The 271,388-nt window shown below is 45.0% G+C and overlaps 2 protein-coding genes and 3 long non-coding RNA genes across 8 annotated transcripts; 4 read left to right on the forward strand and 1 right to left on the reverse strand.

Annotated features, from left to right (window-relative positions):
• Window positions 1-2,452: 2,452 nt before the first annotated feature.
• Window positions 2,453-163,995, forward strand: LOC104004968 (uncharacterized). Its single transcript, XR_678085.4, has 5 exons — window positions 2,453-2,630; window positions 14,404-14,496; window positions 15,023-15,158; window positions 156,639-156,745; window positions 163,394-163,995. It is a non-coding gene; the product is annotated as an uncharacterized LOC104004968 (long non-coding RNA).
• On the reverse strand, window positions 116,164-129,267 carry LOC107973457 (uncharacterized). Its single transcript, XR_001715764.3, has 2 exons — window positions 129,159-129,267; window positions 116,164-117,435 (listed from the first exon to the last, which is right to left on the reverse strand). It is a non-coding gene; the product is annotated as an uncharacterized LOC107973457 (long non-coding RNA).
• On the forward strand, window positions 128,054-142,257 carry LOC129143120 (uncharacterized). The gene is made up of 3 exons (XR_008546237.2): window positions 128,054-128,211; window positions 134,836-135,350; window positions 140,947-142,257. It is a non-coding gene; the product is annotated as an uncharacterized LOC129143120 (long non-coding RNA).
• Window positions 163,996-179,900: 15,905 nt separating the features above from the next.
• On the forward strand, window positions 179,901-196,039 carry CALM2 (calmodulin 2). 2 transcript variants are annotated; one of them, XM_016943209.3, is made up of 7 exons: window positions 179,901-180,016; window positions 184,035-184,080; window positions 185,724-185,754; window positions 193,472-193,615; window positions 193,741-193,847; window positions 194,268-194,403; window positions 195,318-195,959. In XM_016943209.3, the coding sequence occupies exons 1-7, from the start codon at window positions 179,916-179,918 to the stop codon at window positions 195,344-195,346; spliced, it is 594 nt and encodes a 197-aa protein (XP_016798698.1). In that variant the 5' UTR covers window positions 179,901-179,915; the 3' UTR covers window positions 195,347-195,959.
• A 3,670-nt stretch (window positions 196,040-199,709) lies between these two features.
• On the forward strand, window positions 199,710-269,272 carry STPG4 (sperm-tail PG-rich repeat containing 4). Of its 3 annotated transcripts, XR_010149532.1 has the most exons (8): window positions 200,786-200,963; window positions 203,118-203,177; window positions 204,617-204,874; window positions 225,885-225,949; window positions 226,150-226,204; window positions 235,083-235,223; window positions 265,874-265,978; window positions 269,116-269,272. XR_010149532.1 is itself a non-coding variant. In XM_515456.7 (7 exons), the coding sequence occupies exons 1-7, from the start codon at window positions 200,883-200,885 to the stop codon at window positions 269,230-269,232; spliced, it is 741 nt and encodes a 246-aa protein (XP_515456.4). In that variant the 5' UTR covers window positions 200,693-200,882; the 3' UTR covers window positions 269,233-269,272. The 3 variants fall into 3 exon arrangements, 2 of the variants coding, with proteins under 2 accessions (XP_063645948.1, XP_515456.4); XM_515456.7 differs by lacking the exon at window positions 235,083-235,223 and having other exon boundaries at window positions 200,693-200,963; XM_063789878.1 differs by lacking the exons at window positions 235,083-235,223; window positions 265,874-265,978; window positions 269,116-269,272 and adding an exon at window positions 199,710-199,881 and having other exon boundaries at window positions 200,693-200,963; window positions 226,150-229,504.
• The last annotated feature ends 2,116 nt before the right edge of the window (window positions 269,273-271,388 follow it).

The raw sequence follows: 271,388 nt of genomic DNA on the forward strand, positions 1-271,388 counted from the left end.
GCAGCAGACGACTGCGGAAGTGGATAGCAGGTAACCACGAATGGGTTCCAAATCTAAGCAGCCAGGAGGCCAAGCTGGTTTGCCTGGATGTGTTGTCCACATGGATGCTGATGTCTCTCCTGAATCAGTCAGGATTTGATCAGAGAAGCAGAGCCATTAGGAAGGATAGAGAATAAGGGACTTATATAGGGATGATATAGAATCACACAATTGTGGGAACTGGTGGAAAACAACAAGACTGCTGCCTCTGTATCTAGTGTTTAGCCTAAAGTCTCTGTGGTCTCACTGGCGTCGGAAAAGAAAGCTGGACCTGAATGAGAGTGAGGACACATGGAAACTCACGAGGACAACTGGAACCCAGGTCTACTTCTCCCCACTTTGAACCTACATGCTAGGAGTGCTGATGAAGTTCTGATGGGGCTAGAGGAGCCGCGGTCCAGATACAGCCTCATGCCGGTGAACTAAGCATCACTGGAACAATGCATGGGAGCTGCCTCAGTGCCCGCTGCCTGCACTTTACCTTCAGAGCAGTAAAAAAGAAAAAAGGCTGCTGTTTCCTACACCTTCCAAACACTGCAAATTTCTCTTGTAGCCAACACTAACCCAGAATATACAGGGACAGGAATTCTGGGAAATGTTCCAGCTCAGCTAAGTTGACACAGAAGAAAGCCACTGCACTTCTTCAACACCAAGCACAGTGCCTACGAACAGATCCTATACATAGGGCACTTAATAAATTGTGGGGGTTTTCCATTAAAGGTACCTTTGTTTTGAAGGTCAGAAGGAACTACAGATATCTGCAACAACACGGAGAAACCTCAGAGCATTATGCTAAGTAATAAAAGCCATATATAAAAGAGTACACACTGTATTAGTCCATTGATACAGAATTCTAAAACAAGCAAAGCTAATCTATGGTGACAGAAATCAGAACAAAGTTGCCTGGGACAGGGAGGGAGTTGGGAGTCCCCTCCCTTGGGAAAAGGCATGAGGAAATCCTTAGGAGGTGATGGAAATGTTCTATATTTTGATAGAGGTGTGGGCTACACACGTGTATGTATTGGTCAACACTCTCTGTACCTCTAAGAGCTGTGCATTTTATTGTATGTAAATTATTATTTTTATTTTTATTTGAGACTTGGGTTTCACTATGTTTCCCAGGCTGGACCCAAATTCCTGGCTTCAAACTATTCTCCAGCCTGGCCTCCCAAAGTGATAGGATTACAGGTGTGACTCACTGTGTTCAGCCTATTGTAGGTAAGTATCTCCATTACAAAAACAAACAAAGAAACAAACAAAAACAAAATTAAAGAAAAGTGGTGCCCTCAGAGCTAATTACAGATTAATTAAACAACCATGAAAAACCTTATATCTGCCTAGCTGGCCATTTTTAAAACTGGCCTCATAATGAGTATTTTCGCTCTATAATTGGGAAAGCATTGCCAGGAGTCTCAGAAGAACATGCAATACCAAAATTCCTCTCCATCAGCCACAAGAGAAATCAGAGAGGAACAGAAGCAGGTAGGAGACAAAGGCAAAACTCCTAATAAAAAGACAAGGAAAATAAACTCAACACTGAACTACAGAACTAGAATTTTTATTCCTTTTTCCTTTTTTTCAAAAATTTAAATTAACAGTCTGTTCAACAGAGATTTGGTTTCTAAACTGCATCTAGCTCTCACTGTACCCATGTGTGTGACAGAAAGAGAGAGAAAGAGTAACAAACGTTCCAAATAATGGAAATCATCATAAATGGAAGCTAGGGGAAGTAGTTTCACTGTACCCAGAGGAAATGGATTCCACAGCCATGCAAGGACCTGAATCTCTGTCCGGCTTTCACCTTGTCTTCTTCACTGGCCTCGTTATCATGACATTTGCAATTTTTTTAAACAACATTAAAGAACAAAAACTATCTCCCTTCTCACCATTGGTCATTACGTGATACCCATTTATCAGGGAGCATACTTTTCTGTAATGAATTTATTTCAGCATAGGGACAGCAACTTAAGGCATAAATGCTAAGATGGAGGCAGAAAGGAAAGAGGTTCGCCCAGAGATCCAAAGGAGAAGTGGGAGGGGAGACTCTGAAAGGCAGGGAAGAACCCCGAAAGGAGGGGCTGGGGGCTCGAGCTGGTTGTGAAAGCCTTTGCCCTTTACACTTTGCTCTCAGTGTGGCGGGCAGACTGGATGACTAGGTGCCTTAGAGGTTCTCACAGGCACCTTTGCTTACTTAGTCCTTTTACAGCTCGGATTAATGTTTAACTTCCTTTGGGAAAGATCAAAAAACAAAGGCAGAAACTCAGAGCCGGGTAGCAGTGGCATCCTCACCCCAGGGCTAGACTCTACAGCTCTTGCTCTTTGTCCCCAAGTCTCCTCCCCTCTCCTTTGTCTCCAGGCCCCAGGGGAAGGCTAGAGAATGATCACGTGGCCGGGATGGGGCTGTGTTCCTGGCAGTCCCCTGGGCTTCCTGCAGGGACCTGGATTCTTAGTATTTCAGGCTGCTGTCCCTTTTTTTTTTTTTTTCATTTCCTTTTTGTTTTTGTTGTTGATGTGACCGCGTGTCCACAACCCTGGGATTCCCTCGCCCTCAGATTCCAGAATCCAATTTCTTGGATTTCAGTGTTTTTAAGGTCAGTGGAAACTTTTTTAAAAAGCAACATTAAGCTAATATATTCTTACTGCAGAAAAGGAGCTTCTATTTATCTCTAAAACTGATGCTCACTAGTAGTTCTCAGATTTGGAAAGGTATTTGTACTATTTATTTATAGGAGCATTTATTTATAGGAAATGCTGGCTGGGCGTGGTGGTTCACACCTATAATCCCAGCACTTTGGGAGGCCAATGTGGGCGGATCAGTTTGAGACCAGCAGCCTGGCCAACATGGCAAAACCCCGTCTCTACTAAAAATACAAAAATTAGCTGGGCGTGGTGATGAGTGCCTGTAATCCCAGCTACTCCGGAGGCTGAGGCTGGAGAATCGCCTGAACCTGGGAGGCGGAGGTTGCAGTGGGCCGAGATCGCGCCATTGCACTCCAGCCTGGGCGACAAAAACGAAACTCCATCTCAAAAAAAAAAAAGGAAATCCACTAGATCGAGGTGCTTGGAAAAACAACCCATCACTAAGGATCCTTCCCTTCCTCTTCTCCATTAATACCACCTTTGTAAAGATTCCCTCCGGTATCACCCCAAATAACTGAAGTGCAGATAATTATTTCCCAGAATGTTGTTTTTACGCTGGTGAAATTCAATGGCAAACATTTTACTAACACTCTCCTCCCTTTCCTACCTGAGGTATTAAAACTTGGAGTCAGCCTGGGTAATATTTTATAGGAAAATGCTCTTCATCACTGTACACCTGTGCTTACCATGGTACCTGGGGTATCTAGTAGGTGCCAGATAAATATATATGTACATTATATATATATATATATATATATATATATATATATATAGTTTTTTTTTTTCCCGAGACAGAGTCTTGCTCTGTCACCCAGGCTGGCATGCAGTGGCGTGATCTTGGCTCACTGCAACCTCCGCCTCCTGGTTCAAGCAATTCTCCTGCCTCAGCCTCCCAAGTAGCTGGGATTACAGGCACGCACCACCATGCCCAGCTAATTTTTGTGTTGTTAGTAGAGACGAGGTTTCACCATGATGGCCAGGCTGGTTTCAAACTCCTGACCTCAGGTGATTCGTCCACCTCAGCCTCCAAAAGTGCTGGGATTACAGGCATGAGCACTGCACCCTGCCACAGACAAATATTTACTGAGGGAATTAATGAGAAGAATCTGGGAGAAAAGAAGAAAGCAGAGATTTCTAAAATGGAAGAATTTCCCCTAGAATTATCCAGAACTGACTGTGTAATAAAAGTACACTTTTTCCTTCTTTGCTTAGCTAAGTATTGGGGAAACATTTAAAATTATTAAAAATAGAAGGAGTTTCGGGAGCCTGAAAAGTCTTTAGACCCCAAAACTGCTGGGATCCTAGGCCTTAAGATTCCAAAGAAGAGATGCTCTTAGACTTGATCCTGCCTGCTCACAGGCTCAGAGTGGACGTGGCTACTGGCTTATCTTAGGTCTAGAAGAATTAAGTGATTGCAGTATGCTCAGCTTAAAAAGTTGTCATGAACCTGGGGATGGAGTAGAGGGGGTTGGTATTTAGAACATCCTAACCACCCCTTTCTGCTCTGGTCTAGAAGGAGGCCAGAAACATTTCATAAAATGTTGTACAAAGTAGCAGTCCCAGAATCCTGGCTGTTCAGCGAGGCAGTGCCGGCTGCTCAGTTGAGCATGGCCCTTTGGATTCACACGGACCTAAGTCCAAATTCTATCTGTGTCCTGAGCTGTTCAGCCTGATAAAGAAAAGTAGACACTGGGCCAGGCGCAATGGCTCATTTCTGTAATCCCAGTACTGTGGGAGGCTGAGGCAGGTTGATCACCTGAGGTTGGGAGTTTGAGACCAGCCTGACCAACATGAAAGAAACCCCTTCTCTACTAAAAATACATAATTACCCAGGCGTGGTGGCGCATGCCTATAATTCCAGCTACTCGGGAGGCTGAGGCAGGAGAATCGCTTGAACCTGGGAGGCGGAGGTTGCAGTGAGCCAAGATGGCACCATTGCACCCCAGCCTGGGCAACAAGAGCAAAACTCTGTCTCGGAAAAAAAAGAAAAAAGAAGAGTAGACACCATGAGGCCTGGTAAGTATTAAGCTGCAAAGAAAACTCAGATAATTAACTTAAGCGCGGGGGAGTTAGTTGAATGGAGAGCTGCCCCAGTGAAGACCAAAGGTGAGGGATGGTGGGTGATGTGGGTGGCAAAGTTGCATGAGGAAAAGGGATGGACAGTTCAGGCTGGTGGGTCTTCGGGAGCTTGGCACAGCTGCTGGGCCTCAAGTCTATTTGTTGAGGCTGATAGTATAGTCCCAAGTTCACCATGAATTTTTTTTTGTTTTGTTTTGACATGGAGTCGTGCTCTGTTGCCCAGGCCGGAGTGCAGTGGCACAGTCTTGGCTCACTGCCATCTATCTCCGCCTCCGGGGTTCAAGCAATTCTTCTGCCTCAGCCTCCCGAGTAGCTGGGACTACAGGTGCCCACCACCACGCCTGGCTAATTTTTGTGTTTTTAGTAGAGACGGGGTTTCACCATGTTGGCCAGGCTGGTCTCGAACTCCTGACCTCGTGATCCACCCGCCTCGACCTCCCAAAGTGCTGGGATTACAGGCGTGAGCCACCGCGCCCGGCCTCATTAAGTTGTTTTTCTGCTGATTCTGAACTACTTTTCTGGAAGCAGCCACTCAGTCATTCTTTAGGAGCCGTGGCTACTTGCAATCTTATATCTTCCAGGCCCAGCATCCTGCAGCAAACAAGTCCAAACCATGTGCTAAGGGTACTAAAAATTCATTTCTCAAACCTCAGCACTATTGATATTTGGGGCCAAATCATTGTTTCTTTTATTTTATTTTTATTTATTTATTTATTTAGAGACAGAGTCTTGCTCTGTTGCCCAGGGTAGAGTACAGTGGCACGATCTCGGCTTACTGCAACCTCCACCTCCCCGTTCAAGCAATTCTCCTGCCGCAGCCTCCAGAGTAGCTGGGATTACAGGTGCCTGCCACCACACCCGGCTAATTTATTTGTATTTTTAGTAGAGATGGGGTTTCACCATGTTGTCCAGGCTGGTTTCAAACTCCTAACCTCAAGTGATCTGCCCTCCTCGGCCTCTCAAACTGTTGGAATTACAGGCGTGAGCCACCATGCCCGGCCAAAATCATTGTTTCTTATGGGGTGCTATCCTGCAGGGCAACATAGTAGGATATTTTGCAATATCCCTGGCCTCTACCCACCAGACGCCTTGCAGTATCCTCCAATTATGACAACGCAAAATGCCTATAGACATCACCAAATGTCACTGTATGCCAAATTTCCCCCATTTGCAAACCACTGCATCATACAAATTTTTCTCCATGAAATGCTTCACACAGGGCTTCCATGAGGATTGGAATTCATTAGTCTAGTTCCAGAGCAAAACCAAGAAACTCAGTATTGGCCAGGTGCAGTGGCTCACACCTGTAATCCCAGCATTTTGGGAGGCCGAGGCGGGCGGATCACGAGGTCAGGAGATAGAGACCATCCTGGCCAACATGGTGAAACCCCGTCTCTACTAAAAACACAAAAATTAGCCAGGCGTGGTGGTGGGCGCCTGTAGTCCTAGCTACTCAGGAGGCTGAGGCAGGAGAATGGCGTGAACCCAGGAGGCGGAGCTTGCAGTGAGCCGAGATCACACCACTGCGTGACTGAGCAAGACTGTCTCCAAAAAAAAAAAAAAAAAAAAAGAAACTCAGTATCACTTTATGTTGAGTTTATAACAGTGCTTCTTCCCAATTCTACCTTCGACGTGGGTAAGTAGATTCCTACTCAGGGCCCCAGACCTTAAACAGACCTGCTCTAGGCTTGTTTAAGCCAAGTCTCCTCCCATGGAGGAGGGAGTCAACAGGGCGAAGAGAATATGTCCACTGGAGCCTGTTCCCTCTCTCCTAGACCATTCTGGGTGCTCGCAGGACATCAAAATTTCTTGCACAGAAGGGTCAAGTCTACCTACAGGGCATACACAGCTTTTTCGCAGGGTCACTTCTCCAGACTGGGCCATGACACTGGGGTGGCCCACGTGGGGTCATGGAGTGTCAATGTAGATGGAGCTTAGATGTGTGGCCTATGCTATTTTTGGCAACGTAAATGGAGCTTAGATATGTGGGCTGTGCTATTGCCCCAGATCCTGCAAATGCAACACAAGGGCCTGCTCTCTCCTTCTTGAGCCACCAGCTCTCTTACAAGATGTCATTGAGATCGCTAGCAACTCCAAAGCCTCTATGTACCTTCTCCACTTTCCTCAATCTCTACAGAAGGTGGTGATAAGCACTCACCCCAAGTGGAGAACCAGAAGGGAAAATAAGAGGTTCCGAGAGCCCAGAGAATTCCCCCTCAGAGCAAGCAGGGGCTAGACAGCTTTGTACCTCTCCACTGAGCAAAGAGCACTACCCCGTGATCAGTGAAACACTCTCCAGAAAAACACCAGCATTCCTGGTAGATAAGTTTTCCTTTGCTTGTCTCTAATTGACACACAAGACCTTCTCTGGGCTATGGATTCCACAGTCAGATATTTAGAGAGATGTCGCCACTGCCTTCTCCTCAGTGAAGCAGTCTGGCTGATGCTCCCCCAGGGGAAATGAATCACTCTCTTGATTTTGAACTTGCACAGCCTGTTACTCACACCTTGGCTAGTGACTGACCTGTTCCATCACACCTTGTGTAGAGGTGAATCCTATCAGCTCCCCTAAGGCAGCGGCACCTGACTCACCTGGCTTCCCCACTGGGCCTAGCACAGGGCTCACACACGGTGCAGCTGCTCAGGTGTTCTTCCCTGAATCAATTAACTTTAAAATTCCACCTGGTTGGGATCAAAGTCATTGAGATTTATGAGAAAAACCAGTCCAACCAGTCCCCACTTCATGATTTTCCCCTGTGGCTCTTAGATCCTGAATCTGGTTTATTTTGTCAACTTAATATCCTGCTATCAACACTCACTTTATACTTGGCCCATGCATAGGTAGGGGCGGAGCTTCTTTACATTCTAAAGACTGGGAGCATCAAAAAGAGGAAGTTTTAGAGATTGTATTAGTTCCCTAGGGCTGCTGTGACAAAATGCCACAGACAAGGTGGCTTAAAACAACAGAAATATGGCCGGGCATGGTGGCTCATGCCTGTAATCCTAGCAGTTTGGGAGGCTGAGGTGGGAGGATCACCTGAGGTCAGGAGTTCGAGACCAGCCTGACCAACATGGAGAAACCCCATCTCTACTGAAAATATGAAAAAATTAGCCGGGCATAGTGGCGGGCGCCTGTAATCCCAGCTACTTGGGAGGCTGAGGCAGGAGAATCGCTTGAACCTGGGAGGTGGAGATTGCGGTGAGCAAAAATCACGCCACTGCACTCCAGCCTGGGCAACAAGAGCAAAACTCCATCTCAGAAAAACAAAAAAACAAACAAAACCCAGAAATATATTCTCTCTGGTTCTGAAGGTCAGAAGTCCAAAATCTAGCTGTTGGGCAGGGCCTCACACTCTCTGAAGGCTCTCAGAGAGCCTTCCTTGCCTCTTTCTTACTTCTGGGCATGTTCCTCAGCTTATAGATATCTATCATTGCATGGCATTTTCCCTGTGTGTCTTCTCTGTGTTCAAATGTCCTTTTTTTTTTTTTTTCTTGAGATGGAGTCTTGCTCTGTCACCCAGGCTGGAGTGCAATGGTGCAATCTCGGCTAACTGCAATCTCTGTCTCCCGGGCTCCATTGATTCTCCAGCCTCAGCCTCCCGAGTAGCTGGGACTACAGGTGCCTGCCACCGTGCCCGGCTAATTTTTGTATTTTTAGTAGAGACAGGGTTTCACCATGTTGGCCAGGCTGGTCTTGAACTCCTGACCTCAGGTGATCCACCGGCCTTGGCCTCCCAAAGTGTTGGGATTACAGATGTGAGCCACCACACCTGATACCGCACCCCCCCCCTTTATAAATAAGGACACCAGTCACTGGGTTAGGCTTTACCCTAACTCAGTATGACTTGATTACGTCTGCAAAGAGCCTATTTCCAAGTAAGCTGACTCTCTTGGGTATGGAGGTTAGGACTTGAACACGTCTTTTGAGGGAATACCCACTACAGAGATGAAAGTACTTAATTCCCGCAGCCTTTGGGGAAACTGTCTTGTGGCATGTGTGAGCCTAACCTCACATCTCCTCTCCCCACAAAAAGCTTCGAATCTGGAAAGCTTAATTTGGATCCTAGCTCCATCATATGTGCCACCTCGGATAAACTGCTTAACCCAGAATACCTTCAAATGTTATTATACTCCTCCACACAAAATCGAAGAGCTTTATAACAGTCTATTCTCATTTCTTCTCTTCTATCCTTTGGGCCATTATTTTCTTTCTTTTTCTTTTTCCCTTCATTTTTTCTTTGGAGACAGAGTCTCACTATGTTGTCCAGGCTGGAGTGCAGAGGCCATTCACAGGCATGATCATAGTGCATCACAGCCTTAAACTCCTGGGCTCAGGCAATCCTCCCACCTCAGCCTCCTGATGGGCTATTATGATTATTCATTTTACTTCTACATATGTTATAAACCTCATAAGGCATTGTTATTATTTTTTGCTTTAAACAGTTTCAAGTTTAGAAAAATTTTGGCTTTTTTTTTTTAGCCTTCCCTCATTTTGGGGGGGCTCCAATTATGTTAGACCACTTGATACTATCCCACAGATCACCGAGGTGGTGTTCATCTTATTATGTTATTTTTATTTTCATTTTTAAAATCTATTTTTATTTTGGCTGGGTGCAGTGGCTCACACCTGTAATCCTAGCACTTTAGGAGGCCGAGACAGGTGGATCACCTGAGGTCAGGAGTTCGAGATCAGCCTGGCCAACATGGAGAAATCCCTTCTCTACTAAAAATACAAAAATTAGCCGAGTGTGGTGGCACGTGCCTGTAATCCCAGCTACTTGGGAGGCTGAGGCAGGAGAACCACTTGAACCTGGGAGGTGGAGGTTGGAGTGAGCCAAGATAGCATCACTGCACTCCAGCCTGGGTGACAAGAGTGAAACTCTGTCTCCATAAATAAATAAATAAATGTAAAATAAAACAAAATAGAAATGGCCGGTTCAAAATTCATGAGAAAAACATGGAGAGGGAAGGTGGCTCCTGGAGGGAGTGGTGTGGGACCAGTAGCTAAAGGAATCCAGTTTCGGTGAGTTATCTGTACCATAAAGATGAAGTGTCATGAGCCCCTTGCTCCACAAAGCTTGTGGAAATAGAGAACCATGAATTAGATCCAGAGGCAAGCTTCATGAGGAATCATGGGTCCTTTTTTTTTTCTTTTCTTTTCTTTTTTGTGAGACAGTCTCTGTCGCGCAGGCTGGAGTGCAGTGGTGCGATTTTGGCTCACTGCAACCTTTGCGTCCCAGGCTCACCTGCTTCAGCTTCCTACAGGCAGGTGCAAGCCACCATGCATGGCTAATTTTGTTTATTTTTTGTAGAGACAAGGTCTCAAGAGTTCTCACTATGTTGCCCAGGCTGGTCTTGGACTCCTGGGCTAAAGCGGTCCTCCTGCCTTGGCCTCCCAAAAGTGCTGGGATTATAGGCATGAGCTGCCATGCCCAGTCTGAGATCATGGGTTCTTTAACTGTACCCTCTTCAGACCTTAGCCCTGTATGGGATATAAAGGAGCTTCTCAGGATAGATTGACTATTATTTGCAAAGGTAATCAGAAGTGAGTCTGTGCTTGGAACAGATACCAGAGAATGCAGCCTCTGTGATGAGATCATCTGGGCCCTGTGAAAGAAACTGTTTGGCAGAGACGGTTGCTTATCAAAGCTGGCTGGGTGTGTTTTGGCCCTGTGTTATCTGTTTAGAGTCAAGGCTGGCCTCAGTGAGGAGCAAAGAGCCAGCTAGTGGGTGGTCTAGCCTCCTGCACTCAAATATGTCTCCCCCAAAAGCTGAGAGTCCCTTTAGAATCCAGTTCCTTTCAGTTATTTCTGCCTTGTTCAAATGTGAACACCTTGTCCTGAATGGTGAATGAATTTTTTTCTTCCTCATTTGGGCTTCTAGTTGAAAACCACACCCTACCAGATGAAATGCAGAAGTGAAATTTGTGGAAAGTGGTCTGGGTGGAAACCCTCCTCTAAATCCCATCTGAGATCTCAAAGAACACTGGTTCTCAGAAGAGCCTAGAAGACAGAGACGGGGCAAGGAGGGGTCTCACAGCTGCCCAGCACCAGCCAGCACATAATTTGGGCCAAGATTTGGTTAATTGTGGATTGGGACAAGGTGAAAGAAAACATGGCTCACAAAGGAAGTCCAATGGCACCCATGAGGCAAATGTACGCTGGGCTCAGTTACAGATATGGGGAGGAGCAAGTTTGGAAGCCGCAACTGTCACCATCAGGGACAGCTGGGGCCATAGCTGGGAGACAGGACCTCTAGTCAGAGCTGCTGGTGCTTCAGGGATGGAAGACTCAGACGCTACAGGCTTGACCTGCCTTCAAGGTATGAATGATGGCAGGTATGCTGAGAAGTTTACTTGCCTCCCGCAATGTTTTCCCTACCTGCTCACAGATGCCTGACATTCCTTTTAACAGGGAACAGGCCTTGTATTACAGAGCAAAAGAGCAAGCTTAAAATGGCCATTGGAGGAGAAACTCATATCTGAGAAAGACAGCAAGAGGGGGAGAATGGTGTGTGTGTGTGTGTGTGTGTGTGTTTGTCTAGGATGGTATAATTTTGCTCAAGGCCATGGAAATAAGAAAATTTGGAGGCTGGGCACGGTGGCTCACAGCTGTAATCCCAGTACTTTGGGAGGCTGAGGCAGGCGGATCATTTGAGGTCAGGAGTTTGAGACCAGCCTGGCCAACATGGTGAAACCCTGTCTCTACTAAAAGTACAAAAAAATTAGCCAGGAGTGGTGGCATATGCCTATAGTACCAGCTACTCAGGAGGCTGAGGCAGGAGAATCACTTGAACCTGGGAGATGGAGGTTACAGTGAGCCGAGATTGAGCTATTACATTCCAGACTGGGTGACAGAGCTAGACTCCATCTCAAAAAAAAAAAAAAAAAAAAAGAAAGAAAATTTGGGGTCCTGTTGGTGGGGTGGGAGGAGGGACAGCATCAGGAAGAATAGCTAATGGATGCTGGGTTTAAGACCTAGGTGATGGGTTGACCTGTGCAGCAAACCACCATGGCACATGTTTACCTATGTAACAAACCTGCACATCCTGCACATGTACCCTCGAACTTAAAATAAATACTGATTAAAAAAGTAAAAAGAAAACTTGCTTTCTCCCCCACATATAGCAGTAGCAGCAGCATTTCAGAATGGCTTTAACTTTTCCCAGCTTTAAGAAGCTGAGGAAAGCAAGGCCTTTCTTCCAGGCAAGAATATGAAAAAGGGGGGGGGGGTTGTTGCTTTGAGGGAAGTTACGCTTATTTTTTTTTTGTCTTTTGTTTTTTTTTTTTTTTTCCTTTTTCTGGAGAACGGGGTCTCGCTATATTGCCCAGGCAGGTCTCGAACTCCTGGGCTCAAGCTATCCTCCCGCCTCTTAGCCTCCCTGAGAGCTGGGATTACAGGCGTGAGCCACCGCGCCCGGCCTCTTATTCTCGATTGAAATTCTTTCATAGATCTCAAATTGTCGCTCTGAAATGCAGTACTTCCCTCTGCTGGCCATAGGGTTGTATAGCTCATCAAAAACAAGGATGACTCCCAAGTCCTCTCCCTCATCTAAGACTAAGGAATTGACTCAGGACATGAGGTGGGAGATAAATCAAATATAGGATGATTTTCCAACCCTCACACCCCCTCAGAAAACATCCTTGAGTGTCTTTTGGCTCTGAATTTAAATAGGTTTATCTAGCTTCTCCAGCCTGTGCTTAGCCAATTAGGTCACATTGGCATGAATGTGCAAAGAACAATGGCTTGGAGCCCCACCCACCCAATTGCAGGACCTTGGCCCCCTCCCAAAACCTCCCTCAGAGATCCTGGAATACTTTCAGGGGGCGGAGGCTCATGATTTGGGGTTTGGGGCCTCACAGAGAGTCCACCATGTTCTTCTTGCTGGCTTCTGTCCCTACACCATCTCTTGGTCAAAAAGCCCCTCAAGGGCTCAAGCCGGGCGCAGTGGCTCATGCCTGTAATCTCAGCACTTTGGGAGGCCGAGGTGGGCGGCAAAAATTAGCTGGGCGTGGTGGCACATGCCTGTAATCTCAGCTACTTGAGAGGCTGAGGCAGGAGAATCGTTTAAACCTGGGAGGCGGAGATTGCAGTGAGCCGAGATAGCACCACTGCACTCCAGCCTGGGTGACAGAGCAAGATTCCATCTCAACAACAGCAACAAAAGCCCTTGAAAGAAATTTCCTGCTGCTCTATTGTCCTGCCTCAGCCAGAGTCTGCTAATTCTCAAGTCTGCCTCAGTTGCAGTCCTGCTAGTGCCAGTTTCTGTGCAGATGTAGGAAAAAGGGCTCCACAAGAGAGTTGGAATTTATTCTGATGTATTTGTATGACCAAGTAACAAGTTACATGCTCTCCATTGCATGGTGGTGTGTTTTGGTTAAAAAGCTACCATATCCTAGCAGGGTGGTGGTGATGTGTACCTGTAGTCCCAGCCACTCAGGAGGCTGAGGGAGGAGGATTGCTTGAGCCCAGGAGTTTGAGATCAGTCTGGAAAACATAGTGAGACCCCGTCTTTAAAAAAAAAAAAAAAAAAAGCTACCGTGCTTAGGGGGCTTTTTTCATTCTTGTGAAACTGAATTTCCACAAATTGATTCTGAAATCAGAGTGAAAACTCTACTAGTATTTTCTATTTCTTTAAGATGTTTTATTTATTTATTTATTTGAGACAGAGTCTCTCTGTCACCAGGCTGGAGTGCAGTGGTGTGATCTCGGTTCACTGCAACCTCCGACTCCCTGGTTGAAGTGATTCTCCTGCCTCAGCCTCCCGAGTAGCTGGGACTACAGGCACGCGCCACCACGCCCAGCTGATTTTTGTATTTTTAGTAGAGACGGGGGTTTCACCATGTTAGCCAGGATGTTCTCGATCTCCTGACCTTGTGATCCGCCCACCTCGGCCTCCCAAAGTGCTGGGATTACAGATGCGAGCCACCGTGCCCAGCCAAGATGTTTTATTCAAATTCTACTTTGATTTTATTTGAGGCCTTCAAAACCTTCCGTAATGAAGGGTGGATATGTCCCTTAGGATGAGAAATAGAGCCTAAAGGAGATGTTCTCAACATGACTCTCCAGTAAACAGTGGTAGTAAGTACTAGGGTCAAACCTCACCTTGGGGAGAAAAAGGGTGTTTATAGGTTTATGGGCCTTTCTCAAAGGCACACTGAAAAACACGAAACACAGGTCTCATTGTAGAGGCTGAGAAGTGGGAGCATATCCAGTTTTTAAAAGCAAATAAAATACAAGTTATTACTTGTGACACAAACAAGCTGGAACCCCAAGACCCAGAGGTGCTTCTTGGCATCTGGAAGAAGCTGATGCGGTGGCAGTGCTCTGAGTCAGGGGATGCTCAAGGATTACTCCGTAGGCCTTCAGTGATGTGTTTAGTGCTGTAGCGGGAAACTTCACCTCTCTTTTAATGCCAGTCTAAGGCCTCAGCTCAGCTCTGATAGGAGCTACTGGAAGCAAGTGACTTCTCAGAGGACCTCGACTGTAAGAAGTTCGCATTGAAAGTTGGAGCCAAGGTCGGTTTCGTGGGTGTGCATCAGGCATAGACAGGGCCTCGTGCTCAGAAGAGCTCCGTTCAAAAGGGTCCTGCACTGGGGGGCTAATGTTCTATGACACTGTCTTAGAATTCTTTTGTTTTTTTGAGGTGGGAGGTCTCGCTGTGCTTCCCAGGCTGGACTCAAATTCCTGGGCTCAAGTGATTCCCCCGCCTCAGCCTCCTGAGTAGCTGGGACTACAGGTATGTGCCACTGCACCCACCTTGTCTTGAAATTCTTAATAATTTTTTCGTTGCATTTACACTTTGCAAGTGAAGTCCAATGGGACAATGCAGCATGCACTGAGGGCTTGGAGTCTTGGCCCATGCGTGGTCTGCCTCTCCCTGCTTCCCTGGAACAATTCTCAGCTGCCTGTTCCCCGCTTCCTGGTTCCCCAGGCCCCACCTGACTTCCCCTTCCTTGCTGACCTCTGCCTGCTGTAAGGGCCTAGCTGTGGGCGCAGGGAGAATTGGGGTTGAGCTGGTGTGCCCTATGGCATTTTGGGGAGAGGCAGGGTGGCAGCCATCCTTGCCCTGGGCTGGCAGCGCCATGGTGCCTTTGATGAGCAGCAGCAGGACCGGGCCTCTCAGCCATCCCCTAGCCAGGTGCTGAGACTGCTTTGGAATGGAGATTTAATCCCCTGGAGGTCTCCCAGCAGCCATGGGTTGGGGCAGCAGGCCTGTGGGAAGGGAAGATTGACGGCCTCACCTCATCCTTGCCCCTGGGCAGAGATGGCATGTCAGTCTGGTGGTCTAGCCAGAGGAAGACTCCTGGAGCTGGTGAACTGTGCATGGATATGCAGTCATGGGCAGCCCACCTCCTATTCCTCACCCTCCCTGTGCCTGTGAGGGTCTGCACTCACCCTGTAAGTATCCCTGTGCCCAAGGAAGCATAGCATCAAATAGTAAATAAGAAACACCAAGAGAGGGCAAGAGAGAGACCACAGAAGAAAGGAAAAGTTTGTAGTTTAGTGCCTCTAATGGCACTTTTTTCCCCTACCCATCTTTTCTTTTCTTCTTTTTTTTTTTTCAGGGTCTTGCTTTATTGCCCAGGCTGGAGTACAGTGGCGCAATCACGGCTCACTGCAGCCTCAACCTCTTGGGCCCAAGCAATCTTCCCACCTTGGTCTCCTAAAGTGCTGGGATAACAGGCATGAGCCACCACACCTGGCCGAGGCCCCACATTTTCATTTTGTGCTGAGACTTGTACATTAGGTAGCTGGTCCTGGCTGTAGCAGACGGTATAGATTCTTTTTCTGGCTCTGTTTTTGTGACATCTCAACTTACTGGGCTCTTATTAAAGGTGATTTAGGTGACTTATCAACTTTTCATGAGTACAGATGAAGAACTCTTCTAGGGCAGGGGTCCCCAACCCTTGGGCCACAGACCAGTACTGGCCTATTAGGAGCCAGGCTGCACAGCAGGAGGTGAGTGGCAGGCAAGCAAATCAAGCTTCATCTGTATTTACAGCCACTCCCCATCACTAGCATTATTGCCTGAGCTTGGCCTCCTGTCAGATCAGTGGCGACCTTGATTGTCATAGGATCGTGAACCCTCTAGTGAACTGCGCATGGCAGAGATCTAGGTTGCACTCTCCTTGTGAGAATCTGATGCTTGATGATCTGTCACTGTCTCCCATCACTCCGAGATGGGATCGCCTAGTTGCAAGAAAACAAGTTCAAGGCTCTCACTGATTTTACCTTATGGTGAGTTGTATAATTATTTCATTATATATTACAAAGTAATAATAATAGAAATAAAGTGCACAATAAATGTAATGTACTTGAATCATCCCTAAACTATCCCCTGCCGCCCTAGTCTGTGGAAAAATGGTCTTTCATGAAACTGGTCCCTGTTGCCTAAAAGGTTGGGACTGCTGCTCTAGAAGGTATGGGATTGGGAGGTGGGGGTAACACAGATAGCCACTGACAACCTGAGAATAGTGACATGGGCCTGTAAAAACAGATCAATAGGTATCTGTGGAAGGTATTGATGAATACATGAATGAATGAATGAAACAACAAACTAAGAAAAATGGCATGGCATGCATGAATGTGTGATGGGCTCAAAATATGATCCTCATAGGGATATTTGCCTTAGAAAAAGGAGGCAAAGGCTAAGCTGGAAAAATCTGTGGCAATTGAGAGCCCTTGGGGGCTCTGGGTATGGGTGGGAGGAATCTAAAGTCTCTCTGTAGAGACTAGTCGTGGGCCATCCAATCTTCTCTGCCCGCTACAGCTAAGCCTTTTTCTGCCCACTACAGCTTCCCACATGCTGCTTCAATGTTGATATCTTGAAGAGGTTCCAGCCTGGCATGGTGGCTCACACCTGTAATCCCAGCACTCTGGGAGTTCAAGGTGGGAGGATTGCTTGAGCCCAGGAGTTCAAGAACAGCCTAGGCAACCTAGTGAGACCACATCTCTACAAAAAATTTAAAAATTAGCTCAACGTGGTGGTGTGTGTCCATAGTCCCAGCTACTCAGGAGGCTGAGATAGGAGGATCACTGGAGCCCACAGGCTACAGTGAGCAATGATTGTGCCACTGCACTCTAGCCTGGGTGACAGAGCAAGACATTGTCGCCCAAAAAAACAAAAAGAGAAAATAGAAGAGGTTCTTACTGTACAATAGGACTTTTTTTTTTTTCTTTTTTGGAGTCAGAGTCTTGCTTTGTCACTCAGGCTGGAGTGCAATCGCACGATCTCAGCTCACTGCAGCCTCCGCCTCCTGAGTAGTTGGGGTTACAGGCATGGGCCAGCACGCCCGGCTAATTTTTATATTTTTAGTAGATGGGGTTTCACCATATTGGCCAGGCTGGTCTTGAACTCCTGATCTCAAGTGATCTACCTGCCTCGGCCTCCCAAAGTGATAGGATCACAGGCGTGAGCCACCTCACTCAGCCACAATAAGAGCTTTTTAATGAGAAGACAGAAGTCTTGATAGAGAATTTCTCTTCCTGAGAGGAAGTGCCAGCATGTTATGAACCTTAGCTAATTTGTCTTTAAAAATCTCAAGCTGTAATAATTCCCAATTGCTCAGTGCACAGTGAATGAGGCTGATATTTAAACAGAATGCCTCAATGGCACCCGCTGTGTCCACACTTTCTCCCTGCCTGTCCTATGCCTCTCCAGGTGATGTCCATCTTCTCCTTGAAGCCCTCTCTGGCTGCTCCAGTCCCTGAGCTTTCCTTCCTGCACTCATACAGCATGAGGAAGGCTCCATCTTTTTCTAGATGTGCTATTTTTTTAGCATTTGCTGTGCGCACTTTAGAGGCTCATTGCCTCTTTGAGACCAAGGATGGCACTGTCCCTTCTCTCTAGTTGCTCTGAGTGCCAAGCACAGCCCTGAACACCAAATACTTTGACTCTTCTCTGGCTACTCAACCCTCCTGGCTGTTCCTTCATCACCCTGGACCTGCCCCCACTCCAGGGTCTTTGCACTTGCTCTCCCTCTGCTTAGAAAGCCCTTCTCCCTGCAATCTGCAGGGGCTTGATTACTCTTCTCTTTCAGGCCTTTGCTCAAATGTCACCTCATCAATGCACCCTTCTCTGACCATCCTATTGAATATTCCAAATCTTTTTTTTTTTTTTTTTTTTTTGAGACAGAGTCTTGCTCTTGTCGCCCAGGCTGGAGTGTAGTGGCACGATCTTGGCTCACTGCAACCTCTGCCTCCTGGGTTCAAGTGATTCTCATACCTGAGCATCCTCAGTAGTTGGGATTACAGGCGCCCGCCATCACACCCGGCTAATTTTTGTAGTTTTAGTAGAGGCAGGGTTTTGCCATGTTGGCCAGGCTAGTCTCAAACTCCTAACCTCAGGTGATCCACCCGCCTTGGCCTCCCAAAGTGCTGGGATTACAGGTGTGAGCAGGCCAGGAACTATTGTGCCATGGATATTGTTGGTAGCCTATCCATCTTCTATGTCCACATCTGCAGGGGAAGGGGACCCTACCCTCAGCTCCTTGGGTGGTCCCTGGTTGGCACAGCCAGTTGGCACAGTCCATTCTCCTGAGCACAGTCACAGTCTTCAGAGGGGCACCTGGGACCTGAGCTGTCCAATCAGGGAGATTCTTGGGACTCTTACCTGTAATGTTGGTGTAGACTTGTTTCCTGTTCTTCGTGGAGACCTTGTTGGCCTGACTGAGCCATCTGGCCACCAGAGTGAGGATGTGGACAACATAAAGCAGAGGGCAGAACCGAGGGAACCCCAGATAAGGGGAGCCAGACCTGGATTAAGGCAACTCTGAAAGGCAAGACTCTCTGGATACTTTTTAAGGCACTTGGGGACTAAAATAATAGAGAGTCTAACAAAAAAAAATTAAGATGTCCATTATATTGTTCAAAGTATAAAGAAATATGGAAATTCCTTTGCTTACAAACTTCCAGCTTCCAATTAAGCAGAGACCCCAAAGCTATAGCCCAAAGCAAAAGTATGTTGCCTTTAGTAGGGGGCACCTGTCGCCAACTCCCAGGAGTGTGGAGTTGGGAACTAGTTGGCATTTTCAGTTTGTTCTAGAAGTCCAGGACTATGTATCTTGTCTTCTTAACCTGAATGGGATTCTCCCAAGTTCAGGGAACCAGCTGCGAGCTTTTTTGTTTGTTTGTTTGTTTTTTGAGACAGGGTCTCACTCTGTCGCCCACGCTGGAGTGCAGTGGTACAATCATGGCTCACTGCAGCCTCGACCTTCTGGGCTCAAGCAATCCTCCTGCCTCAGCCTCCCAAGTAGCTGGGACTACAGGCATGTGCCAACACGTCCAGCTAATTTTTGTGTTTTTTGTAGAGATGGGGTTTCACCTTGTTGCTCAGTCTGGTCTCAGACTCCTGGACTCAAGTGATCTGCCTGCCTCAGCCTCCAGAATTGCAGGGATTACAAGCGTGAGCCACCACACCTGAGTTCTCTCTTATTGTAATGAAAGTTTTCAGGGGATCCACATTTCAGTTCCCTGTACCCCTGTAATCACAAGAGGGACCAATGCTGTAATGTCCTCTTAGCAAATAGCCAAGAGCACACAGATCTGACACACGTGGAAGGTATTGTGAGGCTGTGTTCTGAAAAGGAATAGTAAACTAGGAAAAGTTTCTCTTCAAACAAACAAACAAAAACCTGGCCTCTGACAAGCAGGTGCTTCTCTCAGGTTCTTGGCTTCCCAGTTTACTACCTGGCATATCTGTAGCAAATGGTCGCTGAGAACCTGGAAGCAATTCCTCATTTGCAAGTCAATGGCAGATTTTTTTTTTTCCTTTTTGAGACAGTCTCGCTTTGTTGCCCAGGCTAGAGTGTATGGTGTGATCTCAGCTCACTGCAACCTCAGCCTCCTGGGTTCAAGTGATCCATTCTCCTGCCTCAGCCTCCCGAGTAGCTGGGACTACAGGCATGTGCCACCATGCCCAGCTAATTTTTGTATTTTTAGTAGAAACGGGGTTTTGCCATGTTGGCCAGGCTGCTCTCGAATCCCTGACCTCAAGTGATCCTCTCGCCTTGGCCTCCCAAAATGCTGGGATTACAGGCATGAACCACCACACCGGCCAATTTTTTGTGGTTTTCGTAGAGACAGGATTTCATTATGTTGGCCAAATTGGTCTCAAACTCCTGTCCTCGTGATCCACCCGCCTCGGCTCTCCAAAGTGCTGGGGGATTACAGGCGTGAGCCAATGCGCCAGGCCAATAATCACTGCTAGCATTCTTGAGTGCCCATATGTGCCACACACTGTTTTTGCAAAAATTATAACTGAAGAAATTATGACAGTGAAAGAGATCAGACCTAACCAACTCCATCTTGCTTCTAACCTTTAAGCTGTCCTTGTACATTCCTGGGCATAGGCCGAACTAACTTTGGGAAGGAATTCTGTTCATGGTTTGACTCCGAAACAAAATTGATAACAGCCCTTTTCCAAGGCCCCCTTCTTGCCTGGGGACCAGTCTGCCTTTGCAGGGCTAACACATTAGCTACAAGATTAGAAATTACGGGTTAGTGGTAATGCAGCCTCTGGCTCCAAGAGTCTGAACCTCCTCAAATTGCTCCTGGGGATAACATCACTATTGTAAAACCTAAGATCAGTGCTTGAGATATTTTGCAGACCCTGCACTTGATGGATCAGCTGACATCACCCGGACTGGTTATCTGGCTCAACCTGTTCTGCCATCCCACCCAGGAACAGAAGACAGTAAGAAAAACTCACTTTGACCCCATATGATTCCATCTCCAACCTGATCCATCAGCACTCCCCACTTCCCGAGCCCCTACCCGCCAAATTATCTTTAAAAACTCTGCTCTCCGAATGCTCCGGGAGACTGATTTGAGTAATAATAAAACTCCAGTCTCCCTCTCCCGCACAGCCAGCTGTGTGTGAATTACTCTTTCTCCATTGCAATTCCCCTGTCTTGATAAATTAGCTCTGTCTAGGCAGCAGGCAAGGTGAACCCACTGGGCAGTTACATATTTACATTTATTTATTTGTTTGTTGAGACAAGGTCTGTCACCCAGCCTGGGGTGCAGTGATGTGATCTCTGCTCACTGCAGCCTTGACTTCCCGGGCTCAAGCCATCCTCCCACCTCAGCCTCCCAAGTAGCTGGGACTACAGGTGCACGACACCATGCCTGGTTAATTTTCATATTTTTTGTAGAGATGGGGTTTCACCATATTGCCCAGGCTGGCCTCAAACTCCTGGACTCAAGAGATCCCTCTGCCTCAGCCTCCCAAAGTGCTAGGATTACAGGCATGAGCCACCGTTCCCAGCCCTTGCCTTACATTTAATCTTCACTATTAATACACACATGTTATAAATGAGAGCATCAAAGTATGGAGAGCAGAAGCAACTTGTCCAAGGTCATACACAACTAGAAAGGAGTGTAACTGGTGTTTAAACCCTAACAGTCTGGTTCCAGAATCTGTGCTTTTAAAGTCAAGATGAAAAGCATGTCTGGGCCTTGACCCTTGGAACCCACCCCTACCACACAGGCTTTAGCTAGCAGAGGGGCAGCAAAGGAAGACAGCAAGAAGTGGCCTCTGGTCGTAGCTCTTTGTGGTTTGCCAAGGCTTTCTGGTTCACTGACTCAAAAGGGTTTGGAGCTTTACAGACTGGTAAGATCTCCCAAACTGGGTAGTTGTACTTAAATTTTGTTAAGTAAAAACACTTTTAAAAATCTGCTAACATCACTATCATTTCATAAAGTAAATGTAATTTCAATGCAAATAAACCCCAAGAAAGACACAATCTCAGAGTACAGTCCAGGCCTTTAGGTTGAATAAATCTACCTTTGTAAACACCTCCTTTGGTTGTCCTTATTTTCCTCATCTCACCGTGGGCTGGTGAAAACGTCCTCATGTGTAGCACCTGTTTAAGGACTGCCATCCAGGAACCACCGTGGTACTTCATACGATCCCCATAAACCCTCTGCAAGGTAGACAGGGAAAGTCTTGTTTACCCCACTCTACTAACGAAGAAATCGAGGCTCAGAGAAGTCTTGTTTAAGGACACACAGCCTGAAAAATGGCAGGGCCAGGTTACAAACCCATGTTTTCAGACTCCAGGGGTCCAGTGCTGTTTCCTTCTATACCTCAAAGCATTCACAAAATGCACTCACTGACCACCGGCTTGGTTGCTGTGTGAGGACCTAAATGTTCAGAAAGAGAAGAAGCGTTTCCAAGTGCCATTTCCATTGAATGGAGTAGTGCAGCTGGCTGAAAGGCAGCCCCTGGATTCAGGGCGAGATGGGAAGCCCCTCAGGGGCAAGGTAGGAGTACATTTCCTCTTTCATTCCCAGGCTCAGCCCACACAGGGATGAGCATACAGGGCTGGCAACAAATCCTTGCAGCTTAGAAGTGTGAGTGTGGTTTTTATTTATTTATTTTTAATTAAGAAATTTTTTTTTAGAGACAGGGTCTTGCCATGTAGTCCAGGCTGGTCTCAAACTCCTAGGCTCAAGCTATCCTCTCACTTCGTCCTCCCAAAGTGCTGGGATTACAGGCGAGAGCCACTGGGCCTGGCTGGAGTATGCTTTTTTTGGTTTGTTTTTGAGACGAAGTCTTGCGCTGTCCCCCAGGCTGAAGTGCAGTGGTGTGATCTCAGCTCACTGCAACCTCCACCTCCCGGATTCAAGCGATTCTCCTGCCTCAGCCTCCTGAGCAGCTGGGATTACAGGCATGTGCCACCATGCTCAGCTATTTTTCATTATTTTTAGTAGAGACGAGGTTTCACCATATTGGCCAGGCTGGTCTCGAACTCCTGACCTCAGGTGATCCGCCCACCTCACCCTCCCAAAATGCTGGGATTACAGGTGTGAGCCACTGAACCTGGCCTGGAGTATGGTTTTAAATGCTAGTTTTTATTTAACAGAATTTTACTGTGGTAAGAAGGGAGGAAGAAAAAAAATCCCAGACTTAATTTGAGAGGATGTTACTGGGAGTTGGGAGAAAAGGATGAAATCCAGAAAAGACTTGATGGAGGCACCCTGGGCAGTGAGGGGAGGAGGGAGGCAGCAAGAGGGGCCTTATCCCTGAAGGAGGACAGCTGGTAGGGAGGCAGGAGCACTGTCTGTGGTGTCCCACTGTCTTAGGATCAAGACCACACCCCTGATATTGCCCCCCAGTGCCTAAGGCCTTGCCCTGCCTACTGCCCTAGTGTCACCCGCACTACTCTTGTTCTGGGTTTCTGAGCTCCAGACACATTTCCTTAAAGATATCCCCATGGGATCCCACCTCGGGGCCTTTTTGTTTTTTTGTTTGTTTGTTTGTTTGTTTTTTGTTTTTTGTTTTGGCAGGGTCTTGCTCTGTTGTCTAGGCTGGAGTGTAGTGGCACAATCACAGCTCACTGCAGCCTCTACGTCCTGGGCTCAGGCAATCCTCCCATCTCAGCCTCCTGAGTGGCTGAGACTACAGGTGCACACTGCTATACCCAGCTAATTTTTTTTTTTTTTTTTGTAGAGACAGGGTTTTGCCATGTTGCCCAGGCTGGTCTCGAACTCCTGGGCTCAAGCCATCCTCCTGCCTCGGCCTCCCAAAGTGCTGGGATTACAGGTGTGAGCCACTGTGCCGGGCCCACCTCAGAGCCTTTGAGCATGGCATTCCCGCTCCTGGGTTTCCACCAGTACTTACTAATGCCTATTCATCTTTTGGTGACTTCCCTGACTCCCATCTACCAGTTGGAGGCGTAGACAGCCCAGAGCCACATCAGCCCACTTCCAGAAGCAGTGAGCATTTCAATGTCCACAGTGTGCACAGGCCCCAGGGGCAGTGGCTTCGCCAGGAGGTGCTCACGAAGCCCACGGTAGCACCAAGGAGCACTCCTTATCTTGTCCTGGATGGAGTCAGCACCCTGAGCCTTCCCTTCAGATCCTTGTTATAGTCTGCAATTATGTATCTGGGTGATTGTTTCGTTAATGTCCTTCTCCCAACTAAATAGTCAGCTTCCTTTTTGTTGACCACGGTATCTGCAGCCTAGCACGGACCCAGAGGCCTGGACGGTGCCCGCTAAGTGTTTGTGGAATGGCTTCCTTCCTTGTTTTGCCAAGGGGTGCCAGAATGTGCCACTGGCATTTGCTTTTCATTTACACTATTCTTGTGGCTAGGGTGGAGTGGGTTGGAGGTCATGGCCATCTCTAGAGAGCTGTTCCAAGACTACTTGAGGTTGTGTTTTCTTCCCAGCCCAAGATTCAGAATCCACTGGCCTTGAGTTCGCCCTGTCCTGGGGACAGTGGGACCTGTCACCTGCTGGCCAAGGTAGGGCTCCAACTTTGTGAAAAGTACATGCGGCAGGTCTGACCCTTAAACAACTCTTCTGATGTGTGGAATGCAGGGCGGGGCGGGAGCAGCCGGCACACCTGTCATTCACTGTTTAGCCACTGAAGGGCAGTGTTGCTCCACAGGAAGGGGCCAGGCAGATGTGCGCCATCACTGTGGCTCTCAGGTCGGAATGAGGATATTAGCTAGTCCCTACCAAGCACCAGTGGTGTGCTAGTCACTTTGAATATAGTACTCGTGCAATCATGCAAGAGAAAGTTGATGACCCGTAGTGTAGTGTAGTGTAGTGTAGTGTAGTGTGTAGTGTAGTGTAGTGTAGTGTAGTGTAGTGTAGTTTTTGAGACAGGGTCTCACTGTTGCCCAGGCTGGAATACAGTGATCAGGGCTCACTGCAGCCTTGACCTCCAGGGCTCAAGTAATCCTCCCGCCTTAGCCTCCCAAATAACTGGGACTAAGGTGCACACCACTACACATGGCTAATTTTTGTATTTTTTTTGTAAAGATTGGGGGGGGGGGGGTGGTCTCACTGTGTTGCCTAGGCTGGTCTCGAACTCCAGGGCTCAAGTGCTTCTCCTGCCTCAGCCTCCCAAAGTACTGGGATTACAGGTGTGAGCCACCACACCCAGCTGACCCTTATTTTAAAGATGAAGTAAAGAAAATCAGAAAGATTAAATGATGTTTTCAATGTTTCATGACTAGTAAATGGCTAAGCCAGAAATCAACCTCAGGTCTGCCTAAATCCCAAACCCCGTCAGTGCCTTCACCTGCTCTCCCTCTGTCACGATGGCCAATCTTTTCTAGCATGTCTTCCTAGCAGCCACCTGCCAGGGTAGTGCTGAGTGCACAACCTTGTCTCACTCAGCTGGCTCAATTTAGCCAACTTTTGATTACCGAAATTAATACAGGGGTCACTGACTTGGGTCTAAAATTTTAAAATGGGTTATTAAAATGCTTGCTTTGGCCAGGCGCAGTGGCTCACGCCTATAATCCCAGCACTTTGAGAGGCTGAGGCAAGAGGATCATTTGAGGTCAGGAGCTCGAAACCAGCCAGCCAACATGGTGAAATCTCATCTATACTAAAAATACAAAAATTAGACAGGTGTGGTGGCACTCACCTCTAGTCCCAGCTGCTCGGGAGGTTGAGGCAGGAGAATCACTTGAACCCAGGAGGCAGAGGTTGCAGTGAGCCGAGATTGTGCCACTGTACTCCAGCCTGGGTGACAGATTGAGACACTGTCTTGAAAAATAAAATAAAATGCTTGTTTTGATTCTAGAGACTGTTATTTGGTATGCATGGGATAGGGGGAGGAGGGAAAACAGATTTGTCCTTCCATAGTCCTCTCTCTGATCTCATTCTGCAATCTTTCCTCCCCCTTCCCCACCCAGCCCTCACACAGCTGCCAGGCAGCTTTCCAACAGATTTGATCAGATGGCTCTCTCACTACTGTACTGGGCCCCCTGTAGCTTCTGGAAGAAAGTCCCACTCCTTAGCAAGCAGCCCAGGTGCCTCCTAAGCTGCCAGCTACCTTGCCGCCAGACTTCTTCCCCACTGGCTTACGAGGGTGCACTGTCAGACCCAGCCCCCTGAGCCAGAGCATTCAGTATCTAAAGCTGTAATCTCTCCACTGCAGAGTGAGAATGAAGATACTGGCCACCCAGGTGGTTGTAAGGCTAAAACCACCACCTTTAAAGATCGCTTGGCACAGTGCTGGCCACAGTGGGGCTCATCACCACGTTTCTCACCTTCCCTTCCTCAGCCCTTGGAAATATGCAAGTATAGTACAACCTACAAAGGCAAATCCATGTGGTATAGCGCTCTGCACAGTGCAATCCCTGTGTAAACATTTCTAGACACAGAGAAATGTCAGCTGGGGCATTATTTTGCTCAGGCTGACACTGAGGAAGACATTTCCTGGATTTTTTTCCTGTGCCCATGGTGAGGTCCAAAGTGACCCAAATACCACCTAAATCCCTGGATGCTAAACTCCTTGAGGGCAGAGACAGAGTTATGAACCTCTGGGTCTCCCCATAGGTCCAACCCAGCACTAGGTCTTCAGTGGCGTCTCTAAGAATGTCAGTTGGTCAATTTGTTATTGAATGGGCACATGACAAGTTGCAGGAGTGCACAGGTGCTTTCAGGGTATCATCATCTCAAACAGAAACAGCATTGTTTCAAACAGCCTGTAGGAGTCCAGAAGAAATACAGGACTTTCTTCTTCCTTTTGCAGAAGCTGGCAGTTTAAAGCCACAGGGCATTAGATCAAGAATGCCATGAGGCTGACCAGTGAGGGGCTTGACTTTGAGGGCTCTGGGCTGGTTGGGCTGGCCATGCTCACACGTGGAAAGCAGTAGGACCCATTCCCTGGTTTTGAGCATTCAAAGTAGCCTTGGCTTACTCTCTGCTCTGACTTCTCACTTCAGTCTTCCTATTCTGAGGTTCAAAGAACTGCAAATAGTCCTCAGACAAAGCCTGTGCTGTGTCTCCCTAGATTCCAGGAACTCTCCAAATCAGATAGACCACGATTATGAAACTCAGCCTTTTCTATGAAGGGTCCCACTGGATCCCATAATAAGTGGGAATTCTACCCTCAGCCCAGACTCTCCTGACTCCAGCCCAATCTCAGTCTTAACCTCAGGGCTCCAGCTTTCCTCCGTCCACTGCCACATCAAACTTACCTGTTCTGGGTTTGCATGTCAGGTACATTTTCTGATCAATATGCATTTGCCTATTCCTATTCTGTGACTAAGGTATTCCTTGGGTATTGATGGGTCTGCCTGCGTGTGTTCTCAAATCTAAAGTCATCAGCTACCCTTTGAACATTGTAAGCATGTTATATACAGATTATTTTTGCCTTTAGTTATCTCAGTAACATTATATTCCATGTTATATGGCATTTAAACTATCTGGGTGGTCTTGTATATAATACTTTACTTCCTTCAGAACCACAGGAAAAACTAATTGCTATTATTTCCATGAGAGATGGGGACTCTCAAGGGACTTGCCCATCACTTTACAAAGTAGTGATGGGGCTGGGCGTGGTGGCTAATGCCTGTAATCCCAGCACTTTGGGAGGCTGAGGCGGGTGGATCGTTTGAGATCAGGAGTTCGAGATCAGACTGACCAGCATGGGTAAACTCCATCTCTACTGAAAAAACAAAAATTAGCTGGGTGTGGTGGCGCATGACTGTAATCCCAGCTACTCAGGAGGCTGAGGCATGAGAATCACCTGAACCCGGAGGCAGAAGTTGCAGTGAGCTGAGATTGCACCACTGCGCTCCAGCCTGGGCAACAGAGTGAGACTCTGTCTCAAAAAAAAAAAAAAAAGGAGCAAAGCCTCTGGCTCTTGTGTCAGCAGTCTCACCAGCCAGGGCTCTGTTTGTGTTCTGTAGTAGCCCCCACAAGGCTACAAGCGAATATATTGCAGTTGCAGCCAGTAAGGATGATGCAACTGAGGAAGGCTGGCGGGCAGGTGGGTGCAGCCGGGGATGGCCAGGGATAGCCAGCCAGGCAGGGAACTCCTGAGCTGAGGCTGCTGAAAGATGGATACTTCTGGGCCCCAGAAACAGCTCTCGGCTCCCAAATACCCTCTCAGCTTCCTGAAAACCTCTAAATAGCTAGGTGCAGTGGCTCATGCCTGTAATCCCAGCACTTTGGGAGGCTGAGGCAGGCGGATCACTTGAGACCAGGAGTTCAAGACAAGCCTGGCCAACATGGTGAAACCCCATCTCTACTAAAAATACAAAAATTAGTTTGGCCATGGTGGCACGCACCTGTAATCCCAGCTACTCGGGAGTCTGAGGCAGGAGAATCACTTGAACCCAGGAGGCAGAAGTTGCAGTGAGCCGAGATTGTGCCATTGCACTCCAGCCTGGTCATCAGAGTGAGACTCCGTCTCAAACAAAAAACAAGAAACAAAAAACAAGCCTCTAAATAGGGAATAAATCTTTACAGTTCAAGTTGACACACCTGGGTGCAAATCCCAGCTGGGCTCCTCACTGGCTGTGTGAACTTGGGCAGGATACCTAACCTCTCTGAAATTTTGTTTAATCATATGTTTTTTAAAAATTTTTAAATTTTTAATTTATTTTTATTTTTGAGACAGTCTCACTCTGCCATCCAGGCTGGAGTGCAGTGGCGCCATCTTGGCTCACTGCAACTGGCACTTCCCGGGTTCAAGTGATTCTCCTGCCTCAGCCTCCCAAGTAGCTGGGATTACAGGCATGTGCCACCGTGTCCAGCTAAATTTTGTATTTTTAGTAGAGATGGGGTTTCATCATGTTGGCCAGGCTGGTCTCCAACTCCTGGCCTCAAGTGACCCGCCTCCCAAAGTGCTGGGATTACAGGTGTGAGCCACTGCGCCCGGCCTTGTTTAATCACATGCTGGATGGTGATTTAAATAGTATCTATAGGTTGTGAGGATTAAATTTGAAAATAACATAATGGGCTGATCACATTTTCTGGCTTATACTACTCAACAAGTCGTTGTTTATTGTAAATGTGCTGATGGTAGGGTTATGGTGTTTTTTATGTTTTCTTTTTGCCTCTTTGGGTTTTCAGCAAATTAACATGCCTTGCTTTTGTAGTAAAAACGAAGAAAAGATAATTTTTTTTTTGAGATGGAATCTCTCTCTGTCACCCAAGCTGGAGTGCAGTGGCCTGATCTCAGCTCACTGCAAACTCCGCCTCCCAGGTTCAAGCCATTCTCCTGCCTCAACCTCACAAGTAGCTGGGATTACAGGTATGTGTCACCACGCCCGGCTAATTTTTATATTTTTAGTAGAGATGGGCATGTTGGCCCAGGCTGGTCTCAAACTCCTGACCTCAAGTGATCCACCTGCCTTGCCTTCCTAAAGTGCTGGGATTATAGGCATGAGCCACGGTGCCCAGCAAAAAAAGATGATTTTTAATAATAAAATGTAGGCTGTGTGCGGTGGCTCACACCTGTAATCCCAGCACTTTGGGAGGCCGAGGTGGGTGGATCACCTGTGGTCGGGAGTTTGAAACCAGCCTGACCAACATGGAGAAACCCCATCTCTACTAAAAAATACAAAATTAGCCAGGCGTAGTGGTGCATGCCTGTAATCCCAGCTACTTGGGAGGCTGAGGCAGGAGAATCACTTGCACCAGGGAGGCTGAGGTTTTGGTGAACCAAGATCGAAGCATTGCACTCCAGCCTGGGCAACAAGAGCAAAACACTGTCTCAAAATAATAATAATAATAATAATAATAATTATTATTAATACCCAGACAGGGAAAAAGAAGATATGATTAAAATTTATAACAGAGGCCTGGTGCAGTGGCTCACGCCTATAATCCCAGCACTTTGGGAGGCCAAGGCAGGCGGATGACTTGAGGTCAGTTTTGGAGACCAGCCTGGCTAACATGGCAAAACCCCATCTCTACTAAAAATGCAAAAATTAGCTAGGTGTGGTGGCCCATGCCTGTAATGCCAGCTACTTGGGAGGCTGAGGCAGGAGAATCACTGAGCCCAGGAGGTGGAAGTTGCAGTGATCTGAGATCGCACCACTGCACTCCAGCCTGGGCAGCAGAGCAAGACTCTATTTCAAAATAAAAAGTAATAATAATAATAAAATAACATTTATACTGAGACTTAAATAAGGGCAGACTCTTTCCGAGGAAAAATGTAGAACTTGCATTTATTAAGTACCTTTAATTTAAATAATTAGCACAGCAACCCTATCAACTAGGTATGATTATATCAGCTAAATATCTTTATCCCCATTTTATAGATGAGGAAACTGAAGCTCAAAGGGATTTTACAATTGGCCCAAGTTCACAGAGTTAGTGAGGAATTAAATTCAGATTGTCTGATGGTGAAGTCTATAGTTTTTCTAACAACTCTTCGGCCTAACTGGAAGGGGTAGCATGGGAATGGGATGAAAATGAGATGGTGGAGGGAGGAAGGGAGGGAGCACAGGAAGGGTGGAGCCAGGGCCACTGGGCATTTAAAAGGTTAAGTGGGGCTGGGTGCAGTGGCTCACGTCTGTAATCCCAGCACTTTGGGAGGCTGAGGTGGGTGGATCACTTGAGGTCCGGAGACCAACCTGGCCAACATGGCGAAACCCCATCTCTGCTAAAAATACAAAAATTAGCTGGGGGTGGTGGTGCACGCTGGTAGTCCCAGCTACTTGGAAGGCTGAGGCAGGAGAATCACTTGAACCCGGGAGGTGGAGGCTGCAGTGAGCTGAGATCGTGGCACTGCACTCCAGCCTGGGTGACAGAACAAAACTGTCTCAAAAAAAACAAAAAGTTATGCCAGGCGCGGTGGCTCACGCCTGTAATCCCAGCACTTCGGGAGGCCGAGGTGTGTGGATCACTTGAGGTCAGGAGTTCGAGACCAGCCTGACCAACATGGTGAAACTCCATCTCTACTTTAAAAATACAAAATTAGCTGGGCATGGTGGTGCATGCCTGTAATCCCAGCTACTTGGGAGGCTGAGGCAGGAGAACCTGTTGAACCAGGGAGGCAGAGGTTGCAACGAGCTGAGATCGCGCCACTGCACTCCAGCCTGGGCAACAAGAACGAAACTCCATCTCTAAATAAATAAATAAATAAATCAGGGATAATAATGGCACCAACCCACATCACATCATAGGTTTGTCAAAGAAAAACTCTGAGGCAAAATCTTCAGAAAAGGAAGGCAACAAATGACTTGCGAAGAGTGCAAGAGTTAAACTTCAGGACTGACCCTCCAAATATAAAAACATAACCGTAGCATTTCAGTAAAACAAACAAACCCTCAAGACCACCAGAGCTAATATAATGGGTTGAATGGTGGCCCCCGAAAAGATACGCCCATGATTTAAGCCCTGGAAGCTGTGACCTTATTTAGAAAAAGGGTCTTTGCAGATGTAATTAATTTAAGGATCTTGAAACGAGATCCTCCCGGATTATTGACATGGGCTCTAAATCCAATGACAAGAGTTCTGATAAGAGGCAGAACAGGAGAAGACAAGGGCGACAGAGGAGAAGGCCATGTGAAGACAGAGGCTGAAAAGGAAGTGATGAGGCCACAGACAAGAAATGCCTGGAGTCACCCACCAGAAGCCAGCAGAGGCAAGGAAGGAGCCTCCCCTAGACACTTCAGAAGGGCATGGCCCAGCCAACACCTTGATTCTGGACTTCTTGTCTCCAGAACTATGAGAGAGTAAATTTCTGTTGTTTCAAGCCACCAAGTTTGTGCTAACTTGTTATGGCAACTGGGAAACTAACATAGTTTACATTTGTCTGCTCATTATGAAAAACAATGACTTTCTCACATGATTACTACATTTACTAAGGCCACGACATCTTTAGACACCAGCATTAACAAAAACTAGGGACAGGAATTTTTGTTGTTATTGTTTGTTTGTTTTTTCAGAGACAGGGTCTCGCTCTGTCACCCAGGCTGGAGTACAGTGGTGTAATCTCGGCTCACTGCGGCCTGAACCTTCCGGGCTCAAGTGATCCTCCCACCTCAGCCCCTCAAGTAGCTGCCCGGCTATTTTATTATTATTTTTTAAATCTTTTGTACAGACGAGGTTTCACTGTGTTGCCCAGGCTGATCTCGAACTCCTGAGCTTAGGCAACCTGTTCACCTTGGCCTCCCAAAGTGCTGGGATTACAGGTGTGAGCCACCATGGTTGGCCAGGAATTGTATTTGTTAAGGAGTCTCAAGTTCACTGACAATAATCAAGGTTTTATTATTCTGGGTACCACAACTAGTTGGAGTTGAACCTGCTAGTTTTGGTTTATCTTGGGTTGCAAAATATTTTGTTTTTGTTTTCCTGACAATGGCATACTAAATGTTTGCTAACTTTGGAAGCAGAGCAATTTTTTGCTTCTACAGATTGTGGTGTGATTAAACAAGTTGGTCAATGTAAAGGCCCTTAGAACAGCTGGCACTAGTAAGCATTCTGTGTGTTGGCTGTAGCTGTTTTTCTTCTTTTTGTTTACCTGTTTATTATAAACTTTCTGCAGTGGGTATTTGTGCCCATTTTTTCCTAGTTCAAATGCTCACTCATATTAAGTCCTAGGCCAGTTATGGTCAAAGAGCCACAAGTACTTGAATCAGTTTCTCTAGGCCCCAGCTCAAGAGACTCAAGTTAACAGACCCTGCTTAATCCCACCTCCTTCATAGCTCTGGGACTCTGGTTCATCCCTCTAGGTGCCAGTAGCTGTCTTTTTAATAATAAAGATTTATTTATTTTTTATTTATTTATATATTTTTTACAGACGGAGTCTTGCTCTGTGGCCCAGGCTGGAGTGCAGTGGCGTGATCTTGGCTCACTGCAACCTCTGCCTCCTGAGTTCACGCCATTTTCCTGCCTCAGCCTCCTGAGTAGCTGGGACTACAGGCGCCCGCCACCCCGCCTGGCTAATTTTTTTGTATTTTTAGTAGAGATGGGGTTTCACCGTTCTAGCCAGGATGGTCTCGATCTCCTGACCTCGTGATCCGCCCGCCTTGGCCTCCTAAAGTGCTGGGATTACAGGCTTGAGCCACCGCTCTCGGCTATTTATTTTCGAGACAGGGTCTTGCTCTGTCACCTGGGATGGAGGGCAATGGTGCAATCCACAACTCACTGCAGCCTTGATCTCTTGGGCTCAAGCAATCCTCCTGCCTGACTCCCGTGTAGCAGGAACTTCATGTTGCCACCACACTCAGCTGATTCTTGATTTTTAATTTTTTTTTTTTTTTGAGACCAAGTCTCGCTCTTGTCCCCCAGGCTGGAGTGCAGTGGCGCCATCTCGGCTCACTGCAACCTCTGCCTCCCAGGTTCAAGCGTTTCTCCTGCCTCGATCCCCTGAGTAGCTGGGATTACAGGCGCCTGCCACCACAACCGGATAATTTTTGTATTTTTAGTTAAGATGGGGTTTCACCATGTTGGCCAGGCTGGTCTCGAACTCTTGACCTCAGGTGATCCCCCCCGCCTCAGCCTCCCAAAGTGCTGGGATTACAGGCATGAGCCACCGTGCCCAGCCAACTTTTAATTTTTTTTTTGTAAAGATGGGGACTTGCTTTCTTGCCAGACTGAAATTGTGTTTGTTTGTTTGTTTGAGATAGTTCTCACTCTGTTGCCCAGGCTGGAGTGCAGTGGTACAATCTTGGCCACTACAGTCTCCACCTTCCAGGCTCAAGTGATCCCCCAACCTCAGCCACCTGAGTGGCTGTGTACCACCATACCTCATTAATTTTTGTATTTTTTGTAGAGACTGGGTTTTGTCATGTTGCCCAGGCTGGTCTTGAACTCGTGGGCTTAAGTGATCCACCCGCCTCAGCCCCCCAAAGTGTTGGGACTACAGGTGTGAGCCACTGCGCCCAGCCAGAAAATTTTGTTTTTAGAGAAAGGCTCAGGAGTGTGGCTGGGTGTTGGACAGCCCCCTACTGGAGCAAAGGCAACCAAGCTCTCAGTGGTCCCAGTGGGAGAGTAAGAAGGGTGGGGAGCAGCTGGGGTGAAAGGATACAGTCAGCATTCATCAAGGGATGTGCTGTGAGCAGGGGTGGAGCTCCATGTAACCCCCAGCTTTCCCACAGAGAGAGACTGAGGACAGAGGATATGCAGTTACCTAAGGGGCAGCTCAGTCATGGGGTTCAGATGTGACCAGTGTGTGCATGAGCCCAGAGGCCAGGAGCACAGTTGTGAGAAGGCTGGAGCATGGCCTGGGATTAGAGGGGCTGTCCCTCTGACTGTACAGACAGTCAAATACCTACACCAATCCAGGAAGTTCATTCATTCATTCCTTTATCCAGCAAGCATTTCATTCATTGAGTCTGCAGATATTTATTGAGCACCTACTATGTCTCAGTTCAGGCAATGAGGGCTATAGCAGGGAACACAACAGAGAGAAGTCCCTGAGGAGTTTATCTCTAGTGGGAGAGACAGATGGCAAACAAAATAAACAAGTAAAATTTCCAGTGGGTTAAATAGTGATGAGCGCTAAGTAGAAAAACAAAGTAGGGAGGAGGATAGGAAATGTTGGAGAGGGAGCTGTGATATTAGCCCCATGGAAGTCCTCACTGATAAGCTGACGTTTGAGTCAACACCCAAGAGAGGGCGGTGACGGAAAGAGTCATGCAGGTGTCTGGGGAAACATGCATCGAGCTTCCTAGGAAGCACAGCCTCCATGGGTAGGAGTCGGGGGCCCAACCCTGGTAAAAATCCAGTGGAAAGCCACAGGAGGAACAAGCACCTGGGTTGGGTTTTTCACCTTGCAAAGGAATATACAAAATGTTCCCCCTTGTGTGTGTTTATAAATGAAAACTGAGGATCATGATAAACTACATTCAGTAAAGAACAAGACACGTGATTTCAAAATCTGTACCAAACTTCATCTTCTTTCTTCTAAGAGATTATTTGTATAAATTATAGATCATAGCATAGAATGGTACTTTGGTAACCATCTGGTGTTCATGTTTTGAACTTGCCAGATGATTAGAATCCACCAGGATGCTAGGTTTAAAGATACAGATTCCAGCTCCCTGTCCCCACCCCTGATTTAGGGAAGGGGCCTGTGACTTTGTATATTTAACAAACACTCAAGGTTATTCTGTTACAGGAAAGTCTGGGAGACACAGATAGGTTTCAAAATGAGGAAATAGAAGCCCAGATAGAGGGAATGTCTTGCTCAAAGTGGAACTGGTCAGTCAGGCAGAACTGGGAATAACATCTAGATTTCCCAACTCTGTTAGGCCAGTGAAAGTTTTTTGCACAGCACAAAGATCACTTATGAAATTTAAGTTCAAGATACAACAAGACACAAAACATAAAAGCAGATGCCAGGTCAGACATCTATTAGGAGCACCAGATGTACCTGGGACGAACTGGTTACTGTGACTGATCACTAAACTCAGCAACCAAGGGCTCTGGCAGCCAAGTCTGCAGCAGAAATGGGTTGGGTTATTCCATTCCATTCATGGGGTCCAATAAAGTGATGCATAATAATTTCATTTGATAAGAAAAGTTTTTTCCTTTAACAAATTTTAAAATCTTCCAAACCCTCAGCTTCCTATTATGATAATTACAAGAGAATAGGAAAAATAAGAATGGAAAAAAAATGGTAAAAGGAGAGATCTATCCTGTCCCAGTGAGAATGATTTCTTCAGTATAATTTATCTCCTGTGGGTAGTCTGGAGTCTCCACCCTCTCATAGGCCCTCAATGACTATGTGTTTGAAGGACCTTCAGGATAGACTTCTTGAAAACAGATCTTTCTCTGATAGTGCCTAACATTCTTCACAGTGTGGGCCATGAGGCCTGAAAATGACAAGCACGGTGAGACCCATGGCGAGTTGTAGGACCCTCTGGGCCTTTGTGGCCCACCTGGGAAGGGGAATGTATTAGTCTGTTCTCATGCTGCTAATGAAGACATGCCCATACTGGGTAATTTATAAAAAAAAGAAATTTAATAGACTCATAGTTCCACATGGCTGGAGGCCTCACAATCATGGAGGAAGGCGAGGAGCAAAGGCACGTCTTACATGGCAGCAGGCAAGAGGGAATGAGAGCCAAGCGAAAACGGTTTCCCCTTATAAAACCATCAGATCTCATGAGACTTATTCACTACCATGAGAGCAATATGGGGGAAACTGCCCCCATGATTCAATTATCTCCCACCGGGTCCCTCCCACAACACGTGGGAATTATGGAAGCTACAATTCAAGATGAGATTTGGGTAGGGACACAGCCAAACCATATCAGGGAATAATAAAGCCATAACCTCCTGAAGGGGGTGGGTGTGATGCCCTCCTGAGCCCCTGCAGCTGGAGCATCTGTGACGCACTGCCCAGCTAGTCTGGGCAGGAGCAATGTGTTGGAGTTTGTGCACATGTGTGTGTGCTGGGCGTGCGATGAGCACCCTGCCACACATGTGGGAGCTCAGATGCCACACTCTTCCAGAGCTGTGCCACAGTTTGACTGATCTGTGACTGCAACCGCTCCAGCAAAGCTGGACACTTGGGGAAAGAATTTTCTCTTCCCAAGCCTGCTGTGTGGGCCCGTGGGGAGACACACAATTGCCTTTGTCATTTGTTCTTCCTGTGTGGGGACAAAAGCCCTTTCACTTGCTGTGGAATGTACAAGAAGTTCCGTGCCGAAGGGCTGCCAGGCGCTGGCCTGGAATCCGACAAACAAGGAGGAGTTGGGGAGATGGCCGTTTCAGCCTGAGGCCCCCCACCTCCTGGTCCTGCCATGCATCTGTGTGGTCGGGGACTGCCAAGAGGGTCCCCACCGTCTGCTTCCTCACCACTGTGTGCACCTGCATCACTGCCACAACCCTGTCTTAATCATGGCCTGAGACACTGCAGCCTGCCACAGGCGGGCACTGTGCCAGGCATGGGTTTTGTCAACTCATTCAACCCTCCCAACGAATGCTGTTATTCCCACTTTGCAGCAGAGGGAACTGACCTTCAGAAGGGAGGGTCTGGGAGGACAGTGCTGAGACTGAAACAGAGGAGCTGGGACATGGTAGGAGGAACAGGACACCACAACCCCTCACCCTGCACTCACAGCTCTAGGGCAGAACGGAGCCTCAACCCTGGGTGTTTATGCTGTGAGCTGAAGTTTAAGCAGAACAAAAATAGAGAACTCAGGTGGGGTTGGGGTGGGGGTAGAACCCACCAACACGAAACCTCATTGTGGCACAAGTGGCCTTTTCTCATTGCTATTTACATCCCCGGGTGTTTCTATCAGCCCAGAGCCAGAGGCTCACCACAGAGCAACCTGTTGCCAGAATGCTGTGGGGGCTGCGCTATTTTAGGAGCAAAGTTTTCCCAGGTGGCTATATTGTCTGCATTTTTCTCACCAGGGTAGGACAATTCATAGAGCCACTAAACCCAACCACAGTGTTGAACTCTGCTCTAATTTTAAAATGTAAATGAGCAAGCACCAATGGGAAGTGGCCAGGAGCAGACCAGGGCAATCAGCTCCCAGGGGAGCCCCAAGCGTCAACTCCCAGGTAGGGGGTAAGGGTGAGGCCTGCTGGGTGGGTAGTGGACTAATACAGAGGGCTGGGAAAGAAATGTGTGTGTCTAAAAGCAATTTGCATTAGGCCTTTCAGAGCCCAAGTCTCTGGGTTGGCTTGCACAGTCTTGCAATCTTACAAGCAAGAGAGGAAGAAAGGAGAGAGGGGAGCCAGGGGAGAAGGGTGTGGGGATCAGACAGGCTTTTGTATGTGATCTTGTTTAAGCAAGACTCTTATCAAAGAGTAATCCTAAACTTTGTGCTTTCTGATCACCCAGCTCCCTGGGGAATGGGTAGGTGACTTTTGAGTTCCACAAGGGAGGATTAAATTGCCTGTTAGAGATCAGAGCTCCAAGTAAGCAGATAAGGTTGATAGAGGTGGGTGGGGTGTGGTGGTTTACTTGTGTCCTGTGGAGATGTTCTTTGCTCTTATTATCTAGATTCACGTTTTCTGTGCACAAGCCGAACACTGAGGGCTGAGGAGAAAGCTGCCATCTAGTGAACAGAGCAGCATTGGAGGGTGTGCCTGCTCTGTGCCCCATGCTGCAGATGCTGAGCAGGGGTTGGGATGTCAAGGAATGAAGGAATGAGCCATGCTGCACTGTTCAAGAAGGTCCAGTTCTGTGGTGGTTGTGTGAATACAGGACATTCTTTTTTTTCTTTTTTCTTTTTTTTAGACTGGGTCTCATTCTGTCACCCAGGCTAGAGTGCAGTGGCAAGATCCTCAGGCTTCCATAACAACTGTGAAAGTACTGGCTGAGTAGTTAAGTTAAATATTAAAAGCTGAAAGGGCCAGTGCCCTTATACAAAGACTGGAATGTAACAAAAGCCCACCAAGAGTTTTGCCTAGGCCTTTCCTGGGCCTTAAAGCATGACAAAATAATGGAGGAATTCTTAACAGGATCCATTTAGGATTAAACAAATTTTATTGGGGGTCTGAAGAGACTCCCCAGGCCTCCACAGACAAGTTTATTGGGGTCCTGAAGGAACTCCCCAAACCTCTGTGATTTAGCAGGAGACAAGAGTAATCAGCTGGGCACAGTGGCTCATGCCTGTAATCCCAGCACTTTGGGAGGCTGAGGCGGGTGGATCATCTGGGTGGATCATCTGAGGTCAGGAGATCGAGACCAGACTAGCCAACATGGTGAAACCCCATCTTTACTAAAAATACAAAAACTAGCTGGGCGTGGTGGTGCATGCCTGTTGTCCCAGCTACTCAGGAGGCTGAGGCAGGAGAATCGCTTGAACTTGGGAAGTGGAGGTTGCAATGAGCTGAGATTGTGCCACTGCACTCCAGCCTGGGTGACAGAGCAAGACTCCATCTCAAAAAAAAAAAAACATAAGGGTAATCACCCCAGCACCTGGATCCATTTAGATTAAGTAAATTTACTGAGGCTCCAGAGGAAGGTCTTCAGGAATCAGACCTTAGTTATAGATTAAAAGAAGTTAATTACTTATGTCTTTTTTTTTTTTTTTTTTTTTTTGAGACAGAGTTTTGCCCTTTTTGCCCAGGCTGGAGTACAATGGTCCTATCTTGGCTCACTGCAACCTCCGCCTCCTGGGTTCAAGTGATTCTCCTGTCTCAACCTCCTGAGTAGCTGGGATTACAGGTGCCTGCCACTATGCCCGGCTAATTTTTGGTATTTTTAGTAGAGACGGGGTTTCACCATGTTGGCCAGGCTGGTCTCGAGCTCCTGACCTCAGGTGATCCACCTGCCTCGGCCTCCCAAAGTGCTGGGATTACAGGCGTGAACCACCCCGTCCGGCCTACTTATGTCTTTAGATGAATGCACTCTTACATATAGAAATATAGCTTAGAAGGTATATAAGCTCTGGAAAACTTTGTAATTTTGAGTTGGCCTCGCAATAATTTCCAGGTCTTCTCCTTGTAAGCTGTTGCAGAAATAAAAACTCTCTTCCTCCCCAGGTCATCTGCATCTTGTTATTGGGCCATGAGAAATAGCAGCCCAACCCTCAGTTTGGTTCGGGAATAATGGCTCACTACATCCTCCAATTCCTGGGCTCAAGAAATACATCTGCCTCAGCCTCACAAAGTGCTGGGATTACAGGTGTGAGCCACCGTGTCTGGCTGGCATTCATTTTAAAATGTCTATTAAATTGCTATTATGTAGCCAACACTCTGTATAGTGCTCTGGGAAAAACCCTAAATAGCTGACATACAATTACATGTGTATTTACTGGTTACCACTTTCACAGTTCTGTATTAAAGAATGAACAACTGGCCGGGCACGGTGGCTCACACCTGTAATCCCAGCACTTTGGGAGGCCCAGGCAGGTGGATCACCTAAGGTCAGGAGTTCCAGACCAGCCTGGTGAAAATGGTGAAACCCCATCTCTACTAAAAATACAAAAATTTAGCCAGGCGTGGTGGCAGGCGCCTGTAATCCCACCTACTCGGGAGGCTGAGGCAGGAGAATCGCTTGAACCCGGGAGGTGGAGGTTGCAGTGAGCAGAGATTGCATCATTGCACTCCAGCCTGGGCAACAAGAGCAAAGCTCCATCTCAAAAAAAACAAAAAAACAAACAAAAAAAAACAAAACACACACAAAAAAACAACCACAGCAAGGAAGGTGGTAGAGCGCCACCTTTAGGTGGGAGGTGGTTAGGTTCTGCACTCAAACTGCCCATCTTTGAAGATAAGTTACCTCTCTTTGCCTCTATTTTCTCACCTATAAAATGGGAATAATTTCTGAAGTGTTTATCAAGTTTAAATGTAAAGTGCCAGCCGGACACGGTGGCTCACGCCTGTAATCCTGGCACTTTGGGAGGCCAAGGCAGGTGGATCACTTGAGGTCAGGAGTTCGAGAACACCCTGGCCAAACTGGTGAGACCCCATCTCTCCTAAAAATACAAAAATTAGCCAGGCATGATGGCGCATACCTGTAATCTCAGCTACTCGGGAGGCTGAGGCATGAGAATGGCTTGAACCCAGGAGGTGGAGGTTGCAGTGAGCTGAGATCACGCCACTGTACTCCAGCCTGGGTGACAGAGTGAGACTCCGTCTCTAAATAAATAAATAAATAAATAAATAAATGTAAAGTGCTTAGCACAGGCCTGAAACATAGTGCTCAATAGACATAAACCATTATTTATTATTATTATTATCATCATCATCTAAGACTCTTACCCCTGCCCTTCAGGTGTTCACAAGCTAACAGGGAAAGCAAATAAGGTGTGTTCTGAAATACGACACCAACTGCCCTGGTTATTGTTGATAAATGTGCTATGGATGGCAGAGGAGGATAAAGACCCTTCAGTCAGGAGTCATTAAAGAAGGCTTTGGGGAAGAGATGAAGAACTGGGTGGAATTCAGAATTGGGTGGAATTTAGTAGGTAAGAACATTCTAACTGTGAATAAATAGCACACACAATTTATGGAGGCAGGAAAAGGCAAGGCGTGTTTGTGGGGTGCCTGGTTGCTTTGGCTTGGCTTTAACTAAGGTCTCTATAGAAGCGTTGTGAAAAATAAAAGGTAGGCCGGGCACAGTGGCTCACATTTGTAATCCCAGCACCTGGGGAAGCCGAGGTGTGTGGATTACTTGCAGTCAGAAGTTCGAGAGCAGCCTGGCCAACATGGTGAAACCCTGTGTCTACTAAAAATACAAAAATTAGCCGGGTGTGGTAGTGCATGCCTATAATCCCAGCTACTCAGGAGGCTGAGGCATAAGAATCACTTGAACCCAGAAGGTGGAGGTTGCAGTGAGCCAAGACAGCTCCACTGCACTCCAGCCTGGGTGACAGAGCGAGACTGCCTCAAAAAAAAAAAAAAAAAAAAAAGAAAAAAAGAAAAGAAAAGAAAAAGAAAAGTTAGACATTAGGTGAATCAGTGCCAGGTAGTGGAGTACAGAGTTTGAACTTTCTTGTGTCCAACAGGAAGCCACTGGGAGGGTTTTGAGGAGTAGAATCTGCATCTGCCTCCCTTGAGAGCGATCTGTGCTCAAATATTGAGATGTCACTGAACCTACCGTCACCAGATCTGCAGCAATCCCTAGCAGCTTTGGCTTCTTGCCAACTGGCATGCTTTAGATGAATGCACTCAGGAGCTGGTGGAGGGGCTGGCAGGCAGGGGCATCCAGTGTGCAACATGGCTTTTTCCATTTCTTCCACCCTTGGGGCATTTAGGACCAGTGGCGAAATGATCTGAGAATGGGGATGAGGTGGAGGAGGCTGCTGCAGGTCACCGGAAGGAGCTAAAATTGGTCTGAAACTGCACTGTCAGCCACTAGTTCCTTGTGGCTACTGGGCCCTTGAACTGTGGCTGCTCCAACTGAGAGCTGCTATACAGATAAAATACATACCAGATTTCAAAAACTTAGCACAAAAAAATACATTTCATTAACAATATATTTAATTTTTTTTTTTTGAGATGGAGTCTTGCTCTGTTGCCCAGGCTGGAGTGCAGGTGCGCAATCTTGGCCTACTGCGACCTCTGCCTCCCAGGTTCAAGCGATTCTCCTGCCTTGGCCTCCTGAGTAGCTGGGATTACAGGCGTGCATCACCACGCCCAGCTAATTTTTGTATTTTTAGTAGAGACGGGATTTCACCTTGTTGGCCAGGCTGGTCTTAAACTCCTGACCTCAAGTGATCCACTCGCCTTGGCCTCCCAAAGTGCTGGGATTACAAGCATGAGCCACTGAGCTCGGCCAACCTTTCTTCTTTTTGATGTGGCTACCAGAAAATTTAAAATGAAGCCAGGCGATGGGGTTTCACCAGCCTGGCCAAAATGGTGAAACCCTATCTCTACTAAAAATACAAAAAATTATCCAGGCGGGATGGTACGCACCTGTTGTCCCAGCTACTCAGGAGGCTGAGGCAGGAGAATTGCTTGAACCTGGGAGACGGAGGCTGCAGTGAGCCACAATCTCACCCCTGCACTCCAGCCGGGGCAACAGAGGAAGGCTCTGTCTCAAAAAAAAATTAATAATAAAATAAATAAAATTTAAAATGTATTTGGCTTGTGTTATATTTTATTGGACAGCACCAGTCTGGAGGGTTGGGTGATGTATGCCCTAGGTAGTTACTAGGGCTATAGCTGTACACCCGTATTAGCCTGGGTGGGATGCCTGCCTTCTCAAGAAACCAGGCTCAGATTTGAACCTAGTCAGCATTATGCTTAGGATAAGAAGTTCAGGGCTGGGCGAGGTAGCTCATGCCTGTAATCCGAATACTGTGGAGGCTGAGGTGGGAGGATTGCTTGAGCCCAAGAGTTTGAGACAAGTCTGGGTAACAAAGCCAGACCCTGTACAAAAAACAAACAAATAGGCTGGGCATGGTGGCTTATGCTTGTAATCCCAGCACTTTGGGAGGCCGAGTGGGGCAGATCACCTGAGGTCAGGAGTTTGAGACCAGCCTGGCCAACATGGTGAAACCCCATCTCTACTGAAAATACAAAAACTAACTGGGCGTGCTGGTGCACACCTGTAGTCCCAGCTACTCGGCAAGCTGAGATGGGAGGATCACCTAAGCCTGGAAGGTCAAGACTGCAGTGAGCTGTGATCGTGCCACTGCACTCCAACCTGAGTGACAGCAAGACACTGTCTCCAAAAATAAAAAATGAAAAAAAAAATTTAAAAAGTTTAGTGAGGAAAGAGTGTAACAATTGTTGTGTATCAGTTCTCCACATGTCTCCAAAATTTGGCTCCAGAATTCTGACTTTCAGTTGAGGCTAGAAGGTGGCAGGATAAGCCAGGCATGGTGGCTCACACCTGTGATCCCAGCACTTTGGGAGGCCGAGGTGGGTGGATCATGAGGTCACGAGTTCGAGACCAGCCCGGCCAAGATGGTGAAACACCGTCTCTACTAAAAACACAAAAATTAGCTCGGCATGGTGGCATGTGCCTGTAATCTCAGCTACTCAGGAGGCTGAGGCAGGAGAATCGCTTGAACTCGGGAGGTGGAGGTTGCAGTGAGCCGAGATCGTGCCATTGCACTCCAGCGTGGGTGACAGACCGAGACTCCATCTCAAAAAAAAAAAAAAAAAAAAAAAAAAAGAAGGTGGCAGGGTATAGCCTTATATCCTTGTGGGGTCACTTTGAGGGATTGAGGAAGTCTTTGCCCATGAGAGTAAAGGGAGAAGCTTCCGGGAGAAGCTCATGAGTCAGGAGCTGGTGGAGGGGCTGGGATCCACAGGCCTCTGAAAAACACCTTGTACACGAAGGAAATATATCAAGCTGTTTTAAAAGATTATCTCAATTTCATAATTATGGATTATTTTATTTTCTTCCTGTGCTTTTCAGGATTTTCTTAATCTTCTACAGTGAAAAATAACCAGAAGAAACTTTTTTTTTTTTTTTTTTTTTTTTTTTTAAGAAAAGAGCAGCACTTTTTGGAGCAAGAGGAAAGCAGTACTGAGTTCACAAGTGCTACTAGAAGGAAGCTGGTCAGGGAGGGGACTCAGACAAGGTGCTGCAAGTCCCAGTCTTAATGTAAAGCAAATCTTAATGGAGAGAGGTTCTTTTTGTGGAGGCCAGGGAAGCTGCATCAAGCAGCCTGTGTAGGCAGTCCTGACTGTTGAATACTGATGTAGTGTGGAAATTAAGAGGATTCAGGAGTCATACAGAACTGGGTTCAAATTCTCACTGTACGGCCGGGCGTGGTGGCTCATGCCTATAATCCAAGCACTTTGGGAGGTCCTGGTGGGCAGATCACTTGAGGTCAGGAGTTCAAAACCAGCCTGGCCAACATGGTAAAACACCGTCTCTACTAAAAATACAAAAATTAGCCGGGCATGGTGGTGCATGCCTGTAATCCCAGCTACTCGGGAGGCTGAGGCAGGAGAATTGTTGAACCCAGGAGGTAGAAGTTGCAGTGAGCTGAGATCGCATCACTGCACTCCAGGCTGGGTAACAGAGGGAGACTCTGTCTAAAAAAATAAAAAAATAAAAAATTCTCACTGTACAGTTGACGATTTGTGTGTCCTTGGCAGACCATCTACCATCTCCAAGCCTCAGCTTCCTCACTTGCCACAACATTGCAATATCTTTTAAGGTAGCAAATACTCAATAAATGCTAGCTATCCTTATCATGGAGATTTAGACTTTCAAACATCCCAGGGATAGGAAATTGCAAAAAGATGCTGAGCCTCCACCATGGGTATTTCACTAGCCTTTTCAACCAAACAAAACCAGAAGGGAACAGGTTGCAGGCAGGCTTGCAGGGAGATGGAAGCCTCAGTTCCATGAGGTCACTCAGCTATACACAAGCTGTATTCCAATGTTGCACTTTTACATTCCATTCTGAATGTCAAATTCTCTGGGTAAAGTCTGTGGTCCAAAAGCTCTAATTAGGTGAAGGCAGAATAATGGTAAACATTTTCACAGTGTACCTATATCAACAACCTGCCTGGCACAGAGGAGAAGAAAACATGTGTCACCCTCTCTAAACATCCTCACTGGTGTTAATCAGGGGCTCTAGTTGGCTCAATGCCAGGCCTAATTGGGCAGAATTTCACTGCCCAGCTCTGGGACAAGCACAACATGTTGCTTTATTTTTCTTTCCTTTTTTTTTTTTTTTTTTTTTGGAGACAGTCTCACTCTGTCACCCAAGCTGGAGTGCAGTGGTGCAATTATGGCTCACTGCAGTCTCAACCTTCCAGCTTAAGTGATCCTCCTGCCTCAGCCTCCCAAGTAACTGGGACTGCAGGCATGCATCCCCGTGCCCAGCTAATTTTTAAATTATTTTGTAGAGACAGAGTATTACTGTGTGTTGCCTAGGCTGATCTGAAACTCCTAGGCTCAAGAGAGCCTCCTACCTCAGCCTCCCAAGGTATCGTGATTACAGGCGTGAGCCACCGTGCCTGGCCACGATGTGTTGTTTCATTGCTATTGGGCTCTACTGATGTTAATAATAAATTGCTTCAGAGCTTTCCACGTTTTTGCTTGTATCTTTGTTCTCGGTGTTTTATCTCTACTCAGAGACCAGACCATCCTTGTTACCCTTAGCTTGCTGTATTTACCTGTTCTTTCTCCCCTAGTGGCATTTTCCAGGCATGTTGAAGTAGTGGGTGGTGAGTAAGGAACCATTCGCAATTGGGCCCAGAAGTCCAACAGGAGCATGGTTTCTCTTGGGCTGCAGGTCGCTGTCCTAGGGCCACGAGCACAGGAGCCCTGATGGCATATGGAAGAACCGAATCAGCTCACAGAGGACCTGTTGACTCAGAAAAATCACATGCAGATCACATACACTATCACAATGTCTTAACCCAGTGGCTCTCAACCCAGTGAGCAATTTTACACCCCAGGGGACATTTGGCAATGTCTGAAGACTTTTTTTTTATTTTTTTTACATAGGGTCTTGCTCTGTTGCCTAGGCTGGAGTGCAGTGGCACAATCACAGCTCACTGCAGACTTGATCCCCCGCAGCTCAAGCCATCCTCCCACCTCAGCTTTCCAAGTAGCTGGGACTACAGGCACGCGCCACGATGCCCAGCAAATTTTTAAATTTTGTTTTGTAAAGACAGGGTCTCACTTTCTTGCCCAGGCTGGTCTCAAACTCCTGGGCTCAAGTGATCCTCCCGTCTTGGCCTCCCAAAGTGTTGGGATTACAGACTTGAGCCACTGTGCCTGGCCTGAAGAAATTTTTTGTGTCATGATTTGGGGGCAGAGCACACAACTGGGGATGAGAGTACTATTGGCATTTAGTGAGTAGAAATCGGGTGTGCTGTTAACTATCCTACAATGCACAGATGGTTTCCCTGTTCCCCTCACCCCACACACAAAATAAATGATATGGGCTGGGTGTGGTGGCTCACACCTGCAATCCCAGCACTTTGGGAGGCCAAGGCATGTGGCTCACCTGAGGTCAGGAGTTCGAGACCAACCTGGCCATTATGGTGAAATCCGCCTCTACTAAAAATACAAAAATTAGCCAGGTGTGGTGGTGGGTGCCTGTAATCCCAGCTACTTGAGAGGCTGAGGCAGGAGAATGGCTTGAACCTAGAGGCAGAGGTTGCAGTGAGCTGAGATCGTACCCCTGCACTCCAGCCTGAGAGACAGTGCAAGACTCTGTCTCAAAAAAAAAAAAAAAAAGATCCGGTTCAAAATGTTAATAGCAATGAGGTTGAGAAACTCTGGGTTAAGTTGACTCAGCAATCAATGCTCTCCATTCTGTGCCCCTAATCCACATATCCAACCATTGTTCCCCAACATGGGGAACAACGTACACTCAGGCAGGTCCTGTCCCTATTCCTAAACCTGTTCTTCTTAGTTCTTACCCTGTGCCTTTGTTCATGTGATTCCCTCTGCCTGGAATGTTCTCCTATGCACCCATCTGAACCATGCCTATTCTTCAAATTTCAAGCATCTCCTCTCCTGTGACACCCTAGTCACTCTAACCTCTCTGACCTTCCTCACTTGCAATTCCTAGTAGGTTGGCCTTGAGGGCAGGAACTGGACTTGGATATATTTGTATCCTCCACAGCATTTAAGGCTCCCAGTATATATTTGTCGAATAACTACACACCTTTGCCGTCCAAAATGTTTCCTCACTGTTCTATTGAACATTATTCCTGTATTTTAAGAAAAGCGGTTGAAAGGTAGAAGTCTTGATTGGCTGAGCTCAGGAATTCCTTTGACGGAATTGGATTTGATCTGCATGGCCCAGAGAGAGGAATTTTGTAAATTTCTAACTCTTTAAATGAAACAGCCACCAATCCTTCCTGTAAAAAATCTGTGATGACATCTACAAGTCAACAAATAATATAACACTGTTTGCCAAACTGCATTCCCAGAAGCGGAACAGCAAGGACCCAAGCTGACAAGCTTCTTAATTTCCCTAGTGTCAGAGCAACAGCTCTATCAGTCTGGAGGAGTCTGAAAAAGTGGCCCAGGCCACACATTTATGACTTAGGATATTTGATATTTCTTTGATATTGTGTTGCACGGTTTGAGTTGAAAAATCTTTTTCTTGTGTGTGTAGTAGAGTGGGGTTGCACAGTAGGGGAGAAAAAAAACTTTTAAAGAAAAAGCATAGGCCACCGTGTCAGATGTGTGAATGTGAGTATTGATCTCAGTTCTATTATATTCCAGCTATGAGACTTTAGGCAATTTCTTTACCTATCTGAGCCTCACTTTAGTTTCCCATCTGTAAAGTGGAGATATAGCACCTATCTTATTATGATCTAGTGTGGATTGATAATGCCAATTGGCTGGCACAGAGGCTGCTACATGAGTAAGCTTACATAAATGATATTTTTCTCTCCTTTACTTTCCTTCCCTCCTCAGCCAACAACGGTATGGTCACAGCAACAATGTTATAATACTTTGTATTTTTGAAGAATTTTTATGTCCCTTTGCTTTCTTTAAAGTAGCCAAGGCAAGGATTTTTCATTTGTCAGATAAAATAATTCCAAGGTTAGAGCTGCAATAAAGTAATACAAATAATATAGTTATAATTTCTTACAGGTCCTCTCTGCAAACCTAGAAATGGGTTGGTTCCTGAAAGCTAGCATTCCTTCCCTAAAACCTTCTCTTTTTCTTTCTTTTTTGTTGTTGTTGTTTGTTTGTTTTTAATCTACAGATGGGTGGAAAGGAACATTATTTTCTTGTACATTTTTGCCTTATGCAATCTCATCCACTCACTGGTCCATAATGACCATCTATACATAGATGACTCACAAGGATGTTCAGAGCTTATCTTTGAGTTCTAACTGGCACGTCTAGCTGCCTGTTTATCATCAATGCACCCCAAGTTCAGCAAATAAAAATCGAATCCTGCAGCACTCCTGCTTAAAATGCTTTAATTCATCCCATTATTCTCAGGAAAAACATGAAACTAACATAGCTGTGCTGTACATCGTCTAGCCAGTACCTCTCTGGCATCACTTTACATCAGCCCCCTGTGGAGACCCACTTAGAACCTCCGAGTTAACATGAAGATTATTTTAAGCTGAAGACATTTGAGGCTCAACCAGTGTAGAAAGAAGCCTTCTCAGAGCTTCCCTTATCTGACTAAAAGCAGAAACTTTTGGGAAATGAGGCTGTCATAAATTCCTTCTTCAGGGCAGCTTTTACTCCCAGGAAGGAGATCAAGAATAAACCTACATAAATCCCCACTCTGGGGGAACTTTTTATGGCCACTGAAGAAAATGGAAAGAACACTCATATCTGCATGAACAAGCATTATCACAAATTTTTTTTATCTTTCATTTCTTCTTGCAGAAACCCATTTGTCTTTTCTAAAGAAACTCATTTGGTCTTGTGATAAAGACCTTTTCTCTCCGTTCCCTTTTCCCTCCTAAATTAGGAATTTAAGTCTCTAACTTAAATCATTTATTGTGCTGCTACTTTTGTAAGCTCCTCTATGCATACAAATAAATGTTTCTTCCTGTTGATCTGTCTTTTGCCAGTTTAATTCATGGATTCCTTGATACTAAACATTAAGAGGATAGAGGAAGTTTTTCCTCCTGACACTGCCTTGATCTCTGTGCTCTTACTCTGGCTCTTTTTAGTTTTTGTTTGTTTTTTTTTTTTTGAGATGGAGTTGTGCTCTGTCTCCAGGCTGGAGTGCTCTGGCGGGATCTCAACTCACTGCAATCTCTGCCTCCTGGGTTCAAGCGATTCTCCTGCCTCAGCCTCCCTAGTAGCTGGGACTACAGGCGCGTGGCACCACACCCAGCTAATTTTTGTATTTTTATTTTTTATTTTTTTGAGATGGAGTTTCACACTTGTTGCCCAGGCTGGAGTCCCATGGTGTGATCTCAGCTCACTGCAGCCTCCACCTCCTGGGTTCAACCGATTCTCCTGCCTCAGCCTCCGGAGTAGCTGGGATTACAGGCATGTGCCACCACGCTTGCCTAATTTTGTATTTTTAGTAGAGATGGGGTTTCCTCTATGTTGGTCAGGGTGGTCTCAAACTCCCAACCTCAGGTGATCCCCCTGCCTCGGCCTCCCAAAGTGCTAGGATTACAGGCATGAGCCACTGCGTCCAGCCAATTTTTGTATTTTTAGTAGAGATGGGGTTTCACCATGTTGGCTAGGATGGTCTCAGTCCCTTGACCTCGTCATCCAGCTGCCTCAGCCTCCCAAAGAGCTGGGATTACAGGCGTGAGCCACTGCGCTTGGCCATGGTTCCTTTTAGTTTCATGATTCCTCCTGCCAGACCTCTGCCCATAACCTTTCCCTTGCTAAGAATGCTTTTCCTTTCCCCTGGCATTTATATAACTACTCCTTATCCTTCAAACTAGTTCAAACGGCAGCTCCCCAAGGAAGCCTTCTCTGACCTCCCAGTTAGAGACTCTTCGGGCATCCTATACTTTTCCTTTATAGCACTTCTTACACTAGCAATAAAAAATGTGTATGATTATTTGATTAATGTCTTCTACCCTGATAGACTGAAAGTTTCTTGATGGTAAGGGTCCTGCGTATTTTTGCTCACCATTTTATTCTAAGTTCCTAACACAAAGTAGGCACTCAAGAAAAGAACTACTGAATGAACGCATGTTTAGAAGACAGAGGAGAAACTCCACATATGATAGACTAGAACTACGCCCTCCAGGATACCCCTTTCAAGCCAAGGATGTGTTGTCCCCTACATCACAGTTCTTTGAAGTCCAGTCACATACCTGGGGCAAAGCAATCTCAAAATAGCCAGTGCTAGTGTGGGAAAAGCTGTTACTCTATCGGGGCAACTGTCCTGGCCAGAGATTAAGTGACAGTTTACTTGAGAAAGGTTGACCCAGAAAACCATCCTACAATATGCAACATGCATGAGAGAACCTGATCAAATCTAAAAATAGCTCCATCACGGGAACTGGAAAAACTTTAGTGAGGATTCAGCCTCTCTCCTTGCAACCTCTACCTCTATGGAGACTGATCTTTTTCACTGAACTACAGAATTCCAGAATGGTAGTGCTGGGAAGCGATCTAGTCTACTGCTCTCATTTTAATTTAATTTTTAATTTGAACAATTTTCTATAGAGTCAAGATCTTGTTATATTGCCCAGGCTGGTCTTAAACTCCTGGCCTCAAGTGATCCTCCTGCCTTGGCCTCCCAAAGTACTGGGACTATAAGCATAAGCCACTGTGTCCAGCCTGCTCTTATTTTAAAATGAGAAAATTAGCTTCAGGGAGGTTTAACTATTTCCCCTGTATCACCCAGGCAGTGAGTTGCAGAAGCAGCTCAGACAGGGGCTTTCTAGCTTCACCACAGTAATGCTTGGGTTTGCGATCTGAAAGACCAAAATAGACACACTTTTATCAACTAAGACAGGTTCTAAGGTTAAGAAAACAAAGTTACCTACGGGTCTATCTACTGGTGGAGGGTTCAGGACCCAGCTAGCATGGCAAATTGCTAAATTCCTGAGGCTCTAAACTCCCTAACAATAAGAGATATCAGCCCTCTCCTAACTCAGATTTACAATCCAAACCACTACAGCCCTGATTGGACAGCAGACCAGCCTTACAAAGATTCTTTCCTGAATAAGCTACTTCAGACCTTAAGCCTTAAGCCAGTTTCAGCCAGCTTACAGAAGCTGCACACAAACTGTCTTTGTGTCCTTTAGCTCACCTTTTCACATAAAGCGCCAAATTCCATCTGATTTTTATGCCAAAACCCTGCCCAAAGTGAACATGGAATATATGTTACCTATATGTTTATCCATCATCCATGCGCTAGGCTCCCTTCATAATTATGTATAGCTTTTCCCCAAAACCTGATGAATATGTATGACTCTGTTGTGTGATACACGCCCTGTGAAGCATGAAACCCAAGCTTCCTTCCTCACTTCAAAGAGACAGGACTTTCTGTCCACACTGGAGACTTTCTCTTTCTGGGTTGCAAACCAGTATCACCAATAAAGCTCTCCTTTCCACTATTTAGCCATCCTGGTGGTCTTTTGGATGACAGGTTTGACACCACCTAGCTTTTAGGCATCTTGGATGCTGAAGACCCTGCAAGATTTATGTTCTTGTGGGTCACCCAAAAGGGAGGCATGTGAGCGGGGGCTTATTTCCTACTTCTCTGGTTCATTGTCACAGTGAGCAAAAGTCTCAGCAAGGGAACCCAGGCAAACCACTCAAGTTCTGGGTGAGGGATACCTGGAACAGAGACTGGAATATGGCAAGATAAAGGATAGGAACTTGGGTTCCAAGGGCTGATCTTAGCTCTACCACCAGATAGCCTGGGTTATCACTTGGGAAACACACTGTCCCTCTAAAATTTGTTATATGGGTTAACAATACTGACTTCAGGCTATTGCGAGACTCAAGATAATGTACTAAAGACCTTTAGCACAATGTCTGACATCTGGTGTTCAATAAGTGGTGATATTGCTCAATTTCATTCCAATTCAAACTTACAAACATCCATGGGAAGTCTGCTTTATAGACAAGCAATAGGGGAGCACAGTAATTATTTGGGAGGGGAAAACTCAGCAGTTCTTCCAAGTGACACATTCTTTCTTTAGATATGTTAATAACTTATTTAAAAAAAATTTTTTTTGAGACAGGGTATTGCTCTGTCACCCAGGCTGGAGTGCAGTGGTGTGATCTTGGCTCACCGCAACCTCTGCCTCCCTGGTTCAAACGATTCTTGTGCCTCAGCCTTCCCAAATAGCTGGGATTACAGACGTGCACCACTATGTCCGGCAGATTTTTATATTTTTAGTAGAGACGGGGTTTTGCCATGTTGGCCAGGCTGATCTGGAACTCCTGGCCTCAAGTAATCCGCCCACGTCAGCCTCCGAAAGTGTTGAGATTACAGGCATGAGCCACCAAACCACTGAGCCCAGCCCTAGGTATGTTAATACTTTAAATCAGGTTGCAGTCAAGTCCTGCTGGCCAGCTGAGGCTCTTGCAATGACTTTGCATATCTGTGCTCAATCCATTAGTCATAGGATTTACACTTCAACATCTACAGCAATCTTTTTTTTTTTTTTTTTTTTTCCTGAGAGAGAATCTTGCTCTGTCGCCCAGGCTGAAGTTCAGTGGTGAGATCTCGGCTCACTGCAACCTCTGGCTCCCGGGTTCAAGCAATTCTCCTGCCTCAGCCTCCTGAGTAGCTGGGATTACAGGTGTGCGCCACCACACCTGGCTAATTTTTTTTTTTTTTTTTGAGATGGAGTCTCGCTCTGTCGCCCAGGCTATAGTGCAATGGCGTGATTTCAGCTCACTGCAACCTCCACCTCCTGGGTTCAAAGTGATTCTCCTGCCTCAGCCTCCTGAGTAGCTGGGACTACAGGTCCGTGCCACCACGTCCGGCTAATTTTTGGTATTTTTAGTACAGATGGGGTTTCACCACATTAGCCAGGATGGTCTCCATCTCCTGACCTCATGATCCACTCACCTTGGCATCCCAAAGTGCTGGGACTACAGGCGTGAGCCACCGCACCCAGCTAGAGCAATCTTAGTTCCCTCCTTCCCAAATTCTCAAGTGGCCTATCCCTGTAACACCCAGCCACAGACAAAGAGCACTCATCATTATCAAGAACTTTGGAGGCCCTGAGATTCGAGACAATTGAAGGGATCCAGAATAAGCCATTGTGCCATAAAAATTTTTGTGAGCTGAAAGCATTTGGGGTCCTGAAGTCCCTTATCTTCCTAAAAGCAGAGGCTCCCAAAAGAACTCAAAAGAACTCAGTTATCATAAATCCCCTCCCTGGGAACAACTCTAATCTTGAGAGAGAATTTGGCAGCACACCCAAAGAGACATTATCAGAAAACTGTCATATCTCCCATCTGTTCTCCTAAGGGCCCATTCATCTTTCCTGAAAGTCATTTGTTTTTCCATAAGTGCTCTTTCTCCTTCCCTCATCTAAGAAGTCATTTATTTTCCTAGTAAGTACTCTTTTCCCACTCTGCGTCACCTATTAGGTGGTATAAAGCCCTAAAGTCTATCCACTCCTTTGAGTTGCATTTCTTTGTAAATGCCTGTACATGATTAAAATTCATCTTTTCTCTTGTGAATCCGTTTTTTGTCAGTTTAATTTTAGACCCCCAATTACAAAACCTAAGAGCAGAGGAAAAAATTTTCTTCCCCACAAGGTCAACCTCTTGTTCATAAACTAAAAACACAAAATACATAAAATAAATATAAGAAAATATAAGTTTCTCAAGGTGTTACTGGAAAGGGGTCCCGAGCCAGACCCCAAGAGAGGATTCTTGGATTTTGTGCAAGAAAGAATTCAAGGCAAATCCATGAAGTGAAAGCAAGCTTCTTAGAGAAATAAAGAAACAAAAGAATGACTGTTGCATAGGCAGAGCAGTCCCAAGGGCTGCTGGTTGGCTATTTTTATGGTTATTTCTTGATCACATGCTAAACAAAGTGTGGAGTATTCATGAATTTTCCAAGAAAGAGGTGGGCAATTCCTGGAACTGAGGGCTCCTCCTGCTTTTAGACCATATATAGTAACTCCCTGATGTTGCCATGGCATTTGTAAACTGTCGTGGTGCTGGTGGCAGTGTCTTTTAGCATGCTAATGCATTATAATTAGTGTATAATGAGCAGTGAGTGTATAATGAGGAAAGGTCACTTTTGTCGCCATCTTGGTTTTGGTGGGATGTGGCCGACTTCCTTACCACAGCCTGTTTTATCAGCTAGGATTGCCTAACTTACTGGGAATGCAGCCGAAAAGGTCTTACCCTTATTTTACCCAGCCCCTACTTAAGATGGAGTCACTCTGGTTCAAACGCCTCTGACAATTATGACTATTTTGGTGTTTTGGTTTTTTTTTCTATCAAACTTCAAACTTTTTCAAAAGCCATTTTCTGGTGCCCTGGCTTTACTGGTGCCTAAACATGTCTGTCTATTGTGCAATCCAGCCTTGGGCATTGTTAGTCCTAATTTTGCAAACCTGGAAATAAAAGGTAGGCGTTCAGGGTACACAGTTGGTAGAGTGGAGTAAAGATAAAGCCGAGGTTTATTTGACTCCTACTATACATCTATAGTGAATCCTTTAGCTATTCCAGTTCCTTGTGATCAAGGGGCCAAGGTAAATATTTCTGGGCATGAATTTGGGGAACATGCATCTTCAAACACCTCTGAACTGTAGGAGTGAAAAGGCGTGATACCATTTCTCTCCCATCGTAAAGGTCATAATCAGACCTTCAATAACAAAAGACATGTGAAAAAGAGAAAACATAACACATTTATTTAATCAAAGTTTTGAGAGCACCTTTTCTGAATTACTGTGCCCTAATGAATGTCTAGTGATAAACCTTGTCATAGAAATATATGAATCCATGTGAAAAGTACAAGCTGTGCAAAGCAAGAGATGTGCGAAGGACATGAAAAGATTTCTTGTGGGGTTTTCAGAAAGTCCTTGGAAATAGTTCTTATCTCAGACATGGAAGCGTAAGCCCCCACTTCTTCATGCCTTCCTGGCCTTATTTTGTCTGAGTCTGACAAAAGTGATTTCATCCTGGTATCTGCAACTTTCACAGTCAGAAAGAAGCTTTGCTTCTGAGGCCCTTTCAATGCCCTTCAGTTCAAAGTATTCAGCATACCATACTACCATACTTTGGGGTATCACTTTGTGAGCCCCAACAGTAGAATAAGCTTTTAGAAATGGAATTTTTAACTCAAAGCCTATGAACGCTCTTTTTTTTTCCCCCCAGAGACAAGGCCTTTCTCCATCTCCCAGGCTAAAGTATAGTGGCTTCATCATGGCTCACTGCAGCCTCAAACTTGGACTCAGCTTCCTGAGCAGCTAGGACTACAGGCATGTGCCATTACACGAAGCTAATTTTATTATTTTTACTTTTTTTTTTTTTTTTTTTTTTTTTTGAGACAGAGTCTTGCTCTCTCGCCCAGGCTGGAGTGCGGTGGCACAATCTCGGCTCACTGCAACCTCCACCTCCCAGGTTCAAGCGATTCTCCTGCCTCAGCCTCCTGAGTAGCTGAGATTACAGGTGTGCACCACCACACTTGGCTAATTTTTGTATTTTTCGTAGAGATAGGGTTTCACCATGTTGACCAGACCAGGTTGGTCTTGAACTCCTGACTTCACATGATCCACCTGCCTCAGCCTCCCAAAGTGTCAGGATTATAGGTGTGAGCCATCATGCCCTGCGTTATTTTTACTTTTATTTATTATGTGAGACCTTGCTATGTTTCCCAGGCTGGTCTCGAACTCCTAGGTTCAAGAGATTCTCTTGCCTCAGCCTCTCAAAGGGCTGGGATTACAGACATGAGCCGCCACACCACACCACTATGAAGAGTTTTGACATGTGAATGTTTCTAAATTGTCTGGTAATATTTTCTCATTTCTTAGGAACTCAAAAATCTTACTTCTTGTTTCTGCTTCTACTTTTTGTTTGTTTTTTGAAAATATGGTTCTGTAAATCATGCGTGTTTGCCTGCCAGAAACTGCTAGAACCTAGTTATTGTCTTTCAGAAGAGTCTGAAAGGCCTGGTCTGGGTGCCAGAGGTGTTGTCCAGAAAAAAAAGGCCTGGTAGACAATTGGAGTTTGAGTGTCTTCCAGTTTAAAGGCTAGAAGCCTGGGAAAGGAGCTGGTCTTCCACTGTTTGTGCTGGAAAGTCTGTGAAAGCCTCAAAGGGTGATGTAGAGATCTGGGCTTGCAGGTTTCTACGGTTATTTCTTTGTTTAAGGAATTCTATGGGATGGAACCTTGAAACGTCTTTGGAGTGGGTAGGGAGAAAGTAGTGACCCACAGCCTCTGTCCAGTTTTATACTCTCAGAGTCATATACCTGCAGATATTTATTTTTGTTTGGTTGGTTTTGTTTTGAGTTTTCCTGAAGGCACACTGAAGCTATGGTTCTTGTTTGTGCAGATGTAAATAAGGAAAGCCTTTGTCCTCCCCACAGAGGAAAAGTAACTGGCCGCTTAGGGGGATCTGCTTGCAACTGTAGCCCTGCATACTTGTGGTTGCCTTCTTTGTGGAGAAGCTTGGTTAATAGTGTAGGTGAGGCAAAACTTTTTCTCTATTCTTTTATGTTCTGTGCCTGAAGCCTATGGATTAAACTGACAAAAGAGAGATTAACAGGAGAAAAAAAGGCTTGCAAACTTACTGAATGTTTTTAATTTTATGTGCAAGAATTACACAGAAAACAAGTGAAAACTCAAACAAGTGGTTGGACCCAGGGCCTAAATGTTGTTTTAATAAAGGGCAATAAATTGTGGAAAAGTAACTACACAAAGGAAAAGGGGCTTGGGCTCCCAGTGGAAACAAATTTTGGTAAGGTAAATATATGGGGGAACTAACTGTAGATAAGAATTTTTTAGTAAGGTTTGTTATGCAGACTCAAGTTGGGTGCAGACTGAAGTGAGAAGAGTCATGTCAGGTGATTAATAGTTTTCTCTTCCTGGTATGGGAGAGGGAGACACTCTTACAAACAGGAATTCATGTTACTTTTACAAAAGGGAACTCTATGCTCTGCTTTCAGAAAGAAAGGGGGAGGGCAGAGAGTTCCTCCTGAGCCTGCTAGTTCTTAATTGCCTTCAGCTGAAAATAATCCTAATGCCAAACTAGTATATTTTGGGGTGGCATATTCTGATCCCCTTCCACACACTGTAGGAATCTGTCACTTTTACTCATTATAGGGATCTCAAGAGAAGGAAAGGAAATGCAATAGGTATCAAGATAATATATATATATATACATAATATATACAAAAAAGTGTTTTTTTTTTTTGAGACATGGTCTTGCTCTGTCCCCAGGCTGGAGTGCAGTGGTGCGATCTCGACTCACCGCAACCTCCACCTCCTGGGTTCAAGCAATTCTAATGCCTCAGCCTCCCAAGCAGCTGGGATTACAGGTGCCTACCACCACGCCCAACTAGTTTTTGTATTTTTAGTACAGACAGGGTTTCACCATTGTATTTGTCAGGGTTCTCTTAGAGGGACAGAATAAATAGAATATATATATATGTTATTAAATATTAACTTACACAATCACAAGGTCCCACAATAGGCTGTCTGCAAGCTGAGGAGCAAGGAGAACCAGTCCAAGTCCCAAAACTGAAGAGCTTGAAGTCCGATGTTCGAGGGCAGGAAGCATCCAGCATGGGAGAAAGACGGAGGCTAAGCCTGTCTCCTGTCTTCACGTTCTTCTGCCTGCTTTATATTCTCTGGCTGCTGATTAGATGGCGCCCACCCGGTTATGGGTGGGCCTGCCTTCCCCAGCCCACTGACTCAAATGGTAATCTCCTTTGGCAACACCCTCACAGACACAGCCAGGATCAATACTGCAACCTTTAATCAAATCAAGTTAACACTCAATCCTGATCTAAAGTGATCCACCTGCCTTGGCCTCTCAAAGTGTTGGGATTTCAGGCGTGAGCCACCGTGCCTGGCCAGTACCAAGCTAATATTAATAATTAGCAGTCTGTTCTAAAAATGCACTCAGAATTTGTTTCAATCAGGTATGGTAAGACATGCAGACAGAAATGATTATCATGAAGAAAGAAGTTGGCCCTCACAGACGCCTAGAGACGGTTGGCATGCCACACAGAGAGACAAGGGGACACACCCACGCTGGTCAGGAGGCAGAAGCGGGGAGCATGGCCCAGAGGCTTTACTGGGGTTTTCACAGGAAGGAATGAGCCAGGCGGGGTAGGTACACTGAGAAAGTTTAGGACTGGATAGTTTGAATAATTTCAGGGGGCTCTGGGCAATAGGGGGTGTTCCTTAGTTGTTTGGTGCCTGGCTTTGGAGTGATTTAGGGTGGGGAGAATATTGGCCTGATGTGTGGGAGTTTGAAAAAGGAGATGATTGGGGTGTGGGCTCTGGGTTGATTGGTTTGTATATTAAACATTTGTATGTTAAACATTAGCAAGCCCTGGGAGGAGCAGTCTCTTTAGGATCAAAGCCTCAAATGCCAGAGCAATAAGAATACAAAAAATAAGAAAATATAATCAATACCCAGTCATAAAAATATGCTAAGGAAAATTTCCATGAAATTTTGTTTGTTTGTTTGTTTGTTTGTTTTTAAGACAGAGTCTCACTCTGTTGCCCAGATTGGAGTGCAGTGGCGCAATCTTGGCTCACTGCAACCTCTGCCTCCCAGGTTCAAGCGATTCTCCTGCCTCAGCCTCCCGAGTAGCTGGAACTACAGGCACGTACCACCACGCCCAGCTATTTTTTTGTATTTTTAGTAGAGACAGGGTTTCACCGTGTTAGCCAGGATGGTCTCGATCTCCTGACCTTGTGATCCGCCCGCCTTGGCCTCCCAAAGTGCTGGGATTACAGGAGTGAGCCACCACGCCCGGCTTATTACTTCACTTTCAACATCCATGGAAAATTTCTAATTGTCATCTCTCTGGCAAACTTTGAATATCAGCAGTGATTGTGTTGTTTTGTAATCAAAACTTGAGCATAATTTTCAAGATCCTCAAACCACTTTAAGATATTAGGGTAATATAATACAGTATTCCATTAGTTAATGAGACCTCTTTGGTTACACTGAATACCTTTTTAAAAACAAAAATTAACAGAGAGGTAGAAAAAATTACTGTGTCAGCAAGCACAGTTTTTACCTTTTTTTAAAAAAGTGCCAATAAAGAGGTAAATTAATCTTCCAGAGGTTCCTAAATAAATAAAATTAAAAAAAGGTACATTCAGTAAAATATCTACTTTGTCGTGTAATATAAGATTAATTATCTTTTAAAGCTAAGATGGAAGATCTTAATATTGTCATATAACTTTATGCAGAATTATTTGTTTTTTAAAAATTTTTTTGTCTTTCCTGCACAGCAATATACATAATTACATGCTTAAATATATATACATATAAATATTAAAATGAATAAATAAAGTATGTGTGATGCAGAAGAGAAGATGCCTGGTTCAAAATTGGTCTCGAAGTTTTTACTCTGTTTTTCACCAAAGGTAGTTAAAAGCTATTTACCTTTTGTGTAATCTGCCAAGATAGCAGAGATGCCTTATGTCAACTGAGTATTTTTCTTGAGAACCTGTTAATTTTTAGTGCTTTTGAAACAATCAACAAATGTTCTTCAAATCTAAAAGAGCTATATTACATTGTTATGATGATGATGATGTTACTTTGTGCTATGTTTGTTTTTAAATATTGCATTGTTGGCTGGGTGTGGTGGCTTACACCTGCAATTCCAGCACTTGGGAGGTTGAGGCAAGCGGATCACTTGACGTCAGGAGTTTGAGACCAACCTGGCCAAAATGGTAAAACACCATCTCTATTAAAACTTTTATTTTTTAATTTGCATTCTTATTCTTGTTAATCAGCTAGCCAAGCTAAACCGTTTCTTTTACTTTTTCTTTTTTTTTTTTTTCTGAGACAGAGTCTGGCTCTGTCACCATGGCTGAAGTGCAGTGGCGAGATCTCGGCTCAGGGCAACCTCCGCCTCCTGGGTTAAAGTGATCGTCTTGCCTCAGCCTCCCAAGTAGCTGGGATTACAAGCGTGCACCACCACACCTGACTAATTTTTGTATTTTTAGTAGAGATGGGGTTTCACCATATTGGTGAACAGGCTGGTCTCGAACTCCTGACCTCAAGTGATCTGCTCACCTCGGCCTCCCAAAGTGCTGGGATTACAGGAGTGAGCCACCATGCCCGGCCCCTTCTCTTTTTTTGAGAAAGGGTCTCACTCTGTCACACAGACTGGAGTGCAGTGGCACCAGCCTAGCTCACTGCAGCCCCAGACTCCTGGTCTCAAGCTATTCTCCTGCCTCGGCCTTCCAAAGTATTGGGATTACAGGTGAGAGCCACCACACCTGACCAATTTTTTTCTGTTTAAAATACTCTTGCCAACCAATAGCAATTGTAACACACAGTTTAGTAGGTGGATTAGAAGGACCTTGAGATTTGTCAGTACCTTCAAAGATCATGATATATTTTACCCCAGAATCATTGTGAAATAGTTATGTATTATAGCCCAATAGAGGATTCTATTCTGCTTCATTCTGGTATTTTTGGTTACTGTAATAAATTAACCAGAGTCATTTAATTTTGTCATCGGCAGATGATCTTTGCTCTCCCTTTCCTTTATCTAAAGACCCTTGCTGCAAGCTATAGGTCAGAAATGGAGTCGTTTGAAAGAAACATTAAAACAGCAAGTAAAAGATTCCACAAGGTACTCTTAGCCATTAACAGTACAAATAGACTTATGGGAACAGACTTCCCAGTATGACTGATATTGCCGCAACAACTGATACCTGTTGGCTTGCACCAAGAGACTGAGTTGGGATTTCTAGGATTCTTTTAGCTCAGAAGCAGATGATTTTGTGAAAGTAGACCACTTGCCTGAGATTACACAGAACAAAATTTAATTTTATAGTACCAGTGAACTAATTAAAAATTATAATTTTTTTTGTTTTGGAATATCTTTAGTATTGTTTTAATGTTGATTCTGTTTTAATTTTCTTCTTGGGCCGGGCATGGTGGCTTATGCCTGTAATCCCAATACTTTGGGAGGCCAAGGTGGGCGGATCATAAGGTCAGGAGATCGAGACCATCCTGGCTAACACAGTGAAACCCCATCTCTACTAAAAATACAAAAAATTAGCCGGGCGTGGTGGCACACGCCTGTAGTCCTAGCTACTCGGGAGGGTGAGGCAGAAGAATCGTTTGAACCCAGAAGGTGGAGTTTGCAGTGAGTCGAGATTGTGCCACTGCACTCCAGCCTGGGCAACAGAGGGAGACTTCGTCTCAAAAAAAAAAAAAAAATTCTTCTTGATCTACCTTTAATTCTCAATTTAGCAGGATATACCTGTGCAAAGTGGAGTGAGACATTCTTTGAACCTTATTTTATTTCAATTGACCTGTAAGAATTCAGGAAATATATCCTTGGAGAAATTTTTTTTTTTTTTTTTTTTTTTGAGATGGAGTCTTGCCCTGTCGCCCAGGCTGGAATGCAGTGGTGCTATCTCGGCTCACTGCAACCTCCGCCTCCCAGGTTCAAGCAATTCTCCTGCCTCGGCCTCCCGAGTAGTTGGGATTACAGGCACGTGCCACCACACCAGCCTAATTTTTTGTATCTTTAGTAGAGACGGGGTTTCACCGTGTTAGCCAGGATGGTCTCAAACCCCTGACCTCGTGATCCATCTGCCTCGGCCTCCCAAAGTGCTGGGATTACAGGCAGGAGCCACCGTGCCCGGCCCTGGAGAAATATTAATGTAAGTTATGAAGTAGTGAATTTGTCAGGGGAACTCAAGGATAATGATGACTCTTGTAATTGGAATTCAGAGAAATGCTTTTACAATGACTTAAGGTTAGAAAAATACATTGAGTTAAATTTTACTTATTCTAAGACCCATAGTATATAAAATACCACATTTTGGGAGGTAGTGTCATTGGTGGATTATGTGGTGATTTTACAGGATATATGAAAAATATTGATTAGCCTATCCATAAAAGTCCTAAGAGAATAGCCAGATATTGTTACAAATACTTGAGCAAAGCCCCTTTACTTTTAATGGTAATGTAACTATTTTCTTTTTTTTTTCTTGAGATGGAATCTCGATCTGTCGTCCAGGCTGGAGTGCAGTGACACGATCTTGGCTCACTGCAACTCTGCCTCCCAGGTTCAAGCAATTCTCCTGCCTCAGCCTCCCGAGTAGCTGGGATTATAGGCACATGTCACCACGTCCAGCTAATTTTTGTATTTTTAGTAGAAACGGGGTTTCACCATGTTGGCCAGGCTGGTCTCGAACTCCTGACCTCGTGGTCCGCCCACCTCGGCCTCCCAAAGTGTTGGGATTACAGGTGTGAGCCACCGTGTCCAGCCAATATAACTATTTTCATAGAGTAAGTAAGAATCAGTGCTTCCGGCCAGGTGTGGTGGCTCACGCCTGTAATCCTAGCACTTTGGGAGGCCGAGGTGGGTGGATCACCTGAGGTCAGGAGTTTGAGACCAGCCTGGCCAACATGGTGAAACCCTGTCTCTACTAAAAATACAAAAATTAGCCAAGTGTGGTGGTGGGCACCTATAATCCCAGCTACTTGGGAGGCTGAGTCACGAGAATGGCTTGAACCTGGGAGGCTGAGGTTGCAGTGAGCCGAGATCGTGCCGCTGCACTCCAGCCTGGATGACAGAGCGAGACTCCATCTCAAAAAAAAAAAAAAAAAAAAAAAAAAGAATCATTGCTTCCTTTAACAGGAAATAAATGGACAGATTGCTAGTACAACCAAGGCTATAGTGGGAGTGCCATTAATATTTGAGAACAAGTTTCACCTAATCAGGTATGACAAGTTCACATTAGGGAATAAAGATTGCAATTAATATCCGCAATTAACACCTACAGTGTCTTCCCAGGAAACTGGTGTGGTGCCTGTTCCTTAGTTTACAGTTTCTCTCAGCCTTACAGGTTGTAAAGAAGCTACTTCCCTGCAGGCTACAAACATTGGCGAATTTTAGGAATCCTGAGGAAAAGAGACAATTATAGCTAAAAACAGTAGTGGAGAAGAACTTCTTGATGTTGGCTTCATGGCCTCAGAATAGGTTATTTAATTTTAAAAAAATCAATTAAGAAACCACTTTGGAATGATAAGGCTGTTGAAAATGCACTCCTAAATACCTTGCATAATCTCCAGACAGAAGTTAATCATCAGGCTGCAATAGTTGCTCAGCATCTTATGGCACTAGATTTGCTAACCAAAAGGAGGCTTATGTTAATTTACACCTCTTGCTACATCTGTATATATGAATCAGACTAAGTAGGTTAGAAATTACGTAATAAAAAGGGAACAGATTCAGAGAATACATGGGATGGCTCCCATGGAATCAGTATAATAATGTCTCCTCACATGTGGCACAGCACTCTGATTAATGGGTTCAAAAATACAGTTAGATAGGAGAGCTAAGTACTAGTATTCCATACTACAACAGGGAAATTCTAGTTAGCAATAATTTGTTGCATATTTCCAAATAGCTATATGGGATTTGTAATGTTCCCAACACACAGAAAGATAAATGTTTGATAGATATCCCAATTACCCTGATTTGATCATTATCCATTGTATAAGCTATCAAAATACCACATGTACCCCAAAATACGTATGACTATTATATGTTAATTTAAAATAAACTTAAACAATTTTAAAAGTCTATGGTTTTACAAAATTTTTTGGTCATCATAATCATGTCTGTGTGCTATAAATTATGTCTATATCTAATTTCCATCAAAAGAACTATAGAGGCTGGGCACGGTTGCTCATGCCTGTAATGCCCATACTTTGGGAGGCGGAGGCGGGTGGATCACTTAAAGCCAGGAGTTTGAGACCAGCCTGGCCAGCCAGGAGTTTGAGACCAGCCTGGCCAACATGGTGAAACTCCGTCTCTACTAAAAGTGCAAAAATTAGCTGGGCATCGTGGTGGGTGCCTGTAATCCCATCTACCCTGGAGGCTGAGGCACGAGAATCACTGGAACCCAGGAGGCAGAGGTTGCAGTGAGCCAATATCTCACCACTGCACTCCAGCCTGGGCAACAGAACAAGACTCTGTCTCAAAAAAAAAAAAAAAAAAAAAAAAAAAACTATGGAAAATGGCCAACTAAGCAAGAAGTTCAAATAATGATCTTGGCACAAAAGCATGAGATCAGCCTTTTTACTATGTGATCAAGAATGGTCTTCAGAGATTATTTATGGTCACAGGGGAGACTGTTTAGGAAAAATTATGCATAGTTTGGAAATAAGGCAAAAAGATGACTACAAGATCTTCTTTCTGCAATTTTTTATTGTGTTAAGATACACATAACATAAAATTTACCATCTTAACCATTTTTTTTTTTTCTTTTTTATTGATCATTCTTGGGTGTTTCTCGCAGAGGGGGATTTGGCAGGGTCACAGGACAATAGTGGAGGGAAGGTCAGCAGATAAACAAGTGAACAAAGTTCTCTGGTTTTCCTAGGCAGAGGACCCTGCGGCCTTCCGCAGTGTTTGTGTCCCTGGGTACTTGAGATTAAGGAGTGGTGATGACTCTTAACGAACATGCTGCCTTCAAGCATCTGTTTAACAAAGCACATCTTGCACCGCCCTTAATCCATTCAACCCTGAGTGGATACAGCACATGTTTCAGAGAGCACAGGGTTGGGGGTAAGGTCACAGATCAACAGGATCCCAAGGCAGAAGAATTTTTCTTAGTACAGAACAAAATGAAAAGTCTCCCATGTCTACCTCTTTCTACACAGACACAGCAACCATCCGATTTCTCAATCTTTTCCCCACCTTTCCCCCATTTCTATTCCACAAAACCGCCATTGTCTTCATGGCCCGTTCTCAATGAGCTGTTGAGTACACCTCCCAGATGGGGTGGTGGCCGGGCAGAGGAGCTCCTCACTTCCCAGTAGGGGCGGCCGGGCAGAAGCGCCCCTCACCTCCCGGACGGGGCGGCTGGCCGGGCGGGGGGCTGACCCCCCCCACCTCCCTCCCGGGCGGGGCGGCTGGCCGGGCAGGGGGCTGACCCCCCACCTCCCTCCCGGACAGGGCGGCTGGCCGGGCAGAGGGGCTCCTCACTTCCCAGTAGGGGCGGCCGGGCAGAGGCGCCCCTCACCTCCCCGACGGGGCGGCTGGCCCGGTGGGGGGCTGACCCCCCCCACCTCCCTCCCGGACGGGGCGGCTGGCCGGGCAGAGGGGCTCCTCACTTCCCGGTAGGGGCGGCCAGGCAGAGGCGCCCCTCACCTCCCGGACAGGGCGGCTGGCCGGGCGGGGGGCTGATCCCCCCACCTCCCTCCCGGACGGGGCGGCTGGCCGGGCGGGGGGCTGACCCCCCACCTCCCTCCCGGACGGGGCGGCTGGCCGGGCGGGGGGCTGACCCCCCCACCTCCCTCCCGGACGGGGCGGCTGGCCGGGTGGGGGGCTGACCCCCCACCTCCCTCCCGGACGGGGCGGCTGGCCGGGCGGGGGGCTGACCCCCCCACCTCCCTCCCGGACGGGGCGGCTGGCCGGGCAGAGGGGCTCCTCACTTCCCAGAAGGGGCAGCCGGGCAGAGGCGCCCCTCACCTCCCGGATGGGGCGGCTGGCCAGGCGGGGGGCTAACCCCCCCACCTCCCTCCCGGACGGGGCGGCTGGCCGGGCAGAGGGGCTCCTCACTTCCCAGAAGGGGCAGCCGGGCAGAGGTGCCCCTCACCTCCCGGACGGGGCGGCTGGCCGGGCGGGGGGCTGACCCCCCCACCTCCCTCCCAGACGAGGAGGGAGGACGCTCCTCACTTCTCAGACGGGGTGGCTGCCGGGCGGAGGGGCTCCTCACTTCTCAGACGGGGCGGTTGCCAGGCAGAGGGTCTCCTCACTTCTCAGACAGGGCGGCCGGGCAGAGACACTCCTCACATCCCCGACGGGGCGGCAGGGCAGAGGTGCTCCCCACATCTCAGACGATGGGCGGCCGGGCAGAGACGCTCCTCACTTCCCAGATGTGATGGCGGCCGGGAAGAGGCGCTCCTCACTTCCTAGATGGGATGGCGGCCGGGCAGAGACGCTCCTCACTTTCCAGACTGGGCAGCCAGGCAGAGGGGCTCCTCACATCCCAGACGATGGGCGGTCAGGCGGAGACGCTCCTCACTTCCCAGACGGGGTGGCTGCCAGGCAGAGGCTGCAATCTCGGCACTTAGGGAGGCCAAGGCAGGCGGCTGGGAGGTGGTTGTAGCGAGCCGAGATCACGCCACTGCACTCCAGCCTGGGCGCCATTGAGCACTGAGTTAACGAGACTCCGTCTGCAATCCCGGCACCTCGGGAGGCCGAGGCTGGCGGATCACTCGCGGTTAGGAGCTGGAGACCAGCCCAGCCGACACATCGAAACCCCGTCTCCACCAAAAAAATACGAAAACCAGTCAGGCGTGGCGGCGCACGCCTGCAATCGCAGGCACTCGGCAGGCTGAGGCAGGAGAATCGGGCAGGGAGGTTGCAGTGAGCTGAGATGGCAGCAGTACCGTCCAGCTTCGGCTCGGCATCAGAGGGAGACCGTGGAAAGAGGGGAGAGGGGAGAGGGGAGAGGGGAGAGGGGGGAGGGGGGAGGGGAGAGGGGAGAGGGGAGAGGGAGCTCTATCTACCACACAGTCCTTCTCTCCATCTTAACCATTTTAAAGTGTACAGTACAGTGGTGTTAGATACATTTATAATGTTGTATAACCATTACAATCATCCCATCATCCCTCTCCATAACCCTTCATCTTGTAAAACTGACACTGTAATTCCCATTAAACAATAATTCCCATTTCCTCCTCCTCAGCCACCTCCACTACCCCCAACCCCCACTCCCTGGCCCCTGGCAACCAGCATTCTAGGAATGTGACTATCTGTCTCTAGGAATGTGACTACTCTATGTACTTAGTGGAATCATGCAGTATTTGTCCTTTTGTGACTGGCTATTTCATGCAGCGTAAAGTCCTCAAGGTTCATCCGTTTTGTAGCATATGTCAGAATTTCATTTCTTTTTAAGGCTGAATACTGTTTCATTGTATTTATATACCACATTTCATTTATTCATTCATTTATTGATGGACACTTTGGTTGCTTCCTCCTTTTTGCTATCGTGAATAATGCTGCTATGAACATGGGGTACATTATATTCCTTCACGTCCCTGTTTTCAATTATTTTGGGTATATACCCCAAAGTGGAAGTGCTGGATAAGATGGTGCTATGGTTTGGATAGGGTTTAATAGTCTCCACCAAAATGTATGTTGAAATTGGATCCCCAATGTGGTGGTGTTGGGCCTAATGGGATGTCTGGGTCATGAGGGTGGATTCCTCATGAATAGACAAATGTCCTCCCACTGTGGTGAGTTCTTACTCTCTCACTAAGCGTTGAAGCAGGAGGGTTGTGAAGGTCTTTCTCCACAGAGCACAGGGCTGGAAGGGAATTCTAGCAAGCGCACCAGGTAAGGCTTGAGATAATAGCTACCTTGTCTGAATAGAAAGAAAAATGCCCAGGGGCAAGTTTCAGAACATGGGCTAATATTGCAGTGATCGATCCAAAGCTATGTAGCTGGTTTCATCCATACGCAGAATACAGGGTTTCCTTCTTTACTGCACTGACACAGAGTATACCAATTCCTGGGGTGGGTGGGGGCTCTACAGCCAGGAGAGAGGGGACAGGTGTTAGGAACTGCGTGTTTGTGTCCCCTCCAAAAATTCATATATTGAAACTTTAACTCCCAGTGGGATAGTATTAGGATGTGGGGCCTTTGGGAAGTAATCAGTTTCTGAAGGTGGAGCTCCTATGATGGGATTAGTGCCCTTATAAGAACTGACTGGGTGGGGCACGGTGGCTCAAGCCTGTACTTCCAGCACTTTGGGAGGCTGAGGTGGGCAGACCACCTGAGGTCAGGAGTTCGAGACCAGCCTGACCAACATGGTGAAACCCCAACTCTACTAAAAATACAAAAATTAGCTGGGTGTGGTGGCGGGCGCCTGTAATCCCAGCTACTCAGGAGGCTGAGGCAGGAGAATCGCTTGAACCTGGGAGGTGGAGGTTGCAGTGAGCTGAGATCATGCCATTGCACTCCAGCCTGGGCGACAGAGCAAGACTCCGTCTCAAAAAAAAAAAAAAAAAAAACTGTGTGTGTGCGAGTGTGTGTGTGTGTGTTTCTGCCTCCCCGGACAATGTGAAGATACAACAAGAAGACAGCTATCTGCGAACTAGGAAGAGTGCCTTCACCAGATACCAGATATACTGGCACCCTCATCTTTGACTTCCCAGCTTCCAGAACTGTCATATATAAATGTTTGTTATTTAAGCTACCCAGACTATGGTGGTATTTTTGTCATAGCAGCCCAAACTGACTAAGAAAACAGGAAATATCACTTATAATAATTTTCTTTTGAGACAAGGTCTCACTCTGTTGGCTTGACTAGAGTGCAGGGACACGATCATGGCTCACTGCAGCCTCAAACCCCTGGGTTCAAGTGATCCTCCTGCCTCAGCCTCCTGTAGCTGGGACTACAGGCATGCACCACCATGCCCAGGTAATTTTTATATTTGTTGTAGAGATGAGGTTTTGCCATGTTGCCCACGTTGGTCTTGAACTCCTGGCCTCAAGTGATCCACTTGCCTCTGCCTCCCAAAGTGCTGGGATTACAGGCATGAAGCACTGCACCCAGCCACTTGTAATAATTTTGACCACAACATAGACCAGTCTTCCCTAAAAAGCATTCAGTGTAAATAACCCAAATGATCATCAACCAATGAATGCATAAACAAAATATGGTCTATCCATACAATGGAATATTGTTCAGCATCAAAAAGAAATGAAGGACTGATTCCTGCTACAACATGAACGAACCTTGAAAATGTTATGCTACATGAAAAAAGCCAGTCACAAAAGACCACATGGTATATATGACCCCACTGATATGAAATGTCCAGAGTAGGCAAATCCACAGAGACAGAAAGTAGATTAGTGGTTGCCAGGGGCTGGAGAAAGGGAGGAATGGGAAGCAACTGCTAACAGGTATGGGGTTTCTTTTGGGGGTAATGAAAGTGCTGTAGAATTAGACAGTGCTGTGATGATTGCACAAACTTTTACTAAAACCCACTGAACTGTATACTTTTTTTTTTTTGAGATGGAGTTTCGTTCTTGTGGCCCAGGCCGGAGTGCAATGGTGCCATCTCGGCTCACTGCAACCTCCACCTCCCGGGTTCAAGTGATTTCTCCTGCCTCAGCCTCCCTAGTAGCTGGGATTACAGGTGCACACCACCACACCCAGCTAAATTTTTATATTTAGTAGAGATGGGTTTTCACCATGTTGGTCAGACTGGTCTCGAACTCCTGACCTCAAGTGATCCACCTGCCTCGGCCTTGCAAAGTGCTGGGATTACAGGTGTGAGACACCGCACCCAGCCTATTGTATACTTTAAATGGTGACTTTTATGGTGTAGATATTATATCTCAATTTTTTAAAAGAAAAAAAGTGATACTGCTAAAAACAAACAAACAAACAAACAAACAAAAAAACCCATTCATTGTCACCATAAGCTTCTGGCTACAGTTTTCTAAATGGCTACAATGGCTTTCAACACACTTCATGTAACATAGTAATGGCAACAGATTTAAGAAGCTGACAGCAAATGCAGGTTTTACAGGATTCTTCCCATGGAAACTTACTGCAGAGTTTACTTCAGATTCAAACTGGAAGGTCTATCCCAATGACTTCAGAAGCTGTGACAGTGTGTGCATTATCTCCTAGCAATTGTGATATTTCTTCCTAGTAGAGGCTAATTGTCTATTTAGACAGTAAGTTTTTGAAAAAGAAGAACCACATTTTCTTGTCTCCTGTGTCCCCCATATCTATGTTGCATATGTAGAACATGTAGAAAAACTTCTTCCCATTTTCCCTAATTATAGGAGAAAAACAATGCAGCCACTACAACATGTAATACTGAGTTGTATCCATTTCATTATTTTTAAATAGATGGAAGCAAATGGTGTCTCCATCTCCCTACAAAGGGGCTGGGCACAGGAATTGATATCAAACATGGTTAAGGAAATGCACAGTGTAGTTACTAGGAAACTTTTGCTTTCCTAGTCCTTGACTGGGCTGAAGTACGGGGCACTTTAACTTTCTCGTCTTCATCTTTCTACTTTTTGCTGCCTTTCTCTGTGTGTGACTGTGTGTGATCCCCTTACTTCAGGACTCCTTTATGTGCAAGAGAAAGTTCAACTCAGACTTCCAGAAACTTCAGTTAGAAAGGAAACAAGGAGATGGTGGGTCCAATGTACCTTGGCCCCAGGACATTTCCATGATCCAGAAAATAGTGTTGGCCCCTGGCCTTGTAGGAGGTCTCCAGAACCCTGTCCTAGTTGTAAGGTCTGGGTCTGTCCTCACTGGTGGGCATATGGCTATACTGGTGATTACATATTCTGAATATCATGCCCACTGAGGCTGACCTCGGACCCTCTCTTCTGCTGCCAAATAGGCCCCCTATGGCCTGGTTTCTGACATGAGGTTCCAGTTCCAGTCCCACTTCTCTTCCTGGCAGTGTGGGCCTGCTGTCACCTTGCTCCAAGCTGACTTCTGAGTGGCCCCAGGCCTCAGAGCTATATGGCAGACGCTGCCTGGGCCTGGCAACACGGCGGGCACTCTGTGTTCTGCACCACCTCCATGCACTTGATAGGCGGTGCTGATTCCAGATCCCAGATCCCAGATCCCAGATCCCAGGCTTTCCTGGCCTGCTCTGTTTCACTGCAATTAACTGGGCTATGCCTGACAGTGTGTCCAGATATGGCCTGGGAGGGGCAGGGAGGAGCAAAGCACTTCCTCCGCCCCCTTCAAAGGGCCCCCACCCCTGCACCCCAACAGAGGCAGCTGAACAGCCCCTTCCTGTGCGTTTCATCCTCACCGGTGCTACACCCAGCCTGTACTCCCTGGCTGCCATGTGACCCCTTCCTTCTGACTCCCATGCCCATGGGGCTCGGATCCCAGCTGGCAGCCAGGCAAAAAGCTCAGAGACAGAGAGCTACACTGAGGCTGAGGGTGGCCAAATGCATTGTTTCTTAAGGCTACCTGTTCCCCTCCTATTTCACCCTCCTTGGATTTAAAACAGAGTCTGAAGAGAGAAATACGTAAGGCAGAGAGTCTCTTTGGGGGCCAGTTTTCACTTCTGTGGTCTGCCCATCACACCACATAGAGAACCATGGGTTCCATCCTGGTATAAGGACAGGCCTATCTCTGAGATCAGAGAGTAATAGAAGCAAAAATAATAGCTAACATTTTTTGAGTGCATAGCCTGAGCCAGACATTTTGCTAAGCACTGTGTAACCATTTTCTTATTTTTTTCTCCAGGGGATAGATCATCACAGAGTTTCAGATGTGTTAGGTGCCTGAGGTGGAGGCTGCTAGCTATCTAAGCCAAAATTCATTCGTTCACCCCTTCCTCCTTGGCAAGAGTGCCCTGATTTAATTTGAAATGGCCATGTACCCAGATAAGGGTCTGTTATTTCCCAGCCTCCTTTGCAGCTATGAGACTAAGTGCAAGTGTTCAATGCCGGGTCTGACCTGCAGACCCTGGCTGAGTGATGGATGAAAAAAACGTATGCAGACACAGGTTTTTTGTGTGGCTGCGCGGTTAGGGGACTGGGCTGCTCACAGATACCAAAGAAGGTGCTGTAAAGAGTCAGCAGCCATAGCCTCGATAAGCCAGTGCTGCAGGCATTTATTCAGTACAGATTTAATGACAAAAGCCTTGGGTCAACACACTTCTGGGTAATCAACATGGTTGCCCTCCCAGAGACAGCAGTCCTGCACAGATGATTAAAGGCCAGGTTCCAAGGCCTAAGTAAACTAACTTATCTAGATCAGTTCTCTTACCCTTCTTTGTTATCTACTCTGAGAGAATTCAGCTGCCTTCAGCCACATTTTTTCCTGAAGCTTTTACAAAACCTGGCCTTCTAAGAAGGTTTGCATCTTTCTGTAAGTTTTCCCACCATCCTGACTGAACTCCTACAGTTTAAGACTTAGGCCCTTTAAAAAGAGTGACATTGTTTTATCCCTTCCCCCTTCCTCCTTCCTGCTGCCTGGAATTCCCAGGTGTTGGCTGGAGCTCACACAACGATAGTGGGCCTAGAATGGAAGCCATGTCTGGCAGAAGAGAAACAAGGAGCCCAGATCTCCATGGACCCTTCATATTATAGCAGCTGAGAACAGTCTCCCCATGGACTTCCTTTATGTGAAATAGTAAAAACTTATATGTTTAGGCTACTGTAGTCAGTTTTTATTTCTTCAAGCTGAACAAAATTCCTAACTGATTAGGGTTTTAGAAATCAGGTATTCAACAAATGATACTGGGAAAACTGGATATTCGCATGCAAAAGAATGATGTTAGACTCTTATCTAACACCACGTACAAAAATTATTCAAAATGGATCAAACATAAAGAGAAGAGCTAGCTAAAACTATGAAACTCTTAGAAGAGACTGGGCATGGTGGCTCATGCCTATAATTCCAGCACTTTGGGAGGCTGATCCTGGAAGATTGTTTGAGCTCAGGAGTTTGAGACCAACCTGGGCAACATAAGGAGACCCTATCTCTATAAAAAATTTAAAAATTGGCCCACTGTGATGGCTCACACCTGAAATCCCAGCACTTTGGGAGGCTGAGGCAGGTGGATCACCTGAGGTCAGGAGTTCAAGACCAGCCTGGCCAACATGGTGAAACCCTGTCTCTACTAAAAATACAAAAATTAGCCAGGTGTGGTGGCACACACCTGTAATCCCAGCTACTTGGGAGGCTGAAGCTGGAGAATCACTTGAACTCAGGAGGCAAAGGTTGCAGTGAGCCGAGATTATGCCATTGCACTCCAGCTCGGGCGACAGAGTGAGACTCCGTCTCAAAAAAAAAAAAAAAAGAAATTAAAAATTAGCTGGGCATGGTGGCGCATGCCTGTGGTCTCACCTACTCAGAAGGCTGAGGTGGGAGGATTACTTGGGCCCAGGCAGCCAAGGCTGCAGTGAGCTGAGATCATGCCACTGTATTCCAGCTGGGGCAACAGAGCAAGACCCTGTTTCTAAAGACAAATGAACAAAAAACCTCTTAGAAGAAAACACACAGGAAAAGCTTTATGACATTGGATTTGGCAAGGATTTCTTGAATATGACACCAGAAGTACAGGCAACAAAATAAAAAATAGACCAGGCATGGTGGCTCACATCTATAATCTCAACACTTTGGGAGGCCAAGGTGGGTGGATCTCTTGAGCCTGGGAGTTCGAGACCAGCTTGGGCAACCTGGTAAAACCCTGTCTCTACCAAAAATACAAAACTTAGCTGGGCACAGTGGCTTGCACCTACAGTTCCAGCTACCTGGGAGGCTAAGGCAGGAGAATTGCTTGAGGCCAGGAGGCGGAGGTTGCAGTGAGCTGAGATCTCACCGTTGCACTCCAGCCTAGGCAATGGGAGTGAAACCCTGTCTCAAAAAAAAAAAAGAAAGAAAGAAAGAAAAAAAAAATAGACAACTTGGACTTCATCAAAATTAAAACTTTTTGTGGATCATAGGTTTGAAACCATCAGCAGTAAAAAGGCAACTCACAGAATGGAAGAAAATACTTGCAAATCATATATCTAATAAGGGATTAACATCCACAATATATAGAGAACTCCTAAAATTTAACAAAAAATGAAATAACCCATTCAAAAATAGGCAAAGTACTTGAATAGACATTTCTCCAAAGGAGACATACAAATGGCCGATAAACACATGAAAAGATGCTGAACATCTCTAGTCATCAGGGGAATGTGGATCACAATTACAACGATGCCACAACCAGTGAGTACCAAGAAAGAAAAAAGAAATTACAATGAGATACCACGTCACATCCATTAGGATGTTATATCAAAAAGCCAGAAACTATTAAAAACAAGTGTTAGCCATTATGTGGAATAATTAGAACCTTTGTGTACTGTTGATGGGATTATAAAAGTTGCAGCCACTGTGGAAAACAGTATGGTAGTTCTTAAAAAAGTTAAACATGTAATTACCATTTGATCCAGCGATTTCACTTCTGAGTCCAGGAGTTCAAGACAAGCTTGGGCGACATGGCAAATCCCCATCTCTACAAAAAATTAGCTGGGCATGGTGGCACATACCTGTAGTCCCAGCTACTTGGGAGGCTGAGGTAGGAGTATTACCTGAGCCCAGGAGGTCGAGGCTTCAGTGAGCCATGATCACACCACTGCACTCCAGCCTGGGTGACAGAGCGAGACCCTGTCTGGAAAAAAAAAATAAAAAAGATTGAAATGCTGATACATGCTACAAGATAGTTGAACCTTGAAAACATTATGCTAACTGAACTAAGCCAGACACAAAAAAACAAATATTGTATGACTCCACTTATATGAGGTACCTAGAGTAGTCACAGTCATAGAGACACAGAGGAGAGTAGTGTGGTGGTTATAAGGGGGGTTGGTAAGAAGGAATAATAGGGAGTTATTTATTTATTTATTTATTGAGACTGAGTCTCACTCTACTGCCCAGGCTGCAGTGCAGTGGTGCAATCTCGGCTCACTGCAATCTCTGCCTCCCAGGTTCAAGTGATTCTCATGCCTCAGCCTCCTGAGTAGCTGGGATTACAGGTGCACCACCACACCCAGCTAATTTTTGTATTTTTAGTAGAGTTGGGTTTTCACCATGTTGGCCAGGCTGGTCTTGAACTCCTGACCTCAAATGATCCACCTGCCTCAGCCTCCCAAAGTGCTGGGATTACAGGCATGAGCCACCACACCTGGCCTGTTTTTGTTTTTTGAGATAGGGTCTCGCTCTGTTGCCCAGGCTGGAGTGCAGTGGTGAGATCTTGGCTCACTGCAACCTCTGCCTCCTGGGGGCAAGCGATTCTCATTGCCTCAGCCTCCCAAGTAGCTGGGACTATGGGTGCACATCACCACGCTTGGCTAATTTTTGTATTTTTAGTAGCAATGGGGTTTTGCCATGTTGGCCAGGCTGGTCTCAAACTCCTGAGCTCAAGTGATGCACCCACCTCAGCCTCCCAAAGTGCTGGGATTACGGGTGTGTTCTACCACACCTGGCTTTTTGTTGATTTTCTTTCCTTTCTTTCTTTCTTTTTTTTTTTTAAGACAGGATGTCTCACTCTGTCACCCAGGCTGGAATGCAGTGGTGCGATCTCGGCTCATTGCAACCTCCACCTCCCAGGCTCAAGCAATCCTCCCACTTCAGCCTCTTGAGTAGCTGGGACTGCAGGCACGCACCACCATGCCTGGCTAATTTTTGTGTTTTTTGTAGAGATGGGGTTTTGCCATATCTCCCAGGCATTGTTTTGATGAGTTTAGAATTTCAGTTTTGGATGATGACAAATTTCTGGAGATGTATAGTGGTGATGATTACACAACAATGTAAAGGTACTTAATGTCCCTGAACTGTACACTTAAAAATGATCAAAATGGCAAATTTTGTTATATTAGCCAGGATTCTCCAGAGAAACAGAATCAATAGGAGCTACAAGACACATGTAAAAATTAGCTCCCACCTCCCTTTCCTATACTTTCCTAGGATCTTGTCAAGAAAAAAAATATATAAAATTTACTATAAGAAATTGGCAGCTGGGTGCAGAGGCTCATACCTGTAATCCCAGCACTTTGGGAGGCCGAGGCGGGCAGATCACCTGAGGTCAGGAGTTCAAGACCAACCTGACCAACATGGAGAAACCTCGTCTATACTAAAAATACAAAATTAGCCAGGCATGGTGGCGCATGCCTGTAATCGCAGCTACTCAGGAGGCTGAGGCAGGAGAATTGTTTGAACCCAGGAGGTAGAGGTTGCGGTGAGCTGAGATCACGCGATTGCACTCCAGCCTAGGCAACAAACTCCAAAAAAAAAAAAAGAAAGAAAGAAAGAGAGAGAGAAGGAAGGAAGGAAAGAAAAAAAGAAAGAAAGAAAGAGAAAAGAAAAGAAAGAAAGAAAAAGAAAGAAAGAAAAAGAAAGAAAGAAGGAAAGAAAGAGAAAGAAAGAAAGAAAGAAAGAAAGAAAGAAAGAAAGAAAGAAAGAAAGAAAGAAATTGTCTCATGTGATTATGGAGGCTGAGAAGTCCCAATCCATCTGTGCTCAGCAAGCTGGACACCCAGGAGTGCTGACGGCATAATTCCAGTCTAAATCTGAGGCCAAAGGTAGAAGAAATTGATGTTTCAGCTTGAGGACTATCAGGCAGAGCAAATTTTCCCCTAAACAGTCTTTTTGTGTTCTATTTAGGCTTCAAGGAATTGGATGAGACCACATTAGGGCAGGCAATCTGCTTTACTCAGTCTACTGATTCGAATGTTAATCTTCTCCAGAAACACTCTCACAGACACATCCAGAATAGTGTTTTACCAAATATCTGGGTACCCTGTAGCCCAGGCAAGTTGATAGATAAAATTAACACTCACATTTATATTATATATATTTTGCCACACTAGAAAATATAAAAGACAAAAGAAACAAAGAAATCAGGGAGTCCAACTTCCCTGTTGGATGAGCTGGGAAATGATTTGTCCTGAGTCACACAACTACCAGAGTAACCAGAAGAACCAAACCTGGGTGTCCATGACTTGGTCCTAAGCCCTACCCCAAGGCCCCTTGTTTGGTGGAGCACATTCCATCACCTGCTCAGCCTTTGCATCTTAGAAACCTTTTAATCTTTTGATTACCCGCTTGGGGTTTCTACCTGGAGGCTGAAGAGTTCTCTCTTCTGCAAGGGTGGGAATGAAGAGGCAGGGGGCACGAGCTAAGGTCCAGCCTGCAGCCCTATCTATGGGGAGGTGAAATTCAAGACACCTGCTCAGGTAAGGAAGGTAGCTGCCCTTTCTTTTATGGAGATAAGGGATTATGTGGGCACTTTGCCCATGATGGATGGTCTCCCTGTCCTACTCCAGAGCTGGTCCTGTGGTCAGAATGTCCCCCATCCTCATCCCCCCGCCACGCATTGAGCATGACCACTAGCTGCTGGGGTCTCCTGGGTATTTGGCCTCCCAAACCAGACTGTAAATGCCCTGAGAGCAGGGATCACATCTTCTTTGCCAATGTTATCCTCCCTTACCCCACCCCAGCATCTGCCAAGCATCTCACTCAGGGCTCAGCACTCAGTAACCTGCACAGTTCAGGAAACTTTCACAGATTGCTTCATACTTCCAAGCTCACATATCTTGTCAGCTTAGAAATCTGTCTGGTTTCTCTTCAGGTAACTGCAGAGATCCTGAAATGCCAAATCTGGGGAGAGGTAATAAAGGAGGACTTGTGTGAGGCCTGGGAATGGACAGCAGGGTGCATGCAGGATCTGAGCAGCAGAGAATGAGGGCTGTCACAGGCTTCAGAAAATGGGCATGAAAGCCTGGTGCGGTGGTCCTGAAAGCTGTCACCTGGGGACAGCCACATGCCAGGGATAGTCTAAGGAGGGATCATGTCCATCTCCATACCCAGGGCTGCTTCCACCTCTCTGGGCACATGTGGGGTAGATTGCTCTCAACCTTGCCCTGAGCTTCTCTGCGTCTCCAAGGCCAGAAGATGATGGTAAGATGACAAGAATGAGGGTTTATGGGGTATTGGCCAATGGTCACGTGCCTCATCACCTTCAGCTTTGATCACAGCCAGGCAATCATTGTTTTCAACCCCATTCCTGCCCCAGAACTAAGCCTCTGAGCTAGAATCCATTTCCACCTCCAGACAGAGACCTGTTTGGAGACTTGAAAAAAGTTACCAGCTCCATTGGCTGGGTGGTGGCTCATGCCTGTAATCCCAGTACTTTGGGATGCCAAGGCGGGAGGATTGCTTGACCCCAGGAGTTTGAGATCAGCCTGGGCAATATGACAAAACCCCATCTCTACAAAAAAATAAAAAAATTAGCCAAGCGTGGTGGCATGTACCTGTAGTTCCAGCTACTTGGGAGACCGAGGTTGGAAGAGGGGGTTGGGGGCATCTCTTGGCCTGGGAGGTTGAGGCTGCAGTGAACCATAATTGCACCACTGCACTCCAGCCTGGATGACAGAGTGAGACCTTGTTAAGAAAAAAAAAAAAAAAAAAAAAAGGAGAAGAAGAAGAAAAGAGAAAAAATATTAACCAGCTCCCATAGTCCCTTCTAAGATCTTGTCAACAAAAATTGTGAACGACTTTGAAATGGGCAATGCTTCCTGGGTGTCCTTTCAACAATGTCAGGCATTGTCTAGAGTAGAAGACCCTTCCTAGGTTGTCTGATTCTACAGGAATCTGTGCCTTTTATTGTCTTCAATGATGTGGCATCTCTGTAGAGACGTAAGTTAACTTATGGTAAGCTGATGCTTAAACACAAGATTCCTGTTCATAGAAATGCAAATGAAGAGGCCGGTTTTGCATCTATTAGTAAATTCCCTTTAACATCCCTGATTGCCTATATATGTGTCTGTTTCTTGGATTTTCCTGTGAACTGGTTGTAATATCTTACCAGTTCCCTCATTAATTAATGAATTGAATTGAAGTCACTGACATGCTCATTTTATATTTGTTTTTATTTTTATTTTTAAAATATTAAAAAAAAATTTTTTTTGAAACAGGGTCTCACTCTGTCACCCAGGTTGGAGTGCAGTGGCATGATCACAGCTCACTGCATCCTCGACTTCACAGGCTCAATCAATCCTCCCACCTCAGCCTCCCAAGTAGCTGGGACTACAGGTACACGCCACCATGCCTGGATAATTTTTGTATTTTTTGTGGAGACAGGGTTTTGTCAGGTTTCCTAGGCTGGTCTTGAACTCCTGGGCTCAAGCAATCCTCCTGCCCCTGCCTCCCAAAGTGCTGGGATTCAGGTGTGAGCCACTGTGCCCGGCCTTATTTTATATTTGCATAAGAATTATAATTTTACCTTTTAAAAAATATCCTTTAACAGTTTTAAATATGGGTCTTGTGCTTAAGTTGAAGGAATAGAGAGGGAAAGGGAAGGAGGAGACCAGTGGAACTTGGTAGGTGGAAGGAGAAGTGGGAAAGGAGAAAATAAAAGAAAACCCAAAAGAAGGATTGAGAGGCAGAGATAGGCTGCGGGAAGAGTGGAGGGGAGGGAAAGAGCAAAATAACAAAAGTGGGAGGCAGAGAAAAGAATCTTATATATAGGGCGGACTCAGTGGTGCAAGCCTGTAATCCCAGCACTTTGGGAGGCTGAGGTGGGTGGATCACTTGAGGCCAGGAGTTCGAGACCAGCCTGGCCAACATGGTGAAACCCTGTCTCCAAGTAAAAATACAATTAGCCAGGCATGTTGTCCTGAGCCTGTAGTCCCAGCTACTCTGAAGGCTGAGGCATGAGAATTGCTTGAACTGGGGAGGCAGAGGCTGCAGCGAGCCAAGATCACACCACTGCACTCCAGCCTGGGTGACAGAGCAAGACTCTGTTAAAAAAAAAAAAAGAAAAAGAAAAAGAAAAAGAAAGAATCCTATATACAAATACAAATACTCTCTCTCTGCTTGAAGGAAAGTCTTTATTTTGAGTCAGCTATGAGAGGCCCTCTCCATCCCTCAGTCCGAAAGGGAAATTATTTTCTGCCTCTGTCGTTTCCCAGGTCACCAGTTATATTAAGCCAAGGTCCCTTGGTGGCTGCTGTCTGTAATTTTTCCACTCCCCATCCTTTTGAGTCAGATTGCAAAATAAGGACATTTTGAAACAGATTCTTTGTGATCAAGGCTGTGGACATGTGACTGGGGACTCTTTCAGGCCCTATGGAGCTGGGTAGGGTCCTTATTGAGGGCCCTGTTTAAATCAGCAACAGGAAGGCAAGCAGAACCACCAGGCTGCTGCCACAGGTGCTCTGACCCCAGCCTGCCCACTTGGGGAGGCCACGCAACATTCCCAGGCCTTCCCTAGGCAGGAGGACAGGGTTGCTCCTGCGGTGCCTTTGCCGGGGTTAGAAGTAGGTTCTTTGCCCTGCAATGTCCCCGCTGGCCTGGCATAGATCTGAAATTTAGAGAGCCAGTTGTCATAGTTCTAACATGCCCCTTCATCATGTGACTGCAGCTTCTCTTTCCAAATTATCTCCTGCCATACCTGCCCCACATCCAGTGCTCCAGCCAGGCAAGTCGACTTACCACCCTCTGAACATGTCAAATACGTTCACATCTCTATGAGCCTTTGCTCTGACTGTTCTCTCTGCTTGGAATGCCTTTTCCCTTTCTTCCCTACCCGATGACATCATACTCATTCTTTCCTCTTACTTCCAGGCAGAGTGAATTATTTTCTCCCTTGAGCCTTCATGTGTACTTTATATACATCTGTATTTAGACATAGCACTCATCGCTCTGGTTTGTAATTACTTGCCTGTCCGCCAGTCTGTTCTTCAAGGGCAAGAGCCCAGGCTTATTATTCATGGCCTGTCCTGGTACTTGGCTTAGTGCCTGGCACAATCATTCAGTCATTTCACAAATTTATTGAGCACTGACTATGTGCCAGGCTGTATTCTAGGTGCTGGGCCGTAAACAAAACTGATAAAGCTCTCCATTCTTGTGGAGCTTACATTCCGGTTGGGGAGGCAGACGACATACAAATAAACGAAAATAACCAATACGTTAGAGAGTGACAGGTGCTTGTGGAAACTCAAGGGAGCTAAGCACCCAAAGAATGATGGCGAGTATTGTTTTAGACAGGAAGGTCAGAGAAAGCCTCTCTGATAAGGTGGCATTTACTTTTTTCTTTTTTTGAGATGGGGGTCTCCCTATGTTGCCCAAGCTGGTCTTGAACTCCTGGGCTCTAGCACTCCTCCCGCCTTGGCCTCCTAAAGTGTTGGGATTACAGGCGTGAGTCAGGCTGCTCGGCCATGGTGGCATTTAAATAAAGGCCCGAGGAAGGTGAGGGAGCAGGCGGGTCATGGGGGTGTCTGGGGAAGTGACCTTCTAGGCAGAGGGAACAGTGAGTGTAAAAGCCCCGAGGTGGGAGTGTGTCTGGTGTGCTTAAAGAACAGCATGGGGCCGATATGGCCATGGGGAAGTGAGTGGCAGGAACAGCGATAGGAGCTTAGCTCCAAGTGCTTAGGGCCATGCAGGCTAAGGCTCAGCTTTTACTCCAAGTGGCGTGGGGAACCATTGCAGGGATCTGAGCAGAGAAGACCATCTAACTTAAGTTTTAGAGCATTCACAATCTTATGGGACCTCCTGGATACTCTCTGGAAACAGATTGTCTATGGTGGGTGTTCACAAGGTCATCAAGGTCATCAGTAATGTGAGGCCAAGGCAACCAGCCCTTGGGGAGTGTGTCCTTGACCTTGACGGCAGGAAATGGGCGAGTCTGCTCCCTTAACTCTATGTTCCCCTTCTCCTTTTCCCTTAGAGAAGTGTTCCAGCTGATGGGGGCTTTCTGACCCGGGCACTGAACGAGCCTGGACTCTGGTGATACCAGGCAAATCTCGTGGGAAATAAACAGAGAACCCTGGTTTGTAACAGGAGTTTACCCCCAAAAGTCAAGGCAGACTTCCTGGAAGAGGAAGGCTCAGCTATCCGGTGATTAATAAAAGGCAAATCACCGCAAGAGAAACCAGCCTTTCGCGACCCTGGCAGTTGGACAGCATGGCTGTTGGTGCTGGGTCACCTTCAGAACGGCCTTGGCAAATGAGTGCTAATGAAAGCCTGGCTCAGGGACAGAATGAATGATTTAGACTACTCACCCCCTCCAGGCTCTCTCCTAGGCACATTTGGTAAATCCTTACCGTAATAACCAATAAGAGTTGAAGACGTCACCTCTCCACCCCTCCAAAGAAGGGAATGTCTAATGGTGGAATTGCAGGCACTGGGTAATGCTGGCTCCTAAGTGCCCTTGGGGAGGAGACTTCCGAGAATGCTTCTATTCCCATTACAAAAAAGGCTCCCATTCCCACCTGCCTTCTCCCAGAGAGGCTTGCGGTGACCACGACAGGTGCAAAAGGGCTCGAGCTGGCGCGGGCGCAAGGGGTTCCTGGTCGGCCCAGGACCGGGGTCCCAGTGCGCAGGTGGGCGGCGCCGCGTGCAATGGAGGCTGGCGGCCGACAGAGGGCGCAGCGGAGCCGCTGGGCTCCCCCCCCGCTCTTTCCCGACTACCTCGCTGCCCAACTGCCCTGTCAGCCGTGTTCGCGGTGCCGCGGGGCGTGTGTGGGCGCCGTCAGGGAGGCCTTCCTAGGCCACTCCTCAACCATCATCTGCTGCCGTCCCTGGCCGCGGCCTAGCCCCATTTCCGGTCAACTTAGTCCCCCGCCCCCAGGCCGTCCAGATCTCGCCACACCCTCTGCAGGCCACCCCCACCCTTCCTTCCCTTCCAGGTGTGGTCAGTCGGGGAGGGTGGTGGCCGGGGGTTAGGGGCATGGTCTGGAGGACGTGGGCCCGGAACCCGGGAGTGAAGATTAGCGGTTTTGTACAGGGAAGCTGCAAATGAGAAGCCATAGCTGATTTCACCCCCAGCCATTGCCTTAGGCCTCGGTAGCCTCAAGCCTTAGGCCTGGGCGCTGGGATGGGGGCCTAGAGTAGAGTCCAGGGCCCCTGGGGAATGTGGGAAGGCATCTGCCCTGTTTACTTCTGCGGGGTCTGGCTGGTGATAGAGCCAATCATTATTTGTATGAATGAAAGAAAGAAATGGAGAGTAGTCCAGGCACGGTAGCTGGCATTGCTTGAGGCTGCGAGTTGGAGACCAGCCTGGGCAACATAGCCAGTCCCCGTTGCTTAAAAAAAAAAAAAAGAAAAGAAAGAAAAGAAAAAGAAATGGAAACTGATCTAGGGATCTGTTTGTCTGTTTGCCTAAGACCCAGCTCTGGCCAGCCCTGATGGGTCCCAGGGGACCAGCAGGCTTTGCCGTGCTCCTGTTGCTATGATACTTACCTGGAGCCCTCTCCCTCCATCTTCCCACACCTCACACGTTCCCTTTCACTTCTGCCACTGTTCCAATGCCCTTGCTAGTACTTGATCCAAATCTCTTATCCTAGCTTTCAATGTTCTGCATGGTCTTGCCCCACCCTATGAAGGGTAGCCGAATACACGGCCCTAAAATATGCCACTTGGGCACAAGGATTATTTTGAGCTGAAGGCAATTGAGAAGAAGCAGAAACATGAAAAACTCTCTGCCCTCCCCCTATTTGCCTAAAAGCCGGATATAAATTTACAAGGGTGTCCCTCCTTCCCTCTCAATCAGGAAGGACAAAGGTTGATCACAGAAGACGGCCTTAGACCTTTATCAGCCTGGAGACAGCACCAGAGGAATCTGCATAAAAAGCTTTGCTAACTAGCCTTTATCTACCATTATTTTGTTCAGTTATTTGTCTTCCCACAATTGCCACCCCTAGGGACTCAAGGTCCATTGCTTTTGTCTTGTCACTTCTCTAAAATTGCATTGTTTTTTGTTGAAGATGCTATATAAGAGTTCTAAGTCATCTCTTCAAGGTTTTCTCATTTTCCCTGAGTGTCTCCCATGTTTACATATTAGTAAACTTCTGTGTTTTTTTCTTTTTCTTTTTTTTTTGAGAATGAGTCGCACTCTTGTTGCCCAGGCTAGAGTGCAGTTGCACGATCTCTGCTCACTGCAACCTCCGCCTCCCAGGTTCAAGCAATTCTCGTGCCTCAGCCTCCCGAATAGCTGGGACTACAGGCACCCGCCACCACACCTGGGTAATTTTTGTATTTTTAGTAGAGATGGGGTTTCACCATGTTGGCCAGGCTGATCTCAAACTCCTGACCTCAGGTGATCCACCCACCTTGGCCTCCCAAAGTGCTGGGATTACAGGCGTGAGCCACCGCACCCAGCCCTGTTTGTTTCTCCTTGTTAATCTGTCTTCTGTTACAGGGGTCCCAGCTAAGGACTCAGAAGGGTACAGGGAAAATTATATTTCCTCCCTGACACGATCTTACAATACGTGCTGGACTCTTCCATTGCTCCACTAAATCGACTTAAAGTAACATAATTTCAACCGGCCTTCCTCTGGCGAGCTGCCCATCCCCTTTTTCCCTATCAAGAACACCTCCCTTGACTTGCCTCCAAATCTTTCTCTTCCTTCAAGGCCAGGCTTCAGGAAGAGAATCCCATTCAGTCCCTTCAGGAAGCATTTCCTGACTTTTTCAGCCCATAATGAGTTTTCCCAGCTCTGAATGTGGCATTCACTCCTTGACCCCTTTTTTTTTTTTTTTTTCTTTTTTTCTTTTTTATTGATCATTCTTGGGTGTTTCTCGCAGAGGGGGATTTGGCAGGGTCACAGGACAATAGTGGAGGGAAGGTCAGCAGATAAACAAGTGAACAGAGTTCTCTGGTTTTCCTAGGCAGAGGACCCTGCGGCCTTCCGCAGTGTTTGTGTCCCTGGGTACTTGAGATTAGGGAGTGGTGATGACTCTTAAGGAACATGCTGCCTTCAAGCATCTGTTTAACAAAGCACATCTTGCACCGCCCTTAATCCATTCAACCCTGAGTGGATACAGCACATGTTTCAGAGAGCACAGGGTTGGGGGTAAGGTCACAGATCAACAGGATCCCAAGGCAGAAGAATTTTTCTTAGTACAGAACAAAATGAAAAGTCTCCCATGTCTACCTCTTTCTACACAGACACGGCAACCATCCGATTTCTCAATCTTTTCTCCACCTTTCCCCCCTTTCTATTCCACAAAACCGCCATTGTCTTCATGGCCCGTTCTCAATGAGCTGCTGAGTACACCTCCCAGATGGGGTGGTGGCCGGGCAGAGGAGCTCCTCACCTCCCAGTAGGGGCGGCCGGGCAGAAGCGCCCCTCACCTCCCGGACGGGGCGGCTGGCCGGGCGGGGGGCTGACCCCCCACCTCCCTCCCGGACAGGGCAGCTGGCTGGGCAGAGGGGCTCCTCACTTCCCAGTAGGGGCGGCCGGGCAGAGGCGCCCCTCACTTCCCCGATGGGGCGGCTGGCCCGGCGGGGGGCTGACCCCCCCACCTCCCTCCCGGACGGGGCGGCTGGCCGGGCAGAGGGGCTCCTCACTTCCTGGTAGGGGCGGCCGGGCAGAGGCGCCCCTCACCTCCCGGACAGGGCAGCTGGCCGGGCAGGGGGCTGACCCCCCCACCTCCCTCCCGGACGGGGCGGCTGGCCGGGCGGGGGGCTGACCCCCCCACCTCCCTCCCGGACGGGGCGGCTGGCCGGGCGGGGGGCTGACCCCCCCACCTCCCTCCCGGACGGGGCGGCTGGCCGGGCGGGGGGCTGACCCCCCCACCTCCCTCCCGGACGGGGCGGCTGGCCGGGCAGAGGGTCTCCTCACTTCCCAGTAGGGGCGGCCGGGCAGAGGCACCCCTCGCCTCCCGGACGGGGCAGCTGGCCAGGCGGGGGGCTGACCCCCCCACCTCCCTCCCGGACGAGGCGGCTGGCCGGGCAGAGGGGCTCCTCACTTCCCGGTAGGGGCGGCCGGGCAGAGGCGCCCCTCACCTCCCGGACGGGGCAGCTGGCCGGGCGGGGGGCTGACCCCCCCACCTCCCTCCCAGACGAGGAGGGAGGACGCTCCTCACTTCTCAGACGGGGTGGCTGCTGGGCGGAGGGGCTCCTCACTTCTCAGACGGGGCGGTTGCCAGGCAGAGGGTCTCCTCACTTCTCAGACAGGGCGGCCGGGCAGAGACGCTCCTCACATCCCGGACGGGGCGGCAGGGCAGAGGTGCTCCCCACATCTCAGACGATGGGCGGCCGGGCAGAGACGCTCCTCACTTCCCAGATGTGATGGCGGCCGGGAAGAGGCGCTCCTCACTTCCTAGATGGGATGGCGGCCGGGCAGAGACGCTCCTCACTTTCCAGACTGGGCAGCCAGGCAGAGGGGCTCCTCACATCCCAGACGATGGGCGGTCAGGCGGAGACGCTCCTCACTTCCCAGACGGGGTGGCTGCCAGGCAGAGGCTGCAATCTCGGCACTTAGGGAGGCCAAGGCAGGTGGCTGGGAGGTGGTTGTAGCGAGCCGAGATCACGCCACTGCACTCCAGCCTGGGCGCCATTGAGCACTGAGTTAACGAGACTCCGTCTGCAATCCCGGCACCTCGGGAGGCCGAGGCTGGCGGATCACTCGCGGTTAGGAGCTGGAGACCAGCCCAGCCGACACATCGAAACCCCGTCTCCACCAAAAAAATACGAAAACCAGTCAGGCATGGCGGCGCGGGCCTGCAATCGCAGGCACTCGGCAGGCTGAGGCAGGAGAATCGGGCAGGGAGGTTGCAGTGAGCTGAGATGGCAGCAGTACTGTCCAGCTTCGGCTCGGCATCAGAGGGAGACCGTGGAAAGAGAGGGAGAGGGAGACCATGGTGGGAGAGAGAGGGAGAGGGAGACCGTGGAAAGAGGGGAGAGGGGAGAGGGGAGAGGGGGAGGGGGAGGGGAGAGGGGACCCCTTTTTTTTTTGGTACCAATTATCCTACTGGGCTTTGTCCTATGGTACTTTTGTACCTGCCTTTTCTCTCTAGCTAAATTGTAATAATTTGGAAGGTAGGGTCCAAGTCTTACTAATCTTTTTCTTTCCCCCTTCCATTCATCATACATTTATTGAGCACCGACTACATACCAGGTATAAAGTCTAGTACATAAGGTCCCAAAGGAGTGTAGGACACAGCCCCCACAATGGAGTTCTGGAGAAAATAAAACACATGGGGCTTGAGACAAAATAGGGAATGTGTCTCCCCCATGGAGCACTCATCAGAAAAATCTTGAGTGACTTCCCGTGGGAGCACTCAGCATCCTGAATGAAGAAGCAGTCTCATTCTCAGAGGGAGTGGCTGCCCATTCATGGAGCCACTCACTCACCCGTTGCCTCATTCATTCATTCATTCATTTGATAAATATTTGTTGAGTCCTCACTTTATCCAAGTGACTCATGAGATTGGTCACACTGCAGCCCAGGGCTGGCTGGAGTGTGTGTGGTGGGGGTGGTGGGGGACACCAGAAGCCCGGAAAGCTTTAGGGGTGTGTCACTTCTTTGTCAGTTCCTGTTAAGAGGCATGAGTCCCTGCTGGAAATGGTCTTGGGAAAGATGGGGTGGGCGTGGCAAGGGCAAGAAAGCCTGGAGTTTCATGGAGGAAAGGAGGATGGATACCAGCCTTCTCTGAGGGCAGGGTGCCAAACCCTGCCTGTAGTTCCCTTTGGAACAGTTTGCTCTGCCAAAGAGCAGGTTCCCTTTAAAGTTCTTTCCTTCCGTGATCATTTGGGGCTTTTCAAACAGCCCCATGAGGCATTAGGTCATATACCAGCCAGGAAAGCTAAGGCTAGGAGATTTATGATTTCCCCCATAGTCACTGGGCTATGTCAGGCCTAGGCTTAGGCCTGGCCTCCCCAGTTTCGTTGTAGAGGGCTATGTTCTTGACACCTTTGGACCCTGTATGCCAGACTTTACACCTGGTATGTGGTAGATACTCAACCTGCTCTCTCAGCAGGAATCAGTCAGAGGGGAGGAATCTCTGGCTCCACATAGTGAAGGAGGCAGGCCTCTGGAACAGAACACTTTAAATTTCAGACCAAAGTGACGGCCTTCATCATATCTAGCCACTGGCAGCTCTTTGGCTCTCACTCAGAAATTAAATGATAACTAATTACCAAATCCTAACTCCAATTGACTTCCAAACTTTACTTATTTATTTATTTATTATTTTATAAAAATATAAATAGAGAGAGGGTTTTGCCATGTTGCCCAGGCTGGTCTCAAACTCTTGGACTCAAGCCATCTGCCTGTCCTGTCCTCCAAAGTGCTAGGATTACAGCTGTGAGCTACCGTGCCCTGCATTTTTTTTTTTTTCTTAGAGACAGGGTTTTGCTTCACACAGTCTACAGTGCAGTGGTGCCATCATACCTCATTGTAGCCTTGACCTCCTGGGTTCAAGGGATCCTCCTGTCTCAGTTTCCCAAGTAGCTGGGACTACAGCTATGTGCTACCATGCCCAGCTTATTTATTTATTTATTTATTTATTTATTTATTTTGTAGAGACAGTGTCTTACTATGTTGCCCATACTGTTCTAGAACTCCTGCAAATTCTTTTTTTTATTTTTATTTTTTTCTGAGATGGAGTCTTGCTCTGTCGCCCAGGCTGGAGTGCAGTGGCGCGATCTCGGCTCAGTGCAACCTCCGCCTCCCAGGTTCAAGCAATTCTCCTGCCTCAGCCTCCTGAGTAGCTGGGATTACAGGCACCATCATGCCCTGCTAATTTTTGTATTCTTATTGGAGATGGGGTTTCACTATGTTGGCCAGGCTGGTCTCAAACTCTGGCCTCTTGATCCGCCCGCCTCTGCCTCCCAAAGTGCTGGGATTACAGGCGTGAGCCACCGTGCCCGCGCCACAAATTCTATCCTTAATGTCCAAATTCTAACCCCTCCTTTAAATCATTCACTCCTTTATTCTAATGGGAATACATCACTCCACCCCTAAGGGAAACTTGGCCTCTCTCAAATCCTCATAGCCCCCAGTGGGTTCAAGCATCCTGGGGCAATGAGAAGGTCCAAAATAAGGGTTGCATGCATGCCAGGGAGGAGCTGGTGACACCACGAATTTGTCTTCATTATGAAAGTGACCCCCTTTCTCTCTCCAGGTACTCAGGCTATCATGTTGTCCCCAGGCCCTCCTGGAAGGAGGGGAAAAAACATGGTGTTAACCCTTCTAGATATTTTCTAGCAAGGCCTAAAACAGGCAAGGCTTAGCAGAAGAGATGAAGCATTAACAGAAGGAGTCCAGGTACTCAGGCACGAATTCATTTATTCAGGCATGAATCAGATATAATCCCCACCTTCAGGCGGATTGCGACCTAGAGACAACTGATTTTTTTCTAAGAACGCTTACAATGAGTTAGGTACCAGTGTTATGTATTTTCCATGTTATATTTTATTTAATCGCTACAATCCCATGGAAAAGGAACTATTATCCCATTTTGTGGATGAAGGAACTGAGGCTCAGCACTAGTAAAGGGCAAAGCCAGAGACTGAAAGCCTCCTAAGTCCCCTTTCCTGCATTGTTTCCAGGTGGGGCAGGTGAGAAAAGTGATCCAGTAACCCTGGAGGCTGTTTCTGACTCAAGTCACCTCCCGCACCACCTAGGCCCGAGCTGCAGGCTGTGGAGCCAGGAGATGGGTCCAGATTCTCTCCTAGGCTGCACCCACCTCGGCTAGGCTGAGCCTATTAGATTGCAGGCCCTGTGGGCAGGGCTGTTAAAATGGTCGCCTGGCGTCAGTGGTCAGGGCCCGGACCCTGGGAGTTCTGTTGTGTGGTTACTGCTCTTTTCCCTGGTGTGTCATTCTTGTTGACCACCAGGGTTCCAAGCCACTGGAGAGCTTCCCACTGAAGTCACAGCCAGACTTGCTTTCTCCACAAAGTACAAAGCCCTGCCTTAAAGGGAGCAATTCTGCTTCCATTTTATGATTATTGTAAAATAATGCTATTTAGTAACTGGTTATGTCAGGCAGCTACTCTATGCCCAGCCTTGTGGAGAGGAATGACCCCTGCCCTTAAGGTGCTTACAACATGGTCATAAAATATATGAACTAATGAGTAGGGCATAATAATAATAATTAATAATAATAGATGACATCTGTAGAGCATTAACTGCATACCCGGGGCTGCAGCTTTCAACAGGACTATCTCATTTAACGCAAAATAACATCAGCACACATTATCACAACTTTACTGCTGCAGTATGTAACAGATGGGAAGAGCCAGGGAAATGGGATCGGAAGAACTTTCAAATTTAAATCTTGTCAAATACTACCTGCGTGATGCTTGGAAGGAACCTGGAAGTTACTTAACGTATCTGAACCTCAGCTTCTCTAGCTGCAAAATGGGAAATATTTTAAACCCCTAGGTAAAAAGTTACCTGTGAGTCCTCCAGGAACTCTCTCCTTTGACACACATTCTGGTCAGCCCCACATTCTCCTGGGGGATCTGACTCTTCCAGAGAAAATTCCTGCTAGAGGTGTTAGTCCCTCCCATCCTCAGACCCCATCTACACAGGTGAGCCCCGAGGGCTGAGCACCAGGACAAAGCCTTCCAGCAGTATAGACATTTTTCTTCTTTCCCCCTACTTTGTTGTTTTTTGTTTTGGGACAGGGTCTCACTGTGTCGCCTAGGCTGGAATACAGTGATATGATCATGGCTTACTGTAGCCTCGACCTCCTGGGCTCAGGTGATTCTCCCACCTCAGCCACCCAAGTAGCTGGGACTACAGGTATGTGCCACGTTGCCTGGCTAACTTTTTAAATATGTTTTTGTAGAGACAGGGTTTCATCATGTTGCCCAGGCTGGTCTTGAACTCCTGGGCTCAAGAGATCCATCCACTTCGGCCTCCCAAAGTGCTGAGATTACAGGTGTGAGCCACTGCACCAGGCCTACCCTCCTACCTTTTGTTTGTGTATTTTTTTGGTAACCACAATCCTTGATGTTTCCTAAAGTCCAGTAGAAGGATCTCATGAAAATTGTGGCATTCCCTCTCAGGATCAGCCACGGCTTTTGCACACTGTTCCAGTTGGAGGAACCAACCACTGAGCATATATTCTTAATAAACACAAAACACACACACACACACACACACACACACACACACCTCGGCTCAGTCACCACTGCACCTGGGAAGCCTTCCTTAACTCTCCTGACAGGCTGGTCTCCTCTCTGACGCATGCTCCAGGCACCATCCACTTCCTTCTGCTTTGTTGCTTTTGTCATGGCTATTATTTTACATTTGTTTCTGCAATTATCTGATGAATGTCTTTCTGCGTCTATGCTGTCTCCATCCATGATGACAGGGATTATGTCTGCTTATGCTTCCCGCTGTCTTTCTACCACTCAGCACGTTCTTGCCACAGACTCTCAATAAATGTTGATGCATAAATAATGAATGACAGATGAGATGGATGGATGGATGAGCCTGCAGGATATGACAGGCAGAAGGGAGGGAAGGGATTACAACAGATATGCCTCCAAGGTAGAAGACAGCTTGGGATCAGGGCAGGCTCAATCTCTGCATAGTGGAGTAGGTGGCTGCCTGTAGTGCAATTTCAGGGTCACTGAGAAGGCCCTCCTCCACCTCCACTCCAGTGCATGACAACCATTTTATAAAAGGAGATGAAGCCTTTTGTTCCCCAAAGTGTACAGAGCTCAGGCCTGAATCCCACACTCCTGGGGGTGCCAGAGGGGCTCAGGGGCTTACATTCATAGTGCTAAGAGGTAAATGACTCATAGAGGCTTCCCTAAGAGCAAAGTGTGATTAGGGGGAGGGGGCAGTGTGGAGGAGGAGGGGAGAGGGAACTGGGGAGCTAGGATGGAACCCACATGGGGGAAAGGACCCAGAAAAGGCTAACCTTGACCTGCAGCATTGTTTTGCCTCTGCTGCACACAGCCCATTTCTACTGGGAATTAACAACCTTTTTGGTAAACCTGGTTCTGCAAATATTTGACGTCTGGAAAACTTTCAACAAAGATGGCGTTCGGAAGCCTGGCTCGGAGGCCCCAGGATGACAACCTAATTACATTCCTTTTAATAGCTCCTTCCCAAGTGCTCAGTCAGGGACATCTGCTCTGCCGCGGTTGCACCTTCAGGGAGGAATATTTTTAACACCGTCATGCCACAAAAGGAAACTTCTGAAGGCTGGATGAAAATGGCCTCTGCGTTCCCAGAGCCTCAGGGCCCAGGTAGGGCCTCAACTTCTCCCCCACTCCTTTCAATACCATCCCCCAAAACAGGGCCAGGCTCCTTTCACAAGCAGAGGAGGTGGCTGGCTTACTAGGAAGTGTCTTTTTTATAATCTTTTTAAAAAATCTTCCTTTTTCAGTTTTCACAGAGGTAAATTCAATGTGCCAGGCCATCTCAGCCTCGCCCAGCTTTCCGTGTTAGCAGGGTGTCTGAAATAACCGTCCAGAGCACAGCAGAGCCACTGGCGCCAGCCCTGCGCGCTCCCACTGGGCCCCCATCAGTCAGGGTGCTTTCTGCTCCTGGCTGCTTCTACCTGTTTACTGGACTTACCTCCACACCCCAGCTGGGGGTCCCCCGCCCAGACCCTTGCTATGGCAGAGGCCCCTGGGATCAACAAGGAAAATGCAAGGAGCCGAGAGGTAATCTACTCCACATTCTCTCCCCGCTTTCTGCAGACAAGTTACCTGAGGCCCGGAAAGGCAGAGAGTGGCTCAAGGAGTTAGCATTAATGCCGGGTTCACTCCCCTATTTTCAGCCAAAGAATGTGTTTGGGTGAGAGCTGCTCTGTTCATAAGTTCATCAAAAACACATCGGCAGGCCCTTGATTGAAGAGTGACCTCTTTATCTGGCAGCCTATTCCCTTTGACAGAGGAAGACCTCTGGAGCAAGAGGGAGCACCTGACCGGCTCTGGCCCCAACACCCATGTGCCCATCAGAAAGGAGCTGCTGAGTGGCGAGGGGGCGCTGTGCCGTGTCTGCACTGATGTGATTTTTAAGGATGGATGCCTTTTTTCATGAGAGGCTCTAGCACATGACAAGGGCACCGTGGAGACTTTGTACTTACGCTTCCTCAAAGTCCTTCCCGTACTTTCAGTGAAGACAAAGCAGCAGCATTTCCCTGCAAGTGCCTAGGAGCAAAGAGTGAAAGCTTTACTTTACCCAGTGGAGATCTTCATTTCTCAGCCCACAGTCTGCTGGCCATCGGCTGGGTGCTGTTCCTTTCACTGCACACATAGTCTTTGTTGCCTTTTCCCTTCAGCTCTGATTTTTTGGTTGTTGTGTGTGTGTGTGTGTGTGTGTTTTGTTTTTTGTTTTGAGACAGGATCTTGCTCTGTCACCCAGGCTGGAGTGCAGTGGCGTGATCTCTGCTCACTGCAACCTCCACCTCCTGGGCTCAAGCAATTCTCACGCCTCAGCCTCCTGAGTAGTTGATACTACAGGTGTGCACTACGAGGCCTGGCTAATTTTCGTGTTGTTAGTAGAGACGAGGTTTTTTGCCACGTTGGCCAAGCTGGTCTTGAACTCCTGGCCTCAAGCGATCTGCCCACCTTGGCCTCCCAAAGTGCTGGGATTACGGGTGTGAGCCACCGCACCAGGCCCGGCTTCAGCTCTGATTTGACCATCATAGACGTCCCTGGTTCCCTCAACTCTGGACTTAAGCCTCCATGGCTAACCAGCTGTCCGTTCTTTAGGCCTTCCTTTATTCGAATTCTGGAGGAGGGAATCTGATGGACTCAGTTTGCCTCTGGCTCCGGAAGCCCTCCCTCTAGGGTGCCAGTGTCTGGATGCAGTGGTCTTCAGTCAGGTGGACCTTCAGGGCTAATCCTTATCCACTTTGCATGATGGCAGGCCTGTGCTGCTTCCCTGAAAGGACTCTTGGGCGTGGTGGACAGTCCACTGCTTGGCCCGGGTAGTACACAGGGGTGCTGTAGCTTGCAGGAAAGACCAAGGAGGCAACATGGCTGGGCAAAGGTGGGGCAAGACCTCGGTGATGTGGTCCAGCAGGGACCGTTAAAATTGGAAGAACAATTAAGTGCTCAACAAGCATTATGATGGAAAATTCTCAGGGGTTTTGGGGGCAGGAGGGAAGTGCACTGTGCGTGCAGCAAGGCTGGTGCCTGTGGTGAACTTGACTTATTCACCACCTCCACCAAGGCCATGATACAAGAATCAAATGCTGCCACTGCTACTACTCCTAGCCAATACTTAGTGCACGCCAGATATGATTCTATGTGCCTTCCATTTATTAACTCATTTAATTCTTTCAATGCCCCCTGAAGTAACTGCCATTCTCATTTTACCTGTGAAAACATGGGAGGCTCAGAGAGATTATGTAAAGAAAAGGTCACATAGCTAGTACATGGAGGAGCTGAGATTCAAACCCAGGAAGCATGTGCTCTTTTTTGTTTTCTTTTTCTTTTTCTTTTTTTTTTTTTTCTGAGGCAGGGTCTCCCTCTGTTACCAAGGTTGGAGTGCAGTGACGTAATCATGGCTCACTGCAGTTTCGACCTCCTGGGCTCAGGTGATCCTTCCACCTCAGCCTCCCGAGTAGCTGGGACTGCAGGCACACACCACCATGTCTGGCTAATTTTTAAATATTTTTTGTAGAGATGGAGTTTCACCATGTCACCCAGGCAGGTCTTGAACTGCTGGCCTCAAACGATCCACCTACCTTGGCCTCCCAAAGGGCTGGGATTACAGGCCTGAGCCACTGCACTTGGCCGGCTTGTGCTCTTAATTGCTTTGCTATACTACCCCGCTGATAGAAGCAGGCGGCCACCTCCACCAAGCTGTTTGAGGAATGACATGCAGTCCTAACTGCCTTAGAATTTCTCCCCTCAGCTCTGTCATGCTTGTCACCTTTCTTAGGGTTCAGAAATTCCTGCTCTCAGTCACTAGTATAGTGGAAGATAGGGTGACCTCTGGAGAGCCCTTTGCCCTCTCCCATTAGACTTTCAGTCCTAAGCTACTACAAAATGAGCAGGGTGCATGTACTCTTAGGAGGAAGGGAGTTTTCAAAGGCTGGGGGTTGAAGGCAGTAACAGGTAATCTGGAGCTAATGTTGTACTGAGGCAGAGAAAGAAGCCAATAATACTTAGCTTGATTTGAGAAGTCTCAGGGAAGAAACTCACCACCCCAATACCTGTCATTCCACCATTGTAGTTTGAGAGCAGCGCTGACCCATATAATTTTCTGTGGTGACGAAAATGTTCCATATCTATACTGTCCAGTTCAGCTGCATGTGGCTAGAGAGCACTTGAAATTTGGCTGGTGTAATTGAAGAACTAAACTTCAAATTTTAATGCATCCAATTTTTTTTATTTATTTATTTTTGAGACAGAGTTTCACTCCTGTCGCCCAGGCTGGAGTGCAGTGGCGCGATCTCGGCTCACTGCCACCTCCACCTCCCAGGTTCAAGTGATTCTCCTGTCTTAGCCTCCCGAGTAGCTGGGATTACAGGCATGCGCCACCACACGTGGCTAATTTTGTATTTTTAGTAGAGGCAGGGTTTCTCCATGTTCAAGCTGGTCTTGAACTCCCAACCTCAGGTGATCCACCTGCCTCGGCCTCCCAAAGTGCTGGGATTACATGTGTGAGCCACTGCACCCAGCCTTATTTTATTTTATTTTATTTTATTTTTGAAATGGAGTTTTGCTCTGTCGCCCAGGCTGGAGTGCAGTGGCGCAATTTCGGCTCACTGCAACTTCCACCTCCCAGGTTCAAGCGATTCTCCTGCCTCAGCCTCCCGAGTAGCTGGGATTACACGGATGCATCACCACACCCGGCTAAGCTTTTTGTATTTTTAGTAGAGACGAGGTTTCATCTGTGTTGGTCAGGCTGGTCTCAAACTCCTGACCTCAAATGATTCGCCCGCCTCAGCCTCCCAAAGTGCTGGTATTACAGGTGTGAGCCACTGTGCCTGGCCATGAATCCAATTTTAAATGAAAATTGCCATATATGGCTAGTGGCAGTTATAATGGACAAGGCAGTTCTCGAGGCCTCCTTTAGAATATACATCCCACTGGGAGGATCGTACCTTTAGCAGTTATCTGCCAAAACCTTAGTTCAGGTAGTGCAGGCTGGGGACAAAGCTGCCAGGCAGGTGCCTTTCATCTGGCCAGCATCAGGGCTGAGGATCTCTAAGTCTGAATGCCCTCAGGCAGGGGAGGTGCTGTCCAGTCTCCATACCCCCTTGTTTTACTCCAGAGCTGAGTCACAAATTTTGTCACCTCTGAAGGCAATCCCTTAGTAAAGCCCTTCAGTCATTCTCAACGGTGTTTCATTTACTCCTTACAGCAGCCCTGAGATGGAGATGGGATTAAAATTGTATCCATTTTATGGGTAAGAAAATGCAGGTTCGCAGAAGCTCCCAGGAAGCGCCGTTCTCCAAAGCCAGCCCTACCTTTCCTGTCTCGTTTGAATAGACATTAGAAGCCAAGGACTTGCATCTGGGGCCTCCTGTCTGCGGAGCCTTGTTTTGTCCTGGCCATCAGCTCCTGTTGCCTTCAGAGTGCCTTTTCCCCAGTGCTCCATTCTTGTTTTTATTCAACCATCATCTTGATTCTTTTTTTTTTTTTTTTTTTTTGAGACACAGTCTCGCTCTGTCGCACAGGCTGGAGAGTGCAGTAGTGAGATCTCAGCTCACTACAACTTCCGCCTCCCGGGTTCAAGCAATTCTCCTGCCTCAGCCTCCCAAGTAGCTGAGATTACAAGAATGAGCCATGACACCCAGCTAATTTTTGTATTTTTAGTAGAGACAGGGTTTCACCATGTTGGCCAGGCTGGTCTCCAACTCCTGAGCTCAAGTGATCTGCCCACCTCAGCCTCCCAAAGTGCTAGGACAGGCGTGAGCCATCGCGCCCGGCCTTGATTCACTTTTAATGCAACCCAGCTGCTGTCCCATGGCTTACTTCATCCAGCACATCCACTTGCCCATGCACCTGCCTGCCTGCCTGCCTGCCTGCCTGGGCTTCCAGCCTTCTGTGGTGCTGCCAAAGTTGAACCATCAGCAGATTTAACTGGGTGAACTGGGAGGGAAGATAATCCTCCAACTCTACCACCAGCCCATGCCTGCACCCCAGCCTCCACTCCACATCAAACCTGATCCTACCTGCATCCCAGTTGTCCTTTGACTTTATGCTGCTTTTCTACCAGCTTCTGGAATTTAACACCTGCTTGACTCATGCCCCCTTCCTGAATGGCCGCCTCTGCCCCATCAACCACCTGGCAGGACCCACACTCACCTTTCTTGTCTCTCTGACCATGGCAGTCCACACTGAGCTCCGTCTGCCTCTCTGACTTCCCTATCACTTACTTCCCCCTTTTTTGACTTAATGTTTACACTACTTTTTGACAGAGTAGTCAAGGAAAGAGCCCTGCCTGCAATTAGGAGGTGCAGGTTGTGTGAACTTGGGTGAGTAATAATTTGGCCTACCGGATTCTCCATTTCCAAATTTTGGGGATTTTCAGGGATTGGACCAGATCCATAATTTTTCAAACCGGTTTTTTTCAGGAAGGTTCTTCAGAGGTTGTTTTGATGGGTAGAGAGTGGTGGGGAAGGGAGCCAAGTCAATAGGAGCTTTAGGTTTCCCCTATTCCTTTGCACTAGAGATCCCACTCTGAGTGGCAAATGGACCGGCTTCTAAATGCTACTGAAAGAAGAAGGAGAGGAGAGAAAGGAAGAAAGTGATTGAAAGCCCCAGATTTCTGGGCCTGGTGGCTCATACCCACCTATTATCCCAGCACTTTGGGAAGCCAAAGCAGGAGGATTGCTTGAGCCCAGGAGTTCAAGGCCAGCCTGGGCAACACAGTGAGACCCCATCTCTACAGAAAAATCAAAAATTGGCTGAGCATGGTGGCACAAGCCTGTCATCCTAGCTACTCGGGAGGCTGAGTTGGAGGATTGCTTGAGGCTGTGGGGTCAAAGCTGTAGTGAGCAGTGATCGTGCCCCTGAATTTCAGTCTGCAGAACAAGACCTTGTCTCAAAAAAAAGAAAAAGAAAAAAGAAAACCCCAGATTATTCATAATTAGATGATCCAAAGAGACTCTTGCAGCTCTAATATGGCAGAGTCCAAGTCTTTTCCCCCGAGGTGAGTTTTAGGCATCTTGAGGGCAGGACCCACACCTGAGACATGGTTGTGTGCAGACCTCACAATGGGAGCCCAATGCCTGTGGAATGAAGGAAGGAACAATGAACCCTCTCTTGTTCTCATCTGTGATGTTGCAGTATATCTCCCCTCACCAGCCAGACTGACAGGCTTGGTTCTTGCCCTTTTTGTGGTTTTGCCAGAGCTCCTAGCACAGAGCCTGCAGTCTGTCCACAAACCCTTCTTTCTAATTAGATGACCTCATCAGGTGGGGGTGAAGGAAGGACCTCTGGAAGACACAATCTGTGAACTATAAAGCAGTGACTTTAAAGTACAATAAAACAGGCTGGGCGTGGTGGCTCACGCCTGTAATCTCAGCACTTTGGGAGTCTGAGGTGGGCGGATCACCTGGGGTCGGGAGTTCGAGACCAGCCTGACCAACATGGAGAAACCCCATCTCTAGTAAAAATACAAAATTAGCTGGGCATGGTGGCACATGCCTGTAATCCCAGCTACTTGGGAGGCTGAGGCAGGAGAATCGCTTGAACCCAGGAGGCGGAGGTTGCGGTGAGCCAAGATCGTGCCATTGCACTCCAGCCTGGGCAACAAGAGTGAAACTCCATCTCAAAAAATAAATAAATAAATAAAATTAAGTACAATAAAACAATGTCAAAGCCCTGGGTGTAAGTCCTGCCTCCTTTACCACTTTCACCATCTCCAGCAAGTGACTTAAGTCCCTCTGAACCTCAGGTTTCTCAGCTGGATAATAATGCTTATGGTTTGCTTAGTATTTTGAAGAGACACTTTCTATCTAGACCCCTAGGCTGGGTGGGTAGGGTCATAAGAAATTCCCCTCTCGCCCTGAAACATTGCGCTCTCCCTGATATGGGCGGCTGAGAGGTATATTAATTACTTCTTCATAGTCTGCTAGGCCCAAGAGGAAACCACAACTGAAAGATTCATGGTTGAGACGTGAGAAGCAATCACTTGCTAATAAAACCCACACAGTAAGATGAGCCTTATAAAAACCACCACAGAGTGACAGTGGCCAGAAGAGCTGCTTGGGAAGGGAGGGGACAGGACAGGGTGTTTCACTGAGGGAAGCCATGGGCCAGCCTGCTGGGACCAGCTCACAGGACACAGAAGAAAGCCATGGGGTTGGCGTGGCCTCAGAGATGTCATTTCATCTGCCAGGACCTGTGTCTACAGACTGTGGCTGGTGGGCCAGGCACAGGGCCTTCCTGGGGGATAAAACAATGAGGTCAGAGGGATTCCCCCCAGCATCACACCTCTCCTTTCAGTGGCCTCTCCCCTCCTTCCCATCTTCTTCAGATGCCCAAAGCCTCTGGAACAAGAAAGAAGGAGAATGTCAGGCACTAGCAAGGAGTTCATTGGAGCACCTCTCCCGCCCACCCCCAGGACCTCTCTCAGAGGGGGCTGCATCTCCAGGGAATCCTGGAGAACTTCAACAGAGTTTTGTGAAAATATAATTGATGGGATTTTTAAAAACCAGATTTTAATTAAAATGTAGATTTCTGGCTTCTTTTGGAAAATGGAAGAACCAAAAGGGCTTGTCTCACATTCTCACTGGGTATGAATTGGAGGAGCTCAGCAGCTGCTGCCCTCCATAAAGGAGGCATTTATTTTATTATTATTATTTTTTTTTAAGATGGAGTCTCACTCTGTCACCCAGGCTAGAATGCAATGGCGCAATCTCAGCTCACTGCAACCTCTGCCTCCCAGGTTCAAGCGATTCTCCGCCTCAGCCTCCCGAGTAGTTGGGATTACAGGCGCATGCTACCAGGCCCGGCTAATTTTTGTATTTTTAGTAGAGATGGGGTTTCACCGTGTTGGCCAGGCTGGTCTTGAACTCCTGACCTCATGATCCACCCACCTTGGCCTCCCAAAGTGCTGGTATTACAGGCATGAGCCACTGCACCCCGCCCGAGGAAACATTTATTAATACTTCTCGGTTTGCTGCAGTTCCTGCCTCTCCCAATTGTTCCCTGTCATTATCTGGCCTCTTTCTTCCATTTGTGCCACTACCTGGCTCCTGCAGCATCTGAGCCTGTGGCCTTAGACTTTATTCAAAGAAATTACTTAGTAGGAGGAGGAGCACAGAGACGCATGAATATTTCTGGGCAGAGGAATATCTCCTTGTTCCTAATACCATTCCATTCTGGAGGCCGTCCCTCCTAAAGAAGCGAATCCTACCACACAGCTTCACAGATTGAGGTGCCCACTAAACTGCCAAAGGATTAGGAAGAAAGTTTGCATCGATCGGCACAGCTCCCTGCCCCCACAGCCTGCCTCCTCCAGCACCAACAGCTGCCTATTTTGTTACCACCAGCGAGTTGAGGCTCTGATCCCTCATCTCTCTGTGACCCAGGCTGGAGTCAGCTTTGTGCCTGGACCAGCCTGACCTTGCAGTTTGTTTTGTTATCAGGGCCTTTCGCTTTGTACCTACAGACTGCCTTGTTTGGGGTAGCCCCTCGCCTGAATGCTTGCCTTGGTTTCCTACCAGCCCCTCAAAGCTCTAGGAACAAATTGAATTCTGCCCTGCCCCTCCCACGCAAAGTCTGCAGCTGAGCCTTACCCCTGGAATGCCTGTTGCTTCTGCTAGACTCCTTAAGCTGCAGGGCTTCCTTGATCCACTTCTGCCTATTCTGGAGGCTGACCTGCTCTGATCCCCTAGGACCTAGTGACCCGCAGTATGCCTCACCTATTGCCTGCCTGGCCCTGTGCAGGATGATGCCAGCAGAAGCAAAACTTGTTTGGAGAGTAGGAGTTAGGTGGGATTTTGACCCCCACATACTCCCTCGGCCAGGCATCTTTGTGCACAATGTATGATGACCCTGAGTATGTTCTCCTGGGCCTTGAGCACCGGGCATCCCTATGTGGCCTCATCCTCTCACTAACTCAACCTCAATTCTGATACTCACCTCCCAGTTTCCTATCATTTCCTCTTCTTCCTTGTCTGCCTCCTAATCCTGGGGAAGCAAATGGTTAATATAAATAATAATAATAATATTGAGATTCTGTTTGAGGCAGTGTACCAAGCATGACACATACATTATTATATATATATATAATATACCATATCATACCATATCATATATATCATATATTATATATGATATATAATGTATCATATATTAGATATAATATATATATTATACATATATATGATACATTATATATCATATATAATATATATATGATATATAATATATGATACATTATATGTCATATATAATATATGATACATTATATGTCATATATAATATATGATACATTATATGTCATATATATGATATATGTCATATATAATATACGATATATTATATAATATATCCCATATATATTATCCCATATATATAATATCCCATGTATAATATATGATATATTATATATCATGCATATAATATATTGTATATTATATAATATATAATATATAATATATTATATAATATACAATATATTATATAATATACAATATATTATATATTATATAATATATCATATATATTATATTATATACAATATATCATATATATTATATTATATACAATATATCATATATAATATTATATACAATATATTATACAATATACAATATATTATATATTATGTAATATACAATATATTATATATTATGTAATATACAATATATTATATATTATGTAATATACAATATATTATATAATATGTAATATACAATATATTATATAATATATAATATACAATATATTATATATATAAAATATATCGTATATTTTATAATATATATATATTTTTTGAGATGGAGTCTCGCTCTGTCTCCCAGGCTGGAGGCAACCTCTCCCTCCCAGGTTCAAGTGATTCTCCTCACTCAGCCTCCTGAGTAGCTGGGATTACAGGCATGCACCATTACGCCCAGCTAATTTTTGTATTTTTAGTAGAGATGGGGTTTCACCATGCCGGTCAGGCTAGTCTTGAACTCCTGACCTCATGATCAACCTGCCTCAGCCTCCCAAAGTGCTGGGATTACAGGTGTGAGCTGCACCTGGCCCATTATTATATTTAATTTTTGCAACAACCAAGCAAGATAGGATTGTCATCCCCATTTTCCAGATGAGGAAACTGAGGTACAGAGAGGTCAAGGAATTTTCCCAAGGTCCTTCACTAATGAGTGACAAAACTAGGATTCAAACCCAGATCTGTCTGTTGCTAAACCTTAAAGTTTTAACCACTCAGCTCTGTCTTCCAAACCAAAGAAACTCGAAAGGAGGCTCAGAGAAGCCAGTAATTTGTCTACGGTCACACAGCACATCAGTAACAGAGCTGGAATTCAAACCCAGCTGAGCTTCTGTCACCAAGTCCAAAGCTCTTTCACGTGCTGAGTATATTCTTGGGGCTCTTTGCCCCTTAGTTCCTGGCTGATGGGCACACAGGAGGTGTTTACTTGCAGACAGAAGGACTTGCCTCATTTTATTTGATATGCCTAGATTGAATCAGTTTCTTATAGACTCTCTCCTAATTGCTTTGATATCAGCCAGGATGCCCTTGTCCTTAGGTTAGGTGTTAGCTCAACCCCCATTTTCCCAAACCTGAAGGGCCTGGATTTCCAGCATGGAATGCAGATTTCCTAGGGTAGGAGAGGATAATGAATAGGATTTGATGTCCTAACATCCTAGGATAAATGAGGTTTTCAGAAGGTTTTCTGACAAGAGGGGCTGGCTGCTGGGAGGGGAAAAGAGGAACTGAAGTGCTGGTGGAAGGTAGCTGGGGAGCAGGTGGCAGGCTGAATCTGCTGAGCAGGCTGAATCTTCTGAGCAGGATGTGCAGACAAATTTTATGCAGTGTGGCCAGGCATGTTGGCTCACGCCTGTAATCCCAGAACTTTGGGGGCCGAGGTGGGTGGATCAACTGATGTCAGGAGTTCGAGACCAGCCTGGCCAACATGGCGAGATCCTGTCTCTACTAAAAATACAAAAATTAGCTGGGCATGGTGGCATACACCTGTAATCCCAGCTACTTGGGAGGCTGAGGCAGGAGAATCGCTTGAACCCGGGAGGTAGAGGTTGCAGTGAGCTGAGATCATGCCACTGCACTCCAGCCTAGGCAACAGAGCAAGACTCCGTCTCAAAAAAAAAAAAAAAAAATTATGCAGTGTGATTTTCTGGAGATCAGAGCTTCTTGATCCTACTTCCTTGAGCTCTGTGTCTCTGCGTCTGACCTTGTCTCTTGGGCTCCAGAGGCCCCTGGCCCAGGCCCCTCTTCCTAGCTAGGGACACTAGCTCATATGCTCCTGGAGTAGAGCTGGGGATGGGAAAGCCCTGGGATAGGGCAAGCAGAAATGCCAATTCCACACAGCAGGGCTTTGCATCTGTCTCCTTCAAGTGGTCCTAGCCCTGGCCACAGCCCCTGGGAATGGTCCTGCCAAGCAGCTTGGCTTGCCAGCAGCTATAATAGACAATAAACTTTAAGAGCTGTGGATCCCCAGCCTACCTGGTAGAAATAGGTTTCTCAGAGTCCTGTGCCAAACTGAGTTCCTGGCAGGCTGGTGAGGATAAACGACTTTCCAGAACTTTCACCCAATCCACTTTAAATGAGCAAGGATTTACTTAGCCTCTCTTTAGTGCCAGTACTGTTTTTGGATACCAGGATAGGAGACTCCTTGCTGTCCTCCTATTCCAATCCTTTTTAATATCCTGATAGCAGCTGAATTTTCTCAAAGCCAGCAAGGTATTGTGCTTAGGGGCTTTGGAGTAAGATATGCTTGGGTTCAAATTCCTCTGCTGCTGGCTAATTGCATCACACATCACTGAGCTACAGTTTCTTCATCTGTAAACCATCAACTTCACAGGGCTGAATATGAACAATAAATAAGACTGTGCGTGAGCTTAGACAGTTTAAGACCCTTCCAAGGTTCATCACCTGGAAGGCTGTGATTGTCAATAGCAACGATCAAACCAATAAGCAAATAAAACCAGAAAGCCTTCTCTGTCCCCATCAGAACATCCCTTTGCTCAGGCATCTCCCATACTTCCCTACTACTCATGTGACAAAATCTTTCCTTTTTTACTTAGTATTCAAGGCCTTCCACATAAGGCCACATTTTAAGGGCTCAATAGCCACATATGACTTATGGTTACCATATTGCTTTTTTTTTTTTTTTTTAGACAGAGTCTCTCTCTATCGCCCAGGCTGGAGTGCAGTGGTGCAATCTTGGCTCACTGCAACCTCCATCTCCCGGGTTCAAGCGATTCTCCTGCCTCAGCCTCCCAAGTAGCTGGGGTTACAGGCGCCCGCCACCACACCTAGCTAATTTTTAGTATTTTTAGTAGAGAAGGGGTTTCACCATGTTGGCCAGGCTGGTCTTGAACTGCTGACCTCAGGTGATCCACCCACCTCGGCCTCCCAAAGTGCTGGGATTACAGGCGTGAGCCACTATGCCCTGCCATGGTTACCATATTGTACAGCACAGAGTAGCACATTCCCATCGTTGCGGAAAGTCTATTGGATAGCTCTGCTGTAGGTGATATTATAGCTCACTCACCTAAGCCCCTTTCTTTGGAGCAGGTTTCAATAGGAGTGTGGCATAAGGATGGTCAGCATGAGTGGGCACCATCAGGCCAAGGAAAGAAGTCAACAGCGCTCAGGGAAATGAGGTCAGACCACAAGGGTAGCCATAAACCACTCCCCACCACCACCCTAACACCACCACCAGTAAGTAACCCTTTATTCCTTTTTCCCATTTTGGCCTTAGCTTCCCTAGGGGTGGCCCTGGAGGATAAGGAGAGTAGGCGCCAGTAGAATGTAAGAGCAGGCACTTGGACTTGGTGGGCCTCCTTCATTTACTGCCTGTGACCTTTCTGTCATCTGTTTAATTATACCTTTATCTCCAGTTGCTGAGACGAGTAAAGACTTAACAGTTGGCCCCTGCCACACACCTAGGGAGAGTTTATCAAATGATGGACCCTTTCCCGGCTTAAAATAAGCCCCATATATAAAAACCTGTCTCTGTCAAAGGGGTGTGTATGTGTTTTAATACAGCAAAAAAGAAAAAAAAGAATAAAAAAGTTAGCAGACTTTCCTTACAAGAGCATGTTACCTTTATCTGTTTTTGTTTTTTTGTTTTGATTTGTTTTGTTTGAGAAGGAGTTTTGCTCTTTGTTGCCCAGGCTGGAGTACAGTGGCGCAATCTTGGCTCGCTGCAACCTCTACCTCCCAGGTTCAAGCGATTCTCCTGTCTCAGCCTCCCGAGTAGCTGGGATTACCAGTGCCCACGACCACACTTGGCTAATTTTTGTATTTTTAATAGAGACGGGGTTTCATCATGTTGGCCAGGCTGGTCTGGAACTCCTGATCTCTGGTGATCCGCCCACCTCAGCTTCCCAAAGTGCTGGGATTACAGGCGTGAGCCACTGTGCCCGGCCGCATGTTACCTTTAAAAAGCATGCTGCTACCAGCACAGCGGCTCATGTCTATAATTCCAACATTTTGGGAGGCTGAAGTGGGAGCATCACTTGAGCCCAGGAGTTCAAGACCAGCCTGGGTAAGATGGCAGGACTCTGCATCTATTAAAAAAATTTTTTTTAATTAAAAAAAAGCACACTCCTGTTTCACTCCCAAAAAGTTGAGGGAAGATGGATAAATGATTGATTATGAGTTCATAGTTTTTTTTAAAAAAAGATGAGGTCTTGATATGTTACCCAGGCTGGACTTGAACTCCTGAGCTCAAGCAATCCTCCTGCCTCAGCATCCCAAGTAGCTGAGAGTAGAGGTGCACACCACTCCATCCAGCAATTAGTTGAGAATTTTTGAAACTCGGCTATAGTAACATGAGGGTTCATCATTTTAGTCTCTCTGCATATGCTTGAACTTTTTCATAATTTCCTTGGAGCCCCTTTCCTTGGAGTCAGTTTCAATAGGAGTGTGGCATAAGGATGGTCAGCATGAGTGGGCACCATCAGGCCAAGGAAAGGAGTCAACAGCGCTCAGGGAAGTGAGGTCAGACCACAAGGGTAGCCACCAACAACCTCCCCCATCCTAATACCACCACCAGTAAAAGAAAAATATAAAGATGTATACAGTGGCTCACACCTGTACTCCCACCACTTTGGGAGGCTGAGGAGGGAGGATTGCTTGAGCCCAGGAATTTGGGATCAGCCTGGGCAACATAGTGAGACCCCCATTTCCACAAAAAATTAAAAAGTTAGCCGGGTGTGGTGGTGTCTGCCTGTTGTCCCAGCTACTCGGGGGGCTGAGGTGGGAGGATTGCTTGAGCCTGGGAGTTTGAGGCTGCAGTGAGTCATGATCGCACCACTGCACTCCAGCCTGGGTGACAGACCGAGATCCTATCTCAAAACAAAAACAACAAAAAAGAAAAAGCTAAAAAATCAAGCACATACTCCCACTAAGACCTAACGTACCCAAGCAGACCACTGGCTCCCAGACTTCTAAGGACGTCTCTTTCTGTAGTATGAAGGGCACCTGTTCCTGATGACGGGTCGGGGGGCAGTGAGTGTGGGGAGGGGCAGCGGGTGACTGTTCACTCTGGATGTTTCCATCCTGGGATCTGTTTATTTTGCAGGGAACTTGAGCCTGTGGCCTCTCAGGTGTCATGTTTGATTCCTGACAAAGGAATCTGAGGCTGAGCCCTGGTGTCCAGGTGTCCTGGCCCCCAGCCAGGTTTTCCAGTCACTTCTAGGTCTCAACCCCAGCTGGGCTGGGCTGAGAGCCTTGATGTCCTGGGGTGAAGAGCCATCGGTCCCTCCTGGCTCTCCATCCTATACCTGCTCAGCCTGCAACTTCCTTTCTCCCGGCTGGAGCTGCCCCGTTCCCATCCTCCTGCAGCCTGCTAGTACCTCACCTCTGAGGGCCACTTCACATCTCTAGGCCTTACTTTCTTTTTGAAGAGACAGGGTCTCACTATGTTTTCCAGCCTGGTCTCAAACACTTGGCCTCAAGCAATCCTTCTGCCTCAGCCTCCCAAAGTGTTGGGATTACACATGTGAGCCACCACACCCACCTATCCTAGGTCTTTCTTCTCAACACCAGGAAGCAGCTGGACACTCCTTGGGGAAATCACTCCTCTGGGGCCCTTTGCTGCACCCTATTTTGCCCTAATGGTTTCAAGGGCCAGTCTGGTCTCTCTGGCTATTATACCAGTCCCAGAGAGCCAAAACTCTATTATCTCCTTGTTTATTTCCCACAGCACCTAGCATACGGCTGAGTACACGCCGAAGGTAAATGAATGAATGAATGAACCAATGAATGAGTGAATGAATGAATGAATACGTCTGACAGACAGTGAGCCCCATGTTTTTCTACCTACCACCATGCACAATCACCAGGGGCTCTGAGCCAATGTCAGGATTGTGAGGGATGGTCTCTCATCTGAATTTAACTAGGCCAGTGACTCCAAGCATCAGTCAGCCACAGCGACGCTGTCATTCTGTCTGTCTGTCCATGCTAGGGGAATGGTGGGAGACTATATGTGAATGCTTTCACTGAGAAGAGTAGTGGGTACTCACATCTCTAGAGAGTGATATTGAAAGAGAACTGGAAGAAAAAGAGACAGGAAAGTGGGGGTGGAGTAGAAATAAGAGACGTGGGGGTGGGGAGGCACAGGGAAGAGGACAGGAGTGAGGGAGAAAGGGACACAAAGAGAGAGTGATTCTTGCCTTGCACATCTCCAGTCCTCTGACGTGGCTGTGCCGATATCCCCTGCACTAATTGCTTCAATTAATAATACAGCTCTATAAAATTTCAGCAGCCGAGAACAAGTGCAAGGAAAGATGACATAATGCATTAATAATGCAGGCAGGCGATCGGGTTGGGCTCCTGGGGAGCTCCATTAAGGAGCGGCTGCTGCAGTCCTAACACCAGCTAACACTCCAGCAGGGCAGTATGTGTCCTTGGGCCTCTGCAGACCACGGACTGTGGAGCTGCGGGGGCAGAGGTGGCACCAATGGGCAGGAGGCTGGGGAAGGCTTTAACCTTCTCATAAACTCCAGAAAGCACTCCTTCCATTCTTTGACCTGGGCAATTGATGTTTTCTCAATCTTACGTAAGTGCTGTGCAGTTTCAAGATTGCTGCTCTACATCCCTTTGACTGCTCCTTCCCAGATGCAGCTCACATTAGCGGACCTTCTGGCTAGTCTCTCTGATTGTTGTTGCTATTGTTGTTTTTAAAGATCTCTAATCCATTCTTTCTCTCTATATCTACATCTCCCTCTTTCTGTCTCTTTGTCCTTGGATTCTTAAGAGCTTATAAGGAGGCAATCCTCTCTTTCAGGACAAAGATTCTGTATCTAAAACATGCTGAGCTGGTTTCTCTCAAGTCAGCATCACCCTCACCAAAAGGCCCCCTTAAATGTCTGCACATGCACACAGTCCATCCCCAAACAGTATGTAGGCCTGGGGCTGAGTGTGAGTCTGGAGCAAGGGGTCAGCAGCAGGCATCCCCAATCCTGAAGCTGGAAACCACTAAGTGATTTTGTACTCATGCAAAGCCAGTTCCTTTCCCATTTCCTGCAGAAACTAGGGCTGGATCATTCCAAACAAATCCCTTAATTCAGGGCTTCTCATTCCGCAGTCTAACGAGATGCTTCAGAGTGTTCCAGAAACCCTAGAAATGACATACGACAATCTTTGTACATATGTGCATTTCTCTGACAAGAGGGTCCACAACATCTTCTGATCTCTAATGAGTCTGCGATGGCCCCAGGGATGCGGAAGTATAGCTCTAGTCTTCTTGGGCAGGCAGGCACTTAGACAAAACCTTAGATCACCGAGGCATTAGACGGACCCTTCATCTCTGCATCTGTGGCTCCATGTTTCATCCATGGTCTTCCTGTTTCTCACTTGGATTTCCTCAAAGTTTATGTCAAAAGAGGTCAAGGGCTAGAAATAAAAAAGACAAGAAGAGGCCCAACATTCACCGAAGACTCAAGTTAAAATGAAAACTGGGGCCATGCAGTGGCTCACGCCTATAATCTCAGCACTTTGGGAGGCCTAGGTGGGAGAATTGCTTAAGCCTAGGAATTCAGGACCAGTTTGGGCAACATGGTGAGACCTCATCTCTACAGAAAAATTTAAAAATTAGGTCGGGCGCGGTGGCTCCATGCCTGTAATCCCAGCACTTTGGGAGGCCGAGGTGGGTGTATTACCTGAGGTCATGAGTTCAAGACCAGCCTGACCAATATGGTGAAACCTCCTCACTACTAAAAATACAAAAAATTAGCCAGGCATGGTGGCGGGTGCTTGTAATCCCAGCTACTTGGGAGGCTGAGGCAGGAGAATCACTTGAACCTAGGAGGCAGAGGTTGCAGTGAGCCAAGATTGTGCCATTGCACTGCAGCCTGGGCAACAAGAGCAAAAACTCCGTCTCAAAAAAATAAATAAATAAAAATTAGCTGAGCATGGTGGCTGGCACACACCTGTGGTCCCAGCTACACTGGAGGCTGAGGTGTGAGGATTGCTTGAGTATGGGAGGTTGAAGCTGCAGTGAGCTGTGATGGTGCTACTGCACTCCAGTGTGGGTGACAGAGCGAGACCCTGTCTCAAAAACACAAAACAAAACAAAACAAAAAACCCAGAGCAAAGGAAAACTCATGCTTCAAGTTTTGGCATCCAAGCATAGCCTGGTTCCTCTATTTCACAGTAGAAATGAAGTTTGTGTTGGCAATTCAATGTGTTCTCCAGAACAGCCTTCCTTTCCAAAGAAGGACAATTGGAGACAAACGTGTTGGGCACCTTCAGTGTGCAAGTTTCTGTCCCAAACAGTCTGATGTGATCCTGAGCACATTCCGAGGAGACCAGACCCTCCAGTTCTACTTCATTGAGGAGAAACCTGAAATTCCCAAAGGTAAAGAAACTTGAGTAGCAAAGCCAAGATGTGAATCCAGGCCTTTTTGCTACCAAAGTCCATCTCTTTCCATTACCCAACATTGCCTGCATTTAAACAGTAGCTCTTAGGGAGCATTTATTTTGGGAGCAACCCTGTCTAATCCCCACCTCCAGGGTCCTATTTCTCATTGCCTGTTCTTCTCCACCTGTCCAAGTCCTACCCTTCTTTGAAGACTTAAGTTCTACTTCATTCCTCAAGACTTTTCTAGACAATTTCAGCACAGAGTGATCTCTCAGTATGGGATGAATGATGTGAGCAGATATTAGGTATACAAAGGGGAGGGCTGCAATGGACACTTGATTTTCACCCAACAGCTAGTTTCCCATTTATTGTTGTCTAACAGATCCTGATTTCTGATTCCTTTGTAACTAAGTGGGCACTGACCCCATCACAGTTCTAGGAGTGGATGGAGCTTGGTCTAAACCAGTTGCAGAAATGTTAGCCCCCTCACCAGTGGTCAGGCCGGGAATGGTTTTATAACCAAATTCTGGCCAGTGGAAAGAGACCATCTTTCCTTCTTGAGTGGGATGGTTCCATGTCTAGAACTTCTGTGGGCTTCCTGCCACCCAGCTTGGGGGTGAAGCCCACATGAGGATGGCGGAGCAGCAGGGAAAGGAGTCCTTGAGGTGCCGTATCAAACACCTCTGGCCTGCCCTTCCTCTGAACTCTGCTGAGACCTGATACACTTCCTTGCAGCTAATTCCAGTTTGAGTTCAGGGTTTTTTGTTACTTGCTGACAAAAACATCACAGCTGCTACTACACTCCCTGCTTTAACACAGTGTTTGTACTGTTCTCCCTGACACTTACCACCTTGTCATCTCTATTGTATTGCTGCTGTGTTGTTATTTAACTTTTTCTATGTTCATATCTTGTCCATGAAGTTGACATCAACTCTTCCAACCCATAGGAATATTTTCTGAATTCTCATAGAGCTCCCAAATAGCCGTCAAATCTGTCATCCCTTCATTCCAGAAATATTTATTGAGCTCTACTATGTGTAGGAACTGGGGATATGCAGTGAGGAAGGCAGACATGATCCTACACCAATGGAGTTGATAGTCCTCGTGAGGAACTCAGATGTCAATAAAATGACCTCAGGAATAAGCCTGGAATGATGACTGGGAAGAGTTATGAATGAAGGTACCCAGTGCTATCCTAAGGCACAGTAGGAAGATCTGCCTTGACCTGGGGGTCAGGGAAAGTATCCCAGAGAAACTGAGATCTGAAGGATGTGTGAGAGTGAACTGGGTGAAAAAAAGAGGGAAAATGCATTCTAGGCGGCAGGAAGAGTATGTCCTCTCCTCTTCATCCCGGTGGCCACTGCCTCCATCACTTTTGACCAGACCATTCTTATTGCTTTCCAACTGGCTGTCCTGCTTGCAGTTTCATTCCCCGCAGGTCCATCCTCCTTCCAGCCATGAGACTTATCTGTGAAAACCCTTCGGTGGCCCCCAGCCTCTACTAAGAGAAGGTCAATTTTCTTTCTCTCTCTCTTCTCTTTTCTTTTCTCTCTCTTTCTCTTTCTTTCTTTCTTTCTTTCTTTCTTTCTTTCTTTCTTTCTTTCTTTCTCTCTCTCTCTCTCCCCCTCCCTCCCTCCCTCCCTCCCTCCTTCCTTCCTCTCTCTCTCTCTTTCTTTCTTTTCTTTTTTTACACAGGATCTCGCTCTATCTCCCAGGCTGGAGTGCAGTGGCACGATCTCGGTTCACTACAACCTCCGCCTCCCAGGTTCGAACGATTCTCCCACCTCAGCCTCCTGAGTAGCTGGGATTACAGGTGCATGTCCCCATTCCTGGCTATTTTTTGTATTTTTAGTAGAGACAAGATTTCGCCATGTTTGCCAGGCTGGTCTCAAACTCCTGGCCTCAAGTGATCCACCTGCCTCGGCCTCCCAAAGTGTTGGGATTACAGGTGTGAGCCACCATGCCCGGCCAAGGTCAATTTTCTTAACAAGGGTCTTCATGATCCCATCTCTAGTCACCTCTCTAACCTTATTTTCTGCCTCTCCCTGTCTCTGAGAACTCCCTACCTGTGATTCTCAACCACACTAGGCCATCAGATCTTTTCATAGTGTCCTCTCTGCCTTGAACATCCTTCCAGGCATCTTTGGCATGACTGCCCTGATGCAGCACAGGCGTCACATCACCTGGATTGGCCTCAGTGGCCCTTCTCTGTGCTGCCACTGCACCTTGTACATATCCAAACTGTCTGTTCATGGGTGTCTCCCCAATTAGAACTGAGCATTTCCAGTGAAGGGACCATGTCTCACATATCTTTGTATCCCTTAGAACCTAGCACAGCCTGGCACACAGTATGCCCTCAGGAACAATTCGTTAAACTATATTTCAGCACTTACTGTCTTGCCAAATAATTTGGCATTGCTCATGTTCCATTTGACTGTATTGCATTTCATTGGCTCTTTCACGTGTGCTACCATTGACTGCTCAGGTAGATCTTAAGTTCCTGGAGGCCAAACGGCATCTTACATTTCTCAGCAGTCCTCAGAGAATTGAACATTTGTCCCTAAATAAGCATGCAACAAGTGCTAAATTAATAAAGATTTCAGGCTGGGCGCAGTGGCTCATACCTATAATCCCAGCACTTTGGGAGGCCGAGGTTGGTGGAAGACTTGAGGTCAGGAGTTTGAGACCAGCCTGGCCAATATGGTGAAACCCCATCTCTACTAAAAATACAACAACAACAACAAATTTGCCAGGTGTGGTGATGCGTGCCTGTAATCCCAGGTACTCAGGAGGCTGAGGCAGGAGAATTGCTTGAACCCGGGAGGGGGAGGTTGCAGTGAGCCGAGATGGCACCACTGCACTCCAGCCTGGGTGACAGAGTAAGACTCCATCAAAAAAAAAAAATTAAAAAGATTTGAAAGCATACATGAACGGATGGAGTTAAATAAATAGTTAAACATATTCCTTGTACCTCTCTAGTAGGGAAATTACAAACGAGTCCTCTTGCTGCCAAGATTCCTGCAGGCAGGCCTTGGGAGGAAAGGCATCCTAGAAAAGTGAATATCCACAGGGAGAGGGGGTCACTGAGCCACCCCCTTCCCTCCCCAAGCACTGCCCTGACACCTTTGCTGCTCAAGCTGCCTTCATCCTCCTGGATGGGATGGATCCTGAGGGATCCTGAGGGTTCCTAGAACATGTGGTCCTGAGCTTTTAGAAGGAGCCCACCATTCCCTCCTCCCTGATTGCACTGCTCGGCAGCTAAGTAAGCCTTGTGGATTATGGCCCAGGAGCTCCGGCCCTTCTCTTCTCCTGCCGTGATGGCTTCCTCGGCCCAGGAGACCAGAAGTGCTCCTGCTAGTGGTCTGGAATTCCTCTCTCCTGTCGATGCAGGCTCCTGGAAGGTCTTGAGAGAGGCAGAACTCTGGAGAGATAATGCAGTCTGCTTACTCACTCCTGGGGTCTAAACTCTGGAAACACTGAGCAGGCTCGGGCCTGAGGTAGTCCAGACGACAGCCAGCAAAATTTGCTGAGGGTTTGCTGAGTGGGCTGAGTTATAGCGTGGACCCTGGGAGGCAGGCAGGGAGCAGGAGCTGAGGAAGGGAGCGGGGAGTCCTCTGTGAGGTGTCCCCCTTAAAAATCCATCACCCAGGCCCGTTTGCAGATGGGACGAGGCCTTGCCTGCTGCAGGAAGAAGAGAGAAGCCCTGGCAGAGGCTGCTCAAGTGCCTGGACCGGCACCTGGTCTTGCCTGGACTTCGACACTGACCCTCAGCCAATCCCAAGTGTGACTGGCCTGTTGCTTTCTGTTTCTGAGCTTCAAAATGTTGCAGAGGGACAGGATAACTTGGTCTGGTACAAAATGAAAATGTGGGGTCCCCTTTTCCAAAATTATTAAGAATTTACTATATTTTTTAAACTTTTGTTTTAGTATTTTAGTTTTTTTTTAAGTATTGCTTTTTATTTTTCTTATTTTCCAGAAACTGCTAAACAGGAGAGTATTAAACCAAGTGCAGGGCTCGTCTAAGCTGGAGCTCACCCATCCATGAAGCCGGCCCTGCAGAGGGGTTACATGAGAAAAGCATGAGTGGGAGGCTCTCACCTGTAATCCCAGCACTTTGGGAGGCTGAGGCGGGTGGATCACTTGAGGTCAGGAGTTCAAGACCAGCCTAGGCAACATGGTGAAACCTGTCTCTACTAAAAATACAAAAATTAGCCAGGCATGGTGGCACACGACTTGTAAAGTCTCAGCTACTTGGGAGGCTGAAGCATGAGAATTGCTTGAACCTAGGAGGCAGAGGTTGCAGTGAGCAGAGATCATTCCACTGCACTCCAGCATAGGCGACAGAGCAAGACTCTGTGTCCCAAAAAAAAAAAAAAAAAAAGAGGGGCTATAATTCAGAGAACCTGGCGCAAGGCAGGTTTTCCTCAGCACCAGCACCTGCCCTCAGGTTAGCCCCTACCACATACTTTAATAAAAGGTAGAAACTTTATCTTTGTAGGGGAGAAAAAGTTACCCTTCCCTCACCCATCACAAGACTCATTGCTACTGCTCCTATAACAAAAAAACAGGTTAAGGAGAGAAAAGGACCACAAATGTATTTAACCAAAGTTGTTTTTTTCTGTTTTTGTTTTCGTTTGTTTTTTTTTTGAGATGGAGTCTCACTCTGTCGCCAGGCTGGAGTGCAGTGGTGCAGTCTCGGCTCACTGCAACTTCCACCTCCTGGGTTCAAGCAACTCTCCTGCCTCAGCCTCCCGAGTAGCTGGGATTACAGGCACCCGCCACCTTACCTAGCTAATTTTTGTATTTTTAGCAGAGATGGGGTTTCACCATGTTGGCTAGACTGGTCTTGAACTGTTGGCTAGAGTGGTCTTGAACTCCTGACCTCAGGTGATCTGCCCACCTCAGCCTCCCAAAGTTCTGGGAATACAGGCAAGATTGACTTCCTGTGTGTGGTATGGAATGAGAATGAGCGAGGCCCTAGGACCTAGAGTCTAGGTTGGCGGTCAAGGCAAGGACATCCCCAGGTGGCTATTTGTCCCAGTGCCTTTTGGTTTAAGTTAAGGCATGTAGGCAGCTCTCTTTAAAAGTGTAATTCACCTGATAACCAAGGAAGAGATAACACATTCCCTGCTTAGCGGATGAGATTCTATAGTCTCTTTGCCAAATAAGCCTTGAAGGCAGGTAATTCAGAGCCAATATGGAGTTTTAAAAAGTATTTGGACAGCAAGATTTTATTCAAATGAAAAAACATATTCTAATCTGAATAGAAAAACTCAATTTTGTAAAAGTTGAAGGGTGGCAGAATATGCCACCTCAAAATATCCCCCTTTGGCATAAGGGTTATTTTGAGCCAAAGGCAAATGAAAACCAGCAGGTACTGGAAGGGCACTCTGATCACTCCTTTTTCTTTCTGAAAGCAAGAATAAAAGCCCCATATGAAAGATGTCCTCCTTACACCAGGAGGAAAGCAACATTCTTTTTTTAAAAAAATTTTAAATAAGAAATAGAGATGAGGGTCTCCCTATCATCAGACCAGACTGGTCTCCAACTCCTGGCCTCAAGTGATCCGCCCACGTCGGCCTCCCAAAGTGCTAGGATTACAGGCGTGAGACACCACACCGGCCAGAAAGCAACAGTCTTATCACCAGGGACAGGGAGAGGAGGCTGAGAGGGATCTGTACAAACTGACCTTGGAAACCAACATTCCTCTTCCCAGTCACTGCTCACGATCATCTTTCCCAGCTCAAGCCCCCTTGCCTTGTCACATTTCCATCATTTACTTTGTGAAACTCTTAGTCCAACTCAGTATATGAGTGTTTGACTCTAAACTGCTTCTTTGGGTCTTCATTTCCTTATGAGGGCTCCCATCTCATGTAAAACTTTTAAAAATAACTGTGTTTCCTTTCCTCCTATTAATATGTTTTATGTTGATTTAATTCTTAGGCCCTGTTGAAAACCCTAGGAGAGTAGAGGTAAATATTTTGCCTCCCAAACAAGGTAAAAAATTTTTCCCTAAACTAATCTATTAATTTGGTATAGTCTCAGCCAAATATCAACAGGATTATCTTTGTTTTGAACTTGGCAGAAATGGTATTAAGATTGATTTGGGACTGGGAGCTGTGGCTCACGCCTGTAATCCCAGCACTTTGGAAGGCCGAGGCAGTTGGATCATTTGAGCCCAGGAATTTACGACCAGCTTGGGCAACACAGTGAAACCCCATTTCTACAAAAAGTAAAAAATTAGCCTAGTGTGGCGGCACGTACCTGTAGTCCCAGCTAATCAGGAGGCTGAGGTAGGAGGATCACCTGAGCCTGGGAGGTTGAGGCTACAGTGAGCCATGATCTAACCTGGGTACCAGGGCAAGAACCTGTCTCAAGAGAAAGAAAACAAACAAACAAAAACAAACAAACAAAAAAAAGGATTTATTTGGAAAAATAGACATGGGAGGAGGATCAGGGAAATTTAAAAATAAATAAATATTAAATGACAGAACCTTAGATATTAAAGCATATTTTAAAGGGCACATAAAGGGGTTCCTGGGACCCTAGATGGGCCTCAATTCACAGGGGTCTTTGCGGGTTGCCGTAAAACTCTGCTCCTGCAAGGTAAGACTTACTTAAAAAATCATACCGGTTCCTGTTGCCAGTCCTCTCCCATCACCCTGAAGGCTGGAGAGTCATGAGGCTATACTTCCCCCATGCCCACCCATGCCATTTCCATCAGTATGAGCTGAGCAGAAGGTCTTAAACAGGAAGGCAACGTGGAGCTTATATACACGTGTTGGGCTGTCCAGGCCCCTGGCATGGGATTTCTTCTTTCTATTGGTTATTACTTGGGTCCTTGTACTTTGTCTTCCTTCAGTGTCTCCATGCAAAATTCAAAGCTTTAATTTAGGCCGGGCGTGGTGGCTCACACCTGTAATCCCAGCACTTTGGGAGGCCAAGGCAGGTGGATTACCTGAGGTCAGGAGATCGAGACCAGCCTGGCCAAGATGGTGAAACCCCCTCTCTACTAAAAATACAAAAAATTAGCTGGGTGTGGTGGTGGGCACCTGCAATCCCAGCTACTTGGGAGGCTAAAGCAGGAGAATCGCTTGAACCCAGGAGGCAGAGGTTGCAGTGAGCCGAGATCACGCCACTGCACTCTAGCTTGGGCAACAGGAGTGAAACTCCATCTTTAAAAAAAAAAAGCATTAATTTAAAGGACAGAGAACAATTAGGGTCAAAATTTGCTTTAGAGGGAAGTTTAGTTGGTGGAAACTGAGTATGATGTTTCTCTGGGTGTTGGTGGTGGTGGCTTGCCCTACCTCATCCCTCTTCCCAGCCCCTCTCATTCCACAGATAACTGAGAGTGGGGACTATTCCAGAAAGCAGTGGAGATCCAGCCATGTGGATATTCTTATTCCTTCCCACAGCCTTCCCAGTAGCCCTGGACTTCATTCCCAGAAGGGGCACCTGTTTTACTTGCTTCTCTATCAATTTGCTTTGGGAAAAATGGTTTGCAATTGAGTGAAGCAAAATCCCACAAAAGCAGTTTTTCCCCTTTGCAGAAACCACTCTTTATTTTGGCAAACACTGGGTAGTCAAAGCAATTTGCCTCTTGTCTAAACTGAAAGCAGAGATGTTGTTGGGCCTGAGGTGGATTTCTAATCTTTCCCTGCCTCTGACTAAGGACCAGTGGCCCTTGTCCTGGATGAAGTTATCGCAGGGGTCTGGGAGAGAAAGACCAAATGTGCACATGGCATCAGCCCTGCCCCCAGGAGGAGCTGGAGTGGGGTCCTGTGTGTTGACACTCAATGGCTGAGACTTAGATCAGCCATTACTGCAGACAGAGTCGCTTCTTTTTTAACACTGTGGCAGGAACCAAAGCGCAGGTTCATGCAGCTCAAAGGCAGCAGGGGCTGGAGTTCAGGGCATCTGGTTTTTAATGGGGCCCCAGAACAGGTCTGCAGCACTGGCTTCCTGGGAGTTTGAGAGCTGGGGGCCCTCCACCCAGCACCACACCCCTCCTCCCAGCCCCCTCGCCTGCTGCATTGCACCACTGATTTAGTGAAGACATCATCCTCACCCCCTTCCGAGAGCTGCTCGCTGCTCTGTTCTGACAATTACACTAGCTGCTGCAGAGAAGTGCTCATCCCCACCGACATATGGCTTTTTAAAGTGATAAATTGCATTAGCAAATTTCTTATTAGCTCTGCTGTCAGGAGGGATCTCCTGCCACGTTAGCTTGCTGAGGCTGATGCATAACTTCCTGACCGTTAATTACCATGCCAAGGGCTAAAGGGACTCAGCAGCTGGTAGGTGGATAAGTGGAGGTCCTGTTCTCTCTTCCCCTCTCCATGGGAGGTCAGGAAGGCTTGGCTCAATGGCCCTTAAACTGTCTTTGGTCTGGTTCTGCAGTGAGCTCTAGACTTTAGGCTCCTGATCTTCGTGGGTAGGGCACAGGATACTCAGATACCATCTGGGCTGCTTGGGGTTGGGTTTTCCCTCAGGTCCTTCAGGACTTGGCAGCTTGAATCTGCACAGCATCTCTTTTGGAGCTGGATGTTCAAGACAAACCCTGGACTGGGTCCTAGAGAGGTGCTCTAGCCTCTCTTTGGGGGTTCAAGGCCAGTGATCCTCCTCATTCCTCCTCTTCTCATGCCAGACAGCTGAAGAGCCTCCTCCCCGAAGATGACATCATGTCTCTTGCTTAGGTCTTTTCTTGGTGGCTCTCCAAGGAACTGCATATTCAGGATGTTCAATCCCAACTTCCATGGACTCAGGCTCTCCTTTTATACAAGAAATTGCATAAAACTCAAACTCACTGGGGAGCAAAAATGAAAAGAGAAACATTTTAATTTCTTGTTTTACCTACTACACAAAATGAGTAACCATTTTGAGGGTCTCTGACTTCTTTGAGAATCAGACAAAAAAAATTGATCCTCATCCCCAGTAAAAATGCACATACAAATTTGTGCATTCAGTTTCAGAGTCTTTCCAGTCTCTCTGCAGCCCATTTATGAATCCACGTTTTATAGGTGCCCTTTCCAACACCCTCTGACTGCCCCCCATCCCCCGACCCCAACCCCCACCTCAAGCAGCTGATCCCTGGGAACTGACCATATCAGCAGCCTCCTGCCACGAGAAATGAGTTAGCCTGAAGCAGCAGAACCAGCTCCCCAGGGCAACCCAGGGCACAGTTTGGGTGAAGTCCACTAGAGGCAATTGCATTATTTCTTGAGTTACATTAGACATGGTGAGACAGAAATGTGCTCAGCGTGGCAATGACTTTGTGGCCAGGTCTACATTAACTACTCATTCTGAGAAACTAGTTCTTGTGACTGGGAGGCTTCTGTAGTAGCATTTTCTTGTCCTGGTGTGCTCCTGCTGAGAAGGGAGGTGAGGGAGGAGGAGGAGGAGACTGCAGCAGAAAAAGAAAAGATTCTGAAATGGGTGCGGGGGAGGGTATGTGTGTGTGGAGAAAGGCAGAGAGAGGGGGTGGGGACGAGAACTGAATTCTTCATTATTCAGCCTAAGGATGCTTTAGATGGAATCTGAAAAATTTGTGAGGATGAATTTGCACTCTTTAAGACACGTGGCCTCAAGTTCTGTCTCATCTTGAGCTTTGGCTAGGAGTGATGCTCTGTTCTGTAAAATCAGAAAAACACTCTCCTTTCTTGTCACTTCTAGGCTAGGGTATAAGAAATGCCCAAAGGAGGATGGAAAAGTGGAAGGAGGTTCTCTAAGTGAATGAGGTGGCCACAAAGTTATTCGCTATCACCCCAAATTGTTTCCATGACTCCCTGGTGGAAGCAAGAGAGAACTACTGCAATAAGACCAGGCCCAGCGCAGGTTTTTTGGAGGGATGGAAGGCGCCGATAACCAGCCCAACACAAATTGCCTCCTTCTCTGAACTTCGGGAGCATGTGTTGCCTTTGGCTTAGGTCCCAGCGCAGCCTCTGGACTACAGCCCAACCAGGGCCTGTCCTCATCAGCCCCCTCTCCCTCCTACCTCCAGGTTGGTGCAGTCATGAAGAAGCTGGTCTCTTGCTGCAATCCTAGCCTAGCATTTCCCTGCCACGTTTCCCAAGTCTCCTTCCAGGACTGACCCGCTTGCCATCCCCTGCAGGCTCCAGCCCATTTGCTCCAGTCCTGATGTTTGGCTCATTTTTTTTTTTTTTTTTTTTTAATACAGACAAGGTCTCATTTTGTTGCCCACGCTGGTCTCGAACTCCTGGGCTCAAGCAATTCTCTTGTGCTGGCCTCCCAACATGCTGGGATTATAGGCGTGAGCCACTGTTCCCGGCTCCAGCTCATTTTTGAGGAGGCCAGTACTTGGACTTTCTAGGTCTATGCCTCAGCCCTTTTTGTTTCTCCAGCTCCCACGGTCCAGAGGCTGGGGCATGAGAAACCACCTTGCCAGCACCCGACCTACTCCTACTTCATTCTCAGGACAAACAGCAATCTAGCCACTGATGGGGAAAACAGCAGAGATGTTAAAAGGGCTCAAGATTCTGTGACTCAGATGACTTGTGCTGACTTAGTTTTTCTGAGGACTCATCAGGTCAGGGTTTAGCTATGTCTTCTCCCTGCCCATGGAGGAATGTCCTAGAGATAGATGGCCCTGCAACAGAGGGGTTGGTTCAGAGAAAGAGGGACCCTGTTGGCTGCCAAGAGGATGAAATTCTGCAACGGCTCATGGGTGAAGGGAAAGGAATCTGTCCCTAAAAATGTTCTCTAAACATCTGCCATCTGTCCTGTGTGGCCTTGGCATTTCCTCCTTGCCAGCTCTGGGACCTGGGACTACTCCCTCTGGCTGTCCCATGCTGTGCCTCTCACTGCTTATTCCCTCTGGAATCAGCTCAGGCTTTGTCTGATGTCCAGGGCTCTTTGCCTGGCTGTTGAGGAAGAGCAGCCTCTGTGGCCCAGGAATGTCATCGCATGGGACATTGTTCTCTAAGAACTTAACTTACTTTCAGGAAAGGGTTTGAAATGGGAGAAATTGACTATCTCCCCCAACTCCCTGTCCTGAGACCCCTATATCCTTACCAACTGTAGCTCCATGGAGAGGAGAGGAAACAAGAATTCACAGAAGTAAATGACCATCACAGCCCCCAAAAACACAGCCAAGGCCTAATTCCAAAGCCCTTCTCTGCTCACTGTATTAGGCTTCCTCCAGCAGTCCTGAGTCCTCTCTCAGTGGGGCGATCCTTCTCACCCCTGGAGATATTGTTCAGAAGCACATACGTGCCTGATGGGGTCAGGGCTTTCTCTTTGAGGAAAAAGGATTAAGTTGGTATGGGAGGATGCAGAAAGCTCTCTGAGTTCCAACACTCCGGCCCAGAAAGTACCCTATCCTGCTGTTCACAGGGTGATCACCCCAATATTACCATTTCTGCCTAGATGGGAGGCAGGAGAACCATCTCTTCTGTAAAGCAAGAACTCTGAAAATGCCCTGACACGAAGTTCCCCCAGTATTTCTCCCAAACCCCAGGAAAGAAAACTGTGGTGCCCACCTCAGCCTCCCAAAGTGCTAGGATTACAGGCGTGAGCCACTGTGCCTGGCCTTGAGCTGAGTATTGAACAATAAAATTCCAACTTCACCTTGGCCTGTAAGTCTTCCTGTCCTCCTTCACTCCCTGCCCAGCCCATTCTGCTCTGAACATACTCAATCTCATGTTTCTCCAGCCCACTCAACTGGTTCCTGCCTCAGGTCTTTGCAAGTGCCTGCACCTCCTTCTGAAATGCCCTTCCTTATATCTGCTTGTGTCTGGCCCATCACCTTTCAGGTCCCAGGTCAAATGTCATCTCTTCCAAGAGGGCTTTCCCTTTTGTCCCTACTCAAGCAGCTTCCCCTCCCCCATCGCTGTCTGTCCCATTTCTATATTTTTGTTTTGTCAGAGCACCTATGACTACGGGAAATTATCTTTTATTTATGTATTTGCTTACTAGATGACTGTGTCTCTCCACTGTTCCCTCCTCCATTGCTCCATGAGATGAGACCCTTGTCCTGTTCATTGCTGTTTCCCCCATGCCCAGAAAGATACCTGGCTCACAGTAAAGGTGTGTAATCCATATTTGTTGATATCATGGGGAATTATTACAATCTGGAGGCCAGAGCCAGAGAGCCCACGGGGTGGAAGAGGGAAAGAGGACACTTGGCCCCACCCTTTTCACTATCCTTCTAAAGCTAAGTGGATAAAGTCCAAATATGTTATCCGGACATGCAGAGCCCCAGTCCATCCACCTTCCTAGGTTTATTTCCTGCCAGCCCCTTTGGTCCTCCATTGAATGTGCCAGCCTCTCCAAACTGCTAAATGGTCCTGATGGCTCAAAGTTCTTTCACATGTATTCTTTGCACATGTTCCTGCTGGAATGCCATCAGTTTGGGCAATTAGCAGTTATGGTATCTCCTTTTGGAGTGACTGTGAGGATTAAACGTTGTAGTACAGAATAAGCTCCTAGCACAGTGCCTAGCCAGAAGTCAGTCCTCACTGAGTGTTGGTTAGCAGCCCTCCCTTCCTCTCTGCAGGGACTGCAGCAGCACAGGGGGCACCTCCTCTGTGAAGCTTAGACCTAGCACTTCATTTGCGGTCTCCACAGTTAGAGACCTGTTAGGGGGTCTGTTTCCCTAAGCTGTCTCCCTGGGCAGAGACATCTGTATCTCTTTCGTGCTCACCATGATGGCTGACATATAGTAGATGTGAAATGTGTGTCCGCTGAAAAACTGGAACCGAGGTGGGTCTGGGACCTGTGGAGCAATGGGGTCTGGCGGGGGTGGAAGGCTTGTTGGTCTTCTCAGACCCAGAACACATGTGCCTGCTGACCTCATTGAGAAAAAAAGGTCAGTGTCTGCATCCTCCTGTGGCTAGGAAACCAGGAATGGGGAGGCAGCCTCTCTCCTGCAGCCTAATCAGCCATCTGGGTACACCCAGCCATGAAATTAGAGTCTACATCCTAAGCACCACGGCCATATCCAGTTTTCCATCGATGAAATATTTAGCCGCTCTACAGCCGCAGTCTGTTCTGTGTCTGAAAGGGAGGGGCTCCTCCCCCTCCTCCCTGCAGATGCCACCTCTCAGTTCCCTGACCAGGCCTTTTGCTACCCTACTGCTGTGCCTTTACTAATACGATGTGTGTCCCACTCCCTCAAATCAGGAATGCCTTCCTCCTCCTATTTGACTATCCAACTCCCCTTCCTCAAGGCCCATCTCCTCTGTGAAACCTTTGCTAGAAGTGATTTTTCCTTCCCTAGACCTCTGACCTCACCTAACAGCAAACTCACACTTCACAATCCTGGCTGGGTGGAATTAATTCTTAACTGGACCCATTGTCATTCAAAGGGGATGAAGACCTTTGACTCAAAATGATGGCTTAGTGCCGCTGTGGATTTTCCCTATGTAAATTGGGGTGGGGCTGGGGTGCTTAGTAGAAAGTAGGAACAGGAACTTCCAATGAAAATGCTTGAGGGGACTTTCAGGGACCTCTGCCTGTCCTGAGCCCCTAAAACAAGGACCTTGACCAAGGACCATTCTCCAGTCCTGCCCCCACTCCAGACCAAAGACCCTGAAGGAGCAGGGCAGGACAGGGGAATGTTTGGGGTCAACTATGCAGTATCGTCCAGCCACAATATGTTGCCTCCCAGATGCACGGTGACTGCTGCTTAATGTGGTGAGTTTGGGTATGTTGTGAAGTTGCCAAGTAGCACAAAGCAATGAGCTGAGGGCAGCACACAGGCTGATTTCTGGGAAGAAAGGGCATCAGCATGGGGCCCTTTGGCCAACTCTGTATAATCAGAGAAGTAGGGCCTTGCTTCATGCTTCTTGAAATTAGGTGTAAATAAGATATGAAATTGGATGTAAATAAGATCAAGTCTGGCTGGGCGCGGTGGCTCATGCCTGCAATCCCAGCACATTGGGAGGCCAAGGTGGCCAGATCACTTCAAGTCAGGAGTTTGAGACCAGCCTGGTCAACATGGTGAAACGCTGTCTCTACCAAAAATATAAAAAATTAGTTGGGCATGATGGTGCCTGCCTGTAATCCCAGCTACTTGGGAGGCTGAGGCAGGAGAATCTCTTGAATCCAGAAGGCAGAGGTTGCAGTGAGCAGAGATCATGCCACTGCACTCCAGCCTGAGTGACAGAGCCAGACTCCACGTAAAAAAAAAAACCAAGATCAAGTCTAGTTTTTATACACATTATTCAAAAGATTTTGACCAAATGGTTCATACAAGGCAACACTGGCTGGCCCATCACCGGCAGGGTGGTGTTGTGTGGAGAACAGGCATGGGACCTGGATTTGGAGTTAGGCAGATGGGGCTTTGAATCTGGGCTCTGCTATTTACTCAGCTGAGTTGGCCACAGGCCAGACCTTGACCTTCCTGTACATCAGTGTATACATGAATGTTGCGTATGTAAGCATGTGTGTGTATAACGTGTTTAGCTCTATAAACACAGCCCTTGCATTTTTCAAGTATTCTTTATGTGCTAAGCACTGTGGCAGGCATTTTATTTTCATTACCCTCATTTGGTCTTCATAACAACTCTGGGAGGAAGACATTATTATCCCCATTTTGCAGTTGAGCAAACAGAAGTTTAATAGAGAGGTTAAGTAACTTGTCATAAGACACATTTATTAATGGGTAGATTTATGATTCAATGTCAGGCTCCAAAGCACAGTGAGATCCCGCATTCCTGTGTAGTGGGAATAAAATATTTCCCTCTGGGGTGTCTGATGAGTAAATGAGGTAATCTGTATGAAAGAGTCTTGTAAACTTTTGTAAAGCGCTATTTTCCAAAGGTGAAGCCTCAGTTCTTGCCCTCAAGGACTTTATAATTTGACTATATTGATTAATAAGAGTTGCATAGTGCTTTTAAGCAACCAAGTGTCGAAATGCAAGTGTGCACCTTAGCCTAGTGATCCAATGTAGCATCACCACTGACAGGACACACAGACATGGTGCACCGCCTGGTATGATGGGATACCATGGGAAGGCACAGCCTCACCTTCATGGCATGTTCGTGTTCAAATGTATTTGACCTGAATCAAATCAGACAAATCCAGATTGTGAGACATTTTACAAGGCAACTTATACCTAGGCTCTTCAAAAATGTTAATGTCGTGAAAAACAAGCAACCAACAAAGGCGGGGGGACTGTTCTAGATTAGAGGAAACTAAAGAAGCATGGTTTAAAGTCTTTGTTGTATACCAGATTGTTTTTTTCTTAAAGTCATATCCCAGTGACTCAGGAGTCTGAGGCGTTCAAGAGGAGTTCGAGACCAACCTGGCAACACAGTGAGATTCCATCTCTAAAAAAATTTTTGAATTAGCCAGATATGACAGTGTGTGCCTTTATCCCAGCTACTCGGGAGACTGAGGTAGGAGGATAGCTTGAGGCCAGGAGTGGGAGGCCGCAGTGAGCTGTGATAGTGCCACTGCTCTTCAGACTGGGCAACAGAGTGAGCCCCTGTCTCTAAAAATAAATAAGTAAGCCATAAAGGATATTTTGGGAGAATTGGGGACATCGAAATATATTTATTACATTAGCTAATATTATTGTATGAATGTGAAATTTATTGGATGTGATGAAATTGTGGTTATAAAAGAAATTATAAGAGGAATGCCCTTGTTCTTTTTTTTGAGACAGGATCTCACTCTGTCGTCCAGGCTGGAGTGCAGTGATGTAATTATAGCTCACTGCAACCTCCAACTCCTGGGCTCAAGCAATCCTCACCCTCAGCTTCTCCAGTAGCTGGGACTACAGGCACGTGCCACCAAGCCCAGCTAATTAAAAAAATTTTTTTAGTAGAGATGAGGTCTCACTATGGTGCCCAAGCTGGTCTCAAACTTCTGGCCACAAGTGTTCCTCCCACCTCAGCCTCCCGAAGTGCTGGGATTACAGGCATGAGCCACCACACCTGGCCTGTCCTAGTTCTTAAGTGTCATGATATCTTTGAGTTTCAAATGCTTTAGTAAATGCATATATATGTATGTGTGAATATATTTTTATATTCACATATTTTATATTTTTATATTCATATGTACATATGTATGGAAAGAAAGAGAAAGAAAGCAAGCAAATGGTGAAATGTTAACCCATGGTGAATATAGATAAAGGATTTACTGGTTTTCCAGTATTATCCTTTTAACTTTTTTCTAGGTTTAAAAGTTTCCAATAAAAATTGAGAAGTTTAACAGAGTTTAACAGAGAGAGCAAGTAACTTGCCACAAAACACAATTACTAAACGGCACATCTGGGATGCAACGTCTGTATCAGTGCTAAGGGGCAATGATATTATTTAAAAATGGCTATTTAAACCTTCCTCTAGGTTTAAAGGAACCTAGAGCTGGCCAGGCATGGTGGCTAATGCCTGTAATCCCAGCACTTTGGGAGGCCGAGGTGGGCCGATCACTTGAGGTTAAGAGTTTGAAACCAGACTGGCCAACATAGTAAAACCCTGTCTTTACTAAAAATACAAAAACAAGCCTGGCATGGTGGCACATGCCTGTAATCCTAGCTACTCGGGAGACTAAGGCAGGAGAATCGCTTGAACCTGGGAGGCAGAGGTTGCAGTGAGCAGAGATCACACCACTGCACTCCAGCCTAGATGACAGAGCAAGACTCCGTCTCAAAAAATAAAATAAAATAAAAAATAAAGGAACCTACAGCTGAACACTTTTATCATATAAAAAAATCTTCACCAAACTTACTTGTTTGCCACACTTTCAATAAGTAGGAAAATGCAACAGAGGCCCCACATGATCCCAGGGTCTCAGGCACTTTCTCAACTCTTCTAAAGGAATGACTCTAATAGTTTTTCATCAGGGCTGCTTTCCCTTTGGCTACAGCGTAGTTAAAATAATTCCTGCCCAGTTTCTGGGTTCCTAGGAGACAAAGCTTAACATCCTTGCCAAGAGTGGTGAAACCTCTGTGGCCCTGGAGTTTCCATGGTGCAAACTAAGTCCTGGCTCTACCCACAGGCCACACCAGCTGCACAGGAGGGACAAAGATGAAAGACCTAGCAAACATATGTGGGCCATCATCAGTCATCTATAGTGCTTGTTTAAAATGCCCCATCCTTATGGTGGCTGAGTCCTGGGAACCTTCTTTTTGTTTTTTGAGACAGAGTCTTGCTCTGTTGCCCAGGCTGGAGTGCAATGGCACGATCTTGACTCACTGCAACCTCTGCCTCCTGAGTTCAAGCGATTCTCCTGCCTCAGCTTCCCAAGTAGCTGTGATTACAGGCACCTGCCACCACACTTGGTTAATCTTTTTTGTATTTATATTTATATTTATATTTATATTTTTTGAGATGGAGTCTCACTCTATCACCCAGGGTGGAGTATAGCGGCACTATCTCAGCTCACTGCAACCTCTGCCTCACAGGTTCAAGTGATTCTCATGCCTCAGCCTCCCAAGTAGCTGGGATTACAGGCATGTGCCACCATGCTTGGCTAATTTCTGTGTTTTTAGTAGAGACGGGGTTTCACCATGTTGGTGAAGCTGGTCTTGAACTCCTGATCTCAAGTGGTCCGCCCACCTTGGCCTCCCAAAGTGCTGGGATTGGCCAGGCGCAGTGGCTCACCCCTGTAATCCCAGCACTTTGGGAGGCCAAGGAGGGTGGATTACCTGAGGTCGGGAGTTCAAGACCAGCCTGACTAACATGGAGAAACCCCATCTCTACTAAAAATACAAAATTAGCCGGGCATGGTGGCACATGCCTGTAATGCCAGCTGCTTGGGAGGCTGAGGCAGGAGAATTGCTTGAACCTGGGAGGCGGAGGTTGCGGTGAGCCAAGATCGCGCCACTGCACTCCAGCCTGGGTGACAAGAGTGAAACTCCATCTCAAAAAAATATAAAAACCAAAGTGCTGGGATTACAGGTGTGAGCCACTGCTCCCAGCTGGGAACCTTCATTTTAACCAGCATTCCTCTGCAGCACACTAAAGTTTTGGAAGCAACAGTCTAGACTAAAATCCTAATTCCTAAACCTAGCGTTCGAGGTCTTGCAAAGTTTGGCTTTCCTTACTCCTCAACAAGTACCTTCCCCTCCAGCCAGGCTGAAGGGTTCCTTAATGTGCCTTCTAGCTTGTGTCTGCTCAGGCCTGCCCTTCACTGGCATCTTTCCTATCTCTCCTTAATCCACATGATGCCAACTCAGCTTCAAGACCTAATTCAAGTCCCATCTGCTCCCAGCAGACTTTCTGATCACCCCAGCCTCCCTCCCAGGGGCTCCTTCCTTTCTCTGATTTCATTCAACATTAAATTGGTGGCATGCAGTTTAATACTTTATGATATACTATTCATTGTGGTTTTTCACTTGCTTTGATTGAGTTAATGGCATCCTCTTGCAACCTGTGACATCCTCTAGGGCAGGAATCACATGTTTCTCTCTTGCACCCTCCTTAGTACCAAAGACACAATTAAAGTCCCAGGTAGATCCTGAGAACCAATTTGCTAATAACTGAATTGAGGAACAGATGGGAGACAAATTGAGTGAAAAAGGGTGGGAGGGAAAGAGAAGAAGAGGATTGGCCATGGCCGTGTGTGAAGGGCATGGGACATTTTGGTTGAGGCTGGGATCCTAGGCTCAGTGGATGGGTGGAGTATGGGTGACCCCCCCTCCGCCACCATAATTATTTGCATTTGGGGCTTGGCTGCTTCAGGGTCTCTGCCCCCACATAACAATTTGCATCCATAAATTTACATGGACGTGAAGGAGCTTCCTGAGAGAAGAGACCGGCCTCTGTCGCCTCTCCATATTCCTCCCTTATCATTCAAAGTCATGTGTGGTGAACATGGGGATAGAGGTGCAGGCGGTAGAGCAGGACGTAGAGTCATACGGCTGCACCCCTGAAGGGTGCAGCTTAAGGGAGGATGGGAATGCCTGGACTCCTTCCTGAGGCTCTCAGTGATTTTAGTCCCACAACTCCATGGTGGCCTATCTACCCCACATTCTCCCTCCGCAGACATCTGCCCACCTATGCTTGAAGCAGTTGAGGCCAGCAAGTAGGGCTGTGTGGAGAGGGGACACCATGGATATTTTCTCATAAATGTAAATGGGACATCCCTTGTAGGCTCAAGAAGATGAAGCTGCCACATTCATGCTGTTCCCAGATCCCCTACTGCAGTTCCCTCTGCCTGGAGTGCCCTCTCCTCTGGCGGCTGCCTGATAAATCTTTGGGGATGGCCTGGCTGGACTCCCCAAGGCAGACTAAATTCTGCTTCCTGTTCTCATAGTCCTGCTTGAAGGCCTCTGTGAACAGCTCAGACTCCCCAGTAAAATAGGAACCATGACCACTCTCAGGGTGGTAAAGAGAAAACAAGATAATACAAGGCAAAACAAAGGGCTTGGAATTGCTTCTTTACTCCTATCTCCCCCATTTCGCTGATAAGGCTGGTGATTCTGGACACTCTAGTGCTGGGTGGGAGCATTCCGAGCAGAGGAGGCTCCCAGCCCTGGGGATGCTTCTTGGCCATGAGCTGCCTGTCCTCGCTCAGACAAAGGAAGGACCCAACCTTAACATCCATGGGAGAAAACCCAAGGCAGCAGATGGAAGAAGAGCTACAAAGATAGCAGTCATTGGAGGAACAAAGAAAGGTCAGTGACCTGTGAATTATAAGGACAGTCCGGACACAAAGAGCCAGAAACCACAGTGGGCTCCTAATGGAAGAAAAGTGAAAGAAAAATCAATGGTGTGGGGAAGCTTCTCCTCCCATCTTTCAAATGGCTGCAGAAGGAGGAGGGGGAGGAAGAGCTCTGAGCTGGGAATATATTAGCTGCCTGATCTCCATCCTGTTACCAGGGGAGTGGAGTCCTTGTCCCCGGAGGCCTCTCAGGAGATGGTAGATAATTACATATGGGTCTCTGGTTTGGTACAGCTCTGTCTCAAGGCAAGGGATGGAATATATGACCCCTTCAAGCTTCTCTTATCTGTACTGGAGCAGGTTACCACGAGACAAAGAGAATTCAAGAGGCTGTCACATAATTATTTGTGTTGCATGCTTCCTTTAGCTTTTGAGAAATCTCGGAACAAAATCTTCAGCGCTCAAGCCCAGAATGAATTTGGTGGTTTCACGACCCACCCCCTCCCATCTTTTATTTAAAATAATTTTAAAAACTCCAATCTCCTGAAATTCTTAAGACAGAAGAAGCTTTAGAGTCAACAAGAACAAGATCTTTTGCTTTCATTAGAAATGTCTGCATTTCTCTCTGGTTAAAGGAGGGTGGGATATATTGGAATATTAATGAGGAGCATTTAGATGAGGCTCTTAATTTGAAAAGAATATGAGAATTAATGCTTGAGTTTAATTGGAGCCTGAATCATCACAGATAGATTTTTACCCTCTTCTCCTTAATCAATTTCACCCTAATTAATTCTTCTGTGGCTAAGTCTTGTTACATTAGATAGTCTGCTGATTATTTCCACAATCAAGAGACTGTATATTCATGCATTTTTAATAAGGAACGACTGCATCCTTTTTCATAAGTGATCCTGCCGGTTGGCGGCTGCAGCCACTAAAATAATTATAGAGCAGATTACTTACTTTTAAAGCATTGTTTGCTGTCATATTCATCCTAGGTGACAATTTGGAAGAGCTCCGGAGGCTGCTGTAATCGCGCAGAGGAGCTGGGTATTTAATGTAGCAATTTTCAATGTCAAGTGCTGTTTATTCATAGGTCATTGCCTTTTTTTTTTTTTCTGAATAAACACAGGGGTAGTTTGGTCTTGCTGACTGATGAAGTCATGTACTAAAGACTGGAAGGCCGTTCTAATTGTATGCTTAGTTTAAAACCTTGACTCTTGGAAGGACCTGCTTCTGAAGGCTGACTGGCACCTTCTGCCTCCATCTGTGACTGGCTCACATATGGTTGTACATATCTGATTATTACTTATATGGTGGGGTGCTCTCATGTCAGACCCTGATACCCTTGCAAGCTTGAAGGCTTGAAGCAAGGCACACAACAATTCCAAAGCTTCAGCTGTTTATTGTTTAGCAAGAGGAAGTGGGACAATCCACCTAAGGGAAAAGACTGCTTTTTGTTTTGGGAAAAACACTGGGCTTTTTCGTTATGCAGAGGAAAGGCTCAGAGCTGATTCTGGAATGGACAGGTTGAGACAAGAGGAAATAAATGGCTCTGTATGCTAATATAAATGACTGTCATGTGGTTAGTGGCAGACAGAGCTACCCCAGTCACCTGAGAAGAGGGGAGACTTCCTCTTATCTCTTGGGGAAAATAGAAAGTTGGGACCTGGATGCCAGAGAGGAGAGATCTGGCTGAAGGCCTTCCTCTCTGTGGAAGTTAAGTGAGCTCTGCCATCAAATGGCAGGCCTGACAGGCCTGGAGGGAAAAGGCAAGCAGGGCACCCCAGGCCATGGGCCAGTATACTCCAGGAGAGTTCATAGGCAGGCTCCAACTTAACTGGTTTTTTTTTCTTCTGTAATTATAACTCTCTTTTGCCAGCCCCAATAACTTCAGCCTTGAAGGTGTTAACCTTACAATCTTGGAAAAACAAGAGATCCTGTATCTGTGCTTGGAACAGAGTGTGAAGAAAGGGAGTGTGATCTTCCCTGAGACCACCACCCACCATCACCACCCTAAGCCTGCTCAAGAAAGCACTGTGGTCCTGGAACCCATGTGAGGGGCCACACATTGGCCTTGGGAAGGAGGATACTCATGGGATCCATACAGAGGCAAAGGCTCAGGCTAACGCCCAGCTCAGGTGGACAGGTGTGGAAGTGGGCTGAGACAAATTCCTTCCTCATCTTCTGGAGAGAGACCTTCAAAAGGAGAGACTACAACTTGCAAAGCACACAGGCATGGGTTATTGGCTAGCAGCCATCTGGGCTGCCCTTAATAGACATTGCAGTTGGCCAGAGACTCAGAGGTTATCCTGTCCCCCACCCCCTCTTTGCTCTCCACACCAGCTGTTCAGGGAAAGAGCCCAACTGTGGCAACCGCCAGCTCATTTCCCAGGAACGCCACCGCCAGCTGCTCTGCAGAACCCAGGGCCAGTAACTAGTGGCCTCATTGAACCTTAGGTCATTACTCTGACCCCTACTGCAGATGACAAAACTGAACATTTCTGGTACGGTTACTCTCTAAAGCAGCGTCCCTAAGACCACTGAAGGAGTTGCAAAGATTGGAAGGGCAAGACCTGAGCAAGTGTTTGGCCATACAGTAAATATGTGGCAAGCTGCCTGGGTGTCCAGAGCCAGCCCCCTAACCCCTATTTCACTGATAGGAAACCTAGGCCCAGAGAGGTAATTGGTCAAGGTCTATTGATCAGTGACAAGTTCAGACCTTGTGTCCCACGTTCCACAACTCCCAATCCAATATTCTTTCTGGATAGCCCCTCCCTTGGGTCACTTTCTCTTTAGCTAGACAAAGAGGACATCCTGCCAGCTTTACTGTGTGGCCAAACATTTGTTCAGATCTTGGCCTTCCAATCTCCTCAATTCCTTCAACAGTCTTCAAAACATCTCTTTGGAGCATTTCGCTGTAGATAGCAACTGCACTAGAATTTTTTAGCTTCCTCATCTGTAACATGGAGATAATAATAGCAGTTATGGCATCGAGATAATTCATGTAAAGAACTTAGAACAGTGTGTTCTTTCAAGCACATAGTAAGTGCTTGATAAATGTTTCCTCAAAACAGGGGGTATGTGAACCCAAATCTCTGTCATCACTTATGAAAGGCTGAAACAAAAGGTAATGCCCAAAGGAGGCTGGAATCCAATGACAGTCGTATTAGAGTGGGGTGTTCCTTGGGGGAGGCATTTTGATCTCTAATATTGTATCAGTCAGTAAGTGGTCCCAGAAGCTAGGAGAGGAGCAGCAAGACTCTTATAGCCTTTGGGTCACCTGCCCTGGCCAAACCTTGATGCACGATCAAGCCTCGAGGCTGGGATGCTACAGGAGATGGGGAGAGGAGCCGGGTGATTCACTTACAAATTCATAAAAACCGCCCTCCATGGGCTGTTTTGGACTGACTTATCAGGTTCAGTTCTGCAGCTTCCGTCCTGGGTTTGGTGGCCGGGGAGTCTCGGTCAGCCTGGAGGACCCCAGGAAGTTCAAGGTATAGTACTGGTGGGAGGAGAACCTCCATTTCCTCAGAATACCAGGAAACTCTTGGACTACATGTAGGAACCAATTTCATTGTTTTCCTTTATTCTTTGTTCTCCTTTCCTTCATTTTCTCCATTCCCCTAATATTTTTAAGTCTCTCACCCACATCCTAACCACAGCAGTTACTATAAAAAATAAAATCAGACTAAAGGGAAGGGGATGGTTGATGAAGGCATCTCCATGGGCTGCTGTTCTATATGTGTAACTCTTATCTCCCTTAGTAGAGGGGAAGTCCTTAGAACAGAGGCTATATTTTGCATTCCACTGGGGCTCTGTCACCTCAATGTGTTCACGGAAAGTAGTAAGTACTTATGGAGTAAAGTTAAATGTTCTAGTATAGAATTTTATTTTTAGGGAGAAGTCCTGCATGCTAATGTGACACTATTCCCTTTTGGACAGATGGGGAAATTTAGGCTTCCAGTAATTTAGAGAACTGGTACACACTCACAATCAGGGCTGGCCTGCCACTCTTCTGCTTACTTCAGGGCCCTTATCTCCCGAGCTGCCTCTAAAACATGTCTAAAACATGTTTACTTTAAAAATTTTTTTAAACAGGGTCCCCTTCTGTCGCCCAGGCTGGAGTGCAGTGGCACCACCATGGCTTGCTGCAGCCTTAACCTCTTGGGCTCAGGTGATCCTCCCGCCCCAGCCTCCTGAGTAGCTGGGATTCCAAGTGCATGCCACTATGCCTGGCTAATTTTTTAAATTTTTTGTAGAGACAGGGTTTCACCATGTTGTCCAAGCTTGTCTCGAACTCCTAGGTTCAAAAGATCCTCCTGCCTTGGCCTCCCAAATTGCTGGGATTACAGGCGTAAGCCACCGCACCCGGCCACATTTACTCCTTATGGCTTGTTTCGAAAGCTCATTTTCAGGTTTGTCTGGGATTTGTATCCCAAGGATCTACTCACACGAGATCCTAGGGACACACAGCTGTAAGGTAAGATAAGTGGCATCCACAAGAAGGCCAGCTACTGAGGATATCGGGTTAAAGGCACTAAGGAAGTAAATCACTTGGTAAGTTAACTTAGAAAGGCCAAGATGTTAAACTCTGAGCCAACCAGGATTTAATTTATTTGTTATTGAGGTTAATGTCATTTTTACTGCATGCTAATAAAAGCCTGAGCTCTGTTGCCAAGATTCAAGAGAAATCTTAGTTATCATTTTTCCCTCCATTGGTAAGAAAATGGACTGTCAAATTTGGGAAGGCTGGAAGAAAGGGAAGAAAGGAGAACATGGGGAACATTTCTCCCCTCTGCTGGTCTGCAATCTGTTTCCAAGACAGGAGGAGTCATGTCATCTTCTCTCATCAGTGTTGCAGCTGCCTTCGCCTTAAAAGAGTTTGCTCTGGGAACAGAGATCTCTTCCTGGGGCCAACTTCTCCTCATGGTTTGCCTGTTGCTTCGGACCATGCTATGGTTTGAATGTGTCCACTCCAAAATTCCTGTTGAAACTTAATCCCCACAGTGGCGGTATTAAGCTACCTCTGACAGCTATTGGATGTGTGACTTCAGACAAGTCACTTAACCTCTCTGGGCTTAGTTTTCCTTATCTACAAAATAAGAATGCCTGCCTTACTGACCTCATCCAGCAGCTCATAAGAGCAATGCCATGTTCATTCATTTAACAAATTCTTTTTTTTTTGAGATGGAGTCTTGCTCTGTAGCCCAGGCTGGAGTGCAATGGCGCGATCTCGGCTCACTGTAACCTCTGCTTCCCGGGTTCAAGGAATTCTCCTTTCTCAGCCTCCCGAGTAGCTGGGACTACAAGTGTGAGCCACCATGCCCAGTTAATTTTTGTATTTTTAGTAGAGATGGGGTTTCACCATGTTGCCAAGGCTGGTCGCAAACTCCTGAGCTCAGGCAATCCGCCCACCTTGGCCTCCCAAAGTGCTGAGATTACAGATGTGAGCCACCATGCCCGGCCTCATTTAACAAAATCTTAACAGAAATCTACTCAAACTAGATCCTAGGGACACAGCTGTAAATAAGACAAACTCAGTTTCCACTTTCTTTTAGCTTACACTTTGGTAGGGGGATGTAGGCAATCAAATAATCATTGAAGTAACCGTGTGTCCTGGTTATTTATTGCTGTATAAAAAATCTTCTCAAAATTTGGTGGCTTAAAACAACAATCATTTAATGGGGATTGACTGGACCCAAGTAGGTGGTTCTTGTTCAGCGTTTCTCATGCCATGGCAGTCAGACAGTGGCTGGGGCTAGAGCCAGAATCATCTCGAAGCCTTGCTCACTCACATGTGTGGTGGTGGATGCTGGCTGTCAGCCAAAATATCTACAATGTGGTCTTTCTGTGTGACTTGTGCTTTCTCCCAGCATGGAGGCTAGTTTCTAAAAGGGAGCTAGGCAGAAGTGTGTGGCATGTTTATGATCTAGCCTTGGAAGTCACATAGCTTCACTTTTGATGTATTCTGTTGGCCAATGCAGTCACAAAGCCCAACCCAGGTTAAAAAAGAGGGAACATAGACCCCACCACTCGATGGGTGGAGTGTCAACATCATGGTTCAGGAAGAGCATGTAGGATGGGAAATATCATGGCAGCCATCTGCAGAAAGTACAACTTGCCACACTATGCATTACATGTATAGCGCTTAGATTAGTGCCTGGCACTTAAAAAATATTCGTCAAAGTGTTAACGATTTGCTTTTAGATGCTTTGAAGGAAAATCATACGATTTCTGATAGTTCCTTGAAAGTCCAAAACTTTATGCAAATGTGAGGGCTTTAAAATCTGTGTTTCATGGTACCTTAGTCATTTTAACCGTAAGCGTCCCAAGAGTGGAGACTATGACTTTTCACTTTTTCTGGATTATTTTACCCTTTGACTTAACTCCCTCTGGTTGATTATATAGGTAGGATATTAAAGAGATGCCAAGATGCCATAGGTTACTCTATGAGAATGAAACTAGAAAATCAACACATAATGGGTGAAGTCGTGTGTATATGTGTGTATGTTATGTATTTATGTATTTCATATGTGTGTATATGTATGTTTGTACATATATGTTTCAGTAACCTATTGCTGTTTAACAAACCACTCCAATATGTAACAACATAAAATGACAACCATTTATTTTTCAGGATTCCGTGAGTCAGGAGCTTGGCCAGGCTCAGCTGGGACACTCATCTTTGCTTCACCTCATGTCAGCTGCAGCATCTTAGGAATGCAAGACAGCCTCATTCACATCCGGCGGCGGGTGCTGGCTGTCCACTGGGTGCCTTCGCTCTTTTTCAAGTGGTTTCTCATCCTCTGGGGTTTCACTGTCTCCATGTGGCCTCCCTAGCAAGTTGCTTAGATTTCTTTACGTGGAAACTGGCTTTCTAGAGGGTAAAAATGGAAGCTGCAAGGACTCTTATGGCCCAGAAGTCCCAGAACGTCACTTCTTCCACAAGTCATAGGGCCAGCCAAGATTCAAGGGGAAGGAAACAGACTCTGTCTCTTCATATTTCAATGGGACAAATTGTTGCAGCCACCTTTGGAAACAATCTACTGCAATACACTACAGCAGTGGACATCTGGGCCCTTACCAGGCGCCAGACGCCGTACTAACAGCTTTATACGGATGAACTCATTTAATCCTCCCAAACTCCATGAGGTAGGGTCTGTTAGTAACCCCCAGTATGCAGATGAGGCAAATGAGGCAGAGAGAGTTTAAATAACTTGAGTTACACAGCTCGTTTTTGTGCTCAGAGCCCATGTTCTATGTGCCATTCCTGTGCTCTATTGCTGTTCCTCTAAGAATTGACACGGCTCGCAGGCTGGGGCAGAATAATCAATATAATATGAATAACAGCAATTTAAACTAACTGTCTATGGAATGCCTGCTAGCAAGCATGATAGCTTTATGAAACTTAACTTCTTTGCTGAATCTTCATCTCCACCCCAGAGCCTTGCAAGCTAGCTCTCATCCTTATTTTGTAGATGAGAAAACACGTGCAGAGAGGTTAAACAATTTGGATATTTTACCCAAGCAAAACGTAATGGCAGCCCACTAAGTTGCATTAACTAATCTGGGGAAAGGATGTGTGGATGAAGGGACAATGGGACAGCCCCTCCAGCACTGCTGTGGGGAGCAGCCTAGATCCGCAAACATCTTGGCCCTGGCCAGGGTGAGATTTGGGGTGGTGAGAGACCACTGCAGCCCTCCATGGACCAGTCAGTACCTGAGATTAATTCCTCGCTTGCTTGGGTCCTTGTTCTGACTATAGCTCATCTCCCTGTGCTGGGAGACTGCCAGGAAAAGGTGTGCAGGGATCCCGGGCTACTGGGCAGTTGTTTCGCAAGGCTCCTTGCCTAGAATGCCTTTCCTCCATCCTGGCTCACAGGCCACCTCCTCAGAGAGGCCTTACCTTGGCCAAGTGTGCCCCTTCCTCACAAGCCCTGCCTACCCCTGCTGTGTGGCCTTCCTGGTGCTTATGATTCTCTGCTGTTATTTACATAGATGGCCATGTTTTAATTTCCCCAACTAGTATGCATGCTCTATTAGGGTAGATGCTTTTATTTACAGCTACCTAGCATATATATAGTAGGTATTCAGTAAATATAAGGAAAAGAGAGAGAGGAAGAGAAAGAGTGAGAAAAGGAGAGAAAGAATTCGTAGTCTCGTCTATATATTCATGTTTTATGATCTTGGTTGATACTAGTCTATTCGCAGTGGGCAAATCTACCCTCAGCCTGTTGACCACACTAAATTTTAGAGCCTGATACAGGTTAGTCCCAGACCTAGAAGAATTCACCAAGGCATGCTATGGCCTTGGGAACACTCCTGCGGACCAGCTGGCCTGTTCCCTTGGTGTTACCCTCTCTCCTGCTACACATCTGCTTTCTAACATCAGCAGATTGTATTTCCTAGGAGTGCTGGTGGGTTTTCAAAACAGAGGGTCTCCTCCGACTATTTTGCCTTCTACAAACGGGTATTTAGTCATGTCCACCTTCGCCAGGCCTATGTCAAAGAGTACTGCCCAAAAAGTGCTGCCCAAAGAAGCCACTGGCACTGTTCTGCAGGCCGTCTGCTCAAAGTCCACCTGGCCCCAGCCCCTTGGCTCTCCCCAGCTTCTGCCCTTTGCCTCCAGCAGCCTCTGGACTCTGCCGGGCTGCAAGAGTTGATCGGAGTCTGGGTTAATGTGAGCTACTTGGGTGTGTTTATTACGCTCCCAGAAGTAGCTGGTGAGTTATTATCTCTTAGTCTCCCAGGGGCCATTGCTCTGTTGGAGCTGGGAGAAGAGTAACCAGATGGAAAAAGATGGGTGTAGTGATAACATTCTTGACAATGACTAATTTTTTTTTAGCACTTACGAAGTGCCAGGCCCTTTGCTAAGCCCATTGTCTATATATAATCTCATTTAATTCTCACAAAAACTCTATTAGGCATATTATTGCTATTATTCCCATCTTACGGGTGATAAAACTGAGTCATAGAGAGGGCAAGTACATTTGCCAAGGTTAGGCAACAAACAGGATTGAAATTCACGTTTAGGTCATGCTTTTTTAAATTTTAGAGATGAAGTCTGTGTTGCTAGGCTGGAGTGTAGTGGCCATTCACAGGTGTGATTATAGCACATTACAGCCTCAAATTCCTGGGCTCCAGCGATCCTCCTGACTCAGCCTCCCAAATAGCAGGGACTCCAGGCACTTACCACCGCACACAGCTCACGCTTTTCTCACCACACCATAGCCCTTCCTCCCAATATCCCCAAGCAAGAAATAATTTCTCTCTTCCTCACCACAAGGCAGAAGACACAGACTTGGCCCTTAGTACCCATGATGCAGGCTGCCCAGCCTGAACTCTGGGATCTTCCCCAGGGTACTCACCTCATGGCAGCCTCTCCTGGGGCTGGCGTTCCTGATGGAGGGGAACCGGCAGCTTCAAGCAGAAGCCAAAAAGACACCCCAGCCTGGCCCTCCAGACGTCCTGGAGCCCTACTAGCAGTGTCTGTGAAAAGCCTTTCAAGGCGACCTTGTGGGTTCCAACACAGAGTCGTTTAAATGGTTTATTGCCCCATAAACAGGGCTCCGCAAGGACGCTGCAGGCTGTGTTGATTCAAATGCTCAGTATCTGTCTTTTCAGGGTTTGGATTTACCTTTCCCGGCTGCGGGTACTTCCTTATTCTGGGCAGGCTGACCTTTGTCGAAGCAAAGTGGATATACTGGGCTGGCAGAATGCCCTCCCACCTCTCGGGCCTGCATGAGGAGGAGCTGGAGGAATGTTCTTCCTCTTGCTTCTGCCTGAGTGAACTGGGTTTACCTAAGGGGAAGAAAGGCTCAGTGAGGCGGTGAAAGAAATTAGGAGACCTACAGAGTCCTCGCATTACCATCCTGAGAGCCCTCTGCTGGGGCCTCACCTGGGACACAAGCCATGGCTCATTACCTGCTTTATATCATGCAGTCCTCACAACTTCTTTTTTTTTTTCTTTCTTTTTTTTTTTTGAGATGGAGTCTTGCTCTGTCACCCAGGCTGGAGTGCAGTGGTGTGATCTCGGCTCACTGTAACCTCTGCCTCCTGGGTTCAAGCGATTCTCCTGCCTCAGCCTCCTGAGTAGCTGGGATTACAGGCACGCACCACCATGCCCAGCTAATTTTTGTATTTTTAGTAGAGACAGGGGTTTCACCGTGTTGGTCAGGCTGGTCTTGAACTCCTGACCTTGTGATCCACCCACCCTGGCCTCCGAAAGTGCTGGGATTACAGGTGTGAGCCACCGCACCTGGGTCACAACTTCTTTTTAGGTGTCCCCATCTAAGATAAGGAAGCAGAGCCTAGAGACTGATAACCTCAGGTGATGGCGTAGTTAACCAGTGGCTGCATCAGGCAGGTTCTAATCAGAAGTAGAATCCACTAAATGGTTCTAATGAGGTTTTTGCTTAGGCAGAGGTAGGGTTAGGAAACAAACAAAGCTGATGAGGCAACCCGACTAGCAACAGCAGGAAGCTCTTACTACCTGTTGTGCCAAATCCCCTATTAACCTTAATAGGCGAGGCACGAGGCTCAAGAGGCAGAAGAGACCTCCAGCCAACAAATGAGACAGGAGGTTTTATTAGGGGGTTACATACAGGGAAGAGAGTCCTCTGACAATGGGCTGGACAAGAGAACTGCCTTACATACAGAAATGGTCCAGTGGCTGTGGGCTGGACAACATAACTGCATCGCCCAGTGGCAGGGGCTGGGCAGGAAAATTGCAACTACTGGCCAGGCGTGGTGGCTCACGCCTATAATCCCAGCACTTTGGGAGGCTGAGGCAGGCGGATCATGAAGTCAGGAGAGCGAGACCATCCTGGCTAACACGGTGAAACCCCATCTCTACTAAAAATACAAAAAATTAGCAGGGCGTGGTGGCGGGCGCCTGTAATCCCAGCTACTCGGAAGGCTGAGGCAGGAGAATGGCGTGAACCCGGGAGGTGGAGCTTGTAGTGAGCTGAGATTGCGCCATTGCGTCACTGCACTCCAACCTGGGTGACAGAGCAAGACGCTGTCTCAGAAAAAAAAAAGAAAAAAAAAGAAAAAAAAAGAAAATTGCAACTACCTGCTAACATCATGCAGTTTATATAGCATTTTCACCCTCCCCCTAAAACCTCCACCTGACAACCTTCATTTAATCTAAAACTCGGCCTCAATCCTCTGTACGTCTGTCTTCCATGGGACAGAATGGGACAGGGGCTCAGCTGTTTATCATACATGAGGAACAAATCTCTGGGTTGACCACTCACAGATTCCCTAGCTCAGAACACACATTCAGGTGTGTCTGCCATACAGGGTCATTCTAAGGGTATCCTTAAATTATTACTCTCAGGCTGGGCATGGTGGCTCACACCTGTAATCCCAGCACTTCGGGAGGCCAAAGCAGGCAGATCACTTGAGGTCAGGAATTCAAAACAAGCCTGGCCAACATGTGAAACCCTGTCTCTACTTAAAATACAAAAAATTAGGCAGGCATAGTGGTGCACACCTGTAGTCCCAGCTACTCGGGAGGCTGAGATGGAGAATTGCTTGAACCCGGGAGGCAGAGGGTGCAGTGAGCCAAAATTGCCTCACTGCACTCCAGCCTGGGCAACAGAGTGAGACTCCTTCTCAAAAAAAAAAAAAAAAAAAAAAAAAATTACTACTCTCAGGTGCATTTACCTTATAACACCACCAAGCCTAACAGGTCAAGGAGTGAAAAGAGTGCAGCCAGAGATGAGGGGTGAGAACTGGAACCATGGGGTAGACCTAAGAGTCTCAGAGAGACACAGCCACTGCCAGGATCAGGCTCCAAAGCAAGGAGGGAACAGGAAAAAAAAAATCTCTACCTGTCTTTTCTCTGCCTCTCCCATCCCTCCCATTCCTTCCATAGCCAAACCCATGCAGAAGCCAGAGCCCAAGGCAACCTGGGTGATGCAATCTGAAGAGGTCGGTCACTTGGGCGCAGAGCAGGGTAGACAAGGATGGGGGTTGTGGCAGAAGGAGCATAACCAGTGTAGCAGTGGAGCTGGACTTTGAGCCATGAACTCTCTCTCTGTTTTTTTTTTTGAGACAGAGTTTCGCTCTTGTTGCCCAGGCTGGAGTGCAGTGGTGTGATCTAGGCTCACTGCAACCTCCACCTCCCGGGTTCAAGAGATTCTCCTGCCTCAGCCTCCTGAGTAGCTGGGATTACAGGCGCCTGCCACCACGCCCGGCTAATTTTTGTATTTTTAGTAGAGATGGGGTTTCTCCATGTTGGCCAGGCTGGTCTCGAACTCCTGACCTCAAGTGATCCACCAGCCTTGCCCTCCCAAAGTGCTGGGATTACAGGTGTGAGCCACTGCGCCTGGCTGTGCCATGAACTCTTGGGAGTCCCAATGCTTTGCTGTGGTTCTTTCAAGCCGAGACACCTTCCTACCATGCAGCACCATTGACTCAGGTGCAAGCCCTCTCAGAGATCCAGTCGCTGGTCTAGCTCAGCTATTAATTGGAATGATCCTTTCCCCCACTTTTTTCCTCCTCCTTGCTCCTGTAGGAATTTCTCCCAGATAATGAAATTGCCTGGGCCCAGGCTTCTGGCCAGCTGGATCCCACCACAGCCCTGACTGCTGATTCCACATTCTTTGGGATTTGTGCTTACTTGGCCCTACAATGGATCCTGGAGAAAGCTCTTTCAATTTCTGACCAACCATCTCCCCTCCCCATCCTTCATCCCCATTAGTCCAGTGTTTCCACCCAAGCCTTGTGTTTTTCTCTGCAGGTTTTGCAGCCCTTGCCATGAGTGGCCAGTTGCTGATAGCATTGCTGCTGCCTGTTGCTATTCTGGGATAGGAACCGAGGATGTGCTGTGATTACCCAGACCAGAAGGAAGCTCAGAAGGCACTGGTCCTCTCAGGTGGCACCCAGATCCAATGTGAGCCATGGGGGATGAAGGGTGGTTAAGTGAAAAGCTTTGGAGTGCTGACAGGTGGTCCCCCTGATATGCCAGGAAATTACTTCCGGGCAAGAGAAACAAAGGAGAGTCCATCTTCTAATGTTACTGGCGCCATACCAACAAGGTGTCAGCTAGAAACCTCTCTCTCTCTCTTGCAAATTCTAGCCTGCAAAACCTGAGGACTGGCCTCAGGCTAGTCAGAAATTTGCCTGAAAACATCATTCCTTGGGGTGGTGGGACTTCTGGGTAAGCCAGTGTGACTTGAATTCTTGATTTCTTATACTCCCTTCTAACCAACCACCTGAATGCTGATCTCTACTGGCTGTCTGTGTGCCTTGCATTTCAATCAGCAGCCTTACAAATGATGATGAGGAGAAGGAGGAGGATGAGGACAATAGCCAACATTTACTGTTCTTTAGCTACTGTCCTAAGTACTTTACAAATACCAGATAATTTTTTCTTCATAACACTGTCATTACTCCCATTTTACAGATGAAGAAAACAAGGCTTAAATAGATCACATGATTTGGTCAAGGTCACTCATGCCACAGAGCCTGAATCCAAATCCAGTGAAGCCTCCAGAGCCTAGTTTCTACCCATGACCCTGTGTTGCCTATTGATGGTACAGTGTAGGTTTTTTCCTTCTTCCTTTTTCTTTTTTTGAAAGTCTTTATTGAATTATAATTGGCATACCATTAACTGCAAATATTTGAAAAATACAATTTTATGAGCTCTGACATACATACACCCATAAAACCATTGTTACAATCAAGATAATGAATATGTCCGTCATTCCCCAAAAGCTTCCCTGTGCCCCTTGGTAATCCACCCCTCACTCCCCACCCCATTCTGTTCCTAGGCAACCAATCATCTGTTTTCTGTCAGATTAATTTGCATTTTCTAGAGTTTTATATATGGAAGCAGACAGCATGTACTCTTTTTTTGTCTGGCTTCTTTCACTCAGCATAATTATTTTTAGGTTCATCTATATTGGTGCATGTATCAACAATTCATTCTTTTCTATTCCTGAGTACTATTCCATTATATAGGTGTACTAAATTTGTTTATTCAACTCTTGATGGACATTGAGTTGTTTACAGTTTTTGGCTATTACAAATAAAGCTGCTATGAACCTTCAAGTGCAAGTCTTTTGTGCACATGTTTTCATTTCCCTAAGGTAAATACCTAGGTGGAGAATGGCTGGATCATATAGTAAGTATGTACACGTTTAATTTTGTGAAAAATGGCCAAACTATTTCCCTGAGTGGTCATGCCTTTTTATATCCCCACCAGCAGTGTATGAGGAGTTCCAGTTGCTCCACTTCCTGAACAACATTTGGTATAGTCTTTTTTTATCTTTTTTTTTTTTTTTTTTGAGACAGAGTCTCACTCTTGTTGCCTAGGTTGGAGTACAGTGGCCCGAACATGGCCCACTGTAGCCTCAACCTCCCAGGCTCAAGTGACCCTCCCGCCTCAACCTTCTGAATAGCTGGGACTACCATGCCCAGCTAGTTGAAAAAAAATTTTTTTTGGAGACAGGGTCTCACTATGTTGCCCAGACTGGTTTCAAACTTCTGTGCTCAAATGATCTGCCCACCTCAGCCTTCCAAAGTGCTCGGATTATAGGCATGAGCCCCATGCCCAGCTGGTATAGTCTTTCTAATTCTAGCCATTCTATTCTAGTAGAAATGTAGTAGTTTTTCATCCAGGTTTTAATTTGCATTTCCCCCTAATGACTAATTATGTTAAGCTACCTATTCATGTGCTTATTTGCCATCTTTATATCTTCTTTGGTGAAATGTTTGTTAAAATCTTTTTGACTGCTTTTTAAAAATTAGGTTGTCTTCTTATAGAGTTGTAAGAGTTCTTTATATATCCTGGAACAAGTCCTTTGTCAGAAATAGGTTTTGCAGCTTTTTATATGTTCCACCTTTTCATTTTTGTAACAATGTCTTCTGAAGAACAAAAGTTTTAAATTTTGAAGTCCAATTTATTGATTTTTAAATAGTTCAGGCTTTTTTTTTTTTTTTTCCTGATGAATGCCTGAAGAGAAGGCATTCTCTGTTTTGTTGTTGTTGTTGTTGTTGTTGTTTTTTGAGACAGAGCCTCGCTCTGTTGCCCAGGCTGGAGTGCAGTGGCACTACCTCAGCTCACTGCAACCTCCGCCTCCCAGGTTCAAGCCATTCTTGTATCTCAGCCTCCTGAGCAGCTGGGACTACAGGCATGAACCACCATGCCCAGCTAATTTTTGTATTTTTAGTAGAGATGGGGTTTCACCATGTTGGCAAGGCTGGTCTCCAATTCCTGACCTCAAGTGATCCACCTGCCTTGGCCTCCCAAAGTGCCGGGATTACAGACATGAGCCACCATGCCCTGTTTTTTTTTTGATTTTGTTTTGTTTTTTGTTTTTTTTTTCAACTGTGGTAAAATATGCAAAACATAAAATTTACCATTTTAACGTGTTTTTTTTTTTTTTTTTTTTTTTTTTTTTTTTTTTTGAGATAGAGTCTCACTCCTGTTGCCTAGCCTGGAGTGCAGTGGGACTGGCTAATTGTTTGTATTTTTAGTAGAGACGGGGTTTCGCCATGTTGCCCAGGCTGATCTCATACTCCTGGGCTCAAGTCATTTGCCCAATTCAGCCTCCCGAAGTGCTGGGATTACAAGCATGAGCCACCATACCTGGCCTCATTTTAACCATTTTTAAGCATACGGTTTGGTGGCATTAAGTATATTCATACCGTTGTACTTTGGGCTTTTTAAATTCTTTTGAAGAATTTTTGCCAAATCCATGGTCACAAGGATTTTCTCTTATGTTTTCTGTCAAAGTACATAATTTAATATTGTTAGCCTTTATAGATCAATTTTTTTTTTGAGACAGAGTCTCACTCTGTCACCCAACCTCCGCCCCCAGGTTCAAGCGATTCTCAAGCCTCAGCCTCCCAAGTAGCTGGGACTACAGGTGCGTGCCACCATGCCCAGCTAATTTTTGTATTTTCAGTAGAGATGGGGTTTCACCATGTTGGCCAGGCTTGTCTCGATCTCCTGACCTCAAGTGATCCACCTGCCTCAGCCTCCCAAAGTTCTGGGATTACAGGTGTGAGCCAGTGTGCCCGGTCAGCCTCTACAGATCAACTTCAAGTTAATGTTTACGTATGGAATGAGGTAATGATTGAGGTTCATTTCTGCGTATGACTAAACACTTATTCCTGCACAATTTGTTGAAAAGATTATCCTTTTCCTATTGACTTACATTAACACCTTTGTCAAAAATGAATTGGCTGTTTTAAAAACTATTTTCCTGGTTTGCTTTCAACAGGTTGCCTTCTGATTTCCACATAGTGTCTTCCTAGATGGACTCCTCACCTATCACTCTGTTCTGATCTGGCTCCCAAGCTTCCCTTGCTGTCTGACAGATTTCTAGTGATACTTTCCAGTCTTACTTAATCCCTTGCCCGTCCCCCAATCTGCATTCAGCCTTGCTCCAGCCTTCCTTGTCTGGGCTCTGTGCCCAGCACCTGAGCAGGCCTTGTTGCTGCCCACAGTCCGGATGCCATCAGAATCCTGGAGGGCAAAAGCTGCAGTTAGGTCCTGCTCAGGGCCCAGGGAGCTCCAGCACAGCAGTCTTTCCCTGCCAGTTACCCAGGAAACCCTGACACTGCGGACCAGAGATCCAGCCATTGTAGCAGTGACCTGGCTGCCAGGCTGTCTCAAGACCTTACCAGTTGTTGTGACCGTATCAGCCGAGTTGTGAGCCCCCATTAAAGCCAGAAATGAGATTTGGCTGAAGGAGTATTGATAGACAAAACTGAACAAGAAGAATGAAGAGCCTTGTAGATCAATGTTCTCTCACATGGAAAGATAACTTTTTAAAGTATACCTGTTTATGGATAGCACTACAAAGTCTCCGTATCTTTATATGATTTAGAGGTAAAATGACCACAAAGGATGATCGGTACCTAATCAGCCTTCATGTCTGATGAACAGAACCTTGGAGAAGCCCTGAAATGACTTCCTTACATCGTTTAGACTTCTCTCCCGAAGGGGGCAGGCAGTCCCCCTAGTTTTGCTCAAGCTTGTTGGGAGACATCACTCTGTATCCATCAGGGTAGATCCCGGGAAACTGATTTAAACAAGAACCATGCAGCTTGCCTCCCAGACTGCTTCATGTTCAGGCCTCAAAGCAGCCTGCAGAGGGGAATATCTTCTAGAAGGATTTTATTTTGAATTCAGCTGAAAGAGGGCACTACACAGAATATCAAAGGTGAAGCTGTATTGCATTTTTCACAAGGAATAAAAAGCAATCCCTGTGGTCAGCACATGTGCAGGGGAGCATTTGAGGGAGGCCATATCCTAGCACAAATATTCCTCCATGCCCAAGAGGCTGGTAGGACAGACGTCATGAATGAATGTGTTGTTGTGCCTAGGCACTGGGCTGAGTTGTTTTTTATAGCCACTAGACCTACTTAGACTGTTGCCTTTGTGAACCAACAGCTGCAGTTTGGGAGGTGGCTAGACATGGAATCAGGGGGTTTTATTTTGGTGATGTTCTACCTGGTTCATTCAGGGATGACCCTATTAACACTAAGTTTTAACCAAAGTCACCACCACCCTGGGCAGGAAGCCACACACTCACTTTTCTGGAAATGCATGCAGCCTGATTCTCTTGTGGGCTGTGTTGAATGGAGAGAGAATACCTGGATTTGAGGGTTACAGAGATATAAGAAAGAAGTGGGGCATGGATTAGCATCATTATATACTAATTAGCCATCTGTCTGTGAGTCTTCTAGAATAAAGTAACTAGGCCAGGCGCGGTGGCTCACGCCTGTAATCCCAACACTTTGGGACGCTGAGGTGGGAGGATCACCTAACATCAGAAGTTCCAGATCAGCCTGGCCAACGTGGTGAAACCCCGTCTCCACTAAAAATACAAAAATTAGCCAGGCGTGGTGGTGTGTGCCTGTAATCCCAGCTACTCAGGAGGCTGAGGCAGGAGAATGTCTTGAACCTGGGAGGTGGAGATTGCAGTGAGGCAAGATCGAGCCACTGAACTCCAGCCTGGTCGACAGAGCAAGACTCTGTGTCAAAAAAAAAAAAAAAAAGAAGAAGAAAGTAAACGAGGAATAATCTCTTTCCAGGTCCACTCTTGGGAACAGAAGTAAATCAAAGTGGCTTATGCTGGAGCTTGACTCTGACATTTCAGGACTTTAGGGACTCTCATCTCTTCTCAGGCTCTTCATGGTAAATAAAGTCTTATTAAAAATGAAGCATTTTAGGACATAGTTCTTCATGTGCCCAAGTTTCAGGCTATACTCACTGGTAGGCAGATTAAGCAGAGGCTTTTGTGGTTTGGAATCCAAATGGTGTTATGAAAAAAGCATATTCTTTAGAGTCAAATCCAAATGGTGTTATGAAAAAAGCATATTCTTTAGAGTCAGATATATCTGGACTGAAATCCTAGTCCTGCGTCTATCATCTGAGTAAGTTTGGAAAGTCACTCAACTTTGTTTCTTTGTCTACTAAATGAGGTAATACCTGTCTCATAGGGTTGTTATAAAGATTATTACTTTTTAAAAATAGTAGCTACTTTGAATTGAATATTTGCTGTGTGCCAGACACTGTGCTAAACACATGTATTAAATCATTTAATCTGAACTCACTATTTAAGTGGTATCCTATTTGCAAAGTTCCTGGTACACTGTAAGGTACACAGTAAGTGTTCAGTAAATGGTCGTTGGGGCTATTGTAATATTTCAGAGATACAAAGATGGGCTTCTTGCTCCTCTTATTCTTCTCTTCTCCAGACAGTTGATGCCTAAACTGAGAAATGTAGTCAAAAACATAATCATCTCTGGAAAAGAGAAAACACTGGCATTGAAATGAATCCCAAAGCATAAATGACTCATAACATAATCTGTCCTGAGAGTGAGTTTTGATAGGGGAAGGGGGTAAGGAAAGGTGAAGAGGCGGAAGTGGGGAAATAAGATAAACACTGAAGATAAGCTTTGCCAGCCCTGCCTAAAACATTCTGCTGCAATAGAGTTAAGGGGTTGCAAAGCGAGTTTTCATGGGCCAGTAGGAGATTTTCCGTACATTTGTTTTTTAGGTCTGTTTGAGTGGAGAATGGAAGGGGAGGTCAGAGAGAGCTCAGGGAAATTCTGTTTCTGCATCATTAAATTTTAGGCAGCACTTGAAATCAGGGAGATAGAATTTCCTGAGCCTAGGGGAATATCTGTGGGAAGTCCGGGGACAATGAGCAAAATCTATCTCAGAGCGATCTCTGGCCATTTCAGTTCGCATCCTTTCACCTTGGTGATAGTATTACCCAGGAGTAGGGACCCTGAGACCTTCAAATGGGTTTGTGGCTGGCACAAGCTATTCTTCAGATGCTTGCGGTAGGCCCCAAACTCAGGCTGAGATTCTTATAAAAATATCCTGGTTTTCTGTTTCCATAACTTATAATGTGCTTCTTCCAGGAAGCAAACACCTTCAAGGGCAATTAATAGAAAATTTGTGGAATTCTCCAATGCAAGGCAGTATTGAAGCGAAGTGAAATACTTCTGAGAAAAGGTTCTGGGGAATTTATGCAATGAATCTCCAAAGACATATTTATATGTTTATGCACTTTGTTTTGGTTTGCTTCCTTCTGATTTTAAAAATTATGATTTTTGTATATATCAAAATAGCCTTTGAGTTTCACGTCTAGAAACAAACATTTTACAAAGTGATTGTTTCTTATGGCTGCAGTAAAAAACAACACAAGGCAGATCTCTCAAGTGTTAAAAGCATCTACCCAACATTCCAGGGAATGTCAGAAGTATATGCTGAGGGTGGCATGATGGAAAGGAGGATAAAGTGCCAGGCTGCTCAGTTCATATTTGGTCGTTCATTCATTCATCCATTCGTTCATCAAATCCGAACTGATGAATTTTTTGTTTTTTTGAGACAGGGTCTCACTCTTTCACGTACAGTGGTACCATCATGGCTCACTGAAGCCTTGACTTCCCAGGCTCAAGTCATCCTCCCATCTCAGCCTCTCAGGTAGCTAGGACTACAGGCATGGACCATCATGCCTGGCTAATTTTAAAATTTTTTTGTAGACACAGGGTCTCCCTATGTTGCCCAAGCTGGTCTTGAACTCCTGGGCTTGAGCAATCTTCCTGCCTCAGTCTCCCAAAATCCTAGAACTATAGGTGTGAGCCACTGTGCCTAGCTGTGAGCACCAATTTTGTGCCACACATTCTGCTGGATGCTAGGGATACAGCAATGAGCAAAACAGATGAAACTCCCTGCCCTCATGGAGCTTACTTTCTAGTGGGGGAAAGCATGGGCAGAGGCTCAGAAGTGTGAACGTGCCTGGAGTGCTGGAGGAGCAGCAAGAGTGTCTGTGTGGCTGGGGCAGAGGATCAGAGAGAGAGAGCAGCAGGAGAGAAGGTCAGGTAGTGACGGGGTCAGACCATGTGGGCCGTGAAGGTCATAGTCAGGGCTTTGTCTTTACTCTGAGTGAGGTGGGGGAGTCACTGGGAGGATGTGAACAGAAGAGAGGCATGGTCCCACTTACATTATAACAAAATGCTCCTTGTTGCTATGTGAAGAACAGACTTCAGGGCACAAATGGAAACAGGACCTCCAAGGAGGCTGCTGCAATAGTCTGGCTGGATTCAGTGGTGTATGCCTGTAGTCCCAGCTGCTCAGGAGGCTGAGGTGGGAGGATCACTTGAGCCCAGGAATTCAAGGCTGCAGTGAGCTGTGATTTTGTCACTGCGCTCCAGCCTGGGTGACAGAGGGAGACCTCATCTCTATTAAAAAAAAAAAAAAAAAGTCTGGGCCAAAGGTGTTGGTGACTTGGACCAGGGCTGTGGCAGTGGGAGTGATGAGAAGTGTAGTCTGAGTTCTGGACATGTTTTCAAGACGGCGCTGGTAAGATTTGCTGACAGACAGGATATGCAGTGCTTCCAGATCCTGACCTAGTGTGCAGTGTTTTCGTTTGATGGCAAATATGGGACCTCCAGGAGTTTTTTGGCATCAAGTATGAGACCCTGCTCACACAAAGTTAGAAATGGGGATTTCTCTGGAAGGACATGCAATATCTCACAGACAAGAAGGAAAAACAGTTTTAAGACTGGGCTTGGAAATGATGATCTGGGATCTTAGTACAACAGCAACCAGCAGGCCTACCTTGGGCCACATGATCAGTGGTCATTGCTGAATGGAACCACCCAGATAGGGGAGTAGTGCTTCCTATAGCCAAAATGGGATCAAAAGAAAGAGGGCCAATGGGTGTTAGACAGGCAAAACCCACAGATGTTTAAACTTCATCCCAGTTTAGAGCTTAAGAGATAAAAGAAACAGAGGCTCAAGTTTTGACCAATCACAAGGTAGACAGGCGAGGAAATCATCTGGCTTCCCCTGAGCTGTGTTGAGAAAAGAGTCCTGGCCTGGGGGTCATGCATCTGGTCTGAGCTCTGCTGCTCACTACCTGTGCTACTTCAGGCCAGCGGCTTAACTTCGCTGGCCTTGGGCTTCTAGTGGACCAGAGTAAAAGCTGCAAACCTTGTCTTCACCAAAGACCGCTTTGATGATTTCTCCCACCCACCTCCCTCTTGCCCAGTAAACACATTAATTCATGGCTTTATCCTGTGGAAATGTACAATATGCATGAGACTTCTTGAAATGTTGAGATCAGATGAAGGGCAACTTGAAGCAGGAAGTGAATGGGCAAGGCAGGAGGAAGAGCACAAATGACACAGCACTGCAACATTTCATAGGCAGGATTAGGAAAATCCTCATGTTCTCTCCTGTTGTTCACTTTCTGACTTTATTGAGGCCAGACTTTATTATTGCTGTGTCCTCTGAAAGGTTTGATCCACCCAGGGTTTTCTGAGTGTCAAGATACCATTTGCTACACTGTCACCTTGAATTCCCCACTGGGGTTGCTGCACAGGCTGTAGATGTGAACGCAGCGAATTGCACCAGGTTGCTCCTCCATCCACACTGAGCACTCCCTCCCAAGTGGCACCCTCCTCCCTAGCACTTATGCCCACTTATATTTCATACCAGCCTATTTAGCACTTGATTACATATTGCTTTGAATTGTTCCCCAGCCCACTCAGATCAGAGCCTCCCACCTTCCAGCCCGCCCACTCCTAACTCCCAGTGTGCTAGATTTTCAACCTCCTCAAAACCTGTAGTCTCTTTCCCCTGCCATTTTTCTGTCACTGCTTCAGAACCTTCCCCCCAAGTTCTTCATTTCCTTCTCTACTTCACCTATGCTTCCTGGGCCATCTCATCACCCTCCTTTGCCTAAGCCTCCCTCCTCTCCGCCCTTGCCCTGCTGCTGCTCTGGTCTGGCTGCCACCCAGCCTTATCAGGCAGCTCTTCCTACACTCTGACATCTGGGCTCCTGGGCTGCTGAGCTCTGCTGGAGAAAATCACAGCCCACGCAGATTGGCGCTACTACAAAGTCATCATCTGCATAGCCTAGTGGGCCGCTGAGCAGCCTAGAAACACTTCTTAGTGTCCCTGTCAGCAAACCTCCCCCTTCCCCACCATGGCCCTTCTAAGTGTTTCCCACCCTTTGAGCTTTGCTGAGAAAATAGAGGCCATCAGGTAGGAATTCCCTTGTTTATATGCACCTACTCCTCTGCCCCACCAAGAAACATATGTTCCCCTCCAGCATTCCTACCTTCCTCCAAGCTGAGAGGCCGTGCTACCTTCTACCTGTCCAAAGGCAACCGCCTCCTGAAAGCTCTGCAGCCTTGGCAGCTTGGCTTCATCTATTCTCCTCTCTCTCTCCTCTACTTTCCATCTCTCTCTAGTTCATCTGATCTTTCTCCTGAGCAAGTAAACCTTCCCTCTCTACCATCCTCTGCCTCTTCTCCTTCCCGCTCTATTAGTCCATTCACACTGCTGTAAAGAACTGCCTGAGACTGGGTAATTTATAAAGGAAACAGGTTTAATTGACTCACAGTTCAGCATTGCTGGGGAAGCCTCAGGAAACTTACAATCATGGCGGAAGGTGAAAGGGAAGTGAGGCACCTTCTTCACAAGGCAGCAGGAAGGAGAAGAGTGAACAAGTGAAAGGAGAAGAGCCCCTTATAAAACCAACGGATATCATGAGAATTCACTCACTATCACAAGAACAGCATGGAGAAACCACCCCCATGATTCAGCTACCTCCACCTGGTCTCTCCCTTGACACGTGGGGATTATGGGGATTACAACTGAAGATGAGATTTTGAGTGGGGACACAGCCAAACCATATCACCAGCCAAATGTGATGGTAGGGCATGTTTGGTGAGGCACAGGCTGCTATGACAGTAAAATGCACAAAAGACAAGAGTGACCTTCTCATTGTCCAGTCTGTGGCCACTTTCAGCTCCTGCCTTGACATTGCTGAAGATATGACACTCTTTTTTTTTTTTTTTTTTTTTTGGGACAAAGTATCACTCTGTTGCCTAGGCTAGAGTGCGGTGGCACAATCACAGCTCACTCTAGCCTCAAATTCCTGGGCTCAAGTGATTCTCCTGCCTCAGCCTCCTGAGTAGCTAAGACTGCAGGTGTGTGCCACCAAATCCAGCTGATTTTCTAATTTTTTGTAGAGATGGAGTCTCGTTTTATTGCCCAGGCTGGTCTCAAACTCCTGGCCTCAAGTGATCTTTCCACCTAGGTCTCCCAAAGTGCTAAGATTATAGGTGTGAGCCATAGCATCTAGCCAAGAAATGATGCTCTTGACCCTGTTCTCTTCTTGATTCTCTCCCCTCTCTTGACCCCTATGACGACACTCTGTTCTCCTGCTCCCCCTCTGTATTCCAATCATAGTCTCTGCCTCTCCTCCCTGGCACTCTTCTGCTGAGGCTCCTTCAGGCACTGGCCTCCATCTCCTGGATGAAATCCAGGTTCATTTGGACAGCAGACAAGGGCTTCTCCATTTGGCTTATGCACATGATTTACCCTCCTTCTCCACTGGCTATATCCTCTCTCATCTCTGTGGCTTTGTGCATTTCTTTACTCTGCTTGAAACGCCCTTCGTCCCTCTCTGCCACCTCACTGGGAGAACTCCTATTCATCTTTAGTGATCAGCTCAGGTGTTGCCTCATCCTGTAATAATAATAATAGTAATAATAATAATCATGCCTCATCTGAATTTCCAAAACACTCCGAGAGTGTCTTGGTCTTAGCAGTTATCATATTAAATAGAAATGATCTATTTACCTGTGTGTGCTCCACTAGTCTGTCAGCCATGCTCAATGCCTGGCACAGCTTGGCATACAATTAAATGCTCAATCCATGTTTACTGATTGAATGAATGAGTCAATGTTCAGTTGTCCTTCAGTATAGGTGGGGGATTGGTTCCAGGACCCCCGACTGACACCAAAATCACAGATGCTTGAGTTCTTCATATAAGATGGGTAGTATTTGCATATAACCTATGTAATCTTCCTGTATACTTTATATCATTTCCAGATTACTTATAATACCTAATACAATGTAAATGCCATGAAAATAGTTATTATACTGTATTGTTTAGGGAACAGTGACAAGAAAAAAATCTGTACACGTTCAGTACAGAACGAAACTATCCATGTTTTCTTCCAAATATTTTCAATCCGTTTGTGGTTGAATCCACAAATGTGGAACCCACAGACACAGAGGAACAACTGTATTTTGTTATCGTTCCCAGCGTGGCTACTCCTGGAAAATGAATGTGATCAGTCTTCTCAGAGCATTTTAATGTGTTAGATATATTTTCTTATTGGGATTAAAACACATGTAATGCAAAATTTACCATTTTAGTCATTTTAAAATATAAATCCAGTGACATTTAGTACCTTCAGAATGTTGTGCAACAACCACCACTTTCTATGTCCAGGACATTTGTATCCCTATACCCATTAAGCAGTCATGCACCATTCCTCCAACCCCTGGCAAATACTGATCTGCTTTCTGTCTCTATACATTTGCCTATTCCAGATATTTCATAAAAATGGAGTCATATATGTGACCTTTAGTGTATGGTTTCTTTCACTTAGCATAATGTTTTCAAGGTTTATCTGTGTTTTAGCATGTCTCAGTACTCCTTCTTCTATTTATTTATTTATGTATATTTTTTGAGATAGAGTCTCCCTCTGTCACCCAGGCTGGAGTACAGTGGTGTGATCTCAGCTCACTGCAACCTCTGCCTCCTGGGCTCAAGCCATTCTCGTGTCTCAGCCTCCCCAAGTGGCTGGAATTACAGGTGCCTGCCACCATGCCCAGCTAATTTTTGTATTTTTAGTAGAGACGGGGTTTTGCCATGTTGGCCAGGCTGGTTTTGAACTCTTGTCCTCAAGTGATCCGCCCACCTCAGCCTCCCAAAGTGCTGGGATTACAGGCATGAGCCACCACACCTGGCCTATTTATTAATTTTTGCCCACAGTCACTAGATGCTATTTTATTTTTTCTTTCTTTCTTTTTTTTTTTTTGATCAAGCACTTCTTTTTTTCTTCTTCTTCTTTTTTTAAATTTTATTATTATTGTACTTTAAGTTTTAGGGTACATGTGCACAATGTGCAGGTTAGTTACATATGTATACATGTGCCATGCTGGTGTGCTGCACCCATTAACTCGTCATTTAGCATTAGGTATGTCTCCTAATGCTATCCCTCCCCCCTCCCCCCACCCCACAACAGTCCCCAGAGTGTGATGTTCCCCTTCCTGTGTCCATGTGTTCTCACTGTTCAATTCCCACCTATGAGTGAGAACATGCAGTGTTTGGTTTTTTGTCCTTGCGATAGTTTACTGAGAAAGCACTTCTTTTTATGACTAAATAATATTCCATTGGATGGCTCTACCACATTTTGTTTATTCGTTCATCAACAGATGGACATTTAATTTGTTTCCACTTTTTGGCTGCTAAATAGTGCTGCCATCAACACTTGTGTACAAGTGCTCATTTAAACACCTATTTTCAATTCTTTTGGGTATATACCCAGGAGTAGAATTGTTGGGTCATATGGTAGTTCTATATTTAATTTATCAAGGAACTGCCAAACTGTTTTCTACAGTGGCTGCACCATTTTACACTTACATTACCATATACATTACATAAGAGTTTCAACCTCTCCACATTCTTGCTAACATTTGTCATCTTCTTCTTTTTTTTTTTTTTTTAGTATAACCACCCTAGTCAGTATGAGTGGTAGATATATTTGAGGCATATGCTTAGTTTAAATGATTCCTCTCTGTAAGTGCCTTACTACCATCTGTAGAAGGTGGCTCCCACAGTTATTTACACACAATGTGATGCTGACCTCTGGTCATAGTTGACTGGATCAGGGATGGATTCCTGAGCCAATTTGGGCCAAATATTTTTTTCCACGGGAGTCTGTATTTGAATAGGGGTGTGGTGGATAGACCTGGTTCATAGGGCTAAAATATGAACTTGGGAGCTGTGGGTAAGTATCTTTGCCCCCTCATGTGAGCAGATCAGCAGAGGGAACTCCTCAGGAAAAAGATGAACACAAATACTCAAGAGAGGAAAGGAAATGAAAGATGGACAGAGCACACATCCCCCTGAGTTCTGACAGTTTGCAAATTCCCAGTTCTAGTCCTTCCTTAAGCCTGACTGCATTCTTGTTTTAGGGCCTATAACTTGCCCTTTTACCCTATTGTGGTTAAATCAATGCCAGGGAATTTCTGTTTCTTGAAAACACCAGGGCAACAACTCATTGCTACTCACAACCTACTTAAGAAGGCCCTGAAACTGTTGGTCAAAGCACAAGAACTATAAGGATGCTTTCATTTTTTTGCCCTAAAAATTATTTCTTGTGACCTCATCGGCCTTGCCTCTGCCCACCAACCCAGTGTAATTTGGAGGCAAATTCAGTATATTAACATCATCCAATATTCATGAGGCATCCTCAAGGGCAGGGTGGTCAGCACTTTGCCACCACCTTGATGTGTCTCTTGGCATCTGTTCTAGATTTTTTCCGCCTAATAGCAGAACTCTTTCGTTTGGCTCACCAAGTGTCATGTTTTCTTGTTTCAGTTATCATTGTAAATTTTCCCACTCTTACAGAGAGCTCTTCAAGGGCAGGAAGGCAACACAGTTTAGAGGAAGGACATTTAACTGGAATTTCTGAAGAACCAAATTCTGCTCCTGTTCCTGCCACTAACTTTGCTCTGTAATGCTGAGTAAATCATGAGACTCTATCTGTTTTCCCATCTGTGGAAGTGGGAGAGAAAAATAATACTTTCTCTGCCTACTTCACAGAGATGCAAGTTAAAATTAGGTCATGGATATGAACATTCTATGAAGCAAAAGTATATAAATTGCTGTATCCATAATGGCAATGAACCCCTTTGTTTTCTATCCCACTCCCAGACATCAAGTTCAAGGGCCTCACTCAAAAATTACTTGAATTTAACTCTGGTTGATTAAAAAAAAAAAGAAAGTGCCCCTGTCTCTTCATCCATTTTTCTCAAACACTGATAAACACTTTTTAAAATGACAAAAAAAGAAAACAAGAGACACAGATCCTGTTCTGTTCTAAGGCAAGTGAATTTCTTGCCATTTCTTTTTTTTTTTTTTTTGAGACGGAGTCTTGCTCTATCACCCAGGCAGGAGTGCAGTGATGCAATCTTGGCTCACCGCAACCTCCACTTCCCAGGTTCAAGCGATTCTCCTGCCTCAGCCTCTCTAGTGGCTGGGATTACAGGTGTGCACCACCACGCCTGGCTAATTTTTTTATTTTTAGTAGAGACGGGGTTTTGCCATGTTGGCCAGGCTGGTCTCGTACTCCTGGGCTCAAGCCATCTGCCCACCTCGGCCTCCCAAAGTGCTGAGATCACAGGCATGAGCCATCGTGCCAGGCCTATTGCCATTTCTTAATGACTGTATTTATTTACCTGTAACCTCGCATGCTATTTCCTAACACGCCTCCATCATGCATATTGCTCATTAACAGTGGTTCGCAAATTTGTCTGCACAGTGAGGAGCTTCGAGAATTCTGATGCCTGTGTCCCACCCCTAGAGATTGTGATGTAATTGGTCTGGGCCATGGCCTTTGGAAGTTTTAAAAGCTCCCTAAGTGGTTCAAATGTATAGCCAAGTTTGGGAGTCACTGTCTTTAGGGTTCTTCTCTGTTAACAGATCTGATTCTTATCATCTTTGGGTTAATTCCCAACTAGGCTCTCACCTGAAGCATTTCCCTTATAAATTGCTGTAAGGAAACAACAGAGGAGATTAATCCTAAATTCATCTTTTCTTCCTACTGTAATTGCCTTGGTCTTCATCACGTTAATTGAAATCCCTTTTGATAAATGCACTGAAGCCATTAATGGAGGCTTCACTTATCTGCATGCACATTTCCTGTTCTGCTGTGTCTTCCCGCCAACAATTTAGTTGTGGTTTGCATACCTCTTTTTTTTTTTTCTTTTCTTTTCCAATTCAAATGGCCTCTCGCTGTACCTGAGTGGCTGGCTAGGTCTAATTGCTATCTTCACTTCTGTTTGGGTAAAATTTTCCTTTCTCCACTTAGGTCATCTCCACCTTTGGGATCTGGCCAGCCAGCTCGATCAGCTTGTCCCAAGGATTTCTTGGGCTACACCTTAGACTGAGACATCTCATAATTTGGAGCTAGACTTGGTAAAGCCATTCTGCACTTCTGTTGTTTATCCATTCCTGGCTGACTGGGGGCCAGAGGAAATCTGCTGTTGATGTGGTAATATAAGCAAACCCTCTTAGAGATCCATGGATGGCTGTGGTTGACCCCACATTGGCTTCAGTCAGGAGCTAGGGCAGATTCAAACCCAAGCACACATTCCTTTGGGCCTTTTGAGCCACCCCCTGCCCTAAGGGATTGTGTGAACTTCATCTCAACATGGGTCTGAATTCCTAAGTAAAAACTAGGACTGCTGTTTCACCCAGGCCATCCTCCCTACACGCAATGAGTCACTGTCTATCATCTGCCTTGGCCCTCCAGGTTTATAACACTATCTGATTTCCAGGGACTGGAAAGTGGTGGGGGATGATAGAAGAACAGAGGCTTTCAGTTCAGCAAACATTACTGAGTCCTGGGCTGTTTCAGGCCATATGGTGCCATGGCCCCATGACTGTCCTCATTCCCTCTCCTTTCCTCTCCTTGTCATTCACTCCCTCCTCCATTGGCTAGAGCCAGAGCACAATCACAACCAAGGGTGAGAATTCCAACTCACCTGTACCATCAACAAAGGGCCAAAAATCATTCCCCCCTCTCTCTTTTTAAGAACTTCTTAATTCTTTTAGTTGTTTAAGTTATTTTATTCTCTCTCTCTTTCCCTGAAGAAAGCAATTTTACATTAAAATATATTTTGAGGTATTTCAAAGAAATTTACCATTACTTACTTTCTTTTTAAATTTTTATTTTTTATTTTGGTGGGTACATAGCAGGTGTATATATTTACAGGGTACATGAGATACTTTGATACAGTCATGCAATATGTAATAATCACATCAGGGTAAGCAGGGTATCCATCCCCTCAAGCATTTATCCTTTATGTTACAGACAATCCGATTATAATCTTTTTGTGATTTTAAAATGTACAATTAAATTATTTTTGACTATAGTCAACCTGTTGTGCTAGCAAACAGTAGGTCTTTATTCATTCTTTCTATTTTGTACCCGTTAACCATCTCCACTTCCCCTTGACCCCGAACTACCACTTCCAGCCTCTGGTAACCACGCTTCTGCTCTCTATCTCCATGAGTTCATTTATTTTAATTTATAGCTCCCATAAATATGTGAGAACATATGCAGTTTGTCTTTCTGTGCCTGACCATTACTTTCAATGACTGGAACATACTAGCATTTTCCAACTTTACCTTTGCTTTAGGGGCCCAAGAGAAATCCACAAGGGCATATGGTGCCTGAGGCCACAGATTGGGTCCAACAAAGGTCTCTTATCTCATGTATTATTAATGCCATATCATGATGAATAATAACTGAACCTATTGAGCACTCTTACTACGTACTGGACACTATGCTAAGCCCTTTTCATAATTTATTTTAGTGACTCCTTGCCCTACCTTATGAGGGGGGTATTATTTATTATCTCTATTTTATATAGGAGGAACTGAAGCTTAGGGAATTGAAAGCTTACCCCTCTAGTAAATGGAAGGGCTAGAACTCAGACCTAATCTGACTACTGAAAATTCTTAATCTCTATAGTTTTCTGAGATGATCTCCTTTTAGGAAAATGTTGTCTTTAAATCTCAATAGCAAAGCTTTCTCTGATTTTGAAAAGTGAGGCCTGTATAATTATTGGGTTATAAATATAAGGGATCAAGAGTTTCATGCACTTAATAGTCACTTGAAAAATAATTATCCATGGGTTGATTGACAAACAGCATTTTGTGCATTCAGATTCTGGATAGGGTTCTAGATTTTAGGAAATGATGGAGGGGAAGCCAATTTGGCTTTCTGGGGGTTCATACAGAGGCCCTCTTCAGCCACACCTGTGCCCTGTTGTTGCACATTCCAAGCCTACTCTAAAAGGCTTCCTTACTTCACAGAGATCTAATATAAAAGTGATAGAGCTGGCTGACAAGGCTGAGGAAGGCTTTTGAAGGAAAAGACAGCAATTTCAGAAAATGAATCCTGTGGTTTAGAAAGAAATCAACCGAACTTATGATCTGAGCTCATTTTGTTCTGTTCTATTAAAGAAAAAGAAAAAGAAGAAGAAAGAGAAAAAAATTGCTCTATCACAAAGAAAACAATTTCCTTAAACCTGGTGAATTACAGCCTATATATGGAGCCTGTATCCCACTGAGATACCTAGACTTTCAGAGCCAAAAAAGGACATTTAAAGAAAGCTTTTTCATCTGAGTCCTGAATTTCACAAAAAGGAAACTGAGGCTCCAAAAGAGTCTGGAACCACACTACTAGTTAGTGGAAACTCTCAGTTTTCCTCCCTTTTTTAATCTTACCCCTTCTTCTTACTTTTGCTTTTTGAATGACAGGATATTCACAGGCCACTGAAAGAAAAAATAAGAAAAATTTCTGGTTCTTCAAGAAAGGTCAGTGAGAGCTCTAAAACTTCTAGAAAGAAGAGAGTCAAATTATTTAATCTAATTTCAGGAAACGCCTTGATTTTATTAGCTGAGGGACTGAGTAAGGAGGCAAATCAAGATTTATTACTGATTTCCATGAAAAAAAGAGGAAAATGAATATTGGCTTAATGAGGGTTTGGGTCTATAATTCAATTCCTCACTTCTAGAGAAACAACTCACAGAAAAAAGTTTAATAGATCCTATCAGTGAACTCTTGAGCTAGTAAGGAAAGGAGTCACCTGTCATTTCTACAGGGAACCCTGGGTTCAAAGTTGCTTCTGTGGTATGGAAGTCCAGAAAAGAAGCAATCAATTGGAATCTCATCGGTCCAGAAAGCATGCCAAAATAAGTGTTGTTGCTTCATCAGACCAGGTAACTAAACTTACAGGAAAAATTCCTAACAAAGATGTAGCCAGTGATAGTAATACTAATTCCAGGGGAAGAGTTTGGAGGTGAGATGTACAGAAAGAAGGAGAGATGGACAGAAAGAAGGAAGGCAGAGCTGTATCAATTCATTAAGTATTTATTGAGTGCCAACTATGTAGTAGACACCAAGAGATGAATAAAACCAGCTCTGTCCCTGGAAATGCTTGCAGGTGAGTAGGAACTAGCAACCATGAAGGACTTTGTTCCCAGGATACGGACACCAATATGCAAAACAAACCAGCATCCCCAGCAGCTCATTTCCATTCTTAGACTCTTGTTCTGTTACATTTATTAGGCAGTGCACCTCACTCCTGTGGGCTACAAAACTCCCCAACTAATTAGCAATGCACAGATGTTAACCTAGCAGCTGGCTGCTAGACAAGGCATACATATCCAGCCAAAGTCTGAGAATGCTTAAAAGAAAAAAGAGAAATTCAGAGTCAACTGAACATCCAGTTCTCTTTCCCAGATGTCATCAGTGCAAATAGGCAGCAGGTCTTGCCCCAGCCATGATCAGAAATTCAGCTCTTGAAGGCTACTTCACTCTATCAAGACTTCAGCTGTTGAGGAAAGGGACTGCTTACTTGTGTTTGAAAAAAAACCAAAACACTATCCATCATGGGATCCAATCCAGGCCAGTGCCAGTTGGATCAATCAACCTTTTAAAAATCTTTTCAGGATAAATATACAGCTACAGTCATGAATTAAAGATGTGAGGGAGAGAAAAATAGTACACAGCTTATAGTGGTTAACAATGGGTTTAAAACCAAAGTGTGACGCTGCATTAATCTTCGTTTGAGGCCTAATAGGAATTGAGTAAAATTTGTTTTAACCATTTCTATTCTGACAAACATTAAAGATTCCTGAGTTTTGTAGAAGATAAGAAGGAGAATGACTTCAGTGGGGAACGGAGAGGTAGGTGTGGCTAACTCAAAAAAAAAAAAAAACAGAATTTTCTACCAAAGCTGTATATCTGATTGCTGAATATTAAATAATAATATTATTACAATATTAATATTACTGGCCAATTTTATTCATCCCCTTACAGGTATACTTCCGAGTCATGAGTTCTTGTGTACATATAAGTATAGAAGAGACAAACAGTGACACTCATCGCAATTAGGGTAGCTCTGTGATTCCCTAAGTGAATTACTTACTGTTCTTCTGTATTTTTACAGGTAGAGTTATGTCAAAGATTTCAGGAAACAGACTGGGAAGCAGGGCCAGCTTCATAGGCCTGTGACTAATGCAGTCACACAGGGCTCCACACTAAAAAGGGGGCCCACAGAGGGCAATAGTGTAACACAAGCCAATCCCCACTGATGCAACACTTGACTTTTAGTGCTCTGCGTTGCCATCTTCAAATTCTTAGTAATTTTATCTTTGAGTTTGTATTCAGTAAGTGAAGCTCAATGGAACAATGAAGCATGTGCCTGGGGTCTTGTAACCTTGACTATCCTGGTTTCCTAGGACTTCTCATCTCCCCAGGATGGGTTACTGACAGTCTGCCCTCTGTTTCCTGGCGTACCAGGCCACACCCAGCCTCCCTTTCCCACCTGGCCTCCCCTTCCCTACCCTAGCCCTGTGATTGCTGTCACTCTCCACCTGGGGTGACAGCCAGGTTGCATTAGTGGGGGGTGCCTGTGTTCCACTGTTGCCCTCTATTCCCGGCAGGGGCCTGGGCACAGGCATGGGGAAGGTTGGGTATGCACCCCCTGGCACGTCAGGGTAGAGCAAGGTAGCAGCGATCCCTGTCCTGGGCTGGCACTGCCACAGTGCATTTGGCTGGTGACTTGATGGAGCCCTCTCACCCATCCCTTATTCAAGTACCTGCTGCATCCTGGCATGGAAGCTGTAGTCTCTTAAGGAATCACCTATTGACCCTGGGTTGGGAGAGTGGGCCTATGGGAAGGAGGAGATTGAGTTTCTTGCCCCAGCTAGGGCCCTACATTTTCATTTTGCAATGGACTGTCTTGGCAAGTGGCCAATTTCAAAGATTAGGGATGAGGGAGGGTGGAGAAAAGCCTACTTCTTGATTAATACAATTTTTGTATGACATCTAGCTTGGTACATAAGCTATTGGTAAATACATTAGAAGAATGGAAAATAAGTTCTTGCCCTTGAGGAGCTTAAATCTAGTTGAACATAGATAAAATCAAAATACACGAAACAATGAGATTTCACAAAGGAGGTAGAATGGAAGAGGGGTCTTGAAAGTAGGATTTAGTTGTGGAGGGAAGGGAGAAAAAGAGACCTGGTTAATGCACTGCAAAATAGAGGGCTAGGCTGACTTGATGATCGTGGCATATTTTTTGGTTCAAGGCCAATTACAGCATGCTAGGGGGAGGGTGATCCTGGTAGGAGGGGGAGCTGTAGGAACAGGCATGGCGGATGTGAACCACTGAGGACAGTGACTTGGCAGAATAAAGAGTGTGGGCCTAAGGTGGGCGATAGGCTGCATGGAGCCAAATCACAGATGGCAGAGAAGAGAAAATGGGTTCAGAGCCTCCCAGCTGTGTACACTGAGGTACAGCAGGCTGCTACTCTACAACACAGCAGGCCACTCAAAGCTCTCCTTCGGAGACCAGCAAAAAAGGAACGAAAGGAATTGACTTTGTGCTTAAGCAAACCATGGAGTGAAGTAAAGTTTCACAGTGAGCTCAATGATGAGGGGGAAAAGCAAATATTCTCTGGTGAAGGTTGACTTAATTAGCCGTTTTAATAATTCATGAGTCTTTAAAATGTTTGCCAGAAGATTCAGAGCTCAGATTCTGCTTCTGGCGTTGAGCTCAGGGTTTTCTCTATCACAAATTGTGCTGGCTCATGCAACAGTGGCAGCAGCACGCCTGGGAATGTGAGGCCCTTGCTCGGATAAACTGTGGACAGCTTTTATCCCTTGGGACTTCAAACCTTTCTGAGAATCTGATGAAAGTACTGAACTTTTATCCTACGAAAAATACATGTATGTACAAATTCAGGGCTTTGGAGACTCCCCTGAGGTTTGCTTTTGAACCCTAGCCTAAGAATCTCTGATTTAGGACCATCTCTAAGGGCTCTAACATTCTATGATTCTTTTTTTAACCTACCCACAAGCCAGCCTGTCAAGATGTCACCTGAAAATGCAGTGATTTTGGGGGCTTGCAGGCAAGCAGCCTCATGTAGATGTTTGCAAAGTGAGAAATGCATAATGCAATATTTGTTCATTAGGATGAAGCAATGTTAATGCAGAAAAGAACTGAATGAATCAAAAGCCATGAGTCAGCTGCCTCCCTAGCAGGTGGCGGGGAGGGAGGCAGCCTGCTGAAGCTGAGGGGGTGGGCTCTAGAGTCAGACAGCCTGGGGCCCTCAAATCCCAGCCAAGGTACTTTCTGGCTGTAGCTTGGGGGAGCGATTCAATCTCTCTTAGTCTCGGTTTCCTCATTTGTAAAACAGAGCTAATAAGATGTACTCTATATCCCTATGTTTTGAGGATGAACTAAGCCGAACTGTAAATCCTCATGCATAGTGCCTAGGCTACAGTAGTGCTCAGTAAAGGCACTTAACTCCCTTAATCTCACCCAGAAGGAGGAGGGGTGCTGTGAATTTGGGGACACTGTGTTGATTTAATGTTGGGGGAGGAAACTGACTCAGGAGTGGCTTGGCACTCTCTCAGAACTCCTGGATATATAGCCTCTCCCCTTCCCTCATCCCCCCAAAAGCTTCCCCTCTGGGAATGTGGGCTGGCTCAGGAAGCTAAAGAAGCACCCCTTGTTAACAGCCTTGGTCTTCTCCCCTCCTCAGCTGCTCAGGAGTGTGGAGCCTGCAGGAAACAATGGCAGGAGATCTGGGCTTTTTCTGGCTGCAGGCCTGACTGCAGCAGAGAAGGTAACAGAGAAGGAAAGAGAGAGGAAGAAAGAGTGAGAGAGAGACTGGCTTCTCCTCCATTTCTCAAGCAAGCCTTGCCAGCACCGCCCACCGTGGAGCTGCGGCTGGTCCTGGGGCGAATGCAGAGCTGAGCAGCATACAGCTCCTGCTCTCAAAGACCTGGCAACTCTGACATGGAAGTAAGGCTTGCCCAAGAGAGGAGAGTGACTAAGGGCTGCACTGCTGGATGCCTCCAGACCCTTCGATAAGGGGTCTGGGAGGGCAGGGGGCAGACAGTGAGGGCAGGATGGTAGAAAATGTGTTGACTCAGTGCCAGACCCTGAACTAGGCACTTGACATGCACTAACTCTCATTCTCACAGCAACACTCCAAGATAGATGCTATTATCCTGTAAAGTACAGGCGAGGAAACTGAAGCTCAGAGAAGCCAAGTGACTCCCTCAAAGGCAACAGTTATTAAGTGGTGCCATAGGATTCAAACCAGGTCTGCCTGTCTATGAAATACTTTTTTCCCCATTCCCCATACAAGCTTAACTAGGTGAATACAGGGAGCCTCCATAGTCCTAAAACTCTGGGTCCTGTGAAGCCATTACCGAGCTACATGCAACGCTATGCAGAGTCCTGGCTCGGTAAATATTTGCCCCATGAATGGGAAGGAGAGAATGTGCCTTTCTTGGTTCTAGGCAGCTCTTGGCAGTTCACGTGCAATGTTTACTTTTCCTCCCACATTCCCCCGAGAGGAATCATCATCCCTCCCTTCCCTCAACTGAAAACAAGGCAGAGTGGAATGACGTGAAGTGCTCGGCTTAAATAGAGCCTATCTCAGACTTGCCCCACATGGCCACAGGTCTCCTTTCAAACAGCAACCTCAGTCAGAGAATCCCACTTAAGAAAAATCTCTCACATCATTTAATAAGGCAGACTTGGGAGGAGTAAATGTTTTAAGGCCTTTGCAGCCCCGGTGTTGAGAAAGATTGCATGTGTTCAAGCTCCTACAAGGGAAAGCATTTTGGATTTCCTGGGACAGCCGACATCCCAGAGGCTGAGAGTGGATCAGGGGGAGGAAGGTCTGCAGCAGGCAGCAGCAGGGAGGCTTCAGCCCAGCTTGGGCCTCTGCCGAGGAGAAACCCTGCTGTCCTAGGGAATTTGCTGAGCAGAGTCTCTCGGCCTGATTTGTAGCTAGTGATGTGAATGCATTATCCAAAGCTGGGTGCCAAGCAGAGAGCAGAATGAGACCACCTCTCCATTCATTTCCAGCCATTGATTCGATGATGTTGATGAACTGTGATTTTTAAATGGAAAGGGCTTTGTCATCATGATTTTTCAATACAATTCTAGCATGGCTCTTTATTTTCTAACCAAGGCCCTGGGCATCCTATTTAACATGTTGGGTATGACATGTTCCCCAGGGTCAGCTTTTTATTTCATTGCCATTTTAAGGGTATCAGAATATGTGCTAAGAATTTACATTTGAATAATAGATTTCTGGATGGTAAAATCCTATTATTTACATTTAGTAAAGTCCCTTTGGATAGTAAGAACCAGCACAATATTAATTTTTCTTGCTGTCACTTAACAATATAAATTGGTTTTGTGTAAGAATGAGGTGCTCATTGGATTGAATTTAGGAAATTGGTAAAACAAATTTGACTTCAGTGGGTTTGAATGATTACAATGTAATAAACATATAAAGGCTAGGAAGCTAATTTATCATTGTGTTTTGTTTTATTTATTTGAAACTCCATCTTTGAAATCAACAGGCTTTATTAAAGATTATGAATTCAATTTCCAAATGAAGTGTAAATGGCTTTCTATAGAGAGATTACTTGATTTGTTGTTTTCCTGAATAAAACATGTTTTTGCACAGTGGGATTATGTAGCCTATATATTAATATTGGAGGATTATTCTGTTGTGCTTGGCATCTATGATGTGCAATGTTTGATTTGTTCTCTGATCTATTTGTCTTCACTCTCTTTAATAAACACTGAGACAGAATGCATAACCTCTTAAGACCTGCACTTCAATGAATCATAAAAGAATGTCTGTCTGTGTAGCAGTTTATCATTGGAATAATAATTCTGGTTCCCTTTAAAAATGTTACAGTGTCTGCTCTTCAAAATAGACTGCAGAGAAAAGCATGAGAGATGCTGTGGGTCACTGATGGGGAATCATAATTGACCTCAGCTTTTGTCGCATGGTAACAGGCTTTCAGGGCATTAGATCATCACATACCACAGAACTACAAATATACTGCCCTCAAAGTCAGGGGGAAATTTTCCATTTTCAATTTATAAAACTACATAGCACAGACTGGTATAAAGAGGCAGCTTGTTGGTTGGGCTGGAACCTCCAGGAAGATAGCCCTTCAGGAGCCTGCCATATTGTAAAAACCTGTTCAACTTCAATCCTTTTGCAAAAGGATTGTGTAAATTTCACAGCCCAGTGCTTACTGGAATAAAGGCATACTGCACAAGTGAAATCACTGAAAAAGGGATCAATACCTAGATGAAATATCTCAGAATGCTGGGGCTGGGAAGAACCTTGGGAGGCCATCTATTTTAACTCCCTCTAGGCTAGTTGGCATATTTTAATGTATTAAAACTAATGTCTAAAGAGCTACAAAAGCTAACTGTCTGAAGAATTAAGATTCTACCTCTCTTCAGGAAACTCCATTTGTTGTTGCTACTGTTTCTTTTATTTTACTGCATCATAAAACTTCAGAATGAAGGATACAAAGTTCTAGTGGAGAGGAAGTCATTAGCCAACATCATTATTGGAAGAAATGATTTTGTACTGTTAATGACAGCATTATGTTCAATCCATAATTCAATAACTGTGAAGCAGTCTCCAATGAAGAGATGTGGATATCTCTGTTCAAACTAAACTGGGCCACAGGCCAAACTGACCAAATGTATTGTTTTTAAGATTTTAAGTTGACTCAATAAATTCCAAAGTCTAGCAATGAAATACAAATAGTTAAATGATTCACTCATAAGTGTGTAGCAGCCTCAGGAATGAGTTGGTCTGGACTAGTACAATTAAAGTAAATCAAACTCCAATCTTAAGGGAACCTGCCCCTTGACGTAGAGGAGGAAGAAAAGACTGGAGGGCCACCAGGCCTACTTTCATGTCCTCACTTCAAACCCTAAACTATATCTCCTCTTCTTAAACTCCTAGAATATCTCATTTTGTCATTTTCTACCTCCCAATGGAAAATAATTCTCTTTTCCAAGATGCTTCAGACAATCCTAAAGCTCAGCCACTTGTGATCACATCCACAATAAGATATTATACGCACCCCAACCTTGCTTTACTTCTGACTGGGCTGAATGTTCTGGTTGTCTTCCTTGTCTTTCTATCTTCCAGGTGCCCATCATGGTACCTAGCATATAGTAGGTATCCAACTTTTCTTATTGCTGATTGTTTGTTAACACAATTTTAGTGGGATCTGCAAATTCCATATGAACCCATACTTTAGTTTGCCTCTCAGCAGTAAACCTGCTTTCTCAACTCCAATCTCTATTTTCTGTCTGACAAGAATTATTTCTGTCTGCAGCCCATTATATTCTAGAAACCACAGATTTTTTTTTTTTTTTTTTTTGAGACAAAGTCTCACTCTGTTGTCCAGGCTGGAGTGCAGTGGCGCAATCTCGGCTCACTGCAACCTCTGCCTCCTGGGTTCAAGCGATTCTCCTGCCTCAGTCTCCCGAGTAGCTGGGATTACAGGCACGGGCCACCATGCCTGGCTAATTTTTTGTATTTTTAGTAGAGAGAGGGTTTCACCACGTTGGCCATGCTGGTCTCGAACTCCTGACCTCAGGTGATCCGCCCGCCTCAGCCTCCCGAAGTGGCGGGATTACAGACGTGAGCCACTGCGCCTGGCCTACAAACCACAGGTTTAAATCTTGCCTTCGGAAAGTTTTTAGTTATAAAAGTTTTAGACATCAGAAAGAACTACTGGGAATTTCTGTATCACACATGTTGCCTTGAATTGTATTCTAGCTACTTCATGGATTTTTGTATCTCCAGTTAGAAAGGATATTTATTTATTTATTTATTTATTTATTTATTTTGAGACAGAGTCTTACTCTGTCGCCCAGGCTGGAGTGCAGTGGCGTGATCTCACTCACTGCAACCTCCTCCTCCTGGGTTCAAGCGATTCTCCTGTCTCGGCCTCCCAAGTAGCTGGGACTACAGATGCACACCACCACGTCTGGCTAATTTTTGTATTTTTAGCAGAGACAGGATTTCCATATTGGCCAGGCTGGTTTCGAATTCCTGACCTCAAGTGATCCACCTGCCTCAGCCTCCCAAAGTGCTGGGAATACAGGTGTGAGCCACCACACCTGGCCTCTATTTGTTTCTTTGTTCTCCTAGTGCCTACTTCAGTGTTGGGCACTAGCAGGTACTGAAGAACCTGTGATTAATGAATGAGTGAATGAAAACAAGTACTCCCAAGCAGAAAAGCACACTGTTTGAGTCTGGGATTCAGGCAGAAATTAGTTAGAAATCTGAGACCTACTAGCTGTGTGACTTTGGGCAAATTATGTAAATCCTTTATGCCTTAGCTACTCCATCTGTAAGCTTGAATGGTTGCAGAACTGACCCTATAAGTCACATGGGGATTCAATGTGACACTAAATGTAAAATGCTTAGCACAGTTCCAACAACATAGTGGATACAGTGTTTGAAAAAGTTAGTTACTATTAGCATAATGAGAAGTGATTAAAAATGCACACAGCCTGGGCACGGTGGCTCACGCCTGTAATCCCAGCATTTTAGGAGGCAGAGGCAGATCGCTTGAACCCGGAAGTTTGAGATCAGTCTGTACAACATGGCGAAACCCCGTCTCTTCTACAAATACAAAAAATCAGCCGGACGTGGTATTGCACTCCTGTAGTCCCAGCTACTCAGGAGGCTGAGGTGGGAGAATCATCTGAGCCCAGGAGGTCAAGGATACAGTGAACCAAGATCCAAGATTATGCCATTGCACTCCAGCCTGGGCAACTGGAGTAAGACCCTGTCTCAAGAAACAACAACAACAACAAAATAATAAAAACACACACGAAGAGGTGATAAGGGTGGAAGATGGGGGTTAGATACTCAAGGGGGTTAGATGGGGGTTAGCATACTGCAATTGCTATGGCTGGGTTAGAGAATCAGCAGAATTTTAAAGAGGGTAGCAATGGGAGTCGGTCATTCATATGATATAGGAGACCTGCTTGGAGCCAGGGAAATGGGTTCTAGATCTGACTCTTTCTCCAACTATGCAGGATCTTGGGCAAATCACCGCAACTTTAGGGTCTTAATTTCCTCATTAGAGGGTTGCACTAAATGACCTCTGAAATCTCTTCCCACTCAAACGATCTATAATTTGAGGGAAAGGATTCCTAGCAGCGTGCATGTGCCGCTTTTAGTGAGGGTGAGAGAGAGAGAGAGGCAGAGAGAGAAAGACCACAGGCAGGCCAATTTTCTAGATTTAATCCAACGAGCACCTGGTTCTTAAACAAAACCAATTCATATTGTTAAGTGACAGCAAGAAAAGTTAATATTATGCTGGTTCTTACTATCCAAAGGGACTTTACTAATCTCCTTTAAATCAAGAGATCATGTGACAGACTTGCCATCTGAGGCCCAGAGAGGCTATGCGGGGCTTATTCCAGATGACAGAGCTAGTTGGTGGTGATGTGGATGCAAATCCCTACTTCCTGAGTAGTCCCTGTGCAACATGGGGTCCCCTATACAATGTCAAGTGACTCGGAGACAGAAGACAGCACAGCCCATGAGGTGCTTGCTGGGGAGGGGAAACAGAACGCAGGGCTTGCTGGAGATAACTTCACTTGACACAGAAGGACGCTGCTGAAGGAGACCTTTTGGTCACAACTAAAAGTTTTAATATGATAAAGTTAACTAAGAATCACTGGCAAGTAAAACTATTCCAGTTTTATTTACTACTAAGAGACACAGTAAACCTAGACCAAATATATTCAGACAAGATTGGGTGCATTCAGGGTGGTATGGCTGTATATAAGACAAAATATATTCAAATAAAGAAACTTGAACACAAGAGAAAATTAACATGGGTACAAATAGTCAAAATAATAGTCTAATGGGTTTGTATGAATATTGGAATGGGGAACTGGGGCAACGGCTGTCACTCTTTTTCTCTCCTGACCTTGGGGTCTCCCTAAGGAGACCAAGTATTGAACTCTTACAATAAAGCAAAGCTCCTGTTCTTTCCAAGGCTTCTCTGCCTCCCAGAAAGGCGGCACAAAGCAGCAGCAACACCAGCAGCAGCAGCAAGTGTGAGGATCAGACTGGGGGCTGTGGGAAGATGTGGTCTCTCTGCCAAAGGCAGTTATAATTGCATCCTGCTGGCTGAGGGTCCATGCTTTTCTTTTGTCCAGGCCCTGCCCATCTCAACCTTTCACCTGCCGCTTCCCAGTGGGCTTTATGATATTATCCATATTCCAGTTTGATCCAGTGCTCACTTTTTACACCCCCAAATATGACACCTTGTGGAAGAACTGAAGGAGCTACACAGAGATGGCATGAAGAATTGAGTGCTGAGAGCAAGGGTTCAGGATAAAGGCTGTATTGAGAGGAAATGTTTCTGAAGACCTAGGGAGAGCCATTGAAGTGTTTATGGACAGGATGAGTGCAAAATATATAAAATGTTGACTTTTTTAAAGTTTAGAATGAAAAAAAAAAGGATGCATTAAAAGTCTCTGAGGATCCTTGAATAAAATGCTGATCCTTGGTCCAAGCAGAGAAAGTACAAGGTGAGTCTGGAACACTTTGTGCCAGAAAGCAAGAAAGTACCCAAAAATGGATGGAGAAATATCAAAAAGATAAAAGGACACAGGAGCTGCTTGAATAGTCCATACTGGCCAAATATGAGACAACTTGAGCACCAAAAATTAATGTGAATGCAACTGAATATAACACACTGAATTAGAAAAAAAAATTCTGCCAGTCAATAGTAATGCTTACAACAAGAGAGAAAGGGAAAAGAAAGTACTTCGTTACAAAAAGAATGCTAGCTAGTACATGTAGAAGGGATTACAGAATAGAAAAACCATAATTTTTCAACCTACAATGTAATTATTGATTTAGACAAGGATCATCAATGGGTGATAAAATCACTAGGTAAAGATTTGGGGAAACAGAATATTCACACAAAGACAAAGCTTTGCCCCATAGATGTCTTTATAAGATGACTTAATTAAAGCGGGAAATGTAGCTTTACAATGGTGATGTCTGGTAAATGTCATCATAACTAAGTGATCAAATATATCATCACTAATAGTGGAACAATTGCTATTAGATGCTCTTGAGATTATGCAGTGTGAAATACACAAATATTACCTGCGAAGTATTTTTGCCAAAAGTCTTCAAGCTTAATCTTGTCAAGCCTTTAGACTAAATTGTAATTTATAGGAAATGCAGAGGTAGAGGTACAAGTTAAATGACACTATGAGGAAACAATCAGACAAATCTAAAATGTAAACATTTTAAAAGAAAACTGTCCTGAGTCTTCAAAAATATCAGTGTCATGAATAAACAAGCAAAGGTGGGAGAACTGATCTAGATTAAAGGAATTAAGAGTCTAGGTGGGGCGCAGTGACTCACGCCTGTTATCTCAGCACTTTGGGAGGCTGAGGTGAGTGGATCACTTGAGATCAGGAGTTCAAGACCAGCCTGGCCAACATGGTGAAACCCCATCTTTACTAAAAATACAAAAATAAGCTGAGCGTCATGGTGGATGCCTGTAATCCCAGCTACTCGGGAGGCTGAGGCAGGAGAATTGCTTGAACCTGGAAGGTGGAGGTTACAGTGACCGGAGATCATGCCACTGCACTTCACCCTGGATGACAGAGAGAGACTCTATCTCAAAAAAATGAGTTGCCTGGCGCGGTGGCTCATGCCTGTAATCCCAGCACTTTGGGAGGCCAAGGTGGGCAGATCACGAGGTCAGGAGATCGAGACCATCCTGGCTAACACAGTGAAACCCCGTCTCTACTAAAAATACAAAAAAATTAGCTGGGCGTGGTGGCGTGCGCCTGTAGTCCCAGCTGCTGGGGAGGCTGAGGCAGGAGAATGGCATGAACCCGGAAGGTGGAGTGTGCAGTGAGCTGAAATCGCACCACTGTGCTCCAGCCTGGGTGACAAAGCAAGACTCCGTCTCAAAAAAAAAAAAAAAAAAAAGAGTCTATTAGCTAGGTGTGGTGGCATATGCCTGTAGACTCACCTACTTGGGAGGCTGAGGCAGGAAAGTCACTTGAGCCCAGGAGTTCGAGGCTACAGTAAGCTTGGATCATGCCACATCGCACTCCAGCCTGAGCAACAGAGCAAGGCTGTCTCTTAAATAAATAAATAAATAAAAAGTCTAAAGAGATATAACTTTGCAAAGTATGGCTCTTGTTAGATCTGAGTTAGAGAAAATAAAACAGCTATAAAAGCATTTGGGGAACAAATGGGGAAACCTAAGTATAGATGAGATCTAAGATGATGTGGAATTTATTTATTTTTTTGAGACAGGATCTCACTGTGTTGCCTAGGCTGCAGTGCAGTGGTGCGATCACAGCTCACTGCAACCTCTGCCTCCTAGGCTCAGGTGATCTTCCCATTTCAGCCTCCCAAGTAGCTGGAAATACAGGCACACACCACCATGCCTAGCTAATTTTTGTATTTTCAGTAGAGACGGGGTTTCACCATGTTGCCCAGGCTGGTCTTAAACTCCTGGGCTCAAGTGATCCATCCGCCTTGGCCTCCCAAAGTGCTGGGATTACAGGCATGAGCCGCCGTGCCCGGCTGATATGCAATTTTTTAAACAGTTTGATAACGGTGTTGTGGTTTTACAGGAGACTATCCTTGTTCTTAGGAGAAATATGCTGAATTTGGTGCTGATGTATGATGTCTACAACTTTAAAATGATTCACTTCAAAAAAATCTGCATGTCTGTATGTGGTGTGTATGTGTATGTGTGTATAGAGAAAGGAAGAGACAGAGACAGAGAAAGTAAAGCAAATGTAACAAACATCAGCCATTGTTGAACCTAAGTGGATAGTATATGAGTGGTTAACATACTATTTTTCAACTTTTCGTACATTTGAAATCTTTCAAATTAAATTGAAAATGAAATTTCTAAGGAAATATTTGGTCATTAAAAAGCTTATCCCTTGGCCGGGCGCAAAGGCTCATGCCTGTAATCCCAGCACTTTGGGAGGCCAAGGCAGGCAGATTACTTGAGGTCAGGAGTTTGGGACCAACCTGGCCAACATGGCGAAATCCCATCACTACTAATAATACAAAAATTAGCCGGGCATGGTGGCGTGTGCCTGTAATCCCAGCTACTTGGGAGGCTGAGGCATGAGAATTGCTTGAACACACAAGGCAGAGGTTGCAGTGAGCCAAGATTGTGCCACTGCACTCTAGCCTGGGCAACAGAGTGAAACTGTGTCTCAAAAAAAATAAAAATAAATTAAAAACGTACCCCTGGCCTGGTGCAGTGGCTCACACCTGTAATCCCAGCACTCTGGGAGGCCAAGACGGATGGATCACTTGAGGTCAGGAGCTCAATACCAGCCTGGCCAATATGGTGAAACCCCATCTAAAAAAAAGAAAAAAACTTACCCCTGGCAAAACATAAGCTCTTTCATTCCTAATCAATCCTGTTATTGTAAAGAAGAAAGATATATTCCCTAAGTGACTCCTATTTCCTCATACAGAGGGGAAACTAAGCTCTTCCCTTCCAGGAAACGCTCTCTGCAGATATTCTGAAGCCACAAGAGGGGAAAATTCCCCAGCAAATATACTCTCTTTCTTGTATTGACGTGATTTCAGAGCATCAAAAATAAAAACGAATAACATGAGGGATTTACAGTGTTCAGGAATTAATCCATACCCTTCCAATCCAGCCTTAACAGGGTACTCATCTGATCCCATGCCCTCATCAAGGTGACAGCTGCCTTCTCGGACTGTCTGGTCCCTGGTTCCTGATTTCCCTTCAGAAGAGAGGTCAGTGCATCTCAAACAGAGAGCAAAAATGGCAGACGAGCTTCCAAACTGACATTGTTACCAAGAGTTCCATGGAAGATAAAATAGATAATGTGATCCTGAGCACAGAACAAAGAATATTGAAATATGGAGAAGAGAAAGAAGATGGGTAGGTAGTTCATTTGGAACATCCAAAAAGTCTTTCAAAGCAGACAATGATTTATGCCAAGTTCCACAAGCAGAGCCTAGAAATACTGACTAGCTAGTTAAATGGAAATGGAAGACAGCGTGAAAAAGGACAGAGAGGTCCTCAGCAATGCCAAATTCCCAGCCTTGAGAATGGGCATCCCAATTTCTACCTGTGAAACTTGCCAAAAGATACTAAAAAAGCAAGCCAATATGAAGAAAATGAAGTTACACTTTGAGGTACCTTTGCAAAAATTCACACCTCCATATAGCCTTCCATGCTGCCAACAATACACCAAAATATCAATCACCTTGTTTCTGGAAACCATTCAGAGTGAAAGCACAACATTTTTACAGCTTAATTATTTGGTGGTTAATTGCTTTAATTCATAATTTCATGAAGCTAATATGGTCTGAACCATAAATTCTCTAAATAAGATGAGAAAAACCACAATTTAAAAATTGTATACAGAATTATTGTACAATACAAAAACCCAAAGAAGATGAAAGCTATATTTGAACAAGTATGTATTTAGCATTTTCTTTTCTTTTCTTTTCTTTTTTTTTTGAGACAGAGTCTAACTCTGTTGCCCAGACTGGAGTGCAGTGGCACAAACTCAGCTCACTGCAACCTCCACTGCCCGGGTTCAAGCAAGTCTCTGCCTCAGCCTCCCGAGTAGCTGGGGCTACAGGCGTGCACCACCACACTTGGCTAATTTTTGTATTTTTGGTAGAGACGGGGTTTCATCATCTTGGCCAGGCTGGTCTCGAACTCCTGACCTCATGATCCACCGGACTCGGCCTCCCAAAGTGCTGGGATTACAGGCATGAGCCACCGTGCCCAGCGTATTTACCATTTTCAAATTGATTTAAATAGTAACTTCCATAAGAAGATTAGAATTGCCCTGCTGGCTACTTTCTCTGATAAAAAAAAAATTTTCATTATTTTTAAGACAACATATGCTTTGTAAACACCATCTGAATATTAAAAGCCATGTGAAAAAGGCATGTACAAAATGATAATATTTTTGTTCATTCATCTACCTATCCATTCAACAAAATGTATTTAGCATTAGCTATGTCCCGGCATCATGCCAGGTGGTAAGGGTACAGACATAAATAAGGTCCCTCAAGGAGCTCAGCCTAGTTGGGGCAACCAACCTGTAAGAAAATAGTACCATCAAGCTTTAAGGATATTTTGAGAGATAATGATTATTTCACTTTGAGTCACAAGGAGAGGCACTGGTGGAGATAGGAAGACATCACAGGGGATGTGATGCTTGGGTCAAGTATAAGCAGATGTTCAGCAGGCAGTGGAAAAGGAGGAAAAGACTTTCTAGGCAGAGGGAGCAGCACACGCAAAGATGTGGGAGTGGGAAAGTGCACAGCACATCCAGATACCTGGGAGTGGTTCAGTGTAGCTTTGGTGACAGAGTGAGGGAGGCACTTTTTAATGAGACCAGAATAGAGGAGAGGATGTCTGGGTGAAAAGATCATGTGTTCAGTTTTGGATGTGATGCCTGAGGGCCTCTAGGAGGTGTTGCCAGCAGGCATTTTCAGGACTGTCTATAGACTTGGGTAAGAGAGAAGCTCCCTTAGCCTCCTTTTAGAGGACTCTGTTCTGCCCTTCCTCCAGGTGTACTCCACACACAGGCCAAGGGGACTTCCTCACACAGAGCCCACACATTCCTACCCCTTCTAGACTATACCAGGTCCCCAGGACCACAGAATTCCTTGTTCAAACAGCCCAGAGCCTGCTTCCAGGGCCTGTGGAGGAGGTGTAGTGTGGAGAGTGGACCTGAGGATGATGTTGACAATGGAGATGGTAATGATGATGTCTCTGTTCCTTTGTGTTTTTTTCTCTTTCTCCACCTTTGCCCAAACTTCTACAGATCACATTCTCTAGGAAGCTCCCTACTTACCCATTAGCTTGTCACCATGTGCTTCCATGGTCTCCCACATTCATCTTTAGCACAGCACCTTTCTAGCACCTCATAGGCTACTGGTATTTATAGAATGAGTGGTCATGGTTTCCAGAGTGACCCACCAACCACCCTGGTTTGCTTGGAACTGTCTGGTTTTAGTACTGAAAGTCTAGCATTCCAGGAAAACCTCCAGTCCTAGGCAAATCCAGGAGACTGATCACCCTTAAACTGACATCTGAAATTTTTTGAGTGAGCAAATAAATGATTGTTAATATCAAAGCTGAAGGTACCCAATTTTTCCTGTGTGTATGTGAGCAGAAACCCATTCAAGGTATCTGGGGGATTCATTTCCTTCTCTGTACTCTTCAACTCTCATCTCAGCAAAACATGACCTGGCTGGATTCCTGACCCAGCTCCGTTTTTTCCCATAATCTTGGAGGAAGGATAGTTTAACTTTCTGAACCAGGGCTCTTTATCTGAACCACAGAACAAGAAATTGATTTCAGTACTATTCTCTCAAAACAGGTACATAACTAGTACCATTCTAGATGCATAGAAGTTGATTCAATACATAATTCAATGCCTTAGGATATTTAGGGTTTATTTCTTTTATCTGTTGAGAAACACATAGGCCTTAAAATCAAGAATGCTACTGGGGGCCAGACACAGTGGTTTATGCCTCTAATCCCAGAAGTTTGGGAGGCTGAGGAGGGAGGACCTCTTGAAGCCAGAAGTTTAAGACCATCCTGGGAAACAAAGCAAGATTCTGTTGTCTCTACAAAAAATTTTAAAAATTAGCTGGGCGCACTTTGGGAGGCCGAGGTGGGCAGATCACGAGGTCAGGAGATCGAGATCATCCTGGCTAACATGGTGAAACCCTGTCTCTACTAAAACATACAAAAAATTAGCCGGGTGTGGTGGTGGGCACCTGTAGTCCCAGCTACTCGGGAGGCTGAGGCAGGAGAATGGTGTGAACCCAGGAGGCAGAGCTTGCAGTGAGCCAAGATTGTGCCACTGCACTCCAGCCTGGGTGACAGAGAGAGACTCTGTCTCAAAAAAAAAAAAAAAAAAAAAAAAAAAAATTAGCTGGGCGCAGCGGTTTGTGTCTGCAGTTCCAGCTACTTAGGAAGCTGAGGCGGGAGGATAACTTGAGCCCAAGAGTGAGGCTATAGCAAGCTATGATTACGCCACTGTACTCCAGCCTGGGTGACGATGAGACCCTGTCTTAAAAAAAAAAAAAAGCTACTGTGATTGTCCCTTTGCCCTTCACCTTGGTCATCAGCACAGATGGCTGGAGGAGGGAAGCTATGGGAAGGAAGTGTCAAAGGATAGGGCTTGTGTTATCTCTGACCTGCAAATTGAGGAAGAGGTGTGGAGAGGAAGTACATTCTCACTTTCCCAACATGGGCAAAGGCAGAGAGCTGTAAGGTTTTACCAGTCAGGACAGGAAAATTCAAAGACAACCACCTTCTTGGCCTTGACATGTTGGTCATCACCAACCTTCTCAGTGGCAATTGCCAAAGTCAGGCAGCACTGTATGTCATGTTGTGGAAGACAAATGCTCTATAAATAAATTGACTTGAAACAGTCTCAAATACACATAAACCACAATGGCTTTAAATGTAACTCTTGACTTTTTTCTCATTTTCTTTCTCTTCTAAGAAAGGTCAGCAAGGAAAGTTCTGCAAGAGAGGCTTTACGGAAATTCAACCTAAGAAACCTGGGAGGACTTTTATGTATCTGTTGTAACAAACATATTTCACACCTAAATATTTGTTTAAAAGCTCCTGGAGCCTTTAAACTCCAGAGATGGATACATACATCTCTGAGCACGCACCTGTATTTCAGACTTAACGATGCACTTGTTATATGCTAGACATCAATCTTTTTAAAAATTCATTTTCTAGAGGAGGTGATTATTCATTTTGTCATTCAATTTCCCATCATTAAAAATTTCATGCAGTAAAATCACTGCATACTAATGGGGTACTGTGTAAAGAGAGTATTTTTAGTGACTAAGTTGAAAGAAAAGATCATTGATGGCTCTTCCATCTGAGGATTTGAGGAGTAATCAGAGACAAATTTCTGAGGAATACCTTGGAAAGACCTGGAAACTACCAGAATGCAGAGTAATGAAACGGAGGCCTTAGGGCTCCGTTTTCAGCTCAGATTCTGAAGCAGAGGTGTCCGCTTTTAAGTAACATTCTGTCTCAATGGTATTCCATTCACAGGATAAAGTTAATTAAATCTCCTTTCCCCCCACCATCATTACGTCACCACATTAGCGAGGACAATAGAAGCACAGGGTCCTGAGTTTGCACTGACTGGTCATTCATCTGAAAAGAAGGTCACAGGGTTGCCAATGCTAATTGGAAGAGCATTTAATGCCTGGTTTGCATGACTGAAAGAAAGAGGACCCACCTCTCGCCTGGCAAAGAAAAGATTTTTGATGGTGTGAGAAAATGTCTAACTTGGCTAAAGGAGGTTAAATTCCACTGAAGCCTTCCAAGTGGATGCAGGTAGCTGTTAGCATCAGAAATGGTCTTGCTGGGCAGGGCAATGTTCTCTAGGGAGCTGTCTTCAGTAGGCAAGATTTCACCTTGGCTTGCAAAAAATGCTGTTCACTGGGTTTTAAGGGTCTACATGCTTGTGCTTTTTACTGGAAAATTCTCAGACCTTGATATGGCCTGTGATGATTTTTTTTTTTTTTTTTTCTGAGCTGGATTCTACCAACAATCTTCTTAAGGAACTGCCTTTTGAGATTTAAACCTTATTCCTCTTTAATTTCCCAGCGTCCTCTCTGCCTAACGGGGCTGGCTGTCTACTTTGGGCTTTAGTAATGCCTATCCCCTTGCAACTCCTCCATCATACCACGCAATTACACACCTCCGGGCCTTTGCTGTTACTTACTTCACCCAGAACTTGCTCCCTTCTTTCCTCCCTGCTTTTTCCTAGCCCATTTTATAACATTAGACAATTTAGGAGTTATCTTCTCTAGGAACCCTTTTTGGAACCTCTTATAGAGGACTAAGGTCCTCACCTCTGCATCTCGTAAGCCCTTCTATAGTTACAATTATAATCAAACCGAGTTTACACAGTAGGTGTTCACTATCCACCTGTTAAATTTTTCAGGTATGTACGCCTTTGTTTATTTTGGAAGGGACCAAGCAGTTAGTTTTTATGTGGTTTTTAAAATATTCATTTAAATCTGTGGAGTTAGAAATCCAAAAGGGCAAATTTCCTATGAAGGGGAAGGCATATTATAGTGACCAATTGTTGGAGTCCTACCCTGTGCCAGGTACTTTAACACTTTACATTAATTCTAATCTTTGCATAATTCTAATTTCCTCAATATTCTTTCGAGATAGGTCTTATTGCCTGTATTTTACAAGTGAGGCTAAAAATTAAATGACTCACCCAAGGTCTTGCATCTGAGAGAGGGACCCAACTAACTCATGCCCAGCTCTGTCCAATCCAGAACCCTTTAACCCCACGATAACAAGGGGCCATTTCGAGAGACTAATCCCACTGAAGCTCGGATACTGTGACTTTTGAGTTACTTTTCTTTTCTGGTAAATTACCCCTGGCAAAGAACGCGAAGAGGAAGTATAAACGAAATACCCTTTGAGATTAGCCTGTCAGCTGAACAGCTACATTTGCCCGTGTCCAGATTTACATGGGTTTTGTGAGGGCGTGAAATGAAGAACGTGCGGCTTCCATGAGGCCCAAACACTAGGTTAAAAAGCTGAGTTCAGGGTACGCGTTTATCGGAATCTTTCAGCTTCATTCTTTATCGGCTTAAGGTGTTTTCGTCTACCCCTCAATAAGGGGCGGGAAAGTGGGTGAGTGTGGCAGGGAAGGATACGTGGAAGAGGAAGGTTCTCCAGCCAAGCGCAAAGCAGGCGACTCTGCCGCCTGGCGCAGTTGCCAGGACAGCGCGGCCCGAGCAGCAACGGCAGAAGCCGCACCGCGTCTCGGCGGCGGCGGCGGCGGCGGCTGCGAGTCCGGGTGACGCATTGCGGGTACAAACCAGCCAATCAGAGGCCGGCTCAACGACCATCGGGAACGCATCGCCGCCACGATGCTCCTCCGCGCCGCAAAGTAGCGCCCCTCAGGGGCCGCTCCACCGGCCTTTTGACGGCTCGCTGGAAATGAAACCCACTTACGTCATCCGTTCGCCCACTTTCCTTGATCTCTTGCCTCATCGACCAAATAACTGTGAAGAAAGGGGTCCCGAGAAGAGTTTGAGGGGAGGGGGTTGGCCGGGACTCGTTTGCGATGTTCCGTTATCTCCATGCGGCGGAGGGATCTGGCGGAGGGAGGTGTTTATGAGGCGCTGGGGGCGGAGGAGGCGAATTAGTCCGAGTGGAGAGAGCGAGCTGAGTGGTTGTGTGGTCGCGTCTCGGAAACCGGTAGCGCTTGCAGCATGGTGAGTGCATCGCTGAGCTGCCGGCGCTGGGCCTGTGGGGGGAAGAGACTGGAGCGAACTGACTAAAGAAAGGAAACTCGCCTCCCTTACACCTTCAAGGAGTGGTTTCTGCCAGAGGGATGGCGCGAAAGAGGCCAGGGATGCCCGCGACGGTTGTGTCGCAGGTGCTCCCCCACCCCCATTCTCGTCAGGGGGGCTTCCTCTAGTGAGTTGAGGGCCGGACGCACAGTTCCCGAGGTGGTGAAGCTCCTCGGGGGCTTGGCTGGAGGAGGATGGGTCCGGGATGAGGGACAGCCCAGTGCACGGGAAGGAGAGAAAGTGAAGGAAGGGAGAGAGGGATCGCAGAGAGACTTCTGTCGGGCGTCTGGAAAGGTCAAGCAGGGGCCGAATTCAATCCACCCGACCGACGGTTAGTGCGGGCGCCAGGAAGCGCCTTTGTCCGCTTGCGGCCGCCATGCGCCCAGGGGGCGGGAGGAGCGCGCGGGGCCCTGGGGCGAGCGCCGGCGTCGCAGTTAGCCCGCGTCCTCCGCGTGCCGGGATCCAGGGGGCGCGCGGGCGGGCGGGCGGGCGGCGCGCTGTGTGGGCCGAGCCCGCGCGGCGCAGGGAGCGGCCGGTGGGGGCGGGGCGGGCGAGCGGCTCGCGGGACCCGGAGCCGCCGCCCCGCTCGGTCCCGCTCGGCCCCGCTCGAGCTCCAGCTGCTGTGCTGGCACCTGCAGGACTGCGGAGATCTCCGTGGCGCTGCGGGGCCGTGGGCGGGGATGGGCGGGGGAGGGGGGCCTCGACGGTTTCCCATCCCCCTCTGGCAACCCTAATCTTCCTTCTCCATCTGGGCCCTGGGGCGTCTTCCACCACCCAGGCCGGATGCTTTAAAAAAAATTGCTTTTTAAAGTGTCTGTCGTTGAAAGAAATTAGTTTTACCCCCGAAGTCAGGGGCGCATCCTCGCAATATACATCTCGTTAGGGAAAGTGTTCGGCTCCAGCTAGGGTTCTACAAGGCGTTTCTTGTTCACCGCCGGAGGGAAGCAGGCTCCGGAGTGACTGCCTTCTGAAAGTCGGTCTTGTAACAATTGGATGGATGCCTTTGAAGACCCCTGTCCCTATTCTATGCTTGAAAACAGCGTGCAGTCCTAATGTTCAAGAACCACGACCACATAAAAACATTGCTCCCCTTCTGCTGCTTTGAAAACGATCCCTAAATTCCGTGTAGAAGTTGCCAGGTCGTCTTGACGTACACTTCGTTTGTATGATGTTTGTCTGTCAAATACTGTGATGGAAGAGTGTATGCGGGGGAGGAGCAGGGAATTTTTAAAAGCATTTTCCGGTCACCTCAGACTGGGAGATCATGTTCTTTCCTGAAAAAAAAAAAAAAAAAAAACAACACCTAATGAGGGTGATGATCTGTGATACTTACTTTGTGGTTCCTCCTGCCAAGTGGTTACAGCGATGGGTGTGTCCAGGAGGCAAGGTGACATCTTAAACAGGAGTTAGGGATCCTTGCCAACTGAAACCTCCAGCCTGTATGGGTGTGGGGAGAGGATTTCATCTTAAATAAAACTAGCGTTCATTGACGTTTGATGTATTTGCTTCATCTTGATACTTCAAATGTTATTCTGAATTTGAATGTGCTGGTTACATTTGCTTTCTTAAAGATGTAGTTACAGGCATATGTAATAAACAGTACAAGTTGTGGAGTAAGCTTTTTTTTTTTTAATAAATGAAGGGTAAAGTTTTCTTTAATCAGTTTTGATAATTGAATCAGTAATTCGAATAGATTTTTTCTTGGTAGAGTTGGTATCTACGCATTTGTGGTCCCTTGCCCAGTGTTAAGCTTTTGTAGTTACTGTTTGTATCACTGGTGCTTTGGGGGTTTTCTGTTAAATTGACAGCTCTTACTATAAGAGACAAAGTCGAAAAAAAAAATCTTAATAAAAATTGACAGATACCATTATTTGTGACAGATACAGTAAATTTGAAAATTGCCTTCAGATAACTTCATAATTAGAGGACTGAGATTTTACATTAGGAATCCAATTTTAAAAAAATTAGCCGGACATAATGGCCTGTGCGTGTAGTCCTGGCTAGTCAATGGGCTGAGGCAGGAGGATCATCTTGGGCCCGGGAGTTGGAGACTGTAGTGAGCTATGATCACACCACTGCACTCCCTGGGCAACAGAGTGAGACCCTGTCTCTCAAAAAGTAAAAAAATTAGGACCGCAAGTTAAAGTATAAAAAATTTTATATGGAAGTAAAGTAAGATTGCTCATGTAACTCTTGAGTTTACATGTAATCAACATATGCTCATTGAAAACGGGATTGCTTCAAGAGGACTTTGAGTCCAGGGTGATTAGGTAAGTAAAAGATGTAAAAAGGTAGAAAATTTTCGTCACTTGAGTCTAAATAATTGTTCTTATAAGTGCCAACGCCTGTTTCTGTTAGGCTGAGAAGATCAAAGGATTTGGCTCTTTTAACATATAGAAACCTCTAGCTTCAGCTAGAATTTAGGCCTTTAGTAATAGCCCTAATTTTTATGAAGCCATTTTGTTCCAGTGATCTTTTGGTGAGAGATGCTATGTAAGTACTATTCTTCAGAATTAGGTGTCTTTTTACCCTAATGAAATAATTTAGATTGCTTTTGATACAGGTAAAACAAATATCCTGGCTTCCATAATTGTAGAAAAAACTTCATATAGGAATCCTTTGTTGTATCAAAGTAGCACCTGATGGGAATGAACAGACAGGAATGGATGAAGGATAGCAGTTTGCGTTCCATTTCAAGCCTATGGGCTCACACATTTATTCAGATAAGAAGACCACCTTTCACTAGATAAACTCCAACAGTATTCATGCATACTTTAGAATGGCATGTAGGAAATGTTTGATAGGTACATGATGTATTCACTTCAGGTCACTAATGTAATACAGGGTCGTGCTTCTTAGTGTTGACAGATCACCTATGGTTCTCCAAAATGAACATTCTAGTACAGGAGGTCTAGGGAGGAACCTGAGAGTATACTAATGCCTAGGAACTTTCTCTGGAGTGGCAAGAGCAGTGGGAAGAATTATATCAATAGCTACAGAAATAAGGGAGTAAGAACAAGTCATTTCTCTAGTGAATTATTCTTCACTTTACTGAGATAAACATACATGTTAATGAGCTTGAGTTTTCCCAAAAGTATAATTCTTCTGGTTCTTCTAAGAAAATGGCACTCCCTGGAAACAAGGAAGAACCAAATTTATTCGCCTTTGTAGCAGTTGGGAAAGTTAGTGCTAGGAAGTCTTCTTGATTTATAGTAGGCTTTAATCTGGATATTGCTGGTAAAAGTTTATTCTAAAACCTGAACTCTGGATAAGTAATACAAAAAGCTTCTCAACCTTCCAAGCAAAATTGAGAGCTTTCAGGTTATGTGAGTAATTTGGTCTCTTGGGTGCTTAATTCATTCCTTGAAGCTCATTTTTGTGATCTCTTCCAAGATTGCATTTGCTTGGAGGTAGGGAGTTAGACAAGATGGTATGAGGTCCCTAAATTTTGACTTTCCAAGCAAAATTGGACAGTGGTTCCTTAATAGCTAACATCCTCGTTTCTTCCTAAGGCTACTCATGTTTCATATATAGTAGCCTTCCCAAAATCCCATCCCCCCGCCCCCCCCGCCCCCCCCCCCCCCCCCCCATGTAGAGAGAACGAACCTGTCTCCCTTCCTGTACAGAGTACGGGATCCTTCAACTTTCACACAGGCTGCAGTGTTGGCCACACATTTAGCTCAGCTTTTTTTTTTTAGCCTTAAAGTGATGTCAGCTGCATCTGTCGCTGGGTTGCACCTTGTGGATTTAGTTTGCATAAATTTTCTCAGCTTAAACAAAGTTAACATTGAATAGAGTAAGCTTACCATAAAGGGCTTAATAAATGCCATGCATGTCTACATTCTGTGTGGAAATTGATCTAGTCAGGTTGATATTTAACACTGTAGGTTCTTTGTTTAGTTAATTTATATGAAATAATGGTTACCATTTAACTCTTTAGGTTAGCTTTGTACATAGCATCTCACTTTGCACAACAACCCTGCAAGGTAAGTATTGTTGTTCTTGTGCTACAAATGAAGTTGACTGAGAGGAGGAGTACCACGTCCAAGGTCACACAGCTATTAAATGGCAGAGCTGGGATACTGGCCTGTGACTCAGAACTTGATGCTTTCCCCCCACGCCATGCATGCCAGGTTGCCCTTCCTTTCAGAAATGGTGGAAGTCCTGCAAAATGCAATAAACTGAAGTAACGTAGCTTCTATTAATACAAAGTAAATAACTCAGATTTACTGGATTTTAAACCTTATTCCTTGGGTAAACAATCTGTGACTGACTTCACACCAAATATTTGTTGGGGGAGGATTTGGACTTTAGGGATAAAAGTGGATACATTTTTTATTTTACAAACTCTGTATTTGAACTTAATTATTGGCTCTTCAATTTTATGTTACCAGCTTTTTTTTTTTTTAAATGAATTTGATTTACATCGTGGTCAAATAAAAATTGTTGAGCAGGGAAAATAAACTACTTTCTGGATTCCTTCCCGAATTTTCTCATGTTGTGCCCTAGAGAAAATGTGTTCCACATTAAGGTGTTACTTTTCCCAGGGGTGTGTTCATTTAAAAAGAATGAAGCCAGGCAATGTTTATTTTTCTTTTACCTACAAATAAATGAATGGATTAATCATTGTATACTTGACTCCCATGTTGGTAGGGATTTTAGATAGGAGGCTATTTCTTGTCTGTGCTTCTCAATACCCCATAAGCAGTTGCTTCATGGATGTATATACTAATAAGCAGTGAAAGAAAGTGCGTGTTCAAAGAATACAACAAGGAGTCTGGATATTTTGCAATCATCTTTATATATTACGGTGCTCTGAATTAAAAGCTAAAAGTTACTGGGTATGTCTGACACCTTAGTGCTTTATCTTGGTTCTACTAATTTTGTGTGCCCCACTCCCACTTAACCCTAGCCTCATTCCTTATCTGTAAGATAGGGGATAATACCATTGTAAGGTTATTATTAAGATTGAATAAGGATAAAATTTATAATGGGTTTTAGCAAATGGCAGAAAATATTTTCTGAAGAAAACCAAGTGCTATTAAAAAAACATCACAAGCCTTGGGCTTACTTTGGGATTTTAAAAGCCAAGAGAAAATGGATGGCTGAACTTTCAAACATTTGGTAAATATTATAGTATTGTAGTTCAGAGCTCTGGATTCTTTGCATTTTGCCTGCTGGGTGAGAAGGAATAAAAGCTTGTGCCTTTTTTTTTTTTAATCACTTTAATTTCAAAACAATGTGTTTAACCATTTGTGGGAGTAATTTTCATTTTGTGAGCCTGAAGCATTTTGATTCAGTGGGAATTTCTGGTGATTTATATCTGGAATAGAAGTGAGCTTAAGTTTAGCTATTCTAACGTTGAAAAAGGAAGCAATGTTTCTATTGGATTCTAAAGTATACTTTCAAAAATATTCTGAAGTATTTGTATATCTTAAACTCGGAGTTAAGACAGCTTAGCTTTGAAGATAAGAGAAACTAGATGGGTGCATTTTCCATCCAGATGTGTTTGTTGCTGGAACTAAATGAAACAGTACATGGTAACCCTTGAAAGGTTTTAAACTTGTTTCTGTAACTGCTAATCTACATACTCTCAAGTCACTAACCTTCCTCTTTGATCTCTTTGTAGGCTGACCAACTGACTGAAGAGCAGATTGCAGGTGAGAAATACTCAGCTAGATTGTACCCATTAGATTGTTATTATAAATTGAATAGCCAACGTCAGAATAAGAGACTTGTATGAAATAATTGACTTTGGTATATGTCATGGATACTAACATATGGGTATAATATAATACAGTAATTCAACCTGCTTTGGCAAGTGGGATTGTAAACTTGCCGATGGAAGATGTGCAGGGCTAATTGTAATTAAAGACATGTATTTTAGTTTGCGTGGATATACTTTGGAGCCTTGTGGTGTAGTGGTGGTCTTTGTTTTGTTTTCTGGAGACTACCTTAGTATAAAACAGGAATTCTGGGCTAGCTAACACGCTAGAAAAGGAGGCCAAGAAGTAACTAAGGCAACTTGAAATGGAGAATCAAAAAAGGAACAATTGAATTTACCCTAGTTAAAATTAGCTAACATTTTAACCTAAGAATTGCATGTATAATCAATCAGGGAATAACCATTTCTCAAGTGAAAAAATTTAAGAAGTTGGCATTCTATTCTATAAATGTCACTGTAGCAATGTAGATTTTTCTCTTAAAAAGCAGTGACAGCTGTTGAAATGAAGCTGCTTAAATCTTGTCCCTTTTAGTTTGCTATGGAAGTATGCAAAATTATTACATAAAACCTGATGTCATGTTCTCTTTATGCCATGCCATAGAACATTAATACTTTTGATTTATCCTTGTACTTTGAGATGGCCGGTTAATGTCAATGTTGGGGAAACTTTTTTTTCCCCCCTTGCTGGAGTTTTTTTTTTTTTTTAATTGTAGTGTTGAAATGCTTTGCAAACTATTCCTTTGTTTTCATTAGACACTTTTATTAGCATGAGCACCAATCAGTTTATTTGCCACAGTTTTCACAGTAAGCAGGAAGGGTTTGATAAGAGCTCAAAAGCACTTGAGCACTTTTTCTTACGCTGGAGAAAACTGAGAAGCCCAGTTGGAACTATATAGCCCATTTAAAGCAAGCTCCCCACTTCCATAAGCATATAGAAATTTGGGGGATACCAGAATTACACTAGTCATCTCAAATACTATTTGATAGGACTGTAGGTAGAAAGCTATTAGTATTAAAGACAAATTTAAGCAGGTTTTATTTTTACTTATTGTGTAATTTGACTTAAACTTAGTTTTTACTTTCTGAGGTTGGTAAATTACGTGTATTGAATGTTACGAACAAAAAGCAAACAGTTTTGGGAATAATTTTTTTTGTTGTTGAGTTACACTGTTTTAAAGGTATCACCTATTTGATCTCATGTCTCCTCAAAAAAAATAGACTGGGCCTGATGGCTGGTAATCTTATCACTTTGGGAGGCTGAGGCAGCAGGATCACTTGAGCCCAGGAGTTTGAGACCAGCCTGGGCAACATAGTGAGACCCCATCTCTACAAAGTAAATGTATCATCAAAGTGTTTTTCTGAAGTAGTTTTTTTATAAATATACTGTCTCCTTCCCAAACTCTCTCAGGCTGTCTAATACTTTCACTCTTAAACTCTGACCTTCTCTAATACATTTCTTAATATTCCCAGTCAGGTACAGGCACCTACTGTATGCAGTACAGCATGTTCACTTTAGGGTAGAAAACGTTACTCAGTGTGCCATTGCATAGTTGATGGTCTGCTCTCTTAAACACAACTCTTTAAAAAGAAAGTTTGTTGGCCGGGCGCAGTGGCTCACGCCTGTAATTCCAGCACTTTGGGAGGCCGAGGCGGATCACTTGAGGTCAGGAGTTCATGACCAGCCTGGCCAACGTGGTGAAACCCCATCTCTCCTAAAAATACAAAAATTAGCCAGGCATGGTGGCGTGCGCCTGTAATCCCAGCTACTCAGGAGGCTGACGCAGGAGAATCACTTGAACTTGGGAGGCAGAGGTTGCAGTGAGGCAAGATCGTGCCACTGCACTCCAGCCTGGGCAACAGAGAGAGACTTTGTCTCAAAAAAAAAAAAAAAAAAAAAGTTTGTGTCTATTGAATATAAGAGGATCCCTCTTCAGTGATTGATAGCATTTTTATTTTTTGATTTATTTTGAGACAGTTTCACTCTTGTTGCCCAGGCTGGAGTGCAATGGCGCAACCTCCGTCTCCCGGGTTCAAGCTGTTCTGCTTCAGTCTCCCGAGTAGCTGGGATTAGAGGCATGCACCACCTGGCTATTTTTGTATTTTTAGTAGAGATGGAGTTTCTCCATGTTGGTCAGGCTGGTCTCAAACTCGCAACCTCAGGTGATCCACTCGCCTCAGCCTCCTAAAGTGCTGGGATTACAGGTGTGAGCCACCATGCCTGGCCTGGTAGAATTCTTATAAAGAATACTTGTAGTTCATCAAAACTGTGACATTCAGGACCTGTTCTCTTTATTGTCTTTAAGTTAAATCCTATCTTTTCTTGGCTTTCATCATAAAATTAGGTTTCCAATGGGAGTAGAGGGAAAAAAATCTGTTCTTAGGTTCTCTTCTTATCCTACCTTTTCCTAGACCACAGATTTCTTTAAAGCCATTCCTTGGACCTCCAGGTTTCAGTTAAGATTTAGGGCAGAGGAACCAAAACTTCTATGCTACTAAAATAAAAATCATGTGCGGTCAGGGACCTTTTTGTTCTACTTTGTAGGCCCGGTACCTGCCACATAGTAATCATTGAATATTTCTTGAATAAATTTTATTCTTAATGAGTGTGTAACACAAAAAAGTCCTAGAGCACTACTATTCTAAGATTTCTGCCTACTCTCCAAATCCCTTCCTCCCAAATTTGGTATATTTCAGTGTTTACCTTTGCGATGAAGGCAATTTTTTAATCTGGTAAATTGTAATTGTTGGTGGCTGGGCATGGTGGCACATGTCTAATCCCAACACTTTGGGAGGCTGAGGCAGTGGGATTACTTGAGCCCAGGAGTTCAAGACCAGTCTGGGCAACACAGCAAGACCCTGTCTCAAAAAAAGAAAAAAAATTTTTTTTTTTTTTAGTTGTAAGTGCTGGTGACCGCTAACATCCTTGTGTAGATGAAGTTACTAAATTTTTTTTTTTTTTTTTTTGAGACGGAGCTTCACTCTCTTGCCCAGGCTGGAGTGCAGTAGCATGATCTTGGCTCACTGCAACCTCTGCTGTCCAACTTCAAGCAATTCTCCTGGCTCAGTCTCCCAAGTAGCTGGGATTACAGGCGCGCACCACCACACCCGGCTAGTTTTTGTATTTTTAGGAGAGATGGGGTTTCACCATGTTGGCCAGGCTGGTCTTGAACTGCTGACGTCAGGTGATCCGCTTACCTTGACCTCCCAAAGCGTTGGGATTACAGGCATGAGCCACTGTGCCCAGCCTAAAATTTTTTATATTACCTGGTCGTATAGAGCATTCCAGTCTAGTATGACATCACTAACAAGTTCATTTTGTTGATAACTCTGCCATGATGTCATTAGTTGTTGCTGTTTGACTTTTGGAAGACTGATAGGAAAAATGTACAGTATTTTTTCCTTAAGAAGTCTGTACCTAAACTTTCATTAAATTTTCAAGGTCCAAATTTGTTTGATAAAAATATTAATATTACTCAATGTATAGCAACAACTGCATGAAGCGCCAAAAGAGTTCCAGTACATGATCTTTAAGGGATTATTAAGTTCAGAATTTTGTGAAGAAATAGAAGTTAATAAACAGTCATTTGATTTGTTTTGTAATTGTCTTGTGATAACCTATTTTAATAAAATTTTTAAAACGTTATTTTAATAAAATTATATGTTTAGGTAATAAACTAATTAGGGAAGGCCCTTGGAGTTGCTAATGAACAAATAAAACTTGAGTAATAGATTTTTCTGAAAGTTTCAGTTTGGTCAGCTAAAATGGATTTTGGTAGGTTCCTTATACCTATCAATTATGTAGAAGATAGCTGTTCTGTGGCATTCAGGACCTGTTCTCTTTATTGTGTGTGTAGGTTTTGACTCTTGGATTAATTTCAAGTCATTCCTGGGAGTTACTGTTTAGAATTATATGCTTCTGTACTTAAAGATTATGCTAGTTTTGAAGTACAGGTAAACTGTAAAGGCAGGTGAATTAAAATTTTACTTTGGGGTTTATTATTTTGAGTTTTTACAGGTATTTTTTACTCTTTAGTATAAAAATACAAGTAAAAATTTGGAATAAACCTTGACCTTTAACAGAAATGTTATTTGTTCCTTTCTTGAATGAATAACAAATGGTATTAGCATAGATACGGTTTTATTTTCTGCATTTTACTTATTCTAGCAAACATTTTAAGTGTTATTAGATTTTTAAATTTCTTGAAAGTTATACATAGTCTTACACTATGCATCTTCCAGTATTTAGCTTTTTGTTAAATTGTGTAATAGAAAGGTGATTACTGCTAATGAAACATTGGGAATTTATGCACCTAATGGTGGTGTTAAAAGATACCCATAGCAGAGAATGTAATATAAACAAATACCTCAAAGTCCTTTAATTTTCTTGTAACCTAAATTAGGTGAAAGGTGCAATGTGTCTGAACTCCAATATATGTATTTCTAGATATTTCTACATTCTGTTTAAAAACAGTAAAATTGAAATGTCTTTATCAATTGTGCTATTTGTAGGTGGAGACTCCCTGATCTATTTTTGTCTTTAGGTTGATCTAGGTTAGCACTGTATACTATCTTCATAAAATCAATTAGTGTGGTACGAACCTTCTGATTGGTATTAGATGAGTTCCTCTATAAACCAGTAATATTTAAATAAGAAAGAATGCAGTTAGGAGGCAATTGTAATAGCCCCGGCAAAGGACGATGGAGCCTTGAACCAAAATACTGGTTGTAGAGATGGAGGAAAAATCAGGCAGTATTTAAATGATAGAATTCGAGACCTGTTGACAGATTTCAGACTGAAAGAGTTAAAAGTGGCTCTTGGGCTTTTGCTAGTACCTTTAGGGTTGCCTGGGAGTATAGAATTCATTTTCATATATTTTGCTTGTCATCAGCCAGGGGAGCTATATCGTGTAGACAGCCAGAAATAAAGATATTTATTGAGCGAGATGGGTAGACTAAAGATATCTTCGTTGTAAGTGGGTATAGATGAAGTGGCCAAGGAGTGGAAAAAAAGGATAAAATTGGTCACATCTAGACATAAGAGACAGGAGTAAGAGCCTTTGGCAGTATATGGTAGGAGGAAAATCAAAGTACTGTTATGAAGGCCAAGAAAAGTTTTGAGAGTTTTTCCATGCAGTTTTGGATGCTGCAAAAAAATGAGATAGTCTTTATCTTGACATTTATTAAGTATTTATTTGTTGGACATAGTTCTAAGTGTTTGACACATACTAATTTTTTTATGGGGGGTGACCAGGTGAATACCCCTTGTGGGCATGGTATACTGTGTCACCCCACTTACTGGGCGCATTTATGTCATTTCACAGAAATGAGGAAGCTGAGGCAGAAAAGGTTTAGTAGCTTGTCCAGATTGCATTGCCAGAAGAAGAAACAGAGCTAGGAAATTCTAACCCAGTAGTCAAGTTACAAAGTCTCATTTTAGTTTCTATGCCATATGGCTTCACATTGAAGCATACTTGATGGATTGGGTGACTGACTAGTGGTCATTGGTAAACTCAGCATTTTCAGGTGATGAGTTGGAGCTGGATGTCATTTTAAAATAGTGGATTGTTTGGAGAGAGGAAATTGGTATGAGTAGTAGTGCCTTCCAAAATTTGGGGAGGGATAAGGGCAAGCATTTAAAATATAACTAAGGTTTCAATTTAGTTTTAGGCTAAGCGATGTGAAGATATTTATGTGGTAATGGGCAAATTAGTGGAAGAATAGTTGAGTCCAGGGAAGAGGTAATATGGAATGAAACTGGAAGGTGTACGCGAATTGGAGTAGGGATAAGCAGGCAGGGAATAAATTGGCCTTGGACCGTAAAGAAGGTACACCATTTCTTACACATGTGTCACATACATTTTCAAATGTATGGCTATGTTGGGAAAGCTTAATGGCCCCATGAACTTGGAAACTTTTTGTATTCATTTGCTGATAGGGTCTAATATTTTCTGGGAAATGACTTACTTGGAAAATACTAGCTTTATTATTTACTGATTGGTATAACTTTGCAGTATCAAAGTTAGTCTGTTTTAGTTTCTTTCTTTTTTTTTTTTGAGACAAGTCTCACTCTGTTGCCCAAGCTGGAGTGCAGTGGTGTGATCTCGGCTCACTGCAACCTCCACCTCTCGGGTTCAAGCAGTTCTCCTGCTGCAGCCTCCCCAGTAGCTGGGACTACAGGCGCACGCCGCCACACCCAGCTTGTGTGTGTGTGTGTGTTTGTGTTTTAATAGAGACGGGGGACTACAGGCGCACGCCGCCACACCCAGCTTGTGTGTGTGTGTGTGTGTTTGTGTTTTAGTAGAGACGGGGGACTACAGGCACACGCCGCCACACCCAGCTTGTGTGTGTGTGTGTTTTAGTAGAGACGGGGTTTCACCCTGTTGTTCAGGCTGGTCTGGAACTCACCCTGAGCTCAGGCAGTCTGCCCACCTTGGCCTCCCAAAGTGCTAGGATTACAGGTGTGAGCCACTGCACCTGGCTTGTTTTAGTTTATCTGTAAATGGTGAATGAAGCCAGGTAGTCTGGAGTGTTGCACCAGCAGGAGGTTTCCATGTAATCTAGTGATGTATTAGAAGGAACATATAGCCGGGCACAGTGGCTCATGCCCTGTAATCCCAGCACTTTGGGAGGCAGAGACAGGCGGATCACCTGAGGTTGGGAGTTCGAGGCCAGCCTGACCAACGTGGAGAAACCCCATCTCTACTAAAAATAGAAAATTAGCTGGGCGTGGTGGTGCATGCCTGTAATTCCAGCTACTCGGGAGGCTGAGGCAGGAGAATTGCTTGATCCTGGGAGGAGGAGGTTGTGGTGGGCTGAGATTGCACCATTGCACTCCAGCCTGGACAACAAGAGCGAAAGTCCATCTCAAAAAAAAAACAACAGCAAGAAGGAACATACTATCACAACAAGATGTTAAGGAATAATCAGTTTCACTATATAAGGTTGGGATTTTAATATTCCAAAGAAAGCTCAAAATGATCTTTGTTCTCAGTGACATGCATTTAGCTAAAACTGGACATTCATATCTTGATCAGCCCATTGTTACAGACTCTTTATATAGTCCCTTCTCCTGCCTTACTAGAAAGGGAAAGTAGCCTGTTTTAATTTAGTAGGTGATTGATTTAGACATAGTGGCTAACTCTAAACACAGTATACAGAAACAGTTTAATTGCTCTGTAGAAATACATATTTGGGTACCAATAGTCTTATTTTTGTTTTGTGAGTGTAGGTTAGGTCTGTAATTTTGAATTATGTTCCACAGAGCAGCTTCAGTGACAGAGGAGCCAGTCATTTGGGGATTTGGTTCTTTTCCTCTGTAAACCTAGGATAATTTTACTTAGGTCAGCATGAAAGTACAGTGGTATGATTGGTCAAAGATATATTTGAAATATTATCATAAGGTATCATAAAGATTGGTTAATCTTTAGGAGTCAAAGTCACATTTCAATTGCTACCTCCATTGGTATTTTTCCGTTAAAAGTTTTTGGGTTTTTCTGAGACGTGGGGTCTTACAGTTTGGCCAGGCTGAAGTGCAGTGGCTATTCACTGGCACGATCCCACCACTGAGTAGGCTTTAAGAGTTAATACGTTTCATTTAGGTTACATTTTATTATTAATCTGTGTATTTGGATTGTGGTCTTTCTTTCAAACAGAATTCAAAGAAGCTTTTTCACTATTTGACAAAGATGGTGATGGAACTATAACAACAAAGGAATTGGGAACTGTAATGAGATCTCTTGGGCAGAATCCCACAGAAGCAGAGTTACAGGACATGATTAATGAAGTAGATGCTGATGGTAAGTCTTCAATTTTGGGGGGTGGGAGGGGTTGAAGAAGTGATACTTAGATGTTTCCACTAAACCTTTGCTGTTTGCTTATATGTTTCCACTAAAGCTTTGATGTTTCCACTAAACCATTTCAGGTAATGGCACAATTGACTTCCCTGAATTTCTGACAATGATGGCAAGAAAAATGAAAGACACAGACAGTGAAGAAGAAATTAGAGAAGCATTCCGTGTGTTTGATAAGGTACGTCAAGGACTGGATATGTTAAATTTTGAGGATGAAATGAAGATACCAGGACTCATTATGAAGACCTGTGTTTTTTTGGTTTTTTGTTTTTTGTTTTTTTTTTTTTGATGATTTACCAACATTTTAATTACCAAGCAAAAGCTTTTTAAGAATTCAGTATAGACTTTCTAATATATGTATTGCGTTCATCTTGTCAAAGGAGGTGTCACTTGACTTTGGGACTAGGAAATAATGATTTTAATGTAGGACATTTTGCTTGGCTCTTAATGACATTTGTAGGTCAACTGTGTAGATTTGTATGCATTTCTAAAGTATGTTTTTCCCCCAATGTGAAATTTAGTAGTAAACTTAATAAATTTCCATTCCAACTCTCAAGTCTGTAATTTGACTCAGAAACTATACTAAATTTTTTGCTAGGATGGCAATGGCTATATTAGTGCTGCAGAACTTCGCCATGTGATGACAAACCTTGGAGAGAAGTTAACAGATGAAGAAGTTGATGAAATGATCAGGGAAGCAGATATTGATGGTGATGGTCAAGTAAACTATGAAGGTAAATGTTTCACTCTCAAGCCTCATTCTTCACTTTGATTTTTAAGATAAGAGGTGCTTTGTTAGAGAACTGATCAAAATTAGTGACCCTTCCCCCCAAATTAGGTTGCTAAAACAGTTACTTATATTTAACCTTCTTAAAATTCAGAGTGTTGTCTGCAGACTAGGTAACATTGCTCTGACTTGAGAACTTAATTTAGAAATATTTACTATCAGGTTCTGTCCCTACACCTGGAATCAGCATTTTAATAGGATTCTTGAGTGATTCATGTATAAAGTTTGAGAAGCACTGTTCAGTGTTTGTGTGATTGTGGAACAATGTGGAAAGCAAACTTATTCCAACTTTCCTAAAATGAAATTAATGTGACTTTCTTTCCCTGCACTGTATTATCTTTTTTCTTTAATTGGCTTTAGTCTGAAACTGAAGTTTACATGTGCTTCAAAAGTATCGTATCTATTAACTTTAAGATGGCCATATCAGGAAGCAAGGCATTTAGAAACTGAAGGATTTTGAGTAAAACTTTGTATTTTTTTCATGATGTAACTACTTAACTTAGAAAAGAGCATAAAATGTAATGTTATAAAAATTAAACCTAGCCCATAGCATTGAATTTACAATATTGTCTTGTAATCCAGCAGACTTAAAATTCAAGTCTAAACTAAGATAGAGCCAAGAATGCTCTTTTTTATATTGGCCTATGTAAAGCGTTAATTTGGCTCTTACTAATAAACCTGAATAGTTATGGTTAATGAGGTTCCAGCCTGGGCAATAAACTAGCTTCCCTCTGTACTTAATGGTAATTCTGAGGAAAGAGAGGAATGGAAAGAGTACTCAGTAATTGAGTAAATGTGATTTTTTTTTTTTTTTTGGTCTTTTGCTATTGACTCATTTTTTGTGTACTTCTTCTTTTTCAGAGTTTGTACAAATGATGACAGCAAAGTGAAGACCTTGTACAGAATGTGTTAAATTTCTTGTACAAAATTGTTTATTTGCCTTTTCTTTGTTTGTAACTTATCTGTAAAAGGTTTCTCCCTACTGTCAAAAAAAATATGCATGTATAGTAATTAGGACTTCATTCCTCCATGTTTTCTTCCCTTATCTTACTGTCATTGTCCTAAAACCTTATTTTAGAAAATTGATCAAATAACATGTTGCATGTGGCTTACTCTGGATATATCTAAGCCCTTCTGCACATCTAAACTTAGATGGAGTTGGTCAAATGAGGGAACATCTGGGTTATGCCTTTTTTAAAGTAGTTTTCTTTAGGAACTGTCAGCATGTTGTTGTTGAAGTGTGGAGTTGTAACTCTGCGTGGACTATGGACAGTCAACAATATGTACTTAAAAGTTGCACTATTGCAAAACGGGTGTATTATCCAGGTACTCGTACACTATTTTTTTGTACTGCTGGTCCTGTACCAGAAACATTTTCTTTTATTGTTACTTGCTTTTTAAACTTTGTTTAGCCACTTAAAATCTGCTTATGGCACAATTTGCCTCAAAATCCATTCCAAGTTGTATATTTGTTTTCCAATAAAAAAATTACAATTTACCCAATGGTTGCTCTGCATCTGAGTCATTTAACTGTTGAAGTCTAATAATTTTGAAAATAAAATATGGCATTGGTTTCTGCTTGGTATAGTCTAGATAATTTTTTCTCGTGTGGGGAAGCATATGGAGATGGGTGGCAGAAATAGTGAAGGTGGGAAAGGAAGGAGAAAAGGACTGGAAAAGTGAGAAAAGAGGGAGAGAAGCACAGAAAATAAGAGGAACAAAATAAGGGGTGTAACTAAGGAGAGATTGAAGAGGAAGGCCGAAAAGATGGGGATCTATGGGGGCTGGCTTAGTGTAGTCACCTTTTGGGGGCCACCATCATGCGTGCCCACAACATTCTTCCACCACCATGCCTGTCGTACTGTGCTACTGTGTTAGACCCAGGACACCTGTGAGTTCCCTCTGTGCCCACAGAACAAGATGGTGGCAGTCATGGGAAAAGAGGGGCAAGTTTTTTGTTTTGTTTCTTTATCCAGATTGTATTTGACAACTTCAAAAGGCCCAAATGAAAGACTCAAAAACTTAAGTGTACCTAGCATGGGAATTGGCATAAAGTAGGTATTTACTGTTTCCTACCTTTATAGTTTTCAACTTTGGCGTTTGTCCATGTTGACTTAAGCTGTGCAATGATGTTTTAAATGTTTGCATGTTCAAAAAAAAAAAACACCAAATCTAGTTGGGGTGAGCATCCTTATAGTTTTACTTCTATTAACTAATATTTTATTCATTGTGCTTTTTAATTCTATAAGATGAGAATTTTCAGCTTGCCCATCTGCAACATTTTACAAAAAAAGATGTGTTTAGGAGTAAGTTGGCAATGACTACACCTTGTTTTAGTTTTTGCTGGCTTCTATCATTGCTTTCTCTATAATTTGAGCTACACCAAAGGTGGTTATCAGGGTTTTTATTTTTTTAAACTACCTTTTAAATGCTTAATGAAAGATTCCATAGCAAATCAGAGCCAAGATTAAAACATTGAGTGTAATTGTTACCTGGTTATTGTAGCTACAAGGTCTTTAACTTCCCAGGGGTAATTCATTATTTGGCAGGTTACTGCCCCATTGACTATCTTAATACTACTATTAGTATGTTTTAGAGCAAGGGAAGTTACAGGCATTGATAGTTCTAATGGTATCACATACTCGGGTAATCAGTTAAATAGGAAGATTTAGATGTGCACTCTACTCCCCTTAATTCGATGTAGTAAGTTTTGTCGAAAGGAAATCCAAACAAGGTTTGTTTTTTGTAGAGACAGGGACTCGTGTTGCCCAGGTTGGTCTTGAACTCCTGGGCTCAAGTGATCCCCCCACCTCATCCTCCCAAAGTGTTGGGATTATGAGTGGGGCTTTTTTAAAAGTTAAGTGAAATAATGAAAGTAAGGCCCTTAACATTGTCCTTGGCATTTGCATTAAGTGTTCCATTAATTGTGCTATTAAACCAGTTATGACCCTGAAAAATGAGGGACTTGGGCAGTCAATTGGTGTTTTTCCAGTGTCAACAATGAGGTTTATATAAATTGATGTCAAGGTATAATTAACAAGGACAACAAAGGTAGGAGAAACATTTTTTGGGCTCTTCTATGTCATAATTGGTCATTTCTATTGTTGAAATCTTTACAAAGGTCACGAAGTCTTGGCATTTTGGTTTTACAGGAAACAAGTATAGAATGATTGTATAATTTAACTGTGGTCATAATGAGCTGGGTTCAAATCTGTTCCAATGCTTCCTACAACATAATCCTATTGGAACCCAGGACTGTGATATCACCTTCAAGTTGTGTTTTTGTTTTTGTTTTTGTTTTCTTTAGATGGACTCTAGCACTGTTGTCTGGGCTGGAGTGCAGTGGCACAATCTCGGCTCACTGCAGCTTCCGCCTCCCGGGTTCAAGCAATTCTGCGTCAGCCTCCCGAGTAGCTGGGATTACAGGCGCCCGCCACCACGCCCAGTTAATTTTTTGTATTTTCAGAAGAGACAGGGTTTTACTATGTTGGCCAGGCTGGTCTCAAACTCCTGACCTTGTGATCCGCCCACCTCGGCCTCCCAAAGTACTGAGATTACAGGTGTGAGCCACCTCGCCCAGCCCCACCTTCAAGTCTTAACCATACTATTAGTGTTATATTAATAGGATTTTGGTAATTGTACCAACCATAATACTGTCTGGCATGTTTGCTCTCAGATGATTCTCCCAATAAACCACTATTGCAGTTAAATATCACCCTTGGTGTAACATATTTTCCTAAAATTTTTAGAAGACAGCAACAATTTTAAAGATCTGATATGTAACAGAGGCACTGTTGAGCTCTATTATAGATATGTATTCTCAAGAGAAATGCCTCTCCCCCTTTTTGAAACTTAAAATAATCTGGAAATAAATCTTAGTGATACTATATAAGATAATGTTTTCTTAAAGGAACATTTTGTTTATCCTACATGCTTAATCTGCTTTGTAGATAGTCCTTGAAATCATTGACCCATGCTGTTTCTATTTTTGAGATACTTAAACTATTTTCTCATCTAGATGTTCCCATCTCTAATGTCACACCTTGTATGGGTTTCTGGACTTCTCTGTACCTTTCATATTCTTTTAGTCTCGAGGGTACCAGTCCCTAGTCTGCTGAGCCAGTTTTACAGTCTCAGCCAAAATAAGAAAATGAAATGAGGCACAGGGAATGGACTTGATTAATCTCTTAACATTTGTGAGAACTTTGGTATTGCCTCTTCACTTTCTAATTTCAGTTGTTCATTTTAAACCTAGTGCCTGTTTTTTTTTTTAAGGCTATGTTAAATGAATTTAGAATCCCAGTATTTTAAGAAACTAGATGAAGTCCTTTAGTCTCTTGCTCCTCAAAAAGTCACCTACAGAATCACCCAGGAGCTTGCTGGAAATGCAGAATCTTAGGTCCTGCCTCAGAATTGGAATCAATCTGTTTTTTAACAAGATCATCAGATATTTTGTATGCATATCAATTTTTGAAAAGCACTGCTGTAATCTAGTCTTGGATTTACTTAGAGGGGAAAACTAGTCAGTGGTTTATTCAACAAATATTTTAGTCCTTGTGTTCAAAGGGGTCAATTAAAAACCCCGTGTTTTGGGTGTTTAAAATTAGAGGAGAAACGATTTGTCATAAAATATCTTCAACAATGATAGGCACAGGGTCCTTTGGGACTTAGTGGATTAGGCTTAGAGGTCTACTCAGAGGAGCTGACCCTTGAGATTTTCCAGGTGGTCAAAGAAAAGAATAGCATTTCATGCAGAAGAGCTAGCATATGTGGAGACAAATAGAAATGTGAAGATGGCATGTTTGGGGTTTTTGCAAGCATGATACAGCAGAGCATGCCATCCTAATAAGAGAAGTGGCCGGGTGTGGTGGCTCAACCTGTAATCCCAACACTTTGGGGGACCGAGGTGGGTGGATCATGAGGTCAGGAGTTCGAGACCAGCCTGACAAATATGATGAAACCCCGTCTCTACTAAAAATACAAAAATTAGCTGGGCATGGTGGCGGGCGGCCGAGGTTGTAATGAGATCGCGCCACTGCACTCCAGCCTGGGCAACAGAGTGAGACTTCGTTTCAAAAAAAAAGAAAAGAGAGAAGTGAGAGACTGGATTGTAAATGTTGCTTTTGTCCTAAAGGTAATGACAGCTCACATTTACTGACTGCACTGTGGCAGACATGGTTGTGAACATTTCAAGTTAATCTTTTTTATAACCTATGTGGGTAGGTACCAATTTTATTATCCCCTTCTCTATAGACAAGGAAATAAGCACAGAATAAGTCATTATATGCAACCAGCGTCCAAGTCCTGGTAGTCAAGGGAGGAGAGTGATTCAAGAATGAGGGAATAATCAATGCAGCAATGAAAATTGAAGGCCAAGTTTCATAAGAGCTGAAAATCCCCACTGGATTTGGCACTTGGATCCCTGGTGAGTTTAAGTGCAATTTTAATTAAAAGCTGTGTGCAGGCGAGATTAAGATGTTTTAAGGAAAGTATGGGAAGTGAGAAAAGAGTCCATATTACTCTTGAAAGTTTGTAAAGGGAAGCAGAAACTTCATGGTATAGGGCAGTGAAGCTCTAGAGTCAGGTCTGGATTTTAATTCTGGTTCTGCCATTTGTGTGTGATGCTGAGTGAACTGTGCTAAACGTCCAAGGAAACCTTTGTTTCCTCATCCAGAAAATGAAACTAATACCTACTTTGTAGGGTTGGTGTGAAGATTAAATGAGACTAACGTGTGTGAAGTCCCTGGAATACAGTAGGTACTGTATAAAATGAAATTAAGGTTGTGGAGGGTTTGTTTTTAAAGGTGAGAATGTTCCTAGGTTAAGAAGAAGCTACAGCCTAGAGAGGCTGACAATAGAAAGGGTCTATACTGAGAAGAATGGGGTGGTCTGTGGTTTCACAGCTAGTGAAACCGGCTGTGTCTGGTGCTCACTCCACTCTGCAAGTCAGAAGCAAGAGAAGTCAGCCCCAGAGTTTCTATTTGGAGGAGCTTAGAAACAATCTTAGAAAGTGGGTGCTAAGGCAGATTTCTCTAAGTATGCCTACCAAGCACACTGCCTCCCTGTCTGGGGTGTGCGATTGGTGGTGGATTAGAAGGGAACTAATGGAGATTGTGGGTACGCTCAAGCCCTTAACAAGCCTCCCTTTTCGCAGATCCTTACCCGAGGGCTCTCTAGCAACTCCAGAGCCCTCTAGATTTTCTTCTCACATGCTTTCATAACCGTCTCTTTTCGAGGGTTTTCCTCTGCGCAGGTCTTCGCGCGGGACCTCAAAGTGCGTGCCCGCTTCCCTTCCCTGCAGCACTAAAGACAAACCTGGCGGGTCCCCTGGAGCGGTCCCAGGCGCGCGCGCTCGGGAGCCCACGGGCCACACCCGCCTCCTAGCAACCGGACCTCAGGTTCAGCCTAGAGAGAGAGGAGGCCACCATGGACCAGCCAGCCATCGCCACCGCTTCCACCTCAATAAGGGAAGACCTGGTGGGTGGAGAATCATTCATCACAGCCTCGGTAAGACGGCCTGCCCCTTGCCGGCCTGGCTCCTGCTCCCCTCACCAGGCCCACTACCCTTTTCCCACCGCTCTCTAATCCCAGGCCTTCGTGCCCCTCTGGTTCCCTCTTCCTACCCTTCTCTCCCTGCCCTCACGTACGTCTCCACCTGCGGACCTTCCTTCCTGGTCTTTATTGGACATTTCCTTTGTTTTATTTCTTTTCCCCTTGCTTCTTCCCTTTTCCTTCTCCTTCGCCCTTTGTTTTCTGTATTTTTCCCTTCTTCCCACTACTAATTAAACTGGACAACTGCTTTAATATGGTGATTGGATTTCTTTCCCTTTCCGCTCCATCTGCCGGAAGACTGGGTTTTTCCTTCTGTAGTTTTACTAGACACGTTTTGCTCCGCCTCCTACTTTAATATTTATAAAAATATTTGAAGCTACCTTTGCTACGTTTTTCTTTTAGAGTCTCGCTCTGTCACCCAGGCAGGAGTGCAGCGGTGTGATCTCGGCTCACTGCAACCTCCGCCTCCCGGGTTCAAGGGATTCTCCTGCCTCAGCCTCCCGCGTAGCTGGGGTTACAGGCGTGCACCGCCATGGCTGGTCTTTGTTACGTTTTTAAATAAATGTGGGTGAGGGTTGTTTAACCTAATCTTTTATCTTTCCCCTTAGAGTGAATTTAAAGTGGTAGATAGATGGAATTTGGATCACCTGTCTTGGGCAAAACAAAACAGCAGCTGCCAATTGTCTTCCATTAGATTGATCGCGTTTACTTCTCTCTCCTTCCCATCTCATTTTCCTTATTCTGGGGTAGGAGTGGGAGGCCTGTCTTGACCTGCCTGAGAAAGTTGTATTTCTGTGACTATAAAAGTGCAACAGAGAAGATTCAACATAAATCTCGCGAAGAAGTATCAAGGAAGAAGCTCAGCTTTAGCAGTGTCATGAGACAATGTTTTTTAAAGAAATTAACATATTTCATAATAAAATAAAGCCCAGTGGTACTCATAAGTACAGTAGATTTAAGTTACTAGACAGGAAGAATGAATTATATCAGTTTTACTGATTATTACTTTTAATGCAGTCTTGCTTGATGACCTATATTTTATAGTAATAAAGGCATTATAAATGAAAGGAGAACTCAACATTTTAATGATTTTACCTAGGACAAACAGCAATATACTAAACGGTTGTGTTCTGTGGACAATGGGCTGAAATAAAAATGAAATAATAATGGATGAATGGGTATAGAATACTAAATATGAAGACAAAAGCTTCCTTGGAAACTGAGGAATACCAAAATAATCAGCTTCTTAACTTGGCAAATGGGATGTTAAAAATTAAAGCTACCATTTATTAAGCACTGATTGTATATGCAAGTCTTTATAAGTACAATGCCTTACTCTTTTTTTTTCCCCTGAGGTGGCTTCTTGCTTTGTTGCCCAGGCTGGAGTTGCAGTGATGTGATCTCGGCCCACTGCAACCTCTGCCTACTGAGTTCAAGTGATTCTCGTGCCTCAGCCTCATGAGTAGGGATTACAGCCTTCTGAGGAGGGATTACAGGCATGTGCCACCATGCCCAGCTAATGTTTTTGTATTTTTAGTACAGATAGGGTTTCAACATGTTGGCCAGGCTGGTCTTAAACTCCTGGCCTCAAGTGATCCACCCAACTTGGCCTCCCAAAGTGCTGGGATTACAGGCGCGAGCCACCACATCTGGCATACAATGCTTTATTCTCATGCCAACTCTGGTAGTGCCTTATTTTTATACTACTGTGAGGAAGCATGAGGGTTGGGTAACTCACCCAGTGCACCTAGCTGGTAAGTGGCAGAGCTGAGTTCCAGCCTAAGTCTGTCTGGCTTCAAGCCTAACTCTTTTCTTCCTAAGGACACCACATTTTGTCACATTTAATATACTTACAACATCTCTGTGAGATGGGGGTGTTTATTACTCTAATTTTATCAAAGGGAATTTAGTTATTTGAAAGGACTTAAGACCATAAAATAACAATTTAAGGAAATATGGGCAAATTTATTATTATGTAGCTTTTATTTTAATGAAGACATATCAGTTGGGTATGGGTGTGAATTTCTTCAAGCAAATGTTTTATAAATTATATTTAATTTCAAGGGATCACCTCTCAAATGAATAAGCATACTTTGTGTTTGTTAACAGAAACCAGCCCGAAAGACTTCCTCTTTTGAAAGAGAAGGATGGTGGAGAATAGCATTAACAGTATGTACATTGTTCAGTCTTTCCTATTCACATTATTCCTATTCCATTAATATTTTAATCGATTATAGCTTTTAAGACTAACACTAAATTGTAAGAAAACAGTGATTGTTCAGATCTGCATGGACCTCATGTCATACTTAACATTTTAGTGTCAGCATATGAATAAGAAACTAACTTTTAATTTTGAATGCAATAGAAGCTTGGGAAAGTTAAACAATTCTAGAAATCTAGGTGCTTTACAGAATATCTAGATAAGGCTAACCTATGCTCTTGTGATCTGGGTGAGATTGCAAAACAAAAAAAGCATACATTCTGGAAAGGTGTTTTGGTTTCAGTTTTTATCTTATATGGTAAAGACCTTCTGCAAATGGTTCTTAATATGGTCAATATATGAAAGCAAAATGGTAATATATGGAAGAAAAATGACCAGAAGATCCCCCTCACCAGAGAGTTTCTATATTACAGACATATTTTCTGTCAATGCCCTTCAATAATAGAGGGACTTCATGGGTCAAAGCCTTCTTGGAATTGCAGTAATTTTAAAGGCAGAACTGAGCTGAGTGCTCAGTGGAAAGATGGCCGCAAAAGCAGCAGTGACTAAACGTTCAATTCTGGCCATTCAGCCACACTGGTTGTAATTTGAAAGTACCAAACCTCTTATTGGACCAACTAGGCCATATGCTCTGCCAGTTTATCCTGGTCTCATGTCATTATCCTTTAGCTTCCCACTTGAGGGCTAGAGAGAAACATAGTATTGGCTAAGCAGATGTAGGATAGCTTCTAGTTAGCCAAGAGACTATCCTGAGTGGTCTCACTAGAGGTCTGAAATTCATAGTCAAGCTTGAATCCCAAAGTTGAATCACCGAAGTTGCCTTTTAAAAACTTAAATTTCGGCTGGGCGTGGTGGCTCACGCCTGTAATCCCAGCACTTTGGGAGGCCAAGGCGGGCGGATCACAAGGTCAGGAGATCTAGACCATCCTGGCTAACACAGTGAAACCCTGTCTCTACTAAAAATACAAAAAAAAAAAAAAAAAAAAAAAAACAAACTAGCCGGGCGTAGTGGCTGATGCCTGTAGTCCCAGCTACTTGGGAGGCTGAGGCAGGAGAATGGCATGAACCTCGGAGGCGGAGCTTGCAGTGAGCCTAGATCGTGCCACTGCACTCCAGCCTGGGTGACAGAGTGGGACTCCGTCTCAAAAAAAAAAAAAAGTTAAATTTCAACTCTAACCCATTTGCTATAATTCAGCAATTATTTCAGAAAGGAAATAATCATGATTTTGAAATACTCTTCTGTCAAGAGTGTTTACTGTATTTGATATAATTTCATTAAACTTGAAAACAAAGAGAGATGTTACTTGGGAGCTTCCCATCCAAGAATGGTGTTTTAGGAGAAGTTACATGTTTACACAATCTTAAAACTGATGTCAATTTTCCACAGGATACTCCTATACCTGGCACTTACCACTTGAAAACTTTTATTGAAGAATCCCTATTAAATCCAGTGATAGCAACCTACAATTTTAAAAACGAAGGAAGGAAAAAGCCACCTCTTGTGCAAAGAAACAATCCAGTCCTAAATGATCTTCCGCAGTATATGCCTCCTGACTTCCTGGACCTGTTAAAGAAGCAAGTGGCTACTTACTCATTCAAAGACAAACCACGGCCAAGCCCCAGCACACTAGTTGACAAAGATCAGGTAAAGCGCTACTGGCAGATTGCTTTGTGTGGGAAAGCTACTAAGAGCCCCTGAGGAAAGTATTTTTATACGTAGAGTATATCTTCCCCCAGGAGAAATGGAAAACCTTTAAGATGTCTTATTTCCCGTAGAAATCAAACAAGGACTGCCTGATTTGCAAATGTTTCCAGTAAGATTTTTCCCTATAACATCTTCTTAACCTAAGGGGAGTACATGGGGAGAAATGTTTTCCTCTTGGGCAACTCTTGGTGGGATTCCCCTAGCCTGGAGAGCACCTGGGATCTTATCTGTCATTGGGCTATGCTCTTATCTCTTGCATATATGTATGCAAGAGTATATGTGGTGAACCCTCTTCTTTTAAAGAGAAAACCCTGCCTCTCGGGGAGTATCCTTATTAGAGCATAAATATAACTACATACCACAGGGAAGCTTTAAAAAACTTTCTTATAGAAATGACCCATCTCTACAAAAAATAAAGAAAAATAGCCGGGTGTAGTAGTGCATGCCTGTGGTCCCAACTACTCTGGAAGCTGAGGTGGGAGGATCACTTGAGGCCAGGTGTTGTAGATCAGCCTGGGCAATATAACAAGCCCTCAACTCTTTAAAAAAAAAAAAAAAAAAGCTACTTGGGAAGCCAGGGCAGGAGGATCCCTTGAGCCTGGGAGTTTGAGGCTGCAGTGAGCTATGATTATATGACTGTACCCCAGCCTGGGTGACAGAGTGACATGCTGTCTCTAAAAATATTTTTTTTAATTAAAATAAAAAGAAAAGAAGTGAGCATGTGGTCCCAGGAGGGTCAGCTTCTACTCTCAGCTCCACCAGTTCATTTGCAGCATTGATAACAAGGAGCACTACTGAGCTCACAGCCCTGCACTAGGCTCTGCGGAAGGAAGATGTTCCTGACCCAGAGGTATTTAAGCAACAATACAAGACAAAGTTTATCAAGTGCTCAGATAAATAGTGGAGCTGGAAATGCCAAAGGAGAGTTCAAGTGCCAAAGGAGGCTGGATTAAAAGGCTGGAAAGCTCTGTGGCTTACGTAGAACTTAACTGGACCTTCACTAATACATGTCTTTTATGTGGCTCTTAATGGTTTACTATGGGCTTCCATGTATATTCTCTTAGTTGCTTCCTTCTTAAGCATTCTGAAATAGAACAGATATTAACTCCATTTTACATGCAAGAAAACTAAGGTGAGTAGAGACTAAATAACTTGTCCAAAGGCACATTGCTAATACTTAAGTAGGTGAAGCAGCACTTTTTACTGAGGGCTTCTGCACCAAAATTTAGTCCTCTTTCCAGTCTACCATGTGCCCCTCGCCTTCAATGAGGGGCAGGGTTTGGGTAGATGGAATCCAAAGGAGGTATTCCGAGGGAGGAGTACAGCATTGTTGAAGGCATGGAAGTGGCAGGAACATGGTCTGTTCAAGGGATAAGAGTTGTGACTTGGACTTTGTTACTTGGGACTTTGGGTACTTGTCTCAGTTCTGTCTGCATTAATATTTCCCATTTATAAATAAGCTAATAATAGTATCAATCTTCATAACTTCATCAGAATATTATTGTGATAACCTGAGAGAAATGTATTGCAGCTGAAGGTTGAATTAAGTACAAGGGGTTGTAATTACTAAAGTGGACACAAAATTTTCAGCAGGATGAACACATGTCAAATCCAAACTTTCTACTACTTTACAAACTGTAGCTTTGAAACAGAACAGAATGATAAGTGTTCATTGGGTATATCTTATCCTGTTTGCTTCAGTGGATGCATATAAACTCTAAATTATACTAGCACCTTTATGGCTTGCTACCAGATAACCAGGCTATGTGTGAAATTGTTCTGGCTATCTCGAATGCAAAGTCTTTCTTACTCTCTTCTGCCATTTTCTTTTCTGCTTCCTCTCTTCTCGCTTTTACAAGTCCCTGAAAATCAGCCAAAGGCCCAGTGTTGAAAGGAGAAAACGTACAAGGATGGAGTTACACAATACTGAAAGTTTTAAAAGACCAAAAGAATTAGGCTTACGCAGAAGGATGGATAAAACCTTCTGAAAACATAGTTTTTCTGTTTCTTTCTTCTTTCCTCTCCACCTCCCACAAAGGATTAAACTCTAGAAACTGGAAAAATTCAGTGTTTTTCTAATTTTCTATTTCAAAGATATATATGTTCACAAGGGGAAACATAAACATTGTTTACTCACCAGTAACATTCAAAATTCTGTTTTAATAGCAGAACTCAGAATACTTTGAATTTGGGGTAGATATAGTATGTATTATTGTTATACATTAAGCTAGAATAGCATTCTCAAATTTTATAATTTTTCACAGAATATTCATTTTATATCTTTCAGTGGCTGCTTTTTATTTGTAATAAAGTTTTCAGGAATACTATGCAGCCATAAAAAAGAATGAGTTCATGTCCTTTGTAGGGACATGGGTGAAGCTGGAAACCATCATTCTCAGTAAACTATCGCAAGGACAAAAAACCAAACACCACATGTTCTCACTCATAGGTGGGAACTGAACAATGAGAACACTTGGACACAGGAAGGGGAACATCACACACAGGGACCTGTCGTGGAGTTGGGGGAGTGGGGAGGGATAGCATTAGGAGATATACCTAATGTAAATGACGAGTTCACGGGTGCAGCACACCAACATGGCACATGTATACATATGTAACAAACCTGCGCATTGTGCACATGTACCCTAGAACTTAAAGTATAATAATATAAATAAATAAAGTTTTCACTATTTTTAGTATCTTTATTCTGAGGCATGTAACTCAACTCGAGAATCTGTATTGGAGAGACTTTTCTATTTTTTTTTCAACTTTTATTTTAGATTCAGGGTCTACATGTGCAGGTTTGTTACCCGTGTATATTCCATGATGCTGAGGTTTGGGGTACGATTGATCCCATCACCCAAGTGCTGAGTGGCTAACTATTAGTACCCAATAGTTAGTTTTTCAACCCTTTCACCCCTACTGAACAGTCTTATTAGGCATATACGTATAGGGGCTATGTGCAGTGGCTCACACCTGTAATCCCAGCACTTTGGGAGGCCGAGGCAGGTGGATCACTTGAGGCCAGGAGTTCGAGACAGCATGGTGAAACCCCATCTCTACTATAAGAAAAATACAAAAGTTAACTGGGCATTGTGGCACAGGCCTGTAATCCCAGCTACTTGGGAGGCTGAGGCACGAGAATTGCTTGAACCCGGGAGGTAGAGCGTACAGTGAGTTGAGATTGTGCCACTGCCCTCCAGCCTGGGCGACAGAGCAAGACCCTGTCTCAAAAAAAAAAAAAAGGAATATACATATAGATATTTGAATGTGTGTGTGTGTGCATGCATATACTTATCTATATTTGGCCCTTTTCAAAGAAGATTTGAGGTAGCTCTGTAATTTTTCTAATAACCTTTTTCTTAACAGATAAATAGTATATTCACATTGTAGAATATATGTACACAAACGGGACCACCTTCTCCATATGTACAATTTTATGACCTGCTATTTCCCCTAGTGTTGTAGTCCTCCACTGACCCCTGGGTTACTCCCCTTATTCCTTGATATTAGCCCCCTTCCCTCACTGTCACTCTTTTCACTACTCATATCATACTTTCAACACACACATAGATGATCTTTCAACAACCTGGCTTCTCAGTTTCTTGAACTTTCTGCTACCTCAGCCACTCACTCCTTAGATGTTTTTCAAGACCAAGAATTTCAACTCTCTACAATCTCTACATGAATCCCACTCTCTAATATCCCAACCCTAACAATTTTTCCATTCCCCGCAGGCTACAATCCTAATCTATTGCTTGTCCCACCTTTTCACTACCTCTCAACTCCCTTCTTCCTTGCAAAGCTCCAATCCCATAGTTAATCATTATAGTTATTCCCTACATACACTGTCAATTCCCTTGCCCCTAACTGCTCATCTTTTACTTGTTTGGCAAAGCCGCAACCCTGGGTACGTCTCTCTTTGTATTAATACCTGCATCCATGTAGCTGCATGACTGGTCTCATGCTAAATTCTTCACCTCTAATGGACACTGAATGGACTTCTCTAGTCTGTTTACTTTGCCATTCTCCTGGGTGGTTTTAGCTTGTATATCCTATTTATTTATTTATTTATTTAAGACACTGTCACCGAGGCTACAGTACAGTGGCACAATCATAGCTCACTGCAGCCTCGATTCCCCAGGCTCAAGCAATCCTCCCCCTTAGCTTCCTGAATAGCTGGGACTATAAGCACGCACCAGCCACCATGCCTGGCTAATTTTTTAAATTTTTAGAAGAGGCGGTCTCATTATGTTGCCCAGGCTGGTCTCAAACTCCTGAGCTCCAGCGATCCTCCCGCCTCATCCCCCCAAAGTGCTGAGATTACAGGCATGAGTCACGTACCCAGCCACTCTCCCCTCTTTTCAAACCTCCTACACTTCCTCCCCCATCCTCATTTTTGGTTTTTCTTCTCAGCCATTTTTTGCCATCTCTGCTCTTCCCTCATCTCCATCTTGGAGTGCCCCAGGCACTCAGACCTCTGCTCCATCTCTGCTCATTCTCTGAATGGTGATCTCATCCAGTCTCACTCAAGGCTATGAACACCATGTATTTGTTGGTGATTACCAAATTTATATCTGCCACCTAGATTTTTTTCTTGAATTCCAAACTTGTATATCCAATTCCTTTTTTTTTTTTTCAGTAGAGATGGGGTCCCACTATGTTGCCCAGGCTGGTCTCAAACTCCTGGGCTCAAGTGGTCCTCCTGCCTTGGCCTCCCAAAGTGCTGAGATTACAGGAGTGAGCCACTGTGGCCAATTCCCTTTTTGATTTATACATCTGTATGTCTAATCCTGGGTTTGTCAAGCTTGGCACTGCTGACGTTTTGTGCAGGATAAATCTTTGTTGTGGTTGGGTGGGGCGGGGGGCTGTTCTGTGCATTGTAGCACCTGGCCTCTACTCATTAAGTATCATTAGCAATCTACTTTTCCAGTTGTAACAACCAAAAATGTCTCCAGACATTGCCGTGCTCCTGGTTCAGAACCACTAGGTTAAAGCAGTATGATAGTGAGTGTGATCTCTGAGTGGCTTTTCTCAAGGCCAGCAGGGATATTGTGAACTGGCTTCATTCTTGACTTTGTCTTACTACTCCCTGTCACTCTCTTCCTGACCCACTTGTCCTTTTGGCTGTATCTTGAACTTAGCACTCACACTCCTACCTTAAGGTATTTTCACTGTACCCTTTTTCTGGGATACTCTTATCCAAGATACCTGGATGGCCTACTCTCTATCCTTCTTCATGTCTTTGTTCAAGTGTCATGTTCTCAATGAGCCCCATTTAAATTTACTATTCAACGCTTCAGATCTTCCCTACCTGGCTCTTATATTTTTTTCTTGGCATCTATAGCTATCAAGTGTACTATATAATTTACTTGCACTTTACATTGATTATTTGTTAATGTGCCTTCTCCCTTGAATGGAGCTTCATGAGGACATGAATATTTATCTGTTTTGCTCATTATTATATCTCTGTCTAGAACAGTGTCTGATGATTAATATTGGTTGAACCTGTGAATGAATTAATGATTACTCAGGTACCTGAAATCTGACTGGGCCTTACTCATTTTGTTTTCTTATGTGTATGTGATTGTCTTTAACTGTGTATTGCTCGTTACTCTTGAAAATGTATTTTTGTGAATTCCCCAAGGCCTAAGGTTTGCTTTGGCTTCTGTTAATATGTAGGGGAGCCACCAGTCTGGTACAACTCAAAATGCAGTGTTTATGTCTTCTTGGATCACCCTAGCATTGTGAATTTGGGCTGGAATTCATGAAAGGGACAGCCCATGGTTATAATCTCTCAGGGACGGGTTTCTTCTCCCTCCCAATTCTTGCTTAGGCAACTCTCTGCAGTCCCCTTGGCAGTGGAGTGAGGTGGGAGAGTTTACTTTCAGGAAGTACCTTTCTAGGGTCTCAAATTCCAGTGGGTATCTTCCATTAGACTCCTTCCTCCCTTTATCATGAATAGGCCCAGACTTTGACCCCTGGATTCTTCCAGGGCTCTGAAGTTCCTTTAAACTCAGCTGTGTTCTGTTGAATTTAGTCTGGACCAGCAAACATTCTCTAGACAAAATTAAGCCACTTACCTCCTTGGCTTCTTGCTGTCTTTTAGTTTAGGATCATGTAATTTCCTATACTGTTGGCAATTCCATATCTTTTTAAAAACTCTTCTGTGGCTGGGCACGGTGGCTCACGCCTGTAATCCCAGCACTTTGGGAGGCCAAGGTGGGCGGATCACGAGTTCGAGAGATCAAGACCTTCCTGGCTAACACAGTGAAACCCCATCTCTACTAAAAATACAAAAAATTAGCCAGGCATGGTGGCATGCACCTGTAGTCCCAGCTACTTGGGAGGCAGAGGCAGGAGAATCGTTTGAACCTGGGAGGCGGAGGTTGCAGTGAGCCGAGGTCGCGCCACTGCACTCCAGCCTGGGCGACAGAGCAAGACTTCATCTCAAAAAACAAAAAACAAAAAACCTCTTTTGTTTGTTTTTTTTTTTAATATTTTATCTTTCATTTCTAGTTGTCAGCAGTGGGAAGGTTAATCGCCCGAATAAATAACCTAGCATGTCATTTGCAGAAACCAGAATTTCTTCTTTTTAGAAATATATTATTAATCTTTTTCATGTATTCTTTACACATCATTTATTTTTATGTATTTATACATTTGTTCATTTATTTATTTTCTAGAGTCAGGGTCTTACTATGTTATCCAGGCTGGTTTTAAACTCCTGGACTCAAGCAGTCCTCCTGCCTCAGCCTCCCCAAGTGCTGGGATGACAAGTGTGAGCCACCATGTCCAGTCTATACAACATTTTTAATAGCTGCATAGTTTTCTTGTATATGGACATATCCTAATATATTCAGCCATCCCCTGTGGTTAGTCATAGAGTGGAATTGTTAAGAAAAGGATATGTTGAAGTCTGTGTCTTTCCAGATGCATTGCCCAAAGTCCCAGAGAAAGGTTGTCCTATTCTGCAAGTCTACCTTGCAGAGTAGAAGTCCATTACCATTTGAAATGCATCATTTATATTTTCAACTAGAAACATGGATCTAGTGACTTAAATGGAGGATTTTAAAGTATAAGCTTGAAATCAACATGCTAGGGTAACTTCAGGACAACCTGAAGTCAGTTTAAACTGTGCCAGTCAGAACATGGTTCCAGAATCTATCTACAATTAGTGGGACAGGGAGAAGATGGTGATGCTGTCTCAGCCTGTAGCCAGTGAATCATTACTGAACAAGGTCAGTCAATGCAAAAAAACGTAGAGTATTACCACTGTGAAGATGCAAGGGAGTTTCCAGAAAGTGCTGATCACTAACTGGCTTTATCACCTGTATCAAATGGTGAAAATGAGTCATGGTCTTTTACAATCCAATTGTAATAAATATTCTGGTTAAAAATGAGCAAAGGGTGGCCAGGCATGGTGGCTCACACCTGTAATCCCAGCACTTTGGGAGGCCGAGGCAGGCGGATCATGAGGTCAGGAGATCGAGACCATCCTGGCTAACACGGTGAAACCCTGACTCTACTAAAAATACAAAAAAAAATTAGCCAGGCGTGGTGGCGCACGCCTATAGTCCCAGCTATTCGGGAGGCTGAGGCAGGAGAATGGCGTGAACCCAGGAGGCGGAGCTTGCAGTGAGCCAAGATCGCACCACTGCACTCCAGCCTGGGCGACAGAGCGAGAATCTGTCTCAAAAAAAAAAAAAAAAAAATGAGCAAAGGGCATGAGCTGGCAATTCACAAAGAGACACACCAATTACTAAAAAGGAAAGTGATGCTTGGCTTCAACTAATAAATAATTACAGAGGAATAATAGTGAGGCACAATTTTCGCCTATCAGGTAATCAACTATATAAGTACTGTACATTGATACCCAATATTGGCAAAGGGGATACACGAAGAGATACTCTCATACGTTGTTTATATGAATACAAACTGGTGCAAATATTTTGGAGGGCAATTTGGCAACCTAGCAACATTCTAAATGCACATAGCCTTAAACTCAGCAATGCCAGTTAAAAAATGATACACCCATACAAATGACATACTGTGCAACCATTACAAATGTTGAGGTTGGCCGGGTGCGGTGGCTTAGGCCTGTAATCCCAGCAGTTTGGGAGGCCGAGGCAGGCAGATCACCTAAGACCAGCCTGGCCAAAATAGTGAAATCCCATCTCTGCTAAAAATACAAAAAAATTAGCCATGTGTGGTGGCAGGCGCCTGTAATCCCAGCTACTCGGGAGGCTAAGGCAGGAGATCGTTTGAACCCAGGAGGTGGAGGTTGCAGTGAGCCAAGATCGCGCCACTGCACTCCAGCCTGTGCAACAAGAGCAAAACTCTGTCTCAAAAAAAAAAAAAAAAAAAAAGATGAGATAAATCTATATGTGTTGATATGGAAGCATCTCTAAGTTGTTACTACATGAAAAAAAATGAAGGTACAAGTCAATATTTAGAGTATAATCCCATTTGTATACATGAAAACAAATGTACATATATGTGATGATAAATGCATACTTTTTTCCCTTGAGAAATACTTTCATAATCACCAACAGTGGTTTCCATTTGGAAAGTAGAGGTTAGATAGGGAGCAAGGAGACTATTAATTTTTTTCTTTCTGTTGATATTGTTTTCAGTGTGTAAATGATACTCTTTCAATCATGCCCATTTGTAAGTAACTCGAAATTTTTTCCAACTAACAATTTTGTTCTCTTGTTTTCTTTCTTAAAATGTTCCATTTTTAAAAAATTCTCTTATTTACTTCCTAGGTTGGGAACATTTCAATGAAAATCACAATTAAGCAAATGAAATTTGAAATTTGAAATTTCAATTTAAAGGTTAGCTTTAGCATTGCCTTGGAAGATGGAGCTCATGGAAAATGAAACAAATTTGGCAATTCTATTCCCTCCCTGCCCCTGTATCTTTTTTTTGGTCAAAAAGAGGTAGCCAGGCTAGAAAGGCGCCCCATTAAATTAGAGAATGAATCAAAGGATCCATTTGAATATGTTCAAAATACATCCTTGAACTAGTTGAGAGAGAGGTTGAAAAATCTGGCAGTTAACTCACTGATCTTTGTTCGCTGTGTTTATAGCTGTGATGAGGATATACAGATTAATTTGCAGAATGCTCCATGGTAAAATGACTAGTGAAGGGATTTTCAACAGGATGGTTTTCCTTGAGCATGGTATCAACCAAAGTTTGTGCCCACAGAAGGGCTGACCAGCCACACTGCAGCAGTAATGGTGAACATGAGTGGGCATCCTAGATCCTTCAGTAGCCACACAGCATCCCCAGAGAATCCTCCCGCCGAATGTACAGCCCTCCCCCAGGTGTTCAGTGTGTTCACTAAAGTGGTAAAATGATAAATTTTACTTAGAAAACAACAAACAACAGCAGTGATCTGAACACTCATTTTAGACCTGAAGTGTGTGTTGATTTTGAACAGTTGCACTACTATATAGCTATAAACCATAGGAAGGGTGCCAGTCACTCTGAGAACCCGAGTTAAATGTGGGGATAACAAAGAGCATAATGTAGCAAAGATGAAACAATTCATTCTTCACTTAAATGAAAAAAAGTAGCACTCAAAGTGGTTAGTCAAGCGGCTTATTTAGCAGATTTTTTTTTTTTTTTTTTTTTTTTTGAGGCAGGACTTCTCAAAGAGCCCCTGCAAAGTAATGCAGTGATTGTCACTTAAAATATGTGTGGCAAACAAAAGTGAAGTTTGAAAGCTGGAGACAGAGAATTTATCTCAGGGATGACACTCACTTGTAGTTCTCAGTGAAAATTACAAGATATTGGTGAAATTAAGGATATCATTAGTATCATTGGACATGTTTTCTTTCTTTCTTCTTCTTCTTTTTTTTTTTTTTTGAGAAAGTCCCATGTTGTTTATTTCTCAGACCTTAAAGAAATCTGAGCAGTGAGTCAGTAATGTTTCCATATGACACAAGAGGCTTTACTTCTGAGAGAGAAGAGACACTTAAAGAAATTTCTATCAAGACCTGGAAATGGCTGGGAGCGGTGGCTCATGCCTGTAATCCCAGCACTTTGGGAGGCCGAGGGGGGCAGATCACTTGAGGTTAGGAGTTCGAGACCAGCCTGGCCAATGTGGTGAAACCCCATCTCTACTAAAAATACAGAAATTAGCTGGCCGTGGTGGTACACACCTGTAGTCACAGCTACTCGGGAGGCTAAGGCAGGACAGTCGCTTGAATCTGGAAGGTGGAGGGTGCAGTGAGCCGAGATCACATCACCGCCTCCCCGATAGAGTGAGACCCTGTCTTAAAAAGAAGAAGAAAAAAAAAGTACCTGGAAATATGGTACCTGCCAGCCTTCTGGCTGCATTCACCTTTTGATTATTCTAATAGGGATTCTAAAGGTGTAGAAATCCTATTAGAAATCTGTTGCCTTCTGACCCACCTATGTATGGGTCTGGGTTCTCAAAATGGTGTCACGCTGACTTCCAGTTTCCAGTTCTGCATGTAAATAGCTTGGAAGTTGAAGTTCCATCCTAACAACAAGTTAAAAGCTAAACAAACTGAAAAATCAACAATTATTTTAGACTTGTAAGAGAAGTGAGGTCACAGGGCAGACTATCCCCAAAATTGGAGAGATGGCCAGGAGGATACAGAGAATTACAATTTACCAGGGCAGAAAATACCAACTTCTGCAGGAACCATGGCTGGGGTAGGAACACCTGAACTACAACTGAAGAATTGCTGGAGGCTAAGTGTTGGCAAATCTGAGAGTTAAAAGCTCCAGGAGGACCTAATCATAGGGGGTGCCTCACATGTTTTGAGGTTTACCTGCAGGAGCTCTCCCAGGTTCTTACAGAGAGAAATCCTGCCCCTGCTGCTGGCAGAGGAGAGGAAAAGGAACCATTTTGAAATATGTCAGGCACTCTCTTACTAACAAGGCCTGCCCTCAGGAGAAACTATTCAATCAGGACCTAACTGACCTGAGGGAAGGGCAATACCCAACTCCAGCCAGCTTTAGTCATCTTGTGCCACCTAAGGGTGAGGAGGTAGCTGAGAAAATCTTGTGAAATTCACAGTACAGATGGTCACAGATTTTCATGAGTCTATACTAGAGAGAGGTAGAGACTCATGAAAAAGACTGATGCTGCAGCTGGGTGCTGTGGCTCACGCTTGTAATCCCAGCACTTCGGGAGGCTGAGGCGGGCGGATCACAGGGTCAGGAGTTTGAGACCAGCCTGGCCAACAGAATGAAACCCCATCTCTACTAAAAATACAAAAATTAGCCGGGTGTGATGGTGGGCGCCTGTAGTCCCAGCTACTTAGGCGGCTGAGGCAGGAGAATTGCTTGAACCCAGGAGGCGGAGGGTGCAGTGGGCTGAGATTTAGAAGTAAATGGGTGGAGAAAGATATACTATGCAAACTCTAATTGGTCTAACGACACCAATTAAAAGAGAGATTGTCGGAGTTAATCAAAATTGTCAGAGCATAATCTTGTATGTTGTCTACAAGAAACCCACTTTTGATCTCTTGGTAAATATGGCATCATCTGTGTGGAGGATCTGATTCATGAGATCTATACTGTTGGAAAATTCTTCAAAGAAGCAAATAACTTCCTGTGGCCCTTCAAATTATCCTTTCCATGAGATGGAATGAAGACAAAGACCACCCATTTTGTAGAAGGTGGAGATGCTGGCAACAGGGGGGACCAGATCAACAGGCTTATTAGAAGAATGAACTAAGGTGTCTACCATGATTATTTTTCTAATCTGGTCAGTTAATAAACAGTACCTGCTCTCAAATTGAAAAAAAAAATAAAGCAGGAGTAGCTATATTAGTTTCAAACAGAGCAGACATCAAAGCAATAAGTGTTATCAGGGATGAAGAGGGGCATTACTTAATAAAGGGGTCAACTCTACAAGATGATATAATTATATTTGGCAATGTGTATGTGCCTAACAACAGATCGTCAAAATATGTGAGGCAATAACTAATAGAACTGCAAGGAGAAATAGATGACTTCAGTATAAATACCCCTCTATCAGAAATGGACAAATACAGCAGGCAGAAAATCAGTCAGTACATAGTTGAACTCAACAGCACCATTTAATCAACAGGATATGATTTATGTCTATAGACTGCCTCATCCAAAAACAGCAGAATACACATTTCCTCCAGCTCACATGGAACATTCACCAAGAGAGATCACATTCTGAGCCATAAAACATACCTTAACAGGGCTGGCAGCGGTGGCTCACACCTGTAATCCCAGCACATTGGGAGGCCAAGGCAGGTGGATCACTTGAGGTCAGGAGTTCAAGACCAGCCTGGCCAACATGGTGAAACCCCGTCTCTACTAAAAATACAAAATAATTGGCCAGGTGCAGTGGCTCATGCCTGTAATCCCAGCACTTTGGGAAGCCTAGGCAGGCAGATCACAAGGTCAAGAGATCGAGACTATCCTGGCCAACATGGTGAAACCCCGTCTCTACTAAAAATACAAAAATTAGCTGGGTGTGGTGGCACGTTCCTGTAATCCCAGCTACTTGGGAGGCTGAGACAGGAGAATCTCTTGAACCAGGGAGTCAGAGGTTGCAGTGAGCTGAGATCATGGCACTACACTCCAGCCTGGCAACAGAGCAAGACTCCATCTAAAAAAACAAATTAACCAGGCATGGTGGCGGGTGCCTGTAATTCCAGCTACTTGGGAGGCTGAGGCAGGAGACTCACTTGAACCCAGGAGGTGGAGGTTGCAGTGAGCCGAGATCACACCACTGCACTATATCCTGGGTGACAGAGTAAGACTCCATCTCCAAAAAAAAAAAAAAAACCTTAACAAATTTAAAGGAATAGAAATTATACAATGTCTGCTCTCAGACCACAATGGAATTAAACTGAATTAAACTGCAAATCAATAACACAAAGATAACTAGAAAACCCCAAAATATGTGGAGATTAAACAACACACTTCTAAATAACACATGGATCTGTGTTGTTAGAAAAATGTCTGAAGAGAAATGTTAAAATACTTTGAACTAAATGGAAGTGAAAACAAAATTTAACAAAATTTGTGGGATGTAGCAAAAGCAATGCTTAGAGGGAAATTTATAGTATTGAATGCATGTATTAGAAAAGAAGAAAAACCAAAAATTAATCATGTAAGTCTGCACCTTAGGAAACCAGAAAAAGAAGAGTAAATTAAATCCAAAGTAAGTGAAAGAAAAGAAATGATAGAGCAGAAGTCAATGAAATTGAAAACAGAAAATCAATAGAGAAAATCAAGGAACTCAAAGCTGATTCTTTGAAAAGACAATAAAATTGATAAGCATCTATCTAGGCTAACTAAGAAAAAAGAGAGAAAACACAAATGACTAATATTAGACACAAAAGAGGAGACATCACTACAGATCCTATTGACATTAAAAAGGACAGTAAAGGAATATTCTGAATAACCCTATTTCCACAAATTTGATTACCTAGATAAAATGAACCAATTACTTGAAAGATAGAATTTTCCACAACTGACGTGAAAAGAAATAGAGTCTGAATAGGCCTATATCTATTAAATTGAATCAGTGATTATAACTTTTCAAAATAGACATTGCTAGGCCCAGATGCGTTCACAGGTGAATTCTATCAAATATTTAAGGAAGGAATTATGCCAATTCTTTACTAATCCCTTTCAGAAGATAGAGGGCAGGGGACACACCTCCTAACTCATTCTATTAGGCCAGTGTCACCATAATACCAAAACCAGACAAAGACATTACAAGAAACGAAAACTACAGACCAGTATGTCTCATGAACATAGATGTAAAAATCCTCAACAAAATGGTAGCAAATTAAGTCTAACAATGTATTAAAAAATTCTACATCGCAACCAAGTGAGATTTATCCCAGGTATGCAATGCTGGCTCAATATTTTAAAAATCAAATAATCTATCACATCAACAGCTAAAAAAGAAAAGTCACATAATCATGTCAATAGATGCAGAAAAAGCGTTTGAGAAAATTCAACACCCATTTATGAAAATAATTCTCAGTAAACTAGAAATAGGAACTTCCTCAATTTGATAAAGAGTATCTATAAAAAACCTACAGCTAGCATCATACTTAATGGTGAGAAACTAGAAGCTTTCCCACTAAGATCAGGAAAAAGGCAAGGATGTCCTCTCTCACCATTCCTTTTCAACATTGTAGTGGAAGTTACAGCTAATGGAACAAGACAACAAAAGGAAATAAAAAGTATACTGATTGGGAAGGAAGAAAAAGAACTGCCTTGTTCACAGATAACATGATTGCCTATGTAGAAAATCCAAAAGAATCAACAAAAATTCCTGAAACTAATAACAAATTATAGCAAGTTTGCAGGATAAAGGTTAATATACAAAAGTCGATTACTTTTCTATATACCAGCAATGAAAAAGTGGAATTTGAATTTTAAAACACAGTACCTTTCAAAAAGCATGCCTTTCTCTCTCTTCCATTGACCAAACATTTGGCTAGAAATTGTAAGATTAGATGAAATGAATTTACTTCTCTTCCTTCTCAAACTACGTGTGTCAAAACTCATGATGATAGAAGGATTATTTGCATTATAAAATAAAATATTACTGGTAAGGTCAAGAACACACACATATATAATAACTTCACATTAGGACGCCGAAAGATGACATACTTAGGTATAAATCTAACAAAATATGTACATGATCTAAATGAGGAAAACAACAAACTGATGAAAGAAATCAAAGAAGAACTTGGCTGGGCGCGGTGGCTCATGCCTGTAATCCCAGCACTTTGGGAGGCCAAAGCGGGTGCATCACCTGAGGTCAGGAGTTTGAGACCAGCCTGGCCAACATAGTGAAACCCCGTCTCTACTGAAAAATACAAAAAATTAGCTGGGCATGGTGGCAGGCGCCCATAACCCCAGCTACTCGGGAAGCTGAGGCAGGACAATCGCTTGAACCTGGGAGGCAGAGGTTGCAGTGAGCTGAGATTGCGCCATTTCACTCCAGCCTGGGCAACAAGAGTGAAACTCTGTCTCAAAAAAAAAAGAAAGAAATCAAAGAAGAACTCAATAAATGAAGAGATTTCCCATGGATAGGAAGATCAATATTGTCAAGATGTCAGTTCTTCCCAATTTGATCTTTAAATTCCATGCAATCCCAATAATAATTAGAGAATGTTATTTTGTGGCTATCAACAAACAGTCTAAAGTATATATGGAAAGGCAAAAACCTAGAATAGCCAACACAATGATGAAGGAGAATAGCAAAGTTAGAGGACTGACACTACCTGACTTCAAGGCCTACTTAAAAGCTACAGTAATCTAGAGAGTATTATATTGGCAAAGAATAGACAAATAGATCAATGGAACAGAATAGAGAATACAGAAATAGACACACAAAAATATAGTCAACTGAATTTTGACAAAGGAGCAAAGGCAATACAACAAAGAAAAGATAGTTTTTTCAACAAATGGTGCTGGAACAACTGGATATCCACATTCAAAAAAGAAGAGGCTGGGCGTGGTGGTTCATGCCTGTAATCCTAGCACTTTGGGAGGCCGAGGCAGATGGATCACTTGAGGTCATGAGTTCAAGACCAGCCTGGCCAATATAGTGAAACCCCATCTCTACTGAAAATATAAAAATTAGTCAGACGTGGTGGCGGGTGCCTGTAATCCTAGCTACTTGGGAGGCTGAGGCAGGAGAATCGTTTGAACCTGGGAGGTGCAGGTTGCAGTGAGCTGAAATTACCCCGCTGCACTCCAGCCTGGGTGACAGAGTGAGACTCTTCCTCCAAAATAAAAATAAAAAAGAGGAAAAGAATCTAGACACAGACCTTAAACCCTTCACAAAAATGAACTCAAAGTTGATTACAAAACTTAAATGTAAAAAGCAAGACTATACAACTTCTAGAAGGTAACATAAGAAAATCTAGACGATTTTGAGTTTAGATCCTACACCAAAGGCATGATCCATGAAAGAAATAATTAATAAATTGGATTTCTTTGGAACTAAAATTTTCTGCTCAGCAAAAGACACTGAAGAGAATGAAAAGACAAGTGACTAACTGAGACTATATTTGCAAAAGATATATCTGAGAAAGAACTGTTGACCAAAATATACAAAGAACTCTGAAAACCCAGCAATAAGAAAACAACTCGATTAAACAATTGGCCAAACTCCTTAATATACACCTCTCCAAAGAAGACATACAGATGTCAAAAAAGCATATGAAAAAACATTTCACATCATATGTCATCAGGGAAATGCAAATTAAGACAATGAGATACTACACAAATATGAAATGGCCCCAGTCCAGAACACTGACAACATCAAAGCTGGCAAGGATGTGGAGCAACAGGAACTCTCATTCATTGCTAGTGAGAATGCAAAATGGTATAGCCACTCTGGAAGACAGTTTGGCCGTTTTTTAAAAAACTAAACATACTCTTACATAAGATCCAGCAGTTGTGCTCCATAGTATTTACCCACAGGACTTGAAAGCTTACACCCACCCAAAAGCCTGCACATGGATGTTTATAGCAGCTTTATTCATAATTGCCCACATTTGGAAGCAACAAAGATGTTGCTAAGTAGATGAATGGATAAATAAACTGTGGTACATCCAGACAATGGAATATTATTCAGCACTAAAAAGAAATGAGCTATGAAGCCATAACAAGACATGGAGGAAACATAAATGCATATCACGAAGTGAAAGAAGCCAATCTGAAAAGGCTGCATATGGTATGATTCCACCTCTATGACATTCTGGAAAAGGCAAAACTATGGAGACTATAAAAAGATCAGTGGTTGTCAGGGGTTGAGGGGAAGGAGGGATAATTAGGGAGAACACAGGATTTTTAGGGCAGTGAAACCACTCTGTGATACTATAATAGTGGATACATGTCATTGCACATTCATCAAAACCCTTGAAAGTACAACACCAAGAGTGAGGTCTAATGTAACATATGGACTTTGAGTGATAATGATGTGCCAGTGTAGGTTCGTCTGTACCTTTTTAGTGTGGCATGATGATACTGGAGGTTATGCATGTGTGGGAGCAAAGAGTATATGGAAATCTCTTTCCTTGCAATTTTGCTGACCCTAAAACTGTTCTAAATAAAGTCAAGTATATGTATGTGTATATGTATATGTATATGTATATGTATATGTAGTCACACCAAGAGCTTAGTAAGTAGGGTTGGCTTTTTTCACATTATTTCAGTTTTCTGACATTGATGGTGTTTGGTGCAACATAACTGAATTATATATCCATACTAATACCATCCTGCCACATTCAAGCTCTTATAAGATTTGAGTGCCTGGCCGGGCGCGGTGTCTCATGTCTATAATCCCAGCACTTTGGGAGGCCAAGGCGGGTGGATCACCTGAGGTTGGGCATTTGAGACCAGCGTGACCAACATGGAGAAGCCCTGTCTCTACTAAAAATACAAAATTAGCCAGACGTGGTGGTGCATGCCTGTAATCCCAGCTACTCAGGAGGCTGAGGCAGGAGAATCACTTGAACCCGGGAGGCAGAGGTTGTGGTGAGCCGAGATTGCGCCATTGCACTCCAGCCTGGGCGACGAGAGCCAAACTCAGTCTCAAAAAAAAAAAAAAAAAAAAAAAAAAAAGATTTGAGTGCCTAATCAGCATGGATTGAAACATTAATTAGTGAGAATCAGATATTTTTACTGGCATCTTGCCTAGATTCTCTAAGCCTTAAAAATGAAGAACTGGCCAGGCATGTTGGCTCACACCTATAATCTGAGCACTTAGGGAAGCTGTGGTGGGAGGATCGCTTGAGCCCAAGAGTTTGAGACCAGCCCTGGCAACATAGTGAGATCTCAACTCTACAATAATTTTAAAAAATAGCTAGGTGTGGTTGCACATGCCTATAGTCCCAGGTAGTCAGAAGGCTGAGGCAGGAGGATCGCTTGAGCCTGGGAGGTTGAAGCACAGTGAGCTATGGTTGCGCCACTGCATTCCAGCCTGGGTGACAGAGCAAGGCCCTGTCTCAAAAAAAAAAAAAAAAAAAAAAAAAAACTGAGAAGCATATGTTGGAATTAGAAATATATATATGCACATATATATACCATTAGATCCAAGGAAAATGGAACCAAGTTTAGCAATGAACAGGAAAACAGTCTCCTACATAAAGCAGCTGACTATTCAACACTTCATGAAAAAAAAGCCCCCTTTCAATTATGTTAAGTAGCAAAGAATGGTAAATGCCAAGTATAGTAGGACAAATATAGATGTTACAGGTAACCAATATTCCTTTCCAGAGTAATGCTAATAGTTTTTCCGTGAGCACTTCATTATGGAAATCTTACATGGATTGCTCAGTATAGATAAATAAATGACTGCTTTAAGAGGTTTTTTCCCCTTTTCAGTTTTCTTTTTTCATCTCCTGTTTATATCTGTGTATGTGCGAGAGAGAGAGAGAAAGAAGCATAAAGCAAATATGCACATTTTAAAAACAGAAAGCAAACATCCACGTAATTGTCATCAGAATCAGGAAATAGGACATTGCTGGCCCCCAAGAATACCCAGTTTAAATTGTGTTTCTGTGCTTCTATAAGACACAAGAATGACACAAGAATACCTTTGTTTCCTTGGTGTTTATGATGTCAAGTGAGCACTCAAGCAGCACAGGTGCATCAGGAAAATGCATATATTTCACCATAAAATTTGTATTGACTGTTATCATCACTCTATCCACAATAAGCTGCTTCTGCAATCAAAGTTGTGTACTAATATGGGAAAGACAGCTGCAGGGTGAAATATAGTAGTGAACTTCCATGTGCCAGCGAGTGCTGGGAGGTAGATGCCTTTTTAATAAAAGCGGTATTGTTTCTTAAAATCTGACGTAAAAATAATAGGGAGTGGAGGGGATTATTCACTTCAGGTCCTAGGATTTTATAATATAACTCTTCCCCTCCTCCCTGCCAGCTCTGGATGTCTGGATGATCTTCTCCTCCTGGCTTCTCATTCTCCTTCCTTCTTTCCCTACCTTCCTTCACATATCTTCCTTTTTTTTTTTTTTTTTTTTTCAGAGTGAGTCTCGCTCTGTTTCCCAGGCTGGAGTCCAGTGGCACGATCTTGGCTCACTGCAACCCCCGCCTCCCAGGTTCAAGTGATTCTCGTGCCTCAGCTTCCCAAGTAGCTGGGATTACAGGTGCCCACCACCACGCCTGGCTAATCATTGTATGTTTAGTAGAGACAGGGTTTTGCCATGTTGGTCAGGCTGGTCTTGAACTTCTGACGTCAAGCAATCCACATGCCTCGGCTTCCCGAAGTGTTGGGATTGCAGGCATTAAGCCTCTCCTGTCTATTTTAACCAGCTCCTGACATTCTTATATCATAACTTGGGGCTAATGTCCCTAGACCCAGGGGTAATGGAGCCACCCAGGTTGTTTGCAACAATTTCCTGATGGAAATAGTGTTAGATGTGAGGCCCCTCTTTCTTGGAAGACCCTTGCTTGAGCTCCTTGAGGAAGTCCTGCCTTTCTTAAAAGCCTCCCTCAAATCTCATCATCTTTCTCATCTTGAGGTCACCCGGTTGGATTTAATCTCTTCCTACCCCCATATCTTCAATCTGTCTTTTAGCACTGATGACAGAGGTTTATGTTAGGATTGTTTCTGTAGGTGCCTCTCACTCCTGCTGGTCAGGGACTGTAGCTCTCTTAACCACTGTATTCCCTAGTACTAGTGCTGCGCTTTACCCCAGAGCAGGCTCACTAAATGGCTGAATTGATTTGTTGAATCTAGAATATTTAAAGTGTGATCACGGCTGGACATAGTGACTCACATCTGTAATCCCAGCACTTTGGGAGGCCAAACTGGGTGGATTGCTTGAGCTCAGGTGTTTGAGACCAGCTTGGGCAACATAGTGAGACTTTGTCTCTATTAAGACCAAGAAAATTAGCCAGGTATGGTGGTGCGCATCTGTGGTCCCAGCTATTTGGGAGACTGAGGTGGGAGGATCACTTGAGCCTGGGACGTCGAGGCTTCAGTGAGCTGTGATCACACCACTGCACTCCACCGTGGGCAACAGAGCGAGACTTTGTCCCTAAATAAATAAATAAAAATAAGATGTGATCGGGTCAGGTACAGTGGCTCACACCTGTAATCCCAGCACTTTGGGAGGCTGAGGCAGGAGGATTGCTTGAGCCCAGGAGTTCAAGACCAGCCCGGGCAACATAGTGAGATCCTGTCTCTACAAAAAATAAAAAAGTAGCTGGGTGCAGTGGCACACACCTGAAGTCTCAGCTACTTGGGATGTGGAGGTGGGAGGAGCACTTGAGCCCAGGAGTTTGAAGCTGCAGTGAATTATGTTCATGCCATATCATTCTCCAGCCTGGATAACAGAGAACCTATCTCAAAAAAAAGAAAAAAAAAATGTGGCTGGGCACGGTAGTTCATGCCTGTAATCCCAGCACTTTGGGAGGCTGAGGCAGGTGGATCACTTGAGGCCAGGAGTTCAAGACCAGCCTGGCCAACATGGTGAAACCCTGTCTCTACTAAAAATACAAAAATTAGCTGGGCGTGGTGGTATGCACCTGTAATCCCAGCTACTCGGGAGGGTGAGGCAGAGAATTGCTTGAACTGGGGAGGCGGAGGCTGCAGCGAGCGGAAATCACGCCACTGCACTCCAGCCTGGGCGACAGAGCGAGACTCCATCTCAAAAAAATAAAAAGAAAAACTGTGATCAATTTGACATTTTCCTATGCAGCATCTCAGGTATGTTGTCTATAAAATTCAACATGAAGACCGAATCTGTGTTAAATGTTTTGAAGCTCCACCTTTGGAAATGTATGTTTTCCTTTTCCACCATTAAAGTAAAGAAGGAATTATCCAATGTTGTATGGTCATAAAATAAAAGATTACGAATGACAGATAACGAAGTGAGTTTACAACCTCTATTAATCTATTGGTGTCCTTGTCCATTCTGTGCAGTCACTTCAGCTTTCTCCGGGGCAATACAACGTGCTTCCTGCACCAGTTCCCAAATATGCTTCCAGGTAATTATATACTGATTAAATAAGCTGCCTTTCTGTTTACATACCTACACGCCAATACTCCTGGCTTTTAAACCTCATTTATGCACCTCATATGCAAATTAACATTTAAAAATATTTAATGAAAGGTAGGGAATAAGTTAACAAAGATCTTTAAAAAATAGATTTAGAAAATCACTTTTCTTTTTTATTTTGAAATATAGGAGCTGTGTATTTCGCTCAACAGTTCAAAGATTCCCAACAACCTATTTTATTCCCGTAAGTATAATGTAGACAGTTAACTCATGATGAATTTGATGTTTAAAATACGCTGTGCTTTCTGGAGTGGAGCAAGGTGGCCACATAGAACCCTCCAGTGATCGTTCCCCCTAGCAGGAACACCATTATCCACACAATTATCCACAATTATCCACACAAGAAAACACCTCTGTAAGAACCAAAAAGCAAGTGTGGGATCGCAATACCAGGTTTTAACATTGTATCAAGGAAAGAGGCACTGAAGAGGGTAGGGTAGAAAAGACAGTCTTGAATTACTGACACTACCCTCCCCCATCCCCTGGCAGCAGCCACGTGGCATGAAGAGAGAATCTGCCCTTGGGGAAGAGGGAATGCCGTGACGGGGGGTCTTTGCACAGGAACACCGTGCTGCCTGTCACAGGGAAAGCAACACAGGACAGAATTCAGCTAGTGCCCGTGGAGGGAGCATTTAGACCAGCCCTAGCCAGCCAGGAATTGCCCATCCCAGCCGTTCGATACTGAGTTCCAGCTCTCCCTACCACTGTGGGCTGAAGTGCTCTGAGGTCCTAAATAAGCTTGAAAGGCAGTCTAGGCCACAAGGACTGCAATTCCTGGGCAAGTTCGGGTGTTCTGCTGGGCTCAGAGGCAGTGGACTTAGGGTACACAAGACCTAGTGAGACACCAGCTGGGGCAGCCAAGGGAGTGCTTGTAGCAGCCATCCCCCAGCCCCAGGCAGCACAGCTTGCAGCTTCAAGAGAGAGGCCTTCCTTTTGCTTGAGAGGAGGAGAGGGGAGAGTAAAGAGGACTTGTCTTGAATCTGGATACCAGCTCAGCCACAGCAGAATAGGGCACCTCAGGCAGAGTCCTGAGGCCCCCATACCAGGCCCTAGCTCCCAGACAACATTTCTAGACACATCTCTGGCTGGAAGAGAATCCACTGCCTTAAAGAGAAGGACCCAGTTCTGGCAAGATTCATCACCTACTGACTAAAGAGCCCCTTGGGCTTCGAATAAACACCAGCAGTGGCCAGACAACACTCACTGCAGGCCTTAGCCAGTGCTGTGCTGCTTCAGGTGTGATCCAGCACTTTCCCAGCTACAGTGGTCACAGAGAGAGACTCCTGCTTGAGGAAAGGAGAGGGAGGAGTAAAGGGGATTTTGTCTTGCAGCTTGGGTACCAGTTCGGCCACAGTGAAGTGGAGCACCAAGCAGGCTCCTGGGGTTCCCAATTCCAGGCATTGGCTCCTGGATGTCATTTCTGGACTCCCACTGGGCCAGAGGGGAGCCCACTGCCCTGAAGGGAGAGACCCAGGCCTGGCAGCATTCCCCACAAGCTGACTGAAGAGCCTTGAGTGAACATTAGTGGTATCCAGGCAGTACTTGCTACAGGCCTGAGTGGCATAGAGAGATTCTTTCTGCTTGAGGAGAGGGGAGGGACGAGTGGAAAAACTTTGTCTTCTGGCTTGGGTGCCAGCTTAGCTGCAGTAGAATAGAGTACCCAATAAATTCCTAAGTTTCCTGACTCCAGGCCCTGGCTCCCAGATGGCATTTCTGATCTGCACTGGGCCCAGGGGGCAGCATGCTGCCTTGAAGGGAAGAGCCTTTGGGCCTTGAGTGAACATGGGCAGTAGCTAGGCAGTAGTTACTGCAGCCCTTGGGTGAGACCCAGTACCATGCTGGCTCTGACCCAGTGCAGTCCCAGGGATATTGGCCATAGAGGTGCTTGTGTCACCCCTCCCTCAGCTTTAGGCATCTCAGCACAAAGAGAGACTTCGTTTGTTTGGGGGAAGGGAAGGGAAGAGAACCAGAGTCTCTGCCTGGTAATCCGGGGAACTCTCTCAGATCTTATCCAAGACTACCAAGGCATTACCTCTACAAGTCTACCAGAATCACAGCAATTACTAGGCTTGGGGTGCCCTCTAATGCAGACACAGCTATGGTGACCAAGGACAGATTACAGCACTTAATTCCCTTTGAATACTTGGAGAGCCTTCCCAAGAAGGACAGGTACAAACAAGACCAGCTGCAAAGACTCCAATAAACACCTAACTCTACAATGCCCAGACATCGGCAAACATAGACAGGTATCAAGACCATCTAGTAAAACACAACCTCACCAGTCGAATTAAATAAAGCACGAGTGATCAATCCCAGAGTGACACAGATATGTGACCCTTCAGACAGACACCTCAAAATAGCTGTTTTGACAAAGTGCAACAAAATTTAAGATGACACAGAGAATGAATTCAGAATTCTATCAGATAAATTTAGCAAACAAATCAAAATAATTTTAAAAAATCAAGCAGATACTCTGGAGCTGAAAAATTCAATCGACATGCTGAAGAATACATCAGAGTCTCCCAATAGCAGAACTGATCAAACAGAAGAAAGAATTTGTGAGCTTGGATGGGGTGCAGTGGCTCATGCCTATAATCCCAGCACTTTGGGAGGCTGAGGCAGGCAGACGGCTTGAGGCCAAGACTTCAAGACCAGTCTGGCCAACATGGCAAAAGCTTGTCTCTACTGAAAATACAAAAAGTATCTGAGTGTGGTGGTGCACGCCTGTAATTCCAGCTACTTGAGAGGCTGAGGCATGAGAATCGCTTGAACCTGGGAGGTGGAGCTTGCAGTGAGCCAAGACTGTGCTGCTGCACTCCAGCCTGGGCAACAGAGTAAGACTCTGTCTCAAAAAAAAAAAAAAAAAAAAAGAATTAGTGAGCTTGAAGACAAGCTATTTGAAAATACAGTCAAAGGAGACAAAAGAAAAAAGAATGAAGCATGCTTACAAAATCTATAAAATAGCCTCAAAACGGCAAGTCTAAGAGTTATTGGCCTTAAAGAGATAGAGAGAGAGATTGAAGTAGAAAGTTTATTCAAAGGGATAATAACAGGGACCGTTCCAAACCTAGAGAAAAATAGAAATATTGAAGTACAAGAAGGTTATAGAACACTAAGCATATTTAACCCAAATAAGACCACCTCAAGACATTTAATAATCAAACTCCCAAAAATCAAGCACAAAGAAAGGACCCTAAAGCACAAGAGGAAAGAAGTAAATAACATACAATGGAGCACCAATACATCTGGCAGCAGACTTCTCAGTGGAAGCCTTATAGACCAGGAGTGAGTGGCATGACATATTTAAAGTGCCGAAAGAAAAAAACTTATCCTGGAATAGTATATTCAGTAAAAAATCCTTCAAATGTGAAGGATAAATACTTTCCCAGACAACCAAAGCTAAGGCATTTCAACACCAGACCTGTCCTACAAGAAATGCTAAAAGGAGTTCTTCAAATTCTGAAAGGAAAGGACATTAATGAGCAACAAGAAATCATCTGAGGCCAGGTGCAGTGGCTCATGCCTATAATCTCAGCACTTTGGGAGGCTGAGGCAGGAGGATTGTTTGAGTCCAGGAGTACAAGACCAGCCTAGGCAACATAGAGAGACTCCATCTCTACAAAAAATTTAAAAATTACCTGGGCATGATGGCATGCACCTGTGGTCCCAGCTACTCAGCGAGGCTAAGGTGGGAGGATCACTTGAGCCCAGGAGGTCAAGGCTGCAGTGAGCCATGTGTGTGCCACTGCAGTCCAGCCTGGGCAACAGAACAAGACCCTGTCTGAAGAAGAAGAAGGAGAAGGAGAGAAAGAAGAAAGAAGAAAGAAGAAGAGGAAGAGGAGGAAGAGGAGAAAGAAGAGGAAGAGGAGGAAGAGGAGAAAGAAGAGGAAGAGGAGGAAGAGGAGAAAGAAGAGGAAGAGGAGGAAGAGGAGAAAGAGGAGAAAGAAGAGGAAGGAAAGAAAGAAGAAAGAACCCTAAAACTTAACGTGGAACCACAAAAGACCCAGAATAGCCAAAGTCATCCTGAGCAAAATGAACAAAACTGAAAGAATCGTATTACCTGACTTCAAATTATACTACAGAGCTATTGTAGCAAAAACAATATGGTAGTAGCATAAAAACAGACATAGAGACCAATGGAACAGAATAGATAACCCAGAAATAAATCCATATATCTACAGTGAACTCATTTTTGACACAGGTGCCAAGAATACACACTGGGGAAAGGACAGTCTCTTCAATAAATGGTGCAAGGAAAACTGGATATCCATATGAAGATGAATGAAACTAGAACCCTATCTCTTGCCATTTTACAAAAATCAAATCAAAATGGATTAAAGACTTAAATCTGGCTGGGTATGGTGGCTCACGTCTGTAATCCTAGCACTTTGGGAGGCCAAGGCAGGAGGATCCCTTGAGCCCAGGAATTCGAGACCAGCCTGGGCAATATAGGGAGACCCTGTCTCTAGTTAAAAAAAAAAAAAACTTAAATCTAAGACCTCAAACTATGAAATTATCAAAACAAAACATTGAGGAAACTCCAGGACATTGGTCTGGGCAAAGATTTCTTGAGTGACACCCCACAAGCACAGGCAACCAAAGCAAAAATGTATAAATGGGATCACATCAAGTTAAAAAGTTTCTGCACAACAAAGGAAACAATCAACAAAGTGAAGAGACAACCCACATAATGGGGGACAATATTTGCAAACTATCCATCTGACAAAGGATTAATAACCAGAATATATAAAGAGCTCAAACAACTCAATAGGAAAAAGGTCTTTTTTTTGAGACAGCGTCTTGCTTTTTCACCCAGGCTGAAGTGCAGTGATGCAAACACAGCTCACTGCAGCCTCGACCTCCCTAGTGTAAGCAATCCTTCCCCTCAGCCCCTCAAGTAGCTGGGATTACAGGTGCATGCCACCACATCCAGCAAATTTTTGTATTTTTTGTAGAAATGGGGTCTTGCCATGTTGCCCAGGCTGGTCTTGAACTCCTGAGCTCAAGCGATCTGCCCACCTTGGCCTCCCAAAGTGCTGGAATTACAGGTATGAGCCACCATGCCCAACCTCAATAGGAAAAAAATCTAATAATTTGTTTAAAAAATAGGCAAAAGATCTGAATAGACATTTCTCAAAAGAAGACATACAAATGGCCAACAGGTGTATAAAACGGTGCTCAACATCGTTAATCATCAGAGAAATGCAAATCAAAACTACAATGAGATATCATTGCATCCCAGTTTAAATGACTTAAATCCAAAATACAGGCAATAGTGAATGCTGGCGAGGATGTGGAGAAAAAGGAACCCTTGTACACTGTTGGTGGGAATGTAAATTAGTACAGCCACCACGAAGAACAGTACAAAGGTTCCTCAAGAAAGTAAACATAGAGCTACTATATGATCCAGCAATCTCACTGCTGGGTATATACCCAAAAGAAAAGAAATCAGTATATTGAAGAGGTATCTGGTGTTTGTTGCAGCACACTGTTCACAATAACCAAGATTTGGAAGCAACCTTAGTGGACATTAGCAGATGAATGGATAAAGAAAATGTGGTACATATACACAACAAAGTACTACACAGCCATAAAAAATAATGAGGTCCTGCTATTTGCAATAACATGGACAGAACTGGAGGTCATTATGTTAAGTGAAATAAGCCATGCACGGAAAGGCAAACTTTGCATGTTCTCATGTATTTGTAGGAGCTAAAAATTATTAATAAAACAATCAAACTCATGCAGATAGAGAGTAGAAGGATGGATACCAGAGACTAAGAAGGGTAGTGGAGGATGGAGAAAGGGGAAGTGGAGATGGTTAATGGATACAAAGATATAGTTAGATAGAATGATAAGATCTAGTATTTGATAGCACAATAGGTGATTATAGTCAACAATAATTTATTGTACATTTAAAAATTGGCTGGGCACGGTGGCTCACACCTGTAATCCCAGCACTTTGGGAGGCAGGCGGATCATTTGAGGTCAGGAGTTCAAGACCAGCCTACCAGCCTGGCCAACATGGTGAAGCCCCATCTCTACTGAAAATACAAAAATCAGCCAGCTGTGGTGGCATGCGCCTGTAATCCCAGCTACTCAGGAGGCTGAGGCAGGAGAATCGCTAGAACCTGGGAGGCAGAGGTTGCAGTGAGCTGAGATCGCGCCACTGCACGCCAGAATGGGCAACAGAGGGAGACTCCATCTCAAAAAAATAAGTAAATAAATAAATAAATAAAATAAAAATAAGAGTATAATTGGCATGTTTGTAACATAAAGAAATGATAAATGCTTGAGGTGATGGATACCCCATTTATCCTGCTGTTACTATTACACATTGTATGCTTGTATCAAAATATCTCATGTACTCCATAAATATATATACCTACTATGTAGCCATAAACATTTTTCAAAATAAAATATACTATGAATCCTTTTGCTATAGTAAGATTAACATTTTGCTCATCATAGTAGATAAGCTCTGAATGATTAATGCAATTGATTTAAGATACACATAAAGTATATCTGAAGATATACAAGAAATGAGTAACCAATTTGTGGCAAGGTGTAGAAGAAAATGTTCGGCTCCTTTACTTTCTTTAGGTCTTGACTGAAATACCACTTTCTCAGGAAGGTCTTCCCAAGTCACCTATACAAACTTGCTGTCCCCTTCCTTGGTTTATTTTTTACTTCATAGCATTCATCACTGTCAGACACAATACCTTTTAAAATGTATCTACTCTGTTTTTATCTTTCCCCCTCACTAGAACGTAAGCTTATGAAGGCAGGGATTTCTTTCCTGTATACCTAGCACCTAGGCAAGTGACTGGCACATAGTATTTGGTGAATTAATTAATTAAATCGCTAGAGATATTCAATAGATCATGGTATTAACAAAAAGGAAGCACCTCTCTGTTTCTTTCCTTTTAAAGATATGAAAATGCTTTTCTATTTCTAAATATTTCCAAATGCATGACCATGAGTTATGATAAAAAATGAACTCTTTTAGATAAATAGCTAGTCAGTAGGATGTCAAAAAATCAATAATTATATAAATCATCTGAAAGAATAAGAAAATATAAAATTGGCTGGGCACAGTGGCTCACGCCTGTAATCCCAGCAGTTTGGAAGGCTGAGGCAGGCGGATCATTTGAGGTCAGGAGTTTGAGACCAACCTGGCCAACATGGTGAAACCCCGTCTCTACTAAAAATACAAAAATTAGCTGGGCGTGGTGGCATGCGCCTGTAATCCCAGCTACTCAGGAGGCTGAGGCAGGAGAATCACTTGAACCCAGGAGGCAGAGGTTGCAGTGAGCCAAGATCACACCACTGCTCTCCAGCCTGGGCAATAGAGTGAGACTCAGACTCAAAAACAAAAACAAAAACAAAACAAACAAACAAACAAAAAACAGAAATAAAATATAAAATTGTTTTGGGATAGTTTGATGCACTATAATTTATTTGTAGTTACAAACTCAGGATCAAAAAAGACCGCATAGCAAACATCTGCAAAAAAAAAATTGAGATAACTGAACAGAGCTCAGAAACAGATCCTAGAATATATTAATACAAGATTTTTTTATTAATACAAGATTTTTATATTTGATAAAGATGGTATGACAAGTCAGTAGGGAAAGGAAAAGATATGTTAGGTAACTTATTATTAAATAACTTGGAAAAGGTGTTAGATTCTCACTTCATAGCACACATTAAAATAAATTTCATATTGATTAAAAAATTAGATACTTTTGAAGCCATTAAACCAGGAGAAAATATATTAGTATATATCTAAGGAGAAGCAAACTTTCTGAGATAATAGCAATGGAAGAAATTTCAAAGGAAAAGAAATACTAGATTTGATTATATAACATTAAAAATGCTTTGTATATCAGAAAACAAACTGCAAACAAAGTTAATAGGCAAATGTAGACTAGGAAAAGTATTTTCAACATTCCTAACAGATAAAGGATTAATAGCATTATCTATAAAATTATCATAACAATCTATAGGAAAAACAACAGAAAAGTAAAACAGATAAAGGACATAAATAGACAATTCATAAATAAGAAATTCAGATTACAAGTAAAGGTGAAAAATCCTTTGATCTCACTAACATTTAAGTGTGTGAGAGACTAAAAGGCTGATTGAAAGCTCTCTGTATGTGGGTGGTATAGAAGGCTAAATTATAGCCCCCAAAGATATGTCTATGCCCTAATGCCTGGAATCTATGGATGTTACCTTATATGGCAGAGATTTTGCAGATGTGGCTAAGGATTTTGGGATGGGGAGATTATCCTGTACTCCAGGGTGGCGGAAGAATGAGATTACACACACACACACACACACACACACACACACACACACACACGAGGAGAGGGCAATTCAAATATAGAAGCAAAGATTACAGTGGTGCAGCCACAAGTCAAGAAATGCTGGCAGCCACTAGAAGCTGAAAGAGGTGAGGAACAGCTTCTCCCTTAGATCCTCTGGAGGAAGCATGGCCCTCCTGACGTATAATTTTAGCGCAGTGAAACTGACTCAGACTTCAGACCCTAGAACTATGAGAGAATACATTTGTTTGTTTAAGACACTGAATTTGTAGTAATTTGTTATAGCAGCCATAGTGAATGAATACAGGTGGGGATTATCTCCAGGTGGGTTTCATACTGGATGGGTGGGATAAGGACCTGGCTTTTCCTTTGATAGCCCATAAATATCCGTATCTGTAGGTCTTTTTTCTAGGTTACGTCAGTTGATTCAAAACGACTCATCAGCTTCCTGCCTGGGGTTTAAGCCAGCTGTCAGTCTTCTGGGAGCTGAGTGGAGGGAGGGGCCTGTGGTCTCATCACTCGGTGTGTAGAAGTTCACTTAATTCCAGTTTTCAGTAAAGGCCCACATCCTCACAGTGCTTGGGGCTCCTGAGTCCAGATCTGTGGTGCAGTCCCCTCAGAACTAAACTCCCTGTCTCCTGTAGGGATATGGGAAGGGGAGTTGCCTGACAGCTAGGGGTGAGGGGAGAGGGACCTGAAGTAAAAATATTCAACCAGACCTTCTGCTTTCAGATCTACCCCCACCCCCACTGCACAGGTGCCTGATGCCTTAAATTCCCCAGCTTTGCTTGTGTTCTGTGGAGCAAATCAGCTTGCTTCTCCTTCGCAAGTCCTCTGCAAGGATTTACGCTTCTGCCTTCTCTACACTGCCAGGTCAGCTACTATTCCTCCAAACTGCTTCACATCTTCCAAAAATATGTCATTCTCTCATGTTGACTGCTGTCTCTCTCTTGGCTCTTTGTGTATGTGTATGTATAGTTGTGTGTTGCGGGGGTAGGGTGAGATAGAACAGGAACCCCCTCTTAGGGACCTGGATGCCCCACCAAACATAAATGTTTTTTATATTTTAAATTCCTTCAAAAATTTTTTCAGATACCTATTGATAGCTAGCCCTGAGAAGTAAATAATAACAAAAAGATAACAGTAGCCAAAAACAATAGCCAAGAACACTAAAATCACAGGATGTTTGCTACCCCTATGACCTCTTAACATAAGACTGAAACCCGGACCCCCACCAAATGAATGTGCCAGGTCCATAGATGTCAAATAAGGGGGAACTGGGACTAAACTCTAACCACATTCTTTTTTTTTTTTGAGACGGAGTCTTGCTCTTTCGCCCAGGCTGGAGTGCAGTGGCGTGATCTCAGCTCACTGCAAGCTCCACCTCCCAGGTTCACGCCATTCTCCTGCTTCAGCCTCCTGAATAGCTGGGACCACATTCTTATCCTAAATTTCTTTCAGGTGGGACCTGGAAAAAGTCACACCCACAAGCCAGAGCTAACATTCTTTTCTGCTGGTCCCCAGTTTGTTTGTTTTTTGTTTTTGTTTTTGAGACAGTCTCACTCTGTCGCCCAGGTTGGAATGCAGTGGCACAATCTCGGCTCACTGCAACCTCCACCTCCCGGGTTCAAGTGATTCTCCTGCCTCAGCCTCCCTAGTAGCTGGGATTACAGGTGTGGGCCACCACGCCCAGCTAATTTTTGTACTTTTAGTAGAGAAGGGGTTTCAACATATTGCCCAAGCTGATCTTGACCTCTTGACCTTAAGTGATCCACCCACCTTAGCCTCCCAAAGTGCTGGGATTACAGGCATGAGCCACCGCCCCTGGCCTGGCCCCCAATTTTTAAACCAAGCCTCTTTTTTATCCAACTGCAAATCAGAAAATCTTTAAATGTACCTATGACCTGTAAGCCCTTGCTTCATGCAATCTCACCCTTTTAGGCTAAATAAAACCAACGTATAACCTCCGTATATAATTTACAATTTTGCCTGTAATGTCTGCTTTCCTCACATTTAGCCCTATCCTTAAAAATTCTTACCTGCAAGCCACTGCGGAGGTCAGGACTTAAACATTAGCTGTCTGGCCCTCCTTGCTTGGTGCCCTGCAAATAAATGCCTTCCCTTTTGCCACTACAAACCTCACTTTAGGTATCTGGTCTTACTGCACTGGGTGAGCAGCCCCTAGTCTGTTCTACAATAGTTATGTCTGTTTTATTTGATGGGAAAAGAATGGAGATAAATGCATGTGTTCAGTTGGCTTTGGAAGCAAGCAGTTAGGACACCAAGTGTTTTCTCCACTGCATGATATTGTATTTCCTTTGAAATGCATGCTTTTAAATGAAGGCTGTGAGTTAATAATGATTTGTTTACTATTAGTACAGAACAACTGAAAAATAATTCAGGCAGGACAATCTACTTGGTATGTGAAATAGCAGAAGGTAGTTGATTCTGACCATTTCTGCCATTGTTGTATTGCTTTTATGGAGGAGATTTTGGGAGATGCTTACTCTGCCACTTTTACTGATATCACCTCATCCATTCCATTTTATAAATAAAAGTGATTCACTGATTTGGAACATCCTGTCCTTTGAAAAAGTAAAAAGAATACTTTTATGGAAAATGTTCCAAGGCAAAGTAACAGCCCAGGGCTGTGATTCATGTCTGTCTTAAACATGCATTCCCAGAGCCGACTTATGGATTTGGTTTAGATCCACAAACTTATGAACTGCAGAGAGGAAACTCTTTTGATCCCAGCAGTGGGAGATGGTGGCGTGCAGTGTGGGTGTGGTAAAGAAGCAATGTTTGCTGAGAGAACAATGTCTCAAACCTTCTTGTGATAAATGCTGTAATCCTTAGGACATTATAATGTGCCATTCAGCTTTTATACGAAAACTCATTTGGTTGATTTTATCATTCAGTTTAATTGTTCTAAAAATTAGCATCATAGTTATGGAAGTGTGAAGGATTATTAAAACTGGAAGAAACTTTATAAATCAACTACAGCATCTAGTAGGGTTAACTTTGATAATGATCTTGACTACCATCCATTTAGTGTCTTCTGGTGCCAGGTGCAATGTTCAGTGACTGACATAGACTGTCTCATGTAATCCTCATAACTTGGGGAGATAGTATTAATTTATCATCTCTATTTGACAGGTCAGGAAGTGGCCATTAATTGCTCAAGGTCGCACAACTATTAAGAGATAGAGTCAGGGCTTAGTTTTTTGGTGACCTCAAAACCTGGGCTTTGAGCTGTCTTACCACTTAGTGCAGCGGTCCCCAACCTTTTTGGCACCAGGGACTGGTTTCACAGAAGACAGTTTTTCCATGGACCAGGGTTGGAGTGGGGAATGGTTTCGGGATGATTCAAGTGCATTACATTATTGTGCACCTTATTTCTATTATTATGACATTGTAATATATAATGAAATAATTATACAACTCACCATAATGTAGAATCAGAGGGAGCCCTGAGCTTGTTTTCCTGCAACTAGACAGTCCCATCTGGGGGTGATGGGAGACAGTAACAGATCATCAGGCATTAGATTGTCATAAGGAGTGCACAACCTAGATCCCTTGCATGTGCAGTTCACAATAGGGTTCCTGCTCCTATGAGAATCTAATGCTGCCGCTGATCTGATAGGAGCTGGAGCTCAGGCAGCAATGCGAGTGATGGGGAGTGGCTATAAATACAGATGAAACTTCACTCCCTTGCTCGCCCACCCTTCACCTCCTCCTATGAAGCCTGGGGGTTGGGGACCCTGACTTAAGCAACTCGCTTAAAACCTAAAGCCAAGTAGTCAATATTGTGCTGTCAGACCAGGTGCAGTGGCTTAACCATATAATCCCAACATGCTGGGAGGCCAAGGTGGGAGGACCCCTCGAGACCAAGAGTTCAAGACCAGCCTGGGCAACATAGCAAGACCTCATCTCTATTAAAAAAAAAAAATATATATATATATATATATATGTTGTACTATCTCTAAAGTGACAACTTCCCCCTGATAACTGAGGCTTGATCATGAGGCCAGGTTTCCCCACTTGACCCCTTTGCAGTAGAATGAGTTCATATGCAAGTTCTTTCATCTGTTCCAGAAATCATTTTGGATGCTTATGTGTGTGACACCCTATGCCAAGTAGGCATTGTTGATACAAAGGCAAGTGAGACATTTTATCAATGCTCTCTTTGTGCTTCAACAGGGCAGGGATAGTCTAAGGTCAGTTATCCAACCAATGTGTATACACGCAAGCACACACAAACTTATACATATTAAATGAGAGTCTGTGATTCACAAGGTGTGTGTCTGGCTAATGTGGGAACTTAAAACATGGCGCCCCAAATTAGACACTGATGACTCAATTTAACATTATCTGTTGGGCCGGGCATGGTGGCTCATGCCTGTTATCCCAGCACTTTAGGAGGCCGAGGCAGGCAGATCACCTGAGGTCAGGAGTTCAAGACCAGCCTGACCAACATGGAGAAACCCCATCTCTACTAAAATTACAAAATTAGCCAGGTGTGGTGGTGCGTGCCTGTAATCCCAGCTACTCGGGAGGGTGGGGCAGGAGAATCACTTGAACCCAGGAGGAGGAGGTTGCAGTGAGCTGAGATCGTGCCATTGCACTCTGGCCTGGGCAACAAGAGCGAAAGTCCATCTCAAAAAAACAAAAACAAAAAACCACATGCATCTTCTTTCTTCCAACAGCCACCTCCAAAACTTTCCAATACATTTGCTTGATAAGCTTCCCAGCAAGTGCCCGACCCTAGGTAGAGGAAGGAGAAGAGGGCATGGGTGAAGAGAAAGCTTGGTTAAGGCAAGGGGCACCCATACCCATTTCTCGGAGCCTACATCCTAAGCAAAAATCAAATAAACCAAAGAGCTAGGTGTCCTCTCAGCTTTTGGGTCCAAGAGCCTTTCCATAAGGTACTCATTAGTTGAGGGGCCCAGGAAGGGAAATTTGTATTCATATCTTTCTCACTGCAGCAATGCCTGAAACTCCACAGGTAGGGATTTTGATATGAGAGCCCAAGAGTTGACATATACCACCCTTGATTTAACTGTTGAGAAATGTTTTGTGGAGGATTTTGCCTTTTCACATGTCCTCTTCTAAATGCAGAAGCTCCCAAAAGGAGGAAAATATTGATCAAGTTCATACTAAGGCACTAGTGACCTATCAGATTCTCTCCCCTTCTCCGCCATGCTCCCAGGAACATAAATGAGACAAGAATTAGGGTATCTGAGAGAAAGAAAAGGAACCGAAAAGAGGGAGAAATGTGAGACAGTGTCCCACTTATGTCCTTATAACTGTTCTTTCAGTGCATGGAACATGTGTGCTATGCTTTTAGACAGTAGCCTTAAGACAATTCCGTAAAACCTTCTACAAAGTAAGAAAAAATAAAATTTACAGAGTTGCTATGTTGGGAATTTTCACAGATGTTTAACTAGTAAAATACGTAAGTCTGTCGATTCTTATGAGATGAGCAATTTTGACATAAATGTCAAATAGAATAGTTTCAGAGAAACTCTACAACAATGAATGTCAAATAAATGGAGCTCCTGTTTATGTGGGATAAACCGCTATTTTGTGCAATTTGAATATCCTTCTATTCCTTAGATCTGCAGGGAGCCCTAGGGGCCTAATCACCTCTTAAAGTCCACACCTCTGAATACTATCACATTGACAATGCCTGAATTTTGGAGGGGACACATTCAAACCATAGCATAGGCCAGCCACTGGACATAGGCCCCTTGGGCAAAAGATTGGTGGAGTTTATCCTCTGGAAAAACTCAGTGAACCCAGAGGAAAGAACACTATATCCCAACACTTACGGAACCCTAGGAAAAAGACTGGGTTTGCCATTCACTTGTCTGATCTCAACATATCCTAGCCACATACCCAGAGTTTCTACCATGCAAGTAAGAAAAGCCTTTAGGTCGGGCCTGGTGGCTCACGCCTGTCATCCTAGCAATTTGGAAGCCCGAGGCAGGTGGATTGACTGAGTTCAGGAGTTCAAGACCAGCATGGGGAACACGGTGAAACCCTGTCTCTAATAAAAATACAAAGAATTAGTCATGCATGGCAGAGTGCGCCTGTAATCCCAGCAACTAGGAAGGCTGAGACAGGAGAATCGCTTGAACCCAGGAGGCAGAGGTTGCAGTGAGCCGAGATCGTGTCATTGCACTCCAGCCTGGGTGACACAGCGAGACTCCGTCTCAAAAAAAAAAAAAAAAAAAAAAAGCCTTTAATGTGAACAAGAGATGGAGATAAACAGACAGAAGGATGGAAACCTGGTTGAAAATAGAACTCTGGGAATAGAAGGGGAAGATTTTTTAAAAATACAATTAGCATCCTCAGAAAGATGAGAACAGGAACATTATTTTCAACTTAGGATTCTATATTTAGCCAAACTAACAATGAATTGTGAAAACAAAGACTTTCAACATGCAAAAACTCATAAAAATTACCTCCCAAATACCATTTTAAAAGATGCCGCTGGTGATAAATACAGCAAAACAAAGGAGCAGATCCAGAAAGAGGAAGGCATGGGACCCAGGAGAAAAGTAGATACAATCTGGGAGAGGAGTAGTGAGGAAATGTCCCAGGTTGACCACTGTGCAGCAAGCTGAAAGAGAAACCAATCAATATAATAGAATAAGAAAATAGGAAACTCTAGAAGGAATGTTTCAAAAGAAAAAGGGGCACAAGAACAGCTGATATGACGGGGAAAAATGAAGAAAATATATGTAGCAAAATGTGCAAGTGAAAAAAAATGAGGCACTAATTGACTCCAGGTAAAACAAAAGGCTGTACAAGAAAAGAAAAGGCATGGTGGCTTATGCTTGTAATCGCAGCACTTTGGGAGGCCAAGGCAGACGGGTCACTTGAGATCAGGAGTTCGAGACCAGCCTGGGCAACATGGTGAGACCCTGTCTCTACTAAAAATGCCAAAATTAGCTGGGCATGGTGGAGCATGCCTGTAGTCCCAGCTACTTAGGATGCTGAGGCAGGAGAATTGCTTGAACCCGGAAGGTGGAGGTTTCAGTGAGCCAAGATCGTACCACTGCACTCCAGCCTGGGTGACAGAGCAAGACTCTGTCTTAAAAAAAATAAAAATAAAAAAATGTATTGTTGGATGATCGTTTAAGAATGAGGGAGTGAAACTGACTCACAAAGACATGAACCTGTCTGCAGGAAGGGATATTTGAATAGAATATAATTTTATAAGTGGTCAGTTCATTGGATAATTTGTGTTATAACTTTTGATTACATACACAACTTTGTCATGCAAGAACATTGGTACTCAATGCTCAGATAAAAAACAAATCCTGTGATAAGACGATGCATAGTCTTTTATTTTTATTATTTTATTTTATTTTATTTTTGAGACAGAGTCTTGCTGTGTCACCCAGGCTGGAGTGCAGTCCTGTGATCTCGGCTCACTGCAACCTCTGCCTCCTGGGTTCAAGTTATTCTCTTGCCTCAACATCCTGAGTAGCTGAGATTATAGGCGCCTGCCACCATGCCTGGCTAATTTGTTTGTATTTTCAGTAGAGACGGGATTTCACCATGTTGGCCAGGCTGGTCTCGAACTCCGGGCCTCAAGCGATCTGCCCACCTCAGCCTTCCAAAGTGCTGGGATTACAGGTATGAGCCACCACACCTGGCTTATTTTTATGTTTTTTTGAAAATGGGGTCTTGCTATGTTGTCCAAACAGGTCTTGAACACCTGGGCTTAAGCTATCCTCCTGCCTCTGCCTCCCTAAGTGCTAGGATTACAGGCATGAGCCACCATGCTCAGCTCAATGCATAGTCTTTTCTAAATTTGGGCATCACTTTTGTTTTTGTTTTTGTTTTTGTTTTGAGACGAGTCTCGCTTTGTCGCCCAGGCTGGAGTGCAGTGATCTCGGCTCACTGCAAGCTCTGCCTCCTGGGTTCAGGCCATTCTCCTGCCTCAGCCTCTCGAGTAGCTGGGACTACAGGCGCCCGCCACCACACCCGGCTAATTTTTTGTATTTTTAGTAGAGACGGGGTTTCACCATGTTGGCCAGGCTGGTCTTGATCTCTTGACCTTGTGATCCACCTGCCTCGGCCTCCCAAAATGCTGGGATTACAGGCATGAGCCACTGCGCCCGGCCTAAATTTGGGCATCGCTTTTTATGGATTGTCACAAATGGGATTTACTAAAGATTATATACATGTTGTTGATAAATTTTGACAGACCTTCAGCAATCAAGAGCATACTCATTTCACCAAATTTGTATGTCTTGTTTATCATTATTTTTAAAATATTCATTAATTTGATAGTTAAAAAATGTTTTAATGTTTGATTTGTTTTAATATGATTGTTGTTTTAATATGTTTTTTAACATATTATTTGTTTTAATATGTTTGATTGATTTATGGCTATGCATTCTAATTAGTGTTTATTAACCAGTTACTTGCGGCCCTTCCTGTACACTTTGTGGTTATGGTCTTTGCCCAGTTATCTATTGGGTGGAGTTTTAGTATTCTTTTCTGTTGATTTGTTTAAACTCTATATAGTTAAGAGATATTAGCACTTATATTTGTTGAAGTTTTTCAGGGATTTTTCCTTTTGCTTGTATTTTATTTATACAGAAGTTTAAAATCTAAAATGTCTGTGTCATCAAATTAGGTAGTTCGTCATCATCTTCTGGAATGTAAGTCCCATGAAAGAAGGGACTGTTGTCTGCCTTATTTATCAATGCCCACTACCTCATATAGTGCTGAAAAAATGTGTTGAATTAATGAATGAGATCTATGTATCTTTCCCTTATTTATTTCTTCTACTACTTAAAAAATTCCCTCCAGAGACATATTCACTTTAATTTCTTCTAATTTTTACTTGTGATTTTTTTTTTTTTTTTTTTTTGAGATAGTCTTGCTCTGTCGCCCAGGCTGGAGTGCAGTGACATAATCTTGGCTCACTGCAGGCTCCACCTCCCGGGCTCAAGCAATCCTCCCACCTCAGCCTCCTGAGTAACTAATAGGTGTGTGTCATCATGCCTGGATAATTTTTTTGGTAGAGACAGGATCTCACTATGTTGCCCAGGCTGGTACTTTCGATTTTCAAAAAAGTTTTAATTCTCTAATTCTTCTGAAATGTGTTTTCCATTCTAAGGTGGTAGTGTCATTTGAGCCCTGTTGACTTAGAATAGGCTGCCTCAATGTTGATATATGTGAAACCTACAATCACCAGAAATCTGACCTGTAGATCTGGTGCAATATAGTAGAGACCTATAGACATTCACCTAGTCTCTTCAAATACTTTTGAGAATGAGGCTAGTTATAAAAGATACAGGCACCCATCTTTCCTTTCTTTTTTTTTTTTTTTTTTTTTTTTTTTTTTGAGACGGAGTCTCGCTGTGTCTCCCAGGTTGGAGTGCAGTGGCGCGATCTCGGCTCACTGCAAGCTCCGCCTCCCAGGTTCATGCCATTCTCCTGCCTCAGCCTCCCAAGTAGCTGGGACTACAGGCGCCCGCCAACACGCCCGGCTAATTTTTTGTATTTTTTTAGTGGAAACGGGGTTTCACCGTGTTAGCCAAGATGGTCTCGATCTCCTGACCTCGTGATCCGCCCGTCTCGGCCTCCCAAAGTGCTTTCTTAACATGATCAGTGAAAATGAGCTCACTGAAATATTTTAGTCACTTATACATACAATCTCAAAGGTTAGGCCAGGCACAGTGGCTCACGCCTGTAATCCCAGCACTTTGGGAGGCCAAGGTGGGCAGATCACTTGAGGTCAGGAGTTTGAGACCAGCTTGGCCAACATGGTGAAACTGCATCTCTACTGAAAAAAAACAAAAATTAGCTGGGTGTGGTGGTGCACACCTGTAATCCCAGCTACTTGGGAGGCTGAAGCCCAAGAATAGCTTGAACCTGAGAGGCAGAGTTTGCAGTGAGCGGAGATCATGCCACTGCACCCCAGCCTGGGTGACAGAGCAAGACTCCGTCTCAAAAACAAACAACAAAACAACAACAACAAAATCTCAAAGGTTAACCTATGAAAAAATGAATAATGACCATATGAAGGCATAGCAGATTACTACTTAGTTTTTTAGTTATCAAAAGTACATTAAGTTTGAATTTAAAAATGCTCTAGGATCTTATGTGCCCGAAGGCCTCTTGATATAGAGGAGCTATTCTCACTTGTTAAAAACAAAACAAAACATGCAGCCTTCTTTGTGTCAGGGATTCAGGTGAATTATATTTTGTCCCCCAGTGTAGGTGGAGAAGCAACTGGTAAGGAATTTGGTTGGAAAATGATTTTTAATCTTCACATTACCAATGTAAAGTTGTATACTTATTGGCTATTTAAGTTATTTTCAAAATAACTGAATCATTGGTGATGGATCAGCATCATTTTTTTGTCCATAGGAAAGTCTGTGAGGAGAGTATCTACATGTGCCTTCTGGGGTAGATGCCAGAGGACATATTCTACCATAAGTAAAAAGGGCCATTTTTTTTACCCACAGAAAAACATTGTGTTGAAAACTTCTGCCAGACACCATTCACTTTTAGCTCCTTGATAAGGACCAAGCCTCACAAATCGCAAGACCAAAATGTGTGGTTCACTCACAACAGCATGGTTTAAAGAGGAACAAATCCTAATCATTTTCATCCAAGAGAACTGGACAAAGGAAAACTTTCATCTGTAGTTTCTCCTCCCTTCACTCCTCCCCTTTAATTGATTTTATTGCTTTCATAAGTGACCTAAATAAGTCTCTTGATCTACCTTAAAACTGCATGATTTTATTCCCTCCTGAATGTGTTTCAAAATGTGGGCATTAAGGATATCAGATATTCTGCACTACTTCTTTGAACATATAGGGGCTACTTTTTGATGACTACTTATTAATCCCATTAGAATAAAGAAGAGTGAGAAGATTTTCTTTTTCTAAAGACCACCCGTCCCCACCACCACCAACATCTACTTGGCATTGAGACTATACAGACTCAGTGCTTTTCTTGTCTATTGCTGGTGGGAGTATACATTAATACAACTCTTTGATAGGAGTCTGGCAGTATGTATTAAGGTATAAAAACTGCCTTTTCACCCACAAATTCTACTTTAAGAAAACCCTCCTAAAGTAATTATCTTAAATACAGAAATATTCACCTGTACAAAGATATGATCAAAGGATAATTTGCTCAAATGTGGCTATAAGAGTTTTAATTTTTTTAAAAGGTATAATTTGTAGTAGCAAGATAACAGTAGCAACAATTTAATAGCAGAGGGGAAATCATTTTAAAAGAATATTATGTATCCACCCAAAAAATATTTGGCAGCCATTTTAAACAATGATTGGGAAAATTATTAAAATAGCACCAGAAATGTTTATGATCTAATGTGTAGTGAAAAATGCAGGATCAAATTGAGATGTGTATTGTGATTAATGTCAGAAAAATCATGTGTATGAAAAATAGGAAATGCATTAAAATTCTTTTAATGGCTATGCTGGGACACAGTGACTAAAGGTGATTGCTTATATTTCTTTCTCTTCAATTGGTTTCACAGTATTTCAAAATATAATTTTGTTTGTTTGTGATGGAGTCTTGCAGTGTCGCCTAGGCTGGAGTGCAGTGGTGCGATCTTGGCTCACTGCAATCTCTGCATTCTGGGTTCAAGCAATTCTCCTGCCTCAGCCTCCCAAGTAGCTGGGATTACAGGTGCCCGCCACCAGGCCTGGCTAATTTTTACATGTTTAGTGGAGATGGGGTTTTGCCATGCTGGTCTCAAACTCCTGACCTCAAGTGATCCGCCCGCCTTGGCCTCCCAAAGTGCTGGGATTACAGGCGTGAGCCACCGTGCCCAGCCCAAAATATAATTTTTAAAAGCAGAAAACAGGCAGTGTTTGAGGAAAAGAGCCATCAATATGGTTAAGATGAAAACACTTTGTTATTAAATAAAAATAGTCCCACTTTCTGCTACTTAATTAGGACTCAGTCATTCGTATGATGTTTGGGGTCTCTAGTGATTTACTAAGCAGATTCTTTGCAATTATTGTTTCTCTTAGTTGTATATATAGTGAACAAATGAGACACACACATCTTTCCTGATAGTGGGAACAAAAAAAAGTGGGTTTCTTTGATGTCAGAAATATTTCGTTTCTGTATTTCTTAAAACCTGACAGGCCTATAAAGAATAAGGAAAGGATTAGACAACCAGGAGTCTGTACAGATACAAATGGTCATTACATGATCTGTTTCAGTCACCTTTAAAAGTTCGAAAGTATCAGACCTGTGGCATAGACTATGCCCTCAAACCAGCATTGTGAAACGCTGCGGAATCATTCCAACTGTTTTAGCATTTAAGGAATGAGTTCAATTAAAAACTAAGCTGATAGTTTGAAATTCCAAGGGGAACAGAAAAAGAATTAATAAACACAGTCTGGTTGAGTAAACCAGAAAATTGATTTCTGCTTGAATAGAATTTGGAAGCTAAGATGATTAAACTAGGTCCCAGTCTCAGCCTCCTCAAATATGTTTTACTTGTGGGTAACATTTTGGGAAAAATATAACATTTCAAATATAGCTTATAGATGTGCTAGAATTTTTTTTTTTTTTTCTGATACATAGTCTCACTATCACCCAGGCTGGAGTCCAGTGGCGGGATCTCGGCTCACTGCAATCTCCACTTCCCAGATTCAAGCGATTCTCCGGCCTCAGCTTCACCAGTAGCTGGGATTACAGGTGTCCGCCACCATGCCCAGCTAATTTTTGTATTTTTAGTAGAGACAGGGTTTCACCATGTTGGCCAGGCTGGTCTCGAACTCCTGAGTTCAGGTGATCTGCCCACCTCTGCCTCCCAAAGTGTTGGGATTACAGGCATAAGCCACTGCGCCTGGCCTGCGCTAGAATTTTCAAGAAAATGATGTTTATCCTGGCAATTTTTCTTTTTAAAAAATCTGCGCTGCTTTTCCAACAGCGTTAACATCAGCCGAGTCATGTATTGCCGTCCACCTGTGAGCGTGAAGAATTTCCTGTACTTTCTTATAACAATTTCTTGACTGGGAACAGGAGAGTGAATGTATCAGTTAGAATTTTTTCAGTTGTAATCGACAGAAACCTTCCAAATTAGCTTAAGCAAAAAATAAAAACATAAAGGTGGGGTGGAATGTACTGGTGCCTATAACCTTGGCACGTTAGGTACTGTTTTATCTTCATCTCTCTCCTACTTTGCATGCGCTATCCCTTGGGCTAGGCAAAATGGCTGCCCCAGGGCCACACCCTGCCCATTTAGCAGGGAATGTGAAAAGGCAGGCTCCTCTGATTGGCCAGTTAGGGTCAGGTACCTGCCCCTGGGCCAATCACTGTAATCAGGAACAGGGGATCCTCTGGTCAGTCTAGGTCCCCTACCCATCTCTATGTGTGGTGTGAGGTGCTCTGCTCTACCCACACTGAGGGAGTGACCTTAGTTAAACAGAGACTAGGGAAAGAATGCCAGGAAGTGGGACAACACCTACCTACTACCTGGACTGCAAAAAGAGGGTGCTCATGCTATCTTAAGTGAAAGGAATCTCCAGGACAGAGGCATGAAAATGTGTCCGGAATTGGTGGGTTCTTGGTCTCACTGACTTCAAGAATGAAGCCGCAGACACTCGCAGTGAGTGTTACAGCTCTTAAGGTGGCGCATCTGGAGTTTGTTCCTTCTGATGTTTGGATATGTTCGGAGTTTCTTCCTTGTCGTGGGTTCGTGGTCTCGCTGGCTCAGGAGTGAAGCTGCGGACCTTCGCAGTGAGTGTTACAGCTCATAAAAGCAGTGTGGACCCAAAGAGTGAGCAGTAGCAAGATTTATTCAAAGAGTGAAAGAACAAAGCTTCCGCAGTGTGGAAGAGGACTTGAGCGGGTTGCCACTGCTGGCTCGGGGAGCCTACTTTTTTTCTCTTATCTGGCCCCACCCACATCCTGCTGATTGGTAGAGCTGAGTGGTCTGTTTTGACAGGGCGCTGATTGGTGCGTTTACAATCCCTGAGCTAGACACAAAGGTTCTCCACGTCCCCACTAGATTAACTAGATACAGAGTGTGGACACAAAGGTTCTCCAAGGCCCCACCAGAGTAGCTAGATACAGAGTGTGGATTGGTGCATTCACAAACCCTGAGCTAGACACAGGGTGCTGATTGGTGTGTTTACAAACCTTGAGCTAGATACAGAGTGCCGATTGGTGTATTTACAATCCCTGAGCTAGACATAAAGGTTCTCCACGTCCCCACCAGACTCAGGAGCCCAGCTGGCTTCACCCAGTGGATCCCGCACCAGGGCTGCAGGTGGAGCTGCCTGCCAGTCCCGCGCCGTGCGCCCGCACTCCTCAGCCCTTGGGTAGCCGATGGGACTGGGTGCCATGGAGCAGGGGGCGGCACTCATCAGGGAGGCTGGGGCTGCACAGGAGCCCATGGAGGGGGTGGGAGGCTCAGGCATGGCAGGCTGCAGGTCCTGAGCCCTGCCCCTTGGGAAGGCAGCTAAGACCCGGTGAGAAACCGAGCGCAGCACTGGTGGGCTGGCACTGCTGGGGGACCCAGTACACCCTCCGCAGCCGCTGGCCTGGGTGCTAAGCCCCTTGTTGCCCGGGGCCGGCAGGGCCGGCCAGCTGCTCTGAGTGCGGGGCCCACCAACCCCATGTGCACCCAGAACTCCAGCTGGCCCGCAAGCGCTGCTCACAGCCCCGGTTCCCACTCACGCCTCTCCCTCCACACCTCCCTGCAAGCTGAGGGAGCCGGCTCTGGCCTTGGCCAGCCCAGAAAGGGGCTCCCACAGTGCAGCAGTGGGCTGAAGGGCTCCTTAAGTGCCGCCAAAGTGGGAGCCCAGGCAGAGGAGGTGCCGAAAGCGAGAGAGAGCTCTGAGGACTGCCAGCACGCTGTCACCTCTCAATCCCCCCTCTAAACAGGACACCCCAACTGCTGTTGGGAATTTGGCCGATGACCATTGTAGCTACTTCCTGCTGGATAGGGGTGATGAAGGGGCCCTGCAGTTGTAGTGTCCTCCAGAGGGGAGGTCTCTAGGCCAGTGGAAGTGCCAGTGGGTCGTTCCAGGGGTCCTTGGTAGAAGTTGTTAGTTGAACTCATTTGGGGTTCCATTTGTAAAACCATCTGTAGCTTGATGGCCTCGATTCTAGAGGAAACAAATTCGATAAGAAGGTTAAAAATACAGGGCCCAAAGGTGAGTAACAGCAAGATGGCTGCCAAGGGACCTAGAAAGGGGAGAAGCCATGTTGCCCAACTCCAGAGGTTGGCATAAGAATTTGAAAGGCATTGTCTGATTTCAGAAGCCTTTTCCTGTAAACGCCGGGCGGCATCTTGTACTATCCCTGACTGGTTAGTGTAAAAACAACACTCTTCCCCTAAGAAGGTGCAGAGTCCTCCTTTTTCAGCAGTGAGGAGGTCTAGGCCTCAGCGGTTTTGGAGAGTCACTGCTGCCAAAGAGTCTATTTGGGATTGTAAAGTAAGGATAGATTTCATTATTTCTTGCAAACTGTCTGAGAAATCCTTTGAGAGTGTGTGGTAGTAGGATAATGAAGTTGATAAACCAGCTATTCCGGTTCCTGTAGCAGTAGCCATTCCTAACCCTATAAATAGGGGTATTAGTTGTATGGCTCTGCGCTGATGGACTTGAGCTTTGAGGGGTACTGAGAAGGTCTGATTTCCTGGGGCAATGTTAATGTTGGGACTTAGAAAGACTAAGGTGCAGGTGCCTGTCCAGTTAGTGGGGAGGCAGATATAGGTCAATGTTCCACATAGAAAAATATGCCTTGGCTGGGTAGACAGAAATTTACCCTGGCTTTTAAAGGAATGGGATACAGTGTTTTTTCTTTACTACTTCCATCTCTCTTTTTTTCTCTTTGACTTCTCCTTTGTCTCTTTCTCTTTCTCTCTGACTCCCTCTTTGGTTCTTCCTCTCTTTCTTTCTCTTTCTTTTTCTCTCTTTCCTTCTTGCTGGTCTTTCCCTACCTCTGCCAGCCACTTATGCTGCTGTTCTCCCCTCTCCTTCCCATTTGGATGGCTTTGTCAGTGTAAGATTCCCACCTCTTTGTATTTTTGCATTGCATGCAATAACTCTATAATTTCCTTGTGGTATTTAATGGGGGTTTCCCCAGAGATTAGGAACTCCTTCTCTTTCCATATTGCAGCATGGGCATGTAGGATTAGATAAGCATACTTGCTATCTGTATACACATTTATTCTTTCTCCCTTTCCCAGTTCTAAGGCTCAGGTAAGTGCCACTAGTTCTGCTAACTGGGCACTGGTCCCTGGGGGAAGAGGCTTGCTTTCAAGTATGGTTACATCACTAACTATGGCGTAACCTGCCCTTCGTATCCCATTCTCCACAAATGAACTTCCATCAGTATATAGGTTAAGGTCAGGATTAGTTAAGGGGACTTCTAAGAGATCATCTCGGGCAGCGTAAGTCTGGACTATAATTTGTTGGCAGTCATGTTCAATTGGTTCCCCATCCTCTGGGAGAAAAGTGGCAGGGTTGAAGGCCACGCAGGTGCGTATTTGAAGCACCAGTCCCTTAAGGAGTAGCGCCTGGTATCTAAATAGGCAGTTGTCTGATAGCCATAAACTTCCTTTGGCACCTAGTATGCCATTTACATCATGAGTAGTCCAGACAGTGAGATCCTTTCCTTGTATTATTTTGATAGCCTCTGACACTAAGATGGCCACTGCTGCAACTACCCTTAAACAGTGAGGCCAGCCTTTTGCTACTACATCAGTTTCCTTACTTAGGTATGCCACTGGTTGTGGGGTTGTCCTATGAGTCTGAGTAAGGACTCCAAGAGCTATCCCGGCTCTCTCTGTGACGTATAAAGAGAAGTTCTGTCCTGTGGGAAGGCTTAAAGCTGGAGCTTGTACTAGGGCCTGCTTTAAGGTTTTGAAGGCTGTTTCTGCCTCTGGTTGCCATTCTACTAGATGAGCATTTGCCCTCTGGGTTTCCTTGATTGGAGTATAGAGGGGTCTGGCTATCTCACCATATCCGGGGATCCATAGTTGGCAAAAGCTGGTAATTCCAAGGAACCCCCTCAACTGTTTTAACGTCTTAGGGCAAGGATAAGCCAGTATAGGCTGTATTCGTTCCTTGCTGAGGGCCCTGGCCCCTCTGGCTAAGATTAGGCCTAGATATTTGACCTGCTGTAGGCAAAGCTGGACCTTCGACCTAGACACCTTGTACCCTTGATTAGCTAGAAAGTTCAAGAGATCTAGAGTAGCCTGCTGGCATGAGGCTTCCAAACTGGTAGCCAAAAGTAAATCATCCACATATTGAAGGACCAGAGTGCCTGAACTTGAGAAGTGGCCTAGATCTTGGGCCAGTGCCTGACCAAACAGATGAGGGCTATCCCTAAACCCCTGGGGCAAGACTGTCCACGTAAGTTGGGACGTGTGGTCTGTGGGATCCTCAAAGGCAAAGAGGAACTGGGAGTCAGAATGCAGGGGAATACAGAAGAAAGCATCCTTGAGGTCCAGAACCATGAACCATTCTGCTTCCTCTGGTATTTGAGAGAGCAGGATATAGGGGTTGGGTACAACTGGATATAGTGGAATTTCCGCCTCATTAATGAGTCTAAGATCTTGCACTAGTCTCCACTGACTGTTTGGTTTTTGTACTCCCAGAATTGGGGTGTTGCAGGGACTGCTGCATTTCCTTACTAAGCCTTGAGCTTTCAAATGTTTAACAGTATTCCGTAATCCTTTATGAGCTTCATGCCTTAAGGGATATTGCTTTTGATAAGGTAAAGTGGTGGGATCTTTTAACCTGATTTGGACTGGGTGGGCATTTTTTGCCCTTCCAAATTGTCCTTCCAATGCCCAGACTTCAGGGTTGATTCCCTCCTTAAGTAGGGGACAACAAATGGGTAACTTGTTCCCCATATTCATGTAGATAATAGCTCCAGCCTTGGCTAATATATCTCTCCCTAATAATGGTGTGGGACTTTCAGGCATAACAAGAAAGGCATGTGAAAAGAGCAAAGTCTCCCAATTACAACTGAGGAGGTGGGAGAAATACCTGGTTACAGACTGTCCCAGGATTCCTCAGATGGTAATGGATCTTGAGGACAGTCGTCCAGGACAGGAGATTAACACTGAGAAAGCTGTGCCAGTGTCCAGGAGGAAGTCAATTTCCTGGCCCTCAATAGTTAAACATACCCGGGGCTCAGTGAGGGTGATGACATGAGCTGGCACTTGCCCCGGGCACCCTCAGTCCTGTTGTTGGATCATCTAGTTAGGGGCTTCTGACCCAGGGAACCTTCATCCTTTGGGCAGTGCACCTTCCAGTGATTGCCTCGGCATAGTGGACATGGACGAGGGGGCAGCTTGTTTCTCATTGGACAATCTTTTTTAAAGTGTCCTAGTAAACCACACTGATAACAAGCCCTACCAGGTGATTGGCCTGCTCCATTTTCTGTCCTCTCTGAACCACCAAGGTTTGTCTGTCTGAGGGCCATGACTAAGGCTGCAGCCTTTCTCTGATCTCGCTTTTCCTTTTGGGCCTGTTCCTCTTGGTCCCTATTATAGAACACTGAGGTTGCCAGGTTTAATAATATCTCTAGATTTTGTTCAGGGCCCAGGGCTTGCTTTTGGAGCTTTCTCCTGATATCTGTGGCCGACTGGGTAATAAACTTATCTTTTGGGGTCAATTGACCCTCGAGTGATTTGGGTGACAGGGGAGTATATTTTCTTAAGGCCTCTCGTAGCTGCTCGAGGAAGGCAGAAGGATTTTCTTCCTTTCCCTGAGTTATGGTGGACATCATTGAATAATTCATGGGCTTTTTTCTAATTTTCCTTAGTCCTTCTAGAACACAGGTCAACAGATGTTTACGACTCCAGTCCCCATGATCTGAGTCAAGGTCCCAGTGGGGATCCATACTGCGGATGGCTTGCTGACCAGTAGGGAATTTGTCCCTTTCGTCAGCTGTCATTCTGTCATTTACTTGACTAAGATACCAGGTATCTCCAAACTCTCGGGCTGCAGCTAAAGCCACATTCTTTTCATTAAAGGCCAGGGTTTGATCTAACAGTAGCATGACATCTCTCCAAGCGAGGTCAAAGGTTTGCCCTAGACCCTGTAGGACCTGATAGGTACATAGGATCTATGTACCTATCAGGATCATCTGAAAACTTCCCCAGGTCTGCCTTGATCTGCTTTAAATCAGAGAGGGAGAAGGGGACATGTACCCGGGTTGGGCCAAATTCCCCTCCCCCTACAGCTTGAAGGGGACATAACCGATAGCCCGGGGTTTTTTATGGTCCTTTGGAGATTTCTTTGCTTACTTCCTTCTGGGCAGGGGAGATTAGAGGAGGCTTATCATTAATAGGAAGGGGAGCTATAGGGAGGCTAGGATATGGGGGTAAGCTGAGGAGTCCTCCTGTGGGATGTAAATTGCAAGCTTTGCATAGTTGTGTGTTCTCTCTCAATGAAAAGAAAGCTTGGACATAAGGTATTTCACTCCATTTGCCTTCCCTCTTACAGAAAAGGTCAAGCTGCAGGATAGTATTGTAATTTGTACTTCCCTCAGATGGTCATTTTTCCCCATCAGAGAGAGAATATTGGGGCCAAGCCATAGTGCAGAAAATAATGAGCTGCCTCTTTTTCAGGGTCTGTGGGTCAAATTGGTCCCAATGGCTTAGGATGCATTTCAAGGGTGGGCCTGTTGATGCCTGAATGTTTCCCATCTGAAAGACAAAACCGCCCGTGGTTTTGGTTTATTTTGTTTCTTCCCCTGCCCAAGAACCCGCAATGGTCCCTGGACGCTGCTGATTGGAATAGTTGCGCTCACCGACGCAGCAGCAGAAACACTAGTTTTCCTCCCAGACCACATGGAGGACCGAGGAAGGTCGGATTTAGTGGTCCTTACCGACGCATTCTCGAAAACCTGCACCCTTGCCTGTCCTCCTAGACCACAGGGAGGACCAACCGAGAAAAATCGGATTTAGTGGCCCTTACCGACACATTCTCGAAAACCTGTTAGAGTCCTAAGCATTCTCCTGTTAGTATTGGGACTTTACCCCTTTGCTATAAAGATGTTATGCCCCAAAAATGAAGTGGAGGGCCATACCCTGAGGGAGGGAAGGGATCTTCAGGGTTGGAAGAGTGACACCTTTTGTCCTCACTTATATGAATAGGAAGGATACAATTTCTGAGGCTCCCCATATCCTAGCTTCAGGAATAGCTTTTGTTAGGCCTGTTAGTCTGAGGAGGGATCCTAAAATTCCAGGTAGTCCCCACTATGATGGGGCTTTGGGCAAAAATTATGTCTTTCTGATTGGTGAACCCGGGTGCCTAAAGAAGGTAACAGAGTCCTGGAGTTTATAGTAGAAATCATTCTTATAGGAGAAACTAGAAAAGCATCAGAGACAGGTAGCAATTTTTAGAAGCAGGACTAACCTCAGAGAAGAGAGGTGAGAGGAAGTTTGTCTGGCAGGCATTAGGACCCAGGGGGCAAGGGTCAGGATAGATAGGATAGGTGGGTGAGTCTCGCTTGGGTGACATGCTTTTAGAGTTCCGCTCATGGCCGCAGGGTCAGCCAACTTGTTGTTGGGACCCTGGAGCTGCATGGCTTTCCTCTCTGTCAACCCTCGGCTCAGCCCAGAAGTACAGGAAAAGCAGAAGCTGGTTCTAGGCAAACCAATGATCCCAACTCTGAAGAGTCGGGGGTTGTTAGAGAGCCCTTTCCCAGAAAGCCTGACACCCATGTTTTTAGTCCGGTGGCCACACTAGTCGCTTTTAGCTGGCTGACAGGTGCCCGGTATTTAGCCCCTGAATTCTAAGGAAAAATAGGACAGAATAGCAAGCGAAAGGGGTCCGATGGTACTCACTGCTTGGCGATAGGTGATGGTCTCACCGCTCGGCGATGGTCTCACCGCTCGGCGATTGTCTCACTGCTTGGTGATAGGCGAATGTCCCATCTGGGTCGCCAAAATGTGTCTGGAATTGGTGGGTTCTTGGTCTCACTGACTTCAAGAATGAAGCCGCGGACCCTCGTGGTGAGTGTTACAGCTCTTAAGGTGGCGCGTCTGGAGTTTGTTCCTTCTGATGTTCGGATGTGTTTGGAGTTTCTTCCTTCTCGTGGGTTCGTGGTCTCGCTGGCTCAGGAGTGAAGCTGCAGACTTTCGTGGTGAGTGTTACAGCTCTTAAGGTGGCGTGTCTGGAGTTGTTCGTTCCTCCCAGTGGGCTCGTGGTCTCGCTGGCTTCAGGAGTGAAGCTGCGGACCTTCACGGTGAGTGTTACAGCTCATTAAAGCAGTGTGGACCCAAAGAGTGAGCAGTAGCAAGATTTATTGCAAAGAGCGAAAGAACAAAGCTTCCACAGTGTGGAAGGGGACTCGAGCGGGTTGCCACTGCTGGCTCGGGGCGCCTGCTTTTTTGCTCTTATCTGGCCCCACCCACATCCTGCTGATTGGTAGAGCCGAGTGGTCTGTTTTGACAGGGCGCTTATTGGTGTGTTTACAATCCCTGAGCTAGACACAAAGGTTCTCTAAGTCCCCACTAGATTAACTAGATACAGAGTGTGGACACAAAGGTTCTCCAAGGTCCCACCAGAGTAGCTAGATACAGAGTGTGGATTGGTGCATTCACAAACCCTGAGCTAGACACAGGGTGCTGATTGGTGTGTTTACAAACCTTGAGCTAGATACAGAGTGCCGATTGGTGTATATACAATCCCTGAGCTAGACATAAAGGTTCTCCACGTCTCCACCAGACTCAGGAGCCCAGCTGGCTTCACCCAGTGGATCCCGCACCAGGGCTGCAGGTGGAGCTGCCTGCCAGTCCCGTGCCGTGCGCCCGCACTCCTCAGCCCTTGGGTGGTCGATGGGACTGGGCACCTTGGAGCAGGGGGCGGCACTCATCAGGGAGGCTGGGGCTGCACAGGAGCCCATGGAGGAGGTGGGAGGCTCAGGCATGGCGGGCTGCAGGTCCCGAGCCCTGCCCCTTGGGAAGGCAGCTAAGACCCGGTGAGAAACCGAGCGCAGCACTGGTGGGCTGGCACTGCTGGGGGACCCAGTACACCCTCCGCAGCTGCTGGCCTGGGTGCTAAGCCCCTCGTTGCCCGGGGCCGGCAGGGCCGGCCAGCTGCTCTGAGTGCGGGGCCCACCAAGCCCATGCCCACCCGGAACTCCAGCTGGCCCGCAAGCGCTGCGCGCAGCCCCGGTTCCCACTCGCGCCTCTCCCTCCACACCTCTCTGCAAGCTGAGGGAGCCAGCTCCGGCCTTGGCCAGCCCAGAAAAGGGCTCCCACAGTGCAGCGGTGGGCTGAAGGGCTCCTCAAGTGCCGCCAAAGTGGGAGCCCAGGCAGAGGAGGCGCCGAGAGCGAGCGAGGGCTCTGAGGACTGCCAGCACGCTGTCACCTCTCAGAAATAGAAAGATGGCCTTCCAGATTTCCATTCTTCTCAGTGCCCTTCATTCCTTTGGTGCTTCACTTGTCTGAAGTTGCTTCTCCTACTGTTAGCAAAGTATCTGGGAGATGTAAGAGAAGAACTTCCTAGTCCTGCTCCTGCCGGTGCTGAGGCTTTAGCCATTTGCGTTGTCAGGGCAGCTCTCACACCTGGGGCAGCAGCCTGGGTAAGTGGGAGGAGAGGGTTCAGGGCAGCTGCCAGCCCTGTCCAAGTTTGAGGCCAGAACTGCCTCAGATTTCAAACCATTATGGGTTGCCTTCTGCTCCTGCGGCCTCCTAAGAAAACAGAGGATGAGGCAGTGAACACCTACAGCCAGTCTGAATTACCTGGGCGTCCTTGGCATGTGTGTTCCTGTGAAAGCTGCACCTTGAGGCGGGGCAGGTTTGTGATCACTTGGTGTTGCCCCTCCCATGCGACAGCCTAACTAGAAACCCAGACCGTCACATTTTCTGTCTTTGCAGAAATAAACAGTACCAAGGTAGACTTCAGAGGTATCACCAATTACTAATTTTGCAAATGTGAATAATTTTTGGCCCCTAACAGGTTTGCTTCTACCCCACCCACCAGCGTGTATGACCCCCTTCTCTTGGGAACCTGTAGACCAATGTTGACAGAATTCTAGAATTTCCTGAGTTGCATAGGCCCTGCCACATACCACCTCTTGAGTGCCCAGATAGGTGGCTGTAGCTTTTCTCTGTACCCACCTCCACACAGGATTCTGTCCTCCTTGCTGAGGGGCTTTTTTTTTTTTCCTCTTTTCAGCAGTGTATCACACACACCAAATTTGGGGAGATCATTTTTACCACCCCATGTAGTAATTTCAGTTTATGCTGCTTATTACTTGTATTTAATGCATGGATATATATAGATATTTGGGGTCATAATTTTTTTCTGACCCTTTCTCTTTTCAATATATCAACTGAAAGCTGTTTGTGCTAAGATAAATGGGAGTGGATTATGTGCTCTTTCTAGATTCCCTTTAGCTTTACGATTTTAAAGAAAAACAGCTTAGAACTAACTACTGACACTTTCCAGCACTGAGAAGCAAGGCCAGTAACTGGCTCTGGCTGCCACAGCTGAAACGCTAAATCACTGGTTTCTAACCCCGCTGAGCCTCACTTTCTCATCTGTTAAATAGAGATATTAGCACCTCCTGCACCAGGCTGGCATGAGGATGAAATGAAAGTAGGTGTGTGAAAGAATGCTGTGAAGTAGAGATGGCTGCAGGGAGGGGGCAGCTCTCTGGCTCTCCGGTCTGTGGGGAGCTGTCAGTGGGCAGCAGTGAAGGCTGCCTGCTGAACCCGTTTTGGGTCAGGGTAGAGAGGAGGCCTGGAAGACCAGCACCCAAAGGGCTTTCATCTGCTCCTGTCTGTAAACGAGAATTCAGAATGAAGGCTTGCAGAAACTGGAAATACATGGTGACATTTAGATGTTTACATCTGCCATCAGACTGTAAAAACCATTCTCCTGTTCATACACATGTGAAAAGCAAAAAAGGTGTTAACGTGAGAAAGTTGAATTTCAGGTCCCTCAGTGCATTTTTTTTTTTTTTTTAAGAGATGGGGTTTCACCATGTTGGCCAGGCTGATCTCAAACTCCTGGCCTCAAGAGATCTACCCATGTGGGCCTCCAAAAGTGCTGGGATTACAGGCGTGAGCCACTGCATCCGGCCCCTGAGTGCATTTTTTGACAGGAGCCTATGCAGACATCTGTGAATACACACCACATGTTTCTTGGTCCACTTAGTCCATTCCTGCTGCTGTAACAAAATACCTTAGACTGGGTAATTTATAAACCATAGAAATGTATTGTTCACAGTTCTGGAGGCCAGGAAGTCCAAGATCAAGGTTGGTGTCTGATGAGGGCCCCTTCCTCATAGATGGTGCTTCTAGCTGTATCTGCACGTGGCGAAGGGCAGAAGCTTCCACCATAAGAGGATGCAGCTAGAAAGCAGCATCCTTCCTGTCTGAGGAAGGCAGACAAGCTTCCTCAGGCCTCTTTTATAAGCGCAGGAGTCCCATCCCTGAGGAAGAAGCCCTAATGACATAATCACCTCCCAAAGGCCCCACATCTTAACACTATCACAGGGGCCATTAGGTTCCAACATACGAATTTTGGGGGGACATCAGCATCCAGACCATAGCAGTGCACAGAGATTCTTCACCTGGGAAATAGAACGTGTGCGCTTTCTGGGGAAAGATGATTTTTTTAAAGTAAGTTTAGCAAATTCAAGTTGGTTACTATGGAGTAAGATTGAGTCATATCTCATATTAAAGGATTTGCTCTATGGTTTATTTTCCTCATGAGTTTACATGATCTCATTTGTCTTAACAACTTAAAATTAAATTTTGTAACATAGTAATGATTAAGAATCCCTTTTGCACCTGAATCTGAGTGCGCTCCGCCAGTCTCTACCTGCTTGCCCCATGCCTTTGCCCCTCAAATCCCTCCCTCCCTGTCCACCTGTGTCCTCCCTATCTTCAAGGGGTTACTCCAGACCCCTCTTCCCTGGAGCTTCCTCATATCACTTGCCTCTCCCCGTGGCCTCCCCTCACTGTGAACTCATCATAAGCCCTCCGAGTTGGTATACTCACTCATTTCATATTGAATTCTATTCTGTGACAGTTTGCTTTTTGGTTGCTGTGGTGGTGGTGGTTCCTTAATTCATATATTGGGATTTTCACTAGATTTTTGTCCTTGTCTTCACAACTAGATTGCAGGCACCCTGAAGTCAATGATCCTAGACGAAATGTCTTTAACATCTGCCAGAATCTCTGGCCTAAATACCTTGCTCACAGCAGGTTTCAGTGAATATTTGTGGATTTGACTTTTTAAGCTTGGTTTTAATGAGGTTTGACACATTCAACCTAGCAGCAGTCCCTAACCCCCTGGGACATTCATGGTTCAGAAAGTTGAATGGAAGAGAATTCCTACTGTTAACTTGCACACAGATTAAGATATCCCGGCGACCACTAATCATCTGTTCTTTGGTCTTTTCTACTAATTAAATCAGCACAGTCCAGTTAACACTTTTTATTTTGTTTTTGCAATGCAGTGAATTTGTCCCAGCAAGGTTAAAGTGAATAACATCCTTCTCTCTAGGCTTGTCCTCGAGGCCCTGCCCATTTTGGCCTAGCTTTCCCAACACAGCTTCCCACAAACCCTTCCACCAGCCTCAAATGTACTTCCTTGAGAGGCGTCTCGGACCCCTTGGACCAGATGGGTTTACTCTCTGAGGTGCTCTCCATAGCATCCTATAAATCCCTTTGTGTGATACTCCCCACATTGTGATTGATTGATTGATTGATTTTTGGTAAGGTATGCCTTCCTTGCTAGAATGTGAGGCTGATGAGCATAGGAAATCCACGCCTACTTGGTCGATGAGGACTAAGTTCTGCTGCCAGTAACACAGACCCTAAATAACAATGTTATAAGCAAGATAGGAATTGATTTCTGTCTTGTATACAGTCTCTGCAGTCGGCAGTTTAGGGCTGGTGTGGCAGCTCTACTGCATCAGACTCCTCCTATGGGCTGTTCTGCTGAGCATGGCTTCCATCCTCATGGTCCCACAGAGTAGGGAACAGGGGCCCAGTGGGCAGGAAGGAGCGTGGGGAAGAAACGCAATATGCCCTCGCCTGAAGGCTTCCCCTTGGAATTTGCATGCACCTTTGCCACCTCCATCCTGTTGGTGCAGGATTAGTCATGCAGCCACACCTAGCTGCCAGGGAGGCTGGGAAAGTGAATCCTTATTCTGGGTAGACATGAGCCCAGTTAAAAATTGTTCTAACACTAAGAAATGAGGAGAGAGCAGCTGTTAGGAGACAGTCATATATCACTGTATTCCCAGCTTCCAGCCCACGGCCTGGAACAATGTATATTGGCTGAATAAAGACATGAGCTGAACACTGATGTATTCGTGTGCTAGGGCTGCCATAACAAAGTACCACAAACTGGGTATTTGTTGTGCCCAGTACAACAAAAATGTGTTGTCTCACAGTTCTGGAGACTGGAAGTCCCAGCCCAAGGTGTTGGCAGTGTGGGTTCCTTCTGAGTGCTGTGAGGGACAATCTGTTCATGCCTCATTTGCAGCTCGTGGTGGCTTGCTGGCATTCCTTGGTCTTCCTCAGTTTAGAGTTCCATGCCTTTGTTTTCACATGGTGTTTTCCCTGTGAGCATGTCTCTGTATCCAAATTTCCCCTTTTAATAAAGGACACCAGCCATGTTGGACGAGGCCCCACCCTAATGACTGCAGCTTAAATAATTACATCTGCAACAACCCTATTTCCAAATCAGGTCACATACTGAGGTACCGGGAATTCCAAATTCATAAGACCTTAAAAACTGGGGAGAGACAGTATTCAGCATGGAAGCCATGTCAACACAATGGAAATTCACAGGACTTATGATTGGGGGGTATAGAATTCGATGCCTAACAACTTGGGACAGTTTCATCTACTCTCATGTTCTCTAGGAGGCATCTGGCATTTGGCTGCCCTGGGCTGCCCCAGAGTGATACACGTCTTCACTCCGGAGGAGTGTATTGATTATACAGATTAACCAGTCCCAGCCTGTCAGCCCTGGGGAGGAGTGTGTGCAGGCAGGAAATGTCAGGCTTACCAAAGGCCTGTAATGTTATACGGCATTATGACCCATCAGAAGTTGGAACCAATAAGCCAGGCTTCTTCGTGGTATGACAGAGACCTAGGAGCTCTCCAGGAAAGTCTGAGTCTTTTGCAGCAAGATGAAAGCTCCTGGCCTTGGCGACATCCCGTAACCCACTGGGATCACACTTAACAAGACAGCCCTGTTACACCAGAGCCTGGTTTGGCATCTGAAAGCCAGGCAGATAGCTCAGCTCTTGCTCAGCACCACCCCAGCCCCTCCTATCTCCATTTATTCTTTTGTGGTGTTTCTGTTTGGTTCTGCCTATATCCCTCACTGGACTCCAAACTCCCCAGAGGCCAAAGAGAGTATTTTATTCATCTGTGTAATAATCCTTACAGCTCCCGTTGGTTAAAGTTGCCCTCAAATAAAAGCACAATTAAATAGGGCTTCTTCAAAGGGAAGAGAATGATATTCTCATCAGGAGGGTTGAGATGTAATTATGTACCAGAGCTGAGGAATAGATACCATAAAGGTTCCCTGTTGTTTCTTTTGACATCAAGTTCTAGGACTCTAGGAAGGTGACTATTCTGTTCTCCCCTGGAGACAGAATTTTTGTCAGTGGTCTTTGAAAGGTTTAGCTTTGGGAAACCCACAGTTGCCAAAGCATGACCCTGACAAAAGCAAGGCTTAAGAAACGGCCCATTTGATTTGTGGAAGAGATGCTTAGTGCTGCTTGGTGAATCCAAGGCCTCCCTCTGCACACGTATCATACACAATGTGAGACCCAAGGTCTAGATCACATTTGAGGATCCCCAGTAAAGGAGAGAGCAGAGTGCTCAGCTTTAAGGAAGAGGAGAACATGGTTCAAATGTCCCTCTTGTTTTAAACACCCTCCTATTGAACTGGGTTCAGAAATGGCACATCCCGAGCCATCTGTCCACTCAAGCCGTTCTCGGATAGGGCAGCAGTGGGGACTCTGCTAGAACTGTTTCCTGGCCATTGCAGGGCCCGGCCATGAGCACTCTCAGAATAGTCACGGCTTTGCCGCAGCATGCCTGTGGCTTTGGAATATGAACTTGGGCTTATATCCACTTCCCCAGTGCTCCCTCTTAAAGATCCCATCTGCCACATGTGGAATAGCGTTCAGTAACTTCTTTCTGCAGCACATCTTAGTCCCTTTGATTCAGATGACCAACTCCATGCAAGGAAACTGCTGGATGGGATGGCAATGCATCATGCTTCATCAGCCTTCATGCCTGGACTCCCAGGCAGCTTGAGACTAAGAAGCTTTAGAAAGCAAAGCTGCATTAGGCCTGGGGAAAAGGGGCAGGTAGCTCCTTAGCCATTCTGCAGATGGCCATCATAGGTGTGGAATCAACGGTCGCACACTCAGCATCATCTCTTGCCCCAGCTACTCACCTGGCTTCAGAGCACTGCATCTTTATGGCCAAACTGAGAGGCTCCTGCACAAACTGTTCCTGCGCAGATTTTCTTGGCGTTTTGCTTCTTTGTGTTTATTATAGCTTAGATTTCTTCAATATGAGTACAGAATTCACACCACACAGAGAGCCTCACCCTGACAGCAACCTCTGTCACACGTATACATCAGTTTGAAAACATGACTGTTTTCATCTCTCTGCCATGAGTTGTAAAAATGATGAGGCGCATCTATCCCTTGATTATCAGATGTGTGCTTCGCTGATAATAGACTCCATTCATGGTGGAGTAATTGAGAATGGCAGCCCCGATTACATGGCTGTGCCACCTGCCAGAGAGAATGGGAAAGCCTTGCTTTAAATCCTGTGGAAGGGCCGGGTGCGGTGGCTCACGCCTGTAATCCCAGCACTTTGAGAGGCTGAGGCAGGCAGATCATGAGGTCAGGAGTTTGAGACCAGCCTGGCCAATATGGTGAAACCCCGTCTCTACTAAAAATACAAACATTAGCCAGGTTTGGTGTCGCACACCTGTAGTCCTAGCTACTTGAGAGGCTGATGCAGAAGAATCGCTTGAACCCGGGAGGCGGAGCTTGCAGTGAGCCGAGATGGCGTGACTGCACTCCAGCCTGGGCGACAGAGTGAGACTGTCTCAAAAAAAAAAACAGAACCGTGGAGGGTCTGCAGTGCAGTGCTTGTTCTGCGAAAACTGTGGTGCTCATTTGTGGCCAGCCTTACCTGTTATAAGGATCTTACAGATACATGTCCCTATTATGACCTTACTGCTGGCTCTCTCTCCTCTACCCTCCCCTCCCTTTCTCCTCCTCTCCCCTCTGCTCCCTTTCTCCTCCTCTCCCCTCCCCTTCTCCCTCCCCTCCCCTTCTCCCTCCCCTCTCTTTCTCCCTCCCCTCCCCTTTTCTTTTCTTGGGTCTCATTCTGTTTCCCAGGCCGGAGTGCAGTGACATGATCATGACTCACTGCAGCCTTGACCTCTGTGGCTCAGGTGATCCTCTCACCTCAGCCTCCCAAGTAGCTGGGACCACAGGAACACACCCCCACAACTGGCTAATTTTTATATTTTTTAGAGACAAGGTCTCACCATGTTGCCCAGGCTGGTCTTGAACTCCGGACCTCAAGTGATCCACCAGCCTTGGCCTCCCAAAATGCTGGGATTACAGGCGTGAGCCACCATGCCTGGCCTCTTTTCTTCTTTACCTAATTTCCATAGTCATTTATCTATATATTAAGTATCTTTTTTTCTTGTTTCAGGAGTACTTGTGTTCATTGTAGAAAAATTAGAAAATGCATATAAGCAAAAAAAATTTTTTGTTTCCTTTTTATTCAACACACTACTACCCCAAGAAAACTACTGTTTATGAACATTCTGAGATAATTTCATTCCAAGTTTTTTTTATGCGCATTTGTTCAGCTTGCATTTTTGACTTAATGACATTTGGGAGTAGTTGTTATGTCTATAAAAACTCATCAACACTGGACTGCTGGATGGAAGCGTTGTAATTTATTTAACCAGGCACATATCATCCATTATTTAGTTTATTTCCCAGTTTTCACTTTTGGAAACAACGTTACAGTCTTTGTGGCTAAATATTTGCACACATTCTCAATTGTTTTCTTAGGGTGAATGCCTAACACTGGAATTGCTGGGTCAAAATAATAAATATACGTCATCTTAAACTCCGTTTTGTGAAAACTTGAAAAATATATACAACTTAGAATACTGTATTGAAACCTCATATACCTAGTCAACAATTCAACAATGTTCAATTTTAGGCCAGTGTTTTGGATTAATACTCCCACCCACTTCCCCTAACTCCTGCATTATTTAGAAACAGATCCAAGACATCATGCTAGAAAAACACTTATTTCTGTTTTTTGCCCTGTCCCACTCCTGAGGCAAGGAACCCTAGCTATTTGAAAATGGAGGGGGAAAAAAGCGAATTACTAGGGGGAAAAGAAGATGCACATCATGTTAGCATTATCCAGTGTGGTGTTTGGGCTATTCCCATTTTCCCTGCCACATTTGAGGCTGAAGACTCATCATTTGTCTCCTGGTTTCCTGCAACAACCAATAACCACTCTCCTTTCTTCTTTCTGCCTCTCTGGATAGGCATATATGTTTTAAGCTGTTTCATATCTTGCCAGATTGCACTCTGGAAAGGCTGAGCAAATTTATGCTTCTGCCAGCATCATAAGGAGTGCTTGTGCTGGTTCTTAAAGCTTTGGCTTCCTTCTCTCCCTCTCTCCTTCCTTCCCTTCCCTCCCTCCCTCCCTCCCTCCCTTCCCTTCCTTCTTTCCTTCCTTTTCTCCCTCCCTTTCTTCCTTCCTCTCTCTGTTCTTTCTTAACCTGTTTTAATTTTTAGAACCCCCTTCCCCTCACCCCGTGGGGAAAAAAGGAAGTTTGTTTTTTAAATTAGAATTTATTTGGTTATAAATGAGGTTAAAGCCCTCCTTCCTCAAAGTTTGCTCATTGAACGTTTGTATATCCTCTTTATGAATGGCCTGTTGCTAATTTTCCTACTGGAGTGATTGTCTTTTTAAAATTGTGTTCACCTATTTATGTTTATCTCATAGCATTGTGCTTATATCAGTGAATTGCTATGAATACTTTTTTGGACTAAGATAACATATATGACATTTATATGAAAGAATAAGCATTTTTGTAAAGCTAACAGCTTAGAGCAGCAAGTCACCTTTAACAGTCAGAGGGAGAAGTACGGCATGAGGCATGCATGCTGCTGTGAGGGGACGGGGGACCTGAGTGTGGGCTGGGAGCCTGGGGGCATCAGGGACCCTGGCAGGGACAAGGGAGGCAGGTACTGCTCACCTAACCTTCCTTCACTCCTCATCATCGTGCACAAGGAAGGTGAGGCAGGAGTTACTCCCGTTTCACAATGACTTGTCCCAGCTCACACCTTAAAGAGATCTCTCGAGACCAAATATGGGATTTTTCTACTATATCACAGTGATTCATATGTTTATTTGTAGAAGGCAAATAAAGCCTTAAAATATATCAAATGTACAATAATAATGAAGCAATTTTTTAAATGTTCAATAGCATGAAGGCCCTGGTCCAGGTCATTATAATGTGAAAATGCCTCCAACAAGCTCTGTCACTTCTTGTTTTCAATCCAGAGTCCCTCGATTCTTGCCCAGCTGTTCAGTAAGTATTCGGAAAGACAGATCGCCCCCCACCCCTAGGGGTATGGTTATGGTGGTAGGTTTTCTGTTTCTATGTGTGTAGGAGGTGCGGGGTGGTGGTGAGATGGGGGAATGATCATGTGTGTACAGTTCTGGTAGATACAGTTGCCTGTCAAGGCAATCAGGAGTGAAATGCTCAAATACCTGGATGTTCTCAACCAACTTCAGGTTCAGAGTGACTCCAGGCCCAAAATCTGTGGCTGAATTATGGGGCCAGTTGGAAGCAGCACATTAATCAGCCATCAGTGTTACCAACTAGATGCTTTGTTGGGGGTACCTGCAGTGGCTGCCTCCTGCCAGCCAGAATGGCTGTTCTCTGTGTGTGTGGCTTCTGGGAGCCCAAGGAAGCAAAATTTGAAGCAGAAACATTTTTATTGAACCAAATGGGACCATTAAGGCATTAGCGATCACCCCACCCCCAAAAACTCAGGACAGACAGGGAAGAGGCTCAAGTCCATGGAGAGATACAAAGAACGTGGATCCTGGGAGCATACAGGACTCCTTCAAACCTAGAGAAGACCAGGAAAGATTATAAAAGCATAATGTGAAGTTTACCAACAGTGGATTTTTTTTTTAATGTCAAAAGACAGTTTTAATTCCCATAGCTTTGTTGCTTTCAGTCTGCAACTCGGTCTGAAAGTCCCCAAGACTTGCTGGTATGTAGACTCATTTGAGGTGGCTGGGGAAACAGAAATACAAATTCTGCCTGTAAGAAAATGGGCCCACCCAGGGGAGTCAAGGGGCTAGGAGGAGAAGTTGGAGCGGTGGGTAGGAGAGGACTAGTACTGCCACTGCCTGGGCTGCAAATCACCTCCCCTAGCCCTACTTAGCCTATATCCCAGGCCATGGCCTTCAGAATCTCTGCCCCAGAGCTGCTGGGCAGCAGAGTAAGGTAGCACAGCCTTTATCTAGAGTGATAATGGGGAGGCTCTGCCAGTAAAATTGCAGACAGACTGACAGCAGGAGGCTGGGGGATCCACACACCTTAGTGGCATCACCATGATCCAGAAACATGTTTGTCAGAGCCCACGGGGTCAGGCATTCTCAGGAACACTGAGTCATGCTAACCAAACTCCCAGGCAACAGAAGATGTAGTGTTAACTTCTAAGCATTCACCATACGGGCGTGGTGACTGGAGCACTGATTGGTGGAGTCTCTCCCTTATAGAAAATTTTCATGGAAGCTGAAGACAACCACAAGGTTGTTGGTGGCAGTGAAATCAGGGGAGGGGAACTGAGCTTGATGTTCTCAAGGTGGCTGAACCCCAACCAGCAGCCTCCCGAGGGGTGGCCTTGTGAGATGCAGGCCCCCTGAACCTTCTTTTCTCTGCCCTGGCCTCCCAGGACTCCACATGCACTTTGAACCCTCATTAATAGCAATAATAAAGGCTTCAGCTTCCTTTGACGTTTGGCCAGGACTTGATTAGATTTCCAGGCTGCTCCTCTGCTTTTGGCAAGGGAAACATCCTGTCATTTAAAGCGGTTTCTGCAGGCAGCTGATCTCATGTGCTCTGGACTGACTGCTCTGCTCCACTCTCGCTGTTTCCTGAAGAGATAAGAAACTGCAGGGCAGGGTGGAAATGACAAGTAGGTGATAATAGTAAAAAATAATAGTGGTGGTAGCTAACTGCTGGCCTGTCCAAGCCTCTTTGTCTTAGAGAGACACCAGTGAGCCTCATAGCACCCTAGAGGCAGGTACTCTGCCCCGTTTGATGGGTAAGGTATGGGAAGCCCATGCCCAGGCTCCCACTGAGCTGTTGGTTGTGGGACTAGGACTGGAACTCAGGCTTGTTGGACTGTAAAACCCTTGATCTTAACCATTACACTGGTGTCTCAAATGCCTTCGGACTTCAAGAATATGTGCATGTGCCACCAGCATGGGAAGACACCGACCTAAGAAATTGAAGTCTTAGTCTATGAAAATGGCATTTATTTGTATTTTATCACTACAGAAGAGAAGCTTTGTTTAAATAATTGGTAAAATAGGGCCAGGTGTGGTGGCGCACCCCTGTAATCCCAGCTACTCAGGTGGGTGAGGCATGAGAATCGCTTAAGCCCAGGAGGTGGAGGTTGCAGTGAGCTGAGGTCCTGCCACTGCACTCCATGCTGGATGACAGAGTGAGAGCGTATCTCAAAAAAAAACAGAAACAAACAAACAAACAAAAAACAAAAAACCCCAGCTGGGTGCTGTGGCTCACACCTGTAATCCCAACACTTTGGGAGGCGGAGGTGGGCAGATCACAAGGTCAGGAGATCAAGACCAACCTGGGCAACATGGTGAAACCCCATCTCTACTAAAAATACAAAAAAATTTAGCTGGGTGTGGTGGTGGCGGGCACCTGTAATCCCAGCTACTTGGGAGGCTGAGGCAGGAGAATCGCTTGAACCCGGGAGGCAGAGATTGCAGTGAGCCGAGATAGCACGCACTACACTCCAGCCTAGCAACAGAGCGAGACTCTGTCTCAAAAAAATATATAAATAAATAATAATATTTGTTCAAGCATTTTATAAAAACAAAAACATGACTTTTAAAAATTAGAACTCGTGGATCCCTTGAGAACACTTCTGACCCTGGGGTCCATGGACCCTGGTTGAGAAACACCTTACTTTAATAACTCTGGGTCAATAACTAAAACCCAACCCGAGTTTGAGAGGCGATTTGGGCTTTTGAGTTAGACCAATCAGGTTCAGAATTAATTCTCTTCACTCACTTCTTGCTAGGCTGAGGTCACCAGGGGGAAAGATGTGGCATTCCTTGGGATAGGAGTTGCCTGGGCCAAGTGCCCTTTGGGAGAAGGTGTGCCTTGAGATGCAGGTGGCATGTGACCCCGCCTCTCCCAGCAGGTTCTAGGCGGCCCCTGGCTTGGCCTGGCCTCTCAGCCCCCCTCCAGCCTCATGGTGAGCCCCTAACAGGAGCAGCCTCTGCTCCAAGGACATGCTCCAATTCGAGGGTCTGCCAGGCTTCAGCCCAGGCTGGTGTGGCCCTGGTCTTCATCCTTGGGGAATTTGTCCACCACATCCAAGCCAGTGGCTAGGCACAGGAGCCTCAGGGTTTTGGTTTCACTGTCTCATCAGTCCCTGTTTTCTGCTCTGTTTTCAGAAAACCCCAGGCCCAGGAGCATATACAACTTTAAGACAATTCCCTAAGCAGTCTCCGACCATAGCCAAAATGGGCCAAGAGCATAGCCTTTTCTTCAACAACACAATTGGCTTTTAAAATAAAGTGATCTTGGCACCAAGCTCTACTTTGAGGTTTAGCACGTTCTCATGTTTAGAAAACTGTATTTTGTCTATTCCTTGGAGGGGTTTGGCCACAGAACATGATTGATTGCTTGAGGTGACTGTCCTGCTTGCTTATCTGGGATAGTCCCAGCATAATTACCAGTTCTCTCTCAAAAGTGTCCTGGTCTGAGCAATAAATTATGTGTTCACTATGCTTATTACCAAAGAGCAGATTCGGACAGACTGTGCCCCGGGCTGCTCTCAGACAGGCCCTGAGATGTCTGGTCTCTGCTCTGTGTGGCCTTGTTCTCTCTAGCTGGAACTCAACTGCATCAGGGTTATAAGGCCTCATGGCCCTCTTGAAGACTTCCGTGGGCGGTCAGCATTAAACAGAGGCCAAGCTGAGCGTCACAGCATCCCCAAAACTGGTTCTTTCTCTCTTTGAATCCCCTGAAAAGAACAATATTGATTCAACCTGATGAATATTTGTGTTTTCAAGTCAACAACATTTTGAGTATCTGCTATGTGCAAGGTGCTGAGCTGGGGTTGGAGAGTGGAGTCTTGAAACAAAGATGAATGAGGCATGTGACTGAGTTTGGGGAGGGTTGTGCCAGAAATGGAGTGTGGGGTAGTGCCGGCTGGGGGAAGGCCATACAAGCTGTGCCAAGGATCTCCTGCCAGTTGCCCTGTGTTTGAAGCTCAGGGGCTGCCCTCACGCGGATGGCAGTTCCAACAGGAAGACGAGCTGTAGTTTCAGGAAGTGGCCAAATCATTGCACCAGGTGCACAGAGGAGCCATTGTGACAAGGAAGGCCGCAGGCATTCAGAGGAAGGAGAAGGCAGTGTGGCCTGAGCCTGGGAGGTAAGGGGTGGCCCGCACGGAGGAGGGTAGATTGGCCGGCACCCCAGGGATCAGGAGGCTGTGATCAGCAGAGGAAAGAGTCAGGGGTGAGGAAGCCTATCTGGGCAAAGGCCCAGGGCAGGAATAAACATTTGCTGGAGGGGAACAGAGGCAGTCTGGACCAATGACAGTGGAGGGTGCAAGTGAGGGTGTGGGAGGGGACGAGGGTCCTCAGAAGGCTGGGACTACATGCTTTCTGCCCAAGGGGCTCTAGCTAGGCAGATCCTATGCATGACAGTGGTGTCTCAGCAAAGGCTAGGGAGATTCCAGAGTGATTAATAAATCATTGCAAAGGGTCTTTTTAAAAAGCTAATAAAATGAAGAGCTAATAAAATGCTTACATTTTGTTATATTTTAGTAAATAGCCCAGCCCCTCCCCATTAACTGCTATGATGCTGGCTTCTCTAGGTCCCCGCTTTGGTTCCCCCAAGAATCCCGCTCTTCCTCCCACACACACATTACCCTCCTCCCACAACTGCCCTGTGAATTGGGCTCCAACCAAAGGGAATGTCTCTTTTTGGCTGCAACAAAGCCCTAGACTTACAGGCCCTTGTAAAATGGTTGTTGAGGGGCGAAAGGGAAGGCCATCATCTCCTGGAATGTATTCACATTTGTGGAATAAACGCCCTACAATTACATTCCTTTGGAGCAGAAAACAGACACTTGGAAGATCAGACTGATGTCTCAGGATAGTGTCTCCTGTCCCACTTTGATGAGAAGATGGCTGCAGGGAAGATAGTTTCCAATTTTATTCTCCAAGTGGGCTAAAGTCCCCTGCATGATCGAAAGTAATGGCTGGAGGTTCTGATGGAGGGTGTTTTCTCTAGGAAGCAACATCTCAGGCAGCACCTGGCACTCAGATGCTGTTCTAGAATGAGATAGAGGCGGGAGATGGCCACGTGTATCTTAGCCAAGGCTTATTGATAGAAAGGTTAGAGAAACCCCTCAAACTAGCAAGGGGAAGAAGGGGGTCAGATTGTAAGGATTTAGAGGCATCTCATCGACAAAAGTGTAAACCAGGGGCTGGCAAGAACCATCTCTCTCTCTCTCTCTCTCTCTCTCTCTCACTCACTCTGTGTGTGTGTGTGTGTGTGTGTGTGTGTGTGTGTGTGTGTGTGTGTCTTGCTCTCACTCTCTCAGGCCTCATGGTCTCCCTCCTCTCTCTCAGGCCTCATGGTCTCCCCTCTGCCTCTCTCAGGTCTCTCTCTCTGTCTCTCTCTCTGTCTCTCTCTCTGTGTGTGTGTGTGTGTG

The sequence above is a fragment of the Pan troglodytes genome, chromosome 12 (genome assembly GCF_028858775.2).
Source record: "Pan troglodytes isolate AG18354 chromosome 12, NHGRI_mPanTro3-v2.0_pri, whole genome shotgun sequence".
Classification (NCBI taxonomy): Eukaryota; Metazoa; Chordata; class Mammalia; order Primates; family Hominidae; genus Pan; species Pan troglodytes.

Bases quoted from the DNA above. Each gene is read 5' to 3' on its own strand.
- CALM2 (XM_016943209.3), top strand. From the start codon at position 179,916: ATGAGGCGCTGGGGGCGGAGGAGGCGAATTAGTCCGAGTGGAGAGAGC. The intron at 184,081-185,723 runs GTAAGTATTGTT...ATCTCTTTGTAG, and splicing joins TTGCACAACAACCCTGCAAG to GCTGACCAACTGACTGAAGA. The intron at 185,755-193,471 runs GTGAGAAATACT...TCTTTCAAACAG, and splicing joins GACTGAAGAGCAGATTGCAG to AATTCAAAGAAGCTTTTTCA.
- STPG4 (XM_515456.7), top strand. From the start codon at position 200,883: ATGGACCAGCCAGCCATCGCCACCGCTTCCACCTCAATAAGGGAAGAC. The intron at 225,950-226,149 runs GTAATTATATAC...TTTGAAATATAG, and splicing joins GTTCCCAAATATGCTTCCAG to GAGCTGTGTATTTCGCTCAA. The intron at 226,205-265,873 runs GTAAGTATAATG...AATGTTCAATAG, and splicing joins CAACAACCTATTTTATTCCC to CATGAAGGCCCTGGTCCAGG.